This window comes from Anopheles stephensi, chromosome 3, assembly GCF_013141755.1.
Source record: "Anopheles stephensi strain Indian chromosome 3, UCI_ANSTEP_V1.0, whole genome shotgun sequence".
NCBI lineage: Eukaryota > Metazoa > Arthropoda > Insecta > Diptera > Culicidae > Anopheles > Anopheles stephensi.
In genome coordinates, this window is record NC_050203.1 from 26,628,738 (window position 1) to 26,864,441 (window position 235,704).

Genomic DNA, 235,704 nt, shown 5'->3' on the forward strand with positions numbered 1-235,704 from the left:
CCGAACCTTACTGCCATCAAGAAACGGTTCCCATACATTAACGGGTGACGGGGATGGGATCCAGCGGACGGCGTTACCCTTACCGCGTGGAAAAGAAATTGTTGACAGCTGCAAATAAACTTTTTGACATATTTTAAAGTCAGACTTGAGCCGGTCGGTCGGTAGAGTTGAGTTCGTTTGCCGCGGTCCAGTCACGGCACGGTTCAGCTACGATACACCGGTAAGAAACGAGTGAGAGCGAGAGAGAGGAAGAACGAATATGAGGGTTCCCGAACAGGAAGCACCATGATTTCTTTTTTCGGTAGCACCCTCGCACTACCTACACCTTGTGGAGTGTGGAGACCATGTTTGGCGAATTGTTTTTCACCTCTTTTCATCGCATCGCAGGGATGTGATTGGGGTTGAGTGTGAAGGGTCGGAAAATGGCAGGTCCGCAAGTTGGGTTCGCACCGACCATGATTCCGGAGTAGGGCGTTGAAACGCTGGGCCGGGTGTTCCCGGTCTGTGGATGTTTGATTTGATGTCGAGTGCTACGGGTACGTGAGTCGCGAGTTTCCTGCTGCTTTGGGCGTCATTTGATAAGGTTCCTCCGGAGGGTGTTTGTGTGCTGTTTGTGGAGCTGATTTTTTTATTTTGAAATTTGGGACTCCGAGCAAAGAAATGGGGAACGCAGAAAAAAAGAACCATGTCATTTGCTATGCAAAGTACCCCGAAATTGTGTATCCTTCTTTGGAAAGCTAAACCTCCTTGCTCCTGTGTAAAACTCCGATTGCAACGGCGCAACGGCGTGACAGTTGTTTATCGACATTTCGATGCACTCGTGGGCTCGTCGACAGAATTGGCTGCAACTTGTGCAAGAACTTTTCGGCATGCTTGGCCCACGTCTCCCGACCGATCTGCCTCGTCTCCTTCACCGGGGGAGCACTGGATGTGGTGCGTAGTCTGGCCGTGGGACGAAGGTGAGTCGGGCCGAGGACGAGAAAGGCTTCAGCTGACGAGTGAAGCAAACAGTTTAGTGGTACGAGGACTCAATCGAGTAGCAGTATGCTCAGCTGTCAAAAGATACACACACACACACAGTCGCTCTCTTTTTCGCTCGCTCTTGATCGAATCAAAACGCAACCAGGAATGTGTTTCGTCGATTAATCGATGAAAGTGTTAGTAGACATGCGCACCGCAAGGCCCCGTAAAAGGCTTCGGCTGTCGATCCGAAGCGAGATGGGTTGTGGTGTGTGCCCGTTGGAGTGGTAGTGTTGGAGCTCCATACATACAGACACACACACACGTAGAAATCCTGGGAGCCGAAGTTTGACAGTTCGTCTGGCGCTGTGTTGAGGTGAGCACGAGCTTTGGGAGCTGCTCCGTTGGTGCAGTAGTATCAGTTTACTTGCCATCCCTCTTGCTGCATCCTACGCCGCAGATCCCCCATTTAGTGCCATGCGCGGGTGGTGTCCTTTGCTATCTCTTTCTCACTCGCGCACGCACTCCACCCGACTCCACGGTACGATGTGACTAAGTATGCAGTGTCCATCGTCTCGCGTAATGGGGAGAATCGAATCTCGTTCGTAATCGTCGTCCGGTTTGGGTGTCGTGATTTCTCGCGCGCCGAACACGAACATCTCACTCGGGAGCGGGCGTTGAACGTTGTACGAGCCGTTCCGAAAGGATCTCGCCCCGCACCTTCCCCGCCGTTCTCCGAAGCCTTCCCCGCTCGCTTCGTAAAATGTATTCGCAAAGTCGTCGCCTTTTCGGTCGTGATTGCGGGTAAGGGAAGCTGCAACAACCACCATGCCGCTTGGTATGCGTTCTGTCTCCCGCCCGGAATCGCGATGCAGACAGGCGAACGACGAGATGGGTATGCTCGGGTGCAGAAGGTAGTGGGACATCGCAGCATATCGAGCGCTCGGAGGAGCCTTCGAAGACGAACACCAGGATATGCAGTTCAGTTCAGCGCCAGCCGTCTTTCGCGTAGGTTGGGGCCTGCTCTCGGGTGGGTCTTCCAGCCTGGTCTCGATACGTGGCCTTTCCCGGATTCTTGACGGCATGATGGCTATTCAGTGCTAGGATATTGCTATTGGATGGAAGGGTTTTAGGCGCCGAGGAGACATTGTGTTGCGGGAGAGGACCCAGTCAGCAACCGTGCACCTGGAAGGATTTCTGAGGGAACCAACGTTAACAGCTGTTAAGGATCGAAGAAGTTGCGTTTAGTACGATCAACATCATCACCAGCACCACTACCACCGCCATCAGGATCGCTTGATTGCAGTGAATCAAGTCCAGCACCAGTCATCGATCTGTTCGAGTGCGTACGTCAGTGCAATGCCAGAGTTTCCCATTTCCCAACCAATCTGAGATCTGAGTGTTAAGTTGCTCGTTAAGTTCAGTGAATACCAAGTTGAGGCATTAGTTCGAAGTGCGGTAATGGAGTGATGGAGTGCGAACGAACTTAATCGATCTTGCCGGAAGCTCCGTCCGGTCGGATAAAGTGTTCTGCCTTTTCAAACGACGTCTCTTCGTACGCTTCGAAATGTTTGGTCAAAAAATTACACTCCTTATAAACTTCGTCCATTCGTTGCGTTACCCGTGCCTTCGCGATGGTGCCCCACCATCGTTCGGTGCTGTGATTGTTGTGCTTTTGTACTAAAAGTGCGTGCCTGGCAGGTTGTGTGAATCGCAGGATCTGTTTACCCTCGGCCTTTTGCATCGGACAGTGAAAATGAATGACGAAAGTCAAGGTGGTCGTTGTGCAGAGTGGCTACAGCGGCGTTAGGCAAGTGGTTTTGTAGGACGGGTGTGATTTATTCGCTTCGTTTACGATACAAGGTAAGATAAGAAACATTTCACTCCCGTTCCTTTGGGTTCCTGTTCCTCCGCAATCCCGAGTCCGTACCTTCCCCGAAGCGATTTACTCGCGCAGTGCTTTCTGTCCTTTTGCTAGTGAAGTTGTTTTCCACCTTGAAGCTTTGTTTCGGGGATCAGAATGTTAGTGTCGGAGTTCGACTTTCAGTCAACCTGAAGAGGAAGGACAATTGATAGGAGCAGACCAAAAAGAAAAAAAAACATCCGTCAGACGCGCCTTAGATTATTCGGTTAGGCTCGGTACTTCCGCAAAACGTGATTAACGATGTCTTGCAAAACGTGGTCGACATCTGATGGTTGATCCTCCTCGGCCTTCGGATTGGTATAGCTCGAATGATTGGAAGCAACAAAAAAAAAGAAGGCTCAAAAGTATTCCTCCAGCTCATCATCAATCAAATTGGGCGCAGTTTGGTTGGGCTCTAGGAGCGGGCTTTTGCTTTTTTTCTGTTTGTCACAGCGCACAGCGTTTCGGGATTGTGCCGTTCGTTTATAGTTGGTCCTTGATTATCTACCATCTGGTTGCTTCCCAGGATAATGCCTTAAAGGGCGGTAGGGAGCATCGCAGAGTACAGAGTTTTTGCCGCTCTGGCTCCGGACATTTTCCGGAATATTGCATGTTTATTGTCACCATATTTATGATGGTTAGTAATATCTTCCGAATCTGCCCTGCTTCGTTGTGTCGTTTCTTTGCTTCAACGACCGAGCGTTGGGAGCATCGAACAAAACACGTCCGATAGTCGTCTGTGAATGGCAGTTTTCGGTATTGTTTGTTTCGCGTTTTGGTTGCTCTATTTCTTCATAAGCCGACAGGCTTCCATAGTGAATGTTGGAAAATCCAAACGAAAGAACTCCGGCCAACCCGCACATGCAGACACACATATCCACTGAAGCCAATTTCAGGACCGCGTTGTACCACAACAATCGTTCTTCGTTCGGCCGAAGCGGTAGAACGTAGCAATGGTGCAGGATGAGGATGAAAAATCAATGAAAATTCGAATGTGCAAGGAAAGCACATGGCTCCAGCGAGCTGGAACATAAGAGCCGGACGCTAGCCATCGTTCTCGTTTTCGATCGATTATTTTTCGTTTTCTTTACCACCCGTATTTGTTTGGCATTTCCAGTGCAACGAGGCGTTCGGTTCGGTTCGGAATAGTTGTTCCGGATAGGCAGACAAGAACACTTAGGTGAACTTTAGTTTTGGATAAAATTTTAAACTAGTTGTTGATGTTGTACTTAATGCAAGCTTTGAGTGAGGAACCTCAATTGAAGCCTCAAAGTTCGTTTTCAAAACTAGAAGTGGTTACACGCTTCAAGGTTTACAATTATAAACCTTTCCCCAAAGAGGGTTCGGTAAGAGTCCTGGAAAGTTATTGTAGCCAAAACCACATCACAAAAAGCCGAGAAGATAGGTGACTGACTGAAGACCAACTAATTCGGTCAGTTAAAAATACTCCCGTTTGTCGAATTTTACTATGCCGTTCATGTTGCTTTCACACGTACAGGACGGCTGGGACCTACCGCCAACACTTAACCAAGGGCTGTAGATGTAAAAATTCCACTTCTACCTTCTAGCTGCATCGTTGCACTCTGGAAAGGGTTGTCGAGTTGGGCAAACGTGTGTGGCTTGCGAGAGGCAGGGAATGCAAAGAGGCTTGAGCGGAGAGCACGAGCTTGTTTGGCAATTGTGTGAAACTGGTGTGATGGACACAGTTACTAAGATTTAGAAGTTTCGAGTACCGGACGATGACGAGTGTTCTGCCAACAAGTCGAAACGAGCAGCCAGTGCCGAGGGGAGTCGAGTGGTTTGCGAATGTTTTCGTTGCAATAAAGGCGTTCTGAAGAGAGAGCGGGTTTGTTGGGACAGGTGGTTTTGAGAGGTATTAGTTTTCGATCAGAGGATGATAGCTGGAGCGTGAATTTTCCTCTGCCACAAAAACTATTCCAGTGATTTGTAATTAAAGAAGTTGCAGAAGATGCATTTTGGGTAGGATATATTTTAAATTTAAAACGAAGATTTTTTTCTAAATTAAAATAAATAAAGTAATTGTTTTTGTCTAGATTTGTTTCTGATTTTTATCTTGGTTAACTTTGGAGACTGTTCCAGAACTGTCTGTATAGACCCATCCGTGTGTAATTAGGAGATATCGCTTTAATCCACATTTAATAATTTTTTGCTATAATTGATTATCTTTAAGATATGCAAACAGTTCATCAATTTAAACATCGTTCTTGTGACATGCCTAATCGAAGGAGATAAATATCATTTTCTCAAACATAAGGTTTTTTCTTGTTCAATTAAATACTTACAGCAAAGCCCATTATTTGCCGTTCTGAACAATGTGTCAAAAATGTTATAAAGAATTGAATAAAAAGGCTGCAACAGAAATGTAACAAATGCTCCAAGAAGTGTATAACAGCAAAATTCCTGCACACAATCATTTTCCCAACTTCCAATTAAAGCACTGTGGCTGATTCGCAATTTTTTTCGTTCTCCTTGCGCACGAAGCAATAGATGCACCGAAGCACGAAAGTATTCTTCTACTGCATCACTATCCCAACAACAACCAGCGGCAACCAGCAGCAGTCTTGGGTCTTGGGAACGTGTCTAGCGAAACAGGCGCAAGCGGTGGAAATTAGTAGGACACTCTGATGCAAATAGCGAAATTGCGACGATCACGTTCAAGCTTGCCGTTGTGTCGCTCAGAAAAAAACAACAACAGAAAATGCACTGCAGCTCCTGTCTGGAGTAATGGGAAGCATTGCAGGAAACATGCCGGTGGCAGACCAAGACTTTGTCTGGTGCAGTTATTGCAGGTGCCGCAACTTCAGCTTCACCAGAGCTGATTCCGCAAGGCCACGAAGAGGAAAATGGCACAGATTGATGCAGGAAGGAAATAGTGAATTAAACTAAGCTTCAAACTGTAGCGGAGCGTTTGCGTGATAATGGCGAGAACTCTCCCGGACTCCCGGACGGTACATCGCTGAAGAAGCACGAATAATAAGATAAAAGTCCTCCGGGTTGTGAATTGAATTGCGGTTCGGTTCTTTTTCGATGTGACTGTATCCATGTTTTCGCTGCAATGTGGTTCAATCTACTTTGCGCTCTCTTTCTCTCTCTCTTTGCTCTTTCCCTTTGTTTTATCCGAAGAGCTCTCTCTGGGACGAGCTTATTGACAATCGTCAGTACTGTGCGGACATTGTTCCAGCATTCAGTAGCGTTTGAGTGAAAGGAGAGTCCCCTTCATCATCTTGCAAAGTCACATTTCTCTCACTCGAAGCAAAAAACCATCTCCAAGTTCCCTTGTTCTACCCTTCGACTCAATGATGATCACTTAGGACGAAAGGCAACAAAAAAAGGGAGAATCAAACCCACGAAACCTCAAGCAAACAAACGGTGATAAAAACGGTGCAGAAAACTGTTGAACCGCATTCACAAGATCGGTTCTTGGTGGTGAAGAGGGTGGAGATGGATTCGGTAGTGTGGGTGGGCACGGTTTGCTGCATCGGAAGCGGACGGAAACGTGTTTATTTCCATTTGCACAAACATTTAATGCGACAAGATCGGTGGAGCGTAAATTTCAATTTTATTGACTTAATTAATGTTTGTTGCATGGGTTTTCCCAGCAAACTGGCGTAGAGGAAAGAGAGGACGGTAATGGGAAGGAGCTTGGCGAATGATACACGGACAATCGAGGAAACGCGATGGTTTGAAAATCACCCTAGGGTTGGATGGTTGGTGGTTCGTGTATCTCCGGTCCTAATTTCTGCTTCGTACTGCTGGCTGGATGGTGTGCTACTGCTTCTTCTTCAGGTCTAGTGGAATCTTCCCAGCACGGTATTCTCACAAAACGCCCTGCTCGCGTTTCATAAATGCCGCCCGTTTAAACCCCCTTTACATGCCCGCAACCGCCATTCTGCGGATACCGTTAGTTGGTTTGGGTGTTTATTTGTATGTGTGTGTCTGTATGCAGTCTGGTTTTCCATGACTTTATAGTGCACATGGGATGGCAAAATGATCGGGATGGAAGCGGACGAAACGGGAGGCAGGTGTGTGATGCTGCCGGGGAGAGCTGGTAATGGAGGCGCCCAGTTGGCGATCGATTCCCGATGATGTCGTCGTGGTCGAGATGTCGGTCGGAGATGATACCGAATTAATTACAGCTGATTGCGTTGTAATTGAAGTGTGAATACGCTATTCCCTTCGGTGCACCACCGGTCAGGCAACTCGGGCTAACATGTGCGCGGGATGGTTGGTGGGATGGACAGTGAACGCGAATGTTTGACGTTTGCCCATCGCTAGCAAAACCCACGGTTAGCGTTTGACACTAATTTCATGTCCATTGGAATCAATTCCTTTGATGATTGGGATGCTGTAGGTTGGTTGATTTTGATGGTTGGTGGGTTGTCTTCTTGCTGGATGAAACAGTACCGTATTTAGCTACCACTTCAGCAACAGTTAAAGCAAAAAGTGTTGAGAGAGCAAATAGAATTGAGTTCATGAAATAAGTTCATTATCAGTTGGTGTGTAATTCTATTGCAATACGGTTGGAGAAGCAGCTTTTTTAATTTTCTTTTCGAACCTACTTCAAGAAATGATAATACATTTAACATGAAATGATAAATTTTTAGCATTTGTTAGGAAGCTTTATTATGCAATTACATTCTATCAATAAAAAAAATCTTGATTGAAAAATTCTTCTCAGAAATGCTTCGCAATAAGCAATCTGCATCACAAATTCATTTTTTCTGGAATTATCTCTCATGACAACGTAAGAGGAGGATTTATATTACTCGTTAAAATTTAATAGACAAAATGCGTTTGATAACGAAATGTTTTTTTTTTCTCCACGAGATGACTGTCCGATTACGATATGAAAACAGAAGCTTGAGCGCTATAAATGAAAAGAAGAAACCAAATGAGACTACAATGTTCTGGAGCAAATCAAATGTCCAGCAGTGCAAAAATTCTTCAGCTGTTATAGTCCTTATTGTCCATTATTGCTTCCATTGCTCAAAACATCAGCCTATGTTAATCTTGCATTCCGGCAAGTTAAATTCCACTGTGAAGCTTATCCTCACCAACCATTCAGAAGGATCAGCACATAGAATTAGAAAATTCTTTAACACTATCCGCGCTTTCAAACAAAAAATTAGCCAGCTCAAAATCCAAAAAAAGGGAAAGTAATACTAGAAGGCATACGACCGGACGTATCCGTTTCGCCACGGTTGAAATGGCACGGTTCCATTATCGTTTCGAATGTTGGCTGTTGTTTGGTGCTCAAAATTCATTAAAATTTTCTCCACTCCCAGCAACGGTTTCCTGCCTGCTTGGGAATGCCTTACCGTTTCGGGTGCTGTTCTCCATAAAATGGGCAAGACAAGGTTTTTGCTGGCCGAAAATTCTGCCACGAATGCAAATTTGTATCTCTTCATCCTGGTCGAGAAAATCTGGATGGGCCTTTTTGTGTGCTCATTGCGCCAAACCTTCATTCTCCCCTTTCGCTTTACCGAGGGGCTGGTTGCGAATCCTGCCCGGTCCTACTGATTTGCCTCTCTTATTTTCCAATCCTCCGAGCACGGTGCATAAACACCCGGGTCAGGGCGGAACCGCAAAATAGAAAACAACCTTCATTTCGTTCATTTCCTGGGCCAATTTTCATTTCCATCATCATTCCTTCATTACCGTATGGTTTGAAAATCACCGTCCATTGAGAAGCGTCGGCTGGCATATCTGGTTCACCAATCCGGTCGGGAGGGACACTTTCCACCGGGGTTTAGATAGATGTCTTTGCTGAATCAGGACTGGCTCGTTTGTATGGAGAAGCGTAGGGTTTGTTTCGTGTACGGCCAGCCAGAGCTAGAGCGTCCTCCTGATTATCCTTGGTGAACTCTGTATATGTGTGTGTGTGTCTTTACGTTGGGGTAAAAACCATATGTCATACCAACGTCAACAGACGTTCGACATGCCCATCACATGGGTTTCTATTTCTTTATTCGGTGCGGTAGTGTTTTCCTTCCCCACAGGAGACAGCACGGATATGGGATGGAATCCGTCACCATGAGCTGGTCACGCGTCATCGAAGAAGCAATACCTTTTGCCTTTCCTGGGAAAGGTAGTCCTTCCGTTTTGTCAGGAAGTCACCCATACGGAATCAGAAGTGGTGTGTGTGTGCTGTTGTCCTCGTTCTATCTCTCTTTCTCTTAAGCCAAAAAACTGTTTCATCCTTAGGAGTAGGTATATTCGCTTCCCCTAGTGATATGTCTGCGGAACAGCATCGTTTCCTGCGCTGGGAAAACCATCTACAAATAGCTCATTTGTATGCATGAGGTCAAATCAAAGTATTCTAATTTAATTTCGTCTGATTTGGCTTTTCGAAACCGAAACAGATGATCTTGGCCACCATTGTAAGGAAGTGCTGGCGAATGTGTGTAGAAAACATTTAGGATACGCGTTTCCGGATAAAGGTGGATGTAAATATAACAGGATGAAATGATGGAGGCGCCCAGTGATTCAGCCTGTGGGTTGTACGATGGAGGCGCCTGGTGTTTTTGGACCGTGAGCCATAAATTATTACTTTTTACAAAAGCTTCTTTTGAAAATTTGTCACAGTTAAAACTGCAGTATAAAATAAATATTTTAGAGCTTTAATCATAGTTTATATCTGTTGGGACGATGCCTTATTAAACGTCTGATTTTCGGTTAAAATCTCTCAATAATCATGCATCGATTAGCACTCAAAAGTTTGATCGTAAACACATGAAACTCAGTAGATATCAATTGATTTAACACACAAAATCATCATAATTTGAGCCTGCGTTTGCTGGCATGTGACCTGTAAGTTACTCCGAAAAGCGTACCGTACGCGATGGATGAACAGTTTATGGTGGAATTTTTATTTCCACCCACCGTTCACTCACATTTGCCCCAGCTTCCTCTTCGATAACGGCACAAAGCGCACGTGTGCCTTCCATTGTTCCTTGCCTGAAGGTAAAGCCAGCTTTCGCTCGGAAAAAAGTCGGTCCATAAATTTTACGAATAAAAATCGCAAATAAAGCAGATTTTTTTTTGCCTTTCGCTCTCTTTCACATTCGCTCAGGCTGCTCAAAAGCTGCGAATGATAAACTTTCTTGTACAAGAAATAAATGCAGGATAAGCGACCACGGAGAGCAAAAATGGACACCCAAGCAATCTTTGCCACTGCTTAAGCCTTTCGATTATCTTTTTCCGCCATTGCCCCAAGCGGTCGGAAAGGAAGCTTCCCGTTCGCTTATCGTTGAACGTGCGGTGGGAAGGTAGGTAGCCAGTGCTTCAAAGGATGGATATATGTTCCGATTTGTTATTACACACGTTTGGTGGTAGGGAAAAGAAAGAGAACGAGCGTATCGAAGAAAAAAACAACTGGAAAAGATTGTGCGCCAACAGTACGGTTACGACAAAACGCCGACCTAGAGCCAACGCCGTCTGCCAATATTGTCAAGATAAAAATGGAGGCATAAAAAAATGGCAAAACACATTCATCCATTCGTGCTGTGTTACGATAGTTGGTGTAAAATTTGCTATATGGTTCCACTTGCCTTAGCTGCAACGACGTGTGAATGCACGAGTTGGCACTGCGCTATCTCACGATCGGTGTGCATCGTTGAGGTGGCGCCAGAGCATTTTTTGAGGAATTTTCCGACGGCAAAAAGAATAGTTGGCGTGAAGCTCATAGCATTCTCGTTGTACCTTTGGTTGATGCGGGTAAAAGAAAAAATCTCCCAAATAAGCATAAAGCGTACATACATGACGAGCGTGCGCCTCCAAAGAAGTGGGCAAAGGATGTGAAGCATTATAAAATATCTGCAACGTTATACGTTTACGTTACGCTTGGTTTTCACAACAAAACTGCTGTCTGATGGTGGGTCTCCAGCTTTGGAAAGCTGCACGAGGCAGTTCGAAGGTTGCTTTCCGGTTCAGTATCTTTTTCCTCCGCAACATGCACATCCTTCCGTCTCTGTGCGGTGTCATCAATTTTCCCGAACCAAGCCACTCAAGGCTCCTACAATCTCACGAAATAAGAGCCTTCGATTTTTCGCCCCACTCTCCAACCGCACAACCCTAAACATATGCAGCGAGCAGTACCTGCAACTACAGCTCTCGCCACTGGTGACCGAAATCCGGAGATAGGGGCTGAACTCCCAAAACAACGACGAAACCATTCTTGCAATGGCAAGCAGAGAGTTGATTAAGACAGACAAATCGCTAAACTACGTGCCTAGATTCTCGGCCGCTGCCAATGGAACGATGCCCAAAACGATGTATCGAGCGATCGAACGACAACGGGCGGGTTTCAGGTTTTTGGCACCGATAACTTGCTTGCCTGGGTTCGCTCAGTGCAGCCATCCGGCGTGGTGGGAGCTGGTGATTTTGGCCTTATTTGGGGACGTATGGTTTTTTGTTGTTGTTGGCATTCTTGTTTTATGTACCATAACCAAGGTAGGGTTTGTGTTTGGCAAAGGATTGTCGTTGGAATAAAATGTGCAATTTATTGGTTATGTTTTTTTTTTGGGTATCGGCAAGCATGGACAGCTAGGAAGGAGTTATCGCAAAGCGAGATCGCTTACTGTACACGAAGCCACGTGCACCGAACCGTAGCATTTTCGATGAATTATCAATTCATTCGAAATTGAAGGGTGAGGGAGGCTGGGAAAATTGGAACCGGACCGGGTGAACTTTAACTTGAACAGCAATTTGTTAGGAAGGATAATATTGTTGGTAACAAAAAACTTATCTTCAAGGTTGTATCTCGGTTTTAACTTTTTCAACACCAGTAATCAGTGATTTATCGAGAACTGGAAAAGGTTAATTGGGAAATGTTTATTGAGTGTGGTTGGTGCTGGAATTGAAAGCATATATTTAACAACAGCCCGTGATATCTAGTTAATTGACCAAAATTGATTCGGCGGAAATGGGTAATCATGCCTCGTGCTACTGATTGAGTTCGTGAAAGTTCTTATTCATTTAGATTTACGCTTAACTCCTCACAATCTTTACATTTTGAAATGTTTTGAAGCCATTCATGAGAAAGCTTTTGGGGTATATTTAAAGCCTCAAGGCTTGAATATGTGCAATGTTACAAATCGCTTAACGTAGCTTCCATTTTCGAAAACAATGCACTCCACATGTTCACTGTGGTCGCTATCTTGTGTTCGGTTAGCATTTATTTAAATAAAAATGGCAGCCAATAAGCTTTTGCATTGTGAAAACACAATTCAAGTTTTTTTTAATAATTAAACTTATTGTGTAGAATCACACATCTATTTCTAGCAGGTAAATTTTTATATCCTGAAACTCATGTCATCAATGATGCCCTTTTCTCAAAATATAATGATTTTCAGCCCACTTACCTAAAGATTATGCTTATGTGGCAAAGATATTTTTTATTCTCATTCGGTATCTTTCTCTTGAACGCAGCTACGAGGGATTCGATAGTTTTGGATAAAGACAATGTATCATGAGCCCATACGCATTATTCACACAACCATCTTATGTACTATGGAATCGCATGTAGTTTACCAAATTAAAATCTTTTCTTATAAATTTAATTATTTACCCTTGATAAAGGAAGCACAAACATCAACTGTATGTGCCAAATTGTGACGAGCAATTAATAACCCCGTAAACGTAAACTCATCAGCACAAGTGAAATGAAATTTATGTCACGTTCCTTGTTTTCGTCCTCTACACTGCAGCAAAAGAATCTCAAATTTACCTCTCCACAGTGCAGGCCACATAACAGCCAGTCAGACGACCGCTGCTCTAAACCAACCCAAAACCACAATCCGATTTGAGGTGTGAGTGCCCTGTGGCGTTAGGTTGCTTAACTCTCTGTGCTTTTTTTGTTGTTGGTTTCATTCTTCTCTTTTCACCCCCACCTTACCACAAACACTTGTTTCCGAGTGGATGGATGGAATGTACGAAGGTGATGGTGTGGAATGCAAACGCACCGGAAGGATGGGCCAAACAATGCAAAGCACGAGTAGTGCACAAAAAGAGAACAGTTGATGGAAATGTTGGGAAGCTAAAGTTGACAAAGCAACAGCAAAAAAAGGCTCCTGACAACGAAAAATAACCCAACAACAAAACCCTGCTGCACATCAAAATACTCGACGAGGACAATAAAATGCGAACAATTACCCGCACTGAGGCACAGGTAGTCTGGGCGGGGGCAGCGATTCTGCAACATGCAACATGCAATTATGTTCATTGTGTTGCTCGTTCCGCTTCACGATACGCCATCGTGATTGGTCCCAGGGACCAGAACTCGCGCAGTTTGACGAGTTTGTTGGCGTTTAATAATTTATGTGTACAATTAAGGAACTCGAGGCGCGATGAGCAGAGCAGACGGCCAGCACACGTCCAGCACACAGGAACAGGAAGAGGAAACGTGCGGCCGAATCAAAGACTCGCCGGAATGTGTAATGTCATGTTAATCAAATTAATTATGGATAATTGTGGGAACTTTTTGAATTCGTGGAACTCCATTTGGGCTGCAGGCGGTGCGTGCACACCTCGCTGACAGTACGGTGTGACGGTCCACACGCGTTTGATGTCGTATGGGCGAGAAGCGACCGTAAATAACCGCAACCATCGCCAAGGGATCTGTCTCGCTCTGCCGGAAACTCCTCTCCGGGGGATTGTTCTTCCTTGTAGCTTTGATTTTACGGGAAAAGATTACACTCGTGACGTGGCAGTAAGTCTTCCGAGGGTCCCTTCGTGGTCCTCAGTCCTGTTGACGTGAAACGAGGTGCTGATGCGATGGGCTCGTAATTTGTCTGTTTTAATTTCGCATCCTGTAATCCAGGATATGAGCATGCTTTCCAGGATTTTGGGACGTCTTCGCGAGGCCGTCCGACCGGGAGAAATAGCCGCCAGAAGTTCACGCGCCACGCTGTGCCGTGCTGGTCCGCGTGACAAGAAAAGTTTCGCTCGCAAGAAAAGTTGTTCCTCCTTCTTCAGGGGAGTTGGCACGTGCGTAACATCTCGCAAGCAAGTTCGAGATGGTTGCGGAAGTTTGAGTACGGCAGCCATAACAAACCGAGGGCGCATGGCGAATAATCAGATCCTTCCTTTGCTACCTTTGCCTGGTCGGCTGGGTGCGTTGGTTGCGTTCAAGGGTTTCGTCCCTGTGAGGTACGTGCCAGCGAAGCGACCAACTTTTGTCAGACGCCGATCGGACAAAATCGGAGCGAACGAGATTTGAATTATTCACGAAGATGACGCGCAACGTGAGGACAAGCGTTGTCCAACATTCGCATGCTTTGAGTGTAGCGTCTTCGCTTCAGGACACTAGTGCAGGTAAAATTTCTCCGAGAGCGGTTGAGTTCGAGGACGAAAGTTTTTGAACGAGGTTTTACCAACAGCATTGCCAGATTGCACAGATTGATAAGCCTCACAATCGGGTTGTGTTTGTATGCGTTCTAGGGCTCCCTTTTTCCTTGGAAGAATTTCGCACCGGTAGAGACATCGTTGCCTCGTGCTCGTCTTCATATCTTCCACCCGTAGCTCGTAATCGCCTCAGCAAGATCTTCATCTTGTGACAAAACGGGCGGGTGAAAATTTGTACCAGAATTTCAATTAGCTACCACCGATCAACATATAAATGAACAGTATTTTTTCCGCAAAACTAAAGCCCTGTTCGTGGCGTTACTTTGCGCGAATGATCCACAGAACACAAAGAGATAGAAGAACTTCACTGAGAGGGTTAAAATGTTTGCTCATAATCATAACTAGCCTGATTCACTTATCAGCGGTTCAGCCGTGTGCCGGTGACGTTCATTTCGGGCATGATAAAATGTCCAAGATTCGTCGGGATTGCGAGCGAGCAGTGGAAGTTGGGATAAATTATCAGGTAGGTTGGAGGCGTTTGTGTAAGCATAATTAAATTATCTGGGTGGGGCGTTCGATGGCCGGGTCGATTGAAATGACTGATGAAGTACTAGCAAATGAACTTCACCGTAAAGGTGGGTGCTGGGGATGAGCTAAGTTATGATGAGCAATTAATAATCTTAACCACCCATTTCACTTCATCGACTTTCGGTTGGTGTTGGCGAGAACTCCTTACGCGTCGATTACTTGTTGGCTTTACCAAACCTGAGACATGTGCATAATGTGTTTGATGTGGGTATCCTTGTTCCCCATGATGTAGAGCATGCATTTCTTGCAGAAGAGGACCAAAGTTTTAGAGCTTTAACTTTTTCGCAACGCAGTTCAAAAAGTCACCTGACCTTCGAATATCCTTATCGATTCCGATACGGTTTAACTCGCAATGCCAACACTTGGATGTGTAATGTAGTGAAGAAACTGTGACTCACTATTCGCTTCATCGTACTCTCTCCCTCTCTTTCTCTCTCTCTCGCTATCTCCCTTTCTCGGTGAAAGCTCTCGATGCTACCCGTCTAATCAACACACAGTTCCATTTTAATCCAATTACCCATTTACTTCCGGTTGCTTTGTCACGTCCGTGGGAACACTGGCTGGGGGACGCACCGGAGTCACCCGTTCGCCCGAAAATCCCTTCGTTAGGGTCGGATTAAGCGTCGGCAGGCGTCTGGGGGTCTGCCGAACTCGTCGCAAAATCAATTAAAACCATTTTCGTCGGCAATTAAAAATAATTGGTTCACATTCGTTTTGATATGTTTCCTGGTGCTGGTGGTACGTACGGCCATACCTGATAAGAGGGAGGTTTTGTTTGTTTGGTCACAACAACTGTGCGCTGTGTGTCACACATGATTTCTGCTATCGGGGAGTCTTGTCTTTGCTTAAGCGTAAATGGGGCAGGGTTGTTTAACTCCCGGTAGTAAAGGCATTTTTGCAGGAATATCTGCACATAAAGATTGATATAAGATGTATTTGTTATGTTTGGGTCAATCAACTCAATAAACTTCAATGTTTGTGTTAAACTCAATGTAAACTTAATCTTGTACCGCTTAGCTATCAACACGTCTTAAACTCGCCACTCTCAAGCTATCATCAATTTAAATCATGTTATCTTGGTCAGTTGTGAAATAAAACCCCTGCCCGTGTTTGCCACTAGTCTCACAGGTCAGGTCGCAACCATGAACTGCTCCCATCACTGACTGTCCCACTCGACTGAAAGAACTCTCGGAAAGAACCGTCCGAAACCGACAATGTCCTGTGACGTTCATCGTTGATCTGGTGTGGAATAGCTTTGGCTCTCCTCTTTGATATGAAGAACGATACACTTCTGTGACGGCGAAGAGATGGTTTTGGGATAGCGATCCTGAGGACTGTTGTAACCGTTTTTGCAATGACAATTTTAGACACTTTCTAAACGATTGTCAAGGGGTTTAGTAATGCTAGTGAGAAATATTTTTTCTCAATCGTCCACTTTCCGGTACACGTGTGATTGCCCGTTGTGACAGCTTAACGATGGTCGGTTTTGAGGTGTGCTACACGATAGCTCATTTCCCGTCCCTTTTTGAAAGGGGATTCAATTTATGCTGGGCTGTGACTCCAACTTCCACCGCAATGTCTAAGTATTGCTTCAACACCATTTGCAGTACACTTCGCCAGGAATGGCTACCAACTCTTTGCCTGCTTCCGTCGACCTATTTCAGAGGCTTTACACGCACCTCGAACCAGGTACAGGCCGAAAATAATAGTACCACATTAAGATGGAATCTGTTTTACGGATAAATTGCGTCCCACACATCGGTTTTTGCCAGCACTGTCCTTTCGACGGGACGGGTTGGGATGGTTTCGAAATCTTCCCATCCGGATATCGTGTCATCACACCTTTTGCCAGGCTCGATCTGAAACTCGAACACAAAGAAACAAATTACAGCTTAGCACCACTCGCCCACACAGGTACCATTAACGGGCAGGGGCAAACAGATCTTTACCTTCTATCCTACCGGTTAGATAGAATCGAATCGGTGGAAATTAAGGGGTAGTCTGAGCGACTGGTTCACATGGCAATTGGGAGCGTGTTCGTTTGAATTGCGTCGACAGCAAACGGATAGAGGATTGTGTGCCTCCATTTACATGAGAGCTAATCGTCATTAGTCACGGGGATGTGGAGCATGTGGAGATGTTGGGGTATCTCTGCTGGGGCAAGGATACTTGTCTCCATTTGGGTAATATTTTGGGCATTAGCACACGAAGCAAAACACCTGAGAGGATCATTTCGAATCGGGTTTCCTGTCTGTGTGTGTTAATGCTCGATAGACCAAGGAAGAAGATGTCTGCTTGCTTAATTGCAAAACATGTTCTGATGGGATGCGTCAATCGAAATAAAGCCGATTTAACACATACAAGGATTACAGGTAATCTACAAATATTCTAAGTTTCTTTGTGTATTTTTCTTATTTTTTTGTGCAACTTACGGTAGAAGGCTCAATAATGGTGTTCATATATTGTGTCCTTGTTTGTAGTTCTACAAATCTAGCCATTTTTCTTATTCATCCCAGACAAATGATTTATCCTCAGCTATGTGTTAGTTTTCCCACGCTTAGTGGTTCGACATCGAAGATTATTTATTTCCTTAAGCAAGGTCTCATAGTTCAAAGTGAGCTACTTGCCTTCATGATACCACGTTGTTGGATAGTCAGCCTTGCGTTCGGGGAGACGGTCAGGATGGGATTTGATACCCAGTTCTGCCGTGTGAAGTCCGGCGCCGCAATCGCCTTGACTACCGGGCCGCTCTATTAAAACCTATTACACTGCATTTGATAACAAAGATCAATTTTACTTTAAGCTTGAAAAAAAATTGAGGGTATCAATGGTCAGACTGAAGCAAATTTTTATTTGATAGCAAAATATTCAACAACAATTCTTTCGATATAAATTTTACTGTAATTAGAGCATTGATTTAAAATATATATACCTTGATCCTTGTAACTTTGATTATGCATTACAGTAGAAGTCATTTAAAACAACTTTCACCTGAAATTGTTCCATTGGTCAGTCAGTTGTCCACAGAAATCCCTTCAACCATCTAACCACAAGTCAATTTGTTTATACGCCAACTATTTGTTAAAGGTCGTGTCACGGTTCATTACGCTAATCTTAAGTTTGCTTACTCTCAGCTGAAAGGTTGACATTCGTAGCTTTTTTTCTCCTATAAGTAGTGTCAAAATTAGTAATCCGATTTTTGTGTGTGAGTGTTTTTGCCTTTGGTCCAAAAGTAACAGCAAATGAAAACCACAAACAACACCAAATTTAAAGCAAAAAAAGGAGGAGTGACAAAATCCCTTCAGGATATAGACCGATGGTGACCGTGATGATGGTTTGGAAGCCAATTACTGCGAAACCAAAAGTATAGCCTTAAAACCTCACGGTGTAAAGTGTGTGTGTAGCGATAGCGTGTGGTAATACCATGAGACGCATCACTAAAGCACAACAATTCATCGCTAGATTTGAGTTGTTTCGTTACGATTTTTCGATTCCGTTGGTTCAAATATGCAAAAAAGGAAAAAAAAACGATTCTTTATATTCTGTATCACAATCGTTTCGAAACGAAATATGCTCGAGGCCATTCGATTTATACGTTCGAAAAAATTGGAGAATAGCAATCATGCGCTTGGAATGCATTTGGTAAATCGAAATCGGTTCGCCAACAGTTACAAAAAACGCAGGTTAAGTATCGGTCCCAAACGCGGTGATTCGACGGAAAAAGATGCAAGCAGAATAAAAGAGGGGAAGCAACTGCATCACGAAAGGAAAACCCAAAAAAAGTCCAACATGCCTTAAATAATCGCGAACCATTTTCCATATCCCCGGCACGTGGGTTTGGTCAACACGCAAGCGTTATCCAGAGTTTGGTGGAGATTGTTTTAACTGAATTTGCTTTCGATTCGGCTGAATTCGGGACCGAGACTGGATGCAGGATGCAGCAGTCGGTTTGTGACGGCCAGCAGCGTGTAGTGGGAGATTGTTGCTGTGAGATATATCTCGCATTGGCCGGAAAAGTGGTGCCGTGGCCGCGTGGCAGACCCAAAATTTCATTATTTTAATTCAATGTACCATTAATTTTTATAATAAATTCGGTATCGGTTCCGTATTGCGATTTTAGGGAAATTAATTTCCACCATGATTTATCGTATTCATTATTGCTCCTGTTTGTGCTTGTGTGCCGTACACACGGACACCGTGGCGGGATTGTGTCATGGGTGCGTTGTTTGTCACCGTTCTGTTTCCGTTATGGCTGTTATGGCTTTGCAGGATGGGAACACACCTACCATTTCCAATCCTGTTTCAAGCACCCATCCACGGGACAAGAATGGTAAGCAAAATTGCAATTCAAGCGTGTGTGTGTGATATGATGATGGAGATTCAGCAAAACAAAAAGACAAAACTCCTGGTCTCCTGGCTGTGCAATGTGCAATTAACGTTAAGTGCGCTTAAATTATGCGTTTTCTTCTTCAGATACGTTTGTAGCAAACATACAGCTACCTAGGTCCATTGCTCGAGAAAGTGGAACCAACTCCGCTTCTAACGACGGTGCCAGTGCAAGAAACAAAGGCACATAAATTCGGAACGTTAGCCTATAAAATGCTTCTATTTGCACACGCGCCTGTGTATTGCGGGAGCCGGAACGGTCGTTGTTTATTTCTTGATCGATTCGATTGATTTGCCACTCTTGTATGTGTGTGTGTTGAGAAGGTACCGACCGATCCGAGGACAAGTGATGTGAAATTGGTCGGTGTATGTAGGACATTTTTGGGACCTGTTTTTTGTTGCTCGGGAGTGTTTTTGTACGAGAACAAACGGGCAAGAAGCGACGAATGGAAAGGAGTGCTCTGGAGGGCGAGCAAGCAAGTATTATGGATGCTAACAGGGCAAAACCAGGCGTTGATCGATTCAGCATGCCAGAAAAACGACCTCCATTAATGTCACTTTAACCTTCGGTCTTGAGAGAGGGTTTTCCCTTCTATTACACCCGTTTCCCACCACCATCAAGCGGCGATGAAGAGAAGTTGGGGGTTCACCCCACGAGAACCATTCTATTCATTCTACTCGAGGAGGAAGAAAATTTGTGGAAAATTCTTTTCTTCACTCTGAAGCAAACCGTTTCACCGAGGTTTGATCCTGAAGTGAAAGTATTGAGAAGCGTTTTTTCCGCTTTTCCACTTTCTATTTTTTGAGGAAACTAGGGGAAGAAGGGTGGCGTAGAGCGCATAAAAAGGAACCTACTTTACGATCGCTCACATACATGTAAACGAATCAGCATCCCATCAGCGCCAGCTCGAAAGCAGCGATGTGCGACACACCGCACATTGAAACGTACATTGGACGTGACTTCCTTTCATGAGAATATATATATGTGGGACGAAACGGTGCTTTCTTTTTTTCCCCCTCCTCCGTACCGGAAGTTACTGAAAAGTGGAAGGAAAGAAAAGCGAAAAACCTCACGCACATAAAGGAAACAGTAGCGACGCTTTCGAAGCGATACGTCACAACACACACGGCGGAAGTGTCGACATCCTTACATGAAACGTTGATTAGCTTCGATGAGTTTATAGAAAGTTAATTAGCCTCTTCCTTTAGATGTTTCGTCTTCCTCCTACTCCTTCTTCTTCTCTCGCCTGTTTGTGACGGTTTTGTGATGACAACCGGTGTGTGTGTGTGTTCTTATGGTTTCTTACCCACTCCCATCGGAAGGAAGAAGCCTTGAAGCAAATGTTCACGTTTAAGCCATAAATACGGACGCGTTCCTCTGCATTGAAAACGGCCTTCCCATTATGATGACATCGAGCAGGAAGCCACAACTCACCATCACCACGACCGATCTAAGTAGAGCATGGTTTTGTGCGTGTGTGTGGTCGGAGGTTGCGGATTTGTGCGTGGTCGGCAAAATCTTTGTGACAGAAATGTTATTTTTATTGCCAGTTTTATGTTTTGGGACGGAAGATGTAGCAAGATGGATGTTTCGGTTTCTTTTTGTTTAGAAATTTGAAGAATGATGTTAAAAAGCTGCGTTGAGAATTTTTGAGAAGATTAGAAACGTCCAAAAGCTTATGAATTAATTGGGGGAAAATATGCTTCTGTAAGGTTTCAATTCAAACTGAACGAGAACGATTAAATTGATTCATAATTACTTATTTACGGGAATGTCATAATATATTACGGAATGACGAACTTATTGGTGAGTATACAGTGTTGCATTTCGATAAAAAATAAATGTGTGTGTGTTCCTTTTATCCTGTCAAAAATGATTCGATCACTGGGTGGTTTCATATTTTCGGTTTGTGTTTTTCAAAATAAGTAAATATTTACTAGAAGTGTTAAAGGAAATGAGTTGAAGAATTCATTTGGAATTTCTTTAGTAAAAACTCTTGCTTTAGTTCCAAGAACATCGATTTTATTTCCTTTATCAATCATGAACAGTGCTCTTCAAACTCCCCATCCTTGAACGCTTTCAGAGCCTTTATGACAAGGATTTTCCGAGAAATTTGGACCACGCCCTGTCCGAGAATTTCGTTCATGTTAGTTTTTGCAATCAACCTGATCATGTTGAACTAGACAGGCTCATTGACTGCTGTTTACTGCGCTACACTCTCCCAACCCTAACCGTTACTTCTTCCAAGTGGTACATGTGTTAGTTGCCAATTGACTTGAAATCCGTTTGATTGATAGCTATGAGAGCCATCCCAACGAGCTCTGTCCAAAGAAATTTGTTGCAACCTTCAATCCCTACACTGCACAAGCCGCTACCCAATATGTATAACTAACTCCCTGTGAATGTGACCCAACCGAAACGTCTTATCTCTGCTTCCGTCCCATTCCTGCTGCAACCCTCGTACAAAACTGTCAAAAACGTTTCGATTGCCTGTCGGGTGAGTGATTCGCAAAGTTTTCTCCAATGCGAGAAAAACACCCTCAAAGCAGCCACCCAGCTTTAGCCTGCTTTCGGAAAGTGAAATGAGTTTGTCGGCCGGCTGCCGTCTAATCGACAAAAAAGAAGGCGCCTGTGACTGTGTTGTGTGGTGTGCACTCGGCGTCGTTCGAAATCGGAGCATATACCCTCGTCAACTTCAAGCGAACTTCTTGTACGGGGCCGGTATCGATTGATTGTTTTAACCTTGTCCGAAAGTTATTACCGTAATAATTAAATTTATCACCCTCCGGTTCCGTTGCACCGATCGTTTGGTTCAATTTGGGAAGCATCTGGTAGGGAGAGGGCGAGTTTTGGTGGGGACGCGTTCGGGAATAGGCTCGGTATGTCTTGACGTAGAGCGTTACTATGATGATTTCTTCCAATCATCAACACTCTGGACGGGATAGCTGGAAGGGAAGGGCTCTCTTTCGGTAGGAAAGAAAAACCCTGATCGAAGGAAAATGCTTACACGAGCACATACCAACACAGTGAAAGAAGCATCCCTTGGAGGATAATAAAATGAAATCAGTTTCGAACGGAAGAGAACCAACCGCTTCGTAATGAATATCACCCGGGGGTGAAGAAGTCCCTTGCAAAGAGTCCCAACAGTTCCCGAAGAGTCCTTCTTTCTTCCAGGTACGCCATGTGTGTGTGAGGAAAATCGCAGTAGTGCCTCAATTCTCCTTTTTTCTCGCTCTCACTCATTCTTCTTAAGTGGAAAGCGGATTAAGCCGATAAAATGCTTTAAATGGGTGATGTTGGTGTGAGAAGGATGTTCTTGAGGGAAAGGAGCACTCCGTCCATACTACTGACCCACTGACTGTACAGCACGGTAGGTTTGTCGACCTTCCTCAGAACTCAGGAAGGATATTAAATTGCACACCCGAACGGGGAACCATCATCGGGAAGGTGATCGAATTTTTCCTTTCCATTCCGGTTGTGTTCAGGAAAAACCTGCTTAAACTTCTCCTGTTCCCCAACGTGGGTCCCCGGGAAAAGCTGGTCAGAAAATCAATCGATAAGAATAACCTCAAAGTCCCAACGAGAGGGTTTTTTTTCTTGCTCCTTTGCGCTGCGAAGCAAGAAAGCAGAAATTTTCGGGCAAAAATAAGTGTTGAAGAAGCTGACCGCCTACAGCCGGAAGGATGCTGGCTGTGAAAAACTTAAGTCTTTTAAATTTTCCAACACTAACCAAAATTGGCAGTTAACGACGGCGAAAAAATAAGAGCCGAACCTTGCTATCGAATCGATTCGTGCAGCCTGAACGTTTCGGAATGGTTTCGACGCTTTCTGCACACTATCATCGGAACAGGGTCCAAATAAACGTTCGCCTTCACACACAGACATACCAACATTGGGCTCAGCACGGCGCGGCAGCTTTTGGGAAAAAAACTGTCGATGGGTCTGGCTGTCGGCTGATAATGGACTTATGGGAGATTTTGCTATTAATTTGTCGGATGTTGGGCTTTTACTGAAGCAGTTTACATTCGAAAGCGGTGTTGTTGGTCCTTGGTTTCCCATTCGTGTCTCTCATTCTCCTTTCATTTTACCACCAAGCAATTTAAAGCTATTTTTCTAATTTTTCTATATGATCTTTTCCTATCTTTCATAGGTGAGTTCTTCTGGTTTTCCGAAGCCCAGCAAAGGTAATATAGGTCCCAAATTAATATAGGTCCCAAAACTTTTCATCATGGATGAAGATAAAAAGCTGTAATAAAAGTCTCCCCATTTTTCACTAAAAAACCCATCCCTATCATCAGCTTTAATCACCTAACGCCATCGAACCGAATGAGAAGAGACTAAGCAACAGCAGCAAAAAACCACACAAACAATTATTATGTTTTTCTCACGTACCTTACGCCCGACCACGAACGAAGCGCACCGTCGCATGCACGCGTGATTATCGATTGATGGCGGTGAAGCAGTAACAAACATAAACAGTACCATTTTCATTCATGGTTGATTTAAATTTGCTGGCCGTGAAGCGCCGGTACGATAAGCGCACCGCGCGATACCGGCGCTGGCGGAAAGAATTGAAACATAAAATCATAAACTAGAAATAATTGTCAATGGCAAACACATCATCCCATCAGGGGGGGCGTGGATGGGAAAAGGGACGCACTGCACTGCATTCCCCGGTACAGGAATGTGAACCGGATGTTTCGAATGATGAGATAACGATTGGAAATAAAGCTATACAAGCATGTCGAGCTATACGCGGCAGTCCAGTAGGAGGTTTCGGCACACGGTGCGTGTTAATGTGCTGCTGGTGCTGGCTACCCGGTATCCTATTCCTATGCCGCGTATACCAGCCACTGTCGGTACGTGCCGTTCTGGTCGTTTCCGTTTGAGTAAACATTTAATAATCCGAGCGCAGTCGTTTCGGTGTGAATTGTGGCATCCACGGTCACGGAACATCACGCACCTGGTTGGGCCAATGGGCACCTGTCAGCCGAACTGTGTGCCTGGGTGGAGTATTTGGATGATTTTCTGGAGGATGTGTGTGATATATTCAGTTAAGTTATGACGAAAAGGATTATAAAGATATAGCCCTGTGACAGTGAAGAGATTACAAGCTTACGCTATTTTATCATCACTGTTGAGGATAGTGCGATACAGATTTGCTTTAAGAAAGGATCGTCAAGTAGAATGTATTTTGAATGCAGTAATTATCTGAAATTATTATTCACAGCCGAAGAACAGCTTAATTCATTTAAGGCTCATCCCATGTGGCAAAATGCCTAAAAGTATGCAAATTGCTGTATTTACTTTAAGCTGCTAGAGTGAATTCCTTGTTTCAATTTTTTTAAAGTAAATTTCCCCATGTTTCAATTAATGTTTGCTCTCCGTGAGCTTAAAGCTCGTTTCGTGCACCTTAAACCATGAAATATCCGGCCATTGATTGTATTTTAAATTGCACTTTCCAAATTGCATTGTGCATGTGCGAGGAAAAACGGTGCAAAACCCGAGTAAAGCACGTTCCCGGCTATGCAAATCTCAGCCACGTAGGATCCGGCGTAGGTAACAGGAACTGCCTTCTTCCTTACTTCCCCTCTCTCTCTCTCTCTCTCTACCCTTGTTCCCTCTCGAGCATCTTCAGTACAATGCAATGCACAGTATCGATTGCAGGATGAAATTGATTGGTTCCGGTGGCCAGTATCTGTGAAATCGGATAATTAAATTCGGATCCCTCGCACTGACCGGACGGCACCAAGAGCCAAGCTTCCGAAAGAGGTATCTTCTTGTCTTGTGCCGGGGCGCTGGTGGTCGATCGTGAACCAGTGTCTACCACGGGTCTACACACCGGTGCACTCAATCGTGGTCTACTTACTTTCGCATGCAGATTACCGTTTGGGAGCTTTCCCAACGGAACCTTACCCCCGTTAGTGGTGGAGTGAGCGAGTCGGTGAGGAATGGAAAGAATAATCAGTGTCAAGCGATAGAGATCCGGATGGTGCGGCGTTTTGTGAATTCAGTGTCCGTCGTCGTCCCGGAAGCGAGCATAATCAGTGTCGGGCCGAAAGCGGTGGTAGCAGGTTGTGCAGGCAGGGTATAGACACAGCCAAATGGCAGTTTAGTGCGGGTCAGTTCGTTCAATTGACCGAACTTGTCAATGTTTGCTTGGAATGGTTAAACCCCGGCCAGCTTAACCGAAATCGAACAGGGATAAGAATCAGATGCATCGACCGGTGGTTGATCTACCGGATACCCGGAAGAATCAATCAAGTCGATGAATGGAAAGATAGCTATTAAAGGAATGCTTCTTTCTGTGTTGGCAATGAATGTAAAAAAAACTCCTTTCTTTCTTACTGAAGCATTGCACAAACGGGAAGGAGCTGGCTAGAATCGTTTAAATTTATTTTAAAGCAATTATATCGAGCAAGGAGAGGGGAATACTGTTTTATGTTCCCATATTGAGCATAATGTTATAACTTCAAGTGATCGAAACACACTGAACAACTCAAAGTAGCTTCTCAATATTGCCAATCGAGCATCACTTTAAGCCTCGTTTAACTACTTCCGAACAGAGGCGGCGAAAAATATCCCATCTTGATAAGCGAAAAACTTGGCCGAATATTTTCAAACACTTTAAAGCTGTTGGATCTGGGATCGGGAAGAAAGGAAATGCGAAAAAGAAAACTCCCTCGCAAGCATAAACTTAAGTGCAATAAATGCAATTTTATCTATCGAACACATCGACAAGGAAGTTGCGCCTGACTGTATGCTACCTGCACTACACGTGGAAGTTGCTTCCAGTGAGAAGTGTAGGAAGTGCGTCTTTATTTTTGCGTTTCTTTTTTTTCGGAAGCGATAGATAAAAAGCGCATGCTTTAGAACAGTATCAAACATCTTGTCAGCACGGGGCGAGAGCTTTTACTTTTTGGGCAAAGAGAGTTCAAACTCAAGATAACCAATACAAAGAAAAAAGTTTTTGCAAAACGATATGCGCTTTACTGGAACTTCACTCGATCTGTGGTGTTGGGTTCCAGCCAGACGAAACGAACTTTTGCCAGCGTATCGTTTTTCCTGCGACCTGTGTGTACACACACACACACAAACTCACATACTCTGAAGCGTAACGAACAAAAACAAGCTGGCCACAATCACGGGACACGTCAAGCACGTTCTTTACCAGCCACGATAAGGCAAACCACACTGTGCAACTTTGGACTCGGCCGAAAAGGGAATCAAAAAATCATATAATGAACACTGAAAGAAAAAAAAAACGAGAAACACTTGTACTTGCACACATACATACGAAAAAGAGAAAGAAGGAAAGAAAATCAGTACTTGCAGAATGGCGGGGACCAAGAAAACGAGTCAAACTGTCTCAAGAAACAGGCCATGACTAGTCTGGGAGCGATCTTTTTTTGCCAAACTTTACCTACGTTTCGGAACAGAACTAATAGCAAAAAAAAGGAAGGAAAATACATTCAACCGAGAAATGTTTGGAAGACTTTTCCCACAGTCAAAATAGGAAATGGTGCCTCCGCCGGTGCTGGGTGCTTGGAGGTGGACATAAAATTAGGATGAAGGGACGTTTGAGGGGTGGAAGGCCAGAGTGCCAGAAGAAAGTTGAATGAGGTGGAGAGAAAATTTCATTACGTAATTCCCATGCGCCGCCAACCTCGGCTATCCGGTTCGGGAAAACACACACTTTACGTTTCTTTTTTCTCTTCCTCCAAACGGGGAATTTTCCCCCTCGGGGGTTGGAAAACAAGTCCGGAGGAAGAGAAGGTACATAGAAAGGGAGGGTGGAGAAAAAGGACCACATTAATAGTTTTTTATTGCAGTTCATTCCGGGGAACGGGGAAAACTCGAGACGAATCGGTGATGGTAGAATCGCTAGACGAAGACATACACACGCTTACTGGCCACGTTTTTCGTTTTCGACCGAGTGCTGACGAGCCCTGCAAGGGCGATAGAGAAGAAGGAATTGTGATAAAAGTTTGTTTTTTTATATGCATCCCTTCGCTATCCCGAGGCACGCGGCTGAAGGTGGTTAGGACAGTTGAATTATGATATCTGCCGTCATATTTCAATTTTTGCTCCAATTTAAAGTCCATTTTATGTATTACCCTTGGTCGTACATCCATCCATCTTGACGGGGGTTGAGGATCGTTCCAGGATCGCTGGAGGTTTTGGAGGTGGCAGGTTTTCCCCCCTCGGTGTGTCGTAACTCATCGCCATCAAATCCAGTGCTAGTGGGAGTAGCTCGCCCCGTAGAAAAGCACTTCTAATGGGAGTGACACACTAAACCAGCAACCAGAACGGCTTGCAAACTCCTCGGTAAAAGATGATCGATAGTAGGTCGTCTCTGAAGATTTAGCATTCAATTTTGTCTGTTTGCAAAGTGACTAGTAGAAAGAGTTCGAGCTAAACTGAAAGGATTTTTAGTTTTGTAGAATACAAATTGAAAAAGGATCGTTCACCATACCTCATTGATCTATCTGTCGCTTCGTGTAAGATGTTTAGCAGCAGCGTAATGACGTTTACGCCTCGCTGGGTGTAAAGAAATTAACGCCAGCAACAGCCAACCATCTGATCCGTGGATCAATGTGACGTGAAATGACGCATCGAAGCGAAAACCGTTTGACGAGTGCTTTCCCTGGAGTTGTTCGCTGGCGAAAGAAGTTGGTGTTCACTGGGGTGCGTTTTAATTGTGTCGTGCGTGTGTTGAGAGCACTCAGGGAGAAAATTGAGCGTGGAACGGTGGCAACTTACGCATCGCTGCACGCCAATAATCGATGAATGAATGCTTCTGCTCCTGCTGCTGTTGATGTTGAACTGGTGAAAACGGTTGTTAAAGCGGGTGCGAAGGTGAAGAAATGTGACCATCGCGTCAAGTTGCAAGTGTGTTGTCCTGTGCTTCTCATGCGTAAATCGATCAATTATCGTTCATCCATCAAACGCCAGTTTGGAACGGCAGCGAAGGTGAAGTGACATTAGTTTCTTGACCTAATCGGATGGGATTGGTCATTTCGATTCACGTTAATGTTATGGGTGTCATGATATTGCTGGTTTAATATCAGCTTTAACGATTATTGCTAAGGTAAGGAAATGACAAAATTGGCTTCAATTATGAACTTTACGCAGCCATCGTGCAGCGATTAAGACTCGCCAGGATCTGGTGGGTCGACCATGTCATGAGAATGGCACCGGACCATCCAAATTAACAGAGGAAGCGCAGAAAGCTAGATTTGCTCTAGTTTAGATGAAGTCGTGAAATTGATACGTTCACCGAAAAGCAATTGAATGGATAGACGACGGTGCTAGACCAACTCCCTGAGTGTAAAATAAATCGAACAACAAAATCAGCTAATTACCAATGTTTTAAACTAATTCACAAAGCAGGAACGTAACAGACCAATAGTGCACACTGAAGTATCCGGCCAATTTTCTATCATTTCCACAGTTGAGCAAATATCAACCACAGACCATTTTGATTCCATTGCTCCCCGGGGCCTCTTTAAAACTCGATTTAAAGCACCAAGCCACGATTGCCATGCACTAGAGGACTAAACCATACAATTACCGACCCGTGTGCCGATTTGTTGCCCGTATCGAAGCAACTAGCAACTGACAGAGGCAGCGGAAACGGCAAAAAACGAAACATGCAACAAAAAAACGCAACGCTAACTCCATTTACACAAAACCTCAAACCCTTAAGTGAACAGGCCGGTGCCGGTGGAAAAACGATGCTCATTAATTTAAATTCGCTAACCACCGGGTATTGTGCTGAGGTTCCACACCGTTCCCGCTATATATTACACGTGAGTCATGTCGACCACGAGTCCGCGGGCGGTAGCGGGTGGCGTGACGATGGCAAGCAGGAAATTCCACAAATCGAATCGAAACATGCGCCACGGGCGGAGGCGTTCGTTCGTTTGGCTGGCCCGAATCCTAACGGATATTGTTGTTGGCAGCGGTGTGTCGTTGGTTATGGTTGAGTTTTGTACCGGAAAGCAGGTGGCGGGCCCGGGTTTTTAGTTGCTAAAACGGTTGACAGGCTTATCAATTTATGTTGTACAACCTCTCTCAACCCCTTCTAAACACACACACACACACACACACACACACACACACACACATACTTGCACATGAACGGCGGAACACACGGCTCGCCCATTTTAGAGTTTCACGCTCACGGAAGCTGTCGGTGGGTCGTGGTAATCAGATCGGAAAGAGTATTTAAGCGTAGGCTTGATTGGGAAGCACCGGCTCTGAAGAGAGAGAGAGAGAGAGGAAGTCGACTGAGTACCGAAAAGTCATCTCCAGTTCAATCCTCTTCGATCCTCCGAGTACCAATCCTGCTGGCTAAAGTGTGCTAAGGATCGTCCATTTTCTGCGGTTGCGTGTCGCTATCCGCAAACCAAAACATGCTCCAATCGACGAAACGTATAGCGCCGCCTGTTGGTGATGTAGTAGCTCGTTGCGACATTTCCGCCGCGATCCGCCACCTGCCCAGGTGACATTCACCCGGCGTGAGATAGCGCGACATAAAACGGAAGGTTCGATTGCGTATCCGAGTGGCTGAGATTATTGCTAACATAACCTAACCTCAAAGCTGCTGACGATGTTCATTCGGTGCACGAGTGACACAGGTGATGGGCGACACACGCTGTAGGTTTCGATTGAACATTGGCATGATGCCTTGTGTTGGAGTTGTAGGATAGTTGCCTAGTTACCATGTGAGCGATGCATTTCAAATAGTAAATTAAAGCTGTGGCATATGATTGCGAATAACAAACTTCAAGTCGTTTAGTTTGAGGTTTCATTACGCCTAAATGTATGCAATAATTATTTTTAACAATCGCAACAAGGAACAATGAATCATTTTTTTGAATTATCTTTTGCTTTCTATTGAAAAAGGATACAACAGAAACTACTCTCAATTACTCTCAAAAGTTTTTCTCCATTTATTAAGCAAATTAAGGTTCCTCTTGCTTTGGAACACAAAGAAAGTGGAGTGTTGTGGCAGTCGTCTATGCAATGCATTACCAGGAAGATGAGCATCGTTTGAAGCTACTTGAAGCCTGATTGAATTATTTATTGCCAGTCTCCATCTTCCTGTACCATTCAATTTGATTGAATCATTTAGTGAATTTGAATTGAATCCAAGCGCGATATTTTTCATTGGGAAAATTTCCTCACAAAGAATTACTCCTTGACTTTCTGTAACGGGCAGTATTTATGTACATTCTGTAAATATTTCAACTTCGAAACTGAATTGATTATTAATATTATCCAGTTGAATAAAGATTAATACGGGTTACATATTGCAAAAAAAAAATGTGACTGTCTGCATGGGGACATATTTTCAGTTAGGCATGTTAAACTTAGCATTTTATCATGCCTGACATCATGCAGTCTTTGGAAATGCATGGAACAGGAACAGTTCCCCTGCGACCCTTTTGATATTCTACTTCTTGAAAAGCGTAGATTGAAGACCCAACCTAACCAACAAAATCATGAAGGTAGAAAGTCAAATATCTTTTTCAGGATTAATTCATGATGATGGGCCGAGGCGACAACAGCACTGGTCTCAAACGGCAGAACCAGGGTTCAAATCACATCCAGTCCCACATTCCCGTACGTAAGGCTAACTACTTCTTCTTCTTCTTTGGCACTACAACCTCGAAAGGTCTTGGCCTGCCATTTCTGGTTTTCTGCGACTTAATTTTACCCGTAGAAAAGTAGTCAGCCTTAAGTACGGGGAGGCGGTCTGAATGGGATTTGAGCCACGGCCCTGCCGTGTGAAGACCGGCGCCGCTGTTGCCTCGGCCACCGGACCGCCCCAAACTTACTAACTACTTTACTACGGGTAACATTAAGTCACAGAAAGCCAGAAATGGCAGGCCGAGACCCGTGGAGGTTGTATATTGCGCAGGAAGAAGAAGATTCGTGATGTAGCGGTAGCATTGCTTTTAACGCAATCGACTTTTTCACATCAAGATATGTTAAAACATTTCGTTGGACTCAACAAACTATCCAACTCGAGTTCAGATCATTCCACACTCTCTGCCACACTTTCCAAAATATCTTCTTCAACTTTCGACATCATTACGCAGTTAAAGTACGACCAGTTTGCCGTCGGCAAATCTCGATAAGAAGACAAATTATCAAACCTCTCACCTCACTGAGAACCGAAACGCATCAAGATACCAATTCCTTTTTTTTATTCGCTCCCCAAAAACAACGCATTGTACCAGCAGCAGTTAGGCTCCGTTAATGTTTGCTACCTTCGTGTAGTGTAGGTTCACCACCCTACCCAAACATTAAGATTGTGACAGTTCTTCTTCACTCTATCGTCTCCGCACAAACACCCTTGAACGGAGAAAGGAAAAATAAATTAAAACAACCCAGCCTTCCAACACCTCCTGCAGCTCCCCGGGCCACACACGTGTCCAGATGGTAGCGGGACGGGGGTCACGATATTAGTGCGCAAGAGAAAATGGAGGTTTGTGTTGCCAGCGATGGAGATGTTCGACTTCTCTCGACTGCTTCAATGCGGTGAAAAGTATGTTAAGGCATAGATGGGATGCTGTGAAAATTTCATGAATAAATAAACGTGTGATGAGTTCCTGCTTGGGTCCTGACGGGGACAACGGTGAGGCTGTTTAGGATACTGTGCCGTGGTGGACGCGTTCCCGCGAATTGGAAGCCACCACCGTGGCCTACCGTACCGTGCAGAGGTGGAGAATTATTCAAATTTAAATTCAAATTATCTTATCCACCGAGCCCATCTTTCTTTATTATCTGCTCACGGGCAAGAACACAAGAACGCAAAAAAAAACGTAGAAACCCCCCGAAACGACAGAACAACGGTGCACGGGACGGAGAGATGCTTTGATTCGTGGTACACGTGGTAGGTCGCTTTCGCTTTCGGAATCTCGTCCACACCAGACCAAATCAAGGCGTGTGGACGGGATGTAAAAGAATCGCTGCTGGGGTGAGTATTTCAGAGTTGCGATTGGTGGTCATCCGTAGCTGGGTGGAGTGTGCGAAAATTATATTTCTCGGGAAAACAAAAATAAAACAACTCCAAACCCGAACATCACATCGATCGGGCGTTGAGCCGTGAGATTTGTCGTCGTCTGGAAGCGATTTGTCTTTGTTCTTGTTCTGCGCCGATTCACACCACAAGTGGCAGAAATTAAAATCTTAATCACCTCTAAACAGAGGTTTTTTCACTTGGAATTCGCAAACCATAAACATGAAGACATTAAAGACAGAGGAAGAAGATGAATTGGAAAAATGAAATTAGATCCTTTGGATGGGCTTGATGCGTGTGTATGTGCCAATACGAATGTAAATCGAGGAATCATCCGGTGCAAGTTGGATTGTCAATTTAATGGCTTATAGCCATGTAGAATACGCAATCCCCTTTGTTGTGGTGATGGATTAGGAAAGAAAAGGCATAAATACTCTAGTAATCTATCCCTTTATCTGTTCGATTTGATTTAAAAGGAGAGGATTTATTCGCAATCGATGCAGGTGGCAGAAAATTTATAGCGACAAATGCAAATTATATTTATTTGTAATGCTATAAAATCAAGCCTAAGCAGGAACCGACATAATTCACTGAACGTTGTCTATTATGAATAAATTTTTCCTCCAATTTCTCTTCAATTCAAGAAGGACCTTCTTAACCGGCCTGGCGATAGAATTTTGTCTTGTGAATGGTAAAGAGTTTATCGGACCGTATTGCCTAAGATTCCTGATTTAAATGAAAGACAACAAAATTGTATTTTTTGAGTCTCTTTAGCATTAATAAATATCATTTTAACTTTTAATCCTAGTCTAGTTATTGCCAAACAACTATTAGCATTATTGTTCTATTACGCACCGAATACTAGCTTGATCGATTTCTCTCTTTCTCTCTCACTCTCCACCGGGCTATCCATGATCGATATAAAATGTTTGAACCTAGCTTAAGTTGAAAACGTCAAGTAAACACACCGCTACGTCGAAGGATTATTTGATCTTCCTCCTTATTCACCATTTTGATACTGATTGCCTCTTTCGAAACAAAAATGACCCATTTAAGAGTTCCACGAAACGATACTTTGAGTGTAGCGTCGGGTAATGGGTTCCTTCCCACGTGGCGTGCCAGTCTTATGAAAACAACGGAAGAAAACAGATACGCTCACGTGTACGACCCGAACGACTCTATGTTCAGAGCTGTGTCGGTATGGCAACGGCTAAAGTTTGCCACACGCTGCAATGGCCCGTGGGTGACATCATTTTAATGCCACCCTTTTTTTACGACCAGGATCCCTTTTTTCGTTGTGCTTAGATGTTACCAGCCTTGAAAGGATCGCACGCTGCGTTTGTGATTGCTGGGACGCATGATTGTCAATTGTCCCGGTTGCAATTATGTTCTGAGGAAAAAAGGGAAAACGTAGGCATTTTAAGTTGGTATTTACTCCTACTTGAACAGAAGAAAGATTCACCTCAACTGTAAGTAACGAATCGCTGTGAGATGATAAATATGCCGTAGGTTGGTGGGAGACTAATTCTCCCAAAAAAAAAACCTTTTCTCTAAATGGATGGAAATTGGGTGCATTGTGGCAGAAATAATCCTTATCAAGATCATTATAGAAAACTTTGCCCAGGCAAAGCAGTTACACCATCCCCATTCAATTTCGCTAATGAGTCGCTACTCTTCAGGTGATGCACAAAACACGATCGAATGCTACTGTTGCAAAATCGCTATCTTCACGTGCTCGGGTAAAACTTTACCTTAACCGTCCTAAGGCGTTGGGTTTACGCGACGATGTCTCGAATTCGGCAGCGGTTGTACAAGCAATTACTCTTCGCTCAGCCACCACACATTTCGATCCAGAAACAGGATAAACTTTCGGCTAATGAACAAGTTCCATGCGCGATGTGTTGTTGCGCTCAGGCAGCAGCGAGCAAGTTTTTGCACTAATAAATCCATCATACACGCGGGAGTTTCCTATCCGGCGGTAAGGTAGAACAGGGTGGGGAGAACGTTTTCCCATGCACTTCGCATGATTTTGCTTCCTTTTTCCGATGCAAACGATGCAAATGTAAATGAGGCACCATCAGCATCCAGTTCACAGTGCGCGTAGTTGTGTGAGCGGAGAAAAAAAGAAGATTTCTTTATGCTGCATCATGCTAAGGCAAGCATATGCACAAAATGGCATCCCAGCACGCAAGAAAGCATCCATTTATTATTGGCCTTATTAGTGCCATCTCGCTGACGGGTGTTTTCTTTTCCTGTAGGATGGAAAATAGAGACGTAACTTAGCGTAGGTTTATGACAGTGTCGGAACTCAACACAACTGATGAGTAAACGGAAGTAAATTGAATAAAAGTTGCATAGTTTCATTTCTAGGATAGCTGCTAAGAAATTTTATTATACCGTGGCTCAGACTCTAGCTCGAAGTAATATCGATAAAAGGTGGAAAATTAGGTCAGAAATTCACTCAAGCGTTTTATAAAAATGAGGAAGGCAGACTGTAATTTAATAATTCTAGACTAAATGGATCACGAATAAATCAAAACCCATGTAGTTGGAGGAAGTTGGATTCAATCGAAAATGGTAAAAAAAATGAATTTATTTTTCTTGTCTTGCATTTCATGTGATTTTGCATTTCTTTTTCAATCATTTTCTATGGCTTTTTTCCCTGTTAGGCAAACATATCGCATTTGCTTAATATTAGCGATAATTTTATTTTTTGTGTTTATTTATCACTATTGCTCAATCAATAATATATTGTACTCAGACATTATAGACATTAAAGTGCGTCTGGATTTTGGTTTGCTTATTTTCTTTCAAAATTCAAAATAATTATTAAAATCATGCAGCTTTAACAATTCATGATCATGTTTGTCTGTAAAATGTTCCTACCCTAATGCAGAAAGAGGAACGTGTAGGAAAAACGTGTAGGAAAACAATCGTTCCCTAAGCACTAGTTTGCGTATAAACCAAGGACGATTTTCCATGAGTTTCCTTGCTGAAAATGCTATTCCATTTTTTCTCCTTTTCTTTCTCTCTGCACCCCATACCCAAACCTACGCCAGGTAGTCTTCCAGGATGGGTGAAATTTTTACAGCTTCCATTGAGCGAAAAACCCCTCGGCACACACCAGCACAAGTACGACTGCATTCAGCGCAGCGAATTCAATTTCATTTCATCTTAATTTGCTGCAATAGCATTTCACTCCATCCGCGCCCTACATACACCAAACTGTGTTCACACCCGGCCAAGTTGCTGGCGAAGGTCGGGGTTTTTCTTTCCATTTCGCTTGCGAAAACCAGTGGCTTTGCTAGTGGTGGTGGAAATAAAAATGGTTCTCCTCGCTGGTCGGTTAGTACTTCTCGCGTTGCAACACGAATGTCCAAATCGTGACGAATGGTTCCTCAAATATGGTTAAAGGAAAATTACTTAATAGCGTGATAAATTGAGTGCGCCTGTGAATGTACCGTCGGTCGGTCTGTGACCGGTTGGTTGCGAGCCAGCAGTCGAGGGAAATGCGGAAAACTGCTGGAATGGACTTATTTTTGGTAGAAAAATTGTAATAGTTCGGTAGGATTTTGGGCGATTCTTTCCACTACGCGGAGACACTTGTTTATATCCTTGGTCGTTCTGTCGCACCGGTAATCAGGTTATCATTCCTTGCGCTTTTCACGAGTTTTTGGCACAGAGACAAGGTTTTTTGGGTCGCGGTTTGAATCGCAAGTAATATTTTCCTTTCGTTCCTTGTATTTTGTGAAGAAGTAAGTTTTAAAAGATATGAAACGTTAAGTGAATTATCCTAAAGCTTAGGTAAATTTATTACTAACGGCTGGCCGATGACGACCACTTGGACGATGTTTTGAATACGGTTGAAACACGTTTAAGAATGGAAAAAATGTTGAATAAATGCTACCTCTTAGTACATTTTCCTAACTCCAAATCGAACTGTTAACCGAGACGGGATGAACATTTGTAAGCCGTCGATTAAAATGTCATCCCGTTTCTAAGCCGTGTGAACCGAAAAGAAAAGTGACGACCAAACGAAACAAAAATGCATAACCCTATCGTAATCCGTAACGCTAACGGCAAACAGTGGAAAATTACTACTGCACCCATTTCCCGTCCCGATGTTATTTGATATGCTGTCCAGCCCTTTCCCCTCTCACCCAATCCGCGCTTCAATCCGCGTTTGACGTGAAGCTTGCCGTCTCCACGTCGACGGTTTCGTAGCTCCGGGAGCAGAAAATCCAATTCCGATCACACACCGGAAACAAGTTTTCAAATTTACATTCATATTACGATTCCGATTCCCACACCCAATCCCTTGCGTTTTTTTGCGGATGATGATCGTGATAACAAAAAGCAGAAGATGAAATAAATATAGAGCAAAAGAAGCAACCCAAAACAAGCTCGCCAGCTTTTTCTATCCAGACAAAGTTCGATTCCACCAATGTCCCCAAACACTCGGCGAATATCGGCCATGTTTGGTGAACGCGGTGGTTCACAATTGACGCGACAGTGCCAGTGGTCAAAACACACCAACACACACACAATGTTGTCCCATCGCACGTGGCACGAAATAGCCTCTCGTTTTACAGCATTCTCACCAACCACCCCATCCCTGATCGTACCGGGCTTTACATTTGACGGAAGGATCCATCGCGCTGCTGCAAACAAAACTGCACCACCATTTGCCTACTGTCAGGCGCAAAAGACGAAGCAGTAAAAAACAAACATTTGGAACGATATTTTTAGTTGTGTTCAATTTTATAACCTCACACTTCAGCTGTCAGTTGAATTGAGTTTCACTTTTTCTATTTTTGCCTTCTCTTTTTCAGATGGTTTAGAAACAAAACAAAAACCCCCCACGCGGAAGTGTGCAGTTGGGACACACCCGGTGCAGCGTGGAAATTAATCTAACTCGAAGGACAGATAGTGTAAGCAAATAAAATGATTGTTGGAATGGAGTAACGTGAATGCAACAAACTAAAAAAAAACTGCATGAAGCAAACATCGTTTGCAAAGTGTCAAAATTGCTCATCGAATCGTAACGAGGCGTGCTCGTGCCGTCCAACCAACGATACTGTCACAGAGTTTCTCGGTTTAGTAGTGCTAGCAGAATATGTAATAATAAGTGATAAAAAGGAAACAATACTGCATTCTGATTCAAAAGAGGTAAGTGAAATTAAAACTTTTTATATTAAAACAAGCTAAGTTTGAATCAAATAAAAACGTGATTATAAACCGGAAAACTTCAGCAGTAAATTGAAAAATCAAAACTTCACCAGCAATCAGAAAAGGTGAAACAGTGAATCCAAGTCAACTCACAAGTGGTTGTCCACTCTACATCATTTATATTAACAGTCTTTGCTGCTTCGTTGACGTTTCAAACATTACAAATCGACCGTGTTGAAGCTGTGTTCGTTTCTATCCATCGCTGTCAAGCGCTTCCCTTTGCTTGTCACCTGTTTTCTTGCCCTTTGGACCACAATTTGAAGGAGAAAAAAGACAACTCAAGTAAAAGCTTCGAGTTCGGGCGAGAAAAATCACGACTGCAAAACCATCCGAAGGTGACAGTTGTACCGTCGCCGACTGCCGAAAGTTTATCTAAACGATGACAGTCAAGTCTGTCCCTGGCTGCTGGTCCGCAGTACCTTCGGGTACCTGAGAAGAAAACAATTCATCTTTGCAAGACCGTTTTGCTTGCAATGGTTGTAAGTTGCATTTTGCTTCGTCTTCCGCAAAAAAGGTAAGGGAGGGAGGACGAAACCAGCAGGTGCGAACAGGTGCCAAACGTGGTGTGACAGTAGCTGTCGACAGATAAATTGCACTTGCAACTCGAGAAAGTGCAGTTTGTCATGGAGCTTCATGGTGGGCACGGTACGGTACGGTATTTTACCTCGGGTTGTGCATGCACAGCTCGGCTCGGCCCGTCAATTTTCGGGCTCTGATATCCTCAGTTTTTGTTACATTTTGTGTAAAAGTTGACGATAAAAAAGGAAGGTTTTACTGCGAAGAGATTCACACCAGAGTTTACAAAAAAGCCACCGTCGAATCTCCCGGGGAGATAGCGAGCGCGAACGGTAACGAAATAAAATACAGCGAGTCCTAAAATTGATGATTGGACTTCAATGTAGCCTTAGCGGTTGAGTGACTATATGTGAACCTATCCAACTCCCTCTTAGTGTCACGATAGCGCTGCAACCAGGTTTAGTGTTGGGTCTTTTACAAAATCGTACAATATCCATTTTGCATTCCGAAAGATAGTTATAGGTCCCGTAGTCCGTTGATACCGTAGCTTTCGGACCGAGGTACGGTTTTTTTTGATAAACAATTTCAAACCCAATTCTCTTTGTGACCGTGTTGGATAGAACTAAAATGAATTCGTTCTAAAAGGTAAAACTAAAAGGAATACAATATTTGACGAGGCGTTTGACATCGTGGAGGTTAAAAAATATCTCCGAGCTAGCGATGGGCCGAACAACGTCATGGCAATATTTCTAATGGAAATTGAACCTTTTAACGACGTGCATCACTACGGCACGATGCAAAGTTCGATCAAAGGTTAGTTGATGGAAGGTTTTAGACAAGCGGTAGAAACATTTTACGTTTCGGAATCCTTTACAAAGATATGAAAAAAAAGGTTCAGTACAATTTTTTAAATCACGAGTAAGGAGAAACGTCCTCTAATATAATCACAAATATCCCCTTTTTAAAAAAAAATGAAACAAATCCATTTGTAACTAAAGCATTGGATTATTAGGGCATTCAAAAATATAAATGTTGAATGTCAACTTTTAATTCATTTATTTTTCTCAATTAATTTAAAATAATTACTAAACGCACTCAATTTTCTTCTTCACCTGCTATTCCTTAATATGACCCAATGAAGTATTTTCCAACTTGACCATCATAAAAATTAATACAAAAATTTTGATTCGCTTTAAAAAAAAGGTACAAAAATATGCAAAAATGTTAGTTCTGTTGAATTTTTTTTAGTATTTTATCTACCACTACTAAAAGATCCGATTTTTCGAGGCTCTAGTCAATTGGTTATCAGAATTAAAATCGATAATACTTAGTTTCGGCTCAGTTATTTTGGCAGACCAGTTTAAAACTGAAAATATGGAAACAAAGAACAGTAATCATCTTTTTTTTTCAAAACTAAGAAGAACTACTCCCAAAAAACTAAAACGCTTATTATCTACTAGAAAAATCCACCGAATAGTTTATCCGGGATAAAGATTTAACCGGGCTTTTGCATAACTTGAGGCGCCCGGATAAAACATACTTTAGTTTACTATGCTTTTCAAGTGTTACGAGATTAACTTATAATGAACGAAGAGCTAGTGTACTCAGCTAGGAATGAAGAGGACATTTACTGGTAGAACTGCAACTGGTCGCACAACCATTGTTCATTTCAACTTGTGCAGAGTTCAACAATATCTTCAACATTAATAGTTCATCTCGTAAACTCCTTTCCTTTCCTCTTTCGATATACTATCTCCATCATGAAGATGGAGAACTTCAACTGTCATTGTACTCATTACAGTGTCTTTATACTACCTACGCCATGCAAAATACATTAGTGAATCTCCATCTTCTCCTTGCGTTACCTATTTGCTTCCATTTGTAATTAGCTCTCCCCAATCGAAGCATCCAACCGTATCGCTAATTAGTTTCATTCGAAAAACTCTTCTCTTCTATTGCCACTGTCTACCCCATTTTTACGTTTACTGCTGTTACTATTACATTCCGCCCTTACTTACCTTCGCTCGTTTCCGTTTGTTCATAATGATGAGTAGCTACGTTGCAGATTTACCCGTTTGTTTGGCCGATGTGCTAACTCATCGATGGAACGAGCTTACCGGGTCGACTTCTTACGGATGCAGCAGCTAGTGAAAGTTCGTTCGCACCAACTTAACTACCGAGCAGGAAAGAAAACAAATCTTCTTCAAAATGACAAAAGCGATTTTTTGTAGGTCTGCACCTGTTCTTTTTTTACCTCACCCAAGCCCTAGTTTGAGGCTAGGCCAATCAGAGGAGCTGCTGCTGGTGCTGCTACCAACCTGAGAAGGGTGTAATTTCATCACCAGCACGTTGTTACCTCATCAGAAGTTCGTGGCAGATTTTCCCTGATCGTCCCATCCACGATGGTGCTCCATGCTGCCACTAGGACATTTCGGGGTCGGGATCGATTCCTTTCTAGCCCGGGATTGCAGAAGAATAGATGAAAAATGGATTTTTCCTTTTCTCTCAGCCTCCTCCCTTTTTTCTGCTTTCCGTGGATGCCTCGTTGATACATTCGGTTGGCATAATAAAAAAAAGGCGAAACCCAAAAACCCTGCCAAAAGACCGTATGGTATGGGATAAAATTTGCTTTTCGAGCCCAACGTGTGTGCACTGTGTCATTCGACGAAGACGCATCACCAACCATCGAAGCCGTTTCGTTTGACATTCCCGAGGCCCGGGAAAACGGTTTTTTGCGAAGGAAAAACCCCACCTTGCTTCCTTTACTACGATGACAATAGCACTCTGAAAGAGGCTGAACGAACGCCCAACACCCGTCACCCATCCTCCTCAGCGCCCATGCTCTTTGTGACCACCATCTTACGTCACCTTGTGCCGAACACCCGAAGCCGTGCAACGTAATCACATGTAAGATCTCACATTACAATAAGCGCACTTGTCTGGGAATATTAATGTATCTTTTGCTCCGCACTGCTGCACATCACTCTCAGTCGCTGCTGCTACCCCGATCGATACCCGTACAATGGCCTCTGCGTATTGGTGGGTTGCTTGGGGAAGGCTGGAGAGAGCTCCCCAATCCTTAGCTGTGATATGTTACGAAACCGAGCCGTGGGTCTTGCTGTTGCTTCTTGTTTTTGTGCCACACGGTACAATATTTTGCCGATATTTCTATTGACGTCCGTGACAATGCACAACGAACGCACCGTAGCACCCGGGCGCGGAGAAAAGAAATTGCAGAACAAAGATATCGACGAATAAAACCCATCAACTTGGCCGTTGAGAAAGGATGTATTTCGAGCGGTTGGCATTGTGCGATGCCTCACGATGCTGGTGGCATGGTGGAGCGAAAAAGAGGAAAAAGAAGAAAAACTGATTCACCGAATGGGTAAAAAAAGGCCAACTGTCCCTCACTATGGGGAGGAAATGGTTAAAAATAAAAAAAATAAATGGATATCGGTTAATAAGTATATTATTTTATCACCAATTCAAACAAATGACATACGGAGAATTTCAATCAATATTTAATGCTGGAAAAAAAGAATTTAATGCTGGATTAAAGAAAGGCTGGTTTCTTTGTTTGGGTAATCGAATTATTTTTATTTGTTTGGTTAGCGAAATAGAACACCTTTATTTTTTGTTTTCTTTCATATATTGTGCTTATTTTTAACGATTCAAAGATTGTTGTTGAGCAACTTTGACCATAACAGAAACACAGTTTCTGATATTTAGTTTATGGATGGAGACGCCCAGTACTTATCAGCTATTCAATCATTATTTTCATTCTGCCAGAGCTAGAATCAGAAAAACTAAAGCAATGGTTTATTCTGGTTGAAGCTCTTGTTAAACCCTTAACCACACTAGCTCAATAAAAATCAAGGAAATGTCGCTTCTTTAAGGTCGCCTTTCATACCGTACAGAGCTTGACGAACTTCACAATTTGTCGCTTTATCCATAAAATCAGTGATCATTTTTAATAGAACTTTTCTAATGATCATAGATTTTTTTTCGAATTTTTTTATAATTCATGAGGATCTTCTTGAGTATGATAAAACGTCCAGTATCGTGTTTAAGGTAATCGTTTTAACTATGATTTGATCTTTACCATCCCATAGTGTGTTGGAATTACTTACAAGCCAACGGAGGCATAGGGGAATCATGTTTGGAAATGAATTTTCGTTGATGAGTATGCAGGTCTCAGTCCTCTTGAACTTGGATGACTTGAGCATACGCCCTGGAAAAGATAGTCACATCACGCTAATGGCATCAGTCATATCCGATGGCAGTTGGAGCAATTTTTTTTTTTGAAATTGTTTACTGCAATTACAATGCTTTTCAAAAATCTTCAGGATGAGAATGCAACTTCCGTGCTGGTTGTAAAATTTCATAAAAGAATCATCAATGTGACTAATTGAAGTTCCGTACGAGAGGCGGGAGACTTTAGATTTGCGGATGTCTTTATAAAAAAAACACCCGTCACGATAACGATAGCAGGTCACCAGTGTGTGCGTGGCATCGTTAATCTCCTTGGCAGCGAGAGCTTGCAATGTGGCACGCTGATGACATCATATTCATCATCTTCATCATCGTTATCATCCAATATTGTAAGTGTGTGTAAGGGGCCACACCCGCTGTATGGATTCGATGGAGATGGATGTGCAGACCGTCGGGCAGGGATCTGATGATGATCATTGTTCCCATTAGCACCACAAACATACACACGCGCCGGGGGTAGAAAATGGGACGCATTGTGTGTGTGTGTGTGTGTGTGTGTGTGTGTGTGTGTGTGTGTGTGTGTGTGTGTGTGTGTGTGTGTGTGTGTGTGTGTGTGTGTGTGTGTGTGTGTGTGTGTGTGTGCTTTTGGTTCTTCTTTCTGCTTTGTTTCAAACACTCATCTACGACACCCTCATCTAGATGTCCATTAGCTTCAGCGGCACGTCTTTCCTTCCTGTGACGCACGTAGATGGTAAGCTACTTAAGGATTTCTTGAATCTCCTTTCGTCCCTTCCTGCCATCCATACCATGTCTACCCTCGCTCTGCACGGTGTCAGATTGTTTGAAGCAGGCAACCGGCATGTGCGAATGATGGAGTGGTGTTAAAACGTGTCATCACCGCGTCCGGGATTGGAGGGGTTTCGAGGGCGTTTATTACTATCATCCCACACGTGTGTGTGTGAGTGTGACTGTGGAGAATTTTAAGGCTCCATAATGGGAGACAACAAATTGAAAGGCTGGAACGATTTCGGTGGAAAACGAGAGATCAAAGATGGATCAACTATAAACGCTTTCCATCAAAAAGACCTTTGGCGTGATGAAAGGAGTAATAGATATCGGCCGGAACGACCATTGAGATTGAGACCGATGATCAAGTGTTTCACAATGATACGATTTTGTGCTCGTCCCGCCGGCTCGACGACACCTTCTGCTGAGTGGATTAGTTAGCAAACCTACTTATAGTTTAAGCCATCCACTCTCGGGCTTATTAAATTAAAGTCGCTTTCCCTTTGATGGTGTTACCCCGGAGGTGGGAAAGCAAGTTTTCCGGTTCGCTGCCTCACCGCAAAGGCCCGAGATATTTGACTTGACAAATTAGATTTAGCATGATAAAATTGCGAGTCTTTCCGCCACACTAACTGGTGGTTAAGGGGTTAAGATTTTTGCATCAGATTAATACTTGTGCGTCTTATAAAAATCAGGCACTGGAGGAAACTCTTTCAACAGACACAGGTTTTAATTGAACGGAAGCCACAACTTATTTCCCAAAAAGATCTTCAAATCACGACATTAAATCTATTTCTTTCATTGCTTCGTTTGTTTTCAAAAAGCTTCCCGAACAGTTTGACCTTCTGGGACGTTATCGAGCCGATACTCCTGATGCTGATAGAACTTCTGATAGCTTCATCTACCGTTGGCCAGTAAAGCCAGCGAAAGCCAACTTTCCAACTCCCGACAAGAAAAGCACGCATACGGTCGAAGCGCCCGCCTAACTTCAATTCAATTTAACTTTGGTACGCTTAATTTAATTGCTAGCGATAAGAATCCTGCCTTTTTTTTCCTTCTTTTTAGATTTTCAGGATTTTGTTCGGAAAAAACAAAACGAAACGAAGAAAACGAAGAATTTTCATTCATTTTATTGCCACCACACAACATTTTTCGCGAAACAAATAGGTGGACGGAAAATACGCAACAAATTTTCCTTCCCTTCTTACGACCCCGGCGAAGGGATTAATGCTTCAACGAAAAGAAGAGAAAAATAAACCCACCCAATAGTAAGACAACCGGATCCGGTATTTCCTAACAGTGTTCCGCGTGTGCTTTCAATAATTTCGCAAGGAAACATTTTTACCGAAAGCCCGAAGTTGGGTAGGGGAAAATTAATTAGGATTTTTTTTCTTGCTTCTCCATCTTTCTTTCTACTGCTGCTGTTGTTGTTGTTCGCAACTTTTTCATCGTGGTGGAAATATTCCTCATCCCCCTCCCATCATAACAGCCGTCCCACTTAGCAGAATTCTGCCGCCTTTCGTAATTAATCAAAGGCTCATGTTTCCATAGTAACGCGCCCTCCATTATTCGGTGGATGAGTTGAAGCTTGATAGCGGAGAGTTGTTACCAAAGGCAACACCAAATCGCTGGCGTCGGTGTGTTTCTGGTAAAAAAATTATCATTCACACACACATTCGTTCGCTTTTGTGGTCTCAACCAAGACAAAACGCAAAAAGTGGCCTCAAGACTTCGTTGTACTCTTGAGTGGTATGAGTTTAAAGACAAGCATTAAAAGGCGTTTCATTGATAAGCAATAGATCTACCAGCCGTTTTGCAAATTCAGGCTGGGGCTATTAATTACTCACTACACGTGGAAAATCTTCAATCTGGGCCAAGAGGGCCGCTGGTTTCCGGGGTGATATCCAAAAGCAGACGTTTGGCCTAGCTGCTTGTTTCAATTTTAATTTGGTCACTTCGGTGTCACAGTAGCCTTCGGTGCTTCCCTATTCTCACTTACACTTACCGACAGGAGATAAAATTTATAGCATCAATAAAATCCTCAATCCAGTCACCGGGACACATACAAACACTCACGCACCCCCTTTTTGACCTAGACTTGGCCACCGTTGGGGAGGTGGGAGATTGATTGCGAGATGAGCATTTGCTTTTCATGAGGCTCTATAGCTCCGAAGGGTCGTTTCATATCGTGAAAGCAAATAAAGCATTTTGCCCTGTTTTATAGCACCGAGGGATAAAACGGGACGAAGGATGATGAAGGAAAACAATTAAAAATTCTGCTCAAAGGGAAGCTGGCGAAAAAAAAAACACACCATAAATTACTCTGTCGTCGATGGCGTTACCATTGACATTCGGCTGACCTGCGTCCTGTAAGCTACTTGTCGGATGGAGGTTGAATCTGGTGCAGAAGCCAGCAAAGCAAACAAACTTGCGTGAGAGATTAAAAGAGAGGGACACGGAGCGCTACTTAAAATGGGAGAACCTTACATCAGTTTGGCAGAGTCTGGGCAAACAACTTGCCAGTGCTTCTTATTCGCAAAATGGTTCGGTTCACTTGCTTACAGCCCCTTGGCTCTTGGCGTCAGTCGTCAGCCTGTTTCATGGGTCGTAAAAATTAGGATAAAATTGATTTTATGCTACCTATAACCCAAGCGTGGGGCTCGTATTCTCACCAATCCCTACCATGGTTACGCCGGGAAGAGAGCATCGGTACTTTTACCTCGTTTAGGACGACGGGACAGAACTTGCTTAGCTGTAGCGAGAGAACGGAGCAACGACGGGTAAGTTAGCAAATAACAACCGTTCGTGTTTAAAGCCAACAAAGCAAGCACCTAGGCTTAAGGACTTAATTATCGTGCCGAGCGACTTTAATAAGCGGGTATCTTCTCGTCACCAATGGAATAGCGGTATGGAATGATTTTGTTCCGGGTGAAAATCTTCCATTGTTCTTGCTCACCCAGTCATACAGGGTCGTAAACTATTTGGCAGCGACAATGAGCGAAAGTTGGTTTTGCTTCCGAATGTTGTGATTGTACTGTGAAGATGATTAATTTGATTATCGATGAAGTTGATGGCCCATTCAAAACTGTTTAATTAATGAGATTGGCCAGAGAGATAGCGTTCTGTAACCGGAAGTGTTACAGAAGCACAGCACTCTGATTGGCCCTGATTGATTGCAGTTGTCACTTTCACAGCTTATCGCGTTATGGCGTGCACGAGGAGCAAAAAATCTCCAAGTCAAGCCACCATCTCTAAATCATTGGCAGAACTGAATCAAATTGACTAACCACATCCACCCGAAAAGAACCATTTATAATCGAACAGTTAAAAGCGCGAACGCGCGCACCCGCAGCCATCTGAAACGTATCGTTTCTCATTAAACAGTAATTGTTGCCTTTGGTGACAGAGCTACCGAGAAATGTGTGAGAGCGAAGAAGCACGTAGAAAAAAAAAATCACGTCAAATTCACAAAGTGTGAAATCCTTTTCCGACCCCATTTGTACCCTGTACCGTCGCTGGTGGGCTTCCCATCGTCTCCATTTACATTTCGATTACATCATTAATCATGTAATGAGAGGAGACATTTTGCCTCGATTTCGCACGTTTTCCATGCTCTCTGCCGGAACCAACATTTGCCTACCAGAATCGAGTGGCGTTGGGGTTTTTTTTTTTCTCGGTTCGAGCGATATTAATTACCCTCGATTTGTCATCGCTGTCGCTGACGCCCCGTAGTCCGACGGATTATGTTCGATTATGGGAAGGTTTTGGCCGCGTCGTCCGGTATGTGTGTGTGTGTGTGTGTCCGCGCGTGCGAATGGGATTTGGTTTGCAGCTACGATTGCCTTCTGCACACCGTGTTGGAGTGTTTTACGTGGCAGGATTTTTTTGTTGCTAGCGCCACTTGAGCACCACTTAATCAAAGGAATTGCTTCGGGCCAATAGAATCCAGCTGATTAAAACGGGTATGCTTGGGATGGTTTCGGTGGTGATAATTCAAGGGTTAAAAAGGAACGAAAAAGGCACCCTTGTGGTTTTTTGACACGTTTAATATAGTGTTATAATCTTTGAACGAATTATAAGGCGAAAATTTGTAGGTAACCCTGTTCGATACCCATCGTCCTTACTATTGCTTCAAAACAATTATTATATTGCTTTATTACAGAACTTTACTCACTTTAACCTATCATCTCTGGCTTATAAACCATTTTAAGCTACCGATTAGATTTTTAGTCAGCTTTAGCATACTGGCAGGCGTGTTACAAATATTATTATTGCCACATAATAAGCACCTGGTGACAAAAAATTCACCATACGATTCATTCTTTTTTTACAAACATTATGAAACATTAATCCCAATAACAGGGGCGGTCCGGTGGCCGAGGCGACAGCGGCGCCGGTCTTCACACGGCAGGGCCGGGGTTCAAATCCCATCCAGACCGCCTCCCCGTACGAAAGGCTGACTACTTTTTTACGGGTAAAATTAAGTCACAGAAAGCCAGAAATGGCAGGCCGAGACCTCTCGAGGTTGTAGTGCCACAGAAGAAGAAGAAGAAGAAGAATTCCAATAACAACTCGCCTTTTTCTTCCTAAAAGCCGTTTTTGCGTTTAAGAACCTGCGCAGCAATAACACTGAAATGATCTCCCTCACTCTGTAACCAATTCCGTAATGTTCGATGTAGCAGCATCATACTGCCACATGCCAAATACCTTCACCGATGCAGTTATTGTTGATGTTTCTACTTTGAAACTCGTCAGTCTGTGCATATTTAATGACGCCTGCAAAACCAACAACCAAACGGGACCGGGTCGCGTACGAAAAACATCCCGAAAAACAAACAACAGCACTCTGGCAGCAATAAAAAAGAGAGAGCAAATACTACCAGCACTCCAATGAAACCGTTCAAACGCTACTGCAGCTTTTCTCGCGGTTTATGGAAAAAAACTTCACTTCAAAAAGTTAAATTTCGAAGAGACTCTACATGTGTGGTTGCCGTTTGAAGTTTGCAATCGAAACTCGAGCAAAAATGGGGTTTCGGGTTTAATATTACGCTGCTTGAAACCCGCCCAACACGAGCGGAGCACAATTGCGCTGAGTAGCGAATTTGTCGCAAAATAATCCTATTTGGTTGGATGCAACTGTGAAACAGCACTTGGGAAATTATGTACTGTACTGTATTGTGTGCCTCCTTCAACTCTGCGGAAGTTGTGGTTGTTTTTTGGTGGAAAACGGGGAACTTAATTCGATTCGGTTTTGAGTTCAGGTTGTAACATTCACTTTGTAATGCACATTTTGTTTGTGTAATAATCGCAATTATCAAACTATAATCTGTAAAATGGCTTCGTAAGCCAGCCATTTTTTCTATTGTTGCATTGAGCATATTCATTTTCTTGTCAAGTCCGGCTGTCATTTAATTAACAATAAGAACGGGAGAAATTGGCCGTTTATTGCAATGGGTGCACAATTTGCAGCACATTATGCTGATAGCACACATAATCATCATCAAAACGGATGATTATCAGTGGAATGCAAAAAATATATGGTTCCCCAACCATTTGCTCACTCATCTTTGTGGTGTTAAATGAAACCATGCGTGTGCATAAATCATGGCGCGTCCGTTCACGGACTCTTTAATTTAGTTGGTGTTGGTGGATTAATGCATTTTCATTATCTCCACCAAAATCCGTAATGCATCCACACGGGAGAACAAAAAACACACCAAACGAAAGGAACAAAAGCATACCAATGCAATTTCCTGCTCGATGTGATGACAATCTTTTATTTTGCAAAGTTTTCCTTTTACCACATTCTCAACGAAAAAGGCCCGAAACAGCATAAAAAAGGATGGCACTCGCCACTAATGAAACTTCCACATTAACGTTCCAATCTGATGAGTTTTGTCATCGTGTCGTGACGTTTAATTTTTGGTCCTCTCCTTAACATACCGGGCGGTAGCTGATGGTAACATGTTGACAAGCGCCAACTGCAAACTTATCGAACTTTTGGGGGGCAACTTCTTCTTGCACAAGGCAACTCATAAATTATCCTTCTCCGGAAGACGGCTTCAGCGCGCGTGAGTGGACGACCCCTGTCAGGAGCATCGGGCGTTTTTTTTTTTTTGTTCCCGCAGCTTCTCGTGGATGTGTTTATTGCTCCCTTTTTGGGACTTCATTTGCGTCCCGTTTTCTAGCCAATTCATTCAAGACGCCGTATGCAGCATGCGCAATTGCGCACTGCTGCAAGGATGATGTTGTGGAGCTCAAAGTTGCTCATTGTTTTTGAAGCAAGATGTCCTTCGCTCTGTTGCCGAGGTTTTCTTAAGGCGGCCTAAATCTTAATCAAAATATGCGATGAAAACTTTGCCCCCGTAACAGGCTTTCTAGGGTTATTGTGCGCAGTGAGCAGCACGGGTTCAATCGATTGTGCTTCAGGTCCGGAACCGTTCCGATGGAGTCACCTTCTGTTTGGGTTGTAAAGTGAAGGAAATAATGGGCAATAGTTAGACGATGTGCGGTCGGATGCGCGCTATGATAATGCTGTGTCACACCACACACTGCGACAACTTGCGCCCAGACACCGACACCGAGAGCCATTGCAAGTCCTTCGCGTTTCACGTTCGAGTGCGTGTCAACAGACTAAACTTTGCGGTCGAGCACACACACACACGCACACCACACCTCCGCAAACAAAGGACCGTGGCATACGGTGGACGAACTCGACGCGACCCAGCTACATGGTGCGATAGATACCGCACCCATAAAAGCGATACGCGGTGCAAATTATGGTTTATGAGTTTGGACATAATATTATTTGCCTGCTCTCCAAAAACCCGGTACACGCTGCAGATGCATTAGCCGTTTAAAAGGTTCCTCGGTATCTTCCGGCTATTACCGGTACACGGTGATACTCGATTGTTCGGTCCAGCCAGGCGTGTGCCAAGTGGTCAGAACGTTGAAATAGACACATGATAGCACTTCTAGAAGGTGGTGAGCTCATCGGCGTCCATGCCGTCCGGAAAAGCCCCAAAAACCACAAGCTGCTGCGGTAGTACATGGCTCAATGGGGTTGCATGTAACAGGCCGGTTTGCATTGGCAACTAACGATCCAGTGGTTTTCCGCTCTCTCTCTCTCTCTGTCTTCATTTTCCCATACATGAAACTCTCAACGCTGATCCGCAAAAGCCAAACAAGAAGAAATGAGGCAACCTACGCTTCGTCAACTTTTACTTCAATTTCGCATGATGGCACTGTCGTTGCTGTTGTTCTTCTGTGTCGTGACGGAAGTTAGGACTTCAAGTAGAAAAAAAGCTACTCTTGAGTGCATATTTTGTGAAAGTGGCCGGCGCAAGGTGACCGTCCCTTTTTACAGCGATGCGGCTCATTAACGGTGACAAAGCATTAAACGAAGCTTGCGGCTACTGAGTGATGCAGTGAGTGATGCAGCGAGCGCGCCACACTAATGTAGAAGTAATTACTCGTTAAAGTGACTGACCGCAGCATTGTCCGGATGTCATCTAAAATGGCTTAATGGATGGGAAGGAAAAACAATCAGCTTTGAAACTGCTTTTAATTGCTTTGTTGTTACTGATGAGTAGTTTTTTTTACGGTAAATGTTTGTAAGTTATGAAGCTATCGCTGGTTTTCATGCTGCATCGTTTGCTTTGAGATTTTATTTAAAAAGCTTTAAGAAACGAGATTTTTAGAAGACCTTCAGAATTATGTCAGGAATCATATTCAGGACAAATTATAAAATTGATGACTGAATGTGTTTAGCCCCTTGGTAGCCTTGTCGATAAACCTATGCCATGCGTGTTTTACTTAAAAATATTTTTAACTAGAATCTTCTTTATAGTTTCGAACAGTTGCTCTAGGCCCTCGACTAAACATGAAAGGTTTCGAGCAACCAGACTATCCCAGTTTTTTCCACCAGCTTTTGCTATCCTTTACACTATAAATTGGAATAAATAGGATGCTGAAAAGACATAACTGACAATAATCATTGATTGATTAAACTTCATAAAGTTGATGAGGCGCAAAACATTCGATCATTGGGTTTGAGTGGATATAAAATGACTAATAACGTATAAAAGGATTTAATATAAAATACTGTACTCATTTGGATTTGGACTTCGAGGGTCTGGAAGGACCATCGATTGAAAAATCTTTCAAATCAGTTTAATTTTCGAAACATTTTCACACCTTTTTAGTCAGAAAAAGCAGAATTTTTTTTTTAAATTTTATATTGTATTTTTCGTTAATATTTCGTCAAACTTTTCCAAAAGTTTGCAATTTATTTTCTTTTTACAAAACTCTTTAGATTTAAAAAAATTGATGCCTTCCGTATCTATTTTATTACACCACCGGCTTCAATACCAGAGTGAAAAACCACGTCCCACGCGATCCGGTTCACCAGCTTGATCATGCTGGTTACAAACCGGAACAAAGCCCGCACCAGCAACAGCCCGGACAAAATGTAGGTGCATCCTTTCCTCGTGCGCTTCTTTCTACTCCTAACGAAAAAAGAAAAACTCAACGAACGATGGTTCAATCTTCGACCAATCTTTTCATCGTAAATTGATTCCGAAAAGGTTTCCGTCACCCGGGCGGTTTCACCGCCGTGCAACACCAAAGCGCCAAGGAATCATGGATTCTGGGATGCACGAATGAATCCGTGCTTCAAAATGGGGACAACCAAACACAACCACGAAAAGGGAAAAATGTCCGTGAGTGGAAGGATGCGATATCAATTTCATTTCTGATACACGCTTTCACGCTTCGTCGCGAATACGTCTTTGCGAAACGAGCGCTCGTAGGAACTTGTCTGTTTTGACCCTTTTTTGCCGGTTGGTTAGGGGATCTGTGATAATCTCGTTCACGCTTTCCAGACTGTATCAAAATCACGCCGACGCCTTAGAGTCCCGTCAATCGATCGAACGATTCGTTTCTTTAGGCGCTTTCGATTTCGGAGCACAAAGCTTCAAGGAAGAAGACGCGTAGATTTTCGGGTCGAAAGATCTTCCGAGTAGTGGCAATCAAAATAAGCAGTAGCACGTCTGATGAAATGCCATTCCATTGGAAACGGTCCTGCGTTCGGAATGTATCTCTGAAAAGAAGTTTTTCATTAAACCTAAATGGTATAAATTTAAAACTCATTCACCAGTCGCCCGCACTAGATTTTTGTCCCACAGTCAGGTTTCCTAAGAACTCCGGCTAGCCTTAAGCATTGACACCTTCATCGAGACCAAGTCGTTCAATCCTCTCCAAACAAGTAAGATCAGCTCTGTATTTTCCTCTTCGGCGGTAAAATAGAAAACAACGATTCGATTTTCTTACGATGCAAATAATTGAAAGTCTCATCTTCCATTGCGGCGGTGCTTCCACTTGCTCCATTCCGAGAGGCAAATTGAAAGTGTTTCGCTTCCTTTGAACTAGCTGACAGATGTTCGCTACGTTGCACCTTAACGAAGTTTACCGTTTCCGTCGAGCGTGATGACTTCTGTTTTAAGCTCGAGGACGACCGGCAACAAAGTTACTGTACACGTGTCTAGTAGTCTAGAGCCATCGACTAGTCCACCAGTTCGGAGCTAACTTTGCGTTAGGTCGAGCAGATGACTCGCTTTCATCAATTGCAGAAAAGTTCCCACACACACACACACACACACAATCCAGCCATTTCCCGGTCGTCATTACCGTCAGAAGGTCGTCAATTCAGGAAGAAAATGAAACTACTTCTTCTCCGTGCAGCAGCTCACTGGTTCTTTATTTCTACCGCACCGTCACCGAACGGTGGTGACCTATCAAGATGCCGGGTGCTGTCGATTGCGAATGTGTCGAGTGCTGCCGGTGACGAATGTCGCTCATAAATGATAGTGTCGAAGAATATTGTCATTCGGCACAAGTCTTTCTTCATGTCATCGAGACGATGCTCTTCGAGTTGGCTGGCTGGATTGTCACGCTAGAGAGACCAGCGAGACGTAGTCTTTGAGATAGCGGTCCAGCGGTCTGAGCTTTTGTTCGTGGGAAGCTTTTCCACTTGTCAGTACTACGTCAGCAGAATGAAGGCACGAAAAAAAAGCTGGAAGTGAAAAAAAAAACTGCTCCGGTAGCAGTAATAAGTGTGCGGAAAATAATAAGGAAAATGGCAAACATTTCTTTGTCTCTTTTGTTTGCCTTTTTTTGTTGTTGTTGGGGCCCGTTCGTTGTGCCTGGCATAGGTTTTGCTTCGCTAAAGGAACTACTTTAACCATCGGCACTGGCTTCCACAGCTTTCACGGTGAGTTGTTGAGCTGGATTATGCAGCGACATTTCCATTCAAATTGATTTTATTTCCTCTTGCGCGATGCCTTCTATCGCTCCCCACACACAATGACAGTATCGAGCGGAATGATTGTTCGAGTGTCTGTGTTCGTGGAAGAAAGGAAAGAATCATCTTCGTGCAGCGGGAAAAAAACCAGAGATTATAGTGGCGAAAAGAAAAAGAAAACAATAAAATTGACGCATTGTAACTGCTGTCACTCCTGTCCAACGGGCACGGGCACTATCAACGCTGGGTTGCAACGACGGGTGCACACTAAATCACTTGTTCTGAGAAAAACTTTCAACCCACAGCACAATGTCAAAGCAGATCGGTTTCGGTTACTATAGTAGTGGTAAAGCTTTCCCACCGAGATCGATTGTCGTACGCAAGAGAATATTAGCTTAACAATGCGAAGGAAAAACGCAACATGGGAGCATTTAATATACTTTCCCTGTAAGCATCTTCTTACGACGATAATTCAAAATTGAAGAATAAAACAGACATACACGTAGGAATGATGAACATGGAGAAAACTTTGACAAGCATTCTTTATGTTGAACCCCGAACCGAAGTCTTCTGCATGTGGCCGATTCGGTAAAACGCACGACCGGCACTGAGAAGCAGCACTGAGCAGAAATACTGAAAGTATTAGTCCGGAATAATATTTTTATTGGCTTGTCTATGTCGGTGAGTTTTCATCGAAAAAAGCATCCATACCGACTTTTCTCTACCCGGTGAAGACACATCGAGACGTTTGTGTTCCAGTGTGTATTTGTTTTCAAGTTGTCAATTTTTTCATGTACGTATTTTGATGACCTCCTGGTAGATTTCAACTCAGTTACTCACACTAAAGCATGACATTTTCTTTCGAACAGATAAAACTGACACTGTCAACATGAACCGGACACAAAAAAAAAATCCACTCAAGTGTTGAACGTACACTGTAAATACTTGGCTGAAAGAATTTTCTTTCCACATGCTCAAGATGTGTGTGAGAGTTTAGAAAATGGACGTTCGTACCACCGTTTCGTGGAAAACTGACTTGACTTTTCTCCGACGCAACTTGGAAAGCAGTAAAGCGTACTACTTCACCAAGCAAAGTCATTCCACCGACCGGAGTGCAGCGCACTTAAGGGCCATCGTAAAATAACATCAACCGCTCATCATGAAGTTCCGGAGCATGTTTGTGGTTTCTGATTGCAATAAAGGAAACCGGATCGAATGATGTGCCAGAGCACCAGCGACGAGTGTCCTAAACAGTGCCGGACGTTCCACACACAGTGTGTGTCAAAATAATGGTTTACGATTTGCTGAGATCCGTTCCGTTCTAAAATGTTCCTATCGAAGAGCTATCAATCCTTGAGCTTTTGTCTGATTGGATTGTTCCGGGAGCGTACGTCGTGGTTAGTAATGGAGTTCGTTTTTGTTCAATTTTGTTCATTTTTGAAATGAAGGTGACTCATGTTTAAAATTCACTTACACTTGGGAAGTTTTGAGCTGCAAGTAAGTTTTTCGTTTCAAGCAGGAAAGCTTTATTGTCACAGTGGATAATTGAAGTTTTCTAAGGTTCATTTGGCTTATCAAAATAGTGACTAAAATTAACTCCTATTCCTTATTTGCGAAAAGTTCAAAATACTATTTTTATTTTAGAGTTTTAAACATTTATTATAGTTATTAAAATACTTATCAATCGAATTTTCATACATATTAATTACAGTTAAATTGCCTTGTCACATTTTTAAATCATTAGACAAATAACTCATTATGACATTCATAATTGTTTTTAGATTTGTGGCTTAAATAGCTATTTTTAAAATCATACTGAGTTTCAACACTGATAAAAAAGTCTGCTTTATAAAGCATGGTCTTCGGTCATCCTACCTTTAGTTGTACGAGCCTTTGGAAAATAACGATAAACGGTACCGGATCGATCATATACAACCATTTCTCTCTTAGTTCCCTTGAAGAACGCATACAAACCCGAAAAAAACCGGCAGAAAAATCAAAGATTTATCTTTGTCCCGAAACGTCAATTGATAGTTAACTCGCCGACCATCCCCCAAAGCACTGTGATCGATGAGCGAAAGTATCGAGCTGACTTCTTGAAATGGTTTCCGCACGAAGGGAGAGTCAATTTTCACCTACCCGCACTTTATTACATTTCACTCGGCCAGTAAATCAATCTCGCGTGCAAATGCGAGGTGTGTCTGGTGCAGGCTCCAATCGTTCGGCATCAAAACAAACAAAGACAACCGAAAGAAGAAAAAAACCCAAAACGAAACCACAACCGAAGCATCCAAAAATCACCTGAACTATGGTACTGTCAGAGCTGGCGGTACATAGCGATAGCGCAGAGGGGAAACGACGAGCCGGTATTAGATTTATGAGGCTATGTTTACATCACCCGAAACGTGTAGCCTGCTTCGAGCGATGGATGCATTCCATGAAGTGGGGCCAGATGGGCAGAAAGTGCAATTACTTCAACGAAGCGACATTATTAAATTTGCCGAAATAATGAAGATTTGTGGCTCACGATCGAGGACGGATTGGCGCGATTCACGCACGCGATGGTCATTTGTTGGGTTCGTTTTTGCACTCCTTATTGTGAGTTGTGAGCTAGTGCTGTGCTGTGTGGGATGGTTCTTTTGAAACGCCCGATACCATTGATCACTGGTGGACATATTTCCCTTTCTACCGGTTTAAAAACCCCCGGCAAAGCAAAAACAAAAACTGAGCTACGCCTTCGACTCGTAACGCAGACAATGCATTTTCGACTGGCAAAACGCAACTGCAGACCTCACAGCTTCGATAAATTTTCCCGTGGCCTTGCACTTTAACTCCCACACGCTACTCTTCACCCTTCATCAGGCAGGCACACTCACTCCGAGCAGGTTACCAAAGACCACAAAAGCCAAACAAAACGCTGACTATTGAACCCACCACGCGTTCATGTGTATGTGTGTGTGTGTGTGTGTGTGTGTGGCCATGTATTCCAAAGGCAACCAGCGAGATACACGAAGAAAAGGCACACAAAAAACCTTCCAGCAACCTCCTGGAGGGCCCGAATCACGGGCAATGAAAAACGTGCCGCCTTCTAAACATGCCGCCGGCCATAACTCGCTTTTTGGTGGCCAATAAATTAGGAAAACATATTGCTTTGCCATCTTCTTTCGGCACCGGTCTTGGAGTGTTTTGACCGCTTGAAATTCTCTCCGAAAAAAACCCGGTTCTTCTACTTTTAACCAGCGCCGTTTAGTGCAAAAACGGTGGACGATTTTTCTTCGGCCAGCGATTTGTTTTGCTACGATTGCTGGCCACGGTTGGTCTAGACGGCACGCTTCCGGTTCGGGCTCGGTACTGGTGGTTTTCTTTCATGTTTTGTACGGTGTGTGTGTGCAAATAGGTTTTTTGTTTTTCTGTTCTTCAGTGAGCCCCCTTCTGAGCATCACAAATGCGCGAAACGATTTCACTTCCGTTTTGGGAAATAGCGGTCGGTTGGTCGAGTATCGCGTAAGCTAGCCAAGCGACCGGAAATGAATTGCATTCATTTTCTTTTGTTCTTTTCTTCCCAGAGGAGAGAGAATGTTTTTTGAAGGCGGGATGAATGTTTTGGTGCACCGATTCGATTGGAGTGCCGGACCCTTGGTGACTTGAGGTCATTTTGGCTGAGCAGGAACCACTGAGACTTGCAGTTTTGGTGCTGTTTGATAGTGAAGGGAATGGCAAACGATACAGTTAAAATAAATACGATTACGCCCAAAGGTGTTTAAAACAAATGTTTGCCATTTACATATTTATTTAACTCTCGAAATTTTTTTTTTTTAGGTTATCGTGAACTTAGGTTGTTTTTTTTTCTTTCTTCATTTAAGCTGTTTGTTTCTTTAATGCTATCAAGAACCGTCTGGCCGTGTTGTGATTAAAATAACATTAGGCGTCTCCATCGAGGATCAATCAACGAAATATTATATGATCGATTTTGATTTTCTTAATTCAAGTTATTTTTTTCCAGCCATTTTCCATGCAGTTAAAATTTCTTGAAAAATAATCTCTTTTACTTGCATACAATAAGAACCAGGAAATAAAATGACCTCCAGAAGAAGCCTCCAGCCATCCTCCAGATAAAATGCAGTAAAATGTTTTATTTTTTTGTGAGAAAATTATACAGCAAAATCAACCAAATTTTGAGTGCCTTTTATGCATAACTACTCATTTGCTTCTACATATCTGCAAACATTGCTCCTTTGTATGGTTTAGTTTGTTTTTTTCATCAGATACGCAACCAACTCGAGGAAAGTGTACGAAACAAAAACAGCACGAAGCGCACCTTTTTGCAAATGGAAATCGTTCGTCGCAGTGCAGAACAGCTGCAGCACAACTGTCACAGCAAATCGTTACTAATGATTGCTACAAAGGCAGCACCGTACGAACGTGCCCGTCATTGTCGTCTGCTGTGGAGAACCGTTCGAGCGCACGCAAAAGCCGTGGCAGGAGGTTTTTGTGATGCCTTTGACTTCTCAAGCGTCATGATTTCGTTTGATGACGTTGATGTTTTCATTCGTTTGTATATTTGCCTGTTTGCGTTTGTGTAGTGTTTTTTTCTTCTTTCGCTTGAAAGATGTATCATCCATTGCGTTTAAAAGGAACAGATGAATCGCTTCAAAGACAATGATTTTAAACTGACTTTTTCTCTTTCTCTCTTTCTCGTTTCGGTTTAGGTGCGTACAAACATGAGCGACCAATTTGGGTTGAAATAACAGGGGTTTTAAGGTAACTGAAAGTTAAATAGTTTTCAAACTAACCACTCAACAGGGATGTTCAAACAGCCTTTACCAGGGAAAAAGTTTTCTCTTCCAGAAACATCTTCAACCACTCATTTACATCAAAATTGGTGATGACGATATAATACGCCTGAATGTTACGCTCCCTCCCCACACAAAACTGCCTCCCTTTTACATCGGAACACCCATCGGAATCGAAAGTGAAACGGGCTGAATCAGATCTGCCCGTACAATTCGCCCGAATCGCCTTCGACTGTACGCTTGCCTCCGTTTTCCCCCGTTCGGTTAGGTCCGCTCTAATTTCACTAATAGCACACGCCGTTAGAGAATTCGCCCGGTACACGCCAACGAATTTTAAGCAATTTATTAACTTCACCCAACCAACAAAACCGACAACCACAACCCGACCACAATGTTTGCCTTGGCAATAAACACATTTGGATGGAAAATTGGAAAACTGAACTTTACTACAATCTTTCAGAGGTCTCCAGCACCTACCGGTACCCCACGCTTCTCCCGCTCATCAACAAACAAAACGCACCAGAAGATGCTTTTAACTTGTGTGCCAGATGTTCGGGGGTTTGGGAAAATCTGCCCCCGAACCGCTGGTAGAAGCTGTGTTAACCTTTCCCAAGCAACAAGCTCCGGACGCTCTTCCGCTTGTTTGCGTAGAGTGGTAGTACATGGGGCCGGGATGTTACTTTATGATAGGTCTAGCTTGCCACTTGCCGAACGCACATAACGTGAAGCCTCTCAACTCTCCTGGCCAATCGGTTGTCCTAGTTTTCTACCAATACACAAACGCACCGGGGAAAGCGTACACGAACCGAAAGGTATCGAGCACCGTTGGGTACCGGGATATATCGATGTGAAAAATAAATATGTTTATGTTTGCCGTTTACACAGAGTGCGCTCGCGCTTGGCACACTGGCAGAATGCTGGTAGTGCGCAAATATTGTAACTTTGTAAATTACAAAACCAGATTCTACGCCTCGGAACTGGCGCGAGTGCCAATTTTGTGTCCAATCTGAATCGAGTGGTGCGTAGCTGGGGTGGTTTGATGGGTGGTTGTGGAATCTTTCCTGGGGCCTAATTTATGATAACGGTAGCAACAATTGTAAACAGCCTTTTTCTCCAATCCTCGTTTCGATTCTCAATCAAAACGATGTCATGCCTGAGGGGTATTGATGCCTGTTTTAGGAGATACTGAATGCTCAGCGGACGGTATCATTTGCATGCTAAGGAATGAGAATATTAAAGTGTGTTGATTGCTTTATTAATAGGCCATTATCAAATGGCGATCCCAATGAGCAATAAATAGAACAATTTGTTAGCAAAAACCTCACGAAACTTGTTCCTAATTTATGATGTGCGTCTAATGTCCTAGAATTTCTTAGTGAAAAACTCAATAAAATCGATCTTCTAGTTAATCGAAGAGAGCCGGATAGTAGTTTAGTAAAAGTACAATTGGCTAACTAATGACACATTGAACACTCATCTGTACAAAAAACTAATGAAAGTGACAGTATTATTTCTGCTCATGCTTTTTATTAATGTAATTAGTTTCTCCATAAAACACAAACCTCCTTCTACAGAGCCCCAATTTCTCATTAACCTAAATGCCTTTATTTTATTTTCCTACCTTTGCTCTGCCCACTCAAGTAACTTTTTTTTTTTTTTTATTCATAAAGAACGGCCTGGCCGTATTGCTACACTCAAGTAACTTCATATACGCAAATATTCGATATCTCTAGTTCTCTCTCTCTCTTTTTTTCTCTCTCTCTCTATTGCTCTGTTTTGGTGCTGGATCACATTTAGAGAGATTTAAAAGCCCTCATTTTATAGCCTCACACTTGAAAATCGTCTCACTTCCCTAAAACGCCCACCACGCGCATCAAGATGACGTTTTAATTAATGTTATATCTTCTCGGCAAACTTTCGTTATATTTCATCCACACTGCTGCGCATCCTTCCAAACCAAACCGTCTTTGGGTCGCTTTAATAAGATGCCTTCTTTTTTTTCCTTCTTCGTTTTTTTTCTTTCTTTTGGCTATCTCTATTTTGTGATCCTTACTCGCCAGTTTCCACTTTTACACCATTTGTCAGTTTACCGTTTGCGTTGCTTCTTTCGCTCGTTTCTGGGCCTGCAGGAAGCTATGCGCCAATGTTTGTGGCGTGATGTGGCAAAAAATAACGACAACGCGGCTCACTGCTTCCGATGTCATTCGGGTGTTGATGCCAAAGTACACTCGACTCGAAATGCCCACAAAAACCAAAGTTTTTGGCCAACTTTTGACCAGATAAGCTGCCGGTGGCGCCAACGAATTGGTGTATAAATGGTTTCTTCTTTGCCTGTGGTAATAGAATTTATTTGAAACAAAAACTAAGAGTTAGCTTACCTTCCAGTGATATATTCCAAAAGCTTTACTGGTACTCAGCATTAAGGCAAAACATACAACAAAAAAGGGGAAGGACTTTGGACGGTTCCCGGTAGTATGAATTATGTATACGCAGCCAGAATCTACAAATCGCGTGCAAACGGCGTACATGTCGAAACATCTGATACAAGATAATAATGTTTAAAAGGTGCATTCCAATTAAGTACGGTCTCTCTCTCTCTCTCTATGTTTCAAGCGAGCTGCAGTCAGCCAAAAGCCCTAAATCCGAACCACACACACCCACCCACTGGCTAGTGACTCAGTGTCTGAATGTATAGTCTTGCGAGCTTTAATTATTCCTCACGCTGTACCGTAGTGTCCTGATGAAGTTGTTCTGGAAGCTGGTACTGACACAGGATTAGCACAGTAGTAGTGCAGTGCAGTACGGTGCAGCCCTAGCTGCAGGATGCTCGAAAACGATGGACGACTTGTCACGTTCACTTGCCACCTACAATTATTTCACTATCCTTTTTGTGATTGTTTTTTTTTCTTGTATATGTGTGTGTGTGTGTCTCTGTTCTTCTCCACCAGAAGCCGGCTGGTTGTTGTGCATTTCCCGACAGCGGAAATTCATCGCTCTTTCCAATCCACCAATCCAATAAGCTAAGCGACCATCCGAACCGACCAACAATCTGACCAAGTGGACGTGACATTTTCTATCCCGCAGTATCCCCCGGGCGCTCAGTAGAATGAAAAAAAATGCATTTTCACTTTTCTTTTACTCCGAGTGCTATCTTTGCTGTTCGCGGAAGGGCCGGTAGTAATGGAGGAAAAAGCTGAAAACAAAAAAAAAACATCTTCCTCTAAAGAAGCGCCAGCGAGTGCAGTGCCGGGAGACACACGGTGTTGAAGAAACTACTTGCTTCGCACTGCACCAAAGAATATAATCCTCGAGAGGGCCCAGGGCCGGGGTAGCAGATGCTGAGTACCGGGAGCTGCAGCTGAAATGAATGAAAATCCACTTTTCACCGAAAAACGAGCAGCCACCCGTAGCACCACAGTACGGTGCGCTCGCGTAATAGCATCGCAAAGACAGTCGGAAAGGATTATGACTTTTTTAATTTTCTTCATTATGTGTGTACGCCACATCGTCGTCGTCGTCGTCGTCTTCGTGGACGATGTCTGCAGCGCATCGTCAACGTGCGGTTCGTTGTCAAATCCACTCGGTGGCTTGATGGCCTAAGGACGTTCGTCGCACTTTTCTTCAGTGTGCTCCATTAAGGGTAGCACCGTGCAGGCGGGAGGATGTGAAGAAGGGTGACGGTTAAAGGGAAAAACGGTTTGTCCGCGATCGAAGAGCACACCGAGATTGGTCCGGCAAACCGGCGAGGTCCTCGTTCTGCTTCATCGCCAGCTAAAAAGGCTAAGTAGGTGGATGGAATCCTTAAACGAGATTCGTCCTTCCTTAGGTGGGGTTCGGTCTTCGGAACGGATCTGCTGAAGCCGTTTGCTTACGGAGAGGAATCGTTACCGACGCGATTGGGCCCATCCTCACCCGAGTTAACGTTCTTCGCCCCCTTTCGCGCGCTGGTGAGCGTTTCGCATCAAAAGGCGCCGGCATGGTTGCTCGAGATGATTATCTTTTATGTCTCAGCGGAGGATTTCCGCTTAAGTGCATTCCGTCGTGCTCCTTCTGGATGTTTCCGTGTTTATTTTTGGGACTGGTGTTGCTGCGTCTAGAGCCGTCCGAAAATGTCCTCACCCACAATAACGTGGACTGTTTGAATGGATTTGGGTGTATGAAAATGTGGATAACACGAGACAATTTTTGGGGAAATTTAAAGAAGATCGATTTTAACTGGTCAGTTTATTTCGTTTAAATGGTAGCTTTAATAGAACACTTGGATTTTAATTTAATTTTCGATTTCCATTCTTCAGCACCATTCGAAAGGCGAAGTTATTAAGGTCCTTTTCATCATTGAAATATCTTCTAAATTTAACATTACAGAACTTGCGTAAGAAAGCATTTACTTTCTACTTTTTCTTCTTCTTTCTTTGCTCTACAACCCCGAAAGTTCTCGGTCTGCCATTTCTGGCATTCTGTTACTTAATTTGAACCGCAGCCCGCAGTATTAAATTCCCTTTCGGAAAAATTTACTTACAAAAGCCAAATTCTTATAATTTTTTGACGGTTTTGAGGTGCAGTCCGGCGTAGCTATGGAGTTTTCTAACTCATGCTTGAAACCCCCATTGGTAGTTTACCAACGAGAAGACTTCTTTCATCACGCTTCAAAGATGATTAAACTCATCGTGCTCATGGTTCAGCACGCTTGTAAAACACTCAACCGATTGTACCGATTTACTTTGTTCCTTTGTGATCCAATTCATTCCGACTCAATACCTTTCAGGCTCCAGAACCAGATTAACTGTGGCTTTACTGATCGGTACGAACGAACCATGACAGTGGGAAGGCATCGTGGTGAATTACCTTTCTTCTGCAACGCGAAGGAAGAAGTTAATTTTCACGCCCCTGCTGATGGGGAAAGGAATCTAATTAAGAATACACCGAAATGGTTCCAATTACCGATCCGATTATTCTTCAACCAATTTCGGAAAGGGGAACATTGTGTGCGCCCGGAGGGTGAGGTTTCCGCGCGCAAAAAAAAAAATAACGCCGGAAATCCACAATTGAAAATGATTAATGACTTTGAACGAGTTCCCATCGTTCGGTACGGTTGTATTCGTTGTTTCATTTAAGTTTTCCCTCACGCCTCAAGGGGGATGATCGTATCGTGGCGTTTTGTTTTATTTCACCCACAAACTTTAAGGTAAAGTTTCAAGAGGTTACCATTCGCTTGAAATAGGGATGAACATTAGAGCAAAAATTATAATTCTTTCTGCGGCAAACGATGAAATCGGTAAAGGGATAACTGGCCTTTCTACCAATCAGCTGTACGATTGAGCTTTAAGAAGGATTAATAGTAGAAGGCTTGTGTATTTGCTTGCAAGAGTTTTCTCTATCTATTTATCCATCTCTTCTCAACGAGAGAAAAAAAAAATCGTTTCAAACTGCCCAGAAAAAAACAACGGTCTCCATTTGTCAGTCCAACTGTTCCTTCAGGCTTAACACGTCAAGCAGCAAATCCGCCGGATGTGAGCAGGACGGTTGACAGTTTTCAGCGTGCTGGTTGCACAAGCTCAACACCCGACTACGAAATATGCTTTACAATCGCTTGTGACAAACAAGGCTCAGCTTGGAACAATTTTTATCGCTCCATTTGTTTCTGCCTTCCCAGTTTGCTTTGCTCCATTGCCCAACAAGTGCAATCGAAGAAGTTATCCTCGCTTATCATGCCTCGCGAGGCAGGTTTTCCCTGGATCCATTTTTGGTGTGGCGAGGAAAAATAAGGATCGGTGAAGTTAAGAAAGGCACCAAACTCCTCCCAACAGGCGAGGAAGAAAAATGATGCTGTTTTGCTTAAACTTTCCGTTGCCAGTGTGCCCTCTGGGTGCCAAGCGGCACGAGGTGTTATTTATGAAATCGTTTATAATTTCTTCAACACGGTGTCCACGGCGTCCAACACGGACGACCAACGGTACGAAACGTAGCAGAGAGTTAGCTTTGTTGGCATTTGGATGATTTTTTGTTTTTCGTTTATTCAATTCTGTTGTGAACGGTGAGCGCCTTTCTTTTCAGGCGCACTGATGGCAAATGGTTGCTGCACGAATGGCCACCGACAGTAAACAAACGATCGCGACAAACAAAATGGTGATAAATCCTTTTGCTAGCCCGCTGAGATAAGCACTGCTCGTCCTTTGCCAACCCCCCTTGATGGCTGGCGAAAAAGGGTTGAGTTCCTTTGTGCAGGGATGCGCTAAATTGAAGCTTTACGTACGCACAATGCACCCTTGCACGAGCGGGACTTAGCTGCGAAACGGACAATTCTTCGTGCGCCATTGTGCAGAACATTAGCAGTACGTGACAACACCTTCCATTTGTGTTTAATCCCTTTCGGGACAAACGCCGGGTAAAACGTCCCGAGCAATGTGAAATGAGAAGTGAAGCGAGTGCAGGATAAAGTTTAATCGTAAACAAACAACCTTACAAACGACATTGTATTGTGTGAATGCAAGGATAACGCTGCTCTGCTCACCAAAAGGGAGAAACAAAATGCTTTTAAACATGACAAACAAGAAGAGAAAAACGCACATACTTTCTAAGGTGCTCAAGATAAACACTCAATTGGGGTTAGATAAAGGTGGACCAGAATGATGTTTGCTCAGAAGTATAAAATCAATTGTTTTCTTTCGGTGCTACTCGACGGAAAACTTTTGAAAACGGTTGATAAAACTGGAAACAACATTGTTCTAACAGAAGGTGATTCTGACTTGTCACCTCAGGGGAGCAATGTCAATCAAAGCAAGATGTGATCTCGGTATCCAATGTAAAAAATATTATTCCATGATAAATTCCCTCGAGGGAGAATGTTTCTCGCCTTCTTTGGGGCTATCGAAGCATTGGGCGAGATGTTGTAAAATAAAATCAAGTAAATCAAATTAGTAAGGAGAGTTTCCTTTTTGTCTATTTATACTTTCTACTCTACCTGTCATCGATATTGCTGGAGGAATAAAATTAGATTAGGCCCAAGCCTATCTACCACGAGCTTCATTGTGATTTTCTTTTATTCATGGGAAAAGAAGTTAAACAGCAATGTAGTAAAATATGTAATTTATTGCATACTTTTAAGCGTTTCTAATGTGAGGAAGAATTTAAAGATACCTGCAAGTATGATAACGAAAAATAGGAAAACCTATGCTTTAATTAGACAGAGCAATAAGATTGCGTTTAAAAAAGCGAAAAAAATCAGATGAATGCTTGACGAAGTACTTTGGCTGTCATCTTAAAAATTATACTAAATTATTCATAAAATTATACAAAAAGATTCCTTTTTTCATATTTCTACTGTCTTTTAGGTAAATTGGCGCTATACCCTTATTAAAGATCTAGATCGATGGATGAGACGATTGCAGTACCGAAGTTCACACCCGAAATCGGGTTTCGAATCTGGTCCATTACGTTTTGCAGTACGTAAGACTAGATGTCCTGCAAGGAATCTAGACATGGCAGACCAAAAGACAAAGCCTATTGAAGTTATAGAAATGAAAAGAGATATAATTGAATCTTATGTTCACTTCGAAGCAAAATAGCAAAATATATCATTGAAATAACAAAGAGACGCTTCCTAAAATATTTTACCTAAATTAAAACGGAATTTAACATTGCTGTCCATTCGAAGATTCTCGATTGCCTACATTTAGGCGTTTTGTACAAAAAGTACTAAAACAATCTAAGATTTTCAATGGTCGCTATATCTAGATATTTCACCCTTTCATTCATTAAATCCTCTGTAAAACGTCTCACAAATCATATTCTCAAGATTGTTTTATTAAAATTAAAACTCAAGTGCAATCAATTACCACTCTGAACGAAATAACTGTCATTATTATGATAGAATTAATATCATCACGCAGCCTTACAGTTTTTCTTCGCTCCAAGAAACATAAACATGTGTCCACATGAGAACGGTCACCAGCATCATAAATCCACCAGTGTGCAACTGTTTTAGTTTAGATAACTTCCCACCATTATTGGTGGTGTATTGAAATACCGCCTCGGACCGAGGCGCAATTCATTCCATCCCCCTATTCGCTCTCTCTGAAGTTGAATAAATCGTACAAGAAAACTGGACGGACTTGACTTTTGCCTTCCCAGGGGCAATAAATCGTCACTAATCGAATGATCGTGCCAGTTACTTCAGTCCAGCTGACCTTTCGTCGGACCATATCCCGCGCTTATCATCTTCAGACAAATATGCACTCACACTTCCACCCAGTCCAGCGTTACGTCCAGCAGCTTCAGTTCATGAAACTTTCTGACCTCAGAATTATGACTATCTTCTCTCGGCCAATAAAGTAACGTGCAGAGTGGGCAGGTGAGGAGAGGGAGAAACGTCGTGTCACGCACTGCTTAACAACAAGCCAATATCGTAATGCCCTACGGGTGCTTTCTTGGGCGATGCGGATAACTTTTACCAGAACCACACATAAAAATTCATCAACCAGAAACAATATGCCCTGTCGTGTTCTTGGTGCCTTCTCCCTTCCAATTTCTTTTCCTTCCTCTTCCTATTGGGTTTGGGGCTGCGCTAATGGAGGTGAACGAAGGTTTTGAATGAACGAATCAACATTAGCCATGTTTTGCCACCCATCGACCTACCTGCTGCTACCGCTGCTGCTGCTTCTGCGGTTGGGTTACTCCACACCAAATAAAATATGACGATCATTATCACTATTTTACCTCGGCTACTGGTGCTGTATATGCGGAACGATGGTATCACTGATCGAACACTCCATCGACAGGTGTTGACCGTAAATCAAACCCGAACGAACGGCAATTCTTTTGACGCTTCTTGCCGCACAACAACAACAGCCCTACAGCGTCCTTATTCGGCTGTACCATGCACGGTCCCGTCTTTGCTAAATGATGATGACAGAAAAGGGCGGAACAACCTTCTTCTGTTGACTGTCACTGTGGTTCGACATTTTCCTGTCAAATAACAAATCAAACCGGGCACGCATATGGAGCGTGTGGTATCGTTCTGTGGGCAACGGGAAAACAAATAGAAAGATTACAAGCTGGAACAAATGGTTCCAGGCTGCTCCGTTCTCTGCCATTCCGGATGACAAGAGGCATCATCCCTGTGACGATGTGTACAACACGATAGAGATCTCGATTTATTGAACCGATGAGCAAAACCCTTTCACGCTACCAAACCCCATCCCGCCCATGTTTGCCGTTTCGGAGGCAAACAGTGCCACATACGTTTGTCGTGCAAAAATATCGTCAGAAGTCGAGATTTTATCTCGCATGTGTGTGTGTGTGTGTGTGTGTGTGTGTGTGTGTGTTTATGCTCACTTGTGCAGTGCCAGTACGGAAGGGCGTCCATTTTGTGACATGTTCGCTCTTTGTTGTGTGAATAAAATGCTGCTTCGGGTAAATTGAAGAACACGCATGAGCAACCGTACCAGAGGCGGCCTACTCTACATGCTGCATATATGAATTCGCTTCGTTCAACACAATGATTCCCTCCACATAGCCTAGGGGAGTTACGACTACTAGGAGGACAGACGTCGGCAGATGTCTTAGTTACCGTACGGAAAGTGAAGCCAGCAATCGTTCACCGGGAGTATACGAGGAATTGATTGTAAATTTGCTTTATTTCACTCTCGGTAATGTGGGACATTTGCAATTCGAGTACAGAGCAACAACCGATGGCTGATGTGCATGATGGCGTGGTCATAGTCTTTGTGTTAAGGTTCGTTATCGCTTAGAGAATCTTTAACGTGTAATGGAGAGGAGAAGCATCTTTTTGTCGTATTAAACTACTTTTAAATAAACTCACTGAAAGAACAAGTTCTGTCTTTTTTACAATGTGTGACTTCAAGATTAAAGTGAAGAAAATTCTGTAAGTCATTCAATATTTTATTCACTTCTTAATTGTTGATTAACTATCTGCGATTCATACTGATAATTTAAATTTGCCTTATTATACTTTTCACCCCTGACATCGTTAAATAATTAACAAATTTAAACAATAATAATATAAGATTTTTTTATATAAGAATTAAACTTAAATAAAATTAATTTTATAACTTAGCATACACCTTTATAAGTCGACTTTTTTACTGATTTTTTGTACAGAAAAAAATGCAGACGTTACCCAGTGACCTTAAATTTCCGGGAAAAAAGAATATCAGTAGCTGTGTATTTGTTTTGCATAAATTTAGAAGTCACAGATACTTCTCTGATAAATGTTTGCCAAGGAAGCATTACTTAAATTATTATAAACAATACACATCTGCAGTGGCACATAAAATGCTATCTCCAACCCGTTCATCACTTCCACCACTTAACGCTGCACTCGGTTTATGTTGAAATAGTGAGTTTATAGCTAACATTTACTGCTTCACTACGACCGTCAACGCTTTAACTGTCCGGAAGTTGACCGTCGGAAAGCAGCTTCTCCATCAACCGTATCAGCGCGTTATGATGAGCAATTGTTTCGCTACCGAAAGCAACAAAGGGGAGAAAACCCAGTTCAGTAAGATAATGGTTCTCAAAGAACCCAAACCCCATCAGATTTCCGCAACCCGCTCTGGGTTAGATTACTTCAGGTTTTTGCTTCCACTTAGCATGAGCGTTTGGTTTTTTTTTTTTAGTTCCACTCCCTTCTATTTTCCCTGCTTTTGTTTCAAAAGTGAACGGTGATGGCATAGTGCTGGCGGAAGTTTGTTAAGTTATTGTAAACGCAAACAGCTTCGGTTGGAAAAGTGTTCCGGCGCGAGTAAATCGACGATAAAGTAGACAGCAGCTCCCTCGCGGCAAAGCTGCCCTTGCGAAACCTTCTGAAAGGACTTTTTTTCTCCTAAATTGTTTGGTTATGAGGATGTTCTGGTGGCCAACACCCACGGCACTACCGTGGCCCAACGACGACGATGATGATGGTGATGACCGGTGAAGATATTGAAGGTGATGAAGAACAATAGTGGAAGAAACAGCGGACAACATCATTCGCCGCATTTTCTTAGCACTCATTTGTTTGTCCATCTATTTTTTTCTTCGAGTTTTAGCTTCACTGGTTCAAGATTTAAGCAAGACGCTGCAAAGAAAAACGAAACCATGTAATTTGAAGCAATTACCCATACACGAACCTTGAACCAACGGACGTGGCACAAGCTTGATGACTGGAAGAAGACTTCTACCATCGCTGACGAACGGAACCCCGATCCGAAAGTGGTATTTTCCGGACAGTGCTACTGCGTCCAATACGTGCACATACATACAAGAAGAAAACGTTCGCTCGTTCCCGAAATCCTCGCCCAACATTTCATCCGCTTTACCCTAGCTAAAGCGAGTGATGCGCGTTAAAGCAAAAGCGGGAACCCGCGAAACAGATGGGATGAATGAAAACGTTCAAAACGATCCTTCAGAACCTCGTCCATTGTTAACCTTACCACGCCGAACTGTCTTTTGCCATTCCCCGGTACTCCTCCTCCTCTCTTTCTCTCTCTCTCTCTCTCTCTCTCTCTCTCTCTCTCTCGCTGACTCCCTTTGGACCCTTTGCTTTTGCTTTTGCTTAAGTAGCGAAACTCAACGAGCCGCCGGTGCTTCTCTTGAGCAGCGTAGATGGGTTTGGTTGGTTCTTGAGATGCAGCGAAGGAAAAACTTTTAACCATCCTTCAAGTCGTTCCTTTCTTTTCGCGAAGATGAGCACCTCTCTTAGCTGGCGGTTTTAAAGCAAGAGCAATGGTATCGGGGCGCGAAACTTTCACCAGGGAAGCGCTCCTTCGGGGAGACTTTCCATTCTTTCCATTGGACGTGCTGTTTCATTCTCGTCCCTTTTTTTCTGTTGCCTTTCGCCTCTGCATCATTTTGTCTTCCACCATCGATGGAGTAAGATGACTTGCAAGTTAAGAACTTACCCCATCAGCTTTGTGTAACCTTAATGCACTTATGGTCGGTTCCCGTGTAGCAGGCATTCATTCAATCCTCACACAAGCACACTTCCGGAGATGCATTAAAGTGCAGTTTGATAGTGTAGTTTAGTGCACACGCACGCTTTGGCGAGCTGAAGTGGGCTTGAAAGCACAATCGTTCGGTATATAATTGCTAGTCAAACCCGGTGGACACTAGCGCCTTTCTCCTAAGCCGTCTCTCCCCTCTTTGGCAAGAATTCCAGTGGGATGTGCATATGAATCCCTCCGGAGCCTACAGTACGCCCGGCGAGTATGAAATTCAATTCGATCAATCTGTTAAGTGGTTGACACTACCACTTTGGAAACCACTGACAGCCATTTCTGATACAATTTGGCCAAACCAGACGACGGTCGGCATATTAATTTGCCTGATTGTTTCGTATACAATGATAGAGGGAGAGAGAGAGAGAGCGATTGGGACTGGACTTTGATACCATGCACCTGAACGAAACGAATCATTGTCCGATCCGCGGCACTGATTATGATGATGTCGAGAGCACGATAGTGCTAGTTAATAATTATGTCTCTAATTATTCCGGTAATTAATAGATACCTCAACTACAAGATCGCTTCCTCTCAACGGCTAGTGTCAGCATTTCTGTCACCTATTTTCTGACACCTGACACACGCCCAACATGCGTAAGCATAAGCCCCACTTCCAATCGCACTCCTACTGAAAGGCTAAAATTTGTTAAAGTGGATTCGAAACGTCTCCCAAATTGACATACACATGATCGCACGCCATCCTCTCCGATGGCACTCACATCTCAATCAGCTCTCGTCCCCGTGATTCTCCTACCCGACGCTTAAATCTACTAATTGGCAACACTGTAATTAACCACAACAGCTACCCGGTTTGATCCGGTGGAGGTAGACACTCCCAAAAGAACATATACCAGTGAAGGCTAGCGGGTGGGTTGGTTATTAGATTTAGTTTATCTATTTTTGGGGTGGTTTATAGGTGGGATTTTGTTCTGAATGGGTTCCAATCAGCATTTTTGGTTGAATGAGACAGGCTAATGAATGGCGGGTTAAGTTCTATTGATCGTGTTTATTAATTACAGTGTATTGGTTAAAAGTATTTTAGGCTCACGCTACCAAGCGCCTATATGTAGGATTATTTTTAAATAAATAGAGCTTATGAGGGTTCATCAACAATGTGCCAATAGTTTCGTACAACTAATAGTTTATTTTCAATTTCTATTTTTCAGGGCTACCTCGACAACACCACAATTTGCTAGCGTCAGAAAGGTAAGGGATTTTGTATTTTATACCTTAGTACAGATCGACTGTGCTATTTTCTGCAAGCCTGAAGGTATGCAATTTATCGTTTTCGTTCGTTGAAAAAGGGCTGGCCATATATTTTAACAATCAATCGTGCACCTTAAATGTTCATCCCACATAAAACTCTTCATGCTATATGGTTGTGGGATAATTACTTCTTTCTCCCAACCATTTCACTGTATCCTGGAGTAACTGCGAGATGAATGATGCCGAACACAAATATATTTTGCTGTTTTTTTGAAAAATGTGGTTATGATTAACGTTCATACAATTTTTCTTGATGAAAATCATCGAATGCCTTTTTTCTAAAGTAAAAGCCTTGCCTTATTGCTAGAAAAAAAATAATATTCTTGTACAAATAATTTCATACTAAAATATATTAAGCAATTGCACACATTAAAGAGTTTAAAAACACTGTGAAAACTGAGAATTCAGAACTTCCTTTTATATAACTGTTCTAGAATACAGTAAAACCTGCCCCTTAAAAACAGTTTCCATAATGGGAAGGATTTAAAATTTTGGCACGTTCTTTCTTTTTTGATGGTGCAGCTAACCCATTCGTGCGAATAAACTCAACTCATTTCGATTGCCCTTTCTAATTATTCTGTTGTAACAGCACAAAAGAAACTGTTTGCTGTGTTTTGTGCCAAACACAAAACTCTTTTCATTTTATCGTCGTTCTATTGGTTGCAGTCCGGTGTCTAATATTTGTTTCTCCCCTGTGTTTGTGGTACATGTGTTTCTGGCACAACCCAAAATAAACCAAAAAAATGCTTTCGTGCTCGCACAAAGAGCAGTGCACTTTTCAAGTGATCATTTCTAGTTCTTTCATTTATTCGCTTCGTTCATTTCAAGCTATCTTTTCCCTCGGTTCAGGCAGTATGAGCGGTAGCGAAAAACAAGACACCGGTACGCTGGCACGAGCAACGTCAGCTTGTGAGTTTTCTTTTCCCACCACCGAAATTGCTGCCCTGCATCCTATCCTTCGGGATTTCCCTTTTGTTTGGCTGCACTGCAACCGTGGGAAATCGCTACACTGCGCTTGGATTGTGTGTGTGTTTTTGTTCGTTTTTTTTTTTCTCTTGCTACACCACCCGCGACGTATGTGCATTGTTCTAACGATTGCGATTGTTTGTTTTACTGCCATCACCACCACCACCACCAAGCGACACGGTCCATGTAAACGTGTCAGACCACCACCGTGGAAGGAAAACGTGATTTGCAATTCTTATTTTTATTACCGCCATCGGCCACCCGTTCATCCTTCTCGCGCTCCCCACCACCAACATTTGCACATGTTCAGTGTGACGAGCAAATAATAGTACCGGTTGTTGATTGCCACTGCCACCTGTCCGTCGGTGTGAGTGATATTTGAACATGTAATTATGTGCAAGATGGAAACAGCTGTGTTACTCAGCGAAAAATAGCTTTTTGAAACCGTTTGTGATACGTTATTTTAAACGAAACGCGCTTTAAATAAATGTGTTGTTTACTCGGAGAAATTGTGGTTACGAGGAGACATTCCTTACTGTTTGCAAAGTGTAATTACTAAAGGCTTTTCCTTTCGCTGGTGCCCCTGGGTACCATCGGCTTCATCAAAAATCAAGATAATTGTATTTCGTGGTAGGCAGCAAGCGCCGTATGCCGTGCTACCGTTGTTAATAAAAACCACAAAATCTAATCACACTCAATCATTCCCGTGGTGACTCAGAGGAGCAGGTTTCAGAACCAGTCAAAACCGCACAGCGAGGAAAAACCAAGCACAGAAAAACAAATTTAACGACAGCAATACGAAGAGCTTAACTTTTAACTTAAATAAAGCGCAATTCCTTGAAGGTAGATACAATTCTTCGTTTTAAATTTGAGTTAAAAGAGATGTCATTCTACTATATTTAAAGTATTCCAAAGTTTTGCGAGGATCGTGCAAATAGTTTCTATTCCTGAGATTACCTTACAGCTATACGAAATGATGCAAATTTATTCTATTTTTAACTGTTTCCATAAAGTCATTTAAATAGATTCTTTTTTTTTCAATTTTATTTGCAATATAAAAAAAAATGCATTTGAAAGCCTTAAAAAAACTTTTCAAATTACACGACTTTAATTAAAAAAATCATCATGCAATTTTTCTTAAAAGCTAAATACGACAATTAATACAAAAATGCCACTGCGTCCTCGGTTTGGAAAAGCCTCAGCAGTGTTAGTGGATTCTAAAAGGACGTTGTCTATAGATTAAGGATGTCAACTTTGAGCTTGTGTTGATTTTTTTTACATAATTTACTTCTCATAACACTTCCAATAAACCTTCATAGATATTTCACGTTAATAATGAAACATTTATCAACTAAGAGCCCATAAAGATATTTTTAAAAAGGTTTGATATTACATTCCACAAGGATCTGCGTGTCTCCAGTTTTTGGAATATACTAACGGGTCTTCACTGCTGTTTCCTCGTAAAATTGCATTATTACTTCTAAAGTCTTACTACTGAATACATTCATCAAATGCTAATTATCATGTTCCTATGGCTCTTTTCACTCGAAAGATAAAATAAACAGTTCTCGTGAAGTCAAAAAACTTTTATATTGATTTAACCCAAAACAATTTTGCTACTGTTCCAATTGATACTTGAGTGCCAATACATCCATCTCCAAACACGACTTTTAACATCAAAAACCTTACAGAAACTAGTCCACTTCCAATTCGAAATTAAGCATGAAAACGCTCGATGCTCGATGGTAAAAAGGCACGGTACGGTTCAAACAAGCTTTTGCAACCGTTCAGGGATGTGAATTGACATTTAAAATCAAACAGAAAATCAACCAACCAAAACCAAACGAGGGGCTGGGCCGTTTCATCTTTTCCTCAACGCTCCGAGCAAGCAACCGGAAATTGTACTTTCCCGTCCCTTAACTGAGAATGTCACTTACTGGTTTACTCATTTACTGATTTGTCTCCGGATTACTGCAAAAAAAAAAGAAACAGAACGAAAAACGGAAACCAAACCGATGACGTTTCCGGTTCGTCATCCTGCTCAACTTTAACCTTAGCAATTCCATCAATTCTCTCGGGTTGGAGCTTAAGGAGAGCAACATTCCTTTTATTCCGTTTCCCGGAGGAAAGCTCCATCGTATCATTTTCTTGTTCTGCAACATGTACACGTTTCGTCCGCAAAACTGCATGCCATCAAATGAAGGCTTACTTGGCGATTTTACTGCTTCTGTCCCTTTGCTGGTACACAGCATCGTTCAACAAGCCAACTCATCTCTCTCTTTTTTCATGAACATGAACGCACAAAAAAAACCGAGGCGCATACCCAATCCTAGCACGTATCTTCATTACGATGCCACTGATATGGGAGATGGCGTTCGTCGGTAGAGTATAAGAGAGTGTGAGAGCTGGCCTCAAACAACGCACACATACATCATGACAAAACGGTGACCAAAGTTGCTACTCAGAAGTTGAAATTACCCTCCATTGACACACCGCAATACGTAAAAAAATCCGGCACCCAAACCTGGCACAAAGATGAAATCTCGATCTTTGGGGGGTCCCAAAAGTCCTTTCCCAAAAAAACGAAAAGAAACACACATCGAGCGACAATTCGACGAACCTCGTGCAGGCAATGAAAACGGCTATAAAGATAAATGAAAGATAATGGAAAGTTATTTCCGCTTTCGTGCTCCTGGGGCAGTGATTTTATTGCGGTGAGGATGAAATCTACTCCAAAGTTAAAGCTAACGCTCACATACATGGTTGTGTCTATCTCTTTTCCCGTGTGTGTGTGTGTGTGTGTGTGTGCGTGTGTGTGTGTGCCGCTCTGCCCGATACAATTCCTTCCCAAAACATGTCACTCCGAGTGGGAGCCAAAAAAACAGACCCCGCTCCGATGCACACCGACTATGTATCGCAAAGTCACCGGTCCTTCAAAGAACATTCCGGTTTCGGACTCGACCCAACCCACGACACGGCGCGGATAAGACAAAATTGGCTACAGCAAAAATCCATCCAACGTGAAGTGCACATCGCGGGGCCAATCAATGGTGCAATCGTGTTTCGTGCTCGTCCCTCGGTGGCGTCCCGGATGCTCGCCGTTACACGATGCTGCACTCTCCTCGGCGAACGAACGAATGAATATGTAACAGGCCAGTGGACCAGCGTGTATCATCATCGTCATCGTGGGTGACGAAGCTTCCTTTGCGAAGCTATTTCGAAGTTTCCGTGACCGGAAGCCATGCTGTGCGCTGTGTTCTTCGCGTACGAGTTGCAGTTTTTAATCAGCGCCCTTTTTTCGCTTCGGTCTGGTGCAGATCGAAGCCCTGGTGCTCTTCTCCAAGTACAAGTCTTGTTTCTTAAAGAGACGAACTCTTTAAAGATGGTGCCAAACCTAACTTCAAAGACAGTGGCTTTTTTTCACTCTGTTTGCCACTGTTTTCATTCTCGTTTTTGTTTCACGAAACGTGTAAAGACGGTGTTCGATAATAATTAACGTTTTGCACAGAAGTTTTGAATTCACCTTTTTTTCTTTTTTTTGCTGTCCCATTTTCAATTCTCGGGTAACTGTTTGTGCGAGTGGAAAATTATGAGTTTAATTAGAAAAAGGTGTACATCCTTTTGCAGTGACCTTTAATTTACCTTTTCTTTTTTGCTCGTATCCTTTCCCCTGGAGATAAAAAAAATAAATAAAGGGTAAAAAGGATTTGCAATGGAAGTGGATTGTGTAGGAAAACTCTTAGCTTTCTTTATCTGGATTCAAATTGCTTTAGTTTATCTTTAATTTGAGTCCCTTAAGCTGTGTTTAACAGTTCACGATAAATTCTTATGCTTCTTTTTCGATAAACAAGAACATACAATTTATGAGTATGCTTAATTTCTTAGCTTAGTTGTTAACTAAAAAGCGATGCAAATTTAACGATAGCCTTCTTCCGAATCGTGTTCATGACAATAAAGTTCATGGGTTTTTTTTAAGTTTGAACTTAAATTAGCTATACTTACTCCTTTAATGTCTCGATTTTATTTTACAATGAAGGCTGAGAAATATGTAGTTTTTTATTTCCTGATATAAAAATAAAGGTGAGTTTATAAGTCAGAAAGATACCACCGAGACACAGAACAATCATCAATCAAAATTTTTGTTCCTAAAAAAGCATTATGAAAATTACGCACAGGAAGTTTGCTTCACACTATGGACGATACGCAGCACAGTACTTTGCGATTAATTATCGCCTTTGATTTTTACATCTTCACTGAAGTAACTGTTCATGCTAGAATGTAAATAGTTCTTCAACTTCTTCTGTGGCCTCGAGAAGGAGTCTATCATTTCTGGCTTCCTTGACTTGATTATACCCTTTGTTGGAGAATCAACGACGGATGATTTTTATTTCATTGATAAAATTTATTGTTACAACAGCAAATATTTTAATTTTCAAAACAAAATAGTACTCTTCAATGCTACTTCATCTAAAACGTAATCATTCTTCTATTAACACACTCCTGTTAAAGTTATCACACGCAGCATCGAACTCAATCTAACTCCATTACGATTCCAGTTCACTTTGATAACTTTCAGCAGCTTAAGTGAAAGTCACCAGGACTCATGAGTCATTTAAAATTGTTTGAATTCACTTTCGGAAAACCCCTGTAAACTGCTTCGATATTTCCCAAACATCCCGCCAGCCTAGATCGAGTTTATCGCCGATGACTTTTAACATTCGCTGATGATTTTTCGATGGGTGGTTTTAACAACTCAAGAGATTTCCTCCCTTAGATGGTATTCCTTCCTAACCACACGCCCTTAACAGTCCTTCTCGTTCCGGGCGTGCTCCGGAGATGCTTTTCAATTCCGTTCCATTTCATCTGGTAGGCTTACCAGCGGGAAAACGGGCAACAAACGGTCATTACCGTTGCTCTGTTTACCATTTTTCGATATTTTCAATGCGAGCCCAAAGGGAAAGCCCGCTTGCCCTCCCCGAGCTGCTGCCGGGTAGCAGTGCGGTAGTGAAGCAATCGAAAGAACTTCCTAATGAGTCTTTATCGAGTGCTTTCAGCCTTGGTCACCGGTGCGCTGAAAGTAACAAAACTTCACTCAAAGTAGCTTTAAGCATGCTTTCCCCTTATCCTATACCCGAGGTTTTCCACCATCTCGTTGGAAGCACACGGCGACAGGGTGGGACTTATCATCTTCCCTCACACTTCCATACGACGTTCGTTGGCGATCTCGTCCGAGATATATCGGGGGAGGGTTTTCTTTTTAAAGAAAAATATTGCTTAAGCTTTCGCTTTGAAGCGAGCCTTACTCACCCTATCCCGATTAGTAGTGGTTCGCGATGATTCAAACAGAAACAAACAGCGTGAGTAGGAAAAGGCAAAAAAAAAGCCGACAACATTAAGATCCTGCTGCAGATCATAACAAAAACAAAAAAAAACTAAGAAAAAAGGAAAGACGATCCTGGACTACATGCTTCAAAATACCGCGATGAAGCACCAGCAGTTTAGCGAGGCTGGAGAAAAAAAACGAGTATTGATTGGAAGAAAAGTTTTTCAATAACAAAATAAACGTAATGATGTTTCTTCGACCGATTCTTTGGGGTTTCTTTTTTTTTGTAGCTCTCAGTCTCGAGCTCTCGGCACCGCGTCTAGTTAGCTAGTGTTGTGCTTCTTTATGGTTTAAGTTGCTGCAAGGTTGCTGGTTTCTCTTTCTTTTCTTTTTGTCTCCCATTAGAGCGAGAAAATCCCCCAAAGGCTTCACGGTTCATCAATGCTTCGGCTCGCGCACGAGAGATAGTGCGGGGTGACTCAGCCCGTCATCCATTCGAACAAACCGGATAGGAAAAAATGGCCGTGGCCAATACCGAAACCAGCATCGAAAGTGAAATAGTGACTGCCGGAAATCGGTTGCTGCAAAACATTCAATGTCTCTCCGTTCTCATGTGCATGACGACGACGGCGCTGGTAATGATGATGATGAAGCTTAAGTTTGGCCCCGTTGTGGAGCCCGTTCGTTCAATCATACCATTCCCATTGGCCTTATTCATCCGGAGCCATCCGGTAGGCATAGGGTAGTGCCTCGCCGACACAGCGAACGATGGGAGGAAATAATCAGAAAATGATTGATTATTCGTTACCACGCGTTCTTGTGCGGGCCGTGATGTACGGCACACTGCCTACGTTTCAGGCGCAAATAAGCGTACCGAGCGTGAGATTCGAGTGAGCTACACGGACAGTGTAGTCAGTGGGCAGTAACTGGCTAGCGCACTACAACTACAACACACTGGGTGGAGAGAAAAAAACTTCAAGGAAATGAAGCGTGAAGAACATGCGAACTGGTCGGAAATGACGTGGCCACTAGTAGTAGTAGTGTGTTTGCGGTTTTCCACAGTCCAGTGTGGAAGCGAGATCATACTGACTTTGACAGTTGGATTCGCATACACGCCGGCGTTGGGCAGTGATGCGAAACGTCCATCCATCACGCGGTAGTTATCGTTTATTAACACCTCACCGAAAATCTGCCACAGGAAAATGCGATAAAAGGTTCGCTTTTTTTTTCGCTGTTGGTTTGCTTTCTTGAAGATTTCCGCTTGTATGTGTTGTTCCCCCAATCCAGGAAAGATATTTGGGAGCACGTGGACGTACTGCTAAGTCACGTTGTGTTTTGTGCATGGAACACATCCACGCCATCGATGTAGCAGGAAGGAGATCCGTATGTGATTGATTTCCCTCCGAGCTTGTGGGAGCTGTCCAACAACGACAGCCCCGAAAGAAGTTAGCTTTACTGAGGGCCAGTTTGGGCCCTCAGGCCACTTGAGGAACTTTAGTGCTAAGCAATCGATTTAATTGCGCCATTCGGGACAATTTTACGACACAACAGCGAAGGCACAACACAATTTCGACTGTCGGGCGGTGGGTGGGTGGTGAATTCCCCGGCCATACTCCCGACAGGCTGGCCAGCGGCACAAAGTAATAATTTTGTTTATTTCCCAAACACGGCCATCCTCCAAAGCTGGGTGGGCTGGAACACACTGTTCGCTGCACGCTTTTATTACTTTTTATGAGACGTAAATAAATATTTCGCGTCCGGCTATGGTGCTCCGGTACGAAGCAAAGCGATCCGACGTAAAGCGAAGGAGAAAGTCATCTTCGTTGTTTTGGGGAATCCTTGAAGAAAGGGATTCCTGGACAGCTAAGATGGTAAAAATTGCCGGCAGCAAACAGTGTGACCATCTTCTTTCTAGGGTGTTTGCGTTCACGATGAGTTCTCGATGATGATACTGACGGTCGTCATACAGGATGCAATAAAAACAAATTACTCGCGCGCCCATCGCTGTCCTTCCGTTGCCTTGGAACGGGACACTTTTGGGGGCGAAATGAGGCTAAAATGAAATTTCGTGCAAGAATAGTATTCGATTCGGTGCCAATTTAATTACAACTTTCATTATCACGAGCTTAACTACTCTTTATTGTCTAAATACAAGCACAGCCCATTAAAGCTGCGAATCGATTCGAACCAGCAAACTGATGGAGAAGGAACACATTTAAAGCTCTTAGCGCATTTCTCGCTAACCAGATCAGCCTTTGGCATAGTGAATAGGGTCATCCCCTCTCTCTCTCTCTCTCTCTCTCGCTCCATGCCCATAAATCCCTTTTTTATGTGTGCGTACGTGTGAGTTGTTTGTGGATGTAGGGCTCAAAATTCATCCCAAAACCGATATCGTCAAACGATGGCAACGACGAACCCCTACTCAAAACCCAGAGTACCCAGAGCGGCGGTTCGGCCTGGCAGCTTGGTTTGATAAATTACAGATTTGTGATAAATCGTTCGTCATAATTTGCACTGAATGATAAATTTCTTTTTTTTACACTCTGCCTGTGGGTGAGTGCGCGTGTGTGTGTGTGTATGCATGTCCTATTTCCTCGCACTTTATTTCCCGCTTTCAGGCGCGTAACACGGATACACGAGATTCTGTCGAAGGATGTGCCCCGAAAATGAATTGGCCATATTTTAACGACCGTTTCTCGCCTGGTGATCCTTCGTCCAGGATTAACCTGGAATTTTTCAACGACCTCCCCCAGTGCGGCGGGATTGAAAAGGTTTTTTTTTTTGTTCACAATAGCGAGCAGAGTGGGAGAATGAGGTAGAAAAAGTGGTAACCTCAAAAATGTTCATTTTTCAAATTCAATATCAACCCTCGCAGCCGGTGGTGATGCGTTTGGGTGGCGTTGTTGAGCAACCGGATATTGGTCCTAGCGTAAACCAACTATCAACCTATTACTACCCTTTTTATACACCGAGCAAGGGAAAAAATGTTGGTATATTACAGTTTACTTTTCGGTGTGCTTCTGTTATTTTTCGGGCCGCATAACTTGCCCACCAATCAATGCAATCAGACACAAATGACGAATTATTGCAGCAAAGCAACGCGAATCGGATTTTTAACCTCCTCTTCACCGCAAAGGTAGGCCAAAATAAAAGAAAAGGCGCACATTCGATATGCAAAATGAAAACAGGCAATAAATTTGGTTCATCAACCAAACCATAGTACAATGGGTATCGTACGGGTTTTTTTTTCTGCTCGATTGTTAGTAGTTTGTAATTTATTCAACAAAAACCGACATGATGATGAATTCATCTGCAAAACCTGTCTACTTTTATTACCCCTTCTTTGGTTGCCAGCGGGCTCAGTGATTAATCAATCGGGGTGGGAATTTCTAGGGGAACGATGGCTAGCGAAAGTATTGTGATTATCTGAACGTGGATTTCATTTTAATGGCTTAATTAATAGCACTTTGGTTTGGAAAAAGTGGGTTTGCTCTGCTTTTTTGCATTATTCTTGGGATGATATAATACTAGCTGGTATGATATCTTTGTGTATCGCTGGTATGATATAGTGTGTTGCCACAGTCAGTCTATTGCAATTGTTATTTTCAATTAAGTTTCTCTAGTTAAATTCATAGTTTAGTATCGTTATCGATGTAATGATTCTTCAAACACTTTTTCATTGCTCAATGCGTTTGTATCTTCTTCCTTGGCACTACAACCTGGCTTTCTGTGACTTCACTGTACCCGTAACACAGTTGTCAGTCATGTGTATGGGGAGACAGTCCAGATGCGATTTGAGCCACGGTCCTGTCGTGAGAAGATCGGCGCAAATTGATATTTTTTATTCTCGTCTGTTTCTCAGTCTCTTACTTAAGTAGATACGACTAAATATCGATTTAAGTGCCTGCTGTTTGACTATTTTCCAAAAGCTAGTCTTCAAATCGAAAAAGACTTTTTTGAGCTTTAATGTAAGGAAGTAATTCGATGCATCACTTTAACAAACGGGTGTGCATATCCAACGTTGAAAAGCTACCAAATCTAATTATCCACCGAGACAGTTAATAACCACCGCCGACTCACCTACTAATGATGTTGCCAACGACCAACACCCAGCTAATCACAAGCCACCGCCGTATTGACTTCATCTTTGGCCGAAACAAAAGCCTGCGGGGTAAAATGCAGATAATTTCCTAATCGAAATTCACACCCTTCCGGAACGTTCCGCTGCGTAACGATGTGACAAATTCTTCACATCACACAAATATGCACCTTCCTCCGGCCCCTTAAACCCACCACCATCATCATCAACAACAACATATTGTTCGGCCCTGAATCGCTTAACTCAACCCGTGCGCATTGGTTTGTTTATCGATGTGTGGGACATATCATAACACACGGCCACTCGACATACGCTCCCGGGAAATCAAGACTCTACGGCACAACCACAAGTGACCAAAGATCGATCGCCTAAGGCGCACAAAAACGCTTACGACACACCGGCACGTGCGGCCCGTTCCGTGCTCCGTCTGCAGCTGCTTATCGATTATGCAGATGAGATTCGCAAAACCCTCCAGCTCCGCGTACAGCAAACCACCGTGCTGGACCGCAATTTCCGAAACCGTGATCCGCCCGATGGTTTGGTGGCTCGGTTTGCGATTTTCGGCATTTCGGAAGCAAATCGAACGGTGGTAATGCAATTTAAAATCAATCGATTTAATTGCAATACAATCATATTCATTTTATTGACCCCATCACACACACACACACGTGTATGTGTGGATGTTTGTGCAACTTTCGAGGAAGAGCGGATGAAACGACCTGGCCAAAGGGGATGTTTTCACCTTTGCATGCCAATTTAAAATTGAACTTCAAGTTTGCACTGTAGCGCACGGAGGCACACACGCCCACCGTTGCATGCACAATTGGATTAATCTACGGTTGCACGGGCGATCGAAGGCATAACGCTTCCGGTGGCTGATTGCAAACGACTTGGCGACAACGCTCAACTCCAAGCACACACAAACACACACACATACGCACACCATGGTGGAGCTATTTCTCCGCACTCAATGAAGCCACTTTAATTGCATCAAAATGCACCATGCGACACGGTGCATTTGTCGTACGGGGTTTCACCCGGTGCTTACCGTTGTGTGCCATTGCCAGCCGGATACGATGGTAGGGATCGATCGGATGATTTCAAATATTAACACGTATCATAAATTGTGGTCACCTTTGGCTTGGGCTCGATGCCAAAGGTCTTCTACCCGTATGGTGACCGAGGGCTTTTCCCCGGGATGCAGTGCACAAACACTGCCACATACACACAGAGATATTTCCACAATAAGCATGTGATTAGGAGGCTATTCATGCGTATATTTATAAATTGCATTTGCAATCGCAGCCACGCATTCCTGGGCTGACGGTTTTCCCGGGAATGTGGACATCCGACCGACTTCGAACCAACCGTCCCTTTGCCTCAGTATACACACGCACACACACTGAATTGTCCGTTAGTTGACAATTATCCCTGGTGGTGTTTGCTGCTACTCGCTAGTTCGCCTAGTCACCATCATCCCAAGCGGCAGTCGAAATCCACACACCAAGATTAAAGTCAACCGGTATGCACACAAAACCGGCCAAAAGGCAGTTAACCGCAGTCACATCTTCATTGTGCTCTGAAGCCTGAAGCCAAGTTTTCACCTTAGCGTACCAAATCGGTACCGGAATAACATCCGGTGCTCTATTTCTTTGGCTTAAGCACAGCACAGCTCGCAACATAATCATGCGCCTTAAGCTATTCAACCGATGAATCAAATGCGCTCGTTTCGAACGATAAATGTACTGCCAATTGCCTACCGTTCGGGCGGTCTCTGATGTGGTTTTACACGCCCGAATGTCGCGAGCTCATCCCGAAAATTACACGCTAATCGCTACTCATCTCGACCCGATTTTCTCACAGAACGACCGGAATGTATTACCAATATCCCGGAACCTATCCGCTTCCGATCCGAATCGCCTAAAGGTATAAAATGCAGGCGAATTCAAATCAGTGCCGTGCCTGTTTTCTCATTAAAACTGCTCCCTTGTGGAGAAGGTGTAGAAAAGCTAGTCGAGCAGTTCGCATCCAAACACAGAACATCGATCGATAATGTATTGTGCATTTAGTGAGGAGTTAAAATATTATCTCCTAAAAGCATTTTCCACAAGCATGTGTGTGTGTGTGTGAGTAACGATTCGCCACGCAAAATGAAACGCAACGCTTAATGAATGTCCTGTGTGTTTATTCGGTTGTAAATTCATTAATCCGCTGACGCTAATGCTTAATAAATGAGTGAAAATCTATTATTAATAATGCACGCGTGACAATTCAACCTGTGCCAATGGGGTTTCTTCTCCCACGCCCGTTCTGCATTTAGTTGCGACAAATCTGACCACCCTGCTAGGTCTGCCTGGTCCGACGACGTAAGCCTAGTGCACAAATGCAAACACACGGACGATATTGGCACTGGATCGGTAAACATGGGCCACATAAACACACTGTTCGGCATAGTGTAGTGCGTGTTGCCTACCATTCAGGCGCTCGATCCGGAACGTTGGAACACTCTCGCACACATAATCTGGTGCACGTTTGCCAATTCGCGGTTTTTGGAAATTGTGTATGTGGATAATGAAATTCGTAGTGCTGTTGGTGCAACGTAGCGTGACGATCCAGTATCCAGAACCGAAGAGTGTGTTCTTTTTTCCTATTAATTTAAGCGCCCTCTATCGAGCACGTGTTGTTCCGGGTGAATATGTTGTACAAGCATGTACCAGGACGGTTTGTGAGATGTAGCTTTACTTACTCCTATTTTTTTGTTAAATAACGGTTCGTTTCTCTTAAAAGTGCAAACCGGTGTGTTTTATCACGAAAATAACAGTTGTTTTTAAGCATTACCTTGCACGCGGACCAGGAAAGTGGGAGAAAAAAGTAATTGTACACATAATTGATGTGGTCTTTCAAACTGAATGGAGCGCACCGAAATTGGGATCCCTGTGTGTCCCACCAATTAGTTGATATTTATGCTCACGTTTCGAACGGAGACAAGGATGCAAGGCGAGTAAGCCGCAGCACGCGCTCGAGTAAGAGGTAAGGCCAATCGTAGTCAAAAAGGTAGACAAGGGAAAATAATCCCGGCACAGGTCGTAAAGTCGTATAAATTATCATTAATTTTGTTCCACGTTGCACCGTATACCCATCATCAAGCAGGGTGATGGTAACATTCGGTACGCAGTTGTTACAAGATGTCCCAACAACACAACGCTCACACACACACACGAGGTACTACCCAAACTCCCTCATTCCGGTATTCGATGCCGAACAAAACTATTCCCATAAAACATTAATGCAAATGTATAAATCCGTGCTTTTTATGTCACTTGGAAGAGTTGGGAGCAAATTAAGTGGCGCTACTGTGGAGGGAGTTTTGCTGCCTTCCGCAAGGATAACGACGAGAACGGAACTGCCACAATTTGAACCGAGATTTCGAGTGGTAGTGATGTCCGGTTTGCCTACCTTCAAGGGGCGAGTGGGAAACGCTTCTAACAAGCCCCAACAATGATTTACCATCGTGGCTATACCCATTCCCGAATCTTCTAACCATCCGAACGGACACATCGACGACGAACGGGAGGATCACCGGGATAATCTTGGGATACGCAGATTTGTGTTTCAATCAAAGCAACTCATCCATCTTCCTTGCCCCCGTCCCGGTTCCCAGCTTGGTGAAACAAAACCCTTCCCTGATGATTATCAATTTGTACCGGAACGGGGAATGGCTTTTCTTAGCCTTCTGGCCCTTTTGCGATACATGCCCGGGGCCCGAGATGAATGTCTATCGCTTTCGTGCGAAATTGACTCGATCAATCTATTCCCTCCAAACATCCGTGGTCCAGAGAGCGTGTGGTCCAAGAGTGGCACTTTTACGTCGAGAGTTTTTCACTCAATTTGCTTCCATTGGTTTGTGAGCCACGAGCCATGGGTTTGGTGACTTCCGAGAAATTATCTCTTTGGGGCAGACAAACAAAGAACCCAAAGAAAAAGTACGTCCAGTGAGATAAATATATTAAATCAAAACGATTCAAGCATTGGTGAATGTTCTACAATCAGTAAATAGTTTATTGCAGCTTAATAAAATGCCTTCACAAGAAAGGATTCCCTTCTAACCCGCTACAAGTCGATACATCTTTAACGTTTCGGGAAGCAAATCAACACACTCGTAACGGCAACCCAACATTAGGCTCGCGTGATCAAACAGTCTAGTACAGCTTCTTGAAACAAGGACACCGCACCAAGTACGTCCCGTGCCAGTGGGCATATCGGCGTGACGAACCGAAAGACGAAAGCCTAATCGTGTGCACTCGGCTGCACACACAAAGCAAGGTTATCAATTTCGGATTTCACGCCTGCCTGCACGAACAAAAAGGGCAACGCACCAAGAGCGTGCGGCGGGAGTTTATCGTGCTCTTTGAACTTACTTGCCCCATTTCTCCCTTCACTTATTGGTGCTTGTTTGCTGGGCAGAGTGGTACATAGCCTGGGGTTGCTGATGAAAGTGTTGCGATATGAGTTGCAAATATCACAGTACAAACTTCGTGAAACACTTGAAAAAAGTGTCTTCTAAAGTCACATAAATATATTTAAAAAGTGTATTTAGTGAAATCATTGTTAACCTTTATAAGCAATCAATTTTAACCTTCTTATCTTCTTTCTCTCTTTCAGATTCTCCTCAAGTCTCTTGAATTCTCAACTCTTGGCCAGGTAAATGAAAGTCTCATATACAAAGCACACCAACCCTTACTCTGTGTATTTTGCAAAATTGTTGCTCCAGGAACTAGCCAGGCGTTAAAATGACTAGAATTATAAGCTATGCAGAAAATAAGTTCCTTCCGTGCATTCAACTATTTATAATTTAATTTAAAAAGTATTTAATGACCGGCATTGAACGAGTACGATAGAAATGACCAAGTGAGCTTAATTTAAAATTTTAAACTTTTGCATACTGACCCAAGATGCAGATGGTTTGTGTTTCAAATATGCTGAACTTTGTGGCATTTGAACTCATTTTTCTGTGCCTAAATTTGTGCAAATCTAGGCTATTATTCAAACATTTATATGAGATTGCATACCTTGAGGGGTAAAAATTTACGCCATGCGTCGATTTTACATTAGATAGAGAAAAAGACGCACTATCATACTTTGTAGTATGATTTGAATAAAAAACTTTAACATTTGTACTTTATATCACGCTTTCCCCCCGTAAAGTTACTCTTTGGTGCAACTACAGTTCTTTAAACTAAGCAGACGACCACTAAAGACGGTAGTGTCTGCCAAACTTCTCTTCTTCCCTGAACATGAGTCTTAGTTTCCATCATAAAACGCCCAAAATTTCCATTCCCACGATTTTCTCACCATTCGCGAACGGTTCTATGAATTTATCTATTCACTTCACCGTTTTTCACCAACACACCCAGCTTCCCGAAAGCGAAAAATTTTCTCCAGAAAACTGTCTTGCGAAATGGTTCAAAGGCATTCCACGTATTTCGAACTGGCGAGTGCTTTGCGAGTGCCGTCTGCCGTACGGCCAATAAAGCACGCGAAAAACGGGCATAAAATGGAAATTTGATTATTGTTATCTTACCAGCACGTTCGCGAATGCAACTGTGCAAAACTGAAATGCTTTCTTTAAACTCTGCCTCTTCCGTTTAATAAATATGGAAAATGAAAATCAGCTTGAGTGCTGTAAACCACCACCAGCGGTATACATCCGGGTAAAGATGCCAGTCGTTTGTTGTGGGTTTCGTTGGGTTAAATTTAAGTTTAATTTTTTATCACTGAATATCATTAGCGAGAATTTAATACCACAGCCAATATTAAGGCTACTTATTGCTTTCACGGGAAGAAAAGTTTTTCTTTCCCTTCCCGAACGGCGCAACTTTGGCGAGGATTTTAGAGCATTACAAAATCGCTTGATGTTAGTGTGAAAAATTACATTACAGCTTAGATCCTTTAGCGGACTTATGGCCGTTAAAAGAGAAATGAAAATTCCAATTATTTTCACAGACACTTTCAATCCCAATTCTCTTCCCTCGTTCCTTTTCGTAGTCGCTTTATTGAATGCATTCCACTTCAACCGACTGGTTTCCACCTAGCCTAGCCACAGCAAGCGTCTTCATCGATCCTAATTGAATTAGTCACCCCAAATCCCAAGCCCCGAGCTTGCGGTGCTTACTTTAAACAGATTTCACTTGGTGAATGTGACGTATTAAGAAGCAAAGCAGGGAGGAAAAAAATTCACTGCTCCATAATCCCAAAAGCTTTGAGCAAAAAGTTTTGAGCGCGGACGCAACAAGAGAGCAAAACAATGGAAACACTTATTTGATGCCTAAATTAATGTGACATAACTCAATTCATTAGCATAATGCCAATCCCCCGGTGGTGGTGGTGGGACGGTTGGTTAGGAAGCGGATCTTGTTGCCCGTTCGCTTCGCCGGTGCAATGACCCTCTTCCGTTATTTAGCCGTGTCAGAAACGATGTGTTCCCTTGGAAAAAAAAAAACTTCGATCCGATCTCGATTCCGTTTGGATCGTTTAAAAGCAATGAAACAAAACAACGCGAGACTAACAGCACGGGACACTCCTATCCCAACTTTGGTATGCCAACCATGATTTGTACACTTTTATCACTTCAATCTGATCTCACCCGGTCGCCTGCAGGTTAGTCTCTTCCGGTCGGTCCCAAATATTTTCGCTTCCCCCATTTGCTACGTTCTACTCAACGCCTTCCCGGCAGGATGCGGTGATTGGAAATTTCAGACTGACATATTCTTGCTCCGAACACTTCTGCCACATTTCCTGGAGCTTGTCCAGCATGTCTGTTTTGTGCGTGGAAAGGATGCCACTTGCTTTAAATACGTTTCATCATTTGCATTTTTGGTTCCCTTCGGCAAAAGGAATGTTGCTGATGTATGCCATGCTGTAAGAAACTAAATCGAGCTTTGCGTCTGTCGCACACAGCTCACCAGGCTTATCAAGCGTTTCAACACAAAAACAGCATCAAGAAGGATGAAAAGAAGAAGGAGGTGGGGATGGAATGGCAGAGGGAAGAAAGGAAGCAATAAACAGGACAACGCACACATTCCAAGGACAATTTGTAGGACAAAATCCTAGCGCCGCATTTGTTGAGCGCCATTGTGCGTGTGCGCCATGTCCTTTCTTTTGGCTGGTTTGAATGGCTGAAAATGAGTTAGATTGAGGACGTGATGGAGAAGAGTTGGGAAAGGTGGAAAGCGGTTAGAGGCAAACTTCTCGTGGGTGGTCGTCGATAAGAGACGTCAGTAGCGATGAGCAAGCACACGGCTTGTTGTTGTGTCGCGCTACACGACAGATGAGACGCCGAGTCCTTCTTCTCGGTGTGTAGCAGCTTGAAGTTGTTTTGTTCCACCCGAATCCCGCTGGCCCGTTGCGCCACCAACGGGCAGGAAGAAAATGCAAATTAATGATGTTGTTTATTTGCGGATGACTGTGCTCATAATCGAGTTAGCTTGCCGTCCGAACTCCGTGCCCCCTTAGGCACGGTAGGCCGTTCTGTGTTAGTAGGACGAAACGGCCAAAAAAAAAAGATGGTAATGCAAATTTCCCTCTTTTCCACATCTCGTTTTTATGCTGAGCGAAGAGGAAAGCGACGGAGCTGGAAGCGGTGTTTTAAACTTATCGTTCGTCTTTATATCTCTCCCGTGCTTGCGCTTTACTTGCGCTTGAAATGGGGGGTTGGAAGTGGTGAGAAGGGGGATGAAAATAAATCCCAACTGCAATTTCCCTGATGACATAATGTGCGCTTCCTGTGGGGTGGATAAAGTAAAATTTTAAAGATGGCGGGCACCAAGATGCGGATGGCTTTTCATGTTGATGCCAAGAGATGGCTCCCACTTTTATCGCTTCCTCTTATCGGCATATTAATTCCGAGTCCAGTGTGTCTCAACCAAGTTTATCTTCATTAATCCGTAGAATATATTGTTAATACAGCTACTTTGTTTGCTGTCCGTTTTTTAATCCATTTAGATGAAAGACCACCTTCAAGCGTACGTTCGAGATGCAAGATGCGATGTGAGCTATTCGCTCAAGAGCACCATCAACTTCAACTACTTTCTCTTAAGTTTTGCTTTCACGAAGGTCCCGAACGATGGGTAGTAAGAAACTTTCTATTGAACCACTAGAAGAAACTTTACCAACCGCAGTGGTTCTTCTCCCAGAACTTGCCGGACAATTTCTCTTCCTTCGATCGTAAAGCTTCTGTCTCACATACCAGCACACTACGCCGTAATGACCACCGTTCACCGTTACCACCCATGAAAGTGACTTTGACAGAAAGACAAACATTCACCACCGGCGAACCATCACTTTTTCTTCGTCCGTGGCACCGTTACGCCACGTGACACGGTTCGATGCTTGGGGCAGAAGACTTGCAGTCCGGTCCGGATGCAAGTACCAACTTTTCAAACCGCTTCCGAAAGACTTCTCCCACCGAGCGGCCGCCCCCCTTCCCCGGAAAGCTGGCGACAAATTGCCGTTTTGACGATGCATAAAATGAGAATTGATTTGCGACACCGAGTGTCGTGTGGTACGGCGTGTGAGTGTGTGTAAAGTGCAAGCATAAATTTCCTCGGCTGTCGGCACCATTCGGGTCGGTTGAGTTTCACCCGTTTCCAATGGCAAAATGGGCACTGTCAGCGCAAAATGACAGGAATCTCTATCAAGCTTGGCGATTTCGTACCGTTGCTCACCCATGGTACGGGAAAAGTCCTTCGGCTGTCATGCCCATTTCATGCAGCCCGAACCATCTTCGTAGTTTATAGTGCGAGAAGAAGGTCCGAGGTGCGCGAGACCGACATCGACTGGGATGCAAGCTGCAATAGGAAGACCCCCGAGTTCTTGTGTGAGGGAGAGACATTTATTTAATTTCCCCTTTCCAGTCGCTCCAGTCCGGATGTGTCCGGATGGTGGCCAGTCCAGTGTTTCTGGTGGATCGTTTTCGGGAAGAAACTGTGAACTGTGTGCTTCGCTGAAACGGTGAAAGTCAATTTTTTAAAGAGCTCAAGAAAGTATGTGTAAGATGTGATAAATCGGATGGCAAATATTTGTAAAGGAAGCGAAGAAAAACTATATCGATCGAATGTCATTGCCCTCCTGCTGGAGGAGATTTAAAATGCAAAAGAAAAGTAACTCACGATTTAAAGGTGGCGTTTGAAGATCTGAACTTCAATAAAACATCACTCGAAAAAGTGATAGCTTTGGAGGGATTAAGGTTGAATTATCTAGTAAATTAATTCAAAACGATATTGAGACCTAAAATTTTACTCAAATTTGCTCAAAATTTAGATTTGGCAATCTGCTCTTCAATTGCCACTGACCTAATCAATCGTATAGAAAAAAACTCGACTCCTCCTTCTCCGATTATTATCTTAAGTTATACCCACAAATACTTTGCCACAACCTATCTGGACGCATTTAACCTTCATTCAGTGAAACCACCCGTAACGCAAATGAACACCTGCTAGGTGTCAGATGCTCACTTCAGCAGCGTTGGCAGATTGGGGTCTCCCAAAGTTTCATTTATCCACCCATCCCAAAACATAAAAGATTGTCACTGTCGCTTTCTGCAAGCTGATGGTAGCAAAAAGCGTCTTCAATCATGTTTCCTTCGCCAAGACGTGTCAGCTTCCACGTGTCTTGCTCCATGTTTTCTGTTCCTTATCCTCCTCATTTGTCTTGGCGTTCCATACTCTAATGATACTATTCACCAACACAGTATGTCTGCAGTGTGCGTCGTCACCACCTCCGTATGGCAGCTTCAGTAAATATATGGGATAGGAAAGGCATACAAATTGCTGTATGTGTGTGCACTGAACTACGGGACGTCGAAAGCTTGCATAGTAAAATAAAAATAAAGTAGTGTCCCCTTTGTTGGTTGCTTTTCTCTTGTAAAGCGTCGAGCAGCGGAACATGTGAATACGGAAGGCATGAACCGTCCACGGACGCGTAGCACGCCCCACAAATAGTATTAAAGCTAATCTAAGCATACACACATCCACCACACACAGAAACGGCTGCTGAAAGCCAGTGTGTTGTGTGTGTGTGTGTGTGGCTCAGCTTCTTCTTGCATAAGAGTAATGCCGTTCCCAGCCCGTAAAGTAAGCAAAAAAACATCCCAGGAAACCAAATCATGAGCATCGTTTCTTTCTCCTTTCCTTTTTACAGTCTCATCCCTTCAACCCATAGTATATAGTTAGCTGCTGATCCACTGATGCCAGCTGAAAGAAAACTCAACATTCATCTTCGTCCTTGCCGGCTTTCGCCGAAAAAGGATGCGCGCCATAACGTGTACGACGGTCGTGTCCTACGGACCGGCTTTTTTCTTTCCCTCGAAAACGACGCTTGCCTGCAAGATGGCTACTTTTTCTTACGGCATGCATTTTATCCACCAAATAGCTTATGTGAGAATAAGAGAACGAAATTGGTAAACGATGGCGATGTAACGACGTCACTTGTCATCTTTCCGGGCGACTAAATTCTAAAGCCTTAAAGAAACTGGCACGCCGCACCGTGGGTGTAAAGTAACAAAAAACATGGCGAATGGTGAGAAAACCGAACGTTCTTTAGGGTCGTTTTTTACCGTACATTAAAGGTCTGAGAACTTGCACAACCGGCTCTGGTCGGTGGTGAATAGCGAAATCTGGGACTTTTAGAAGAGAGATCATGCTTCTTGAAAAGGACGTGCACACCCAAAAAGTTATAACCGAAAATCTATTCACTGAGCAGAATTTCAATTTAAAGCAACAGAAGCATTCCTCCATTGACCAATGCCATTGGAAAAAAGGAGTCAGAAACGGAAATAAGAAAATGCCTTTTCAAACACATGGAAATGTGATACAGTGATGCACGTATTGCATGATAAATGCAAACGTGTGATGCACCATCCATTCGGAACACATGCCGACCAACATTTGGAGCTTTTTAATAGAATTTTCCCATCCAAAGATACTGTTCCAAGGTTCCTTTTTTTCTCCCTTCTTTGCGCTCGAAACTCCAAAATAAACTAGTTCCTAACACACCCCAAAAATGAAGTCCATCATTTCCGCTCCGTAGCACAAATACCAAAAATTGCCCATCGTCTGTTGGTGACATCTCTACCCAAACTGGAAGCTGTCTGTTCCGGGGGATCTTTTTTATTTCAATTCCCCACGGTACAATGAGTCCATCAAGAGTGAAGAAAGGAAAAACTCCCCGGACACTAGATCGATTTCCGGTCTCGCGTGCTCGGTGCTCATCATTACATCCCGCAGCTTCCCGAATGTGGGACCGAAAGGTGTTTCCCGCATGAGGTGACCTAGAAGCTCCTTCCCTTACTCAGCGGTTTCGATTGCTGCTGCTGGACGAAGACAACGGGAAACAATCGTCCAACTGTCAATCTTATCCCCGATTCTCGGTTTCGAACTGGCCAGGGCTTTTTTACGTGCTTTTTGGATAGTTGTCCATTTTCCAATGAATGAATAGGATTCCGATTGGAAAGAAGTTACACAGATCAGGAAAAGAGAGAGGGAGAGAGGGAGTAATTCGGAAAGGTTTGACGACTAGTTTCTTGCTCCCATCGTCAATGGTTCACATAAATCGAACGAAATGGTTTTTTTTTTCGAATTCATGTCCATCGGACATCCTTCTCTCCAGTCTCTATTCGGCTGTGCTCTCTTGACAGCACCAACAAAAAAACATCATCCGGCGACAGTTCACAATTTCGACGCTCGGCGCTTCTTCCCTGGCCGTAGTCACCATCACCACCATCGTCTTATCGCGCTCGTGAAAGAAGTTTGCCAGATTGGTTTATTACATTGCTTACGATTTCCGATGACAAGCGTTCATCCTCTCAGCCGACCGTGACGATGGCGCTTTTGTTTCACATCCCGTTCGTGCTTGATCGAGACTTCCAGCCCAACAACAAACAGGTCAAACGAAAGAAAAAAAAAGTAACGCCAGTCCCGACACGGCCATTGCAAACGGATAAGCAGTTACTGTACGGAAACCAAACCGTCGCCTTTCCGCATTCCGTCTCCACCTCATTTCCGCATGGTTTTTCAACGGACGGGGATGGCAAAAGTGTATTCCCTTTTTATTTCTCTGGCCACCAAAACAACCGCCCATTGTTCCTATGTTGCCGAAAGCGGGACAGGAAACGGAAAATTTTGATTCCACCTTTCAATGCTTTCCTCCAGCCCAAGATGGCGCCTGCTTGCCTCCGGGGGCACGGTGGCAGGAGGGATGGATTTCAAATCTCGTTTAGGGTGCGTTGTTTCGGCCTTCTTTTTTGTTTCAGTCTCTGTGTGTGTCCCTGCGCTCGATCTTTTGTTTTCGTTCCACCAGTTCCTCTCTCTCTCTCTCTCTCTCTCTCTGTCTGTGTGTATGTTCATTTTACGACTATCTTCCTGCGGTTAGATTTAGGGCGTATCGTGTTTACTGTTACGAAAAAACGGAACCCCACTTTTCCCCCCGAACGATAGAGAAAGCGGATAGAGTATGGCGAGGTAATATTGAAGGCACTGGTAAAGATCGGATACAATCAACGTAATCTGGTGAAACGATGGCTTGTGGTGGTGGTGCCGGTACTGGTACAGGAAGCGGTTTTTTTTTTGGTGAAAGAAGAACAACAACAAAAAGACCTCAGCGGTTCGTGCACACAATTCACGGGAAAAACGGATTTTCTTTGTTTTTACACCATTACTCCGTCGGCGGTTTGGAAGCGACGGAAGAAAAATGTGGTTTTCGGTGGGAAAGACCTGGGTGCTTGGGCCGAACAGGGAAAAGATTCGCGAGAAAGAATTATTTATAAACGGTTTCGATTTAACGCATTCCTCCATTGTTTTTTTTTTTTTTCTTTTTTCGGGAAGTTTTCCCTTAAAACAAAAAAAAACCAGGAGCGTATTTGAAGCAAAACCATTAGCCATGGAAATAACAAACGTGCGAAGGAAAATTAGAAGGTCTTTTAATTGTTCTTTTTAACGCTCTTTGTGTTTCTTTTCCTGGAAGTCGGACGACCAACACCACATTAGTGGGAACTGGACTAGAACGTCTTCCGTTCTGATTTTGGTATAATGCTGAAGGGTACGGGAATTGTTGGAGAACTGGACGAGAAGAAGCAGCGAATAATGCTGCGTTGGTAACCTTAAATATATTATTATATGCATCTTAAAGCTTATGTCGGCTGTTAGTCTTTCATATCTGTACTAATAATTTCAGTATGCAATACGATTGCCTACATTCAGGCGTTTTATTAAAAACATTCTCGAATTTTTTAAATATTTTCAATCCGAGATAACTTCTGAAATGCCAAAAAACGTGCGGTAATAAAATTGGTAAGAATATTTTATATAGACCTGATAGACTAAAGATATTTAAACTGTGAATATATAAAATTGTAAAAAATATTGAAAAGCCGATCAGCCGAAAAAGATCTGTGCTTCATCACTGATAGTAACTTCTAATTTTATGATTCTTCCAATATTTCTCTCGAAAGAATAAATATCAATCCATTTCGTACAACATGCTCCTTGTGTCCCTGTGAAACTTCCCTGTGCACTTTTAATTTAAAACTCCACTTAAGCGATCCATATTCCACGGCGATTGTCCTAGTAACATAAATCCAAAGTACAACAACTCACCCTCACTAGCATAAATCCAAAATACAGTAACGCACCAAAGCAAATTTCAAGCACAATACCCTGACCATTAGCGAGACAGAACAAATCCCATAAAACCAACCAGCAAATCACCACTTACGGTAGATTAAGCTTCACTTTCGCGGGAAAATGATAATAAAAGCGAAAAACTTGATCCTTAATTCAAAAACAAACCGCTCGCTTCCTCCGGCAAGCGCTCTGTGAATCAACACGCACACACACACACACACACACACACACACACACACACACACACACACACACACACAACCTACCGTCAGCATCATCGTGCTGCGCTCGGACTCTCGGACGAATTATCTTCACTTCCGACAACGAATTATGCTCATTTCCGGCCTGTTATGAGGAAGAAAATAAAAATATTAATCACACGGCGCATCGGGGCTATGGGTATGAAAAAGATTTTCCTTCCTTTTTAGATTTCATCCCAATAAAAGAGGACGTTCTGTTTTTGTTTTCTTGAGGAAAATAATAAAACTCCAACCGATAGAAGAAAAAAAAAAGCTAAGAGAAAGGAAAACACATTTCATGCAATAAAAACACCACTTGTCCCACAGAACGATCTAGCTTTTGCACCAAGCTTCAAGATGGATGTAAAACAAAAACAAGTCTTTATTACCGTTCAAACCCCCGGGTTTTTTGTCTAACGCTTCTCCAAACAATCATCTCCCGCAGTCTACCCAGTGGGGTCATCTCGGACATACGGGCAAATGGACTACACAACGGGCCCGGTGCTTTGCTATTGAAGGCTCCACATCCGCGCGCGCTCTATATTGGCCACCCGACTCGCGGTAACAAATTGTTCCAGCGTTAAGCTTTAATTTTTCCCATCGGACGATTCCGGTGGAACCTTAGACAAAGCACACCGGAACTACTGTTTTGTTGCTAGCCCGCCGCCCTTTTTGATGGTTCCCTTGATGTCGTCACCATTCAGGGTGCCCATAAAGCTAACGACTTCTTAACCTTAACCAGACCCTAACCGTCTCGTCTGTGTTTTCTCCCTATCGCTCAATGGACTCGAAAGTGCAATGAATTTTCATGATCATGTACCTCCATTTCAACCAGCGGTGGAAGGCTGCTTAGCTTGCGAGGAAACTCTTTCTTTCACTGTGCTATCTTTAACTTCACCCCCCAAATGCTAAGATAAGATAATGCTTCTGCGGTTAAGGAAAGCCATCGACAGCCGGCTCACTCCCACCTCCGTCGAGAGCGTTAAAAAATACAGGTCACAATTATGACGGTAACTTTGCGCGCTGCTTTTCCCAAGCCGAGCACCCGTTAAGCAACCAACAACAACGCCACGCAGGAACCAGGACTAAAGACGGCGGTGTGTGTGCCAGTGGGAGAAATAATTGTAATCAGCACCGTAAAGCCTACACCATCCCTGGTCGGGCCGAGCCCATTGGGAACTTTGTGCCGGGCGGCTGTGAAGTACTTTGGCCGGGCGCTGGATGGGTCGGAAGTCACTGTCAGTCGCCGGATCCGTGAAGAAGAAAACGGTGAAGGCACCAGCCACCAGGTTAAGTGGTTAGGCACCGGAGGTTAGGGTAATATTTTTATGGTACACTTTTTACGACGTGCTTGGTGCTTCCTGAGGATGTTGTTTGTTTTTTTTTTCACCCTCGCTCACGCGGAACGCTACAACACCCGTGCGTTGGTTAAATAATGCCACCACACTTCCGATGCTGCTGAAACGAGTTTCCTTCCGGGAAGTAATTTTTCATTTGCTCAATCTCTCGACGAAGGGAAGCTGGGGAAAAGGGAGTGATAAAAATTTCATGTGATAATAATTTCTTTGGCAGCTGTTTTATCTCTTACTCATGTGGTAAGCTGCCGTATTTATTACGTCAGAATCAATCTGTGTGGAGGGTTTCGAAGCGAAGCAGAAGACTTTAAAATTGTCAAACATTTAATGAGTGTAAAAAGTTTCAAATTTGTTAAGCAAAAACACATTAAATTTCTCACAAAAAATAAATAATTTCTTATTGAACAGAATTATAAAAAATACACCCAAAATAACCCCCCCCCCCCCTCCCCCTGATCTGATACTATCCTTTTTTGTGTATTTTTATTCAATCCCCTTAAAGTATGCTTTTTTTAAAGTCATTTTAAACAGATACTGAGATCTGTGTTCACATGTTAGCCATTTATATTTGAAGCTTAAATGCTGCTCGGTCTTTATCCAAACTGTCAGGTCTTCATTGCATTTATTATCGAACTAAAGTCCAATGGTTAATTCTATAATTCTAAAAAATTCTCTTTTACTTGCACTATTGACATTTCTCCCACTGATCCTCCAAGTTGCTCCTGTTTGAAATTGATGGGCAATTATTACCTTAAATATCGTGTAGGCTTTTCCAAAACAACCACACCCAGAAATATCTAATACTTGGACCTTTTTTCTTCTATACCCCATTGTAACAGGGAAACGACCAAGAAAACTATTCAATTTTGCTTATATTAAGCAATTTCCAACACAATCTTCTATTTGTTATTATCCTCCTAAAAGTATGCAAATCACTTGCACTGTTAAGTAGAATTAACCAATTGTAAAGACTATTAGAGCACTTTTTCATTCAGTTTCTGTTAGTTTCATTTAGTTTATTTTCATATTTCAATGACCAACTAAAAGCTGTTCACTTCATAGTCACTTAATATCTTTATTTGCAATATTCATTATTATCAATTTCCAACAAAACGTTGCCGTCATATGCTCTATGCAAATCTATATATTTCTATTTTATTTCTATAATTCATTTACCCTTCATCGTTCGCTGTTCGTTGAATGGTTTCGTTATAGGAGCCACTTCAATGCGCTGATAAATCGAAACGAGCATCAACGACCCCAGCAAACAGCGATCGATCAAAATTCAAGTAAAAATCCTTTTCCACCGCATTTCCCCGCTCCGTGGCGGTTCGCTTAATTGCCCACGGAATCGTTTCTGCTGCACCCAACCAGCCCGACTTAAATACTGCCACCGCTCAACGGTTTTGCGCCACCAATCTGTGACCACCGAACACCCCTTTCCGAAGCGTCCTGAAAAACACAAAAACTTTGCTCCCTGTGTGTGTATGTATGTTGGTAGGTGATGGATGTGCTATTTTCCGACTGAGTTAGCTGCTCGGTAGTTTGGCTCTGCTTAAGCCTGCAGCTCGCTTTAGCTACCGTGTTCCATTTTCAGAAAACACCTCTTTTCTCCTGTACGTACGGATCCGGGTGGTAGTTAGCGAGTTCCACAGGAGTTTCCTCCAGGTGTGCTCGCGAGCAATGAAATAAATGGCCTCAGTAGCTGCTGCTGCTGTGGTGTTAGGCACGCAGGATTGCGCCCAGGATTAACGCGAGCAACACATCTGGCTGAAAGCAAAGAATTGCAAAAAAAAGCAAAGCTTCATAACATCCAACCGTTCATTTGTGACGGTCCTTTCGGAATCGCTGCGTTTGGTAGTGAAATGGTAGTCGTACGGAGCCAGGCAAATGGTGGCAAATAGTCACCACCGGATCTTCAAAACTACGGCACTACGGACGGCGGATCGTCCTGCTCTCTCTCTCCCTCTCTCTCTCTCTCTCTCTCTCTCTCTCTCTCTCTCGCGTTCTCTCGCTCGTGGTCTCTCTCGGTACGTGTCGGTGTGATTAATGCAAATGTACGTGTAGCGTTTGTGACTGTCGTCGACCGTTTAGTGATGTTTCGCAACGCACCAGCTCTCGCTCTGTGGCGCAAAAATAGGCCGGACCGGTTGTGATGAAATCATGTCAACAGGTGATATTTTCTCTTCAAACATTCACCTAAAGATGAACACCACCCAGATTGAAGCTTTAGTTTGCACGCTCCTCCCGGAGAGCTGTTTTCTGTGTCCTGCTGTTTTTTCACTTTCAAAGTGGGTTTAAATTTAGTTAAATACTTCCATCCCCAAAAAACGCAGAAACTAGCTCCTTAAGTGGCACAACGGCACGCTCCAAACAGATCCGAATAAAAACACCAGGCTCTCGGTGTAAGAGGATTACAGCTTGAAGCGCTTATTTTTGTAAAGCTATTATCGGACACCAATTCCAGTCAATAAGATTGAAATAGATTCCAGCAGCAGTGGCAGTAGCTGTAACGATTCAAACATTCTTCCGTTAAGCTTCAACGTAAGGCCTGTAACAATATTTTCCAGCGAAAACGAGCAATCACTTCATTAGGCGGCCTATTCATAGCGCACACAAGCGAATTAAGTGTTTCCCAGGAAACACTGTCCGTTTCTTAACAAACAATTTGTAAAATGCCTGCCTTCATCTACCTGTCATCCTACCACCAGTTGAAGCTGTTTCCTTTTCGCAGGATCGCATCTGTTTTTGCGAAGAAGAACAAGAGGAAAATCTTCTTTTCCGCTGAATAAACGCACTCGCTATCAACTGCCCTTAGTACAACAACACGCACCACCTTGCTCCTTTGCTATCAAACGAAGCATATTAGCATCGGTTGAAGAGGGTACCATCCTGCCACGGGTAACAACCATTACCTAGCAGCTATTTACCGAACTGCCGAACAAATAAACAAACGAAAGGAAAAGCGAAAAACTGCTGACAGCAGCGTCACCAGCGCTTGTCTTCATCGTTCGCTCAGTTCGTCAAGGAAGAGGACAACTCAGCATACACACAAACCCTCACCTACAAGTCCCCGAAGTACCTGTGGGCTATTTGAATCACGCACCGACGGTCTGTCGCTCAAAAACCCATCCATTCGGTTCGCAAAGCAACACGGTACCAGTGCCTGTGTTGTGTATTTGTGGGCTGGCACTTTTGGCCCATTTTCCACGTCTCCCAGCGGTACGATACGATGGCAAGACTGTCAAAACGGCAAAAACCCAGACCCCGACCGCTGGCGTAAGTAAGTGTTGTGAAAGGTGTAAATAAATAAAGAAAAGAACAACTCGCACAAGAAACGGCAGTACTCGACAAACGCAACCCTACCGCCCAAGGCTATCGGTCCCCGGAGACACATGACCACAGTGATTCCTGTGCGTGTGTGTGTGTGTGGTGATGACGGGTAGACAAGACGAGTAACATCACTCCAAAAACACCGTGGAAGAAAAATTGTGTACGTAGGCACATTCACCAGGCAAACAAGCATCATACTCTCCACAACGAGGGTTCGACAGGAGGTCAAACAACGGTAACGAGAGCGCCTCCTTGTAGGACGGAAAACCAGTAAGGGCTACCGTTACGTTTCCCGGCTTATTGAAGGAGAAAAAGAAGATTTTTCCCTCAAAATTAAGCACACTTTTGGGAGCTGAGGTTTCGTTCCTTTGGGTTCGTACGTCCGTTTTCTTAAAGCAAACAGGATAAAGACAGCGTGGCTTGCTTACATGTCCCACAGCTGACACAGGTGTGTGTTCGTGTGTGCGTTTGGCTGTTGCCCGTTATCCGGAAGGATGAACTTACACAATGCGGGATCGTTACAGCGGATAAAGTGAAACCCGGGGAACAGTCAAGTTCGAGTTCATGTCGAAGCAGCTGAACTTCCGACCTGACGAGGGAACGAGGGAACTGCTCAAGACAGCTCGACTACAGTATCCTACCTATCCCGCCTGTAGTCGTGCACGTGCACATGATGTTGACGGGAGCGGTTCAGTGCGCTATTACCTTTTATCAACACAGCATCGGCATTCGAACGTGATGATGTTGCATGCATAAGGGGCGGGAGTTCGAAAAGGGCACAAGGGTTGTCGTTTTTGCCTTAGCATAACGGATCGGCAAAACTCGGGAATAATTTTCCGCCACTGGAAAATGTGATGGATGATCCGTTTTGATTTGGGTCGGCAGGGAATAGCTGCAGAGATAATCACGTCAGGTGAAAATAACGCACCCTTTTGGAGAGGTTTTGCCCCGGGCTTTAGATTGCATGTTAAGTGTGACGCGTTAGCACACATGTTTAATAATATTTTAACTCTTTCGAGCATCACTCCTGCTGAATTGAGTTGGGTTGGATATGTAAGTAAATTATATTTGCTATCTGAATCATTTTTTTTCTCAATGATTTTACTTAAAGCACTTTTAAAACTTCTGACCGACGGAATGAACCATCTTAGAAGGATGATAGAAAATGTTTGGCAAATTGCATACATTTAGGCGCTGTTTAACGAACTTTTCATGAAGTATTGTAGCATTTAGTATTTTCGTAATGGAATTGCGGCTACAATGGAAAATCTATTCGTAGTAGTCTTGATTACTATTAATTACTTAGGTTCTGTACTTCAACGTTTGATACTTAAATTTCTCTTTCCTTCACTAGTTAGACACTTCCGCAGTAAAACTGTTATCAAGCAAAATTTAAATTCTTCCCTTTTGGTACCCAATATTGTTAAAAGCTTTTGCGCACTGTTTACCAACATACTAATGAAAACAATTCAACACCAGCAACCGAGATAAAGCAGCATGTTGCACAAAACTTTCACGTACGGTGCGAAGAAAAGTTTGAATTGTAGCCGAGCCCCAGATTTACATATTATCAAAGCGCCAGTTCATTTAATTAGTGAGTCAGATTAATTTGGCGACTCGAGTGCCGCTTCCACACGTTTATCGCCCGGCGGGTTAGCGCTAGCAATAATAGATATGGAAACCGTTTACCGCCAGCAATTTCCCAGCATCCGGCAAACGAATCCGAAAACTCTGGAATCTCTTTTAATCTCGCGACGAATCTTCGGCTTCCAGCCGACCGAATAACAACCACGGCGTCTAGATGCTCGACCATATTCGGGAAGAACTTGCCCGCCATTCCATATGGTGCACACACATACAACCCATTTGAAAAGTGGCTGAAAATGCCAGTTAGCATTTCCTCGTTCGTGCCAGTGCTCGCTACCGTTCTCAAACCCTTCCGGCTTCCGTTGTTATCGCTTTAGCCCAAAGCAGATCCCCCCCATCCCCAATAGCTTGTTTGTCTGTCTCGTGGCAACACTCATGCTCCAACGATTGCCTTAATTTAATGAAAATTTTATGAAAATTAACAAACAATTAAGTTTATGCATGACAAAGTTTCCGGCAGCTTGCACACCGAGCCAATGAGGGCTGGTTTGCTGGTCCACGCCACGGCAACGATAGCCGTTGCGATCTCCAAGCTCGACCTCCAAACCCTGACCCTTCTGTTTTCCAGTGCAAACGCTACGAAACACAGGCGCCCCACCCGACCGGGTGTTTCGGCTGCCACATTTTGGTGCCCGACCGAAATTTACCGACCAACTTTTTCCGAACCCCGTTTCATACCTTCTCATCCCTTTTTGCTGTCCCGACTAGAATCCGGCGTTTCCAGATTTGAAAAAAAAGTCCAACAAACTTTTGAACGTGGTGCGCCTGACAACAGAATAGATAGCACGCACTCGCTATGGGCAGCGTAAAGTGCACCGTCCGATAGCATTCCGTGGTCAATCCCGATCGCAGCTGCCGAAAATCTAACCTCACCCTAATCACGCACAAATTGTCAAAAGCTCACGCTCATAATTCACAGGAAAATGACGGAAATTTCTCTACCCTGGCTGGCGTGTACTGTGTCGCATTAGCGGTAAGACCGCACCGACGAAATTGCACCATTATAGTTCATTATCTGTTTCGCGGCGCACTCTGTACGCGGGCAGATTCGTTACTGGTGTGATGCGTTCATCATTCTAATCCACGGGGGGGCACGGATCAATGGCAATCGAGAATCACGCCACCGGCAAACCACCGCCCAGCACGGTGTGAAGCCTACGTGTCGAGGCATAAAATATGTGTCCGTGTGCTTGGAGATCGACATCATCACTTCGGTTTGGCAGTTGGTGCACGCGTGATAGTAATATTGATGACAGTTATTGTGGGATCCAACCGATCCGAGCTGCTCCAAAACTGCCCGGTCAGTGCTGCAATTGTAGTGCATTGAAACTACCATTCAGGCGCAGGCGATTTGGATGCGGTTGATAAGGGTAAGCGTACCGAGGGAATAGCTTTAAAGCTTACTTTATTACGTCGTATAAACCTTATTAATACTACCGTTGGCTGAACTCGATAAACAACATTATTATAGTGTACTTACTGTATCAAGCAAACTGAATCTAGGCAGTACTTCACAATCAGTTAGCGATAAACTGTGGTAAAAGCACTGATTTTTGGTAAATACTGTACGATACCGCGAGTGTAACTTGAACTACCTTTTGTCTCAATAGATTAGAATAACTGTGTTTAACTGTGAATAACTCAATATAGGAGAATACAATGTAAATTGCATACTTTAGGGCGTTCTGCATAGTTGTTCTTAAAAAATATAAATTATGATTTAACCTCTTATTAATTCGTTTGCGTATTTACACCCTTTTTTATTAAATAAAATATGCCTTTAAAATTGCCTACCTTCAGGCGTAATGCAGAATTTTCAAAACAAGTTTGAAATAGGTCTCTTTTTTCTCTTGAGAATCTTTCATGTTCTAGATAGGATTCATACATTCTTTTTTAACAACAAATACCAATTGAAAAGTCGATATCCAATCCAGCTTCTTAAGCTTCAACAACTCGAACCCATTATTAATGATCCTTGTCACGGATGATATTATCATCCTTCCTTTGGCCCTCCCGTCCCAATTCTCCATCCAAAAGCATCGGTCCACATTTCGATTACATCGCAACACGAGCAGAAAGCTTCAATCTCGTTCTCAACCTACTCTTCGTCCTAAGGGACTTCCGGTGTAAACAAACCGGAACAAGCACAAACAACCGGGCATCCCGTATTCCCTCCCCCGAATAACCGCCCGTACACAAATTGAAACTGATGAAATCTATTGATTAGAACATTCTTTCGGATGAAAAACTTCCAACCCGATCGCACATCTCCGGGTTTCCAGGTTACTGGAAACCGGGAATGGTAAAAAAAAAACATTCCAAACGGCCAACAGCCACCCTAAGCGTTTTGTTTGCCTCTGGGAAGGCTTGTGTGTGTGCGAAGGAATTGAAAATGGAAAAAGTTTTTGCAGCATATTTAAACTTTCAAAGGATTAAAAACATATTCCCACTCCGGCCACGGGTGTACAACCAGCGGCCCTCCTGGTATTACTCCAGCACCCCAAAAACAGCTCAAACGCTTTTTTCCATTCCACCGCTTCCGAAAAGGCTGTTCGAAGTTTATTTCGGGTCACGATTGTGATATCATCTCGGCTGGAATTTCGTCTTATGCGCCGCTTTTAAATTGCCATTCCCAAACATCGAGACGCAATCGACAGGGATGTGAAATTTGGGACTTTGGGTGTGTGTGTGTGTGTCTGTGTGTTTGTCAGCTATTTGGCGTGAAGTACGTGAACGGAAACCGCAATATACATACCAACCCACCATACCGGGGTGATGGTGGATAATCGGTAAAGTAAAGAAAGTGGGCTGTTTCCATCTCCCAGCTCTATCAATTCTGATGCTTTACACCGGAAAATGGATGGTGGGCAAAGATACCGAATCGACATCATTCTTCAGAAGCACGTACATCAGCCGTATCTAATCAAGCGAGATTAACAGGAAAGGATTAAAAATTAAGCCTTCACTTTCACAGGAAGCTGTTTGTGGTAGGGAAACTAAACAGCAAAGATTAATGCTACATTTAGAATTTGGAAAGTTTTTCTAATAAGAAAAAAAAGCTTTTATTCCGAATAACTGTGCGAGCCATTCATGCATGGTGCGAGTAATTATTTGGCACGGTAAACAATTTGCACAACACACAGCAGCAATCGTTTCCATCGCTTCTTTCGTCAGTGGTTGCAAAAGCACCACACAGAAACGAAACACAAACCGCAATGGCCTTATTCAACACCAACCAACCGTGACTCCGTGAGAAAAAAAGGAAATCGCAATCAAGCAAATGGCTGTTGAAAAGTTGCTCCATCCAGCAGACTGAGTTCAAATACGAAGAGTACACAGAGACACACACACATACACAAATACATCAACCCCCTAAAAAACACGTGTCACGCGTACGTGTTCATGTGAGAACGTACTTCACGTGAACGCTGTAATGACGCCACGTACTGAAAGATTTGGTGGCACTGATTTCCACTTCACGCCAGTGAGTGGGACGATACCGAGGTTGTGTAAAAACTTTTCCACCCGCCGACAGATTTTGGCACAAAATTGTGCTTTCGCTTCCCTCTACTTGGGTGTCCTTCTTCACACGTTCTTCACAAGCCCCACTGATCGCTCAACCAGGGGAACCGGGGAAGTGGCGCAATCTTCCCTCATTAATCTCCTAAATAAATCATAAATCTCCCACGTGAGGGATAAGCTCCTGTGCCACGCACGCACGTACCTTTGTGAGTATGTGAACGAGGCATGATGAATGCCTCCCAAAATCTAGTACAACGCTTTCTGTCACTAGAACGGAGCTACCCATCCATCCTCCCGGTATTCCATTTGGGTGCTGAAAACATTCCGCACAGGTGTGCGTGTGTTCGCCCACCAAAAAAAAAAAAAACAACCCCCCCGGTAAGGCATCGCTTTTAATCCTATTAAATGGCGAATCTGTATAATGTGTCTGTAAGTATATTATCATTTCATGAATTAGTGATCACTTTACGCCCGCCGGAACGGTGAACCGAGCATCCTCGGAAGCGTGATGATGTGGAAGCTGAGGTCTGTTTATTTTTTTTTCTTCTGTGCGTTAGCAACGAACGTTCCAAGAACGTTTGCCAATTTATTATCCAATTTTGGAGACTGCTCCTAGAGAGGGCCGGCTGCTGCTGCTGCTGCTCGGAAAGCATTTGAACATTATTGTCAAGTCCTTACTTTATATGCCGGTGTATGTGTTTGTGTGCTCGTGCAATCAAGATCAATTGACGGTGATTGAAAAGATTTGTGAAATGGTAAAAAATAGGCACTCCAGTTTCTTTGGCTTATTTATCTTCCTAGCGGTGTTGTTCGCTGTTGTGGTTTTGTTTGTACTGCTGCAAGCGATGGGAATCAATTTTAATGATTTTTTTTTCCTCTTCTTGGGTTTGCTCTCTTTGCAGTGTCTTCCATCGTTAAAGATGATTGATTTTGGAGACTGTTACTATCAGGAAAAGCGGTACAGATAAATGGTAAGTCCTTTTTTCATTATGAAATATGAAGAAAACATACAAATCAATTCATTATTCTAGCAGCTCAAAATTAATGCAAATTGCATAAAATAAGGCGTTATGACACGAGCATTGCATACCCACAAGGATATTCTTCCCCGCTTGTCGCCTGTAAGATATGCAATCTGCTCAACATTTCACCTAGCTTTTGCAGCTCTTCGTATCGCATATTAATCACATCAACTCGGTTAAATACGAAGTAAAAACAAAACAACCATCAATCATGTGAGCTAGAAATAAAAAAAAATCCTTCCTCACTGCACAATTACTCCATCAATTACTGTCAACACCAATGCTCAATAATTGTCGCACAAAACCACCCTCGAAAACGTCCACTACTTCTCGCGCCATCAATTCTTGGCCAGCAAAAACACTGCAATTCCACCACAACACCAATTGTGGTGCGCAGTTGCAAGATTGTTTATTTTAATTGCCCTTTGGGAGCTGGGGAAAACTATGTTTCTCTACGCTTCATCGGTGGGTTTCCGGAGCGGTACCGATAAGACTACTGTAGCTTAACGCCTTTTTTCCTGCCCGTATTTCCAATGTGTGTGTGTGTGCAGTGCATTAGTTCTTGCGGTTCACGTTCACTACGATGGTCATGTTCCTGGTCTCAAGGGAACTTGTAGCGCACCTTAGTAAAGAACCAACGGTTTAGCAACGGGAGCCTGCCGCGAGTATTAGACATCGGTGGTCGACACGACAATAGAGGACCATTGCGAATGGAGCAATGTGGTCCAGCTTCACCAAACCGGGAACCGGATGTGAAATGATGTTACATACCGCACTAAACCATTTTTATCTAATGCTATCGCATAAAACATTAAAGCAAAGTGGTAGTAGTAGTAGTAGCAGCAGCAGCTTTGACTAACATTTCGGAACATTACTTCATGTCGTCCGTACCTTTTGTACGGCGCTAACGCTAGCTTTTGTCCAGGTCTGCGGATCACTTTTTGTCTAACTGGTAATGCTAGAGGAAATAGGCTTCACACTTTCAACTCCCGTGTGACCGGGAGACTATTGTCTTGATTTTCGTTGTCCCCATTTTCCGGGAAGGCTATACACGGACAAGATTTGTGAGTGTACGTTTGGGAGCTTGCAAACAATGGTTGGTGAACGATGGAAAGCGCAGCTACCATTCTGTCCCTGCTAACCGCCACAAACATCATCCGTTCCGAACATTTATGATCCTTGTTCCTGAGCCCACTTACACGTCCCTTCATTTTTCCCTTACTATCAACCATAGATAGTTAGAGGTTGAATGTCTGTCAAACTAAGTTACAAAAACAGCTTAACCATCCAGTGAAAGGAGTCTGAAGCGTTACGAACCTACCAGAAACAAAACAAAAAAGAAGAGATTCATTCATAGATGGTGACAATTTTCACTGCATGACGCTGAGTCTCGTAAAAAAAGCGCTGGGCGCCTGAATGTATGCTTCCTGCTTAACAGCGCAATGTTACGAAAGTGTGGAATTAGTTTTTTTGTGTGCTGTGTATTTGCTATTATCTCAACACGCAACAACCATTCTTCTGTCTATTGCCACAAAATGGCACCAACACACACATCACTTCCACGCGCCAACATAACTCATATCACGGTTCCGACCTTCGTGCACCGTGGGTCCACCGCCAGCAAACACCTACACGTGGCGCCCACCAAAGGACAAACGATGTTAATTTTTCGCCTTTTGTGTCATTTATTCACATTTAATAAACATAAAATATGTACGACTACAGTCGCTGCATCGAGGCGAGACAGGCAAGCGAAGTGCTCCCTCGGCCGAGACCGTCGGTCGGGTCGTACAGTCAGCAGCAAGAAAAAAGCCTTTGGTTCTTGGGCGATGGTCCTTGCCAACGCGCCGTCATTATCATTATCATCATTGTCGTTGTCGACGCTGTCGTAAACCACAGTAACGGATGGGTCGCTTCCCTCTTAGCTCTCCTGGTTTTCTTCCGCGGCACGGTTCCTGCTGGTTTCGGGATGTCTCCAAGGCAACTAAAAGCCATGCCGTGTGCTTGCAGGCGCATCCACGCCGTCGCGCCAAGTGTGGGGACACACGTTCATGATTTCCGTTGTTTTTTCTTTCTCTGTCTTGCGCTTTCTCGCTCTTTTGTTCATCAAGCGATATCTTCATGTAAAGTGAAGAGCGTAAGTGTGTCCTCTTAAATCATCCTGTGACTACGCCCAGGTCCCTCACAGCCTCATAGGCGGAACTTCCTTTCGTGTTCTCCCGCGCGTATGTGTGTGTGTCTGTTTACTACAACGAATCCACCGATTGGGTCACAATGGTGTGGAGTCTCTGTACGGTACAGCGAGCTCGGAAGTTAATGCACAAACCGGCGCGGTTGTCACTTTATGAGTTTTCGTGTTCCGTTTCATGTTCTCAATGCCACGCTCCGGCAAAATGAGTTTCAGCAACTGTCGGTGTCAAGTCATTTTGTGCTTCGAATGGCCGTTTTTTTATCTTCACTCGCTGTTGTTCTACACTCCATTGTCAGCTCGGTTGTTATTGCAGCAACTTCGTACAAACCTGCTGTCACCTTCACGTTCTAATATCACGCATCGTCTGGAATGCCTACGCCACGGATTCAACTCAGATATCGTTTCCATCTCTCAATTGTACAGCTGCTTCTGCCGGTTTTGCTGACGCGCTATTTCTTACGCGTTCGCTCTCTCTCTCTCTCCCTCTCTCCGCCAATTCGCTTTTTCCCGACGTTGAAAGTCAAACGTACCTAAAGCCATCTTGACCCCGGAAGCGCGTGCTTTATTGGCGAATCTTGAAATACGTCGCCGTCTGTGGTGTGGTTGGCGGTGCAACCGAAACGAACTGCGTGAAAGACAGAAGGATGCATAATTTAATCAAGACGAAAGAGCTACCGTCTCAGCCTCGCGGAAAACTAAATTATAGCCGGAAGAGTGTATGGTACACACACATGAGTCGGTATGCATACATACACACCACCGATGATGGTTTTAATGACGGTGATAACGAGCCAGTGAGAAGAGTGTTTCGGTTCGTTTCGGATGGGTCGGGTTGGATATAACTTTTCTTTCCGTCTCGTCGTTGTGGTGAACTTCTCGCAACCACAAGACGATGCAAGAAACCTTAAACACACACACACACACACGCGGAGAGATACCATCTTGAGCGTGTGCACTGTTTGCATCTTAAAACTAAAAGTCACACACACACACGTACCCAGGAAGTTGCAAATGAATTCGACCAACACGATCCTTCGTAGAAATGCTTACGTAAAGAGACATTGAGCTTTTTATTTGCCCATCACATCGCGTGAAATAAACTTGAGCCAAATGTCAAAATTTCACCCATTAAACTCAAGTTTCTGATAAGCAACAGCAGCACCCTTCGTGGTATTTGGGGTGCGTCTTTTTGGCTCAAATTAATCTCTTCTCTGGAAGCTGAGCTCCGTAAAACACCGTGCAAAGTAAAGCCCTTTGCTTTACGACATTCATCATCAGTGGCTGTGGGTGTGTAACCTTAGCGAAACTCCTCCTTTAGCTCACCTCAACATTCTGACATTTTTAATAGCAGCTTTCCCTTTAAAAAGCATCCCATCATTATTGTGCAAATACGTGCAATAAACCTGCCCGTCATCATCATCATCATCGCCCAGGCTTAACAGAAGCTAGGGGTTTCAACGAGTTGCACGTAAAACGATGACCCTCTAACGTTCAGTTATCGCTTCATTCAAAGACTGGAAGAAGCATTTTTCAACCCATCAAAATCCATTCGGTATTGGCTTGTTAGGGGTGTGTTCTTTTGTTAAAGCTCATCCAACCCCGTGCAGGGCTGGCTGGTATGTGCTGCAAAGCAAACTTCTTTCCGTCCCCGGTAAAAGTGAATATAATCATCGTTTAATGTTTTATAAAGTTTATCGTTTGAAAATTATTGTTATGCCTTTCAAGATCACCGGCATCCTGCCGTTCCCTCGGTGATGACGCCCTGTTCGATGGACCAGTTGAGGATGCTTCTTCGGATGGTTCTTTTTTATGTGGAGAAGCCGTGTGCCCCCCCCCCCCCCCCTCTCTCTCGCTCTCTCGGGTATCGAATAGCACTCCACACACCTTTTCGGATGGTGTGCAGAACGTTCAGAGTGAAATGGGCGAGCACCATTCAATTCTTCCCGTTCAATCTTCCGTCTTATGATACGCTCGATGAAATGGTTTAATTTGCCCTTTATGGAGTATCCTTTTCTTCCAACAAGGATATGGTGAAAGGGAGCTGCGTGATGTGAACAGGAGACACACGAGACACGGGATGTAAAAGCTGCTTTTTCCATCTCGCAGCACACGTAACACGACCCCTTCCCTCGACACCTGCATCTAAACGTAAGGCGAAACAAAACATCCTGGCTGGCTGGCTGGTTCACAAACCGACTGTGGAATGCCCTTCCTGTTGTGGCGAGGAAGAATACGAAGAGTACCAGCCCGAGTTTCCGTTCCGTCGGTGGTGAGTCCCGGCGACGACGATGATGCTGCTGCTGCCAACTGAAAGCGAGAAAGCGTTTACGGTTGTTGAATGTTTTACGAGCCACAGCGAGGTGAAAACGTGTGTGTGTGTGTTCGAGCGCCGGTGTTCACTGATCATCGGTGTCGGAAAAGGCATCATCTTCGTCGTTTTAGAACCGGTTATCACCCATCAGCATCATTGTTGTGAAGCAAATGATTGCATCCTGATTGAATTGGCACTGCCATTTAAAGGGGAGTGTAAAAGAAATCAACGAACCCGGGTGATGACGGATGGGATGGTGATGTAAAGAATCATAAAAGGCGCACAAGAGATGAGCACCTTACGATGGGTAAGTATTGTTTAGGAAGTGCATTTAATAACCTGTCATTTGAGTTATTTAAGCACTGGGAAAGGATAAGCGCCTGAAGGTATGCAATTGGATGTATAAATCGTGCACGCTGGTGGAAAGTTTTTGTATTCCTTGCGCTACGAGCGTTTGCAGGAAATCTTAAACAGACATTAAAATGCCTCCGTACATTTAACAGCTTGTACGGTCATTTTCCTAATCCCGTATTTCTTTCCACAGTCTCACACGCGCAACCGAGACTCATCTCGTAACATTAATCTTCTGTGCCGAAGACGTAGAAAATGTATTTATAATTACTACCGCTCCGGTAGTCCGTTTTCTGACTCGGACAGATTTTCTGTACATGTATGTGTGTGTGAGTGTGTGTGTGTGTGTGTGTTTCCTGCATTTTCCTACGATAGCACAGCTTGATGATAGCTGCAGCAGAATGAATGTTTAATTCGGTTTTCCCAGGCCTATGTTTGCTCTCGTGTTGCTCGTGCGACAAAATGCGCACACACAACGAGTGTGATAACCATTGCTTTAAACCTTTTGCTGTGCGTACTTGCGGCGGGTTCGGACAAAAAGATGTCGGCTGAATTCATAAATAGTCTTGGCCAAAAGGAGATCAAGATTGCCATCTCCTGTATTTCTGTGGACACACACACACACACACACACAAACGCACATTCGAACCCGGAAGCACAGGCAAAGTCCACGAACAACCAATAAATTCATTTCGAATGCGGTTGTCACTGGTCCTGCATGCAGCTACGTACCCGATGCAGCAGCTGTTGCAGGAAGCGGAACCGGACATGGCACATTAGTAGCAGCTCCGGAACGAAGTGTGGACCACTGAACGTTCGCCACGTATTGTTCTTCGACGGTCGAATGTGGCCACGTTGAAGCGTACCCGTGCGGGCCGGGAACCTGCAAAGACAACTTGACGATGAGAGGTTAATGTCGTCCGTCAGTGGCGACACACTATGTCGTTGAAGTTCGGTTCGTACACACACACACACAAACACACACACGTGCGACTCTCAAATGATATCCTTCCGGGTACACGGACACTCGAGGCAACGGTTTATCTCTTTGTCCCGTCTGCATCTGCAGCAAATCTTCAAGTGCTGCCATTTTATGCTGCTACAAGGAGAAGAAATCAGCAGAAAGGAATGGAGCGAAAAAGAAAACATCACACAATCCGTCTCTGGAATCCAGCCCAACCAGTGCGCGACTGGACACAAAAGACAAGAAATTGAATTTAAGATACCGAACGCATGCACCGCTGGACATCAACCGGGAGAGCTGCCTCGCACGACAAATACCGTGAAAGCTCGTGTCTGTCATGCCCGGGTCAAGCAAAGTGATTGCCGAGTCTTCAATATCTTCATTGTTTGCCTTGGTCCGGTACGCTTCCGCTTTATTGCTGCCGGGCATTCGGACGCTGCAGCAGCACGGTGCCAGGGACGCTGCAAACAACAGTAGCTTCTTTTTGCGTATCCAGTAGCTAGACGACTCCGAAGTATTCGAAGCATTTTCGAACGATTTTGACTCGTAACCCCGCCACCCGCACAGCTGCATACCGTACGATCACTTTCAATCAGCTCCAGTGGTTTCAATTTCAAACCCCCCGGCTCAGCACTGACAGTCGGTCAGAATTCATTCCTGGAAGAATGTGTGTCCTTCTGCTGGTTTCCGATTAGTGACCGAATGAACACAATGTTGTACGCAAATAAGCAGACGAGCGGGTGCTCTTTAAACATATGCACCGAGACTTATGGTAGCAGCACTGTCATGGCAGCAATCAAATCGAATTGTCGTCAGAATTTGATCACTCACAGACACACACACGTACGCTTGAGGAAATGGAGGACGTTTAGGAGAAGGTATTTGCAAGTGCATCCAGATGAATTGGAATGCATTTTCTACTTCAAGAACCGATAAGAACACGTACACCTCGGAACGGACATTGTAGATTTATATGGCAACGTACATTAAAACTGTGTCCCTTACATCCCTGGACGACTCGTTTCAGTAGGTTGATTCTCTTGATTTTTATGTCCTTAGCAACTGCATGCTTTGACTAGGACCTTCGGAGGAAGAAGATTAGTCTCCCCCCAATGAAAAAAAAGAAACCACTTTAACATTCGCTTCGATATTAAGGGTTCAATTCTTGAAGTTCGCCATATCTTTACGCCACATTGCGTACTTTCTCGGTGCAGCAGCTTTTCACATCTCGTAACGCACTCAAGCATGGAATGTAAATCGGTACGCCATATGAGCTTCACATAGCGGCCTTTACTGTGCACACAATGCTGCACGTCCCTGCGCCAGCAGACGTGCCACTTGTCCGAATTGCTACCCCGAGCAACAGTGTAATCCAATGAAATGCAAAGTACTTTCCGCTTGTCTTGACATCTGAGTGTAGTGCAAAGGAGGTTTTTCTAGGTGGAGTTTCTAGTTCCGTTTTTTTCTCTCTCTCTCTCTCTCTCTCTCTGCAGCTGCAACATATTGCAATGCGTCAAAAAGCTGGGTAATAGACGTCAGGCGTAACTGATCCAGCGTAACAAAGAGCCGTTGTCGTTGTCCGGGTTATGATCCTAGGTAACTAGACATTTTAGACACTATTTGCCACGTGCAGCGTGATAAGCACTTATGATTTTTTGTGTAACAACAGCTTGACTCGTTGGTGTACTGGGCCCGTTTTGTCTTACAACCCACATAAACCATTTTCCCGATAAGGTGCATAAATTCAAACGATATATGTCTTCGCACGCTCCACTTGGTCCGTACTTTCGAGATGGAAAAGCTGATCAACTCATCTATTTGGGGCGTCTCCAAAAAAAAACAAAATTACCTTCAAAATGGCGCTAGCAAACACTGCGTTGTAAAGCTCGATAAACTGCATCGCCTAACTCCCTCCCGGGTAAGGATCGTTGCAGTAATAGTGTTGTCTTCAAGCAAATTCTTTCGCCATATATGGGGCCATAACATTTTCCAAAAATCATCCACCAAACAACGACGCTCGTTGATGACCCCCGTCTACAGAGTGGACGAAATCGTTTGCACAAAACCTCGCCGACCACCATCCACCGGAAGGCTAACCCGAGGCTGATGGACACAAGCATGTGATATGGTCAATACCCCATACAGTTACGGGATTTTTCGGAGAACAAAAACTCGTACCACACACACACACACATACACTCTAGGTGCCCCTAGAAGGACACCGATTGGTGGTAAAATTTTACAGTGCAATAAAAAGATATGAATGCACCGTGCGTCAAACCACCCTTTGGTGCCAAGGGTTGTCGTGTACGGTCAGACTTTTCGCATGCGAAAATAACATGGCAGACAAAGAACAAGGGTCCACTATGAAGTCTCGCCGGCGGCAAAGTGTGCACCCATGACGGGGCGACTCAGGAGTCGGGACTGGACCTGAAGACCGAAAACCTATATTCGTAAAGATAAGAAAATCGAACCGAGCGAGTGTGTTTGTTGCCTTAAGGGTGGGTCACAAATAAAAACCCGGGAACGGCGTGCCATTCTTTCTTGACTAGATGAGGCATAAAACGGTGATGGTCACCCACGTTCCCACTGTCTACGTTCCCCTGTAGACTAGCCAGCAAGATGCAACGGACTTTCAGTATGAGGGTGAAAGAGCATTGGAGCGATAAAAACGAACGAAAATCCTTTCCAAAAACCACAAAGAGCTTTCTGTTCAGTAGGTATTAAATTTGCATTTACTGTATAAGACTACAAGTGCACAGGTTGTGCCGAGAGTTTGTCAAGCTTTTGAGCCATGAACACCATTGGCAGGAAAGCAGTAAGGTAAGCATCAAAGGGGAAAAAACAAATGAGCTTCGGTTAGCTTGTAATTAACAGGCTAAATGAATCGTTTGGTGAAGTGCCATTATATCCCAGAGGCTTGAAGGCGTATAAGCTTACCTTGCAGGGTAGCAGAGAAATATTTACTACCTTGTTTAATGATATTCTCAACATATTGTTGCACACATCTTGTAGGGCACGACCATCTTAAATGGGGTTAATTATTTAAATGAGCACATTTTTCGGGTGCTTTAACACGAGAGGAATAAATTATGCTAGCTTAACCTGCCACAAAAACACACCCTCGGGAAGTTCTTTAATAGCTAAGTACGGTGATAGTTTCATTTACCTCACACAATATCGGAACGAGATTAATGACACAGTCGCTTGCAACTTCAGATCGTTAATTTAGTTCCAGTGCTGTTTTTTTTTTCTTTCGTCTACAATTTGCAAATCAACTGATCAAAACTTTATCCGCCCGATATCAAGCACAAGGACATGGTGAAGAACATTGTGCACAGAATAGTTTGGTTTCTTCTTCTCCGTCGGTAAAACACCGCTTTAGACCCGAGTGCTGAGGGCTGTCATCCATCAAGAAGAGTCTTAGCCACAACATGGGGCCAGAGCTAGCCACACGCTGCTGCAATACACGACGTCCCACACACACACGTGGTTATTGCCCGGTTATTTATGTTTTCTACCGCGTGGTGACGTGATTAATGGGGTTCTGTTATGCAGAACCTCTTGAAATACCACCATCACCATACGGAACGTCAGTTGGGTCGGTGACCGATAACTTTTTGGCAAGTACTTCTCACCTTATGCACGGTATGCAAGCCAAAACGATTGCTCTGTACTTCTTTAAAAAATACAGCCCTTTAAAGAAGAAAAAATAAATATTTGTTGGTAACTCACCTGGGATTTTACTTCTCTGGGGATATCCTTTCTTCAAATACATGCGTTTGGAAACACAAAAATTTTAAGAAAAAGTTTTTAATTTCCTGGTCAATTTTGAGGTATATCTAAGACTAGATAGAGCTTTTCTTGGACTTCAATCACTGGGAACTTAAATGTTAAATAATATTATTTTAGTTCACTCGGCTGATTGGAAGTTTATGGAATCCTCTTCACGAATTTCGAGTCTCTAAAACATATCCAACCGATTCAAACCGTGCTTTTGAAACATAAACAGTTATTTACTTTAGGCAAACTTAACTTAAGGTGCTTTATTTATCAATTTCGTAAAAAAGCATCAATCAATATGAACAAACGACAAATGCAATCTTAATGGTCTTTTTTGTTTGAAATAAAATCATAAAAGCGTGCTCGTTAATTAATTAATAAAAAGAAAACTCATTTTTCATCACTTTTGTTTACGCCGCTCATAAACAATCATTGGTTAAATTACTTTCATCATAAACCCCCACTCTGTGAAATCCATTTTAACAACCGTTACAGCCCAATGACATATGCTGTTGTCGCAATAAATATTCACTAATCGTTTCATTGTTTCGTGCATTTGAAATAATCCAATTTCAACCAAAGCACACAACAACAACAACAATTTATCGTACGCCCCCTTAACGATAATGGCACATCATTTAAACCGTATCAATAACAATTAACTGGTTAACCACGATAACCCGGTTCTGTGTGACTATTGCACCGCGCTAACATTATCATCAAGGGCCACCCGGTCAGCAATAACCCACGCCCGGACGACAATCTGCCAAAGTTTATCGAGCCATTGATCGTTGTCAATATTGATCACACTCAATGCCGCGACCCGTGCGAGATGACGACCCGTTTTTCGCGCCTTTTCCTCCCACCTCGGTATATTTAACGTTCTTTTAATAACTCAATCCACCCGGTAAACATCACACACACACATCACGAGCTGGTTCGGAATCGATACGAGAAGCGTGATGTGACCAGCACACCACACCACGTCGATAACGCACGCACACAAATTAAAAGATAAAAACTTGGATTCACTTTAACCGTGGCACCAGCACAAGCGTACCTCCGGAAAACGTAGCTGCAGCATCGCGGTGCATTAGTTTCACGCACTTCACGCAAACCCGATCCGATCGAAGGTCTATGCGGTGCGTGGATGGGCGAACCGTCGGACGACACCCAGACGAGTGCTCATTAAATTTTGATTGTTTCCAATTTCAATTCATCAAGCACCGCGAACCGATGAATAAAATAGGTGCGGGAAATTAAATCGATTAAAACTAGTGCACCGGCACAAGCCGAACGATCGAATCGAAAGGGAAAGGTGAAGAATGCAGGAGAAGGAAGAGGGTGTTTTGCCCGTTTGCGGTGAAATGTGGTGGTGGAAAAGCCCATCAATCGTTCGCGACAAAGTGCAACACACAATGCATGCCTAGTGGGAAGACGTGAGAGGTGGTAAATGTGGGACAGGCAGTCAGTCAATTCGAATTTATTTGCCCTCGGCTAACGCAAACACCGTCCGCCCAGCGATTGCCCTAAGGGCGGTCGGTTGGAAGGGACTCCGGTCGAGATGAAAACACATTCCCGGGATCGTGCTGCGGTTTTCGCTCCGGGTGGTTAACCGTGGCATTGGACTGACGACACTATCACCGCAGGTGTGCGAAGGGATATCTGGTATCGGGCAAGAGGCGGAGTTTAAAATTTTAATTAAGCACTATTGTGTGTACGTTGTACTATTGCCTGTTGTACTGTCAACTGATCTTTAGAGGGAGAGAGAAGCTGGCGGATTGTTCGTTTGTTAGTGGTTGATGTTTTGCATGCTTTTCAGCAAATCCTTTAAGCATAAAAAAGGTATCGCATGAATGGTTTCATCCAACTAAAATAATCTTCGAGATGGAAAACCCCATGCATCTCCATTAACATTTCTTATAAGAAATAATCCATGATGGTCATCAATTGATCATGCTTTACATTAAATTTCGCCTGTTCATTTATTAATTCTTTTGAAAGACAACAACGACGCGTTGGTTCCCACTCTATCACCACCACTGTATCACCACCTCTATCTTCAAGGCGAAAAACACCATGCGCCTCCATTAGCTGAAGCAACCGGCAATAGCTCTCCACAGGCTCCTTACCTCCGTCAACAGCAACTGATCACTCGTTTGAACGCACTGATAATGGCGAGTTGCACTATAGCCTACCTCTTCGCGCACCAACTCTTCGAACGCTTGCAGTTGATTATCGACCACTGTGTCACCCCAGATAGCGGAGAGCTGTTCGGCTCCCTGCAGACAAACGGCACGCTGAAGCTTCAGTGCATCGGCAGACCCCGGCACCAACCCACTCAAACATTGATTGTATTGATCCGCTTCCGAGGTGAGCTGTGCCTGTACAACTCCCAAGTACCCGACCAGTGCATTCGCTACGCTCTGCAGTGAGCGAGCCTCACCCTGACCGCAGCTCACCAGCGATCCGTAGATAAGCCGCGGTATCTTGTCGTACTCGTAGTTAAACTTCGCAAAGCAACTATCCGCCCCCGGTACCGAGGAGGTAACGGACAGTGCCATCCTCCAAGCAAGCTCTGTGACGATTGCGATGGTACGATTCATCACCCATTCCGTCTCGTGGCCCTCCATCACCACCGTGGTGTTGTTGGCAACTTCATCCAACAATTCGGTGACATTGGTGAGACGTTTGACAAGCAGCCCGCTCGCATTCCTTGCCGCTAGCTGTACCGATTCCAGATCATCTAGAAAGAACTGTTTCAGTTTTCTCGTAGTGCTCGTAACTGTCCCGTTAAAGTTGGTACGAATTGTACGCAGCGCGTTCTGCAGTCGTAGCTGGACCCCGTTGTAGATGGTCCCGTTCACAGTGGCGAGCGTACTGTTCAGATAGCTTCGCAACCCACCCGTTACCGACGCTAGCCGGGTGATAAAACCATCCATCATTCGGATACGATTGACAACGGCGTTGATTTGCGGTACCGTCGACCGCCCAATGTTGACGTAGTCCAGCAGGATACCGTTCAGCTTCCGAATGCCGTCCCGCGGATACCGACTGTCCACCAGCGCTTGGCTCGGGCGGACCAACTGCTGTATCTCAACCAGTGCCGGTTCTATCTCGTCCAGCGTAACGCTCAGGTTGGCCACATTACGCACCAGTTGGTCCAGCACGGTGGAAATGTTTTGTACACCCGCCGTACCGAGCAACAGACTCGTCCCGTTGATTGCTGCCTGGTGCAGCTCGTTCAGTGCAATCGTTGCATTGATGCTCTGGCGGATTCCATCGAAGACGGTCGTTATGTTACCGCTGGAAAGGCGGGCCGCATTCGAGAGCCCCTGAAAGATGGGACTGCCCGACTCGACCAAACTGTCCAGCACCAACCGAAAGCCCGTTGCCAACCGGTACAGTTCGGGAGTTTGCAGCCCGTACAGTGTTTCGGTGATCGATTGGAACTGGTCAAGCAGGTTCAGGACGCGGTTCGTGTTTTGTACCACGTTCCCAGTCGAATCGAGGCTCCCGCTACCGACTCCGGTCATGCGTGCGGGGACCGCAAAGTCCGGCCAAGGGTTTGTGTCACCACGCTGCGGGATGGTGACGATGCACAGCACGAGACAGACGAGCAAGTGATGATACTTCTTCATGGCTCCGTCCCGAGATGATTCGATTAGTTTTCTGCTGGTAGTTTATTTATGGGAAGCGCAGTCCGTTAACACACAGAACTGAGTAACGGTGCACCGGTGGGTGATTGGTTATATACGACCGAACTTGCGAACGTCTAGCGGTCAATGCATTGATAGTTAATAATTCATCACTTTTTTCCTAACACGACACGCTGGGTGGGTTGAGTGAACCATCTGTCCTAATATTTCCTAACAAATTGATTATTATTGTGATCTACGAGTGTGCAAGTGAAACTAACGCGTGCATGTAACGTTATGTCTCTATTTTGCAGATGATGAAATACGTTATCTAGACCAGATGCAGGATATGTTCGGTCAGGTGCAGTATTACACATTACCTGTTTAACTGGTAGGTCAGTAAAACTCTCCCAGCTTGAGCTCTTTTTAAACTTTAAAGAAAAATAAAAGCAAATCATTTGATGGCTTAAAAAGGCTTTCTACAATATGCCCCTAAAATACCAACTGTTAATGCCCCAATCGTGTTCTCCGACCAATAGAAATTAGCATTGTACCCGTTCCGTTCGACTATTTAATATGCAAATGCGAAAGCTGCGCTCTTAGCTTAGCACTCTTTGCCAGACAAGTTACGTAAATAAGACAACCCCCTTATCTAAACACGCAGCCAGCTCCATCAGATGTATAATGCAACGAGAAGGGTTCACATTTTGTCAACAAAACTCAACAAACCGTACACGAAGTCGATTTGCACGGTTTCGTAAGAGAGCACTGAGCGAAAAAAAGAGACATGAAAGCTTACACTGTCGTAAAAGAAATGCAAACGCCAATGTACCCGCCGGCACACGGTCCCCATACCACGGGCATCAAACTTTTGACAGCTAAACATTCAATCTCAAGAGCAGTTTACCCGACTCGCTTTCGCTCAAGTGTGCGCTTCGTGCAGCCAGGTTCGCCTTGTGCACACATTCCAAGACGGAAATAAATTTACTTGTTTAATTAAAGTTTTAGTGTCAGGGATGGCTGGTTGGATGGAAGCAGCTTCCACTTCATCATCGGTACATGCATGCAGTTCCGATGGCGGGAAAAGCAGGACTGATGGAACGGGTTTATGGTAGTAAGATGCTTGCGCTGGTAGTCTATTCAGCTGTCGGAGGAATTTTGTCACCTCGAAAAATAGAGCCAGAAGAAGTGGAAAAGCAAGGTCTGCTTGGGGAAAAGCTAAACGTTAAGAATTATTTATGGAAGCGGATTAAAAAGTTTCATGTTAGTCGTGGTAGTACTGTAAAGAAGGCGGCGAAGGCGAGTCACTGTAACATTAAACCCATCCAATGACGAAACTGTCGTGGAAGTGATTGAAATCGATTGTGACGGGCTTGGAGCGCATTTTTTGCGCTTAAATTTAATCCGCAATGATTGATATGAAAGCACTGTTTGGAGCGCAATCCTTTGTTCAGACATCATCAATTAAGCTGGTTCGAATAGTATTTGTTCTAAAGTTTACAAAGAAGATTTTAAACAGTAAAGCGTTACAATTTGTGTATGCTAATTTCGTTTTATTTTCATCTTAATGGAGACGCCTAGTCTTTGTGAGGATACCTGGTCTTAATGGAGATGCCTGGTCATTATGGAGACACCTAGTGCTTCTTAGGCAAACAATTATTCTTGTAAATTGTTTTAGTAAAGATCAAACATTGCTATGTAAAATTTTCCAAGCTGTATCCTTATCTACCATCAACCTTCACGCTCATGCATAGTTACGGAGACATTGTACTCGTATAGAACCCTAAACCGGTGCTGGTTGGGTCAATCAGTCTACAAAAAATGGTTACCCATCATCAAACAAAATCCTAAATTCTCTCTCCCTTCCACAAAACACACACACAAAAGGCTTCCTGCAGCGAAGCCCTGTGCTTGTGAGTAGGTGCTTGGTGCGACCGTGCGGTTGCATGAATATTTACTTTATTTTGATTTAGTAATTTAGAACAAATTTGCATATTTTGTTTTCCGTATTTTGATATGATTATGATGTTTATGTTCTATCCTCAAGCCTAGTCCCACCGTAAAGTGGTGCACACACAAACACCCAACCGAGGTGTGTGTGTGTGTGTGTGTGTGTGTGTGTGTGTGTGTGTGTGTGTGTGTGTTTGTGTGGTGAGCGTTGGTTTTAGATGCAAAAGGGCCAGCCGGAAACATAATAGCCACTCGAGCCTCCCACCTCTCAAAACCGGAGTCTCAAGCGGAGAAGCAATGAAGGGCAACCGTTTGCAAGTGTGATCCTGGCCCAGCCTTACGGTTGGGAGGTTCTCGTGTTCAGGTGTTTATCGAAAGCAAACCTTCTGTGGTGAATGGTTCGGTTGTGGGCTGTAGCTAACGTGCGACACTGCCCGGTTGGGAATACATAATGAAAATCCCTCCCACACCACGCTACCCACCATTTGCTACTCCTTCCTTCCGAGCGTCCCTGTGAGTGGCCTAACAGCGGCAGGTCTTCTTAATATGCAACAACCGCGCCGACGTTCACCAACAACAAAATTCACTCCGGTATCCGAACCTAGCAGTACCGGCGGCCAATCCGGTCGAGCAATTGTTGATCTTTGATTAGAGTGTGTTATAAAATGACACTCGACTCCAACCCTTCGTTCAAACTTCCCACGTTACCGACCGTCCGTTTATTTATTTGTTTCACTGCCCAGCCGAACTACGGGATCGAGGGACATGAATCCGGGTGACACACGCGGCCCATGTGTGTGTGTGTGTGGTCGTGAACGTGCCTCAAACATTTGCACATGGAAATAGCATCCCTGGCCAGCCCAGTCGTTCGGGAATCTGGGTGCCTATTGCTAACGTTTTGCACCGGCCGACCTCTCAAGTGCCAACCGTAATTTATTAGTTTAGAATAGATAAATAATAGTGATTTGATTTAATTCCGGATCCATCCGAAACGAGATTCCACTCGAGAAAGGAGCTATTTCACCTGCTGAAGGTGTGTATGTCACTGCAAATGATATGTAATGCAAACAGCAAACACAAAGGCACAAAGAATTTGATTTGATTTGAAAGTGAAACTACAATGTCAACATCTTGCTTGTTTAGTTGGGGCCATTTTGCTTTTCTTTTACCCAATGGGATCATTTTTAGCATATTGTTTGCCATTACAACTTCTGAGATGTATTTGTTTTCATAACAAATTAAAACGAAACAGAATGATTTGCTCCAACGTTTATAATTGGTTATGTGGATCACTCGGTGCATGTTTAAAACGATGTAATTAATTATATTATTGTAACTCCAGAAATTTTAATTGGAATGATTCGCTTTGTAGCATTAGGAAGACGAACTAACCGTTTTGGCTGGAATCAAATATTTGTGCATTTTTTAAGGTAAAATTATTTGAAACGTAATAATAGATTTTTTCTAGCAATCCGGCTTGGCCGTCCCTAATGAATAAAAAAATTAATTTTTCTGTCACTAAATTGTATTGTTTTCATTTTGTTTTATTGATTTTTGTTTTGGTTTGGACTTTGATTTTTTTTAAAACAGCTTGCGATGACAACATGATGTTAACAAAGTTTTGATTTCCAACTTCGATTTAAAAAAAATTGAAATTTTTGTGGATTTACCAGGTAGATCATAAATCGAAGAATTACAGTGACTCCAGTTCTTAAGATTTTATTAATGTATCACCAATTAATCAATCAATTCATTATAGTTTAAGAACAATATCATTTTTGCCACTTCTTGTTCTTAAAATGTTTTACTAGCAGTACTTCTCCAGTATCATATGTTCAAAATTAATTTAGCAAAGTTCACAACATCGTCTGTTGCTGTCCATTACTTATTGGAATGTTCTGCCACAGAAACATGCACAGCTAATGCAATCAAGCATCAGTCATAGGCCGGCAGCAGCACACACGTCAAACAAGGTTATGCTTTCGAATTGCACATCCTTATCATTACAGCCAAATATATGTTGTTTCGATACCATCGTACTAGCGTGTCCAACAGAGTAAAAGCCGCACTCGTCACGGCGGAATACTGGTTGCTGCTACAATAAATTACACACTGCTACACTGCAAAGATATCATCAACTCACCCTGTAATGGCGTATTGCTTGCTATGCTGTACTCGTTGCGCACGGAAGTTATCTCTGGAAATTCCATCCCTGTCGCGGAATGGCTCTCTCCTTCTCACCCCTTTTATGCTGTTCTCTATAGCACTGTTAGTCAGACTGCAGTCAGTGAGGTTAAATACATTAAATTCCATCAGCGCATCAGCGTTGGCTGCTAGACACCTTCACTGCAACGTGATTTGACAGTTGATCTGTCGCGGTAAACCAGTCGTTTGACCACCCAGCTTACCGAACCCCTTGCACAGAAAATTGAGAGGGAGCGAGAGAGAGAGAGAGAGAGAGAGAAAGAGAGAGAGATACAGAGCGGAAAACCAATGTGAGCGATGGTGGCAAATTTTGGAGCCCTTATTACGATCCCCTGGCCGAGTGGAACGAGATTGAGGTTATGAATGCTCCCGTACGTCTAATCACTGCTGCAAGCGCGCACTCTGGAATCAACCTCATTATGTAGGTTAACTGCCGCTCCGAACCGACCAGGAATATGGGGTTGGTTGGTGATAAATGGAATTTGATGTAAAATGGGTTCTTCTTCATGGGTGCAGGGATTCCCTGTCGGTCGGTGGAAGCTGCAATATTCCCAACACTCTGGTCCACATACACACAATAGTCACCCCCAGGAGTAAGGCTCGCTCTCGGGGTGATTTATGAGTGCTATTTAATTAACTACCGATGTGACCACGCGGACCCGGACCATCCACCAAACTCCAAACTGTCTCGAAGTGGTTTTGAGTTTTGTTGGGTTGGGTGGTTCATTACGGACGGTCTCCGCAAAGGAGAGTTACTCGCTATGTTCGCTTTATCAATGCGATTTATGGTGACAGGAGATGGTATCGAACGCGACTGTCCATTCGCGGCCGATGTACGCGGCGTACATTGTTCGTGTAACTCACAGACAAATATCGACAAACCACCAGCAACAATAACAGTCACACGGGCCGAGCGAATTGTTAATTTCAAAAGTTCATCATTTCATGCCGACCAACACTACTGGCAATCTTTCTCACTGACTCAGATAGCCTTAGCCTGAAATTGGATTAAGAGTAAAGGCTGAATTGATTTGGGATTGATTCATCGCTTTAATTTTTTTTTTTTTGTTTTATAGAGGCTTTGTGCCTTTTGGCTGACATTCGCCTCTTTGATTTAACATACAGTAACTTATTAATTACTTCAATTTATGCCCTTATTCAGTTCATTTGTTATTCAACTAAATTTCTTTGTACAAGTTTATAGCTTTTAGAAAATTCAAAACGTTACGTTCCCTTTCCTCCGTATTTGCAAGGATTTCGTCTATGTTGTTCCCTATTTTGTGTAACTTCCTTTCCTCGTTATAACCTGCACAGTCTGCAAGGATATGCCTGATTGTTAGAATTTCTCCACAGTAGGTACATTTTTCGGGATTAGATTTAGCTACACGATAGCCATGTGTAAGTCGTGAGTGCCCAATTCTAAGCCTGTTCAGGATGGCTTGCTCATGATTATTGGTTGCTTGAACAACGTATGGGGCCACAGATATTTTAATGAATCGGAGCTTGTTTTCGTTTAGGTTCCACCATTCCTTTTGCCATGCTTCTACTATTCTTTTTTCAGCCCATTTGATCATGTCTTTCCTAGATAGATCTTCTTGATGTCCTGTATCTTGTTCCCGACCTTCATTTGCTGCCCTGTCAGCTTCATCATTCCCTTTTATGCCACAATGGCTAGGAATCCAGCAAAACGTGAGTTGTAACGAGGACGCAAGATTTTCTAACATCTGGACGTACGGGTCCTTCGATCTTCCTCTTTCCATGGCGGCCAAGACACTAGCGCTATCGGTGAAAATAGCGTTAGGTTTGAAGAAATCCGTTGCTTCTTCTGCTGCTAAGATCATAGCAATCGCTTCAGCAGAAAATATACTAGTATGATCGGCTAGTTTTATGGAACATCTTTCCATGGAAGATATGATTATTCATGGCTTTAATGCATTCATGCTATCGGTTTGCAGTTGTGCCGTGCATTAAGATTGAATTAATTTTACATTAAACAGATTGTTCGACCGATATCGGTGGGCTTTGTCCTGTCAAAGCTAGTGGCTAGACAAATAGAAGCGCTTGCGACAAACCAATATCCATAATCTTGTTCAATATGTAATCATTTACCGTAGAACGTTGTACTGGAAACGGGGCAAGAAGCATACCAGGAAAGCACATTAAATTCAATATCAAAAATTCGAATCCCATTTAAGATCATTCTCCTGCATAGGTCGACAGCACCGGGAAGCGAGCAAAAAATGGCCAATTGCTGCAGTGCTACGCTTCACTTCATAAAGGCAATTTTTGTTTGCCCTCCCCACTAAAGCCATAAAAGCAACTTGGCTTGCGCTACCGAAGCGCACACCCAAATGCAATGGCACATTTAAACCAATTTAGAAACGATAAACATTGACTGCATTCGACTGCTTCGTTTGCTAAGGTTTCGTTCTTATTCGTCCTCCAGCGAACAAGCTTACTCCATGTGCATTTAAGTGCTTTTCCCACAAAAAGAAAGCAATGGAAAAACAGTAAGCGAAATTTGAGAAACATAAAATCGTGGTGTAGATGGAAAAAATCATGTACAGTACGCTTGGAACAAGTGCTCGGCAAGTCGTAGAAGCTATAAAAAGAAAGCCAAAATAGAAACGGGAAAAGGAAGCAACAACAAAAAAAGCACAGGACGAAAAATTCCCGGTGAAAGATCAAATGGCACCAAATGTGTGGAAACTAAACGACCGACACGACCAGGGAAGCATTTCGTATCGTTTCCACAGTACGTCCCCTTGTTTTTTTTTTTTGCTCCTGTGCTCCTTCCTTGCAACCGGGCGTCAACGCTTTAATGATTGGTCGAAACCGTTTATACAAACTAACCACTATGTTTTGCGTCCGCTCCCCTTTTCCTGGCTTCTTCACTACAAAGAAGTCGTTCCCACGAAACGGGGCGACAAAGTACAAATACACAGGTGAGATAAAAATCAGAAGGTGAAAGATATAAATTACTGTTGGTCACGTTATTAAACACTTTGCCACCGCTTGCTACACCTTGTGTTATCGTACGAGAAGAAGGAAGTACAAGCGTAGGGTGTTAGAGGGAGAGAGAGGTTGAAAGGGAGCAGTCTCTCCGAATTGCCATCTACTACGATCTACTTATACGTCCATGGTCCGTGCCCGGGTGCGAAAGGTGAGCGCAGCTGGTCGAACTAATTCATCGGGTATTAGCTGAATGGCGGTTGCTTTTTATGGCAGCTTTACCTGGCAGCGACCCACCACGGGTGACTACGGCGAACGCTTGGCAAAGTACAAAAAAAGTGAAAGCAAAAAAACCCACACAAGCACACAGCTGATCAAACATGCATTCATGCTGCCACTACTCTGCCAGTGATTTGATGAATCAGCATTTCAATGGTCGACAGGACGTCGGGCCGGCAGGATTAAATGTTGATCGTTAATTAGTGGGACTTATTGGCGGTGATTCGAAGCAAGATTGAGTTGTAAATTTTACTCCCAACATCTTGCACAGCTGAGTTTGCTTTCTAATGCGTTGGTGCGATAGAAGCAATTAGGTTGTGTGTTGATTTTAACATACAATTGCATACTTTTGAGCGTCATTTTTACAACGGCAGGCTAACGAATATTACATGGATTATGGTTAAGTATTTAGAGTACAAAAATAGATTAACTTTGAACAGGGGTGAAAATGTATTTGCTTCATATAACTAAACGAAATCTTTCATTCGTGCAAGAAGCTTTCTACTTCAATCGCAAAATGTTGTCCATCGCTGTCGAGCGACCTTACGGCCTTACCCAAAACCCCAACGATTAACGCATTTTTAATCTTTCTAAATTTTAATGGTTGGGGTTTAGGGCTGTCTAAAACGTTTAACTATAATTTTTTGTCATTGTCTAGGATTCGGCTAGAAGATATGGATGGCTAGTTTTATTTTAAACAATTATGAAGTTGTTTCTACATTTCGGATAAATCGGACTGATAATCTTACCTCTGGATTCAAATTTCACCAGACCATAAAGCCTTGATAATAGGGTATCATTCTACACTATAAATAGGCTTCTAAACCAATGTGGAGTGTACGAATTACATCCTCTTTAAGATTTTTACTCTTTTTCTGGAAATAAGAAACAATCAAAATCGGTCACCAAGTAGTCTCACTATTTGAAACTGTTTTGCTCGAAGCTTCTCCACTATCGCTAAGTACCGAGGCCTCTCTAGATTATTAAGTCAATTTGCTTTTATTATTTATTTACAAATGCATCATTGTATTAAAAAAATCGTAAATTAAGCAAATTCAACTTCAAGGATTGCATAATTGTAGGGGTCTACCAGTCCCACATGTCTCAACATGACAACTAAGTTCAACTAATATAAATTAGCTAGAGTTGCTGAAAAAATAGTACCTACAGTAATATATTTACACAATCACGTCCCACTAGCAGCAAAAGATATGTTTATAACTGTGCTCAGTGGTGCAGCTGATTGCACTTCTTACCATGTTTTGCTACTTAATTGAAAGATTACATAGCATCCTTCACGGGAAATGGTTTTCAAACGGCAGTCCCGTTACCATTTGCATTGCATTGGCTGTGGGTGTTGCCTTTTTCCTTCCCAGCTTTTTTTTTCCTGCTCATCAACAGTAGTCATCCTTTACATACAAACGCCGACGTCCGTGTTTGCGCTATGCACTTGTGTTCCCATTGCTATCCATCTATTTAATTAAATTTATTCGATGTAGATAGTCTTTTTCTTTCACTTGTTTACAGTTGGTTTTGCAAGACGCAGGAAAACAGCAGCAGGTAGAGGCTGCAGAAGTAGACGTGGCAGGGGTATTAGTAGCAACTGTGTAGCAAACATTCTCCGACGGTGAAAAAAAAAACAAGAGAGGAACTTCCTTTTAAAAAATAAAAAAAGTAAAACCTCTCTACCAGCTTTACCGTGGGGTGAACTTAGCATTTCGGTACCCCCGTACGGACGGACATTGTCGTATTCATTAAACCGCAGAAATGAATAAATCATTCCATTCGCGTTGCAACCCATCCACGGTCGGAATGTTTACGTTACGTTTGCTTCGTGTCATCAGCGAACGAACGGACGCTTGGCTTAGGGCTGGTTAAATCAGCGATGGAAAGCGCCACGAAAAGCCACAAGCCACGAACTACCACCCAACGTGGCGTGTTGGGTTTCTTTGGCAAATTCCCTGTGGTGGTGTGCTGGCACAGTCGTTGTACCTCGTTGCAATTTGCATCGTTTGTTTATCCCCGGCTCGTGTTGCCAGCTGGGCAGAAGATGCGTTGCCTTCGTTTAGATATTTCTTTTCATTTTGCGACTCCGGCTTTTCCTTCCGGACAGTGCTAGACAAATAAAATCCCATCACGAATGATACAGATACGGGTGATTAATTTACAACAAAAAACAAATGCACAACAAAAACCGGGCTTACGTTTACGGATGAGTCGACGGTTGGTGGAAAAAAGGTGCCTTTCAACACCGATGGGGACTAACATTGTTGATGAGAACGGGTTTTGCTCTCGAGGGAAAACGTTTTCATTGTTTGTAATTCGTTACCAGGCTTTTTTCTCCTGTTCCAATTACCCTAACCGTTTGTTTAAATTTCCAACAATGCTCCCACGACAAGTATGATCAAAATTCCTTTAAATAATCTCGCAAATAATCGGTTTATTGGTTGGTAGGCTGCAATCTTTATCAGCTTAATCTAAGGCCGAGGTCGTAAACATTAAGTCTCATCTACAGCCTTTCCCGATATTAATTTAATAAGTGACGCGTTGAAAGATAAGCGATTCTTTCAATTAAAACCTAACTGATCCTAAAAGCGAATTAATCCTACCTGATTGATTCACACTTCAGCTCCTTCATCTCTGGCACCGGTCGAAGTCAGCCACCCGGATATCGTATAAATCGTAATCATGCAAAAAGGATAATCCATCGTCAAAGCGTCAACCACTTAACCATACTTCCTGACTATCCATCTCCCCGGACAGAAATTTCAACGGCACGCATTCAATATTTCCCACCAATCATGCATCAAATAGGCCTCGGGCCCAATCCCACTTTATTAGATCCCCTAGGTGCTCTATCGGCGGAAACAGATAATGAATAGCAATCGCATCCAGCTGTACCATCGCCCTACACTAGGGAACGTCCTTTGGCCGCTGCAGCTAATGAATGTTGAGCGGATAACATCCTCCCAGTAACACGTACGTTATTCATTCCAAATCTTTGCGAAGGGATACGCACACAAAAGACATACATATACTATCCCTCGGAAAAAGAAGTCCAGTTTTCCGATCACTGTTTTCTGGGTTTTCCTTTTTCCTATCACAGTGAATAAAATCATTCCCCTCGGTGGTCTTGGTGGCGACCAAAGAACGAATCTCGTTCAACTATTCCCCCCCCCCCCTTGTTAACTTCGTTTCTTTTCCAACTTCCCGAGGCTGACGCTTTTACGTCGAAAAACTCGCCCCATCAGCGCGAACTGCCCCAGTGAGCTCATTGCTCTCATCCCATAAAAGCAGGGCATGCGAAACGACTTCAATCCGGTCAGGTTGAAAGCCAATAAACCAGTGGCACATTCGCACATAATCTTATCAGCTCATAAAAGCTACAGGGAGATTTCCCACCGACACCAGGACCACCGATCCCCCTTGGTCAGGCACCGCTCAAAAAGGACCAACGGTTCTGGGCCAATAATTCCTGCTTTTGGCTTTTGGCCCTTGGCACCCCACAACCCATTCGCGCTAAATCATCTCATCTCAACGAGGACGGCAACGACGACGACGAGATCGATTTCGAGCCCACTCAGTCGTCGATGAGTGTTCGCCGTTCTCCGGTGGCTGTATCCCATCACGCGCAACTGTGACGCGTGCTCACCTTTGACGGTTTGCCGTGTGATGCGAGGCGTCGATTAACCCGAGCCCGATTTTCCCCCGTGGCTCAGTCGCACAGCAATCTGGCTTCACACGTACGTGGGGTGTTTCGTTGGAATTGGAGGCCGGGTTAAGGTGCAGCTACCGTTCGTGCCTGGAATACCAACGAGGATGGATGGGTGACGGTGGATTCTCACTCACCCACATCCAGCCAGACACCGGGACGGGAGCAGTAGAGGAGAAGTACACTTTTGCACAACTGGCACGCATCCTCCGATCCAATTCTGCACGAGAAGCACGTTCCGGGAGTGTAATTTTATTAAAAGAAATACAACAAGCGTAACAGTCACCGGCGCGACGCGTGAGGCTGCGGTGATCGTTGAAGGTGAAGCAGTCGTCAGAAGGCCTAGTGATCCGTGCATGTTTGTGCTCACGAATGGTGGTCCTCAAAGCCAACAGGACCAGCAAGCCATCTGGTGTTGGGAGGCTGTTCTATTGGAGACATATGGATTTATTGATTTAATATTTTTTCGCATTCGAAGTTAGCTGGTAACTGTCGCTGTAAGCGGTGGTGAACATCTCTCAATAGCTACTTGCACCAGACAGGCAGGATCGATGTACTGGGAAAAATGTGAATGTTTATTAGTGCAAGGTACATGTAATGTAACACTGTTCAGTGCAGAGGCATGATGAAATTTCACAACAAAAGGGGAGTTTATCAGCTCATTCACCAGTAATAACCCGTAACGGTTTACTGACTGGGTTGTTATTTGAATTTATAGCGCCTAAAAGTATGCAGCACCATTCGAACGTTGTTTGTTGAGTAACGTTTTTATTGATCGTTTTGTGGAAATAGGTTGACTTGTAATGGCTTAAAAATTTTCGCTATTTTCTGTTTTAATTTGATGTCCTTCGCGTAATTAAACTACATTACTGTAAATTCCACAACATGTTTTAATGTGTTTCAGATGTTTATATTTTCACATTCAATCTTATAACCAAGAAAAATTTTCAACAGGCATTTTTTTATTTTTTTTAAATGTTTAAAACGTTTTAAAAGATTTTTTTATTTAAAGTGACAATTACACAATTTTTAATATTTAACCTAGTACTTGAAGCCTATTTTGTACCGTTCTGCAACACATCAAAAATCTTTCCTGATCTTTCTATCAAATCTAATTAATAATGAATAAATAATAGGGCATTTTTTACTCCGTTTATTATGTTACAATTTTCAAATCATTCTACTTTTTCACTAGTTTCTAATTGCTACTTACTCTTTTCGTTACAGATTTACCTACGATAATAAATACACCATGTTTAACTTTGGATAAACTATGAAGCCGTAACAAAGGATCGAGAGCTTACATTTTCAGCTTACAACCAACACACGCACGCGCCAAAAGACCCGCCCACCGTACGTAAGTGAATGTTGGCTAAATCTATAATTAATTGTAATTAATGTTTCAATAAATTCATAATGACACATCCCACAAAGAGGGGTCACTAAAAACCAGCCTGATCTTCAGCCCGAACTAACCGGCTGGACCAAGTTCCACTTAAGACCCATACACACATTCGGTCAAACCGGCGCAACCCAGCAGCAGCTCCTCTGCTTCTCGGTACTTCTGATTCCACGAGCTCGCGCGCGCGTTAGCCAATTTCGCGCATCGATGCTTCGGGTGCTTTTAATGGGCTCATAAATCGATATCCTGCCTCGGTCGCTCAACTCCCCAGAAAATAGTGGCACGATCCCTACAGCAGCGTTTTTGGGCTACCATCGCTTCCGATGCCGGGATGCAGTAAGTCATGAATATATTTTACAACTCATTCACTATTTTGTGGCTTCTGATTAATTTTTATATTCCCCATTTATTTTGCGATCCTGCCCATATGTGGAAGCTTTGGAGGAGTGTGTGTGTATGTGTGTGCGTGAGTGCAAAAACTGCACCGTTGCAAGAGAATTGAAACAAAAACGAATCAACAGTCGACTGGTGTCGCTTTTTGTCCCCGTTTTGGAAGCGCTCCTTTTTTGCATCGATGGTAAATCATTAACAACACCTTCACGTGTGGTCATATTTCACGTTGCGACGTGTTTGAATTTTCGCTTCCAAACGCAAGAGGAGATGACAAATGGCATTGGAGCAGCTAGCTAGGTGGAAACACCTTTCACTGCATTGATTGGATTCCATATCGAAGCCCCGGAAAATCTCATTAATATCTCGTACCAAATAAAGCTGGCATTATTACACCGACCCTTCCACGGTCGTTCCCACATTCCCAGGCTCAATAGCTGCAAGAGAGAGAGAGAGAGTGGGTGTGGCAACAAAGCTGCAGCACTTCATCAGTCAGAGCGGGGATTTAATTGGTGCAACTCGATGTTCAAAGGGTGGCATCATATGTATCGTGCTTTGATTACATCGTGCACTCGACACTGTATTAGGAACTTTCAATTCCCTTTCATACGCTCTCATACAAAGGCACACTTTACAGATGCCAAATTATCAACCCCATTCTCGAGCTTTAAAAAACTCCATTCCCGACAAAAAAAACACACACTTACTCTCGTGATCGTAAGCAGTGCATTTTCACATTCAACCAAACACATCCGCACAATGCGAAAAGCGGCAAAACTTACTTTAAACATGAATTATTAATTCCGTTGCTAAATCGGCAAACCTCAGAGCAAGCTCAGAGCTTCCACTAATGCAGGCGAAGTGAATAAACAGAACGACGAAACCATTTATCGTTGGCGAAATAGAAAAAGTGGTAAACCAACATAGCAACAAATGACTACACTACCATCATCATCATCATCATCACCACCATCATCTAACTAACAGGGCTCGGAACTAGTTTTCGGAATGAACTTTCCCGCGTGCACACTACCAACCATGTATATGTCTGGGTACGTGCTAGTGTGTGTGTGTGGGGGGGAATGAAAAGTTTAATTTAATTTCAAACTACATTCCCATTTAGGCACGAATGGCGGCGAACCCATTAGCGAGTGCTTACGCGTGTTTGTGGGGAAAATGGAAAATGTTTTTCACGCTCCACCACCACTATCCCGTGCAAACGTCCCGGTTCGTTAATGTTTTTCATCAAACTTCATCAAACAGGGGTGAGCAACTGTACAGCGGGCAACACGTCAGTTGCACCGTCGGAGGATGCACCCGATTGCACTTTGCTGCTGTGCCAAGCGTCACTGGATTGGGTATTTGATGGACCATTGTACTGCGCTGCGATTGCTGCGTTTTTGTCCTGTCTCATAGCAAAACGAACAGAACGCGTGTTACGGCGACGGGCGTCACTAATGGTGACGAAAACGAGCAAACGAGTTCCTGGTCACTGCACACAGCAAACCTTGCCTTAGACAACCAATTTGAAGCATAATTGAAATATGTGCTGTGCCGCGAGTTGTGTGTGGATTGTTTAGCCTTAACGTTCCGCTGTAGACCCAAAACAGGTAGAGATGCGCTTACAATCACTGGAAATGCAGTGGATAAAGTTTGGAATGGATAAAACCCCTCAATGTGGTATCGATTTCGATGATCATGGTTCTAATAGGCGTGATGTAAATTTACAAAATGTGCCGTGAGCTTCGATAATGTGGTTTGGTAGATTGGAAATTAAATTGTTAATTTCAACAACACTGTAATACTGTGTACAGTTCCAACATTGTCTTTAGCTCTAATGTATGTTATTAAAGGCTAATACATTCACGAGAAACAAGCGAAGCAATCTACGCTGGTTGTTATTTTAATCAACATTTAAATGAAGAAAAATATGTGGTTCTATGTCCGATGGCAGACTGCCAACTGGCAATACCTTAGTCAGGCAATACCTTCAGCAGGAACCATTCCTAGTATTATTGGACTTTCAATGAACAAACCCTTCAATAGCCTTCATCTAACATGTCCTAGCTACCAGCTAAAAATATGCTTAAAAATGAGAGATAATGACGATTTATATCCTGGAGAATGGTATCTCGCTATGTCTGCTGGATTATGGTAGACTGACGGCTCTATTCGATCGCTTCTAAATACTTTTCGAATTAGAGCGACTCTTCCAACGTTCAGATATGAGCTACTGCTTTTAGTGACATCCCTTTGTGGGTAGTGTCCAACTTTACAGTATAAAGACCGCTAATAAGCCGATTCTCTTGGTTGATTTCGGTCATGTCGATCGGAGGATCGATTGTTCATGCTAGAAGAAGCTGTGTCCTGTAAAAAAAATTATTGTGTACAACTTAACTTCTTCATACCGGCGGGAGACACGGGAGGCTTCTTACAGCTGTTGCCACAATTGAAAAGAAACTTTACGCAATGATATCCCACTGTCGTTGACGAGAAGTCATTTCACTAGATGATTTCAGGATCATCGCGCTACAATTAGATGATTATATCATGTACTCGCAAGCGTAGGGCAGAAGAAAGTTTCAGATATGATAGGGGTTGTGTTATCTTTATTCTTTGTAACAAACTAAGACCGTAAATTGTGCAGCGTAAATATATTATTTTCCCATTAAGTTGTTTCCTACAGTGCACAGCCCCTCAAAGTATGCAATCAATATTATTTGAGTCAGTTTTCTTGCAAGACCCTTCAATGCTTCAATTCACAAGCTCAACTCGGCCGATGGATCCGTGTTCGGTAAATTCACCCCAACAAACACGACATGAATTTAAAATAGTCCAACACCAGCGCTTAGCCGAAATTCATTCACTTTACCAGACAGCATAATGCTTAAAACAACGCTAATCCACGCTAAGATTGTCACAAATCACACGCACACACAGTCGGGACGATTAAGTAATTAACAGCTTCTCCCTTACCATCCATCCTACACACCCAACCCAACGAAACTTTTTCAAACCTTCCAATCCATCCCATCACACACAATGCTCCCCAAATCGAAGAGGGGGGGGGGGGGAAGCAAGAAAATCGTCGCCAAAAGTTGCTCCGAGGGTCGCCGAATTTAATTACCGACCCGAGGCACAGCTCATGGCAACACACTGTGGCAACGACAAAAGGCGGTACGCGATGGGACAAAATAATTTAGAAAAGATTTTGCACACAAAACAAAACCGAAAAAGACCGAAGCCAGAAGACACTCTTACTGTGCTACCCACGGTGACGGTTAAGCTTCCGGTAAATCCTGCCAGTTCCTATCAGCCGCTGTGCATTAATTTTGAACCGCTCTGGAAAATAAGAACAGCGTCCCGATGTCCTAATCCCGTCTGCAGACGCTCCGGAGGATTACAGCATAACAGCTCGTCGGTATGGCCCATGCCGATCTGGGAAATGGTCCACCGTGATCGGGTGTGAAAGTGCAGCCAGGCAAAATAATGCGCGCTTAGAACCGAGATAAAGTGTGTCGTTTCGTGGAATTTGAAGGAGATGAATGTGTGAGTGTGGATTGTAATTATTTTAACACCGAAACATGGTGCACACGGTATCTATCGACGGTATTTCTCGATGCTCAATTTGAAGATACTGAGCTATGCTGCCCTCTTTCGTGAGTTCTATTTGAATGTCTCAAGGAACGTTGGATTGTAAGCCGGAGATCGTGTTGCTCCACACTGCCAAACAAGCACCACTCGGACTGAGCTCTTGCACTTCACCACTAGCTAATGCGCTTATCAGTTCGATTGGTTAAAGCTCCCCCGTTTACCCAATGCTTAAGGCGCCACGCTACGATACTCTATGCATGACATTCGTGCCAAGGCGAAATACACAAACCCGAGTGACTTTCTTCGGAAACATCTTCAATATCGTACAAACGAACCAACCGACCAAACGAGGAGGTCTTAAACGTTCACACAAGAAATCACCACAATTTCTCCGCAGAGTGACTAAAGCCATATTTACGACCTGCACTAGGGAAGGAGGTCCCTCTCGTGTGTGTGTGTGAGTTTCTTTTCCCAATGTGCCCTCACGATGACGGAAAGCAAGCACAAGAGCTCGCTTGAGGTGAGCAAATATGGCGCTGCGTCCGCTTCCATTCGCTAACCACCGAACTCAAACAGAAGATTGACTTCCGTTCTGCCCAACCCCCGGCCGGCTTAGCTCCATGCGTGTCTTTCAGTAGACCAGTTTTGACTTTCCTCGACACTGTTCCACGATCAAACAACCGCATTCTTAGTCGAGGAGGGTGTTTTTTTTCTTGATGTGTTTCGCCTTCCTAAAACCTAAAAACCCACCTAAGAACACCACCGCTAGAGCGACCGACTTTCGGGCAAAATCGGAATTCAACCAGATTTCATCGTCGACGGTTCGGTTCGGCGCTTTTGGGACGAGCAAGTTGGCCTCACGTCACCATCGCAGTTTCAACCACCCCATTTTTTTGAAGATGACGACGATGTCGACGACTGAAGTCAAACTAAACTCGCATGTTCAAGTGGCGAGTGGAGAAGGGAGAGAAAGAGAGAGATCCGTGACTTTCTACCTTCTGGAAGGGACGAAAGAGATGTTGAGGAAGCGAGGAATAGTGTAGGACCACTGGGTACAATGCAGTGGCACACTTTGCGTTGGTCTGTGCTGTGTGCCGCCACACGACGGTGATGTCGTTTGATAACATTCAGCTTAAAGGATTAAGAAAACAAGGATTATGCAAATTTGATACAGCGAGGGCATACGTGAAAAGTGGCTCAATGTGTGTGTGTGTGTATGTGGAAAAAGCAACGGAAATACAAAACAAGAAAAACTCGGCACACACACACACACATACAGGGAAAGTTTTACCGGCATTGCGCTGGATATTAAAGTTGGAGTTCTCAGCTTGAAGTCTCCTCCGCTAGCATCTATGTTTTCCGGATCGAATTCCAGCACGCCCTCCACGTTCATGCTTCTTCAGGTGCGTTGTTGTGGCCAGCAACCGTAGGAAGGAAACTTTCTCTACCTGGTTGTGTAGAGTCCAGCCACCCCCATCAAACGCATCAGAATTATACGCCAAGGTGCCAACTTTTTCCATAACAAAACCTTAGAGTTGCTAGAATAGGTTTGGGCTTTTGTTGCTACCGCAGCATGCTCAGCCTTCACTCAGCCTCAAACAATGGCTTCCAGCAGTGCAGTGGGGGAACAATGGGCTGTTGTTGCCCATTGCGTTGGAATAACCCGTGTGCCCGTGCAAGTTAACTAGCTAGTATAACACCTTGTATGAAACATGTTAGGTAGGGATTGCAAACGCTACCGAGAGTACTTCACATTTCGGACAAAAACGTTCCACTTTTCAAAATGCTTTCCTCTGCTACTGGTGGACTGGTTAAAGAAGGAGAAAAAAAGTTAAAGGATACATGAAAAACTTTACCATACCACCTAGGAAAGGATGGCTTGCGCATCCGGGCGGGTCGAGTAGTGATCCGGTTGTACCACATTGCACAAACCCTTAATCCCATCAAATGGGAGATCCTTTGAGGTTTTACGCAAACGAAACTACCATTATGGGTGTAGCTGCATTTGTGTGCAGAATCGATTAATGTGCGGAATTACACGATTTCAAACATGGCAGAACATTACTAATGCAATCGGTGAGTACGAGAGAAGTTTTGCTGTTTGATAGTTTGCTACACAGCCTTTCATTTACAGAAAGGAGTTTTCACATGTCTCAGGTATGCTATCTAGAGTTTTTCTTTTCTTAAATAACCTTCTTAATTGTGAGTCAGTACAGGATTAAGGATTACGGACAAAATACATTTCATTTTATATTAAGTCCTACATAACTACATAAATGTCTGTCAATATATTCCCAGCTGGATCGCTAATTGCCAGTGTATGCCGATATCTACATAAAGCTTTTCACAAAAGAATAATGCCATGGCTAAGAATTTTAGGCCTGACGAGAATTGCCCTTATTCCCTAGGCTGTTCTGACTTTGAGGTCAGTGGGTCAAAATTACAGTTGTTTGGACCATCGCATCATGTGGTTGCTCCTCTAATATTCTTCTGGACTTATTTAATAACATCCGATCCTTGTGAAGAGTCTCGTTGGTTTATCTGGAATCAAACACTAGTCAACTCCTGCGTCGTTAGGTGTTTTGGATAAAAAAATGCAGTTTCGTATCGAAAAACAAGGAGTTGATAGGATCAAAGGACAAGCTTTAATCTATGATTATCTATATTAAACAATAAGATAAATATGCCTATGGATATTGATAACAGTACTCCAAAACATCGAATACATGTCATGACAAAGCATTAGCTTTTCTTTTAGTCTTAGCAAGGATTTACTACATTTTTAAAAATGGTTGGATTAATTCAAACCACACAGCATTATAAATTAGAAAACACATGGCAGTAATTCGAATGAAAATATTCGAAGCTCTAGTCACTTATAGAACAGTAATAGTATAGCTCATAATTTTCAAGCTGCTTTTTAATAAAACGCCAGCTCACTTCCGCTTACGCTATCACCATGATTCCACGATATCTTAATAAAGTCTCCGCACCGCGAAGCAGAATGAAGATGCTTGGGAAACACACTGGGCACCAAGCACCACATTCAACTCACAACGGGCTACGTGGTAACGTTTGTCTTCGTTCGTAGTTGCTAAAATTTAATACCACTCTCTGGCTTGTTTGAATCCAGTATCCCCTCCCTCTCCATCATCCTTGTAGACCTCCCCCGCACAGATACCCGAAAAAAAAACCGGACGCTTACTCCCGCTCGGTATAAACGAGCTGCCATAATGAAGCCACTGGCATGCCACATCCATACAAAACACCATCAAATCAAACGACACCGACAGGAACAATCGGGCACGAAACTTTCCCGTCAGTGCAAGAACGACAGCAATCCCATCCCCGGGAAGTCCCAGGGAGGGGTGGGGAAGGTGGTGTTGTGGAGGTGAAGGGGAGAGAGTATTTGCCGAATTCACGGATGCCATCGAATGCACATCCAGCGTGTTTTTTCCCCCTTTCTGGTGGGATGGAAAGCAGCGATCAACCCCTTTACACATGCACCGCACTGGCACGCAGGAATGGAGATAGCGATGTGGAAGTGCACCAACAATTGGCACAAACACCCGTGAGGATTGGGTTTGGGGGCAAAGAATGCAAGTAAAAAACAAAAAAAATGCTGCATAAATAATTGCAAAAGTTGAACGTGTCATTTCCCGTCACGTTCCGCCATCTTGGTTCGTTTGCGAAAGTTTGCACAGCGGCACCAAAATCCGGCAATCCGGCATGTGAGTGTCTCTGTACGTGTGTATTTTTGTTAGTGCACAAGCGAGTGTGTATGCTTCGACAATGATGTTCACATTCGCTGTGCGCCACACGAAAAACAAACCCCACCGTCGTCCGACCAATCATTTTATCCTGCGAGCGTAGCTGTCCCTATCATCATTCCGGCCATTTATTGTCCTGTTTGGAAGCGAGGATAGCGCTGGAAAAGCGCATCCCAAGCAATTGCAGAATCGTTCAAAAGACATCCACACACCGACACGGTGGGTGCATAAGGGTGTTAAAATTACACATGCACTTGAGGACCTTCTCGTGCTGGAATGTGCACTTTCCGGGCACAGACCTAGGGCAAATTCTTCGACAATAATAATCTGACGCCATTAACGCTGACGGTCAGCTGCAGCTAGGCGAGCTGCCAGTTTATTCACACTCCAACAAATGACCGAAAGGCGTCAGTGCAATGTGTCCAATTTGTTAACGGTTACAGTTCCCGGTTCCTATAACCTTTTTAACCTCGACCAACAACCAACAACAGAAACCGCTTAGCAATCTCGCAATCCTAGCAACCTAGGAAGCTGAAATGAAAAACTTTCCCCCGCTTCGAACGAGCACAACTTCCATCTCCATGGCAACTTGGGAATAAGTAAGTCGCGTCTCGATGTGCCGATTACTTGCGGAGCTTGCGAGACACAACAGCGAACGCGAGAGAAATAAGCTGGAAAGAGCGAGCGAGCAAAAAAACAATTAAATTTTAATTTAATTTTCCATTTTCATTGCAGCACAAATAGTCAGTCGGAAATTAATTACTACGGTTGAAATGGAGAACAACAAATGCACACAAAGCGTGTTCTGTTCGCGGCGTTACCTTCCCGTCGAGCAGGAGAGACGCTCGAAAGAATACGAATAAAAACGGTAAAGAAAAAACTCCCTCGGTTGCACACACACATACCCATAGACGGAAGTGAATGAATGCTGCAGAAACGGGGAATGTCTTAAATTAAATCTCAACAAGCACCTTCTTCGGATGCTTTGCGGCAATCAATTCCCGACGGATGCCACGACGTACGAATCGGCAACACTCTCGCACAGGCAGCTGAAGTCGAGCGCCATTGATGAAATAACCTTGAGGTCCATCTACTTGGCTGTAATTCCTGCTCCGGTGCGTAAGAAATTAATTAACATGCAAGTCGATACCTGCCAATCAGCGGCCATAGTCCAGCGGCGACGAAAACATTGATTTAAAAAGTTTCCTCCCTAGCGAGCTTCTTCCGGATCGGGATGTGGTGCTGCGAATTAAGTACGGAAAGGTGAGCAACTGACAGTGAGCCTTGTCGGAAAGGTAAATAAATAAATTCAGCTTAAATTAAGTAAGTTTGGTTAAGCGCAGGGAGTGTGAAATTTTTCGTTTTATTCTTTCTTTGCCACGCAGCAGTAGCAAGTCAAGCTTATTGATATCCACTAAGCGTGATTTACGGTAGATGGCGCTAGGAGCAATCTGTCCATCAAGAACGTCAAATTCAAATTTTAAAACCACGGAGCTACAGTACCTATGATTAAATTCCATTCTATTAGCTGCAAAACAATGGAAAATATAAGCAAACTAGTCGGTGTGAAAGAACTGCTGAAACAGAACGTTACGATAATGAAATTCATATTCAAGGGTAACGAAATATCCATCAAACGTAGATGTATTCTTCCTGCGAAATGAAAAATTCTATTAAAGCATTTGTTACGTCCGGATTACTTTAGAGCCTCCCATCAATAGTAATATTAACCACACAAATAAGTTTCTTTTGCTCCCTTAGGGTTCCAACCACCCACCCATGATGTAATAATCCTCTGTTAACATCTGTCCCGTTCACTCGATGTGTGTCGCCCGGTGACTAAAACAATCACCATCGGGAAAGATGGAAATAAAATGAAGACTTATGCAACCAAAGTAACGACGAGCGCACACAAGCGCACTAGGCAAATTACAAGCCGTAGCCGCCCTCAGCACAACCAATCCGTACCGTTAACAACTGTGAATTAGCACAGATGCGTCTGTGTTACTGCTGTTGCTGCTGCTGCCAGTGGAATCCTTTTGTGATGTGACGATCGTTACAGCGCTTCCTTCTCCGGCGTAAGGGAAAACCGGGAAATCCCGATCCGCTCCCCCGCATTTCATGTCACGAGCAACGTCACCGTCACGTTGCCTTTTTGTGTTTGCGGGCACAGAACGGCCCTAGGAAATGTCGTAATTTTCAATAAACTTCACGCCCACATGGAGAGGTTGGTCGGTGGGGTGCGGTAAGCGGAAGCGGGCGGAACCGATTTTCCGATACCAGTTCAACTGCACTGTCCAATGAGTACGTTGGCTGGGATTCGTATTTTCCAAACGATCTCGCTTCAATTAATCTCGTCCTCCCGTGGTCGATGGCGAACGCTTTAGTCAGGCTTCATGGCAACATGACCAACGCAGGACATTACAATGCACTAGTGGGCCGGATGTGGCTAGCCCTTTGTACATCATCATTGCAACTCCATGTCGGATACGGGAAGGGGTGGGACCATTTTTCCCATCCCCATCCCCATGTGTGTGTGTATGCTCTACGTCATCCCTTTGACGAGGACCTCAGAACCGCAAAGCCACAATCATATGCGTTATACATAAACACACACACATACGGACATGAGTATCTCCCATAAAGCCTCATAAGTAAACATCAGTGTCCCGATTGTCACGTGATGCGCCTCAATGTATGCAATCTCGGTGGTAAATTAAAATCAAACAAAAGTTAATGAAAACGAGCGAATCGTGAATTGAAAATAGGCAAAATAAACTGGAACTATTGCATAAAAGTGACGTAAATGTAATATAAAACTCTGTAGAACGCACACTTCACCATCGACTCTGGTATTCTAAATGGCATTTCGAGGGGAAAAAACACAGACAGAAGAAAGAGAGACGTTAAACCGATTAAAAGAACGAAAATAGGGTTCGATACAGAAAAGTTTAGAAGTTAAAAGATTCGATCTGTAAATAGTGTTCGAGGTACTATTTATAAATCCCAATGATTTTCCTGACAACGAGACAGTTCCGTATTATTTTCAAAATAAACTTAAACAAACGACAGACGGTCAAGCAACGTCCGGTTCCGATTCCTGAACATGCTTCAGGACAGTAAACAAAGCTTCTCTTCTATCCAATCTCCAACGAGAGCTATTCATACACCTCTGGATTTGTTTCTCAGATCATGTTTCTCATGTCCCTATTCTCGATTCCCATGTTTTTTCGAACACACACGTACAATCTTAGCACGATGTAGGGATGCCAACAAAAAACAGGGAGGGAATAGATAGACTAATACTCTGGATAAACATTTTAAAATTTTTGTTTGCTTGCCGCTTTGCATGCCCTCCTGCCTCCTGCTCGCTATTTCTGGCTTCTTGGCTCATTCTGTACGACCGATGCCGCGCCTAGTTCTACTACAATGTACGCAACTGTTGAAGCGAATCCGCGAAACGGAAATGTGTTGATTTAGGCAGCAAACAATGCAAAACAGTAACAAACAACATTTGGCACACATACACACACTCACAGCGTCTCGTTTCGGCTGTGTGTGACCGGTTTTGTTGTTGCATGTGTTCGTTTGTTTTCTTTTTTCTTTCTTTCAGCTCTCAATACACTCCCGGTTCCGGTGCGGGATAACAGATTGCACCGAATTTTTGACGGTTTGTTAAAACATACCGAAATGGCGCAGTTTGTTGATGTTTGCCACGGTCCGGAAGTGGGTCGGTACGGGTATGCAATCGGATATTTTGCTAGCTGTTTTGCTGTTTTATTTTATCAATTTTTACTTTGTTGTGTGTGTGTCGGATGTGAAGCTTATTCAATATCATAAGGATATGGAGAGATAATACTCGTAGCATTCGATACAGTTTGTTATTTAGCTTTTGTTTTACGACACTTTAAAACAAAAAAGGCAAAAAAAGACACACAGACACACACAGTTTGACAGAAAATGATAAATTAGTTGTTGTAGCAGAAAAAATATAAGAAAAATTAATAAAACATCGAACCTTAAAGTCAGCTGAGCAATAGTTTATTAAAGTTGTTCGAGCTGTGATAGTTGAATCTGTTGATAGTAGTGCACTAACTGATATACAAAGCTAGCTGTTGATTTTTGAGAGTAAGTAGTAAATTAAAGTAATGGTGGAGAGCAAAATAAAGTAAAATTTCTTGGTTTTAAAAATAGATAATCTGGGAATGTTCCAATCAACTGAGCCACATCTATTACAGCTTCTTCGAGCAAAATAGAGCGAAAACCTGAGGCTATAACTAGTGCTTGTTATATCAAATCTCCATTACGCGGTATTACGGATAGGAGTTAAGAGTCTAAGGTCAAAGATTCGTATGTCAAGCTAATTTGAAAATATCTTCTATAATCTACTTTCTATAATAATATTCCTGAATGGCGAATTCTAAACAAAAAATATTAAAATCTATTACAGAGAATTATGTAACGACTGATCTCCATAGCCGTCCATAGCGGGGCGGTCCAGTGGCCGAGGCGATAACGGTGCTGGTCTTCAAACGGCAGGAAAGGTTCAAATCCCATCCAGACCGCCTCCCCGTACGCATGGTTGACTACTTTTCTACGGGTAAAACTAAATCACACAAAGCCAGAAATTGCAGGCCGAGTGATTTCAACCTTTGAAGGTTGTAGTACCAAGGAAGAAGAAGATCTCCATAGTAGGGACTATCGAAACAACGTGGTTATCATAAGCCTAATAAGTCAATGGAATAAAAAAGGTGGCTGGCCTGAGCCAGCTGATTTTTTGATCTCATAGATGTTTGTGGAAAGCAAAAGTTACAAAATTCCTCTTAAAGTTCGATTTTTCCCCCATCAACAAGTGCTACATCCTTCACCTATAGCCTCGGGGGCAAGCAGGTCCTATATAAAATCCATCTTTATATTGATTACATACATCATTAAAATAATGCATAGTTATTCATTTCCCATTGCAGCATCGCATTTGATGATCGTACACTTAACTCCGCGTTAGAAAGCTCCGACCAGCGAGGCGAGAAATAAATTGCAATCTTAAGCAAATAGGGTAGTACCGCGGGATGGCGTACATGAAAGAAAGCAATTAAAAGCTTGCATCCAGCAGCATTAACCTGTTTCGCGTCCTACTCCCCCTTCCCGTGCAACCTTTTCGCACAAACCCAAGCAATGGTACAGCAACTCTAGTGCCCTGTTCCACCGATGGTTCCCGATGCCTCTGTGCAATTAATTTTAATTAATCGTTCGCTTCGCACACCGGTCCCCGAAGTTGGGGTAAGTGTTTCAAATTCACAAATATTCCCTTCCACGGTGAGCCAACCCATTTAGCGTCCTTTTCTCGAGCACCCGAAACGCACCCGTTTAACCGATGAAAAGATCGCGCCAAGAACAAAGATCAAAGACGGCGGCAATTCCACCGGCACGGCAAACTTTGTCCATTTCTTCTATCCCTTCTTAAGCTTGAGCCGAATGTGGGGCCGGACTGGGTGACCCGACGGCTTGGGTTAGAACTTTCAACAACAATGAAAAAGCAATCAAACCCAGCTTAGATAATCCCGGTCGTCCGGGAGAGGCCGTATCGCGAGGATAGGGTATTGCGAGTGGCACGAGCTCCTCAACGTGACTTCGTTGTCCCGGTGAGATAATCGTCCACCTGCACGCGGACGTTCACCCTTTCGTTTGGGCCACGATCTAACGCCTGAGTGTCTCCAAGACACCGGAGCACCGTTGCTGTAATGGACTGAAAACGGGAGCCCAAATGTCCCCAAAAATAAGGGAGAAGGAAAAACACTTGCGTCCATCGGAATGACTTTTTCAAAAACAACCTGTATCTCGTATCTGGTTCTCTCCATCGGTTTAACTGATCCGGACTGACTGAGTTTTGTTCCTTTGCGTTCGGTTTTTATTTTCAGGCTCTATTTTTTTTTTCGCAGATCACAGAAGCTTCACCGACCATTTGGACGGATTTTTCATTTCATCGCCGATGACAATCGTTTCACCGAATCGTCCCAGCCAGCCAAACAACAACAAAAAAACTGCCCGGGACAATGAAAACACGCAGCACCGACCTTGCGGTGGGCAGCGAAAAAAAGCAGGGCCCCGGTGGAAAACCTCGAGCTAAAGCGGATTGCGTTTATTTGTCTACCGCACAGGAAAGCGGACCACCGAGACTCATCAGGACACCCATCGGTAGAGTGGACACCCGTTTTCCCCAACCGTCAAGAACCGACCGACCAGTTTAACGATAATGCCCAGCCACTACGGGTCTGGCCTGGCCTCTTGCCTGCAAACCAACAAACGCCGAGTCAAAATTGGTGCTTCACATTTTACGACCGACGGATTTTCAGCTGACTGGTCTGTGTGAATGGGCTTGTGCGCGTGTGTGTGTGCTTTTGCTGTTTTTGCAAGTAAATTGGATTGGTTTTTATGCTTTGTGTTGTTGAGTTTTTCATAATCAAAAGAATTGGTGACGCTCGCTAGTGAGGACGGGCCCGAGGACGGGGCGGCCATAACGGGCCATTTCACGATCCGCTAAACGACATTATTCGGTGTAAAATTGTTCGTCTCGATATATGCTGACAGATAATCGGTGGTTTTAACAGCAGAAGGAGCTGTAGAAGCAGCATCGGCATCTGCAGAAGTGCCAACTTGACCAATTTCTAGCTCTGATTGTCCAAACGCAATTCTTGTCGGTACTTGTTAGCTACTCAAGAGTTGTGACTGGACATCCGTGGCTCGAAAGCGGACCTCAACAGACAATTTTGTGTGCGTGTGTGTGTGGTGCTCTTATGTGATTTTAATGAAGATGTGCCTTAGCTAAATAAATCATTCTACAGGGTTTGATGATCGAATTTAGTTGGAATGAACATAAGTTCAAATTAAATAATTCATACGAAAAGGTCCTGTAAAATATTTCCAAAGTTTCTTCTGAATAAACAAAAATCAAGAACGATAATGAGGAACTTTTAAGCCAACTTATCCATTCTCTTTCAATAAAGCATTTAAAATGAAAGACTTAAACAAATTGCTCTTGCGCTTACGTGGAATTGAAAGAATATTTCAGGAAAACGATATTCGAGCATGTAGAATACTACTAAGGTAAGGCCTGAATGTCCCCAATGCATTAGGAAAGATAAACTAGCTGGCACTTTGTCCAGATCCTTTTTCCTTTTCCCCTGTATGTATGTAAAGCTTTGATAATCCCCATGGTTCCATCTAAAAAATATAACCCCAGTTTTCAGCTTATAAGACCCTCGAATAGAGCGAAATATTGAATGAACGTTACTACAATTTGCCAAAAAAATAAATTCAAATTTAAAGTAATTGTCAAATAACTTCATCCACTTTTTTTAAACTTTGTTTGCAAGAATCCAGGGCGCACTCGTCTCCCTTTGCCATATATTTGAAAGGTCTGAACTGGACCATTTCCAGTTTGATCATGTTCTCTTGGGTTATCAATGCTTTGCCGAAGTTTTTCCAACTCACCATAGTTCGTCTGGAATTTGTGATCTTGCTTGCTTCCATGTGGTATTCTTGTGGTATTTTTTATTTGACTTTTAAAAATATTCACCTATCAACGAAAAAATGAACATTATGCTTTATTTTGTTCAGAAACTTGTATTGTGGTGTTTACATCTTTATCTGAAACAAACAATTTTGTGCGCTTTGTAACAAACCGTCACGCGTTCGTCGTTATTTCGGCAATTCAAAAGCACAAAAAAACATCGAACACATTATGACAGCTTGGGTGGGCTGCACACGCAGCTCATTTGCTTTCAATCGAAATGTTTCCAAACTGTTAAAGATGGTTGAATAACGGTTTTAAACTACGATATCCGTTTTGAAATTCAATTGAAATGGTCAATGTATATTTTATTACCAAAAGAGAGATCATTCGGTATTTATCCCACAACGCGCGATGTTTCTGCGATGTTTTTTTGGATATTGTTTACATGAAGCCGTAGTCAAACGAAGCAAGCCGGCTACAGTAACAAACCAATTATGGCAACACATTGAAAGAAAAATAAATATTAAATAAAACATCAATTGAAAACCAAGCACATAATGCTATGAAACATTTGTAAACTTTATGTAAAAAATATTGAAAGCATACCCTAGATCCTATAAGGTTTGTATCGCTTCGACTGCTTTCCATCGACCCATTGCAATAGATTTATGCTCCAGTTGTGTCTTCCACTGTTCCCGAATTGTTTATCTTTTTCACCCACACCCAACACACACACACACTCACACAGCATCCGGAGAGGGCTGCGATAAAGAGTGCTGCAGAGCAATGTACGTTACGCGTTAATGTAAGCACCGAAATCATCCATATGCGAAACAAATGTGGATTGCATGTAAGAGAAATGGAAAACGAAAAACAAAACATGTGTGCGTTTGTTTCTGCTTCTAGCATGAACCAGCGCCACACGGATTCGGTCGCTTGTGCAGTGTGGACAAAGTGTTGAGAAGTTGCAGAGTGATCTCGTCAAGATGTCGATCGCTGTACGTTGGGCAAAGCGTCGCGTGTTCGTCACGATAACGATCGTGCTCGTGCTGTACTACTTCCTGTCCTCGTCCTACCAAAAGTACCACATCAGCACCATCATCCCCGACACCAAACCGGAAGACGTGTGGGAATTTGTGGCCGATTTTAGCCGGATGAAAAGACTCAACCCAACGATGTAAGAATGATCCAACATTACGGACGTGCTGCTCCTAGCTGGAAATAATAACAAAACCGCGCCTGGGGGTTTATTTTTAGATTAAACTTCCGCGTGCTTGCCGATCACGGGAACTTTGAGCACTGGAAGTATTCGGTGGAGTACGACGAACGGTTATCACACTGGCCCCACACGTTCAACACCGCCGTCGGACACTACTCCGTCAGGAAGCTGCCAGAATCGGAAGGTGGCCAGTATTCGGTTGCCTCGACGCACCGGACCTGCTTCATGATGGGATTGTTTTGTGGTGAGTAGTGTGCTTTACTTAGGGCGAACAGTTAACACGTGGCTCCAATGTCCGGATCTCTTCTACCTTCAGTAAAATCCAAGGGAGAGTTTAGGATGTCACGCATCCACCAGGACGATACGTACTGTGAGGAAACGGTCCACTACCAGTGTCCGTTCTTCTTCGGCCGATTCTGCCGGCGGGAGGTCGAATTTCAGCGAACGGCCATCATGGAAAATTTGAAGCAACAGTTCAGAAAGCAGAAAGTGTTTGGAAAATGAATCTAGCTTAAATAAAAAATGTTATAGAAAATAGGATAGAAAAAGAACAGTACAGTAGCTTTTATATAAAAAGGAAGTTTTAAGGTTTATTACTAAAACTAAACCGTGCCGTATACATATCTGTAACTGCCTTAGTGCGGAGTACTTGAATTTTGTTTCTTAAAATTTGCTTTGTTGTGCTTTTAGATAGGTTGTTCCTAACTATTTGCTAGACACAATACAAAAAGAGTCATTATAAAAAACATAAACCTAACTAAAATCGGAATCAGAACAATTGATTCTGTACACAAATACTTCATAAAGTCACATACGGGAATTGGAAACATATAACAATTTAAAATTCCGAACATTTAAACAAACATCCGTCCTAATGAGTCTAAACTATTAAAGACCTAAACTAGAGACAAAGCTCGATCACTTTCTCGATCCTCGTCGCTGACTGTTACGGCCTCGTTTCGTATCGTCTACAGTTTGAAACAGATCGTCCAATTTGCGTCGCCTTTTAGCGTCCCGTACGACCGGGCTCATCCCTTTACGAACGCTTCTACTACTACTGCTGTGCCCACTCGTACCAGCAACACCAGAGCCACCACTTCTACTACACCCGGCCCGAACCGGCGATGGCTTACCACTGGTGGTCGGTGTATTTTTCCCACTAGCCGGCGAAACAGATGCCGTACGAAGCCCTTTCCCTAGCCAACCGCGACCGGGAGAAGCAATCCGATTTAGGCCACCACTCGGTGGTGTCTTCTGACACACAATCGGCCTATTAAGCTTGTCCGGTGATTTCGGTGTGCCGACCACATCCTCAACCAAGTCAATGATCCTTCCTTCCGTTACGTCCACTATCTGCACGTCATCGTCATCACTGGAATCATCCACCAGCTGTAACGACACATTACCATCCGCATCCTCATCGTTCACAACGATCCGATTGGGAAAAGCGTTGTTTTTCGTTATTTCAAACACGTTATCCGCATTCTCGCCGGCCGCAACTAACGATTCGGCAAACATATCCACCGATGAAACGTTGCCCGATCCGGCATCAGCCAACGGACCAAACATTAACTTCGTGATCGGTGTGCTAAAGGAAGGATGTCGCCGGGGTGCAATGCTCGGCGATGGGATTCTCTCCACACCCAGCCCGATCGGTGGCAGTGTGCGTGAGGTGGCCAACAGCTCCATGAGTGATTCATCATCATCATCGGAGGGACAAGAGTTGAGTGATTTTGTATCATGATCGGAGTCTTCAAACAGTGGCGGAGATTTGGCGGTGCGCTGTGGTGAATCGGACGAGCTGATAACGATTTCCGTCACCGGTGGAACCGGTTGTCCGTTCGGGATGCTTTCGACGCTTAGCGACGAGCTGGAAGATTTAAGCTGACCTTGGCTTCGGAGGAACTTTTCGATAGGGAATCGATACCGTTCGGTGGCCAGAGCTAGCTGGGATGGTTGCGATGAGGAGTAGCCGTGGCTTAGCAACTCCTGCCCAAACTGCAGGTAGCCTTGGGAGTCGGGTGCCGTTTCGGGGATGGTTCCGTCAGTCTCGGGGATGGTATTGTTTTCCGACGGTGTGTCCGATTCGACGCGTAATACCGGCATCAGCTCCGTGTTGGTTTCGTTTGGTTCGAAAAGCGGTTCGCTATCGGTGTAGTGCACCGGAATTGCTTCATTTGCATGGTCCGGGGATGTTTGCTTCGCTAGGTTATCCCCCTGTCCACAGCGCACTGGTGAGAGTGGTGTATCATCTTGCTCGCTAGCCTGCTCTTGGCATCCGCCCATTGCATCCGGTGTCATCGTTGCGGAACCAAGCGGAACAGCAACGCTCGACGCTTCCTCTTCGATGTGCGATGCCGATAAACTGTTTTCCTCTCCAGAAGCTTCCGTCGGTTCGGGTGTCCCTTGAACAGGAATTTCTACACCATTTGCAACACTCCACGCACGAAATCGCTCCAAAAATTCGCTCTTTGCAATCAGTGGAAGCTTTCGGCGATAATTGTCAGCGTATCGTCTAAGAAGGAACCGTCTCGTGCACAGATACACCTTGAAGCTTCCTTTCTTCGATCGTTGCTTTTGCTGCTGCTCAATCACCTTCCGCAGATGGGTCGGATCGTGTGGGTAACAAAAATCTAGCCGCACGAGCAAATCGACCGAGCTGACAAAGATGTATCGCTTCACCGCCAGTGAACGAAGTGTTTCCAGCTGCTTTTCGCTCATAAACTCGCGGGTTTCGTCCACCACCACATACTGCCAATCGGTGCCCCGGAGTGTCGATTGTTCGCTGGCAATGTCCTGGTACGATTTCGGGTGTACTTTAGTGCGTAACGAAGGTGCCAACACATCCAGATGGTACGTCCAGTGGTGTATGCGATCGTGAGTTGGGCACAGGATAAGCGAACGGTCCTCGTTTACCGCTAGGGCCGATAGGAAAGCAACCGTCTGATAACACTTACCGAGCCCTGATTCATCGTTCAAGAATATTCCGGTATACTGCAAGAAACAAAACGTGAATCATACTCACGGAAGAAGTATGGTTTTAATTCACTTACCTCACGCAGCTGTCTGTACAGAAAGCGAACCGCTTCCAGTTGATGGATGGCAAGTTTCGATACGAGCTCCCGATGCACACAGTACGTACGTGACCCGTCCAGATACAGATGTCCGGTGGTTTGCAATCGTAGCACCATTGAATGCGGTTGCTGTACGTGCTGCACCAGATCCACCGATCCAACTGATCGAAGATCCTTTTCCGAATAGGAAATCAGTGCATGTTTGTTCCTTTAATGTTGTTCATTTAAACGCGGGAAGCGTTCTACAAGGACAGCTGTTTTGCGCCCTTTGTTTATGTTTACAAACCCAAACAACGCACATGCGGCTTGCGTACGGTTTGACGTTTCTCGTCGAGCAGTGTGCGAACTACACGAATCGAGCAGTCGTACGAGTTGAGGTAATTTTTAGCACATCTTAATAGACAAAAGAAGAAATCTTTTGCTTTGCTTAAAACTCAAGTAAAATACAGTTTTTGATCCTTCTATAATTTGAACTTTACTTAACGCCAAAGTTTCCATTTTCAAATAATTGATTATTTAAAGCTTGTGGCGTTCGACACCTTTGCAACGCGTGAGCCGTCGCCACTTCTAGCCAAGACACATTTTCTCGTACAATTCAGCCGCCGGCAGCTAAGCCGCCTTTCAGTCGCCTTTAGCACGATTAGCACCGTGTTCATGCTACTGTTTGCCATTTTAATTGTCGTTTTCATTCATTTCTCTCATCGATTAATTACAGGACTAATCTTTTTATCAAATACTTTGGTTAGTTTTATTAGTTCATTGGAGTATCAGGTTCTACTCGTTTGTAAAGGCTACGAAGAAAAATAAATTAGTCAGTCAGTTTTGATGAACACGGTACGCCTCCATACACACTGCACAAACGATGCGCATGGGAAGAAGGGCGCCGAGCTTATTTCGTGACACGCACCAACTCGGCACGTTTCCGTTCCAGCTGAAGCTGATGATACTGAAGGTCTGCCTTTGTTGTATTCCAGGCCAGGTACATGTACACACTCCAAACGATGGCAAGCAAAAAACGGTCAACCGACATACCGTTGGTGAACCACAGCACCACCGAGAGGGCAACGAATGATGGATGACGGTAGCGTTTGTAGTAGTCCTGCAAATCGCGCGATTTGTACGACATCGGTGGTGCTAGATCGTTGATGTCGTAGTAAACATGCTTCAATCCGATCAGCTCCGGCAAATCAACCATCAAGCTACCACCGTACACGACAATCCAGCACAGCACGTGCGATCCGACCATCAGCCACCAGAGCGTTTTGTTTTGTTCAACGTCGAAAAACCACAGCTGATACTGGGTCGGTGAAGATTTCCAGTTCTTCAGCAGCAGCTGCAAAGGAACAGAAGTACAGTTTAGTTAAGCTACATTTTCATCATTTCATCATACAAAAATCACTCACCAGCAAACAGTACGACGACGCAATGTTGTACAGGCTTCGTTCGGCCAGCTCGAGTCCGATCGCTCTCCAAACCCGCTTTACCACATCAGCCCGCATCGCACTGTGCTGCAGTACGAACAGAACCACCCAGATGGTGTTGAAGAACAGCGGAAACAGGGCTGCCCGTGCCTCGGTACGGTTCGACGGGAAGGCTTGGGTCGATGACGGAGTGCGGCTGGGCGTTGCCAGGAAAATGCCAAGCTTTCCCACGGAATAAAACACGGACATGAAGGAGAGAAGTGAAAGCACGAAGCAAACTAGCTGCTTAAACGAGAACATTTTGCCGATTTTGATCGGAACACAGTTTGCTGGTACAATTACGGAAAATGCGAGCTGGCGTTCTGTTTTGTTTACCCACAGCGGGGTGGAAGAATGTTGTTTTTTTCTTTGGCTGTTTTTCTGTCAATAAAACAGCGAATTTAGCAATGGACTGGTGTATGTAAACCAAATCCATCTGCCAGCAACTGACAGCGTGCCAAGGGTGCATATTTGGAACGGGATATTTTTGGGTCACTTGGTGGATTGCAATTTATCGATTTTTATCCAATATTTTATTGAGTAAAGTTATTCAAAAATGTTCAGAAACTGACCAGATAAGCAGTCAATGTGATTTGTGGAATAAGTTTTGAGCTATCTTTACACGATTGGGCTTACTGGTTGTCGGAGTTTATCTGCTTTGAGAGCATGTTGTGTGCGAATTTACGCTTATTTTTTCTGTGGAATGCTTCAATCCCGTTTACTTTTATTATTTTTGTGTGGTCTGCGCTAAATGAATGTTTTTTAACTAATTTTATTGTTCTTTCGAGTACTTTTTTAAAATGTATTTTAGGTCTAAACTATACAAAAACGTTGAAGCTACAACACGTTGAATACAAAACACGATTTTCTCACATAAACACCAAATCGCTTGACGAAAGATTACCAAAAAATGGATTCAAATTTTCCACACGTCCATTGTGACGAGCATGCCAACCCACTGTGCTTGCGGTATTTTCCCCATCGTGTCAAAATATACAGGATTTCCCCTTCCTTCCCCTGAATTCGGTACAATACAACTACACACACACTAGCACGCGCCTGCAACACGTCAAAAAGCATTTTTCTCCTGTTTCCGCGAGATTTAGCTTTTTTGTTTGGATTTTTTTGTATCTTCAGCCGCTTGATTGGAGTTTGATTTTGACCATCGCCGACCGGGAAGATCTAACGGTCAAAAGTGTGGTAAGCGCAATCCGTACCCGTGCATTCCAGCGCGCGCGCCATCCGGCAGGCCCGCTTTGCACGGTGCCGGAACGTACGTCCCAAACAAAGGACTCGTTCCTCGGGCAGCAGAGACTAGCGGCGCGGGGTCTGGCTGCGCTGGGAGAGAGGGTGATCGCGTAGGGGAAGTAGGACGCGCACGTCCAACACCTGCCGGCAGGATATAACGGTCACGGCTGTAACCGAGGTACCATCGACTGATGACGCAGTGACGCCACTGGTCGGGTTTTTGTTGTAAACATATGCAAACAAGGATTCAGGCCCGCACCACCGGGAACATTATCCGATGGAATCAAGCAACTACGAAGAGCTCGGAGTGATTGGCACAGGTATGGCCACCATTCGGTAGCTGCGGTGGCGCACTGCACAAGATAAACTAACTTCCGTGTCGTGTTTTTGTTTACCGTAGGGGCCTACGGTACCGTATACCGAGCACGGGATCTGAAAAATTCCGGCACGATCGTCGCACTGAAGAAGGTCCGTGTAGCGCTCACGGAGGATGGCGTCCCGATGTCAACGTTGCGGGAAATTTTTATGCTCAAACAGCTCGATACGTTCGGGCACCCGAATGTGGTAAAGTGAGTATCCGCTTCCGCATTCCTTGACACGCAGACCGCCGGCAACAGGTGGCTGTAGAGTGGAATGAGGTTCTGGCTGCTGTGTTTGTGTCCTTACATTTCGCGTGAGCTAACCAAGGCGGTATTTTCTTCTTCTTGCGCAGACTCCTGGATGTGTGTCAAGGGCAGCGGCTAGAGCGCGAAGGGCAGCTGGTACTGTTCCTAGTATTTGAACATCTCGATCACGACCTGTACGAGTACATCAAGCGCCTGCCTCCGAAGGGCATGTCACCCGGCACTATTCAGGTACGTTGAATGGAATGGCAAATAGTGCTAATGTTACTATGCGAACGTATAAGGCAATGTTTTCCATAACTCATTTCTGAATCTTGTGGGGGAAAACGGCAACGAGAGGGCAAATCGTTCAAGGGCGGGGAAGTGAAAGGGACAAGATTTCAACGAAAGCGAAAACACGAACGCCTCAATTCTCCAGGGTCTCAAATACTTCCTTAAGACATGTTTCGAACACGAGTTGCTGGAAGATGGGAAAAAAATCAGGCCTCTTACTTTTGAAAGCATGCAGATAAATGTTTTGAATTGCTGGTTAAGTGTCCTTAAGGAGGATATTTTCCTTGAAGGACTTACAAAGCCGACCTATTGTGATAAGGGCCCTAGTGCAATGGTTTCGTATAAGGAGCCTTGTCCATAAGGCAGTAGATACATTTTCATGGCGAATCCATTTCATCAATAATGGCCGACACGATTTAGTGAGCGGTTAAGCAAGTAGGGAGAAGGATTGATATAGAATATGATTTTTTTTTACAATTATTGCAATATAATTCATGTATAGAGGACGACTCCACGCAATCGGTTTTATATATCGTATGTTTTTCATCGTTGGTAGTTATAGAATTGACTATCCTTCTTATTGGGCAAGTAACTTCTTCTTTCTGGTTGGGGATTTGTTTCTACAATCGCAATAGGCCTGAACTTGCCATGACTGGCTCCCTTGACCTAGCTTTATTCGAAGCCGGATAATCAGTACCGTGCTCTGGGGAGACGCTCTTAAAACCATGTTCTGGTGTGGATGGGCCGGTGCCGCTACCGCTGCTGCCACTAGAACGCCTCAAGTGGCAAGTAGCTTAGACAGGTGCAAAAATGGGAAGGAGCTTGGACTGGACGCCTATCCGGATCGAAGTCGTTTGTTTTGAATCGATCCAAGTTTTCCAACCCGTGTCTGAATTGCTGTGGCTCACCGCAAATGCTCTGCGTGGTTTGTGAACAAATGGGGTGGAGCCTTGACGTCTTGTGATTGGATACGGTTGGGGCGATCAAGTTACATAGTAGAAGCAGTCTTTCGTATGACAAGGACGGGTATCATATTTTCGTGTTTTATAGTTAAATTGAACTGGTCGTTTGTGAACCCATCGAAGCGACAATTATGATTAACATAAACTTAGCTTAAGTGCTGGCGCGTTGACCGGATTGTTAAGAAGCCTTACGACAAACAGTTTCTGGGCATTTTAAATGCGCTGGTTTAGGGACTCAACGTCAAGTAGGGCAAAACTTTCGGCATAATTATGCGGCACACAGAAAACTTACAGCGCAAACCAAGAGAATTTTCACTGGATGGACTCAAGACACGTCAGGGAACGAACTCCTTCGTAGACTGCTCTAGCGAACAGTACAGCGTGTTGATGGAATTTAATTTGCGCCAGATTGGTTTCGTCTGGCCAATTAGTTGCTTAACTTACGTTACAATTTGGCCCAATTGGTCATGGAAGCTCTACTAGGCTTAAATCCCCTTGCATAGCGTGTAGACGCATCTCGACCCTAAGCACAAAGCCATAGGCCTAAAAACTGGTTAGTTTTGCTACGAAAGCCAGAAAGATTTGTGTTACGAGTTCACGAAAATCCAATTCATTGTTGCCTACGCCACCGCCGGGCCGCCCCGAGTTTAAAGTATTACGCACAAAAAGGGCAAAGTCATCAATAGCAGAACGCACCAGCCTGGTTGAGTTGTAACTGTTGCATCCCTCGGGGAAAAATAAGCCGCGATGAAAAAAAGGCGAAAATTCCATATCTGGATTCCAAGGCATACTAGCGTCTTCATGCGTAGTTGCAGCATAAAAGATTGTTCAAGGGATCAGGTTCAAGGATCAAGAAACGTACGATCTGCTACAATGTGAAAAATTATTCTGCTTGTATGGGTATAACACTTTTCCAATTAAGATTTTGATGTTTACAGTGTGATGAATAGGGGCGGAGCTACGACAAGCGAATGAATTTCATGAACAACGCAACGAACCAAAAATTAATTACACGAGCCAGAACAGTTTGCCAGAAAAAAAAATTAAACTGAACAATGTTCATTGCGTTTTCTGGCGATCGATTGTAAGAATCAATCGGTCATAGTAAACAAGTAACAAAACATGTATCATAATTTGGAATAATCGTCGATAAGACTACACATATTTCAAACTGTTATACAACCTTGCACGTGCACGTGTGAATGAATCGTTGAAGTTGCTGTATATATTACGACAAATCAAGAAACGATCGAATAGTCACACTGCAAAAAATTCACTTTCATGTACCAATATAACAGTTTTTAGACCAGAATTTTGATGTATACAGTGTTCATCACAACAGGGGCGGAGCTACGAAGCACGAATGAATTTCATAGGCAACCCAACGAGCAAACAAAACATTGAAACGAGCCAGAAAATGAACAGCTTGAGCCTAGAGATGGCATTACCGAAGAATATCTTCCCGACCGTAAGCACTTCGGCGATCGATGACCCAGCTGACCTCCCAGCTGACCTCCATAGCGACCAATGAATCATTTATGAAAATCTATTTTTTATCGTAGTGATAGAGAAGCATAACATAACAATTAATGCTCTAAATTGACTGTATTTGTCTGCTTCCCTCCTTTCCGTAGCGGCTGTCGCGCGAAATGCTCACCGGTATCGATTTCCTGCACTCACACCGCATCATCCACCGCGACTTGAAGCCCCAGAATCTCCTCATCTCGAGCGATGGCCACCTGAAGCTGGCCGACTTTGGGCTCGCGAAAACGTACGACTTTGAGATGAAGCTAACGACGGTGGTGGTTACGTTGTGGTACCGTGCGCCGGAGGTACTGCTCGGCGAAGCGTACGACAGCTCGGTGGATATCTGGAGCGCGGGTTGCATCATTGCGGAAATGTTCCAGCGGAAGGCACTATTTCCCGGAACGGCGGAAGGCAATCAGCTAGAGAAAATATTTGAGTAAGTGCCACCCCAACACGCAACCCGGACAAGAATGTGTGAGTAGGTAATGTAAATCTCTACCTTCTTCTTTTTTTGCACCTTTCCTTCAACAGATTAACCGGTCGCCCATCGGAAGCACAGTGGCCGAGAGGGATCTCGATCGTGCGGGAAAACTTTCGCTCTACCCAGCGGCGAGAACCGCGCGAATTCTGCCCCAAACTGTGCGATAATGCGAACGATCTCTTGAAAAGCATGCTTGCGTTTAACCGTCACGAACGGCCATCCGCGAGACAGTGTCTAAATCATGCCTACTTCACACAGGAACCGATGCCGACGTAAGGTACGGGAAGCAACGGGAAAGGATTAAAGCAAAAGTAAGCAGTCACATAAACGCCTTTAACATGGGTAAGGACGAAGCAGAAAGGCAAATGCATGAAAAATCACACCCGGAAGTAGGGGCGGATTAAGCAAGCAGAATGGAAGTGGAAGGCATGGAATCTGCTGACTGGGTGCAGAGAGTCAGCAGTGCTAAGCAGAGACATTATTCGAGGTTCGAGGCCCCCCTAAATGATCGAGACTCTCAGGACGCCACAAACTGCTTGTACGAAGACAGTCCTTTGTCGTATCTGCTGTCCTTAAGCCTCCAAACCTCCTGTCTACCTACCTACCTACCTACCTACCTAGAACTAGTGCCTAGTAACCGACTGCCAACGAAAATTTATACTGCTACTACTACTACCGTACGATCTTATGATAATATTTGGTATTTCCGCAACACCGCCACAGCCATGTTTTTTTTTTTGTTTTTTGCTCGATATTGTTAGGTTGTAAGTAAGGAGCAGGAGACAAGCATTGAAAGCTACACAAAAAAAAACCCAAAAACCCAATGACACCATCCAGCCACCGCACTAGTGGGATCGTGTTGGTAGCAAACGACTTAAATTTTCGATTTCCAAACGGCAAAGCAAAAGAAAACACACGATGGATTTCATGTTAGCGTTACTTGTACTGTTGTTTAAATTGAACTTTTTCTTTATTTTTTTTGCCCGGCATTTTCTTATTTTGCGCCATAGATCGTAAGCGAAGGTATACAATGAAGTGAATTTTATCAAATTAGTTTAATAAAACCGAAATGCAATTCTTGAATCGATCCTCATTATTATGTTGGAAGTAGAGAAAATGGAATGGAGATAGAATGCGTCTGCCCACCACGATCGGATGCATCTTATCGCGTAAAGGGAAAAACAAACACACCGACACACGAAACAGCTCCTTTTTTTTTTTGATAGTGTTTTAAACAGATATCCTTTTTTGCTTTTTTTATTCATACATTTTGATAATACTCGAAAATACTGATTTCACAGTCGCTTGGTACATATGATTCCCTTTCGCTTTTGTTGCTGCTGCTGTCACACACACACACATACACACGCACACACACTGACACACACCCACTTACATACTGATCGTGAATCCGTTTTGTAGTTTTTGTGCACTTTTAATTGTCCATTAACATTGTCTAATCGTTTGTTTGTTTCCTTATCCTCATCCAACCAACGGTCATACAAGAGATTTCCGTTTTGTTTTGTTTTGTTTTGTAGTACGAATAGTATAAGTCTTATGTGTATTTTTCTTTCTTCTGTTTTGATAGCATTGTTTTCTTTGCCTTTCTTTTGCTTGCTTTTTAAATGTTTGTTAGCTGATGGTTTCTTGGATACCGTTGGCCTGCCGCGATCGTCGTAAAATTGGTTAACCATGCACGCCCATTTTCTCGACAGTAGAGATACATATACCCGCTCTAGTATGTGTGTATATTTTTATGTGTATATATATGTGTGTATATATATATAGTTTATGGTAGTTGTACAACATTCAGTTAAATTCTTTGATTTTCCAACAATTAAAATCCGGCATTCCAGCGAAGGAAAAAACGTATTTTAGCTAAAAAGAGTAAAAACACAATTCCCTCCTCATTCTGTCACACTTACACACACACACACACGCGTGCGCGTACACCGAACATCCTGTTTGGTTTTTTTAAGTTAATCGCACATCGCAAGCTACCGGGCGTTGGAGATGCGCGTTATGGCGGTTTTTAAAAAATGGTGTACAGAAAAATATATGTATATGTTTCTAAGTAATAGAAGTGGTACACTACGAGGGGCGCCGAGCGATAGATTTAGCGTTAAACGATACTTCTTTGGTTTCGGTACTGCATCGCGGTACTATAGTTAGTAGCATGTGTAAAGGAGGCTGGGTGTAGTGAGCTCACTGCGCCGGACCATGCAGCACACAACCGACGAGAGACGACGGACAGCAAACACGTGGTTAAAAAACATTCTGTTAGACTATTGTTCTTTTTTTTGGCTGAATCTCTCCACTTCACATTAACTACTAACTCCACGATTGTGATAGTTATAGGTTTTTGATTTCATTTTATCTAATTACCCACTCTCCCACGGATGAGTCGCATCGTTTCGAAAAGGGTGGGCCCGCGAGAGTAGAATAGTTGTACTGCTTGCTTGTAAGGATGGCTAAGCTTTGTTTGTATCCGTGTGATCTCGGTAAGGATGAACCTTGAAAGCTGCTCTAACGTGTAGTGTGTATGTGTGCTCTGCTTAAGGTAGAATATCGTCATTTGCGATGATCGTGACAGTGCATTGGCTACTACTACGATTACGGCTACTACAACTACCATCACCACTACTGCATGAACGTTAAGACGATGTGGATTGGTTTATACAAAATGGCGCGTCGCGATGGTGACCAGATCCTACTCGATCGATGAAATGGAGGAGTAGAGGGATAGTTGTTGGGGAGCGATTAGTTAAGAGCTAGTTTAGGAGGTGTTTTCTTCTGTTTCTTAATGGGTTACATTTCACTAGAAAAAGGCTGCTCTAAGAAAGGGTACGCATGAAGTGTTTTTTTGTTTTCGTTTCCTAAAGGTGAGTGTATATAAGGTTACGGATTCCATCCCATCCCATTATCATATTAGAGTGTTCGTGCTTTACGCGTTACAAAAATTGGGGTTGTCACACGCACACATCGTTACTGTGCTTGTGCGATTGAAGGGCAAGCTTTGATGAGTCCTTTCCGTCCCCAGTGCCACACTTTCCCCCAGGAATGGCAGGAAGCTGTATTTGGAAAATTTAGATGTATAAAGATGTAGAAAAAAAGTCTCACTATACAAAAATAGAGAATACAGCTTGTTCGATAGCTTCCTGGCTATTTTCTTTTTCCTGGGGCCATTTGTTTTCCATTCACTACCGTCGAATATGACTATACTAAACGTTAGTAGTGTGTGCGTAGGTACATCGAGAAAACGAGACACTTATCAGTTCGCTTTGGTTGCTTTCGGTAGATCGGTTTTTTGCGTTTCGTGATGAGATTAGTTGTACATCTTGGATACCGTAGGGTGGATAGTGATTTTACCACACCTATCCCCGTTTTTTTGTTGTTGGTTAGTTTAAAGCTTGGCCATTTTTGAAGGTAGAAAATACGTGCGTGTCGGGCGCGCCTATCTGTACAGTTCTGCCGTGTAGTCACTAACGGGGGTTCTAAGTAGATGAGGTGCAGAAATTTGCTACTACGGTACTGTTAGGAGTGACCGGTGATTGAAGCCGCTACTAAACTACCTCGGTTCGCTTGGTTTATACTTAGTGATTTTGGTTAGCACATCTAAGCTCGACATTTACCATTACACTAATGATAGGTAAAGTATGTTAGTAGAAGTGACGCGTGTTCGCTTGCGTTTGAGGAGTTGCTGAAAATTAACTCACCACGTGGTTCTGACTATTGAAGAGTGATACATATGGTAATGCTGCTACACAACAATGATAAAAAACACTCACACATTTACACACCTCAACAAAACACACATTTCCTTAATATGTGTACCGCGTCATTTGTACGTTATACACTCGGCTGCTGACAGAAGGATCACATCAAGGAAATTGGTCTAGCGTATTTAGGTGTGTTAGTGAACTGTTTCTGCGTGTTACTACACACGACGAAGGACGAAAGCGAATGATAGATAGGCGGGAGCAGGAGCAGGGGAAGGGGAAGAGTTGTGCGCCTTTCGTACAAAAAGCAATCGGCGTTGCTTCCGTTTCGACTTATCCGTTGGCGACTTCCTAGAGTCATTATTCATTCATAAGAAAATATCTGCAGTTCAGTGAAAATTTACAGCTTAAAAGTTAATCGTCCGCCTTTGGTTTGGTTGGTTACTCGTTGGTCATTTACTCGATGCTATTATTCCACGTACACACTTCCCATCAGGCAATTCACTCGCTCACACGCTCGCATCCATCCATTCATTCGTCCTCGATCGTTCCCAAATTTCGTTAGCTTTACGCGTAGTGGTAGTTCATTGTAGAAGACAGAACATTACACTGTATATAGTTCCTTAAAAAGGGGGTTTGAAATTGTATATGTATAGATTGCTACAACCCATCGACATCATCATCTATCAAATCCGCATCGCATGCCACACACCTTGCCCTTTTTATAATTGATTGATACGTTCACGATCATCGATGCTGTTCGTGCGTGCGTTATTTTTGCTTAAAATACCCAATTCATTACGATTCATCATCGATCTGCACGGGTCCGCAAAGAATGCTAGCTGTTGGGAGAGATGTGGAATTGGATGCATAGCTTGTTAGTTTCCTCGGGGCCGACGTCAGTAGACGCCGTCCCGTAGTTGTACGTTATATCGTTAAAAATACATTTTCCCTAGTAGTGTCATTAGTATATTAATATTTAAATCTTTTCCCGGGTATCGGAATACCTGTACCGATCACCAAACAGTACACTCACAAACACACACATTGATCACTACCTGTTCGTAGTAAAGATTGAGTTGATCGACACATCGACACACATGGTTTAACTTTGGTGATCGTCACAGTACTACGGTAAAGGAGGATCGATTAGCAGGATGCTATGCCGACTATGCAGGGTGTATGCCCTACAGGTATGTACATTGAAACTACGCTTAGCATTGCTACCACACACGTACATGCTTTGTAAGGGTTCGTAAGAAGGCAATCGGTTGGCTAGATATATGTAAAACACAAGGAACGATGCGAACGACGGTGAGTAATTTAAAAATGCATAAAGTCTTACAAGAGTGCCAGCCAGCCAGCTGTTGGTTTGCTGTTGTGGTTCGGTGCAATCTAACACTTATATGTATACATATATAAATTCTCTCTACCATGCTTAAATGTTGCTGATCTATCATACCATCACTATCCATGTGTTGTTTTGGTTTACCAGAATAATGCTCTGCATCAAGTGTTTGGTTTCCCCGTGGCCTGTGGGTGTGTGTAAGTTTCTTCTTGTTTTTTTGAGCTCGAACAAATCTCGCTAAGCTTGTTAAGCAAGCAGCACTACTGATCCTTAAAGGATATCAGAAAGATAGGAACAAGGTTCCGAACTGATCAACCCCTGATCAGGAAGCTGATTATTTCCATGCTGCTGATCCATGCTCCTACAGCTCGCAGCTTAACCAACAACACGAGCCTTCTGCTTGCGCAGAAAATCCATCGCATTTTTGTCGTTGACGCGCCCTTCAAGAATTTGCAGTATTGGATGACCTGGGTGAATAAGAAGGTAAGAAGAGCTAATAAGAACATATGGCTTTAAAAAAACATTAACTATCTTACTTTTATCTTTCATTTCCAGCAGCGGTAGATCGATCTGTGCCAGACCGTTAAAATTGTCAATGTTGAAGTTGGTGGCCACACCGGGGATGTTGTTCAGCGCCAGGAATGCTTCGCCCGCGAAGTCGTTTGCCGTCAGCACGTCGTGATCCATCACGGTGAAAACTATCATGGCTGATTCCACCTGGCACTGTTCCTGGGTGACGGAAAACTCGAAACACTCGTCAAATACCGGGTTGAGCGTTTTCTGTAGGAGAGAAGAGAAATTAAGAAATATTCTTTAAAAACGATCATTTTGAAGTTTTCGTTGAACTGAACCGGTTCGTCATGTTTCGATCGATAAAATTTTTCGATTCTTTTATAATAAACTCTCTATTTTACAGTGCTATAATTTTTTCCAGCTATTCTGGCAACACTGCATCCGGCTGTCAACGTAAAATGTAAACAAACATTCTTTGAACAGCTGATGTTCAGCAATACTCCCTTTTAAAAGGTTTCTAATTGAATTTAACTCTAAAATTTTACAAAACTAATTGACCTAAACATTTTTTAATGTTTTTTTTTATCCATTCCTACCTTATGCACGTTCGTCTGTTGCTCGGAACAGTGCGAAAACACCCTCCGGGGCAACAGTTCGATGATCACGAACGGATCGCTGAAACCATTGGGATCGAGTGGGATCACATCCTTAGCGTGCAAAATTTCCACACACAGTGAATCATGGTTAAGGTACGCCTTTACCGACAACGACCCCAGTGGCGTTTGACCGATCGTGTTCAGCTGTTCCTGTAGCCGCTGCATGTAGAACAGATCGATCAGGTGCTCGGTGTCGGTTTTGTGGTACTGAAGGCGTTGTTCCACCCGCCAGAATGTGTCACTATGCAGAATCTCCGGTGGCAGTCCGAGCCCCTCGGCGTTGAAGAACTCCCCAAGCAGTTGAAGCGCTCCGTACATGCGATCGTGAAAGTTGGTTGGCTTTTCGCCTTCACCACCGGCATCCATCTGTTTGGCAAACTCCGTCAGCACGCTGTTCCAGATGAGCGTCATGGCGCGGTAGAAGTTTTGCGATAGAAGCGTCACGTTCAGCGTCGCTAGATGCGAATCGAGATACTCTAGCAGTGGCATTACGGCTTGGTTCGCGGGCAGCGAATCAGGAGACCAGGCGAGATGGAAAACGGATTTCTGAAGCGGACCTTGCATTGAAGCGGTCAGTTTTGTGAGCACACGATCCGCCTTAGCTTCCAGCTGAGCGATCGTATTATCGAGCAGGGTTTCCGCATTTTCCGGCAGCTGATGTGTTTCGGGATGGAATTCGGCCAGTCCACGGCGCACATACTCGAGATTGTTGACGACCACGCACAGTTCGTCGGTTGAACGGGGTTGCTGTTGCGCTTGCTTGTCGTAATATCCCGTCCCACCACCATCGGCCATCCCCTGGTGGATGAGATCCGAGTAAACGTTAGCCGTCGTGCAGACCAGATCGATGATGAGCGTTTCGTAATGCGCCCCGGAACTATGGTCGGGCCAGGCAAGATTTTTCCAAAACTCGCGTATCTGATAGAAGCAGGAGGCCGTATCGATGGACGAGGTGCTGTGCCGCACGATACGCTCACCTTCGCACACCTGATCCACGCTAACGGCCGCCTTAATGCGCTGGATTGCTTTCGTTTTGCTGACCGAAATCCATCGTTGTACGGCAGGTTCGAACCATTCGTGGAAGTTCTGCAGCCCGAGCGGTTTCTCCGGCGGTTGGGGCGTTACGGAGAGATGAGATTTCATGTTGTGGAACTCTTGCAGTGCGAAATAGATCTCGAACGGAGCGGTATCGGGTTCTCGATCGTGATCCAGAATGGTCCAGTGATTGACTATCGTACCGGGAAGTTGGCCACATTCGATCCGGTTGGTTACTTCCTCCGCGAGCTGAAAAGCACAAGAAAAGGAGGTTTAAAAATCTTCCAAAACTGTCCTCTAATTCCTTCGCCACTCACCAATGAATCAAACTGTTTGTAAACGATGCTAAAGTACTGGATGCCGTTGGTCGAATCGAACAGCCCATGGTAGTAGGTGATGCCCAGCTGCAGGTCCGCTATCAAAATCGTTGTATAATGTACCAGCGGGTTCGGTGACCGTTGCGATTCGCGTAACTGTGCCTGGGACCACGTTGTGGAACCCTTCCGTAGTGCGCCAACAATCTCCCCCCGGACGCCTTTGCTGAAGGGGCTAACCTGCCGGAAGGCTCGCATCGAACCGAGCAGCCCGAGACAGCGGAGCAGATACTCGAGCCGCACCAGGGAGGGAGGATGCAGGGCGGGGAAAATTTCCCGATGGCGGCGCATCTGGCAGAGCGACCGTTCGACGAAACCGTTCAACGAGTCGGCCAACCACTGTTCCAGCTCGCGCGTCAAGGGTTCGTTGTTGTAGTTGTTGATCCACAGCTTGTCCACCTCGATCAGCTGCCGGTGGACGAACTTTGTGTCGAGCGGCTTTTTGCGATTGATTCGTATGATAGCTACCAGTCTGTGGTGCGATGAGAGGAAGAAGCGATTATAATAAAATCAAGTGCCAAGATATCCAGAGAAAACCTGCATTGGTCTAAGCAATGCATTTAGACCGTCTGACTCTCGTGGCCTGATTCTCGCAAAAAGATGAAGTTGATTTTCACTTACTTTGCTAAAGAAATTTGTAGATCCGATAGATCACTTTGCACAGCCATCTGGTGAAGGATGGTTAGCGACGGTCCGGCCAGCTCCCCATTCCACTTCCAGGCCGGATCGAAGGCGTTCAGCTCATGCATCATGAAGATTGTCTGCAGCCGTTCAAACTTTTTCACCTCGAGCGTGTTGTCCTCCTCCGATGTGCCGCGGTCCTCCCGCGTCGACAGCCACATCTTCAACCGTATGCGACCCTGCACGGAGCTGCGCGAGCTGCGTGCCTCCAGCTTGAACCAACCCTCCAAACCCGTTGAAGGAATATCCTGCCAAACATTAGAAGCATAAGTATCGCTCGAGAAATTCTACCAGGAAACACAGGGTGAAAACACTTACACAGACTGGAATATTGATACAACCGAGGAAGTCATCCTGCGAGCCTTGACGGGCCGACTGGCACACCTGTTTGAAAAATCTACCTAAACCCCTAACGCCCCTCACTTCGTTCAGTCGCGATACAGCGTCTAGCACGCTGCTCTCGTCGTCGTGGTCCCAAATGTCCAGATGCAGCTGATCCGAATGGATATCGTCGATGTCACTGCACCCATTTAAGAACACGTTTAAGGTTAGATTCCCTACTCCTGCGAAACGATTAATCAAATACGTACAATTTAAACTTCTCGTTCCACTTCGGACACAGCGTGTGCGGTTTGACGGAAGTTGCACGGATGAATTTGGCCGGCACAGGACCGACTGAGTCCCGCTGCTGCCGACCGTCCTTGCGCTTGAAGCTCAACCGAAAGCTGTGGTGTTTGCGCAGCTTCCCATGCTCGGGCGAATCGAGACTGTCCATGCCGGTGTCGGAGAGAGTGCGCGGTGTCATCGGTGGTTGGGGCGAAGGGGGTGGCGGTGTACCGGAGGGTTGAATGCCGAGCATACAATATGGATCACTGAAACCTGTGAAAGGAACGACGAGCAGAAGAAAAAATCAATCAGACAGACGGTATCGCGATGATTTATAAATGTTCAATAATTCTGACTGCTTCGGAAGACAAGAAAAAAAGCTGAAAAGGAGGACTCCCAAGAGGAACCGGTAATTTATCGTTTGTCGGTACGCACCGATAATAAGTATGGAAATTCATTGCGCCTTTTTCTCCGAAAGCCAAACTCGAAAACAGATGTAACGTGCGGAGAAAGTTAAGCAAATGCTCAGCAAAGCTACCGTACCGTAACTGCGCAATCCATTTATCACAGTTCTTTACGGGCAGTGACGCCGTGTACTGCTGCTCTTGAAAGGACGCCTTTCCGCAAAAGAAAAACTTTACCGCATCATTATATCCTTTTTTTCCAGAAGGACGAAATCCTTTGCCCGCCAGGGTGTATGCAAAGAAATGTGTTGTCTGCTTTTTTAAGTGCGTGACGTTTCAATTACTAACGCCGACGATCATCGGTAGCCACGTTAGCCAGCCTTCTTCCAAAGCCGAAAAGATGTCGCGAGATGGGAATATGCAAATTTGTATTTTCATCACATAAACAATGGCGCCCGCAACCGTTGCTCTCCCGTACCTTTGCTTCTTGGAAGGAAGAAAGCCGGCCCTTTTTTGACGGTGACATTAGACAGACGGTTTTGCACCCGTCCCGCAGTTACAAAACGCCCGAGCTCTTCCCGCCCGCGTTTTTGGTAAATCATTAAAATTTATCACCTTGGAGAAGGTTTCGTGCGAAATCGACCTAAGTTTGCCGAATCGAGATGGTTGGATGAAGCGAAAGCGTGAATGAGGTGCCACAATGCGGGTATATCCGTTAATCTGTCGCGCTAAGATGCGGTCTAGAGCAAACCGTGGCCAAAAATAGCTTGTTGATGTGTTGTGTGAAAAACATTGACGATATTGGTTGCTTAATGATTGTTGATTCGATTTTGGGACTCTGACATCCAACGGGTGTCGCTGTACATATTTGTTATTCTGTATAAGAGTATCTTCCCGATATGAATGTTATGGTCATTACTCGTCGAATTTGTCGTTTTCATAGTTATACGACTTTATAGCCTTTAAATTAACAATTTTTAACTATCTCTACCTTAGTAAGAACTAAGGCTTCTGGGCATATTTGAAGGAAATATTGTCCCGAAAGGTCGCAGTCAGTAATTTCTGGCTCTTTATCACTCTAAAAGAGAGCAAAACAGATTAGTATAACCGGAAAGGATTGCTTATTTTACCAGGTACTGGGCGCCTCCATCACCAAAAACATAAAATATGACAAATGTTCACAATTTCAACATTTAGATGACTGGTTGATGAACATTCCTCCAGTTTTGGTTAATTTTTGTGGCAAATAGCAGCCAATACATTTACATTGTTTTCCTGGATATGTCATAAATAAAGATAATAAAGCAAATGGAAATTCATGACTAACAAGACCTTCATGGAATACAGAGGCGTTCATGCAGCTTTATTCTATGAAACTTAAAATTGCCTTATAGTCAACTAAATTTGAATTAGGTCCTGAATAAGTTTAAGTAATAGTTAATGTTTTTTACTGAATTTTTACTACTACGACCTGATTGTGCTCGCTCCGAAGGTATAGGAAACCGTTGATGATGTTTCAAACATTAGTGTTTGTTTAGTTTTCCTTGGTACAAAGATACATTAAGGTAAGGCCTGTGTAATAATTAAAATTTATTGCTTTATAAAGTGCACTGATAGGAGCAACGTTAGCCAGTATTCGGATCGCAACAGAAAATTCGGTAAGCTAAAGCATGCCGGAAGATAATATTATTGATTCCAGTACAAAAGGACCTTAGTTTAAATGACCGTTCGGTGTATGCCTATCAGATCCCATAGCTCCATAGCTAATCTAACATTTCCGACCATCCGCTGTGTCCCGATATTGACAAAATTAATGCATCGTATCGTGTGGCAACCATGCGATAGGCGTGCTCATGGGCCACGGAAAGCAGCCGATAGTTTGAACTACAATATCGGTACAGCACGTTCCGGTTATTAATTATAAGGTGGAATATTTCGTACCGGTACCAGCGACATTCTATTTCACCGTACAACCACCGCCGCAGGACGCCCAACGTTACTAGGCGAACGCGTTTTCAACACACAAAGCCGTCGCGGTAGGTTTTGGTAAAAGGCATTTCGGAACATCAATCCACTCCAATTATGTGCTACCGTGGGGAAATAGTGACTATCCACACCGTTGGGAGACTGCTGGATACAAGCGAAGGAAGCAAAAGCCCATCCACAGCCACAGTTTATGATACGCTGCATGAAAAGCCTATTTATGATTACTTGAAGTACTGGCGCTCATTTTGTGGTGTAGATGGTCGCGTTCGTTCGATAAACAAAACCACCACCACACCGAGACAGGAAAGCGAGAGTTGGAAAAGGTTTGTGCTAAGCAGCCAAGTACCGCCAACTGGCATAACTGGTACCGGCTTGTACGGTTAATAAAAGCTGGACCGCTTATCGGCTAGATTCGCAACAACAAAAAAGGCGGAAGAGCACGCTTCGACGTCTCGACGGGTCCACCCGTTGCTGTATCAGCCGTTATTCAATAGAATGACTTTACTTGGTTCAATGAGCTTTGTTCAGGGAGCTGAAATAATAGAGATACGGATGCGCAGGCACCCACAGAATGGCAGGCAAGGTGTTGAAGTATTGGCTTGATTGTATTGTAAACGTCAATCGACGGACAATCGCTGCTCGGTTACACTAGGGCTCGGTTGTTTCTTTTCGTTCGCTTTTGTTTCGCGCTTGTTGTAACAGTGATTTAGTTCTAGGTGGGGGATGGCGCGTGCTTTTGAGAGGTCCGAGATACGGTTTTGCGTGCTACAAAATGGTGCACGGTGGCAGGACCAAAGCTGTCGCTTTTGGTGCGGAAGATAAGTAACGCAAATGTTTGCAAGCGAACAATGGGCAACGAAAGAGTGAGCAGTGGTGTAATGAAGGCAAGGTGTAGAAGCAGGGGTATGGTAAATGGTTTTGTTTTGTACTTTACAGATTGAGTGACACCGTGCTTCCTATTGACGTGACAATATCTGATCAGGCTCCATTATGGCCTACATTTTGTTCCTGTTCAATAGTTTTACACGGCAGGTGTAAATGGTACGTGAAATCCATTATTTTGTATTCGTTTAATTGGCTTAAACAATTTGCTGGTTTTGTTTTGCGGCGTTCGGTTGTAATACAGAGCGGGGTTTAGCGTGACACAGCGCCACTATCATCGATCCTGAATTGATACATTGATGATGAATGAATATTCATTTTAAGTTTATTTTTACATAGTGTTTTCGAATGATTCAGACATTTTTTTAAATATTAAAGTGACAAAAATCAAGCACCGAATATTTGTAGAGATAAAAGACTATTTTCGGGGTAAGAAAATTGACACGAATGATAATTTATCTTTTGCCTTGGTCTCGTGACACTTTTTACACCATTTACCGTGCTTAGGTGCCTGTTAATCGGACTGTTAATTCCTCCAATATAGGCGAATGCCTGTTCAGTGCTTTTTTCTGCATAAGCTTATCACCGGATCCTTTGACGATCCGTACATTCTCGAAAAAATTAACTTCCAAGCCTCCTGCATTTTGTTTTACTAAGATCGACTTTTTGGGCGGTCCGATGGCTGGGTCTTGGCATGGCAGCACCGGGGATCAAACCTCATCCAGTTGGAAACTTAGCACTGGCTAACACCAGCTATGGGGAGGTTGCAGTGCTAACGAAGAAGAAGAAAAATGTGGTTCTAATGATCTACGCTCAAACTACCTAGTCGATTAATCCAGCGTAGCACGTACTGAGATCATTGTTCACCGTACAAACTGTAAAGCTTATGAAATGGAATGGGAGACAAAATCTCATCACTTCAATGACTGTCATGCCATCGTGTGAAGTGGCACAAATAATGTCCCTTCGTTTATCGTGTCCAAATGAGGCAGATTATCTTCGGACCTAAGCGTTATCCTTACTTCCTCAAACAATTTGCTCTTATCACGCTTGACTCACTTCAAGCATGACATTCTTATCGATAAACACCCACGGCCACTCAGTCGCAAAAAAGGGACGAAAGCGTTAAGTCATCCAACACTCTTTGAAGGTCAAAGAGATAGAATCACATATGTGGGAATATTATGGTCATGTGCTATGGAGCGTCATTTAATCGACCCCGGGTTTTTATGAGTGTGCGTGATAGTAATTGTGCTTCAAAAACCAATCTACCGCCGGCTGAACGATGTGAAATGAAAAATGCTTCCCCAGGGATCAAGCCTTCGAAAAGTGTGCCTGTCTTTTGTGTCCGGAAGTGAGAACCTTTCGAGATTATCGCAAAGCAAAAGCAAAGAGGATAAAGAATTAAAAAAAAACATACCAGTAGATAAAAAACCGCCGGAAATTTCCCTTTGGAAAGCATTATTGTGATGCTTCTCGCTTTCTGTTAATTGTGGTTACTGCCATCGATCGATCGGCAAAGGTTAAAAGTTTACCTTTTTGAAGATTTCAGGCATGACACAACGAACGCAGACACGAGTCAATCTGAACTCGTGGACTCGGCAAAAAAGGAAGAAAAACCATAAATGGAATATTCTTGGAAGAATGGTCTGTTTTTTTTGCCTCCCCTGTGTGGTATCCATCAACCGTCTGATCCCGCAGGAAGCGAGAGCATTTTTGTGTGCATCCCTATTGTGGTGGCCAGCGATTTTGAATGGCTGGCAAAGCCCATTTCCGATACCCGATCCCGTCATCATCATCATCATCACACGGACGAACTTTCCCGCCGAGCAACTTTCTGGCATGGCGTGGTGAGTTTCGGGAAATTCGAGACCCCCCGTCCAATGGGGGTCTAGTGTAGTGGAAAAAAGGTAATGCATTATGTGTTATCATATTATTGCAAAACTCGAACCCGTGGACGGCTGGTTCCGGTCAGGGTTTATTTTTATATTTACCGAAGGGAAAACTGGTTATGCGATTGATGGATCGTTGCCAGTAGTGACAGTGCTCGCTATTTTCCAGACCTCACCACCGGGTTAATGAGCACCGACCGTGGTCGGAAAGGACGGTTTAATCGAGCAAAATGGGGTAGTGATATAATAACGAAATAAAACCGGACGCGAAGCCTGTCGGGCTGGAGAAAATTCAAACATCAGACATGTCAGAACGCACCAAACAATCAAAGGGAAATGAGTGAAAATGATTAAATGAATGAGTTTTGAGTTTGTGCGTGTGTAAGGATTTACGCGTCACGCTTTTCCGACCACTCCCGGCTCTCACGCCCTTGCACGTGAAGTGGTGAAATATTCCAAAACAGTCGTGCATGATTTTTCATTTACTGTTTCGTCCACAATTTGTACGCACAGCACTCACGTCAACGGAGGTCTTTTTTATGCTTTTTGATCTCGCTCACTCTCTCACTCTCTCTCTCGCTCTACTCAACCATGAATGGTAAAGCAGTTCCCTAAGCCATGGAAAATGGATTGCGGTAAGCGGTTTATGTTGTGGATGATGCCCAAAATTGCTTTTCGATTTTTTGTTTATTTCCCTCCATTTTTCTCACACAAACAAACGCACACACGCGTGTGTCAAGGAAAATGTGTTTTGAATTTTTGGAGGGCCTCCAAAATTTTCTTCCTCCTCTTCCTCCATCCCCTCAACAGTTTCAAGTGGCGAACACACTAATGCGTGCCGCCGTTGTTTAGTTTGTTGGTCGGATTCGTTGGATTTGATTGTCGGCAGTCAACAACATTACGGTCAACATTTGTTTTGCTTTATGGTTGCGGTACCCGGTGAAGCGCGGTAAACGGATAAATGGAACGAGGTGTCTCCGTCTTTTGCTGGGGTTTTCGCTGCGCCAAAACTTTACAGCAGATAAGCTGCTCGCAACGCAAACAGTAAATCCGCTGTTCCTGTGTGTATCATAATCCGGACCACGACGATGATGATGATGATGATGATTGGTTAATAAAAGACCGATTAAAATCACAAACTTTGATATTTTATTAAACCCCTACATGATGCCTGTACAGGCGTGGTGCTTTTAGCAATAAAACTAAAGGCCTGCTCATAGCAGCAGGAAAAAGGGATTTGTGCCTCTTCACTTACTGTCTTTGTCTCCGATTTGGTATTTGATTCATGCTGACGATTTTATCGTAAGTCGGACCTTGCTTTGACCAATTGTCACGTTTATCGAACACAAGTGTCACGAAGTGTTTCGAAATTTAAATTAAATGTGCATGATTTAAATACTATCAAACAGAGTAATAAAGAAAAACTGTTATGGAACTCTCCAATCATGTTATACAATGCTGAGTATATTTAAAGGAAAATTGAATTTCATCTGTAGAATTTATAGGGCGACCCGGTGGTAGTTGCGAAAGCGGGGCCGATCTTCACACGGCAGGACCGGGGTTCAAATCTCATCCTGACCGTTCTCCCATCGTGAGGACTGTCTATCCAAATCTGTGGGAATTAACTTTAAAGAGGATGCAGTTAAATCAACAGTTTCAACTCATTTTAAACCCGTTCACGGTGGTCCGGTGGCTTAGGCGACAACGACGCCGGTCTTCACATGGCATAACCTGGGTTCAAAACCAAGGATAAAACCAAGTCACACGAAACCAGATATGACAGACCGAGACCTTTCGAGGTTGTAGTGCCAAAGAAGAGAAGATAGAAACCCGTCCGTCATTAAAAGTCATTCAAAAACTCCTTTACATAAATCGTAAAGTTGTAAGGTTCTGCTAGACTGATTAAATACCTCGTAGCTTGATAGTCAGTCCTAACTATGGAGAAACAATCCAAATGGAGTTTTGATATCACTGTTGCCAAATATAATTGACGAGGGAAGTAAAATTTGGATAAACCAATCGCCATTCCATTACATAGATACTGTAAACAGAGTATCCGGGGAACAGTCTAAATTCCCGTGAATCCAAGCTAATGATGATTAAAATTCGTACGGTAATTAAAATTCAGTATAGTGTTGGGCTGAAAATGCACTCGTAAACTCGTAAACGTGAAGTTAACAACAAATGCATTAGTTTAGGCAGGAAATGAAATACCATAAATGATGGCTATTGCAAACCACATCACTTCTCAATAATTAAATCTCAACCGAATAATTCGCACATAAACTCCTCTTAAATGAAATAATTCATAGAAATTGTACGTGTTTTACTAACGATTCAGCTTAATGCCTGTTCCTTCCAATGGTTTTTTTTTCTCCTGGTGGATTACTGTGCCAAATGTTTGCTGTTTCCGTAACTGTCGACTACAGTCCGGATTAATTTCACGACTGTTAAAACATTTTATGCGTTTCCATTTTCGTACAGTTTTGCAAAGTTGATTATCATTAGCTCTTTTAATCCTTAATTGTTTTTTCATCCTAAAATCGATTTTACAATGGCTAATGGTGACGCTACTTCACTGTACCGGACGCAATAAATGTTTGTGTAAGCCTTTGTGCGTAATGATCACATAATAATAAATAAAACGAACAAGAAAAGAATGCGAAACCCAATAAAAATATGCTCCCTTCTACCAGACGACGTTTTCTTTTCGGAATTGAGATTTCTTCGAAGGCAGCTAAGCAAGAGTATTACATCCATTTTTAGCGTTTTACATCCTACCAGCAGGGTAAAAAAGAGCCGGGTGAATATTTTTGTTCGAGACACCTTTCCATGAAGTCACGAGCCCAGAAAGGTCACCCCATCCGTTCATACATTGATGAGAAGTTAAACGGTTAGCGCACGAGTGTGTGTGTGTGTGTGCGAGAAAGTATTTCTGTTCGCTGACCAGCTGGTACCAGGCGCCTTTTCCACCCGCCGTTAACGGGCTGCATCAAAGCGAACAAATTGATCTGATCCGGCGCATTAAGGGATGTAATTAAAAGTAGCAGCTGTCCTTCGACGAAGTGCCGACGGTATTACCGGAAGGTCCTTGAGCGATAGTGAAGTGTACGACGATACGTGCAGCAGGCAAGCACAGCATCAATATTTGTTTCGTAGCCAGTTTGGTAGCTTGGTCGTTGCTTAACTTCCTGTTTCGGAGTTGGTGTTGGCGCTTTTTTCCCTTTCGTCGGAAAGCCAATTAACCAGGTCACAGGAAAGAGAATTGCAGAAAATTGATCTCGTCTGATGATTGTCGCCGGAAATTGTTTACAGTTGGCAGTGTTTCGTTACTGTTGTACAGGGCTGATTGGAATGAGTTGGTCTAGAGAGCAAAAGAGTTTTTATTAAATTTAGTGTAAAAACAACTTAATACCTTAAAGACCTTAAAGACAAGAGAGAGAGAAAAAAATCAGTCTTGGTCATTAAAGTTCCTTTAATTGACACAACACAAACAAAGACTACGAGAACCTTCTGGCACGAATCAAACCCATCCTTGCATAGAACGGGAACGGTGGTGTTTGATTGAGTGCTACCTTAGATTTCAACCTGAAAGGACATCACTGAGAAGAAGGAAATACAGACTGCACAAAGAAGAAAAAATCTAAAAGATGTCAACTTGCTGATAATATCCGTCCATAATGGACGTCCTTTCCACAACTCGCGCTGTAGTGACGGACCATCACCGCGCGTTTGAAGATTGTGAGTCGTAAAAGACGAAGAAAATTATACTACCACCGGCATACTTCAAAGGTGTTGTACCGGTTATGCGTCTGTGTGTGTGTGTCTGTGCGAGAACCCATGCAAACGAAATGGATGCGAAGCTCCTTGATCATCAATCAGCACTAATGGGCCGGACCGACTGCCACGATCACCTGCAGCACGGAACCTTCCCCATCGCACACAGACACAGATGGTCGTCCGCCGGTCGGTCCCGGTCACTGACCGGTTATTCTTCTAGCGGAGCGTGGAAAATTGTGATGATTTATCAGCTTCACAACGCACACCAGGCACCACTGAAACGGGGTTTTTGGATAAAATGCCGCTGGAAGCCTCCCGGTGCAAAGGCTTAAGTTGACACGGGAGGGCCATCCTGCTATCAACGGGATGGGTAAAATGTAAGGTAAGCTGCTTTCTGCGTACCGTCTTTCCAGCAAATTACGCTCTCAATATTAATAGTACGCTTTAAGGGTGTACTGTGAGGCATTGTTCCTGTTTTTTTGGCCGTTTCATATCCAATTTTCATGTTTTTTATGTTGTGTTTTGTGTAGTATTTTTAAGAATTATTGCAGTGCAATGCAGCAGATGGGGTGTTATTTATGGATTTAAAAATAGGAAGCGTTTATTTAAACTGCTGGAAACCTGTGTCTTGGAACGATTACGTATCGTGCATTTTACCAACCTATATTGTACAAGTCGGAAGTTTTTTTTTTATTGATTACTACGGACAGATGCCGTATTGTACAGATCGAAAGTTATTGGAAAAAGAAAAAAAATATTAAAAAGTTTGAATGGCAAACAAATAAGTGATGTAACTTCAGTCAACTTTTCATTGAATATGTGATTGACGTTGTTAATATTAGAGGGAATTTTTACACTTGTTTATTTTTATTCGCAAAGTTTGATCCCGCAAAGAAGAAAAACTTCACCTATCTTAGGTTATAACCGACCAATCATACTACAACTTGATGAAACTTCTCCACTCAAGATATCTTTGGTCCCAGTACACACTCAGTACAGTACTCCCAGTAAAATTTTTACCCCATAGATTCATGGTCCCAGTACTAAAAAGCGCACGCGAGACGGACTCTACAAGCTGTACGGTGATCTCACCATCGTGCAACTGTTGATACTCGCGTGGCTCCGATGGCTGGTCATGTCATGTGAATGGTACCGGATGACACATTCCGTAAAATCTTCAGGGTGTCCACATAGGCAGATGAGGCGTAGGGTTAAGTTGAATAGAAAGAACTAAGAATTAAGTTAAGCTGATAGAAAGTCTAGGATATAGGATTGACCTAGGATATAGACGATGGCACTCAACCTTGAGCGGTTTCTAGGTTGTAGCAGCATGCTAAGACCTGAAGGCCAAGTGTAGCGCCCGATAAGCAAGTGAATATTAATAAAAACCAAAACCAATATTCATCTTCAAACTCTAGTATTTAAGTATTCTAGTATTCTAGTATTCTTTTGAACCCCGGCCCTGTCGTGTGAAGACCGGCGCCGTTATCGCCTCGGCTAACGGACCGCCCCAAGTTACTATTTATTAATTATCAAAAGACAGAAACTCCTCCCATGATGCTTCTTTAAAAGTAATATTAACACTCCGTTTATTCTTACCTACATATACTCGCGGACATAGTATTACCGTGGATTGCGGAAATACTATCCTGCAAAAGATAATACTATGTCAAGGAAAGCCCAAAATGATAGGCCGAGAGCTTTCGAGGTTATAGTGCCAAAGTAGAGAGTCAAGAAAAGTAGAAATTGTCTTTTGCAGTCGTCTCAGTCAGGTTCTTTTATAAATTGAATGCTGTTCAATGCTTGCTGTATCGCATATATCACTCAATAGGGTGACTCTAGTTAATAATTCTAGTTAATAATTCTAGGTTAATAATGTGATAGAGCACGTGTGATGTTTATTGCTTTAGCATGTTTAAACCGTTTTTACTGTGTTAACTTGTCCCCTCTGTTGAGAATTTTGTTGAGTAGATTTGAGTAAAATGACTTTTTTAAAAGCACCACGGTGAGCAACAAGCTCATAAACTTCCCAAAGTCCCTTTTGTGAGGGCTTTACAGTGAGTGTGGCGCATACCTGTTTAAATAAAACAACTCACTTAGAGCATCCTCAGCTTATTGTGGTATGGTCTAACTGTAGGCCACGAGCTCACAACCCAACACGCTACCCATGCGAGCTAGTCAAATATAATTTAATAATCCTTGCTAATACCATTGCTTCAAGTGGAAAACGATACTGTATTAGCTCACCTGTTCCTATGCATGGATGATTCCATTCACATGAAACCTGTTTGTTTTGGGAGGTAGAGATCATTTATCATCGCCAATGTTGAAACAAGCTTAATTAATGGTGATGGTACATTGCCGCCATGCTGTGAAAGTAATTGAAGTCTATTGTTTATCTGTTACTGAGAGCAGTTCGCAGTGGAGAGAACGCAATGAATAACATGCCAATCCGTTATATTATACGGTTATGGTCGAGCGCTCAAGTTTCAATGCGTTTTTTGTTGCGTTGTGATTGTTGTTGTTTCGTGATTTTTGACTATGATTAGTGAACAGTGTCGAACGGAGTTTGATGGTTGGCAGTTATCCGCTTTGTTCCACAATCATACTTAAACATACGGTCTCCTAATTTTCTACCCCGAAGAAAGAAAAAATTCTAACCCATTTTAGATTTTTTCCCGTGTTACCCTTATAATCACAAAACGAGTGACTGGTGCCTGGCAGCAAAAACAAGAGCTGGCCTGAAAATTGCTTCTCTGTGCAAACAAAGCACCGATCTGACCCATGCCGTGTACGACCGACAGTTTTGTCAGTAGATAAAGTTTTATTTTTTAATGTACCCGCCCGGTTGTTTGTTTTACCGAACGAGAGAGGGGTCGGTGTATTATTTTTTCCAGCACGATGGGTCCGTTTTTTTTTCGGTGCAAAAGTTAGTATGACAACGAAAAGTTTGGCATTTTTGTTATTTCTGTTTTGCTTACGGTGAGCGGTGAATGCGACGGTGGCCCCACAAGTGAGAATTTAATTAGGTGCTTAACGGTATGGGTAAGCTTTTCCTTTTTCTCTCCCTGCTGTTGGACGAATGAAAAACACTGCAGGCAAACCAAGAAGACGACCACCGACGGGTTAATTGGGTTTTTGGCCGTGTTAACGTGTTTTAAATGAGCATATGCATGGGGAAATCGCTGACAACTTTCACCTGTGAGATAATTGAGTAATTAGACGTTTGAAATGGTTACAAAACAGTTTAACTGATTGATGTATCACCAGGTAGAAGAGTGCAACATTGTCATTAGTGTGTTTCGAAACTATAAACTGTACGAGTTAGAAAATTAAATCAATAAGATATTTCAATGCTATTTGCCGACCATTTAAACACCATTCTGTCCGTAAAACTCTTCGATAGCTCAACCTGTTACAGTGCCGAGAAAAGAAGTGGGTCGGTGTGGCGGTTACTGAGCCACTGATTGTTACTGACGGTAAAAAGATAGAGCAAACCCCGCACCAACCTTCTTTCCATCAATTTAACTTTATCGACATTTTATTCCACTGCTGCGGACGGCTGAAGCCGCGACGCGTTGAGTGAAGTGAATTTTTCAGCTCTATTTATGCCATCAGTCGCTAATGGTCTCGAGAGGGATTCCTCTCGTCAGTAATGCGGATTGGTCGCACCATTTACCATTCACCAGCCACAGTTCCATAAAGTTTCTGTTCGGGGTTTTTTTTTGTTTGCTTTTTGCGCGCCGTGCCGAGTTTTACTTGCATTTCATCTGTGGTTTCTTTCGATCGGTTCGGCCTGTCAACCACGGATTGGAACCACGCCCGTGCCGCTGCTACTCTTTATCAATGATTTGCTTGTAATTGAATCAGACTATTGATTTTAAATTGCAATGTCTCACTCATAACTGGAATCCTATCGGCAAGTATGAAAGAGCTTGAAAATGGAACAAATAATTAAGATTTACATTCGCTTTACAGTAGTGCTTCCAAATTCTAATGATCGGTAGAACGAATCTGGTACAGACCATGAATACGGTCCTGCCCGACTATTGTACTACGCAGGCAGCTTAATTTATTCACCAACCTCGCACCTTATGCAAATTAGCTCAAGACAAAACGGCAATGCGATCGAATTAGGGATGTGATGAGCTTCTGTCACACGTCCTGCAGCGTAGGCGATAATGCTGTCCCCGTAGCGAAAGCCTCGGCTTGGCCACAAGGACTCGGCTCGGCTAATCATGGCAAGGATCTCGTTGGGGTTTTGTAATTAAAATGTACCCTCTCGAGAGACTTTTGATGGAGGAGTCGTTAAACGTGCGACGAGCGGGGAGCTTTAGGGATTTCTTTGAATTGTGTGCAATAATGTTCGTGTGGCTAAGGAAGCGAATGCCCAAAAGTCGTGCTCGTGGCTGAGCTGTTTTAACAAAGAGCTTCTGATTCTTGGAAGCGTTATGGTATGCGGTGTTTTGCTCTCGTTTTATTACTTTTAATAATGCTTTAACATGCGTTAATGACATTCCAAGGAATAGAAGACAATGCCTTATTGAAGTTATGGTCATGTAACAAGAGACGCGTGGAATGTTGTGGATTTTTTGTGTTAAATTAATGTGATAAGAAACCACTATTGAGTTTGTTAATTTCAAAAGAATCAATAAAAAAAAACGGTTAATATCAATTTATTTACTAGTTTTGAGTGCCTCCATCTCATGGGACTAACAGAACATTCGCTAGCTTAATGGCATAGTGCGTAATTTTAATATAACGTGATACATTTTACATGATATTTTCATCAATATTGTTTTGTTTTTATTTAAGTTTACGTTTACTCTAAAGATTTTATTCACCGCCGAAATGTACTAAATCTTTTTCTTGATGGAGACGCCTGGTGGTTCAAAGCTTAATTGCCCGCTTTTACTTGTTTACAATAAATACTTTAATACAAACAAGAAATTTTTCGCAGGTTGTTCAACTCCAGTGGAAAGTTTGCTCTCTATTGTCAACCTTCGAAAATCATCGGCAGCAGGTGCAAACGTTCACCACAGTACTCAATCAATCAAAGCCCCATCCAATCAGCGGCAGCAGGAGCAGTCCCAACCAATAGCTTTTGCAAAATGTATGTTTATATCCTATACCAATAAGCCCCAAGCACGATCGTGTGTACCTTGAGAGACCAAGAATGTTACCGTCGCAAACGCAAAACCAAACTTGCAAACAACGCAACCAAGCCGAGGCAGGTGGCGTCAGAAGAAATAAATGCTGAAATGAAGAGGGATAAGACTGTTTTGAATCCCGAATTTTCACGTTCATCGGATTGGTGGTGTTGTGGTGGGAAAAATGCAAAAGAAGAAAAAAAAAAGGAAACACGGCAGAACGACGCGAAAACGATCCCATTTTGCTACCATCGGAACCGTTTTGATCCTGTCAGCCTTCCAACTCAAGGGTTTTCTATTCTCCAGCCGGCGCACGCTGGAAAGGACGTTGAAAGCACGAGCAAGATATCCACGAAATCAATTTTCTCTGATCTCATTCCAACGGATTGTGCGTGAAGCAGGGAGGGCGGGAAGCAGAATAAGCGGGAAGCCTTTTGGCGTCTGATGGCATGTCGGTAGAATGAAAGAATTCTGGAAGAACTTCGATTTATATGCATTACACGATGATAACGGATGTAGCGTTGTTCAGTTTATGGTAAACTGACAGGTGAGTAGCGAGCACTTTGAGGGTGGTGCAAGTTTTGGGAGTTTGAGAACTTTTGCTCTGTTTCTCTCGCTGCTTTTGTCAAATAATAGGAAGCAAAGCGCTAAGAGAAAAGGATATTTTCAATTAAAAATGATTCAAATGTGTTTCATTTTTAATAAACTTCAGACAGACGAATCTTTCGCTTGCTATCCGACAATCTGACAGTGAAAAAATTTATTCTTATGTTCCGAGCAAAGTTATTGACTAGCATTGTAAAATCTTATGATGATGATTGGCATAAATCTTGTTGGAATGCTTGCCAGAAATAGATGGTTTTCACCTACATTCACACCAATAAATCACTCTCAGTCAACGTGAGTGGTTGTTCGCGGTCGAAAAGTTCTTTCACGAGCAGCTGTCTAATTATGCTGATATTTCGTCCGAATGTTTCGACGAATTTTTCTTGTGAAGAATTTCTTTTGGGAAAAAATGCGTTCGGTTGTCTTACTCTATTATAACACAGAAAAGGCAAAGGTGTAGACATGGAATGTAAGAAATTCAGCTCATTTGAATTTCGTGAAATAGCATCCTTTTCTTTTAGTTTTTAATACGCTACAGTCCAAAGAAGACTGGTTATAACTAACGGCAACGAGATAACAAAAATGCTTTATCGGCATTTATGTAAAACACCATGCGCCTCCATTGGCATAAATATACTAACATGTTATCTTTATTTTAAAGAAATGTACAAAAGCCAGTTTATTTGGCACAAATGAAAAGAGTTTGTTAAGTAGGCATTGAAACAATCATCGTGAAATCAACCATGCCGTGGATAAATCAATCGTTTCTGAAAAAGACCAGGCGTCTCCATTTCACTTACATCAGAGATTATTACTTTCACCACAGTGCTGTGAGCATTAGATATTGCTTTTCTTAAAAATCATTAAGTATATAAGTTTTTTTTATTCTTAAAGAACGGCCTGGTAAAATATGGTGCATTATTTTTTAAATTTAAAGTATGATGGCTAGGTGCCGTATAGCCGTGCATATTTTTTTATTCAAATCTTTTTATAACCAAAAGGGAAATCTCGTTCAGCAAATGCGAACCGCTTTACTGTAAATCCAATAGCACACACACACATATACACGTACAACCAAATCGAAGTATAAGACCGTGAAACAGCTATATCAGCATCACACAAAAACCTAATTGTGCCCATTTCGCCTTCGCTGTTTTGATGGGCAGGAAATAAACGGGCCGGCGGTACGGTTCGCTAGAAATCGCTTCGCCTGCTTCATCCCTAATCTCTCGGCGGCATTCACAACCGACGACTACGTCTCGACGACGACGTTTTCATGGTGCGAAACAGCGATACCGATTCTTCCGTGTATCCGGGTGGCGTTAGCAAAATAAAAATAAAAAAGCACAGGTATAGTCTATCCAACCAACCAAGCATGGCTGAAGCATTGATGCTTGAACGCTACCGTGTGCATGGTGGGCGTAAAGCTGCTGACCAAATGGTTGTTTGATTGCGAAGTTATTCTAGCTTCCGTTTTTACTTCCACTCAAACTTCTTCTCAAATACATACACACAAACGCACAGACGGGTGCTTCTAAACGTGCTCGTCTTATGATACGAGTAGATTTCCACACGAAACCGTCCTCCGTTCTCGCACGTAAAGCCTGTCATCTGTGTACGTGTTTACCGTTCGAACGGGCACGAGCTTCCCACTTCCGGTTGGTGTGTGGAAAAAATAAATGTATCGCACACCCGTAATGCACACACACACACACAGTCCACACCTGCACGAGGTTAGTTAGGTGCGATTCAACGCGGCAACTCAAAGCGTCAATGTGTGCGTCATTCCGTCCAATCAAACAACCATCAGAACGAGGTAGACAGGGCGGATAAATGCATCCGTACGTTGTCGCTGTCGTTTATCGTTCGTTGCCTTCGGAACACGCCGTCCCAAGGAGGACGCCACTAAAGTAAGTTCGGAACGATTATTGTCTGCTCGGCTATAAATAGGATCGAGCGATGAGTGTGCTTCTGTGCTTTGGTACGACTAATGCGCGACGCCCTTTCCTTGAACATATTCGCAGAAGGGTTACTATAGGATTCATGTGGATTATAGCATGGAAAAAATGTTCCTCCCTCAACGCGTTTACACCTGCGCGGCAATACAAATGAGGAATAAATTTCCGATTTCCTGTAAACTATATCGCAACCTCAATATTGAGCAGATACATATTGACTTCCTCCAAAAACGGCTTCTCACAACACTTCGATGAGAAAAGTTCACCAATCACGCACACAAACACACACACAACCGAGCCCATATTTCCTGCCGAAGACGACGATACCTCTACCGGATCTTAATGGGGTGGTAAAATAATCGATAATTTCAATTTTCTTCACTTTCAAATTAAATCCCCGCGGTTAGCAGATGAGTGGATGGGACGAGCCCTGCTGCGAGGTGGGGATGCGTCCAATTTTTTTATCCGTTGCTTCTCTCCACTCCAGGCCAGCAGCAACTCGGGGCGCACACCTTTATCGGCCGTAACCAGAACTCGTGAACGATGAGTTAGTCGAGTAAGTTAGGTCTCGACCGCCGCCGCCACCACCATCGTTCGCGATCTCTTGTGCAAACTTTCGGTCCGCCATTTTGCTGCGGAAAGGGCTGCCGGTGGGAAGTTTTTCGCTTTTCGCTTTTAATCTGTCGAAGCGCAATTTTGTTCCTGTGGGGTGGGTTTTACCTGAAGGGTGGGAGGAAGTACGAGAGCACGAAGAAAGAATTGATCCGTGTGGAACTATCTAGTCGGATGAAGAGGCCTGAATGGTTATGGACTGTCTTTAACGCTAGCGGATGGGCTGAGTTTGTGGGTATTGGCGTTCACACGTGTGTGTGTGATAAAAGTTGAGCTTTAAATTGGTCGATGAAAGCTATTTTCCTTAAGTCGCTCAATAACTTTGGTGGAAAAAAAATCGCTTCGCAGTAATAACAGGGATTAATCCTCTTATAAACGTTAAAAATTGATTCAATCTTTGTAATCCTTAAAATGCTAAGTATTCTCGGACTTTTTTTTCAGATTATTATAGGTCGGAAAGCCTTTTTCCTTGCTTTTCAACGTGCACTTGATGTATGATCAAGGAAAAAAAAACAACTTTACGAAAGAATATTAGCAGCTTGAGCAGCAGGCAACCGCCGCTCATCAAACCTACTCAATTGTGAAGCACTTTTCTATAAATACGAAAAGAAAACTCATAAGCATTTTTCAAATTCATTTTCCCCATCGGTCGGAAAAGGCAAAAGTAAAACAGGGAAAAGAAAAATTTGAATCTGGGCTGTTATGCCTGCTGGCAGCCAGCGATATTGCAATGGTTTTCTTAAAAAAAATTAAATATACTACTTCACCATGTAGTCAATGATTTTCTTTTGGCTAAAGCCCGTTCCGTTACAAGAGGATGAGCAATATTGCTACATCTTGCACATCTGTAGGACGAGGAAAAAACAGCGCGTAAAAGAATTACACAATTACTGGGCTAATCATTTTAGCGGGAAAGAGGGAACAAGCAGCAACAACAAAAAAACTCGAAAGGAAGCAGGGCCACTTTGGGACATCGCCGATAGCGTGCAATTTAGGATTGGTAAAGAAGCAGAATGAAGCAGAAGAAGAAGAAGTATCTCCCTTAGTTGCTAACTGGAGTCAGAAGAAGTAAGAGACCAGCAAAAAAAAAAAACGCTGGAATAAATAAAAGACGAGCAGGCAATCGCGTTTTTTTCTTTCTCGCTTTTTGCTTTTGCACCTTCTGCTCAAAGCTCGACTGTTTAACGATTCGCTCGAATGCCAATGCCCCAATGGTCGATGGTGTTAATGGGCTTTTGCTGAAGCCAACGGTTTGGTAATGGTGGTGGTATTTACGGTAAGTCTATGGTCGTGTTTCTTGGCTGGCTGGAATCTGCTTATCTTTACGACGGTAGTGCGGATGTGGCGCACTTTCTTAAATCTCTGATTACACACACCGCCACACACACCAGACACGGCGTGCGAGTTTATGTCCCCTTGCCGAACCGTGGCCGATGCCTTGCTATGTTTTCCTGGGAGCTGTCGGATCCACCAGAATGTGGTTAATGGGTGACTAAAAATAGACTCCCCAAAATCAACTTAGCCAGTCGGTGGCCGTTGAAAGACGCCATTGTGCGGAATGGTGTGCTTTGTGGTCGCAAGATCTCGTCTGACCGTCTTGCCAAAAAAAAAAAAAAACGAACGAAAGGCACTGGTTATCTGATACAATTTCCCTATCCCGAATGTTTATAAAAGTTTGAAATATATTCCTTTAAATTAATTCAATACGAACCGGGGGGAAACAATAAACATAACAGAGTGTTGCGAAACATGGTGCTGCATGTTGTAAGGTACAGTTCCTCTCAAGCTAGCTAATATTCATTTCCATTCGTGAGGCACCCGTCTTGGTAACGGGTCCACGTGTACCCAGCGACGCGCGTTCCGTAATATATTGCACACTTGTTTTTCCCTTTATTAAATTTATAGTACATCATCTTGAACGGCACACGAGCGCTTCACGAGCGCACCAAGTGCAAGGGCCGTATAAAATGGGCTTTGCCGAGAGCTGGGTGCCGGGTGTAATATGTTTTATAAAATTGACACACACTGACGTGAAGCACACTCCAACGCTTGCCGGTCGTTCTTGTTGGTGTGGGTTTTTTGTTGTTTCGAGTATGATGCTTTTGACGTGGAGCGGTCTGACGACACTTACAAGGCAAGGTGCTTTATTGTGTATAAAACTGTAATCGTTTTAGTGCGGGGGTTTTCGTTGTTAAGCTTGTTACGGTTGGGTAGAATGTATGCATTTGATAAAAAATATATACCGGAGGTAGGAGGTGCGCATCGATTGTTGTATTAAGCCTGTTGTAAACGGGCAGAATGTGTCTGAGCTTTCAATTTGTGATTTGGAGAAGCACCGAGCGAAAAAGGACAGGATCAAAATTTGAGGATTTTTTCATAGAATAAGCTCCATGGTTGTGAGAAGGTTGAGAACATTACCAGGTGTTGCATTACCGTCAGCGATAATCGATTAGAAGTTTACAACATTCTCTATCTTTCTCTCTTTATTCTGTGTTGTAACGATTTGCAATAATGTCTTTCGGGGGCCAGTTCTGGACTTATGACGTCCTTAAATCTTAAGCATACATCTTAAATTGTCTCAATAACAAATGAGAAAGATCCTTGAAGGAAGGAAAAATTTTGAAGTGAAAGAGTACTCGGTCCTTAAATTAAGACTAATAGACAATCGGCGCCCTCTGTTCAGGGCGCTACAGGAATGCATCCTTTCAGCGCCTTATTCTGTCGTCGTGGTAGTCATGGATGTCAATGCCACTAACGTTTATTTTAAAGTCAATAAATATCTCGAGACAATCATGTGTTTCTGACATCGATATAATGAGCCAAGAGATCATTGGAAGAGAGGGGTCTGATATGTTTCGAAATGTTGTGATTATGTATAGTAGAGTTTGCTCCAATAATGCCGAGACTTCAATGGGAAACAGCTGATTGTAAGTCTTTAATATGAATTATATTAAGACGAGCCTCCAGAAAGGCAAATCAACCCTTCAAGTTGTCAAATCTGTTATACTCTTGATGTGTTGCATTCAAAAAAGTAATCAGTTCTCGGCTTATAGCATTGTTGATTTAAACTACTGACTGTCAAGTGAAACCTTTTGGAAAAAATGATTATGCCTGGCCCAGAGAACATCAGGCGATAACACATAAAGTAATATCTTTCACGAACTAAAACGTAGCCATGCTATAAATCCGCCTACTCAACACGTTTGCCTTTTACTCCCCATAATCCCAAATAATTCTAAGCTGCCAATATTTTATGAGCTATTCTTAAAACGAAATAGATCATTTTTGTGACGTATGTACATGGTTCATTCTTTATTTTATGCCCTGTTAGTTAGTTCCAAGAAGCTAACAGCAATATTCTGCATGACAGCAGGCTTTTGAAATAAGATTTTATCTAGCGTTTCGTGGAAGTATCGCTTAGAAGTACTTCCCAACGGTAAGCAGGTAAGGACGATACAATGCACGATGCTTGTGTAAGCCTTGTGCCGTTAAAAATGATTTTTAATGTTCCCTGTGCCTCACTTGGATGAGTTTTTTCCCAGAAGCATTTTAATATCCTTTTCGGCTCAGTATTACGTTAGCTGTTTCAAGTTCATCAGCTAAAATAATAAATTCGTTCATATTAGAACTTGTTACAGGTATTTTTACATAGCTTTCTCTCCTGAAGAACCCTTCATAACGACAGTGCATGTCAGCACAAATCAACCCAGCAGTGGCAAAATCTTTGACACAACAAAATGAAACACAAAACAAACCGAGCAGTAATGATAAAGAGACATAGCACTGCACTACTCACCGTTGGCATCCTTCGCCTCGAGCCCTTCCGCTTCCTGTACGATCACGGTGAGCACGATGATTTTGGGCTTTTCCTCGGTGGCGGCATGCAGCAGCCGGTAGTGCCGGTCGGCCGACACGTTGAACACGCGCTGCGCCTGAAGGTACATCTCCTCTTTGTAGTGCGCAAACTGCAACCAGCATCAGTGTTTGTGTGTGTTTGTTGCGGTTTGTTGTTAGTTTCGTTCATCCGCACGGTAGAAGAGATATTCCCGGTGAAAGGATATTTGCACAAAGGTAAGAGAAGACGAAGATGAGATCAGTGTGATTTTCATACCGAAGATGCATCCGCTCCTTTCTTGACTCGTTTTAATAAAGCAATCGCAGAATGGCAGACTACATTACGTTAGCTGTTTAGGTAGGAATGAGGACTAAGCTACACTACAAAGTCTGGTTCGAATGTACATGCTGGAAAGGTTTTTGATGTAATGTTAGTATGGAAAGCGAGAACGAACGAGTAAAACTACAATTTGCTGCTGCAAAATATCTTTTAGTTGACTTATGATAAATCAGCCTTCAACTATACACTTTTCGCCCGCTTAAAACATTCCTGCACACCAAGGATGTTGGAGAAAAATACCAAAGCCGCTAAGTTCGGGAGAGAAAAGCTCGTGAGAAAATGTAAAATGCCGATCATATCACCATTTCTACCATCCATGTATGCATGCAAATATCATTCGGTTGCCGTCTCAAACACACACACCCAGGCACAGGAGACACACACTCGGTAGGATGTAGATTTTCTAACGAGCTTTTCCATTTCGTTTTTCCAATCCACTGCCACGAAGCGGGCCCTTGCTCAGTCCCCGCAGGCAACAGACCGGTTTCGGTAACGATGGGATGTGTCACCGGTCGGTATTGGATTTTACTTCCATTGTGTGTAAAAAAAAAACGTTGGGAAATCAGAAAACCTCCCAAAAAGTTGACGAAATTCGCGACCATGGTAGAGAGCAAGTTTTGTGCTCCACCAGCTGGTTTTAAGGGTTTCGATTCGATTCGGTTCGCGCCATTGTGGAGCATATGGTGCTCTGGAGCTTAGGAAGTTGGCGTGTCGGTAAGACGAAGCCCCGGTTGAGGTAGGGTTACGATACACACACACATACAGTCGATTTGGTGGGTGTACGTGAAAATGGTGATACCAGGTAACCAGACACAACACAAGAAATAACAAAGAATCGATGGTTTAACGGTTCCTCAAATTTAATATTGCAGGCCCGCCAGCAGGTCGCGCAAACGTGCCTAGCAGAAACGGATGTTGGCCTGGTTTGGCCACCACAACCTACAACCTACTAACCGTACAGGTGGCTGCGATGGGAGGTGTGTTTTATCAGGCTGTAAAATGTTTCAAGATACAAACGGTTTACTGCAAACATGTCCCACCGTACGGAGATTACATGTGAGGAATTTAATTTCAGCGCCATTCGATGCTGTTAAAACGGTGGTTTTATGCTCAATAAGAATCATGTCTTCGTACAGCCCTGTATTCTCTTTTTATTCTTGTTTTTCTTTTCCAACGAAACATTAACGATGATCAAACAAACAACAAACTTCTTCGGCAGAAGCTTTAGTTTTGCGTCATCATCGATGCTCCATTCAGGTGCCGTGCGACCCCAAGTGTGCACTCATTCACTAGAGACAATAATAACAAGAAATAGCATCATCGACTGAACTTGACAGTTTCACATACTTCCATTCACCCGGAATTTCGGCTGCGGCCAAGAACACCATCGCCAACTTCCAAGGGCTGTGCGTCTGTGGTTAAATCATTTCACTTGAAGCGGCGCTCGAGTGTCGCACATGGTGGTGGATTTTGGGTTGCTTTTTTTAAGCCTTCTTCTCGTTTTGTTTTCCTTTCCACTCCATACTTTCTTCCTGTGGTGACGCAAATCGAAAATCCCACGCTACTTAAACATCGGCGGAGCGATGTTTTTTTTCGGGAGGGTTGAATGAACATTACTTCCACTCATCCCATTCATCGGATTGCCTTACGCTTGCCCGGTATGGCAATTCGATCCAATGTACGCCATCATCGTCGGGTAGTTTTCGTTGGAGCTCACACGAGAACACGCAAAGACGGTATGATCGAAAGCAAATTCTACAAACGCCCACGGTCATTCGGTGAACCACTCGAGGATAACCGGTGACACCGGGCGGTTGCCTATTGTTTGTCCGTTTGATTAAGGTTTCGGGAAACAAGCAACAGATATTGGGTGGATGTGTTTCTTGTTTCAGCCGGTAAAGAAGGGGATTCTTTTACCGCAAACTTTGAACCGTTACCGTGATCGAATTTCAAAGTAGGCACGCTGAATTTAACGATCACGGTGCCGTTTGGAATGTGGCTGGGCAAATTAACCGGGTTGTTACAAATTTAATCTCAAAACTGACTGGTGGATGAATAGTTGAGGAAGGCTTTTAAGAAACAATCAGTGAGTTAAACAAGTGTTCCAAATATGTTTCAAGTTTAAAGTTGAACGTGGTAATGGTGCTTAATGAACAATGGAACTATGGAATGCACTACAACCGTATCCTATATTTTCCTACAACCATTTCCTTCGTTTCTGGCTATCTGCGACTTGATTTTACCCGTAGCTGAATAGTCCTGCGTACAGGACTGACCCAGTCTTGCTGCGGGAAGATCTTTACCCAACTGCCTTGAATGAACAAAATTTTGATCTTGCAAAGTAGGTTTTTGAGTGTTGTCCGGTGGCCGAGGCGACAGCGGCTTCGGTCTTAACACGGCCGAACCCGGGATCAAATCACATCCAGACTGTCTTCCCGTACGCTAGGCTGACTACTTTTTTACGGATAAAATCAAGTCACAGAAAGCCAGAAATGGCAGGCCGAGACCTCTCGAGGTTGTAGATGAAGAATATTACGTGAAATTTGATTAAAAATATTACAAAAACATGTTGAAATGCTTTTGAAAAAATTAAGTTTATTATAATACAGAGAACGCTGACAAATATTTTTACTAGAAAAGAAAATCGCCCTTTCTAATAAATCTTTAAAAACAACCTTCGTTTTTCCTTCTTTGTTCTAAGCTCCAAGATACTCCACCTAACCACCGCTTCAATCATATCTTCAGCCGGCAACAAAACAATATCGAGCTATTTCACGTCAAGCTGGAGTAGTCAGCCAGACGCAAGCAGCTGACTCGGTGGTTGCATCTGGCCGATAGACGAGTCCGGCTTTCGTACCAAAAACCTTTCAATTACGAGCTAGTCAATAGGATCGAATTGGGACGAAATGACGTGCACCGTTTATGCTTTCGAGCAACGATGCGGCAGTAAGTTCATTCCATCATAGACCATGGGCAGCATACCGATGCACGGCCGATCCGGTCACATACGGCTACGGCGGGACCAGAGATTCTTTTATACGCGTTTTTTTGCCTTTACTGGACTACCAATCTCTGAAAAAAAAAACTAGGATTCCTGGGAGGTGTTGCTGTTCGGTCGGGAATTGATATTGTTCCTGCCATCGCGCTGCAAAGGTGCACGATTTTTTGTGCTTCAATTTTCTCATCCCATCTCGTTGCAACCAGCCCGAAGGAATTGGTTTCCATTCTAAGCTGTAAAACTCATTTCCTGTGCCGTGATTTTCTTTTTGCTTCTGCTTTCGGTGGGACAGTTTATCGCCTGCATGGATGGTTAGTAAAATGAAGTGATGAACAGATGGAAGAGTTTAAAAAAAATTGCATTGAAGTGTGCATTGTACAGTGGGTGCTGAAACATTCGCATGGAAGAAGCGGAAAAGAAGTGGTATGATATGAAATGTGTGGATACACTAAGAGTGCTAAGAAAAATCTACTTTCTGGCGATGAAAGGCAGTCTAGCGAGAAGCTTGAGGTTTGAAAGCAATTATTCTTGTGAAATTCAATTTAATATCAGTACGGCACTACTTGTCCAGTCGTTATCACTATCAGCGAATGTAACTAGATACAAATCCAATCTATATACAGATGTTTAAGCACTGTTTAAAAAGTGTGGAAGAAAGGTTTTTTATATTTACTTTAAGTCGCTTTTTTAAGTGATGTTTTGTTAAAAGTGTATGCCCAAGTGCCGTTGAGTGGTAGACGTTTTATCGCACATTGACCGTTGGATGGAAAATATGATTTTTGTTTTGGTACGTTTGGTTGTACGCCGAATTGTGCCGTGTCACGCACCGTACAGCAGCAGCACAAGTTTCCATACAACGACGAACGAACGGTTTTCCGTACGGTTTGATTATCGTTCAGGATTGTAGTGCAAGTAGTCATACGGTAGTGCGTGCAGAGAAGACAGTGGAGAAGACAGTCAGTCAGAGGTTTGGAAGAAATAGAGAAAAAGATAGTTTAGTAGGAATAGTACGAGATCGTTGCGGAGTTAAAGATGGGAGGAAAACGATTTGAAAGAGGTATGAAGTATATATTTGTAGAAACCGGGAATGAAAGTAGAGGAAGGAAAGATATACAACAAGACAAAATAGTAAAGTCTGGAAGGAAGTTAAGCAAAATAAAAACAAAATAAAAGCAATACGGCTACGCCGTTCCTTATGACTAAAAAAAATAAAATAAAACAAAACAACACAACAACAATAAAGACTATACGGCGTCTAGCCATCATACTTTAAATAAATAACAACAACAATTAATTTGAAAACAGATGAAGTTATGAGATAAATATAAAATTGAAAATAAAATTGATAAACCTAAAAAATAAATAAATTTAAAAATGGAAAAAATGAAAGCAATTTGATGTTAGGGTAAAAAAGTTTAAATAAAACAAAGAAACAAAACACATAAGAAAGATATGGAGACAGACCCTTATAGAACGAAAGATCCAAAAAGATCAATCAAGACAACGGGAATAATTTCAACACACACACAGTGATGGTAAGTGCCATAACGAACGAAAGGATTTACAAGTTAATTGGAAGGGTTGGTGAGTCAAAACTGGTGCAGATACAAACGCACAGCACATACAACACATACAAGAACACACACACAGACTCATCCATCGGTGAAACATCAAGAGGTGGTGAAAATGGGAAGAATGTACGATAACGTGCCGGAATGGAATGGAAAACATGGAATGCAAATGTGTCTGCCAGCAAACATGTGGGTCAAAAAAGTTTATCACGGCTTGCTTCATTAGCATACTCATCGGTGTTGGCGCCAAGCAATGAGGGAAAGGGGAATCTTGGGGTAGCTTATTTCGCTGATATTAATGTTGAGCATTTTGGTTGAAGTTAAAGTACACGATAGGATGGACGTGTTCGGTAAAAATAAAAATTGTTCGCTTTTCAAGAACTTTTCACGCGCTTGTTTGCAAATGTATTGGCAGAGAAGGACATTCTTTGCTTGTTTTCTGGATGTATTAGAATGTGCGACACCTTGCAATTAGGAGATTGCTTTGGGGACAGTGACTCGTGGCAATGAAACCTCTTGTATGCTTTAAGAGCTTACTTAAAGACGTATGGTTTTTGAGAAGTGCAAGTTTCTGTTTTCACTTGGTAAGAATCACAAAATGTCACTCATTTACTATCGATTCTTGCTTCTTGAACAACAAGGACTCTTGCAATATTGTACATGACTCTTTGTTGGAACAAATTTTGGGCGAGAACCACACCTATCCATCCATCCATGCTGTAACCCATCAGTCCATCACCATCATCATCATCAGCAGCAAGAAAATCCTCCATTCGTCGCATTTGAACCTACCTGTCCACCGGGTGCCGGCGCTCCCACCGTATTCGCAATCGCGTACAGCACGTCCAGGTAGAGATGCTCCTTCTGTTCCGACCGCTCGATGTCATCTTCCAGCAACCGATCGTTGTCATTCTCCGGCAGTATTTCGGCCCTCGTTTCGACCGCCCGCACGGCTGACATGCGCCGGGTTTCGCTCTTCCAGGACAGGGCAGTGAAGCTTTCGAAGTAGGAACCATCGTTTTCCTGCACACTGTAATGGGCGACAGAAAGGGGAATAAAAAGAGGGTAGGAGAAGCGTGTTAGAACCATCCAACCTGTGACCTTGTTGACCGGGTGAAAAAGAAGGTGAGTGTTACGGAACGTTTAGCACGAGACGAGATATACACGAAAACGAAACAAAAATATGGATTATGTATTTTGCCACCGTACACGCAAAAACACATCAACGAAATATCCAATGCGTCAACATCGAGTTAAGGTGCCACATCATCATTACCATCATCATCAGCGCGATTTGAAATCATTGCACTGTTTCTCAACTGACACAGGAACATGTAGGGGAGGAGGATGGATGGCGAGTTGGGAATCGGATCGGAAGGCACGTGAACGAGTGAATTGTCATGCATTGGTTGTGGGTAGGATACGAAAACAAAGAAACACGTGTAGAGTGGATATAATAATACTTTGAGTGAACATTTTGAATGGGGTATATAAGGTAATTAGACTTTCTTCAATTTAATAAACAGTTAAACGTTTGTGTATGTTACGATGTGAATGTTGTTAATAAATAATTCGACGGAACGGAGAGACTTTCAACGGTCCCACCGTTGTTCGAAACGCCTGAAAGTATGCAACTAAGGAGCAGTTATGAATTCCCAAACTAAACTGTCTTATTGACCATTTTCGACGGCATTTTTCGACGTAACATTAAAGGGATTGCATACTTTTAGGCTAAAGTCTGCTGGCCAAGACACAATAAAACACAGTAACGATATAACGAATATTTTTAAAATAATGTAATTCCGTAGGACTGAAGAATCCCTTATATGCCCTTAAATGCCCTTCTCTATGAATATTTTAACTTATAAAATTAATATTTAAAAGTCCGTAAAAAAACGCACAAAACATAGAAGGAAATATTTTTTTCCGCGATTTAAGTATCCTTTGACAAAACTCGTCGTTAAAAATTAATCTAAAACCATCTAATTGATAATGGAAACACAAATGAAATTTATTCTTACACAACCCAACCACATCTGCACTGTCGTGTCTGATCTTTTTATGAGAAATCTAGGTTAACTGTGGCACTATCTTTGCACTTGCGTTACATTACCTACTCCTGATTAGATCAGTACAACTGAAGCTTCAGAGGGCAGGCAAAGCACATGCGGAAAGCAATGCCATTCTCTCTCTCTCTGCAAGATGGACAGCAAGACGAAAGACAAAACGAAGAAAAAAAGAAATGAAAGCAATGTCAGCCAACTTCTCTCATCACACTTCCCTGCAAGCACTAATACTTGGCCCGGGCTTTTGATAAGAACCTGCCACAATACAATATTCTGACCACGTCTTAGGTCGTGGTCCATTTTCTGCGCTCTTTGCTATTCATGAGCACTTATTGCCCAACGCCACCCCGATGAAGGTTCCCTTAATCCTGTTTTGTGGTTCCATCTTGGTGTGATTCTGCTTAAACGAGGTTTAAATACAGATTTGCATAGAAAGTGAAGGCACGATGGTTGCCGTTGGTCGAAAGCTACCACACAGTTTAGATGTGTTTCTTTCTTTTCGGTTCATTGTGCGTACAGAGAACAGAGGCTGTAATCCGCAGCGAGCTCCCATTGTAAGGGAGCAGCAATGCTAAATAGTATGTCCATCGCGTTCGTTTCATTTTATGAAGTAAAAAGTTTAGCTATGAAAATAATGCCCATAAACCAAGCAACCAAGGTCGTGAAATTCAAAAGCCAATATAAATGACACAAAAAACACATCAACTGACATCAAGGGGACGATCACAAAGTGTCACAAAGTAAAACGGTCATCCGTAAAAAGGGGATGAAAGGACGGGAGAGTAGTTTGTAAACTGGACCGAAAACACTCATTTGCTATTATGATGATGGTTGTTAGACACGGTTTAGTGATATTTACAGCTGAAATACAATATTCAATTTTTTCAACTCAAGATAAATGGACAGAGAAAATAAATAAGAAAGATTAATAAAATAAAAAAATGTAAATGAAACAACGGATACAATCAAAGTAAAACAAGTAAAAGAAAGAATTGAAAAAAGATTGAATAAAAACTAAGAAGACGACACTTAAAATGAACAAATCACAAGTAGTAAATTAAACAAAGCAACTAGAAATTGAAGAGAAAATACAAGTAATGTAAAAAAGATAAAAATTTATTTCAAAATGGAACATTTCAATTAGAAAATTAACTAAGCATCTTCAAGTTATTAAAATAGAAGAGTCGCAAAAGAGAGTAGTAAAAATAAAATTGGCAAAACAACAACAAATCCGCAAAAGGTAATGAAAAATTAAAAAATTATTAGAAATATTTAAAATACTAAAATATAAATTGGAGGAAATAATCAACTAAAATAAAAAACAACAAAACAAATCAGGAAAGGAATCATTTAAATAAAAACTTCAAAATAAAGTTAGAAAAAAAATGAAGGTAGTAAGAAAAAGTGAACAAATTATAAGATGATGTACCAGTAGCACAAAGATATGCATTTTACACAACGATATAGCACATCGAGAGGATAAAAGGAAACATCGCAAATCACATATCTTTTTGAATATATTCCCAGAAATCCTCAAAATGTCCCTAACAAAATAAAACAAAATCCACCCTCAAGAATTCGTCAACAAATGATTGGCTGCTTAACGTACACACCACAGATGAACATCGACACAGAAAGTACACAAAAACCAACAACGAAAAAACACACACACACACATCAATATCGAACGGCCAGTCAGTGTGATACAAAGTCCAACAGGCCCAACAGGAGCGTGTGCATGTGCCGCGTGTTCTTTCGAATTATAGTAATGTGCTTGCGTACACAGGAAACATATTTAGAAACGAGTAGCAACGAGTGGCAACAGTTGATAGATGACAGAGCGAAAATATGTGTATGTGTGTGTGTGTGTGTGTTTGTTAGTGGTAGTTTTGAGAGTAGTAAATGGGGAAGTAAGTACACGCAGTAGTAAACAACAGCACGAGTAGTGATGTGAAGGATGGAAGTAGTAGCAGCGACAGCACAAGTGGAGACAGAGACAGAGAGAGAGAGTAATAGAAAGAAAGCGAGAGAGAGAGAGAGAGAGAGAGAGAGAGAGAGTAGGTGTTTGCATAATTCGTTACCTATTGTTATTCGCACTCACGACACTATTATAGGGTGGATTCATTTTGTCGAAGCGATACACTATTTCCGTCACGCCTTGCTCGTTTGGGCCATGCGAGGCGAAACATTCCTCGGCCACTGGTTGCACCATTATCATGGGGGCCCGGGACGGATAACTGGAGCCATATGTACGTGTGGAAGTATGTGTTGTGAGTGCATTCGTGTGCGAACGTGATGGGGTTGTTTTATTTTGGGCATTGGAGGATTTGTGGTGCCGAACGTGTAAGCACGTAAGGAAGTGATTATGGTTTGGATTAACCAACCACAAAAGCATGTAATATGGTGGTGTTTACATAGTTCGGTTTTCATGTGTTGGTGAGAAAAAAAGTAATGGAATAAATATGGGGGGAAAGAAGAGCAAGTATAAATTGGTGGAGCATAAACATGCGGAAAAGAAAAGACGAAACACAGGTAACGGCAGGAAGTCAGCAAAAAGGGAAGCAAATGGAAGGAAAAATTTTAGAAGAAAAAAACGCAAGAGCAGGTTTTGAGAGAAGGAGAGAAAGAGAGAAAAACAGGCGTCAGTGATTAGTTGTTTGATTGTACAACGTCTAGGCGTATAGACGGGTGGAAATTGCTGCTGAAGTAGTGGAAATGGAAATTGGCAAGAGGAGTAAGAAACGCTTAGCAAGCATTGTTGTATGGTTTACTTGAGCAATCTATTACCTTGAACTCCTCCTAACGCACTAACCCAAAAAACGTTGTCTGAACATACGACAAATTTGTTTCCAAGTGTCTTCTATTAGCCAAGAACGTTATGCCCAAAACCTCTAAAAAGCGCTGTTGGGTGCAATTGTTTTCTACATTGCCCCTGAGAGTACTTTCCGAACGCGAACGGCCCACAGCGCCAGCAGGGCAGCGCCGGCGGGCGCATGGACACACAATGTTGCCAACATGTCGCCAACGAGATAATGGATGGCGGCAAAATTAATTGTTCGTCTGTGTGCTTGATGGCTCGAAATGAGTCGATGAGTGCACGAAAATGACGCACGCACGTATCACCCGCAGTGCCGCAGACACGTGAGCGGAGAGGGTGGGGGGCTCGGGAAAATAAACGTTTTCATTACCGAGCCTTTCCGAGTGCTGCCGGCGTCGGGCATATGCTTTCCACCGGCCCCGACCAACCTCTAATAACCTTCGCGAGTAGGCGGACTCGCGAGCGTGATGTCCCAGTGGGAGGACAGTGAGCAAGGAAGGGAGGGGGGGAGGGGGCAAGGTGCACGATACTGCAAACAACAGGTGGCCACACAACGGTCGTCGTCGGATTGTCCGTGAGGCTGGCTGGCGGGCTTGTGGCAACAGGTTTCCGCCGGAAGTATTTTGGCTCGGTGCCAAAGCCAAACCGAACCGATTCGTTGAAGCGAGCTTAACACCAACCGCACGAAACAAAGATCGATGTACTTTCGGTATGGAGTTCGAGAAGACGGAACCAGGATGGAGGAGGCGATGTTTGATGAATGGTTTTGCAGTGAACGTCATGTCCTGCCTTCTTGCCAACGGTACACAAAAGTAGCATATGTTGCGGTTCGTTTAGTACGCTTTACTGTTTGCATACTGGCAGGCGTAGTTTATGTGTGTTTTTTCTTTCGTTTTCACTGCGAGAGCAGTCGTCTAAATGGACTGTGTTTCCAAACAGCCCAACGAACCAAACAAGTCAGCACTTCGAATGGAAGCGCGGTTCATGAAAATGCATTACTGGTGAGTTGCTGGACATGTAGATATTGTGGTGAGGTACTTTGAGGTTACCAGTTTCGAAGGTTGAATTCGAAACCATTGTGTCATTGTGTGTTTGAAATGTGAACAATGAAGTAAGCAACTAATGTAACGAACTATCTATCATTACGGGGCTTAACAGTCGCTCTTTGGGGTGCCCTAATGGCTGAAGCTAGCAGGCACATTTATTATACAGCCAAGGCTCCGACCTATATCATGCTCAATATTTGTAATTATAGTTCATGAACATTTATCATATCGAGTTGCGTTCATAATTCTTTTACTTTTTTTAACAAACTTCAAAAACAAGTTGTGGGATTAATTTCCCTTCCTAAACCTCTGATTCACTTCCCTCAACAACATATACTCAATACTAAACTCGCAGAATGCTTCCCTTCTGCTCAAGGTTAACTGGGACCGGAAATGTGTCGGAAATGGAAGACATTACGGGCAAACCATAAAAGGGTTCGTGTTTGTTTTGTGTCCATTCCCACCATTCCCATTAGTAATGGGAACTCACGTCATCAACTCTTCAAATTCCGATGCGGAAAGCTTTTCAGCAACATGAACGATGAACATCGGAAACGGTGGAATCGGTTTGTAATGATAGGTAAGTTCCGCCATCCTACTCGGCTACCATTTTGGAAAATATAAGGATAGCAATAAATGGATACGTTTGACTGTTTCGCATCCATAATGGAAGAAATGCGCAAAACATTCGAATCTATAAATAAAGTTCTAGTAATTCTAAAGCATGTATCTATTTTGAGAGCAAGTAAATGTACCAGAAAAGAATGATAAATATTTACAGCTATTCATTCATGTTTATGAGTTTGCTAATCAAATATAATTCCCCAAAGCTAGAATTTACTTAGGATTCTTTTAACATGGTACTCTTCTACGCTGACATGCTCAAATATTTATCAACTTATGTATTTGGTATGATCTACACACTCATTGATATTTTACCAGCTTTTCCTGCTATTAAGTGTGGGCTATTTTGAAAATTATCATAGCAGGAAGCTGAGGCTTAATTTACAGGAATGCTCTCCAAACTTCAAAAGTATAAAAAAAAAATCTGTATCGAGAATAGCTACTGCTGCAGGTAAAATCGGATAATCTTCTACAAATATAACTTCCAACAAACAAACGAACAAAGAACACACTTTGAAGCATGTCCATCATTTACGAAAGTCAGTAAACTGAGTAAATCCAAAACTAATTATATTATCAAAACAAAGGGGAAACACGATACGGTACGCATGGAACGAAGTTCAACAAACAGACTTCCAGCCGTTAACTATCCATCAAAATGAGAAACAAGAAAGAAACAGAAACAACAGCTACAAATAAAAAAACAGGTGAATGTAGTTAGTTTGATGGGTACATCATTTCATTTCCCATTGACGAGTCCCTAATCCCTATCCCTTTTTTCCAATCCTTCCCATCGCCGATTTCCTCCCTCGTATAATCCGTGACACACCCCATTTAGCAATGCTGACAATCGACTGGAACGAAATGGATCGAAACGGAACGAAATGAATCGACGAACGGCTTGACAGACCTGCCCCGACAGACTTCCTTCCATCCAAGTGATGCGGGGACACTGTAGCTGTCCACCGTGGAAAAACGGCAAAAGCTGTCCCTTCGATCCAAAACCCATCGTTTCCCGCATTTCCTACCACACCAACGTGAACCATGTGAAAGTGTATCGAGCTATTATTCTCGGAATTATCCCTGTTAGTTCTTTGTTATGGTTGGGCTGCGTTGGTCGAGCGCTTTTCATCGAGATCGGCTTGTGTGAAGGGATGAGACGTGGAGTTGGTGGTGGGTTTTTGAGGGAGGTGTTTAACAACGGTGCGGATCCTTGGTAGAGAAACTAACGCCGAGTAAGTACTACCCCGAGTGCCCCAGTACACCATCCGTATGCATTGCTCCTTCCCAGTGGCTTACTAAAACCTGACCGTAATTGTGAAACAATTATAAAATAACAATCCCTAGCAGTTAAAAGCTTTTTCCCTATTGTTTCTGATTCAGCTCGCTTTTTCCCGGATGTCTCGGGTAGGTTTGTAGATGGTTGAAAGATGGACCGAAATCCTGGTGAATTTTTTATGCTAAACTGGACCGTGGGTGAAAGAAATACGAGCTCATATATGCGCCGAATAGAGGGTAGAAATATTACCCTGCTGTTTGGTTCAAAAATGATACGTGATGTGGCTTTGTTGGAGCGTTTTTGAACGCTGTTTTTGAAGCGATATTGTGTGTCCGAATCCATAAGGGAAATTTATCAAGTCTTATGGAGTAGAAAGGATAATCAGTTGAAATGGCAGGTTGGCCAGATGAATTTTTCTCATGCTAAGAAATCTTAATCTTCTTTTGGGAGTCAACATCGCTAGATGTGTTTATACTACTGAGTTCTTCACTCAGGCTGTTAGTGTCAAGCGCTTTGACAGCTTAGTATTCCTTGGTTGAACATTGGTAAGGTGTCACCGTGTCAAAATCTCTTTAAATAAATATAATTATTTTCTAAAACGTAAAAACCACGTCCATATCTGAGTTTAGCTGGTTCGAATGGTTAAAACTTCCAGCATTTTTTTCTTTATCAAAATAAGGATCTCATAACGCACAGTCCATACAGACACTGACTGTGTGCTAAACGACAGATGCAGTATGCCAGCGCCGTCAGTGTACAAAAACCGGAAGCTTCATTTACTTGCCCGACACCATCCGCGCGACGGTGTGCCTGTTTCCGGGCTATTCTATTACATTATCCAGCCCCACCTGCACAGAAGGTAGAAAAGGAAATGAGGACACATTATTAGCCGGGAGTCCGCTGCGGGTGCTTCCCGGTAGCTGGTCCCTTTTATTGTGGTTTTCGAAAACTAATTACGGCAACCATTGCATCGCGCACCGTACTTCCTCGTGGCCCAAGTCATGGAGTTTCACACTGCTGGTGGGTTTAGATTTAGCTTGTTTAGGGCCCCCAGGAAAATAAGCAAAATTCTGCATAAAAGCCAGCTATTTCCGGACTAACCACCGCAAATGCACGGTGTAATGCCGTGGGCCACGTGGGCTTGGGCCTTGTATCTATTTTAGAAGATGAAGATTAAAGAAATTAGTTTAATGAATTTTTCACAGCTTACCCACGGAAAAGCCTTATACGCAGGATGTGTGTGCCATGGCGGAAACCGGGGGCGATGATGTTGCCCGCAAGCGTGTAATGCTGCTCGGTTGGCTTTGTTTGGCCAAAGTTCGGTTCGGGGTTCATTCAATCACGGGCACGGCACCAGCACATTAGCACGATGGTGGACGTTTTCCAGGAAAGCCATTCAGGCAGCAAAGGTTTAATAATAATGTAATTTAAACGAGCCAAAGCCGGTGGTTTTGTTTTGCTTTCGAAACAGATTATGGACGAGACATGGCGGGATGAGCCATTGAGAAACAACACATGGTTTGCACGGCCTCACATACAGTTAAGAGGGTTTCTATCCAATGCAATATTGAAAATTTATCAGGAGAATATATTAAATTGCAGGTTAGGAATTATTGTAAATTATTCAATAAGATGATCCTATTCAAGAACCTCTTATTTTTCATAAATGTAAATTTTTCTTCGCTCTAATTTTTGGTTTTTGAATGTTTAAAACTTTAAAAAATATTACTTATGCATTCACAATTAATAATAAGGAAATAAATCATCCTGTTTGAACCATTTGAAATTTACAATCGCTCAAACACATATGTTCTCAGTGGAACAATTTTATCAAACTGATTCGGAGGTCCTATAATTTTAAGTAGATATTTTGAAGCAAATGGGGCTTCGGTCTCAAATTTTATGACTCGTAAAATATTGCTTTTCATTATGTCGTTACTCATCGAACCAACCATGTTGAGGGAATGGCTTTAATGAAACAGCTTGTGGCTTGCAATGAAATCGTTCCGATCGGTTCCGTATCGACCAAACGACTGTCACCCAGTCCCTTCGACGGCCAATGTCAAGTGAAATTGCTTCTTTTAAGCTCCCGCAAAACCCACACAAAATTGGGTACAGATTTTTGTTGTTGTCATAATTTAGACCTAATTCGGTGTAAGTACCTTTTGCTTAAATTTATGTCAAGAAGCGGGGAAAGAAATCTTAAGTAACTAATCGATCCAATAAGTAACCGTCATAAATTACGCTAAGCACGGTTAGCGCCGATCCCCTCAGAATCTACTTAGCAAATCGAACAAATCGATTTATGGCCAGAAGCCAGAAGGGTCATGCGTTTTTTTTTCTCTTTCACTCACACACACACACACTCTATCAACGCACTTCTACGTCAGAATTAGAATATCGGACCGAAAGGAGAGATAAAACCCCCCGAAGACTTGTTTTGATTTCGGGGGCCTTTTTTTGGAGACCTCGGGCGTAATGACGATGCCCTACGTACATCGGATCATCGGGGGGTAAAAAAGGGGCGCAATCGGTTTTGTGTAAAATAGGGGCAGCAGCAGCAGCAGCAGCAAACACAATAAGTAAAAACGTACAATGTAACACTGAGCCGAACAGGATGAAGAGTAAATTGAATTGAAAACGGATATTCATGACAAAAACACGAAACAAAAACACACTTTTCGGGGCGCTCGGGAGAGTGGGAGTCCTTTAGTTTGTTTTGAGCGCTCTCTCTTTCTCGTTCAAGCGAGCGTAAGGAGAAATGTAACAAAAGCTGACAAAATCACAGGTAAAAAAGAAACAGAGGACCATCAGAAGCCAATAGCTGGAACTTACCCGGATGACGACTTAATTTCCACCTCGGGCCAGGACGGGCGCCGTTTCCACACGGAAAACGACGATTTGTCCGGTGGGTTCGGATTGATGGGCGAGCTGCGTCCACGGAACGATCCCTGCCGGGGTGGCGGTACGAGCGCATCGAGACCACGGCCGGATGACTGGCGCCGGATCGGGGGTGTGCCGGGTGCGGCAAGGGTCGATGGTGTTGCCACCTTGCCGTAGCCTGCGTGTAGATGGAGATGGGTTAAAGTGGATGAGTTATCGATGACATCGGATGCAATCTGGAGCTTTAACTCATGTTTTCTATAATCCCGAACACAACACTTTAAAGATGGTAGTCGTTCAAGAATCACACGTACGCTCAAGGATGCTGGAGCCATCTTCGGCTGGGTCGAAATGTCTTGTCAAGTGCACAGGCACATGCAAGGCACGCATACAAGACGCTCTCATGCGATAGACAGCCGTGATTTGGTCCTTCTGGCACTGGAAAGCCTGTACACACCGTACACTCCACAAGTGCACTTGCAGTGACACAAGCACTGACCCGGCACTCGGCTGCTATTGTAGTCTAATGAAATCATTGAATTATGTTGCCACACTAATGCGCACACAACCGGGTGCAACGGGTGAGCACGGGTGTGAACTTGCGTTCGCCTGGCAAGCCAGGTGATCACCTGCAGGTCCCGGTGGGAAATTCTATCCTTTATATGAAAATGCATACGGGCACAGGCGTCCAAATGCGGCAGACGAACGATGCATGAATGCACAAACTCAAACAAAACGCTGATACACACAACCACACACACACACACACACGCACGAGAGTTACCGGGTGAATGAATAAATGTGCAATCAGGCAACAGGCTTCACGTGCAGGCACACCCATGCATGCATGCAAGAAATGCCCAATTGGATCGGGCACGGGCACACTGCTCAGCAATAGTTTTTCCCTGGTTCCGTGTGTCGCCTTGTGCACCGAATGCAACTCCGAAGGAACTTCAACCCGGTTTCCAGAGGAGTATGGGGTGTTTGGCTCTATTCTGGTGGTATGGCAATTGCTTTCGGAAGTCTTTACATGTAAGACATGGCTTAATTTGCTTTCTATTGTGCTTGCCGGCGTGCATGTTATCGATCACGTGTCTTTAAGGTTTTATTTTTAAATTGGAGCGGCGTTTTTACGGCTGTGTTATATGCCCATTACATTGTGAAATACATTTTATACGAGCTAAAGAAGCCTCTTTCTCACAGATTGCGCCCTGTTCTGACTTTAAGTTTTCCTCGAAGGGCCTACTTCATTACCGAAAAAGCATCTACAGCATTGCAACGGAGTCGTTAAACTTGACTTCATTGGTGCAGCTTTTAGAGCGCTCATTTCGTTCGTTCGGCGTATCCGTTCGATGTTGTTTCCGCCGAATGGAATCACCCATACACTACGGGAAACATCTTCAGCCAGCAGGATAGCTTCCAATCGGAAATGGGAAGCAGAACTTCCAAGTAGCAAACGGCCAAACAGACGTCTCGAGTTTTGGGAAGCAATTTGCGCAAAGAACATCATTCCGATACACACATACACATGAGCTCTCACATGAACACACGAGCTCCCAATGCAGCACACGGTGTGGTAGGTTTTGTCGGGAAGATGCAATAATAATTTATAGTGTGTCTAACTTTTCACATGGTAGGATGTTCGAGGCATGGGTATGAAGGATGCTCGTTAGAGGATCTTTAACTTTTACGAGCGCTATAATGTGTGATAGTTTTAAAAATTCATTGTTATGTTTAGTTTTAATGTAGCTTTGTTTTAACTATTTTTTGTGCTGCTTGTGTACTAAATCAAGGAAAAAAAATACTCCACTTGCCTACATTTAGGCGTGAATGTAAATATATGAAATTCCTTTGATCTATTGCTGTTTGTTAAACAAGATAAAAATGTGAAAATTCTTTTCAGAACTAGCGAATGGAAATTTCATGGAAATTCTGTTAAATGAACCAGCTTTGAGGAGCTCTGTTTAGTATCTTTTTCATGCTACAAATATTTAAAAGTTCTAACAAGGTTTCTGCACTTGCAATTTTATCTTCTTTTTCTTTTGCTTCTTATTCTTTTTTCTTTAGCTAATGATTTTCCTGCTTCAGCGCTAAGATAAAATGCCATTCTAAGAAGAGCCTATCTTGCTACCATTCGCTACAGAGCGTTGCTGCTCCGTCGGCTGTCATAGTTCTTATCAGGTGAGTCTTGGAATTGAACTTTATGAAAATTGTACCAAACAAGCAGAAACAATCGTGTGTCCTTTTGCTGGAAGGAACAAAGTTTCCGAGATGTTTTGTTTTTTATTTGTTATTCTCCTTCACTAACACCAACAGCAGCTCGTTTCTAAGAAACTGGTGTGCGCAATGCAAGAACTTTTGACTTTGCTGACATTTGTTGTTTTATCGCAAGGTGTGGTGTGTTCCGGAACCTTTGCCTACCCTGTATTTTTTTTTTACTCGTGATGTAGATGATTTGTTTTGGCTTGTATTTTGCTTTGGTAAAGTGTGTGTGTGTGTGTGTGTGTGTTTGTGAAGACGGAAAACAAGAAAATGAGTACCTTGGAGCACAATTACAGATGAAGATAAATATTGCTGTACAAGTTGGGGGACGGACTTTGTCCATATTTTTGATGATTTTTGTTTTTGATCATTAACAAACGCAATTTAATGGTTGTTTGTATGTAGCTTCCCTTCTCACTTCTTTTCTTGTTTACATGCGTTATGGTGCATTCTACTGCGAAAATAGGGAAAAACAATTTCTCAGAACAGATTAGGTCACGTCTTCGTAATTCCTTGAACCGTTCCAATTTTCTCTCTCTCTCTCTCTCTATGTATTTCTCTCGCCTTCTCGCAAAATGCCCCCTATCGATAGCGTCGAGAAGCGTATGATGAGATTTGCATAAGCATAAATCGAAATGGCAATCAAAACAACATTTCAAAGCCAAAGATTACCAGCTGTGGATACCAGCATGGAAGGAGACCAATCGAACAGCTTTGAATTTTTTACCATCGCGACAGAGAATCGATTAGAGAAGGATGTACTCTGTAGCGGATGGCGAGAAGAGGGACGCGTGAATGTGTGAGCAAAGTGGCAATAAAAGAGGAATGAAATTATGGCCCATTTGTGGAATATAGGTTAATATTTACTGTACGAGTCTTTGCTGTATATCATTCCGCAGTGGAAGAATTGGAACGTTCTGCAGCATCTCGAGAGCATTATCCCGCTAGCCTTGTGTGTGAGTGTGTGTGTTGTTTTATACGAATACAGATGTTCACAGGTTTGTCGGTCATGAGATTACAGATTCTTGCGTATATGTTTCAGATACAAACAAGGCCTGTTTCGAATAACAGGAACGTTAGACGTAGCGAGTGAAATGATAGACATAATTTTAAGATGAAGTACACTACATACATATTTCTTTTATGTTGGAGGTAGCTTATTTTTCATCAGATTTCTAGATAGAACAATTGTCTTGTCTTGCTTCCAGGACACGTGTTAGGCGAGAGTACATTCTTAACACTCGTGTTTCACCGTAAAAAAGGAGAGCCTGCTTTTAGAGTAACAAGAGACATGTGGCAATTTCTTGTTATTTCTTAGAAACAGTACAATACCGGAATGATGCTGGATGTTTATTTTATATTCCTCTGGTTAAAAGTGATAAGACGTGTAAACATTTCTAGAAACTGGCCCTTTTCATTGCAGTTTTTGCAAGTAGAAGTTTGAAGCAAACATGTTATTTCCGAATGTACCAAAGTTCTCGTTAGACCGCTTAAACAAGGCAGTTTTTAAGACAAGAGGTAACCCCAGTTTTTTTAATAAATAAAAGGTGAAATTATCAACTGATTTATTTATAACAGTAGAATTTAACCATAAAAAGAAAAAATATAGGTGTAGCGATAAGAAGGTCCCATTCGCCTAAATTATATTGGCCCCTGTCGTAATTTGTGCAGCAGTTGTAGCGTAAGCGCAAGCAGTTGTGAATGAATAAATGTTCCAATTCCACCTGCTTTAATGTGTACCTTCACTTGTTGCAACTGCATTACGCCGCGACCCTGTACATGAACATGGAATCCTAATTAGTCCCGAGGATACTCCACCGTCATCGTACCTACTCTTTGCTGACAGGACATTGCTCATTCCAGCGATACGTGTCGATACGTGTTGACGCGCGGAAGGTTGTCTCGCGCTCGTACCGTACCACAGAGCGTACGGGAGAATGTGACCAAGCAAATCGGGTACGAATACCTTGGCTTCAAAATCATCCCCAATCCTGTTTGGCCGTTAGCAGCATTTCGGTTTTTCTGTTTGACGCAACAACACGGTATCCTGATGATCTTTGGGCACGGGAGCCAGAGACAGTTTCATGCTCGAATGGAGTGAAGCATATTTTATTTACGAGTCCACAACATGCGCCCAATCTGCCGGCCGTGTGTCTGCGCCGAGCAGTGATTAAAGCACCTGCGTCCAAAAGTGTGTTTTTTGTTGTTGCTTTCTGCTTCATTATGTTTCACGTTGAATGCAGGTGAACTCGCTGGTCTGGTCTAATTGTTTGATAACATACTGAGAGGGATGGGGAGCTGGGAAGGCAAAGACGAAATGGGTGGTGAAAATGAGCGTAGGAACAAAACGCATAATACCACGAACATAATACATGGCAGGTGTGGTAATTACTGGCGGCGTTCAGCATATTTTTCCACCATTGACTGTTTTACCAGTTCGGGGAAAACGGAATTTATTTATGCCATTCAAAGGCAACAGGTGGATAGTTTGGGTTTAGTTTTTTGCTTCAGGCGCTAAATGTTTTATGCATGAGCTTTGCTACCATTCGTCAGTATTGGTATTGTTTTGGTTAAAATAATCATCGTTTCGAGTGAACATGATTTGCGATGGTTGATAATAGATTTTACACATGTTCTGTTACTGTTTACAATTGGGTATGGAGTATTTCTAGTTTGCTTTAAATAGATCGTATCCTGTCAAACTGCGAATTAAATCTTGAAATTGAGACTACATATGAAGGTCTTTCGACCAAAGAACACTTTCCTTGTTCTGTTCTGTAGATTTTTGAGCTTTGAAATCAATAGCTTAAGATATACGGCCAGGCCGTCCATCAGAAAAATTACAAAAATGGCTTCAATCAAACAGTAATCAAAACCTAAATAAAATAAATAAACAACAGCATTCCATTCCACCATTCCAACATTCCACCACGAATCGATGTGACCACCAAAAAAACCATGCGAATTAAAAAGAAAACATCGTCAACACAATCCTCATGACAACAATCGATCCTTTATTCAACGATAGTCGGTTGGGGTGAGTGAGTCCAAATTCAATTTAGAGTCCCACGTGGGTTGAGGACACATGCAGAAGAAATTGCCGACTACCTCGCTCCTTTTTCTCATCCTCTCAAGTAGAAATAAAGAACACACGCCACCGCCATGAGTTGGGTTATGGCAGTTGGTAAAAACTTTGATCCCATATCTGGCGACCGTGCAAGAGAAAACCTTCGCACACCAGCCGTGGGTTATTGGTGATTAATAATTCTTTCACCTTTCCGATGAACAACTAGATTGAGGAAAGTCCCATAAAGAGCGTTTGTTTTTATTTTCCTTTGTGTGTGTGTGTGCGTGTGTGTCTTTTCCATCACATTCTGCACACTCGACAACGGAACGTGTTCCAAACTGTCACTTAAGGGTCGCCCCGAGTGGAGTGCAAAATATTCAAAGCACGAGCCTGTTTCATTCCTGCAGCCCGACGGTCTCGACGAAACCCCTCATCATGTGCAGGCATGTTTTATGGATGTTGGCTTTTGGTGAGTTAGTTTTTGAAATATTCAAAAGTGCTTTTGTTGTGAACGAGCTGACAGACGACATCGTTGGTGGGATGGTTTAAGGTTGCTGCATATCTCTCCGTCACTCCATCATCGCGCCTGATCTAATCCATCTCGACTTTCGTTCGTTTTGGCGTTGCAGAGAGGCGAGTAGGGGTGCAGAATGTATGATTAATCTTTTTCACCTTTTCCGGTGCTTGATGAAGTGTCGTCCGCTCGCAGGGGACGTTGAATATGCTTCGCTTAAAAGCATCCTGATGGACGGACATTAAAGCAGAGGACAGGATAAATAAATGCTTTTTTAGAATTCAGCATAAAGCGCTGGCCGGAACACTTGTATGGCCTGCAGGCTGTTTGCGTGAGCTGCACCGGTGATAAAAAGGTGGAAGCTAACTAACTATTCTGCTGGCAAGAGATTTATCACGCTTTGGTGAAAAGTGAAAAGGATCTGTCCTTTTTAGTAAGCCTTTTAAATTGATTGGGTAATCATACTAGATTTAGCCTGAGGATAGTTTTTCGCCTAGAAAACTTGTTTCAATGACGATATCGGATTAGCACACGGCATTGCAGGTTCGGGAAGGAGAAGCACGGGATCCGGTTACTAACGTATAATTCATCCAGATTGGCAGGAGTAGCAATCCAATGTGAAAATCTGGACAACAGCCTCTCTAGCATTAAAGGCTTTCTGGGAATCTTCCCGAAGGAGCGTTTCAGGTACTTCAATGCAAAAATCAACATGAAGGTGTGAAACAGAGAATGATTAGACATGCTATTAAAGCTGCTAAAAGCGCGTATAGATCGTCCAGTCTGTACCTTTGAATTGTCAAAAGGATTAACTATCAAAACACCTGGACTCTATTGCGGGATTGTCAAATGTCTAATGAAGCTTCAGAGAAAGACGGTCAATGATAATTGGATTTCATCGTGGCCCTCAAGGCGCCTATGATAAGCCTTGATCAGACAAGTCCTATGCATGCCAGGCGCTCATTAATTTCACTGAGAAAGGTTTTTGGCTAGCGTATCTGGCTGTTAATAGTAGGACTGCATAAAATATTTTCGGTTTTTGTGTTTATAAATATATCTGACTATATCTTTTTCAACTTCAACTATATCAGGACATTCATTCCATAATTCAGTCCACATGAAAACTTTGACGTCCCAGATTGACGTTTTGCCATAAACCCTGTTAGCAATTATTTCTTTAAGCAGTGGTGAAGTCCTGAAAAGCTAACAGTATCTGCATTTTTCTTTGGTCACATACAGCCTAAAAAGAAACAATATTTTATGGACTAGATCTAATTTAGATTTTGTACCACGTTTAGACTCAAAACTCCTGGAAAGGAGGGTACTTAGACACATTTTGCTCCTGTTCCTGAATGAGGACAATAATTATGGCACAACTCTTCCAAGAACTAATTATTGTAAAATGTATCAAATATAGTGCAAAGAATAAGTCTCGTTAAGGTACTCGTCAAGTCAAGTATACTCGTCAAATACCAAATGCCATCAGTGAAATTTTCTTACTATTCCAATTATTGCAAAAAATGCAGTCAAGAAACAAAACCAGCCAGGGAATGTTTTTCTCAAAGTTAACCTCAATTTCCCTCCACAAGTTCCATCGGAATGTACGCTGTTTACTTCCTTGTTTTCGAAAACCCCTTTACAAGCATCAGCCTTTATCAAACGTCAAAAGAAGCATGTTTTGCCCCGAAAAACAGCGCTCAAGCATGCACACTTCATGTTTCGTTGCAGTTATCCATCGCTCAAAAAAGAACCCTCTGCCAGCTGAACATAAAATGACGGCGGCGGAATAACCCCACCGATCCCCGGTGGCCGGTGTTTTAAGAACTCTTCACCATTGCCGTAAGTGCATTTTCGTATTGCAAAACGAGTTCCCTTGCGCGGCACGTAACGGCAGTAGTAGCAAGCAATTTTCATTTTTTTCCATATCGTTTACATCGCATCAAAATGGGACTTGCCCTGTCCCGGTCTCTTTCATCACGCCACCCCGATCCGATGGTCGTAATCTTTTGCCTAAGCCACCACTTGACAGTATGACTTCTTGTGCAGCATCGACGTTGCGACGTTAAGAATTGTACAGCTGCATCAGCCGCATCATCCACTTACCAAGCGATGTTCCTGCCGCTGTCGATGTGCCGCCCGCACCCTGTCCGGTTGAGCCGGCGCCTCCACTACCGATGCTGCTACCACCGCTTGAGCCGAGACCACACATTCCTTGGCTGCTGCTTCCGGGACCTCCCGGGCTTGGGCCGGGACTGTGTCCCATGCCACCCGACGCACCTCCCGTACCGCCCATACCATACGGCGAGGTGACGGAGGACGACGAGGACGAGTGACCACCGGACGGGCCGGAAGAGCCTTCGGTCGATTCCTGGCGCGACAGGGAAAACCGCCGTGGATTCAACCCGAGCCCGGCAACCCCACTCGTCACGTATTGCTGTAGCGAACTGAAGAAGCTCATCTTCTGGCTGAGAGGGGTGATGTATGTGTGAGTGTTTATATTGTTTCCTTCTTTACTTGTCTTCTCGCAGTTACTCAGCACGGAAGCACACAGACGTGTTTTGTTGTTTGTTTAATGTTTGTATGTATTTTTTTTTGTTTACTACTATCTTCGCTCTCCCTTCGAAGGATGATGCTCGGCTCACGTAGCGACAAGGATCTATCAGATCTATTGTTGGGCAAAAGCTGCACGACTGTACACTTTTGGAACTGTTTTTTTATCTTCTTGTTTCGCCTACGTACGTCACCTCTGCAGGGAAGAAACAAATAAATTGACGCTTTGACGCTGCCTTTTATGTCGGCCTACACGGTTCCTGCTAGTGTGGAAACTCAACTCCCAGGGCTTACTATTATTTACAGCTTCATCTCCAGTACGTGTGAATGTCTCAGCGGGCGTTCGAGCAGTGGTGGTATCGTGCGTTCGACCGATCGTGGCATTCCCTGTCCGTTGGGGTGAACCGAAAGCAACATCAACATGTCACTAGTTGAACGCGGCTGTAGCTGGTCGGTCTGATGACCGGTCATAGTCTGCTGGTTCGAAGCACTTATCCGATCCACTTCACATCAATGTATCGCTCTTACGGTAACGCTTGCACAGCATCCACTATCTTGCGAGCGGGTTTCGAGCGGTTTCAGTTTTCAGCATCTAGGGCTGATTGTGCGAGTACTGTAGGAATACATTTCCGTTCAAGATTATCCGTCAAGTTTTTGCCGTGTCAGTTTTTGTAGTGAACGATTCGGTGTGATTATTTCGGCTATAGTGCTGTACTAAAATGTTGCTGATTTATCGTTTCCTTTGTATTGATTGCATCACGCAAGTACGCTAGTTCGTCGCTAGAGGAACAACCACCATTAGACGACGCTCTGCTTCCATACCTGCCAGAAAGAGAGAGAGAGAGAGAGAAAATAGCACGTCAAAATATGATATAAATATGGTCTAATTCCATTTCGATTCCCATTCGTTTGCCCATTACGAGACAGGTCTTCTATTATGCGTGCCGGTACCCCGGTTCGTCGTCGCAACTTTTAAACCACTAACGTGTAAGCACTTAAAATCAAAGCAAATGGTGCCGGGCGCCTGAATGTCGGCAAACGGCACAGCACTTCGGGCTGAATCGGTTGGCTGCGGTTATGTTGTTGCTCATATGTTTTGTGCGACTACTGGCTGCATTTAGGACGCGTACCGTTTGGCATTCTCGGGGCGGAAAGCATCTTTGGCAAACTCAATTAAGATCAAATTTGCATTCCATACAATCAAATAAATCTCGCATTTCTCGTTTCGGGTCCCGGAAATCGCTTCCAAACCTTGGCGCATCGCTATGTCGAGGTAACCGGACGAATGCTCCGTTTCCGGCGTTTTTGGTCGCGCTCTAAGCCGAAAGAGATATCAACACCAGCATTCTCTGGGTTGGTGGTTGGAGGGAAAAAAATCCACACCACAGTATGCCATTGGAATAGAACACTTTTTTTGGGTTGTTGTTGGTGCCGAACCTTCTACCAACGTTGGCTTGATGTTGGCCAGCAATTGTTGCGAGGTTTAGCGTTTCTAATACACAGCCAGGAAAGGGGAAAATAGAATAGTGTTGCGCTGGATCAGGGGGAAAGAAGAACCATGGACCGTGCGAAAGGTAAAACTGCAACTCTATAAAAAGTGCACGCTTCATATCAGCACAAGATTGAGCTCATTCCCGTTGGCGTTCCGCTATGTGAGGAGAAGCAAAGATAAATCATGACATGGTTTGAACGAGCAGAATACGAAGGTAGTTGAGCAGATAGATGGAAATCGGGGCTTCTTTGTGGTTGTGTTTTTTTGTTTTCGTCTTTGCTGTTCGGTAGAACTCATAAACCATAAAGTGGAAAATGTGGTCAGAGATGAAATTTGGTTCTCGAGACCGAATGCAGCATCGGTCGCTGCACGCTGTTTTATGAGAAAAAGTTGATTTTGTTTTCTTATGAACGAGAGTCTATTCCTACCGTTCCAGGGATGCGACAACTGCGATGACAGGTAGGTGTAGTTTCTGTTCAAGCGATTCTAGAGAAATCCTATCGTTCTTATGCAATTTTTGGTTAGTTCATTGTAAGCTCTTTTTCCATTTGTAACATTTTCTCACATGAAACATGTAACATTTTCTCAGAATACGGTGTTCTCATGAAGTTTTGAAACGTCTGATTGTTTGCAAAATTTTGTGGAATAATCTCTAAAACACTTTTGCAACCTATATTTATCCAAAGGAATGTTTGTTCGGCCTGAAAATCTGAAAAAGGAATAAGTCTAGAATGAGTTAGTTTATGCTCAAAATGAATGAGCTAACGAATTGCATACTGCCAGGCGCATGCACTACTATCTTTGGTTTTAAATTCTCTTAGCTCTACTCATTCTTTTCTATCAGTTATTAGACAACACTATTTAACAACTATTTTTTTAGTTCTTTTCGTCAGTTGCAGGAAATTGAAACTTAAAAATAATTATAACCACTTTACAACGAACCGTTGCTTTTGAAGAATTAATTACCAACTGCTAAGGCAGGAGCAAACAATCGGCTTCTTTAATTGAAAAAGAAAGTAGCAAAACGAATGCAGAAAAACGAAACTCTGCTACGTAAGCTGCTTAAGCAGAACATTAAACAGTACCAACCGGTTCCGCACTCATACAACGTTTCCTCCGTTGCAACCATAATGAATATTTCATCCCGTTTCCAGGAATAATATCGTGTTTCGCTGTTTGGACTGGTGCTTGCAATTTTCTTTCGCGCGCAGGTAAACGCTGTCTGTGCATTTTGCAACTGTTTCCAGTGTTATTAACACCCGTTTTTTAACTCCATCGCTTGAAAGGATTTTTTTTTTGCTTGCATTCGACCTACAGTAAGATGAAGGAGAAAAATAATAAAACGTATGTCTTTGTTTCTTTGGAAAGCTTTTCCATAAACATAACATACAAGAATGTCTACAACTGGTAACTGCTAAAGCTTTTTAAATATTTATTTTTTTCTAAATGCTTCATCGTTTCATGTACAAATGAAGTACTCAATTATCATTCAGAACACATCACGAACATTTTCAAAACCCTCCCATAAAGGCAACAAAAGATATCTTCTCTTCTTGCGAAATGCGTACGTAAGGTAGCTTAAATCCTCTGGTGAAACATATTTTTCCTCCCGGAAAAAAGCCCGGTCGTACATCATTTCGGTATGCTGTTGTGATTGTGTGTGACACGGTTCAGCAGAGTGTTTGGTTTGGTGTGTCGGGAAAAACGAGAAACGTAGTTTGTAGTAATTTTCTGTCACCTCTGTAAACAGACGCCATCCTGGCCACTTTGCCCACGCCATTTCCCCATCGTAGCATGCTGTGCTGTGCGATACGTTTTGCTTTCCAAACTCACCGACCATCGGATGGGAGAGAAAATGTTGGCACCCCTGCCCCCGTGCCAGCTCGTACGGAACTGTGCGAAGAATTCCAATTAAAGTCAACGGGATGCTTTTCCGACGGCGGCGTCTTTGGACGAGCCACACAGAAATAGAAGCCTTTTTACCCGTGCTTCCGAGTGGTGGACTCGTGTGTCGGAGGTGGAGACAAGACGTGAGAGCGCCGCGGCAGCAAGCGAAGAGAGAGGAAAATTAGGTCGTAAAATCATTTTAAATTCGTATTTCAGACCCATTTGCCTTTAGTCGATGCAGAGTACCTTACAGCACGAGCTTTCAAGCAACAAAATCAGACGACGGCCAGGCCACACTGGGTGTGTGTGTGTTTTGGTTGAAAAGATGAGTTGATTAATTTTCTGCTCTTTCTGCTGCTGGACGGAAAGCAACAGTTGCGTCGTAAAGCGTCTTGCACACCCGAAATTTAAGAGCACAGCTACATGAAAATGCATTTCATTAACGGCAGAAACATGGGCTCCAACTGATCTCGCTGATTAAAAGCAGGAAACACCAGTTCAGTCGGGTTGCTTCTTAGCTAAATTAATTCGATGATTGTTAGATAGCAATAGTCGTGCGATCCAACTTTACGAGGCGCTGTGTTTTATTTAATTTCGCTACTTGTTTTATGGGCTATGATTATTACAGAATATTAATGTTAGAGCGGCCTGTACCGTGTAAGGATGATCGTCCCGTGTACAAATCGATTTAATCTTTTTCAACCAATGGATAACGATCAATAACGATTACTGCGTCATTATTTATAAACTTTAGCAGTAAAACACAATATTTACTTTGATACAACATACATTAAAACACCAGATTTTGTATATTGTTACATTTTATAAATTTACGTAAGAGCTTGTACAGACATCGAGAACAATTTAGTCATAAGCATGTAAATATTTTTCAAGGAAAAATTTCTCCGGAAAGTTACACTGCTAAAAGTATATGCCAATCAAAAATGACTATACGTATTGTAGGATATTGATGGTCACCAATCTGCTATTTTGGAGAACTGGTATCAATTTGAGACGATTATTTAATTGTGAAAAATTCGGAAAATCATTCACGAACCTGTGCTCAAATTTTCATGAAAACAAGTTGCCAATTAGATTATTCCATTTATTTGATTGCTAATGAATCCAAACAATTTTATGTTTCTTTTTTTCACCGAACGATTATTTGCGCTCTTTCATGAGTTTCAGCTTAACTAAAGGCTAAGCTGCAGGAACTGCTAGCACTGCATTTAATTCGTTAGTTTTAATCGTTCCGGTCACACGAGCAGGTGCCGTTCGAGCCAACATGAAGCTGTTTAAAAAAATTATTATAATCGAAAAATCAGATAATGCTAATTGGACTTTGGCACCACAATAACACTCACACAACGAGCAAAAACACAAGAAGCAGAGCGCAATGTCCACAAACATTAGCTATCTCAAACGCTTATAAGCTGTTGTACAAGCACTTCCCGCACCGGTTAATGTGTGCGCTCGGTCTGTAATTTCGCTCATTCGTGTCGAGCGTCGATTCCGTGCTTGGAATTAATTCGCACTACACGCAAAAGCAAATGCGATGAAAAACCCTCCCCATGCATAAACAGTGGAAAAATAGTACACAAATTTGCTAACAAACACAACGGACACAAGCAAGTACAGGCAAACATGCAAGCCAGTCGTCACGAAACGACGGGCATGGTTCGCAACTGTGTCCAGGACGACGATGGCGAGAGGGATGGCGAGAGGGATGGCTCCATCGTGTCAGCAATTAAGGCATATAAACAGTTAAACTTTCTTATAACCGTTTGGTCATAAAAAAAATTTTTATTAAACCTAGAGATAATTTTACAACTCGACTTATCGTTTCGAACTCCTAATTACAACTGATTTATCATCGCCCAGCTTGTGCCCTACTGTCGGGAACCCACGATGGTTCCCACGGTTTGGCCACGTTGGCTCTCCACGTGCAGCGGTGTCCTTTTCTGGAGCTGTCTGCGCGTGGCCAGTGTCGCGTTGCTCGGCGTCTTCGTCGTCATCGCTTTGCTCGGTGCATTCTGCTGCGTTGCAGATTCTCGATGCTCGATGCCGTTCTGCGTTGTCGTCTTTTAGCCCATGCTGCGATGTCGTCTTCGATGCGAGATCAGCTTAACTCGGCTACGATGTCTTAACTCCTCCCCTCTTAAGTGACTTTGCCCTCAAAGTCTCGCTGCTGCGTGGAACGAGATAGGTCGGCTGACAAAGGTTTCGAGTTGTTTCGCTTGAGTCATGTCTATTTTTACTGTAGTTCTCTTGAATTGGAAGAATAGAAATATTATACATGCGCATATGCATATTAACGCAAATGTTCCTCCAAATATGTTAAATTTCCATCTCAAGGAGTCGTTTTGTAGGTTGATACTTTTTAGCTTTTCTCTGTGTTCTATTGTGAGGTTTTGTATCAGTTGAAGAGGCGGTCTATGTTTGATTTCGCCTTTGTCAATGTTAATTCCTGTTGTTGACTTAAATGGTTTACTAGGAATGGTGACTTCATTGTTTGAATAAATTTCTCCATTAATGATGATGTTACAATTTTCGAATTGTATGACGTAGGAACCGTTCAGTACTTGGTTCATTTTGCTGCAGTTTGATGCGATTTCTGCTATGACGTCATTGATTAGTATTGTGTCTTCTTTGATTCTTTTTATGAAGCCTTGGCTATAAATCTTTTCGTAGTCACATTGTGAATCTTCTCTTTTCACAATTTGTTGAATGCATGTTGTGGGTTGTTGTATGCCGATTTGCGGACATATATAAACGTCTTCTTGTTGTTGGCACTTCTCTGCCATGGAATATACGTGGGTTTGATTTTGTAATATATAGTTCTGTGTGACGATTATACGTGCATCGTGTTGTATTATTGAATCGATATAGTCGTATTCGTAGATTTTTGGAGATAGTTTGGGGAACTTTAGCATGTATAGTATATGAGTTTCATTTACTGCAACTTGGGCAGTTGATTGCCTTAGCAATTCTTCCGGTGTGTTGTATTTAATGTTATTCTTTTCAAGGAACTGTTCTATTGAGGTCAGATCCTCAAGGGATAGTAGCTTACTGCTCGGAATCCCGTGTTTAGCTAACAGTATAGCGTCTTCTATGACATCCAATTTTTCTTGTAACATATTTATGTTGGGAAGTAGAATAAGTTTTCGATTTTCTACTTGGTATGACTCATAGCGTTCGTTCTCGATATTTACGACTTGGTTAGCGACATCAGTTATTTGTTTCAGCCTGTCGTTGAAACCTTGGTTGATTATTATTTGTTTGTTGCTTTCTGCTATCAGGGAGTTCATTGTGGAGTTAATGACATGTAGGTCGTCGGCGTCAGGAGTTCCGGCGATCCATTTCCAAACTTTACCTATCGTGTCCCATCGTTTTTGCCTTTTCACAAATGGTTTGATTTTCGCCAAAGTGTCCTGTAGCATGCTAGCTTTTATTCTAATTAAATTGTCGATAGGTTCAGTAAAAATTCCATTTGGACTATCTAGCAATGTTTTCTCTATTGTTTCGTTGATATCGGCTAAATCTATTGGATGAATTGTTCTAATGTACCCAATTTGTACTTTAGCTTTCCCTATCGGTATTATGGCTAATGGATCATTTGTTACATTATGTATCTTAATTTTACTCGATTCTATCGATGAAATAGCGATAAGGATTGTACCGAAATGATAAGAATAATGAATCAATTAGTCGGATTTCTTAAATTCACTTTATGAATTTTTCTGTTATGTGTATCGATTACATACGTAGGATAATTTTCTTTAATCTTTACCATATTGAAACGACTATCTCGTTTATTATTTGTTTTCCTCTTTTCGTACGCATATTGATTTGGTTCATAGTCTTTATATTTCTTATCTTTCATCTTTTCATTTTTCTCTTCGAATAGTTTTATAATTTTTTTATCAAGTTTTTCTCTTAATAACGCTCTGTCTCTAAACGACATTTCTTCCGATTGTTCTCCGATATATACGTTTTTGGGGGTCTCTTTCGTAAACGAATGAATGGTGTTGTTGTATTTGTATACAGCCTGTTGCACTAAATTTTTATCTGTGATTTCTGGGTTTAGTGCCTTGATACACCTGCCTATCTCACGAATTGTTGAATGGCATCTTTCGATTTGACCGTTTGTTTCTGAACGATTTACGGGAGTTTTAAAAATAGATATACCTAGATTTTTAATCATTTGCTCTATGACATTTGAAACAAATGTGCATTCGTTATCAATTACGATATGTTTTGGTAAATTCCAATCATATAAAAGTTCTTGCATTACTTCTTTTATATCTGCAATAGATTTTGATTTGATGAATCTTACTTTGAGATATTTGGAAAATTTATCTACTGATGAAAGGTACAGCAAGTTTGAGTTATACGCAAATATGTCAATGTGAACAATTTCACCTGGATATCTGGGGATTGGAGTCTTTATTGGTATAAATTGTTGTGGTTTCCTATCATACTTTTCCATTTTGCAAATTTCGCAATTTTTTACAAATGACTCTATTACTTTTCTCATCGTTGGGAAATAAAATCTTTTAATGCATTGTAATGAATTCTCTTTCGAATTTCTATGTGCAAAATTATGAATGTTTTTAATTTCGTCTAGTTGTTTTTCTTCATTTGTTAAATCTTCAACTTGTATTTGAGAAAATCTACATCGCGTTGTTTTCGGATTGAATAAATTTTTATACACTTCTTGAATAAGACCCATAGTTACTTCATCGGTTAGTATACCGTTAATAATGTTAGGATTGAGGAATCTTTTTAGTTTGTCTGTTAAATATTGGTTAGTAAATTCTGGTTCACAAAAAATATGCCTTTTAAATTTTGGAAACGGCGTCATCATTTCATAGGACGAATTGTTAGTTGTTTTAAATATTAGTTGGTTATGAAAAGCGTTAATGGGGGCTTCAGTAGACAGTATATATTCACTGCTATCATCATCAGCGGAATGTTGTGTTGGTGTTAGAGAATTAATTTGGATTCTTGATAGCGCATCCGCTACAACGTTAGTTTTTCCAGGTTTGTAGCGTAACTCATAATTATGTTCCTCGATGAACGCTTTCCATCGTTTTAGTTTCGCATTGTTATTTTTTGGCGACATTGCATATGTTAAAGGTTGGTGATCTGTTAGTATTGTTATTTTTGCACCATATATGTAATTGCGCAAGGAATGTAAAGCCCAAACTATAGCAAGCATTTCCTTCTCGTTGGTAGCATAGTTTTCTTCCGTTTTCGATAATGTTCTGGATATGAACGTTATTGGTTTTTCAATACCATTGATTTTTTGTGATAAAACACCTCCGATTGCTTTGTCGGACGCGTCTGTGGTTAATATAAAACCATGATCAAAATCGGGGTACGCTAAAACGTCTTCGGATGATAAAATTTCCTTGAGAGTTTTAAATGCGCGAGTGGCGTCTTCGTCAAATTTAATCGGAAAATTTTTTGATTGATTTTTTGTAATTTTACAGTGGCCTTGGCCATCCTCTCCTCTTAAGAGTTTTGTTAGAGGTTTTGCTAGAGCAGCATAATTTTTAACAAATCTTCTATAGTAGCCGGAGAGTCCTAGAAATGCTCTAAGCTCTCGGATAGTTTTAGGTTCGGGATATTTTTGTATGCTTTGAATTTTTTTCTCATTTGGTTTCAGACCATGTTCTGAGACAATGAATCCTAAGAATTCAACTTCAGTTCTTAAAAATTCTGATTTGTCTGGTTGTATTTTAAAATTGGCTTCGCGTAATGTGTTCAAAACAATTTCCAAATTTTTCAAATGTTCATCAAATGTCTTTCCAAAGACTATTATATCGTCGATGTAGACATGACAGATTTTTCCGATATGTTCCCTTAGAACATCATCCATGACCCTCTGAAATATAGAAGGTGCATTCTTTAGACCGAAAGGTAGTCGTAAAAATTCATATTTCCCATTGTTAATTGAAAAAGCGGTTTTTTCGATATCTTTTTCTGTCAAACGAATTTGATGAAAGCCTGATGCTAAATCAAGTGTGGTATAATACTTATTGTTTCCTAAATTCGAAAGAACTGTTGACGTGTCTGGAATAGGATATCTATCACTCTTAGTTTTTAGGTTTAGTTTCCTATAATCGATCACAAGTCGATACTTTTTTTCGTTAGATGCATCAGCCTTTTTGGGTACAATCCAAACAGGTGAGTTATATGGTGAGCGGGATGGTCGAATTATACCATTGTTTAGTAATTTTTTTATCTGTGTCTCCACTTCATGTTTGAGAGACAAGGGGTATGGGTATGACTTACAGTAAACTGGTTCGGTGTCATCCGTAGATATGGTTGCTTCAACCTTTGTTGTAAATGGTAATTTCTCGTCAGGTGGCTGAAATAAATCTTGAAACTTGTTAAGGAATGAATGTAATTTTCCTTTTTCTTGGTTGTTAAGATGTTGATCTCTTATTTCGATCCTGTTAATTTCCTGTAACGGGTATAGTAAGAGAGGTATTATTTTATCTTTTATAATAAAGTAATCTCTTTTGGCATCTATGAATGCTCCCATTTCTTTGATGGTATCGTAACCAATAATGGCATCGAAAGTTTTCAGTCCTTGTAGATGATAAAATTTTACATTTACATCGGAATAAGGGGCAAATATTTTAGCTTGTGAATATTTCGTGACAAGCAAGTCTCCTCCTACTGATGATACGATAAAGGGTTTCGTTACGTCATGTGAGATTTTCGCATGTTTTGGGTTTATGAAATTCTTATTGGATCCTGTGTCAATTAAAATTTTTATCTGTTGTCCTGCTTTACCATGATATATAAAATAGGGCAAAGCAGACTTCATTCTAAAAAATTTAGTTCTGCTGTACATGAAGTGTTGTTTGTTTTCTCCTGTTTCTCTACATTTCTCATGTATCGTTCATATGACGCCTGACTTTCAGTTTCGTCTTCATATGGATTTCCTTCTTGCGGAAATGTTTCTATGTTGAAAGCTCGTTGTCTTTTCATAGGCCTTACATTGGATGAATTGGGCCTATTCGCGTAATTAATTTGTTGTGACCTAATTGAATGGTCAACTTCCATCGGTTCTGGTCCGCGGAATTGGTTCGTATGTTGCATGAAATTGGGTCGGTTAAAATTTGATCGTTGAAATATTGGTCGTGTCTGATTTGGTTGATAAAAAGCTGGACGCTGGAAATTTCTTGCATGATTCTGGAATGGCTGGTTGATTCCAAAATGTGGTCTTGTGTTGTTTGTCATAAATGGTCTTTGGTGGTTTTGAAATACTCGTGGTGGTGGATGGGGAGTTGGGAGTGGTATTAGGTTCCTTGGTGCTGATGGGGGTGTGTTTACCTGTCTTGGTCTTGTTAGTAATTTTCTACATTCCAAATTCTGGAATGTTATGCAGTAGCTGTATGCTGCTGCTAGAGAAGTCGGTTCGTAGTTTCTTATGAATTTGTATACGTCTCCATCTAGACCTCTGATAAACGCATCTATTGCCTTTTTATTGTACGTCTCTATCATTGCTTTTGAGGCTTCTGGGTGGGCAAATCTGCTATCCGTTTTTATCTGATTCGCAATTAGCGAAAGCAGTCTATTTATTTCATCGTAGTACGTCTCTAAAGATCGACTCTTTTGGTGTGCGCTCATTAGTTGGAAATCGAGCGTCTCCAAGTCGCGTTTCTCTCCATAGTATGTGATAAGCGTTCTCCTTATGTTATTCCAGTTGATCCCTACGTTCGATGCGACTAACGCATCGTTAGCTTCTCCTCTAATCTTTCGTCGAACAAACTTGCATACCATATGGTATTTATTTTGCTGTTCTTCTGTATGACCAGGAGTAGTTTCGTATAACCTGATCAATCCATCAACGTCGCTGATCCAGCTGTTGAGTTCGCTTGGATCTCCACAAAAAACGGGAAGGTCTTTCACCAAACCTGGGATCTTCTCGAAAGTCTCCGGGTTTATGGCGCTGCCGTCCTTTTTTACGAAAAATAGTGGAGGATCTCTATAATCGTCCGTTATATTGTTCTCTTCTAATCGTGCCTCTAGGGCTGCGATTCTGTTGATCAATGCCTCCATTTCGTAATTACTCTCTTTTCCTTCGTTATCTTTCTCTTTTATTGAAACTGAGAATTGTCGTAGTGATTGGACTAATTCCTCCAGTTTGACTAATCTCCTAACTTTTTCACGAATTTCACTTCAAAATTTCGAATTACACTAATCGACACGTATACCGACACACGATTTTCACGGATTTTGTCACTCACTTTTATCGGATGTGAATATGTTTAATATTATTACTTACATTAACAGTTGCATTGTTCACCTCCACTTACGGGGCTGTTTCCTTCACCTCCTCTGACGGGGCTGGTTTTCTTCACCTCCTCTGACGGGGCTGGCTTTCTTCACCTCCTCTGACGGGGCTGATTTTCTTCACCTCCTCTGACGGGGCTGGTTTTGGAATCCTTTGGTGATGTCTTCCTTCTCGGTGCGGCGGCAGAATCCTTTTCCTCCGATAGACTGTTGCTGGCAACTATCGGCTACTCTGGTACCAACTCGCACGGCTGCCTAAAGTGTTCGATAACTTCTGCACTATGCACTTGTGACACTAGCACTAACGCAGTCACTAAAGTTCACTGCACATCAGTTTGTTTTCACTTTTCACAGGCGATCGGGATAGACTTCCGAATGTCTATGTCGGCGTAACTCAAGCACTAACGCGGTTACTGCACTTCACAACACTTGGGTTTTCCTCACCAAAGGTCCCTATTCGGGCGCCAGTTAAACTTTCTTATAACCGTTTGGTCATAAAAAAAATTTTTATTAAACCTAGAGATAATTTTACAACTCGACTTATCGTTTCGAACTCCTAATTACAACTGATTTATCATCGCCCAGCTTGTGCCCTACTGTCGGGAACCCACGATGGTTCCCACGGTTTGGCCACGTTGGCTCTCCACGTGCAGCGGTGTCCTTTTCTGGAGCTGTCTGCGCGTGGCCAGTGTCGCGTTGCTCGGCGTCTTCGTCGTCATCGCTTTGCTCGGTGCATTCTGCTGCGTTGCAGATTCTCGATGCTCGATGCCGTTCTGCGTTGTCGTCTTTTAGCCCATGCTGCGATGTCGTCTTCGATGCGAGATCAGCTTAACTCGGCTACGATGTCTTAACTAAACTTTAATCGTTCGGTAATCTGATATGGCGTGGAGAAGAACGCCATTTTTTCTTCTTCTTGGGCCTTGAGTCTAAGTGGGATCACTCGGCACAGCACCCGAGGGACTCACGGCAGTAACAATTTCGCGACCTCGGCAAGAACTCGTATCGTGCCGTTTGGTAGTTTGATGATAAAAGGGTGGTGGTACAAAAAAAAAGCGACCTCACATTATCACAATTCGGTGGTGGGTGCCAAATCCTCCAAGCGGGAAAGTACTTAAAGTCCAATGGGCGAATGGTGGCGGCATTTATATTTTAATCACAACCACCCGGGAGTCTCGCGATGACCCGACGATTGTGCAAGGCAAGAAAAGGATCATTTTAAATTTGTTTTTATGAATTGGACGTAATCTTTTCTTTTTATTGAACGAGGCAGCAGAAAGCACCCTTCAAAAGGGAAGAGACACTTCACACAGCTATTGCTTCTTTAGCAGACGGCTATAATAATCATTATGTTCTATTATGACGCCATACAATAAAACGCGTCTACGAGCTGGACGACGTCCTCGCTCAATGACACTCGTTTGACCCGCCTGTCTGGTGAATTTTCACGCCAAAAGAAGGAACGGCATTTTCTTTTGAAGAATGTTTTCTTCGCTTTTGTGTCCCGCTCGTTAGGATTAATTTTTCATAATTTGAGTGAATATCGTTGAAGTCGCAATAAATTGAACTAAAGCCGTTTTTTTCTACCTCTCAACTTGTTATGTAAATATCTACCGATTCTTTTTCCCCACAACAACATAAACATGACATCTTCACGCGGGCAGAAAAGAAATGGTTCCGCTGAACGGACTGATTTGAATCAGCTGCTTCAAAACCCCGGATTGATTTATATCTCCTGCCGTGCCCATTCCAATGCGATGCAAGGAAGGTCTGCCTTATAATAGATTAATGTGATTATGCCAATGCCAAATGCTATTTTCGATAACCCTCGAAATCATACCATCACCACCACGAATGCCACGCAAGAATATAATAAATACGCTAGTATTAGTGAAAGGATTCTCCCCCTGCACCGTTGGCAGCGAGCGAAATAAATTGTATGCTTACGGCTTTTGCTTACATTAGCTCTGTTTTGTTCCATTTCCTTTCCATTTATTGACTTCGTTTCTAAACCTGAGCCCGTTCGGCCCTGCCCGAGCAAAGCGACAGAACGGATGGTCGAATGTCTCGGAATCCCTGTGAGCTAATCAACCAGAGCCCATGGTACGTGAGTCAACCAAAATTGTTATTCGTCTTCGACTAAGCAAGTTTGATTGTGGAACCTGTGAACAGTAAATGGAGACGGCACCACCCAAAAGCAAACAAAATAAATCTTCCTTCTGTGCTTCGTCCAGCGGCGGCCGGGACCACACGGGGCAGACACAGACCAACAAAACGGACTTAATACTAATTTTACTGATTCACAACATTTTTCACGCGGAGGTTGGGAGGAAAAAAAGATAAGGTCGGGAAGGAGAGTGGGGTTTTTTCCTCCAATGTCCGTTCAGCACGTTTCATTTGTGTTCGCTCAGGGGCTTCGTTCACACGCATCATTATGTAGTTGGCGAAACGCAGCTGAGTTTAGCTGGTTGGTCACTCGTTCGAGCGCTATCGAGGGATTGATCGGACCGTCGGATGTAATAAATATCCTATTGGCAGATGGGTTTGTTAAATGTGCGCACCCATTTTTGTACGTTAAACGACATTAAATGAAAATGAGTCTTTTAATATCAATCGAGTAAAATTAATTTGATAATAATTTTACGCATACATTGCAAAAGTAAAGCGAAACAAAAGGCGCATTAAGGTAAACTATTCTCCACAACACGTAACAAGGCAGACTCGCGCTCCTTTGCTTTCGTTTTTCTTCCTCACGACGTGATCAAATCAATGATAAGCCACACACGAAATGAGAAAACTTTTCCGTAAATAAATACATTACAATCTTGCATCGATTTTCTCCCTCGCTTCATCTTCATGCAATCGAGACTCGAAAGCCAACAAAATATGAACAAAAAAATCAAATTAAAAGGTTTTCTTCTCGAACTTGAACTTTCTTTTTGCTTGGTTCCAAGGCGATCATTTCAGCGTGGTGGTGAATCGATTGTCTCGATTTATAGTTTATTTTGACTCTCTTCACACTTTGGAGATGGCACAAAGATAGAAATATCAGTGTGACATTTCGTGTCAGTTTATAGAAACGGCGAGGGAGGAGCAAAACTGAATGGAAATGCTTTTAAAGCTCCCTTCAACGTGATGCAATGTTTGATAGATGTTTTCCTGTCTGATAGCCGGTTCACTTGATGGACGTTTCTTCTCAGTTTCAGTGAAGTGATATAGTGCCACAGCCGGTTAGCAACAAGTGGGCTTTCTGTGTGTGTGTGCGTGTTTGTATGAAGCATAGTTGGTGGAAAGTTCGTTGAATCGCGACTGGAGTGGGAAAAAGGAAATGAAAAAAATCTCATATTTCATACACTCTTCCGCTCTCCATAGGTCAGAGGTGACGGAAGTGCGTATCTGTGTGTGGAATGTAACCTTCAAACTAAAAATTTATCAGACTTTTTTTTCGAGAGGAACTCCCTATTTATCAATACCTCGATATCGTTCCTTTAGTGGTTACAAACAAAAAATCATACCAGTAGCGAACCGCTTCTGCAGCGTTATGTACCACCATCAAAAACATAGAAAGTTGTTTGAAAGAGAGTCAATCTGAAGTGGTGGTGGCGTTGCGTTGTTGCTTTCGATCGGCGTTTTCGAGCACTGGAAGGCCTGGCTGGTCGGTAACCAACCATTCAGTCATTCTTTTAGTCGTTATCGAGCAAAAGTTTTTTCATCAATATCACTCTTTTTCCGGCCCTGTTGATAACAGAGAAACTTCTTGTTTGGTCCTTTTTCTTTTGGCTGTTACTTGAAATTTGACTATACTGGATTGTAATATATAAGGGCAAAAGTTTTTCCCTAGATTTGTTAGAACAGGATTCGATTCATCCATAGGCGGTTTATAAAGCGGAACGCCTTGCCAAGATACAATTTGACTCTCTCAGCATTTCTTTGATAATATTACAAAAAACTGGTCAATTATTTACTATCATATCTTTAATTTTGCCATCAATTAGAAAGTATATAAATTTCGAAGAAATAATTTTAATGAAAATCATTCACCTAAAAAAATAACAAAGCATAATAAATCAAATGAATAAATGTTACTGCACCACTGTCTAGGCGCCTAATAGCCACCGCGCTTTAAATCATGCACAGTTCAAGTGTGCGTAGACGTCGCTCGAGAGATTTATGCACCACATCCACACCGTTTTGAATAATGATTGAAATAAACTTTTTGTTATTTCCTTTCTCTTTTTTTGTGCCACTCCCGGATCCCAATTTCCAATATGCCGAAAAAACCTAGAAAAAACTTTACTCCCTCTGGACGTAAAATAACGACGTCAACAAGTTTGATGAAATGCAGAAATATTTTTTTTGTTGCTGTCGGATGGAACACAACGACTTGCAGCTGGTACACTTATTTATGCATGCGATCGCACCGTGGCGAGTAACAATACCGATCCCGGGTTGGATAGCGCTTGAGTGGGAAACGGTGTAGCACCTGGTGTGCCGTGGGTAGTACGGTGTCGGTAGGTGGGACACTTGAAACGTACTTGTTTAGTTATTAAAATGATAAATTTTGTACGCTGAAAAATGGAACCACTTCTTGCTGGGCCCCGGATGACTACGGTGAAAAATGGTTTAAAATACAAAGTAACTGTAGGAGTTCTGTAGCTGGAAAAAAGCTTTAAAATACATCATTTGATGATTGATACATTAATACTTCCATTCGAAAATCAATCAACTTTTGGAGTTTGTCGGCATGCAATGCTTTGGGGATTGAATCATACAAAGTGTTTATTATGTTTCGAATAAATCCTTGCATGATTCTACGAACATTGACAAGTGATGGGAAAGCGTGCTTAAAACATTGTTTTAATTCTCTAACTAAAAACATTTTTCTTATGGCCAATCCATTTCCACATGCTAGCTTCAAAATCATCACGCTACTTTATTAAGCTCAAACTACTGCTGCTCATGCTGTTTTAATGTATTCTCTAGTGGAATTATGATATGTGCATCAAACACACAAAACAGACAACCTTCGTGAGTCAGATAAGCTTCAAAATTCTTCAAAAAACACTAGTTTGCTCCCTGCTCCCTGCTGCTACTGCTCATCGATAGTGGTCGATGATGATGTGATGTTCAGGATCATATTTCTATATGCCATGAATATTAATGAATCAGTTCCGCCAATGAGTGTGGCGTTGCGCTGTGTGCCGTCTCGCATTACGATGACGTGAACGAACCAAAACCTGCTCGCCTACGGAAACACATGGAATAATCTTTGCATAGGCGTTTCGCATGCATTCCACACAACCGTACACGTCTAATGGAATCGCTTTCCATTGTTGTGGCGGTAGAGTATGGCTTCAGCTTATGAGCATAATGGAAGGAACGGTGGCAACAACGCCGACGATGATGAAGCTGATGCTGATGATGATGATGTATGCTTTTCTGTGGCAACTGCACACATTAAACAAACGGGCTCTTGTGGACGCAAATCAGCGGAAACTATCGACGAGATCTTTGATTCGCTGTCACTGCCCGAATGGACTCGATATTCGATTAATTAATGAGTTGGTGGATGATGTTGCCAATGATGCACTGGTGCAGGAGTCGGGTGGATAATGTGCTGACACGTAAAGCTTTGTATTAAATTATGCTTAAATAGGACATAAGCCTTTTTCAAGCATTCGAATGTTTGATTTGAAGCGGGATGCTCGAATCGATACTGTGCTAAGAATATTCCCGAACGTTTTATTTATACTCAAACAGGTAGCTCTATTTTAATAGAATATTCATTTCTTGTCCATCACTCATGGTCGTAACAGATGATTGATATCAACGCTACGAAGGATACGAAATGAGCATCGCACCACCACACACATTCTCTGTCTCGCTCGTTCACACTCATACACACTCACACACTGAACTGTGCAAATGAGGTCCTTCGATGCCCAGTTGGCGCAAATTCCCACTCATTATGGTGATGAATAAATTAAAGGACCTTTACGACGCGTTTGTAGGATGTTGTGGTGATGTTGTAGTGACACCACAGTATAATCAATACTGAGAGTTAGTAGCTATTTAAAGCCATATGAATGTTGATGTGGATTTTACACAGTGATAAAAAAAAACTTAAAGGCTTGTTACGAATACGATGTACAGTAAATTTTTAATTATAAGTGCTATTTAACGCAATAAATAAAGCTTTGTTTTACTTCGGTAACGTAAAAGACCAGGCGTCTCCATTGAAAAATGATCTTTATTCCAAGGGTTATTTTATGTCCCTTAGAAACTTATGTTGGAATTATGTAGAGGACTAAACATCAGTAAATATTTATGTTCGACGTAAGGAAAACATCTCCAATTGACCATGTATCAAAAAGTACCAGGCGTCTCCATCTCGCAATAATTATTTGTGGGATAATATAATGGAACATATTTAAAAGCAAAGGACGACGTTATTTCTAAATGTTTTGTCCTCAATTCAAAGTATAAGAAACTTATGAAAAACTTTAGTTAGTTCATATTATAACCCGCTTCATGTAATAATATTTAAAGTCGTTTCACGATGAACCAATACTGGTTTTAGTTAAACAAAAACCTTCTAATGCAAATATCTTTATGCAAAAGTATGCAAGCCTGAGTACTTTTCCATACAACCAGTTCCTCAGATAAAAAAAAAAACAATACCAGTTCCCCTTTACAAGCTTTCCGCGTCATGGTACAAAATGCCAATACAACGTACCGTCCTGAAACACCGTTTGTTCCATTAAAATATTTGCATTGTGTCTCCAATCAAAGCGCTCAACAATCACCACCACTACTACCAAACCAGAACAATGCTTCCGTATGCTTGCCAAAACGTCGGCTTACACGATAGCGAGAGAGTGCATAGAAGGGGTTTCTGCACGTAAAATCTACGCATGGCTAGGGAAATGTGATGAAAATCCCATTTCCCGTCCTGACAAAACCGGATTTGCCCGACGGAACTTCGAAATATATCCCGCATTGTTTCCCGTACTTCCGCCTTCTTTTGCTTTTCTTATTACAATATCATTGGTGAGCGAGGAGGGGAGCTTGAAGGACGAAAACGAGAAGGCGGGAATAATGTATATTTATGTGTCATTGAAAAATGACAAATATCGTTTAATCTTGGCTGTTTGATCTCAGCGAGTCGCGAACACAGCTGCTGACTGTGCCGAGCGGGCGTCAAAGTCAACGTCCTCGAACACAAACCGTTTTCCAATGCGATTTGCTTCCATTCTCATGCTCCCCCCCCCCCCCCCCGTTCCAGCCTCCTACGCCGTCAATCTCCTTACCCAAACAACATGCTTATTGGCATCGTGCTGGCGTTTACCACCCGGCCAAAACCGCGCCATGGACGCGCGAACGAACTGAAAAGATGAATCGTAAAAGTTCCTTCCCTTATTGCATCACTCTTCACAATCACATACAACCGGTCGGCGGGCCGTCGATTCACGGATGGAAAAATGGTGCTGGAAAATGGTTCGGTACTATTATTTGTCGGGTGGGACGCAAAGCACACACACACACCCCGAGACGGGAAGGGCAGAAAAGAGCAATGCTCCGGTGTCAGAAAAAAATGGGAAAAACTTGTCGAGAAGCCAAGACAAGAACGAAAAATGGCCCTGTACACACTTTGTGTGTGTGTTTATGCTTGTGTGTGACTTTTGTCTGGAGCAGCAATGGTTGCATGCTTGTCTTATTTCCTTCCGTGGGTTTTCAGTTTTCCTTTTTTGTCAAGCGAGGTCCCTCCCCGAGGTTCTTTTATTTTTTTCCCCTTCCCATAGGATGCGATACGCAAAGTGCCGGAATTCCATTTAGTATTTTTATGCGCTTCCTTTTCTTCTATTCTTGTTGCCCAGCGGTGGTGAAGAAGCCTCCTCGAATCTTCTAGGACGCTTTCAGGGCACATCCTGAATGTCTTGAAATAAAACAATGTTTGGCATGTATGAATGCGCATTCTTGATATGGAGCCATTTGTGATTTTGTTGGGGTGTAGTAGAAGCGTTTTCACGTAGTTTTTATATGAGTACGAGCCTAATTCCGTTGTAAAACTGATCACTTCTTTTTAATGATTAACAAGAAATGAGGCTTAAACCATCGTTATTTGTAGCATAGCAATTATTATCCTATTGTGATTTTATTTCACCCATAAACAACGACCATTTACAGGAAAGTGAACCATGCGATACGTACATCAAACAGAAACTCCACTTCCCGAGAAGCCGCAGTTTTTTCTTCCGACTCTGACTTATTTTTATCCACCAATTCTGATGCGTCGAATTTCACCGTACAAAAGCCGATAGGACCGATTCGTCCTATTTCTGACGGGATACGCCACGGTACACTGGCTACCTCACAACTTCACTGCACATCACCGTATTAAGTCGCATGCACACATACACACACGGTATGAAAAGCCTTCGAGCGGCAGGAACGTTCAACAGATTGTACACTCAACACACGCACACACAAATACACAACTCACATACACACACATTCATACACGCACACTGAAATCCTGTACCGGATGGAATAGACACAATTACACATTATATTACTCTGCACACCGAATACCTTTCTGCCGATTCCCATTCATGGGGCTCCACTCATTTATTTTCATTCCCGCAGCGATTGTTGTGGCGCTACAGATGTCCCAGCATGGGTAGGAAGGAAACAAAATGGGAATCTCGTAACAGTGGTAAGGAACGGAATCGGATCAAGCACATGAGCAGCATGATGATTTTGCTGACTGTTTAGATGTATTTCTTTCATTAGCTGCTCTTGATTTCGCATTAACGAGGTAATGCGTTCGGTGAAGAACAAATCGGTCTCTTGCGGCAGGAAGCTTACTAGTAAGGGTTTGGAATCACTATTTTCGCATTCAATGCTTAGAACAGAAATCAAAATTTAAATAGGGGAACATAACAATTTTGTAAAAAAACTTTTTTCATATAAAAAAAAATTTTTTTCAGTGTATGATCTCTAGATTTCAACGCAAAAACCTTATCTTCCCTTTAAAGCTAAACGTTGTGCATTCAACCATATCCAACCTGTCACAGATTGCGCACTACATCACTCACACACAAAAACAGCTCTTTAATCAACCAGTTTAAGCACCTGTAATCACAAGCACAGAAAAAACCTTTGCCAACGCTTGCTCTATTACTTGTTAAACTCAAGCACTACTCCTTGCCAGCGGAGTTGAGGTTTTTTTTACAAATTTCCACACTTTCACTTCAAAATTTCCAGCAGCTCCCGTTTGCCTTACATTCCCTTACAAAAACATTACACACCGTGCTCACAGTGGTTCCATTAAAGCACACGTCTTCGTAATGGACGCACCTTTTACCGTTTGCAGTGAACGTGATAAGGGTGGAAGGATGTTGTAATGTGGAGCAGGAGCACCAGCGATTACACCTTCATCTACTAGGCTTCAATAGCACCAGCACCACCAGCTACTACCACTACCCTCTACTCGACTCAGCCACAGTTTCGGTCAGCGTACAGCAAAATGGTTTGCCCCGCTGGGTGAACACAGTGAGTGAGAAAATTTCCAACCATCAATGGCCACGGTCAACACACTACTGGCCGTGCTCGGGTCGGGACGATTTTTATCAACCAACTTCCACCGATAACGCAACAGCACTTGAAAGAGAGTGCTGCTCTCTCTTGGGCACTGTTGGTGGTGTGTTGGTGTTAGTGAGATTAGATTGGTTGTTGGTTCGCTGGGGGTAAAGAGAGACTAGGGCTGAGCTTTGAGAGAGCTTTCGTACGCTTGGAAATTTCGGTTCGTTTTTTGGGGAAATAAGTGCGGATGAACAATGAGTGACCTTTGCTGAGTTCTTAGAAAATTGTGTGCATTAGGATTTTTTTAAATGTTCGTTCTAGAATTATAGGAAAAATATTCTAGATTTAAATTGAGTATTCTAACAATTTATTATTTATTTATTTAAGTTTAAATCTACGTCTAATGTTGCAGAAAATGAATAGTATTCGTATTTTCGTATGCTTACAAAATCACAGTGAACAGAAAAAGAAGCCGTTATTTGAGTTGCCAAGAGACTACCATTAAAAACAAACCACTCATGGGTGATAGAACCTTGAATCTGTAGCAGCTCTGTACTCGAGGAGAATGGCAATGAATTTCCACTCGAATTTCCAAATTTCACTCAGAACGTGTCCGACTGTGTCTTTGTGCTCTTATCAACGGGAAAGTAGGTCGAATGTAACAACGATGATTCTCCCAGTTTTTGCCTCTCCTTTCCCTCTCCTTCCTTCTGCCCCCCTTTTTCCATCCCATCTTTCCTCCATCAACTCTTAACATTCTCCGGTGGTACGGTAGAATTCCTGGGAGGAAATTTATAGATCGATATGGAAGTGGGCTGGGAATGAGAGTTTTTATTCGATTGATAACGCTATTACTACTGGAACTGAAGGAATGATAGCTCATACATACACACATACATACAAGCGAACAAAAACCATGAGAAATGAGAAAGCGAATAGAAAGATCATTTTCTTGGAAGAGCCGTCTCGATATCGGTTAATGAACAGGCGACCAGGTGCTGTGAGAGGATGATATCTCAGTCTCAAAGCTGAGACTCTCGTTCGCAACAGAAAGGAAGGAATTTCCAAAGTAAATGTTTGCTTAAATCTCCTGGGCATTAATAAAGCTTTTAACGAGCGGGTGCCAAAATTGCACAAATAATATTGTACAATAAATCCTGATTCAATTCAATTTATTAAGTCTCCACATCGAAAATCATAAATGCACAATAATTCACTATTCACATTTGATTCTTTATTCCACAAACAGACACAAAACCACTGCCAAGGGGTAATAATAATCTGTCAATCAATTAATAAAAACCTCAAGCTTCGTTTCAAAACGATCGCTAACGATATTTAATTAAATGCAACGGTGAGATGTAATTTGTATAATGGGGATGTCAGCGAGGGGTTGTAAAATGTAAAACATGAGTTGATGCACCTGTCATCGATTTTCAGCATTCCGGATGGTCCTGTTTCCGTGCCGGATAAGGTTACACCATAATGATAGGGAGATAATGATTTTTTATCAGCTTCATCACGCTTAACACAATTGCCGCAAGAGCATCACAATCATAACTGAACACATTGTACGAATCGAGTGGAGATTTGTAAGTTATGTTCATTTTTAAACCCGTATAGCAATTACACATGGTCCAAAAATTACCTGGAAGATTGGTACTACACTGCAGAAAATTTCCGGAACAACCAATTTAATCAAAAGGGAAATTGCCTTAAGGCACTCCAACTTCGTTTCCCGGTCGGTAAACATACAATTGTAAAATTCGCTGAAAATGCACGTACGCTGTACGACATCATGTACAGGTAAAGTAGCCGAGAGGAGACAGGGAAGGGGGATGGAAAAAAGGGGAGTCGTCCCACCGACCAACCAACATATTGCACGGGCGCAATCAGACCATCGCTGCTGATGCTGGCAGCAACATTCGCAAGCATGGGAATGCATAAATTAAAATTAAATTAACATTTCTCTATTTAATCAAGCTCAAC

The 235,704-nt window shown here is 43.0% G+C and overlaps 7 protein-coding genes and 1 long non-coding RNA gene across 15 annotated transcripts; 3 read left to right on the plus strand and 5 right to left on the minus strand.

Moving 5' to 3' along the window:
• Positions 1 to 1,950: 1,950 nt before the first annotated feature.
• Positions 1,951 to 86,425, plus strand: LOC118511491. The gene is made up of 4 exons (XR_004906155.1): positions 1,951 to 2,823; positions 37,068 to 37,404; positions 71,237 to 71,276; positions 86,387 to 86,425. It is a non-coding gene; the product is annotated as an uncharacterized LOC118511491 (long non-coding RNA).
• Positions 86,426 to 110,500: 24,075 nt separating this feature from the next.
• Positions 110,501 to 148,211, minus strand: LOC118511490. Its single transcript, XM_036054641.1, has 3 exons — positions 148,130 to 148,211; positions 112,104 to 112,254; positions 110,501 to 111,016 (listed from the first exon to the last, which is right to left on the minus strand). Exons 1-3 carry the CDS (start codon positions 148,169 to 148,171, stop codon positions 110,895 to 110,897), a joined length of 315 nt encoding a protein of 104 aa, XP_035910534.1. The 5' UTR covers positions 148,172 to 148,211; the 3' UTR covers positions 110,501 to 110,894.
• Positions 118,069 to 119,858, minus strand: LOC118511489. Its single transcript, XM_036054640.1, has one exon. It carries the CDS (start codon positions 119,757 to 119,759, stop codon positions 118,209 to 118,211), a length of 1,551 nt encoding a protein of 516 aa, XP_035910533.1. The 5' UTR covers positions 119,760 to 119,858; the 3' UTR covers positions 118,069 to 118,208.
• A 22-nt stretch (positions 148,212 to 148,233) lies between the features above and the next one.
• LOC118511496 lies at positions 148,234 to 149,557 on the plus strand. The gene is made up of 4 exons (XM_036054655.1): positions 148,234 to 148,328; positions 148,430 to 148,700; positions 148,781 to 148,986; positions 149,059 to 149,557. Exons 2-4 carry the CDS (start codon positions 148,510 to 148,512, stop codon positions 149,244 to 149,246), a joined length of 585 nt encoding a protein of 194 aa, XP_035910548.1. The 5' UTR covers positions 148,234 to 148,328; positions 148,430 to 148,509; the 3' UTR covers positions 149,247 to 149,557.
• LOC118511493 lies at positions 149,358 to 152,108 on the minus strand. The gene is made up of 2 exons (XM_036054651.1): positions 151,796 to 152,108; positions 149,358 to 151,736 (listed from the first exon to the last, which is right to left on the minus strand). The coding sequence occupies exons 1-2, from the start codon at positions 151,931 to 151,933 to the stop codon at positions 149,661 to 149,663; spliced, it is 2,214 nt and encodes a 737-aa protein (XP_035910544.1). The 5' UTR covers positions 151,934 to 152,108; the 3' UTR covers positions 149,358 to 149,660.
• A 429-nt stretch (positions 152,109 to 152,537) lies between these two features.
• LOC118511495 (nurim homolog) lies at positions 152,538 to 153,685 on the minus strand. The gene is made up of 2 exons (XM_036054654.1): positions 153,220 to 153,685; positions 152,538 to 153,149 (listed from the first exon to the last, which is right to left on the minus strand). Exons 1-2 carry the CDS (start codon positions 153,535 to 153,537, stop codon positions 152,706 to 152,708), a joined length of 762 nt encoding a protein of 253 aa, XP_035910547.1. The 5' UTR covers positions 153,538 to 153,685; the 3' UTR covers positions 152,538 to 152,705.
• A 593-nt stretch (positions 153,686 to 154,278) lies between these two features.
• On the plus strand, positions 154,279 to 159,473 carry LOC118511494 (cyclin-dependent kinase 6). The gene is made up of 5 exons (XM_036054653.1): positions 154,279 to 154,844; positions 154,925 to 155,093; positions 155,237 to 155,378; positions 158,017 to 158,345; positions 158,441 to 159,473. Exons 1-5 carry the CDS (start codon positions 154,802 to 154,804, stop codon positions 158,664 to 158,666), a joined length of 909 nt encoding a protein of 302 aa, XP_035910546.1. The 5' UTR covers positions 154,279 to 154,801; the 3' UTR covers positions 158,667 to 159,473.
• Positions 159,474 to 160,359: 886 nt separating this feature from the next.
• On the minus strand, positions 160,360 to 233,731 carry LOC118511492 (BAI1-associated protein 3). 8 transcript variants are annotated; one of them, XM_036054643.1, is made up of 15 exons: positions 233,491 to 233,731; positions 232,342 to 232,666; positions 211,995 to 213,263; positions 204,004 to 204,229; positions 197,483 to 197,638; positions 194,128 to 194,365; positions 192,438 to 192,446; positions 188,389 to 188,557; positions 167,307 to 167,595; positions 167,035 to 167,236; positions 166,657 to 166,964; positions 165,979 to 166,507; positions 164,567 to 165,910; positions 163,994 to 164,237; positions 160,360 to 163,924 (listed from the first exon to the last, which is right to left on the minus strand). In XM_036054643.1, exons 3-15 carry the CDS (start codon positions 212,347 to 212,349, stop codon positions 163,833 to 163,835), a joined length of 4,161 nt encoding a protein of 1,386 aa, XP_035910536.1. In that variant the 5' UTR covers positions 212,350 to 213,263; positions 232,342 to 232,666; positions 233,491 to 233,731; the 3' UTR covers positions 160,360 to 163,832. The 8 variants fall into 8 exon arrangements, with proteins under 8 accessions (XP_035910536.1, XP_035910538.1, XP_035910539.1 ...); XM_036054645.1 differs by having other exon boundaries at positions 233,498 to 233,718; XM_036054646.1 differs by having other exon boundaries at positions 232,342 to 232,658; positions 233,491 to 233,718.
• Positions 233,732 to 235,704: the final 1,973 nt, after the last annotated feature.

Bases quoted from the DNA above. Each gene is read 5' to 3' on its own strand.
- LOC118511489 (XM_036054640.1), bottom strand. From the start codon at position 119,759: ATGAAGAAGTATCATCACTTGCTCGTCTGTCTCGTGCTGTGCATCGTC.
- LOC118511490 (XM_036054641.1), bottom strand. From the start codon at position 148,171: ATGGAAAGCAGTCGAAGCGATACAAACCTTATAGGATCTAGG. The intron at 112,255-148,129 runs GTATGCTTTCAA...TTGTCTTTGCAG, and splicing joins CAAACCTTATAGGATCTAGG to GTTCCCGGCCCGCACGGGTA. The intron at 111,017-112,103 runs GTACGTAGCTGC...TCTCGCTTTCAG, and splicing joins TGCAACAGCTGCTGCATCGG to TTGGCAGCAGCAGCATCATC.
- LOC118511496 (XM_036054655.1), top strand. From the start codon at position 148,510: ATGTCGATCGCTGTACGTTGGGCAAAGCGTCGCGTGTTCGTCACGATA. The intron at 148,701-148,780 runs GTAAGAATGATC...GTTTATTTTTAG, and splicing joins AAAAGACTCAACCCAACGAT to ATTAAACTTCCGCGTGCTTG. The intron at 148,987-149,058 runs GTGAGTAGTGTG...TTCTACCTTCAG, and splicing joins CATGATGGGATTGTTTTGTG to TAAAATCCAAGGGAGAGTTT.
- LOC118511493 (XM_036054651.1), bottom strand. From the start codon at position 151,933: ATGGTGCTACGATTGCAAACCACCGGACATCTGTATCTGGACGGGTCA. The intron at 151,737-151,795 runs GTAAGTGAATTA...TGTTTCTTGCAG, and splicing joins TGTACAGACAGCTGCGTGAG to TATACCGGAATATTCTTGAA.
- LOC118511495 (XM_036054654.1), bottom strand. From the start codon at position 153,537: ATGTTCTCGTTTAAGCAGCTAGTTTGCTTCGTGCTTTCACTTCTCTCC. The intron at 153,150-153,219 runs GTGAGTGATTTT...GTTCCTTTGCAG, and splicing joins CGTCGTCGTACTGTTTGCTG to CTGCTGCTGAAGAACTGGAA.
- LOC118511494 (XM_036054653.1), top strand. From the start codon at position 154,802: ATGGAATCAAGCAACTACGAAGAGCTCGGAGTGATTGGCACAG. The intron at 154,845-154,924 runs GTATGGCCACCA...TGTTTACCGTAG, and splicing joins GCTCGGAGTGATTGGCACAG to GGGCCTACGGTACCGTATAC. The intron at 155,379-158,016 runs GTACGTTGAATG...TCCTTTCCGTAG, and splicing joins TGTCACCCGGCACTATTCAG to CGGCTGTCGCGCGAAATGCT.
- LOC118511492 (XM_036054643.1), bottom strand. From the start codon at position 212,349: ATGAGCTTCTTCAGTTCGCTACAGCAATACGTGACGAGTGGGGTTGCC. The intron at 204,230-211,994 runs GTAAGTGGATGA...ATCTACACGCAG, and splicing joins AGCGGCAGGAACATCGCTTG to GCTACGGCAAGGTGGCAACA. The intron at 167,237-167,306 runs GTACGTATTTGA...AAATGGGTGCAG, and splicing joins TGGAACGAGAAGTTTAAATT to TGACATCGACGATATCCATT.